General features: G+C 42.5%; 3 protein-coding genes and 2 long non-coding RNA genes across 13 annotated transcripts in view; 3 read left to right on the plus strand and 2 right to left on the minus strand.

The window, feature by feature from the left end:
* The window catches only part of zfhx3 (zinc finger homeobox 3), a 231,430-nt gene extending 198,385 nt beyond the window's left edge, over positions 1–33,045 (plus strand). For all 6 annotated transcript variants that reach the window (XM_035396651.1, XM_035396656.1, XM_035396653.1 and 3 more), the window contains 6 exons: positions 9,551–9,658; positions 19,535–19,674; positions 20,181–20,381; positions 24,944–25,064; positions 25,409–30,925; positions 31,187–33,045. In XM_035396651.1, the coding sequence (XP_035252542.1) occupies positions 9,551–9,658; positions 19,535–19,674; positions 20,181–20,381; positions 24,944–25,064; positions 25,409–30,925; positions 31,187–32,955 (7,856 nt within the window). In that variant the 3' untranslated portion in view covers positions 32,956–33,045. The remainder of the gene's footprint in view (positions 1–9,550; positions 9,659–19,534; positions 19,675–20,180; positions 20,382–24,943; positions 25,065–25,408; positions 30,926–31,186) is intronic.
* A 35,345-nt stretch (positions 33,046–68,390) lies between these two features.
* LOC118215772 lies at positions 68,391–142,365 on the plus strand. 2 transcript variants are annotated; one of them, XR_004762888.1, is made up of 3 exons: positions 68,391–68,798; positions 71,550–71,664; positions 142,238–142,365. It is a non-coding gene; the product is annotated as an uncharacterized LOC118215772 (long non-coding RNA). The 2 variants fall into 2 exon arrangements; XR_004762889.1 differs by having other exon boundaries at positions 71,553–71,664.
* Positions 142,364–198,045, plus strand: LOC118215771. 2 transcript variants are annotated; one of them, XR_004762886.1, is made up of 8 exons: positions 142,364–142,398; positions 145,972–146,029; positions 146,211–146,254; positions 147,295–147,431; positions 148,418–148,485; positions 172,491–172,724; positions 192,480–192,521; positions 196,803–198,045. It is a non-coding gene; the product is annotated as an uncharacterized LOC118215771 (long non-coding RNA). The 2 variants fall into 2 exon arrangements; XR_004762887.1 differs by lacking the exons at positions 142,364–142,398; positions 145,972–146,029; positions 146,211–146,254; positions 147,295–147,431; positions 148,418–148,485 and adding an exon at positions 151,047–151,518.
* Positions 198,046–215,562: 17,517 nt separating this feature from the next.
* On the minus strand, positions 215,563–235,098 carry dhx38 (DEAH (Asp-Glu-Ala-His) box polypeptide 38). Of its 2 annotated transcripts, XM_035395710.1 has the most exons (26): positions 233,822–235,098; positions 233,448–233,659; positions 232,875–233,012; positions 232,603–232,777; positions 232,037–232,155; positions 231,566–231,642; positions 231,190–231,345; positions 230,534–230,695; positions 229,758–229,865; positions 229,443–229,567; positions 228,984–229,121; positions 227,945–228,131; positions 227,469–227,654; positions 226,851–226,991; positions 226,253–226,363; positions 225,753–225,869; positions 225,313–225,420; positions 224,973–225,085; positions 223,338–223,546; positions 222,854–223,008; positions 222,411–222,566; positions 222,015–222,149; positions 221,465–221,590; positions 220,292–220,387; positions 220,026–220,147; positions 215,563–217,254 (listed from the first exon to the last, which is right to left on the minus strand). In XM_035395710.1, the coding sequence occupies exons 1-26, from the start codon at positions 234,145–234,147 to the stop codon at positions 217,173–217,175; spliced, it is 3,780 nt and encodes a 1,259-aa protein (XP_035251601.1). In that variant the 5' UTR covers positions 234,148–235,098; the 3' UTR covers positions 215,563–217,172. The 2 variants fall into 2 exon arrangements, with proteins under 2 accessions (XP_035251601.1, XP_035251602.1); XM_035395711.1 differs by lacking the exons at positions 215,563–217,254; positions 220,026–220,147; positions 220,292–220,387 and adding an exon at positions 221,278–221,366.
* Positions 235,099–237,517: 2,419 nt separating this feature from the next.
* Positions 237,518–241,812, minus strand: LOC118215832 (cytochrome b5). Its single transcript, XM_035396844.1, has 5 exons — positions 241,465–241,812; positions 240,183–240,311; positions 239,783–239,809; positions 239,339–239,370; positions 237,518–238,851 (listed from the first exon to the last, which is right to left on the minus strand). Exons 1-5 carry the CDS (start codon positions 241,609–241,611, stop codon positions 238,761–238,763), a joined length of 426 nt encoding a protein of 141 aa, XP_035252735.1. The 5' UTR covers positions 241,612–241,812; the 3' UTR covers positions 237,518–238,760.
* Positions 241,813–243,793: the final 1,981 nt, after the last annotated feature.

Genomic DNA, 243,793 nt, shown 5'->3' on the forward strand with positions numbered 1-243,793 from the left:
TGAACTGGAAAATGAAAGAGAGGTTTGCGATTATTTCCCATAAATGACAACACAATCGCATTACGCTTCAGTACAAACACAGAGAGGATATTGCCTTTTCATATTTCATGTGAAAGTAATGGAAGGGATATGCAAAGAGAGAGAGGGAGAGAAAGAGCAACAGGGAAAGGAACCACTCACTGTTTGATTTTTATTAAAAAAAAACCGACCCGATATGAGGAGAGTGAACAGAATCTCGCTTTCAATAAATGCCGGTATTTTTTGTCGATGTTTTAGAGTGATTGAAAGATGTAATCCCCGCATTTGCTTAGTTGATTACTGTTAACAGACGCCCAGAGTGGAATTCTAATGGTGCAGTCCATGTTCGCAGGTGTCTGTGTGTCTGCTGACTTCTGTCTGCTTTTAGCACCAGCGCCTGCTGCACCTCAGCGTCGTAGCATAAACCTCCACAGCCAGGGAAGGGGTCTAACTCGCACAAAAGGCGGTTTAATGTGGTAAAACCCGGCTGGGTTTTGCCAGAGAAACGGTGTACAGGGTCTGCTATCTTTGCTCTCCTCTGCACTGTCTCCTAGCAGCTTCTAAAAGCAGAAATTCCCTGCAGTCCCGTGTCCACGCCGAGGTCAGAGTGTTGCTCAGCAGTTGCCACCGCTTTGTGGCCGTGTTGCTCAGCAGTTGCCACCGCTTTGTGGCTGCCCACTCTGTGTCATCGCTCGACTCGGCTCGCCGTCGCCGTGTCACACGCACCTGTCACAACCTGGTCGTCACGGCGTGACCGTCAGAGCTCCGACGGCAACTGTTACCTGCGTGCCCCACGGACAGCTGACAGACACAGTATACCCTCAGATCCGGTGGAAGTGCAGCTGCCTAGCAGTTCGTTCTCCTTCCCTCAGTAACGTCAGTTGTAAAAAAAACGCTAAAATGTGTGCTTCGCTGGCCAAACAGCCCTCAGTAATATCCCAAATGGGCTTTTTTTTTCTAAATGATATTGATTAATTATTTTGGTATTCATAAACCTTGAAAATTCTGTTTAATCTCCCTGCTTGTATTGAAAGGCGTACACTGATCCTCCCTGTACTGGTTTGTGTGGATGCACAGCACGGCATAGAGAGCGAGGTGAAATTGGGCCAACCTGTAGAGGGATGGTGAATATTTTGTGGTTACTCCATTTTTTTTTTGTAGATGGAAACCCTAGAACGCACAGCCATATGGGAGCTGCCAGCTTGATTCCAGCACACACCTTGGTGTGCGATGTGTACAATCAGCCATGGACGCATTGATTTTTCGAGCTAATACCTCCACAGACTGATCCACAGGCAGATAGATGCACTACAAAGATATGCAAATGGCAGGGTCGATAAATCGACAGGCCTAGATCTTCATGTGGTCCATCAGACTGGCCCATGCTTCCTAAAGAGAAACGTAAACAGTTAATTACATTTTAATGGACACATACAACTTGTAGAAGGATGGGAAAAATACATATAAGCAATATATACATTAGGGAAAATGGAGCTTCTTGGAAAGCCATGTAAATGGGTAGAAAAAAACACAATTTTGAAGGAAACCTAAAGGGTTATTCATGTTTATGCTATATGCATAATTTTTAAAAATTAATTTTTCACTGCCTATTTTTAAAGAATTGGTAGATACTGTTTTTTTTTATTCTAGTTTGGAAAATGTTTTTTTTTTTTCCCCTTTTAACTTTTTAACTGTAATGAATTAAACCGGATCTATTTAGGCATGATTATCGAGACTGTAGTTACAGGAGGTGTTTGTGGGCATGGTGTGCTGTCATAAGAGTGCATGTGCCTGTGTTGCTCAGTGGAGAACCGCTCTGTTGTGCACTCTACCTGGTAATTAAAGTGCATTTGTGACTAAAGGCTAACGTGGGGGGAGATGAACTATGAACAGAGAGGCTGTGACAGTTTCAGGTTATGTGATTTTTTCTGTCCTTTTTCGTCAAATGAAAAATCAATACATTTTCTGGGTTATACATATTCAGAACGGCCGGGGCGCTTCCGTCCTGATGGGGGAATGGGCGGAGGGCAGGCTCTCTGGCTGTCACAACTGTACCATCGCATTTTCCGAGCCACTGGTGAATATTTCCGAGCCGATGTGATTGCCCTTCGTGACAACGTCAATGGTGTTTTTGTTGTTCCTTCCTTGCAACCCCCTCCTCCCCCCCAAACCACCCATCCGCCCACCCAATCTCTCTCCTCTGCGCCCCCCACCCCCCCCCCCACCTCACCCCAGTGCATCTAGAAATAGGTGAGTCAGTGCAGTGTAGGAGAAAAGAGGCTGAGAAAGATGAAGAGGAGCACAATGTAACCCTTCTTTGTGTTGGACAATAACCTCCGGGCATCCGGGAGTGATGTCCGGCGAGCCCGCGGCCCCGTGCCTGGGCTTTTAGCCCGGCCCAGGCCCGGGAAGAGTGCAGCCGCCCCGGCCGCGTCATTATGTGCTGTGTTTGTGCATCTGTCACAAGCCGCCTAATGGCTTCCCTTTGTTGCTTTTTGAGTTGAGCTGGTGCAAAGTGAAAGGAACTCCTGAATGCTCACTTCTTCAAATTACATTAGCCCAGAATGTTCAGATCCACTGGCCTCTAGTACTGCCGCTTCACGCTGCAGGATTTTATTATTATTATTATTATTATTATTATTATTATTAATAATAATTTATTATTATTAATTAATTATTATTTTACTAGAGATGCATACAGCAATTATATGGTGTATTTATTATGCATTGACAGATTCATTCATAAACAGCACATAACTTAGTTTTGGTCCGTATTTTTGTTTTTGTTTGTAATTTTTTTGTATGCTTTGCTCAGTGCTAGCAGTAGGATAAGACTGCATCTGTTCTACTAAAGGATATTTACTCTGTGATCCGTAGTGTGCAGGCATGATGTATACATTTTAATTCAGTCACTTCTGAATTAACATTAACATAGGTGAGCAATTTAATGGTTAATATGAACATAATCATAAATGTTAAAATAATTCTTCATATTATTGTTGTCATGGAAGTACTTCAGTAACCATGGTATAGCTATTTGGAAGAAAAAAAAATCTTGTTTTTACACATTAAAGACAATCTAATATAATTTGTCAGATAAGGAGAAAGCTGAAAAATCACAAGATGTGCTGTATATTTGTCCTGTCTTTCTACATATATACACATGTACACACATGGAAAAATCGAGAAAGCATCCACCTATCAGCTGAAATAAATAAAATGTATAATATCCTTTCAGCTATTTTTCAGAAGTGTACGTTGATGAGGTGTCTGTGTTCTTGTGGACCTACTCTTTTGCCAGTCCGCACAGATAACAAGAATTCCATCCGCCTGTCCCACAGTGCCCTAAATGTAGTGTCCACCAAAATGGCCAGTGACTTTGAAAGGCTTGGGGGGGGATCACATTAAGTGTTGCTTAGAAGCCGACGGGAGGGATGGTGGAAGAGGGGGATAGAGGGATTGTGTGGGAAGGAGGGGTGCAGCGTGGGGCTGGGGGCGGCAGTATTGTTCTAAGGCAGTGTGAGCTTTCCCTGCTGTTTGTGATTAACTCGCTTTTTAAAGTTTTTCAGCTATTAGCTGCAAAACCCCCCCCCCCGTACCCCCTCCCCCTTAATAACCCTCCACTCCTCCTCGGTCCTTTCGCCATCCCCTTCCCAGCCCCATGGAGACACAAAGTATTCATTCACATTTAGATCCCTTCAACTGCTCCCGGGGTCATGTCAGGGCCAGCAGGGACACGGAGACAGGTCAGGAATTTAGCACGCAACTCAGACATCCACCACAAGAGAGATCCATCTTAAGCAAACCATGAAGGTATAGTTTGTTTGCATCTTAGGTGTGTCCAGCGTGTGTGTGTGTGTGTGTGCGTGCGTGCGTGCGTGTGTGTGTGTGTGTGTGAACAATGTAGGAATTTCTGTTTTTTGTGTTGTTTTTTGGTTTGCACATTTTTGGTGGGCATGTTTGTATTTTTTTTTTTTTTGCAAACCCTTTTTCATGCATTACTTTACCTTCTCTTGCTGATAGCTTCGCCTTTATTTAAATATACTTTGGGAAAGCATTTTTTTCATATTTTGTATTTCTCTGGATATTTTTAGCATTTACTTTAGCACTTGCGCTTTTTTTTTCTTGCGTGGTTTTATGGCAACATGATGTAGGTATTTTCCCCATGTCTCTTATTTTTGCCATTTCTCATTCTAGTAAGCCACATTTTAACAGGAATGCAAAAAGCTTTGGAGTGAGATGATGCAGTTGTTTTTTAGAAAATAATACTGTGTAGGGAGAGTGTGTGTCCGTCCGTGTGTCTGTGTCTGTGTGTGTTTGTGTGCGTGCGTGCGTGCATGGGGGATGGGCGTCAGTTTGTCAGTCCAGGGTTTTCAGTAGAGAGCAGCTCTCTCGCTCTGTTTTTGACCCCTCTGGTCCTGGAGCAGGGAGTGTTTTGCCTTGCAGTGGCTTTCTGACAACGTGTCAAGGGTAGAGATGCAGGGAAGACTGGGTGGCAGTTTTGAGGGGGGGGGGGGGAGGTGGGGTGTCAGTGTTTTTTTTTTTGTGTGTGTATTGTGGTTTAGAAGGGTGGCTTGTGAGGGGTGGGGAGGGGTGACGGGGCACGGAGGTGCGGATGCAAGGAGCAGACGATTCATGAAAGAACAGCGGTATGGGGCCTGTGTCCCATAGCACCAGAGTACACTCTCCTGTCTTTTTCATTTGAACACCGCACAGCCCAGATTCAGCCCAGCTCTGATATGTGGGAAGGGTGTGAGAGAGAACAGGGGAGGGGAAAAGGAAAAGAGCAGCTTTTAGGTGCGAAGTAAGACAGTCAGCAGTGGTACTTAAGGCCAAAAAAACAGGCAAAAAAAAAAAAACAGAGGAAGCGTCAGGATGAAGTTAAGGAAGGGCACCTCAGAATTACAGTCTGTACCACGACACCTGCTTAAAATGATTACAATAGCTGCAGCAACTGTAATGACTGTAATGAGAAGCCAGTTACTGGGCTCCTGAGCTCTTGGTGAGAAGCAGACGGGCTGGTCGTGTTGTCTCGTACTGCTGGTCTGGGAGGAGGCTGGACAAGAGCTTGTACATTGTGCAATTAGGCTATCCTTTATTTCTGTCTGTAGGCTCCTAAAGGAGTCAAGCGCGCCATCAATTATTTATTTCCCTGGTTGTCTCTGTTTATTATCATTAGCTTTACTTTATTTATTATCCTTACTGGAAAATGATAGTGCCTCTCATGTACCTGAAGATAATTCTAGTGGTTTGGCTATCTTTTACTTCGTCTTTGCTTCCTGTTGAAGCGTCTGCTTTTGTCATCTTCGCATTTTTTTCCTCCCTTTTTAAAAGCGTATCCGTCTTTGCCGTGCATTCATCTGTCTGTTTCTCTCCGTCTCTCCCTGCGTGCGTACAGACGTGTGTGTGTGTGTGTGTGTGCACGCGCTCTTTCCCAGCTTGTGTAGGGTGACACCTATGGGTGGGTCTGGGGCCCTGCACTCTTAGGCAGTAAATGAAAGAAAGAGAGAGAGAGAAATAGACAGAGCCGGTCGTGTGCTTCTGCCCAGTCCTGGTCTTTAGTTAAACCATTTCACTCAGCTGTGGAGGCCAGCGATGCTCACCTCGCATATCTCACAGGAATAACAATATTAAAACACAAAGCTGTTGTTCACCTGTTTCTTTGAAAGAAAGGCGGAACTGTTCTGTTTTTGTCTCCAGAATATGTGGGTATTATGTTGCTGCAGTGTGCTCATTCAGGCAGATGACATTATTAGATTAAAGGAAAAGTTTAATATAATTTCATCAGGCGGGTTAATGAGGACAATTAGTAAGATGTCGACCTTCGGGCTATTGTCCTTTTATATTTTTAAATTTTAGATTCGAGATGGCCTGTTGCCATAGCTGTGAGTGTTTCTATCTCCTTCTAGTCCTAATCTCTGACTTAATTTGGTACGTTTTCTATTTGCTACCTCCTCTCAGGCCACTTGTGACCTTTCATTAATTATGTCTGGCCCGGCTTTAATCGTTGTGTAATACCGATGGAAATGAGATGAGGAAAAACCCGTGCCGATTTCCCGTTTGAAGACGTGGCCCAGGCGGTGAAATTACATTTCTGCATTTTTGCATACATTACCGGGAGTTTCCTCAACTGTGCAGCTTGTGGCGAATGTGCCATTTGTCTTAATTTAAGAAAAATATTTAAAAGTGGCAGGAGGGCCAGGGAGAGGTCAAACCCACTAGCATCCTGCAGGAGATCTGCCTGGTGAATGTTAGCCCTGACAGCTGTTATGTTCAGTAGAACAGTGTGGAAATCCGACTCACGGATTACTGTAAGATTTCGACTACAGGGAGTTTTGAATGTGGAATTAGACCTGGGGATAGAGCCTAAAAGGGAAGTGAATCAAAAAGTATTTTTTAAGGTGTAAAACTTGCTTGTGGATTATTTTGTAATCGGAGTGTGCCTGCCAAGGTCGTTTTGGATGATTCTTTGAGTCAATAGAGAATGATGTTTTTGGGGGCTGGGGTCGGGGCTGGAACTGGGGCTGGGGCTAGGGTTAGTTGTAATTCTGGGACTTGTTTGTGGCGGCTCACTGGCTTTCCAGGGCTTGGTTAGCATCTCCCAGCCAGCATGGGATGGGTTCTGCTGGACGGAAACTGAGTGTTGCTGTGGTAACATAATAGAAACATGCACGATAATAAAATAAAAAAATACGCAAGTAGAATCTTGGGAACACTTAAATGTGCTTTTTTTTTGTTCAGAACCAGTTGTCCCACTTAAATACATTTATTTAAACACAGGATCATTGTCTGCACTGTGTAGTAATGCTTACCAACATAATCCATGCACCAGTCATTCTCCTACAAACTGCTGGTCTTTCTGTATGTGGAATCAAACAGGCAAACCAGGCAAAAGCATCTGTCACAAAAGGTGATGTTGATAGTTGCAGTATTGCATTTGTGGTATTTAGAATTGCTGAACACAAACTGGTCTCAGTGTACATTTACAAGTTATGGGGAGTTAAATATAAAACTCCAGCTTTTTTTATATTTTACAATTTTATGTTTCCCCCATTCACAGTGATAGTATTAACATGTTTGAGGAACTAATCAACACAAAAAGCAGACCTCTATTAAATGAGGTAAAAACATATTTTCATCAGTATGGTTTATTTTTGTTTTTACTCTTAACTCCATCTTGCCAGATGAATCAATTCTGTGGACTTCCGTTTTTATTTTATTATTTTACTATTTTGACAATCCTAGAAATATCGCCTACAACAGGGAAATTACATATGTTCATTCAACCTTATGGCTTTATGGATTTTAGTTTGAATGTATTTTTGCCTTTGGCTATAGTGTTATCTTTAATTACTTTCTTTCAAACAGCCACTGTTAAAACCACAGTGAAATTAAGGTTTTGAAAATGATTTCCCTGGTAGTGTGCATTCTCCAGGAGCATCAGTAATTAAAACAGCATAACAAAATGCAAAATGATATGTGCTCTTCATAATTCATTCTCTTCAGCTGCATAATTCAAACAATCACAGTCTTATTACAGTGGATAAGCATTTTACGCAGGCTTGTTGTATGCCTGGTTGAGTGTCTTTTTTATTCTTTCATTCACCTATGAATACTGAGATATGCAGACTATGTATATATTGTGTTATGTGCAGAAAATTCAGTCACGTTGTGGCAAGCCTATTGAGCCCATAGGAAGGGCAACTCAAAGCATTAGACCACATCAAAAACCTCTGGACATATTGTACATATCATGTACAGAAATATGCATTTGATTAATCAGTCAGAGACAGATCACTGCGTTTGTTTTCTCGCTGGAACGTATAAGGAATAACACCCTTTCCCTGCAAAGTCGATAAAGAAAAAAAAAGAAAAAAACTGAGAAAACATGTTTCAATAATATATAACATTTAAAAGATTGAATTGTGAATTCAAATAAAGGCCCATGAATTGCAAAGTAAATCAGCAGAGCCATCAGTCACCTATGGCGCCTGTGTTCATCAGATGTCAGACGGAATCATCAGAGAGAAATTGCCTCGCAGAGTGATAAATATTTATTCTTGTGCCGTTGTGTGAGACACAGGGTACTGCACATTTTTTTTTATTATTTTCTCTTCTTTTTTTTCCTCATGCCTCCAGACCATAATACTGTATTTTCAAGAGCCTTGTGAAACGCCACTTTCCAGTCAGCAGATGCTATGTTACCATATAGGTATATGCCTATATCTGTAAATAAACAAACAAACAAGGGGCTGTTAGTTTCTTTCTGTGCAGACTGCTCTTGTGGGCCTGTGGATGTTAGGTGTTGTAATGTCAGACGCATACCCTTGTGTTTGAGTGCTGTCGCAGTATAGGACTAGGTAGAGAAATAAATATTTGAGCAGCATTTTTTATTATTATTATTTTTTGTGTTGTTGTTGTTGTTGTTGCAATGTCAATATATCAATAACCTGATGTGTAGAGACCAGAGAGCAGAGGCACTTTCAAAGGAACATTTAAGTACATTTGCCAAGAATTAGCTGACTTGTGTAATAACTGATAGGGGTTATTGACTGTGGTGCAGTTTACTGTTGTCCGATCAATGCTGTCATGTGTTAGTCACACTACTTTTAAACAAACTTAACAGTCAGACGGGTGCAGGGAGTCACCGGGGAGAAGTAAACAGGATTGATGTTCATTTTATTATCCATTTTTGGTAATTTTTTTCCTGGTACGTTACTTACAGATGACATTATTGGTTATCCATTGTTTGGAGTTCATTGCTTTTAAATGGCCTGGCATATTGACCAGAAGCTTTTAAGGAGGTTGTGGGAGGATTTCTTCATTTGACTTGGCAGAAATATAAATGGTGGGTCTGGAAGTTTTAAATATTTATGGTTCTATTTTGCATTACCTGCACCATTACACAGTAGCTGGGCAGGCAAAATGTGTAGTTAGTGCCATATATTGAAATAACTTTGCAATGTGCTGTTTGGGGCTATAATATTGAATGGGGAAGATAAACCATTGCCACAGTAGAGACATGCTCACTACACTATTATTTTTCCTGTCCATCTCATTTTAAGCTCAATGGAAAATGTGTGTTTTGCTCCTACCACATGCATGTGGTTTACTGTTATGCTGCATCCAAATTATTTGTTTTTATAGGCATGTATAAATTTAAATTATAACTTTGGAATTGTAGATAATTTAATGTTTAGCTATAGGATAATTGTTACTGTTGTATTTTACACAATGTCTTTGTTATTAGGAGTCATAATGCTTTAAATAGAATTTAATATTTGTTATTCCAGTTGGTAGGTGCTCCATGGGAAAAAAAATTACACGTGTTAAAAATGAAATGGTCAATAAAATAGTCAAAGCATCATTTATTGTATCCCGATTTTATGCACATATACAGAGGCCCTTTCTCTTTAGTGGGTTGTAATTGTTTTAAGCTCCCATCAGAAAAAATGGCGCTGTCCCTTTAAGTGCATCCACCAATTCTGATGAAGTGGTGATTTACATGTTCCATCCTCTCCTCCCCCTGCAGGAGAGCTGAGTGAGGATGTTGAGGGAGCCAGCGAGACCACCACTGACCAGGAGGACCAAACCAAAGACAGGGAGAGTGGGGGGGAGAAGGAGCTCACCAAAGGAGCAGGTAAGGCCCATTTTAGTGACTGTACTCTTTCAGAGAATCGTGGCTTTTGGGAAATTTCTTCCTCGAACACGTCACTCCAGCAGTAATCAGGTTATTTCTTAACCTGATTCCTCTTTGCTTACCAAATTAAAGAACACATGCATATAGCTATGGTTTTACTACAGTGCCTTATTATAATACTTCTAAAATGAATTCAAATCATTAAATTGAAAAATGTAAATTATTAGTAGCCTTTGCTAAAAGCATACATTTGTTAAATATGGTTTATTGCCATTGTTTTATATCCATTTATTGAAGTAATCTGATCAAGGGACACTCATTTTGTCTTATCTCGGTGGATTTTGTGTTTGGGACTGTGCAGGCAATAACCAATCAGGCAGTAGTGAATGCATGTGCACAAGTACTCTGTTTACATTACTGTTCCCATTACAGTTTCATTAAATTAAAAAAACCTTAAATCTGAAAAATTCAAACAAAAGATATTTCATGGTACTTTAGATACTGGGCTGAACCGTACTATGGTTTGTATTATGGGTTGTACACATGACCTATTATTATCATGTATTTCTGTTTTTATTTTATTTTATTTTTTTTAAAACAAGAACCATAGATTACACAAGATGTGTATGCATATCAAGGTTTGACCTTGTTGGGTGGGATCAGAAGGCTCCCGAACGTGGGCTTTGTAAACCTCTCTTAAGTATTTTGATTTCTGTGCTGGTGATGTTGTCACAGTGTGCTCGGGTGCTGTGCTCTGTAGGAAGTGATGCTTCTGCCAGGCCCCATCTGCTGGCCTGGAGTCGTGGGTGCCCCTGTACCTCATACTTACAGCTCAGCATTTTAACCTAACTTTTAGCTCTATAAGACTGTTTTCTCCAGCTTGTGCGGCCTCGATGTTTGTGCTTAGTAACCCATGCTAATACAAGTCTTGGCAATTTTTTAGATATTTTAGATAATAGTGTTATTGAAAATTATAGTTGATTTGAAATTTTGAAATCAAACCAAACACTCCTCCTTACTGGAAATGTTTTTATAATTCTGGCAGATTTGTTTATTCCCTTTGAAAGTTGGATACTCCCCTCTTATAGGGGAAAGGAAAATGTGCATATCTGCTAAAAAATATTAAGTATAAAAAGTATTTTCTAACACATCACACTGAAACACTACTGTAGATCGCATTAAAATGAGTTGTATGGTTTAAAAAAATGCACTGATATCTGTAGTGTACAAGAAAATGATTCCTCCTTTCAAGAAAAAAAAAAAATGCAATTTCATTGAGGCTTATTGAATTCCAAACCTCCTCTCTGCTTGTTTCTGATCACTGAATAAATGTGTTTCAGGGTTTTCACGGAGTGAATATCTGCTTGTGTATGAAAAATGCACAGGTTCCCTCTGCCTTATTAGCAACTCTTAAGCAAAAATAGCCTGCGCATCGGTGTACTGGGATGGGAGGCCGTTTGATGTCTGCGGATGCATTGTAGGTGGCGGGGGTGAAAAGGGAAGCAGGCCAGGTTGCAGTCTGAGAGATAGCGATGTGGTAGCCACTTAACAGAAGATTCCCCCCACGCCACCATTCCACCTTCGCAAAAGACTAGCAGCGTAGGTTCGAGGCGATCCTGTGAGCACCGGTGTTAAGTGAAAAACCAGCGCTGTGCCCTAACCCCCTCATTTAAAAGAATGTCTGTGAAGATTTGAGCTGCTCTTCATCGGGCCGACGTGCTGCTCTGTTCCGAATATCATTCCAAGTTTTACTCGTTCCCGTTGTGGAACCGTTAGGGCCTGGTTTTGTGCGACTGGTCCCTTGTTAAATGACAGTCAGTGAAAGTGATTGCAGATGGGCCAAATGGAAGTGCGTTTCCTGTTAAAAGCCGCTGTCAGTCTTTTTATGCGTTATTTGTGTCGCAGCCTGCAGTTCTCCTTAAAGACACCGCAAAAGATATAAAGTGCATGTTAAATGCATTTGCAGGTTTTGCATGTCATCTCTCTCGAGAGAGGGATCTCTTCATTGTATCGCTCACATGGTTTTCGCATGAAACCACACGTGCCACGTTTGTTCGTAATTATGTGCTATGAAAGAGAAAGGTTTGAAAAACAACGGCAAGTCTAGGCTTTACATTGGAATCATTACTTATTTAAACAATGGATATCATGTTGGCAGAAGCCGCAATTTAGTCACCTTCCCCAATAAGCAATTTGGGGGTTGTTTCTAATGCTGGGTCTAAAATATTTATAAACAGTGTGCCCTAAGGCGGCTCCCCCCCCCCCCCCCCCCCACACACACCCCCGCCTTGTACTCCTATCTAAGGCAGTGTTTGTGAAATGGAGCGTTTTCTCCTCTGAATCGGGAACCAAATCACTATTAAAGCAGAGAGGGTATTAATGTAGCAGCCGAGAGAATCATGGGGGGGGGGGGAGGTGGGGGAGAACGAGGGGTGGGGGGGAATGAGGAAGGGCGTCGCCAACAGAGAAAAGGGTTGGGGGGTTCGGGGAGGGGGGCTGAGAGAGGAAGAATTGTTAATACACTTTAGTGCAGGGAGGAATGGCAAGAATAGGATCTGACATGTTTAACATAAATGTATTGGGAGGGTTGGTATTGAAGTGGAGGGGGGTGCAGGAAGCGGGATGTATTGGGGGGGTGGGGGGCTGCAGGAGGCTGGTTGGGTTGGGGGGGGGGGTCTTCAGCAATTGAGGGTTATGAATAATTCCACTCATCCCCGTTCCACACTTTCAAATTACAGAACCTGGCGAGAGAGAGGGGTGGGGGTGGAGGTTGGAGGGGGGAGGGGGGGAAATAAAATTACAGAGCAGGTCATCCGCATCCTGACACCAGCACAGCACTGAGCCAAATTGGTCCCATATCTTTTTTCTCTTTCTTTATTTATTTACTGGTATGAATGATTGGGTGATTGCTGGTGAGCCGGGTGCTGCGTCCTGTCTGAATTTGTGAGAAGGGCAGACAGACTTGGGCTGCAGCATTTGGCTCACAGTGAACAGCAGCGCCCCCTGCATGTGGAGGGGAGCTGTAGCAGCTGCGTTCTGGCTCTAGCTCTCTCTCTCTCTCTCTCTCTCAGCCCCACAGCTGAATGAGAGGAGACAGATCCTGCATAGCCAAGGGGCAGCTCGCTCTAGGAAAGTCACACACATTTCCTGGCTTTCAGGATTGGCTGTTCTGCTCACAGCAAAAAGAAAAAATTAGGCATCCTGATGTGTGATGCCCAAGATACAAATTTAACCTTCAAAAAGCATTTCATTTGTAATTTTATTTCTTCAGTAATTAAATCTTTTAAATCTTTGCCGTGGCCTCCAACCTTCTGAAAGTGTAATATTAACAGCATCCATCATCTTTAATCTTACCATCGTTTCACTTAGCATATTAATTGTTGTATTATGTCGCTATGTTTAAAAAAAAAAAAAAAAAACCTCATTGCACTGCTTTTTCTGCCATGAATGTTGACGCAGTAGGAAGCTGTCAAAAATACTGTAGCAAATGTGGCAGCACTGTCATTTCAGCTGTCATGATATGTTTTAAAAATAATTCTTTCTAATACAGCAGCACATTGTTTTTTTTCCCCTCTTAAACATGAGGGACTCATATTAGTGGTAGAGGAGTTCCTTTTTTTTTACCAGATAATGAAACATTTGAAAGTAGCAGATTGCATTAATAGAAAATTTATAATCAGAATCAGTCAGTGTTTATGTGACTGATGCAGTTTTTCTAATGGAGATAAAGTTTCACTGCAAAAAAATCTGGCTTAACAAGTTTCTGTTTGCTGTCACTGTTCCTTACCCCATTGGCCAGCCTTGAAATGAGTCAGACTGTCTCACCACATTGGCAATATCTTTGTATGATTTTGAAAAAAAAAAAAAAAAAGTAATAGAAATTTAAGATTTAAAGTTTGAATATAACTAAAATACTTGAAAAGATTGATTTATTTTTTAGGTTTTTGTTCACATGGTTTATGTTCCTGTGTGCCATTTTTAAGATTAATAAAGTCCCCGCTAATTGATATCTCTTTTAATTTCGTTATTTGAAATTTGTCTTTGTTGCTGCCGTGCCTCTAGGCCTATACAAACCAGTTCTCCTTCGCAGTAGAAAAGCTCTTTCATTTAATAAAGGCAGGGTTATCCACCAAGGATACAGAGAAGTGATGAGCCCCAATATGGGAGGCACTTCGGCGGAAGGCCTTCGCTTTAATTTTCTTTATTTGAAATTAATTGATGCAAAGTAATTACCTGAGAAATATGAGGTGAAATGGAATATAACCCCATGTCGCTCAGGGCTCCAGCACTGGCTGCAGATTAAAAAAGACGGGGAAGGAAAAAAAAAAAAGAGATAATATTCAGTTATTGTTAGCGTACGTATTAAAGGAGAATGAGTTGTAGCACTGGGGAGTAAAACCTGCTTTTTCATATTAATAGTTAAATTGCTGAGGGACTGGGGGGGGGTAAGTGTAACCTATGTAATTTCGAGGAGAGGGGAAAAGGAGAGAGGTAGGAGTAATCTGGCCCCGTTGAGGTGCAGGGGTGTCGTCGGAAGGGTTTGGGGTAGCGAAGTGTGTGCTGTCGGGCAGTGTGAGACATGTGAGAGATGTTGTAAATTTACTCTGAAGGACGCTGGGCAGGGCATCATTGGACAGTGGCCACTGCTGAGTTAGTAGGGGATTTAACCCGGGAGGGGGGGGGGGGGGGGGGGGGAGCGGGAGGAAGTGGCTCCTGGCCCGGGACGACTGTGCTGGCAGCGGGGGCCGTGTAGCAGGGCTGCCCGTGGCTGGGTGCCGTCAGTGCTACAGTCATCGCATTGGAATCTGAATGACCCGCTCTCACCAGAGCGGGTCAGTGGAGAGCCCGGCGTGGAGGGGGTGATCCACATGCCTTCTGCCCGGGCCTTTGCAGTCCCAGAGCGGGGCCTTTGCGGTCCCAGAGCGGGGCCTTTGCAGACCCAGAGCGGGGGGCAGGCCTCTCCAGCAGCCCTCTTTGGGGGAACGGCAGTGCACTTTCAGAAAACACCGAGGGAATTAATTTATTTTTCCTCCTTTGCTCTTTCCTTAAAAAACCTCATTCGAGGCACCCGGTTAGCCGCCTGTCTCTTAACGGTCCCCTCCCAAGGACACCGTTGTAATTGGACGATGGCTGCCGCGACCGCATTCCATGAAGATTTCAATAGCGCAGGATCTGTTGTGTTAATTCAGACAGGCCTGTGTCAGTCAGTTACTCAAGCTAACATGCCCCCCCTCCCCACCGCTTTTTGAAAACACAAGCTCCTTATTGCTCTAGAGACTTGGAGATTTGCGCTGACGTCCTCTTGGCAGACTGAGCGATGTAGCCCCGCTACGTTAGGTGAGGGAAGGTGCCAAAGTCCAATTCACTTACGGGACTCGACGGCACAGAAGCCCTTGGTTTACGGAAAGGGGACATGAATTAATAATCACGTAATTGGCTCTTAAGATTTTTCCCCTCCGTTTTGCGCAGTTCGATGAAAGTACACTCTTTGGGCTTGTCAGAACTGGTTTGCTGTCACTGTGAATTGTGTATTTAAAGGTCAGGTTGAGGGGTCAGGGTGGCAGGTGCTGCTCTCTAAGGTGCAAAGGTCATGCTGGTGGGCTAGGTAGGTTATCCCAAGGGACAAAAATTCAAAGACAGTTGATTTTATTTTAATTTTTTTTTTGTTAAAATCATTGACAGATGACAAGAGCACTCTGTAATCGCTGATATAATGAGCTGTGATCCTTAAGGAGTGTTTCAGTGCAAGATTGGCCAAATTTTTGACTTGTGAAAACTTTGAATGTGAAGCATAGAAATGTAAAAACTGAAGTGGCCCCTCATCAGTTTGTGCGGCGTATTGAAATTGCTCTGAAGTGTAATCTTTTGAGTATAACATCTCGAAGCAGCTCGCTAAATGGTTAGCAAGGTTTCTTCAGCCAAATTCATTGAGTTCACCGTGCTCTTTAATAACAGCATTTCCATTTCCCTCCTGAAACCCGCCACATACTCAGCAGGAGTTACACCGCGGTCCACTGAGAGATGAGAGACCCACGGCAGCCAGCTCCGTGGTCATGGTTCCTATTATTGGATCTCACACACCGTAATACGAGTTCATGTTACACTACCAGCCCAAGCGTGCCACGTCCAGTCGTCTTGCCCTCTGTTTTTTATCAGTTTCATTTTTGTTGCGGCGTGTTCCCAGTTTTGTTGTGTGGTTGTTTCCCCCCCCCATCCCCCCCCACCCCCACCCCTTTCTTTAACAACAGAAAACGGGATATGGGATCTGGGCTTTAGTCACACGGTCTGTGGCAGGAGTGTTTTTTGGTTTGAAAAGAAAACGAAAGAGCAAATGTATGGTGTCCTAACAGGCCGTGACGGGGGGGGGGGGGGGGGGGGGGGATGGGGAGCGTAGAGCTGGTAGAAAGGGCATTCCCCTGGTCGAACAGCTGTGTATCGAGTCCTCTGAGCCTCCTTCCCCTCTCCCAGCCAGTCCCTCTCAATAAGTAAACAAACAGAATGAATATCCCCGCGACGGGCTGCTACGCTAATTGCGGATCAATTCAAAAGCCATTCAGTCGGGATTGATAAAAGCAGAATGGGAAGTCCTTTCATCTGCGTGCCTGGGCCAGGAGCTGGTGTTTGCTTCCTCCGTCTCTAATTGTTTTCCTTTCAAACTTGTTATTGCCTCCCCTTTGCCACTTTCTCTTTTAGTTGCATTTATTGTAAGCTGTAATTATTTGCTCATTGGTTTTTGGTTTAGTATTGGTTTGTTTGGTTTTAATGAGACCCACTATAAAACTGTTAATATTTAAGGATCCCTTACTTTATTATGATTGATTTCTATGCTTTTTTTTTTTAACCATTTTGGGCCTCTGGACTCAGTGACCTCACCCATGTGCTGCCCATTATGCTACACTGATAGCATTTCATGCCTGAGCTTTTCATACCAGGCTGTCCTAGGCTTACAGGCAGACCTTAGCTGCCTGTTCTGGCTTAGACAGCAAGCTCCAGGCTTCTGTTTGTGCCTGACCACTGCATACACGTGTGTGTACATCGATGGGCCATGCAGTCTGTGCTGTGCAGGTAACAAAGCAAGGACATGCCATAGATTCGAGCAGAGGCTAAAAGTCAGCGGACCTAGGCCCTACATTTCACACATGGCAGAAGGCCATGTCGGAAAAGTTTTATGACATGTAATGCAGTTATGAGAGCAGAGACCAGACAGCCTTCAGTGCTAAAAACAAGAGGGTATGGCTGAAGGAAATATCCAGCTATCTATAGCCAAAATAGAGAAGGCGGGGTGTTTTGGGGGTGTTGGTCAGGGGGTTGGTCATGGGGTGGGGTGGGGTAGCACCGTAGAGGTGAGGTTAATTTTCCCGAATGGGAGGTTCTTTTGTTTAACATTTCCTTTGTTTATTGGTGGATGTGTTTAATGGGATTGGGTCTGACTGTACCTAATAAGCCCTCTCTCTGTGATCCCGGTGTCTCTGGGAGATCCAGTGGGCAGCACTAACAAAGTCAGGGGCCCCCACCGTGTAATCAGTTCAGCTGTCCCAGCCTTGATTGGAGCTGACATTTTAATGTCTGGAGCAGGAGGATGGTCAGCCCTGCTTAACCTGCCCCCACCTCCCCCTGCCCCTGCTCTTTCACAACTGTACAAATCAGGCCAAATTTAACTCTTTATGGCCTCGTTAAGGGGCCAGCAAGGCACCTTCTTAAGTTTCACATTAAATTCTGTCTGCCGGCGGCTGGGAGGGGTCCGCTCTGCTCTCTCTCCGGCACTGGCTCCATGCGGATTTGGCTCCATTACCAGCCGGGCTTAGCGGAGTATTTTTATCCTCTCTGTCTGTGACGCGGCTCTGTTTGTGGCTTCCATTCTGTTTGGCTTACTCTCTCCTCACTTCAGACTGGGGAGCCAGCACTCTGGTTGGTCGGTCTCTCAAAAGCCTCTTGTTCTGCAGGTTCGCTCGTCGGAGATAGAGGCCGGCTGCATTGTTAACGCAGCGCAGGTTGCATTAAAGGGATTAGCCGTGTGAAATATTCTGCCGCGGAGCTGAGCACTTTTGAGGCTGCGGTGACAGTCCGGGCTCTCACAAAGGGAATTTCTGTTAAGATAGCCAGGCACATGCCAATTACTTCACCGATTTGCTTTCCTTTTGCGCTGTGTTTAGCACTGTGTGACATTCGACAGCTCATCTGAAAGGCGGCCCATAGCCTAGCTTACCCTGCTCCTGCTGTACTTTGTTGAAGGAGAAAATGTTTTCCATGTGGCTTGATATCCACTCAGGGTAACGCTAATGCGGACTTGCCTTCGTTGAGGTGACAGAGAATCGAATGAGAAGCCATCGGTTCCTGGTGGCACCATGGCCCTGACGATGTGTGAAAGTATGGTGTTGAGTGTTGAGCCCTGAGACGCAGGCTCTGGATCCACGCCACCTGCCACAGTTCACCTGGCCCGCAGAGACGGGCTGGAGGACACTTAGCTGGTTAGAAAAATTTCAATTAAGTCAAGAGTGGATCTGGCACTTAGTTGCTGTGTAGGCACAAAGAGCGGAGGGATTTACCTGAGGGGGGTCAAACTGGAGGTCAGTGCTTCCACTGGGATTTGAAAGGATGTTGGGCTCCACAACTTTTAAGCTTTACAAGCCAAAACTGCAACTTTCCCTTTTTTCTTAATCCTCACAATCAACATCCAATGTCCTCCTTTCTTCTTTATGACATTTCAACCAGATTTTTGTAAATGTGACTGATCAAAATGTAGGATACTATAGGATAGCTAGGGGTATGTTGTTAGAAAGTGTTCACATTTAAATTGTGCATTTCTGTGCTACCCCATTAGCCATTTGTGCAATGTTACCTCCCTAATCACCTATTTATATAGTGCCTGGTACCAGGTTTGGCATGTGGAAGGACAAATTCACCCTCAATATAGTATGCATATAGTTGAGGTTGCTAGGATACCTTTTATTAAGTGAGGTAATTGTTTTAATAGCCCGTAGTAAAAGTGAAGTTAAAAATAGCCAAGGTTTGTGACTGTTGTTAAGAGTCTAAGGATAAAATGTGACAGTGCTCAGAGCTGGAGATTGGCTCTCTGAATTTGTCTTAACACTTGTCCCTCAGTGTGAAAACTCAACACCTATGCTCATCACAAACCACAGTGTGTTCTTGCCTCAAGCATTCCACACATTGTGTGTGAATTCTGTGGTGTTTTTGGGTTGTTAGTCATGGTAAGAGAGTGCATGCTTCCATATCATGTTATAGATGGTTCTATATCCCTTTACAAATTTATGGGGAAAAATAGAATTAAATTTTAAACAAAAATTACAGCTTATCAGAAAAAAAACCCATTGGAACTTTCAGCCATATTTGTGAGTAAAGTAACTGACAGAACAAAAACATATTAGACGCCCTGATGTAGGTCTTTATGCTTAAATGTTTGAGATGCTGCTTCTGAAATTGTTCTTACTCTTTGTCCATGTGAACCCCTAAGTAACTGAAGAATCAGTTCAAACAAAGTCTTGCAAGTGACTGAAACCTGAAGTGTCTTTCGGTAGCTACCCGATGTTTTGATTAGACGTCTCTCCCGTTGTCTGATATCCTCATGATCAGACATCGGGGATGACAGCTAGTCAAAAGCACCTGCACTGAGCTCAAGTGTCTCTCCCTCTGCTTTCACAAAAGGAGAAGGGAAAAGCATGGTAGGGGGTACAGGAAGGGTTAGCTGATCAACCAGTTCCCTGCCCATCGCCTGTCAAATGTGATCCAATCCCATTTTAAAAAGGCATTTCTAAAGCCCTCACCCACAAGTGTGTTATTGATTGACTTATACCCAAGCTGCCAAGCCTGCCCTGTGTTGATGAGCCTGACCCCCCCCCCCCTTTTGGTTCTCTGCAGCAGCAGCATCCAGCCAGGTGGACAGGGAACAGACTGATTCCCCACTCCCCTCCAAACGCCCTTCCTCAAGGTCTGGGGCAACGGAGAGCCCCCTTTCCTCAAAGCGTCCCAGAACAGCTGACAAGAGCACTTGTGAACAGGTGAGGCGTTGCGTCTTGTCCTTGAGAATAAATGAGATGCTTTTTCAAGTATTATAACGTAAACCAATGATCTTGTTCTGTTATACTCTTAATAGTGGTGCACTCTTGATTAAGCTAGACAGACTAATTTAAGCTGTCCCACCCCACACATGTTGCAAGTGATGATAATTTCTTCGAAAACTAAATTTTAAGAAAATATGGAAAGTTGCACTCGTCAGTGTTTTTGACTTCTGGAAAAACTCCAGTTCACTTTGCATTATGTATCACTTTTTCCTGGTGATTATTATTCAGCACTTTTGCTGCAGTTTGTATCACTCATTGTGCGAAAGGTGGAAAATCAATACTGTGTCTGACGGATGAGAAGGCTTAGAAGTGTCTGCCAGGGAGGCCCTGTTCAGCAGGCTGGCCATTGTTCCATGATCAGTGGAGACTGCAGGTGAGGAATCACTGCCTTTACCCCCAATAACCTCCCCGCCTCTGGTGCTTTCCTTCCTGCCCCTCTCCAGATGTACCAGTGCCCCTATTGCAAGTACAGCAACACTGACGTGAACCGCCTCAGAATGCACGTGATGACTCAGCACTCTGTCCAGCCCATGTTCCGCTGCCCGCTGTGCCAGGACATGCTCAACAACAAGGTCCACCTGCAGTTCCACCTCACCCACCTGCACAGCGTGGCACCCGACTGCGTGGAAAAGCTCATCGCCACGGTGAGTGCATGCGTGTGTGTGTGTGCGTCTGCGTGTGGACATACGTGTGTGTGTGTGTGCGCACACATGCGTGTGTGTGTTTGCATGTGCGTGTGTGTGTTTCTTGGCATTCCAGTGAGTGTTCTCTGCCTGCAGTACTTGTGCCGTCCATGACACAAGCCTTACTATAGCTAAAGAGGATTTATATTCATATGTAATATCTGAAGGCTTTCTGTTTGGCATTTCATCACTTCCTAGAGTCCTTCATTGTGTTTCCTTTCTCTGTGTCCATTCATCTGCCCTCTTGAATTCTTTTGCCTTTCCTTCTAGTTACTGAAGGGGGGCATGAAGTTCACCATGACATTTTCAGTGTATGTTCCATACCCCCCTTGAACTACACATTCACAACTGTTTGAGTCCTTTATTTCTCCTACTGGAGTTAAAAAACAAACACTGCAGTGGAAGAACAGCATGAGAGAAAGTTCATGGCATTGACTCTTTTTGTCTGGCCACCATTTAGTAGCTGAAGCATCCACTCAGGTATGAATTCAACCTTTTAATCACATTCTTTTTTAACCTTTACAAATCAGTTCCTTGATGATTTCTGTTTTACTGCGGGCAGATCTGAACAGACCAAATACATAGCAAGCCATTTGTGAGTGTATCAGTTTTCCTGATGACAGTGCTGTTGGGCCTTGTCTTGGTGTGTTCAGCTGTAGTCGGGTCAGGGACTGGTTCAGTAGAGCTAGTTCACTGCTCCCTGGCGATGATTCAGTCTTACTCACTCTGCCCAAACGGAGTGTGGATCGTCTCCTGTCCTTCCCTCTTTAATTGGTGACATTTGAGACGGCATCGCATCTTAATCAAAACCGTAAGAGATTCTTTATTTGTGAAACGGCCCTGAGTGTTTTTTCGACTCACTGTAGGTCATGTGTGATGATGAGGAGGGATTTTGATGGTTTAGCAATAGTATTCCATGGTCTCAGTCTAACCTATCTACTTGGCTCTCGCTATTCTTTTTATGTTTCCTTTTTTTTTTTTTACCTCCCCTTAACAAGGTTTTTTCTAAAATACTGTTCAACTGAGAGACTGGTTCCTGGCAAAAATATTCCTTTGTTTGAAGAACAGCTCTTTTCTTTCCCAGTCCCCCTCTTCTCTTTTGAAGACACTTGCATTATTCTTCCAGTCCTCACCCACCTCAGTGCTATTCAAAACAAAGGCTTTTATTATTAATATATTCAAGTAATTGTGACACAGATGAATTGAAATTAAATGAATACATTTTTATCTCTAATGAAAGGCAAGCTCGGGCCATGAAAATATTATCATTCTCTATTTTTCCTTATCTAACTTGCATACCTCGAGCCGCAAGTGAATAATGATTGCAACAATTTGACCGCAAGCCTCTTAGAAAGTGTGCCTATTTACATAAACACGTGTTATGTTTTCCATATTTTTTTATCCTCCCCAGAATTCTTGAGGAATTCCTCTAAGCCTGTGTGCTTTTGATAGTGCTCAGCGCCTGGGATGTGATCACTGGATCTCAAGTGTATTTTACACAAATGAAACATGGCTCTAGGGCAGTGAGATGTACTGTATACGGGCCGTAGAAGCGTTTTTTTTTTTTTTTCAGTCGAAAAGGTAAACAAGCCTGGGTTCGCGGTTGCATTTTCATTGGGGCCATTCATGAAACTCTTTCGTATTCCACTGTAATTCTTACATCACCCTTTTTTTATATTCCCCATTCCATCCACTTACACCGTTCTCTATCCTCTCTTCTCTCCACCTCTGGAGAATAATATTTTTTAAACTTCATAAAATAAATATGTTTTGTTTGCCATTTTGCAAACACTGTGAATTTTTGAGGTGGAAACCCTGGTGCAGCAGCGCTTTTTTTGCTCAGTATCTGAAATGAGGCATTCTTTGGCTTAATCGCTCATAGCAATTGTCTTAGTGCTGTGACAACCTTCCAGCCGTCTCTGCGCCCCAACCGCAAAGCAAATGGTGAACACATTAGTATAGAAGGTGGCAATATCTCTTTTTTATAGAGATAATAACACACAGAGCTTTTCCAAAAGGCAGGAGAGAGTAGTAGCGCTAATGTAATGTGCATTAAAACCTGCACCTTTTTTATAACAAGTGGAAATAAATTGAAATGTACTCTATCCTTTCACATGCCACTAGTACAGGAGCCTAATGAATTCTGAAATAGGTGACTTTTATTTCTTGCCGACTATGCATAAAGATGCGCTTTCTCTCTCTCTCTCCCTCTCTCTCCCTCGTTCACTCCTCTTCCCCCCCCCCACTCTCCCCCTCTCCTCGTGCCTCCTCCCGTCTCCCCTCCCCTCTATGCCCCTCATCTTTTTCTCTCTGTCTCTCCTGCTGCTCTCTCACTCCCTCGCTCGCTCTGTCTCATTTTCTGTCTGTCTGAGATAGGGGTAATGAAAATAATTGTGCTTCATTAATTCTGAGTCTAGCTAGATGATAGCCATTTTGAACTATGTTTGCCAATTAGGTGGTCTAAATTAAAAGTGACCTTGGGGTACTCTTGGTGCTCGCCTCTCTCTGCCTAATGAAGCAGTTGTCTGGGAACCGTCCACTTTGTAATGTAAATCACCAGCGTTTTTGTTTTTGTCACTCTCTACGCTGCTTGCATTAATTTACCACTTTTAGTTTGGAGGAGATTAAAAAAAAAAAAAAAAAAACCAGGGGGGAAAGGATTGTAAAAAAAATAAAAACTAAAAAAAAGGCTTTCTTCCCGGTATTTTTTATGATTAGACTAATCACGTTGCGATGGAGTAAAGAGCTTTTACTTTTCCGTTTAACCCCCAAAGCCTGCAGCTTTCTGCCTGTGAAAGAGCGCTGCTTCTTCACAGGAGAGTGTTCCTGCGTCAGTGTGCCAGCGCAGACGCACGTCTGTGCGGTGGGTTTTGTTTGGTGACATGTCCTCACTGTCAGTTAATTAGCCAGACTCAGCCAAACCGGCACTTTGACAGGGAGGACTGCTCATTTTCAAGCCTCAGACGCACAGAAGCCAAAATTGGCAGTCTTGGTTGGAGACGGCATACGTATATTTCTCTTGTACTGTATGTTATATTTCCTAACAGAGTGAATATTTCTTTTCTTTCCCCCCCTCATTCTCTAAAAATATATTTTATCTCTTAAATCAAGCACTTGCGTTTAAATGGGCATGACACTGTGGTACTGTTGACTACCTAAGAAATTATTGCGGGCAATATGGTAATCTTTTTAATCAGGGAGTGTGGGGTTTTTAGCAAGTAATTTCACTGAGTGCTGTTTGACAAGCTGTGGATAGTGGTTATGTTTTTTTTTTTCCCCCCACAGTCAAAGGTATACTAAATATACCTGTGCAAGGAATAGGGTGAGGTTAAACCTAGCCTTGGGAACCATTCCCTTGTTTCATTTTATTAGAAAGAATTTTCTATTGAGCAATGAAGGGCGGACCGTGTGTGGGGACGGGGAGGTCTGAATGACCTTTCTTTAGCAGAGCATGAGAGGTGGATTCGGAGAGGGGGAATATCATGGAGAAAGGCAAGGAAAAGGGGATCCGTGAATTGAAATGCAGAGTGTGGAGTGAAGCTGATTGTTCTGTTTGGGGAGTTAATTGAAGGAAGGTGAAGCAGACAGTGCCTCATCTCCCAGCCTCGTCCAATCTCAAGCACTGATTATTGTTAAATAGGAGGCCACTAATGAGCACTTTTGATGAATTGTCGTCTTTTTAAGGGGAAAGACGGGGAGGGGGTGGAGTGAGGAGAGGTGGGGGAGGGGGCCAGCCAAGATGGAGGGGAGGGGGGGTTGTCATTCACACATGATTGACTTCAACCTTTTGCGTGTGCACAAAACATGTCTGTGCTTCTACACTTTCTAATCAATATTCATTGCTCTTTTAACCCATTCATTAAAAAAGGAAAAATTAAACTAATGCATTGAAGTGCAATGCATATTATTCTATTTCTGAAATGCTTCTCCATCCATTTCTCTGTCTGTCTGCTTTTGAATATTTATTTGTTCATATTTAAATATAATTTATCAACTTTTATTTATCACATTTATACAAATCCACTGCACATGTCCCACTGTTTCCTAGGCTGCCCTTTTGTCATCTACCCTTCTTCCGATTGGCAGGGTTAAATTACCCAGCATGCCTGTACTGTATGAAGGAATAGCTCCACACTGCTCCCTTCCATAGGAATGGGATGCACTTTTTATGAGGAAGAATGATTTAATTAGGCACCCTAATAAGCTTTTCAGTTGGCCAAGCTAGGCCTTTCAGCCCATCTCACTAATTGGCTGCAGCAGGAACTTTCAAGGCACATGACAAAATACCATCAATGATCAAAGTGCAATTTCCATGGATGGTAAATATAAAAAATGTGATTATTTTCAGAGCATACTCTTAACCAGGAGTACAGTAATTTATGTGGTACCCCAATTTCATAGCAAAGCATTGAGGGGCTTTTTTTTTGCATCCAGTCACTCGGAATCAGTACGTTTTCAAAGGAAGCTATTTCTTTTTAAAGTTTGGACTTAGAACACTGTATCCCTTATGCTTGGTTCTGCAGGTGACGCCCTCAGATGTGCTGCCAGCGAGCATGTTCGTACCGGTTCCAGGCCCAGAGAAAGATGGGCAGAACCTGCAAACGATGACCAACTCCAGCTCTGACGAAACAAGGAAACAGACAGGTTAGTATTGTAGCTTTGCCTATTTTCCTGTGTGGTGACATTCTTACAAGTGCAAATAGTGGATTGCTGTTAGACCATTAAGATCATTAACAAAGAGAGAGGAAAAAAAAGTTCTGTCCTTTTGGAGCATTACACGGATGTTGATAAAGCATTAGGGATTAGACCTCAGGGAATAAAAATGTTAGGACTGCATTTATGTTAATGATCATGTTGCTGCGTTGCATCTTCTTTTGGAAATATGAAACATAAAAACAAGATGCCCTTTGTGGAGGTTAATTTCTGTTCAGCAACAGTCTACCTTCGTGGGAGCCACTTTCATTGATTTTTTTTCCCCTCCGTGACAGAACCCTCAGAAGCAGAGTCTGAGAAAGGGGCTCCCCCTCCCCCAGAGGCCACGGAGGCCCGCAAGTCACCCCTTGAAGATCAGCAGTCAATGAAGGAAGATACTGCTGGTTTCCTGTGTTGGAAGAAAGGCTGCAACCAGGTCTTCAAGTCCTCCAACGCCCTCCAGATGCACTTCAATGAGGTCCATAACAAGAGGCCGCAGCTGCCCGTCTCAGACCGCCACGTCTACAAGTACCGCTGCAACCAGTGCAGCCTGGCCTTCAAGACCGTGGAGAAGCTGCAGCTGCACTCGCAGTACCACGTCATCCGGGCGGCCACCATGTGCTGCCTCTGCCAGCGCAGCTTCAGGACCCTGCAGGCCCTGAAGAAGCACCTGGAGACCAGTCACCTGGAGCTGAGTGAAGCTGATATCCAGCAGCTGTACGGAGGCTTGCTGATGAATGGAGACCTGATGGTCATGGGTGACCCAACACTTGGAGAGGATCATGTTGCTCTGGGTGAAGATGATAAGGAAGGAGAGGAGAGTGACCCTGAGGAGAAGCAAAGCCCAACTGGAAGTGACTCGGGGTCAGTCCAAGAAGATTCTGGATCAGAACCTAAGCGTGCCCTGCCATTCAGAAAAGGCCCCAACTTTACCATGGAGAAGTTTCTGGATCCATCCCGTCCTTTTAAATGTACAGTATGTAAAGAGTCTTTTACACAGAAGAATATCCTTCTGGTCCACTATAACTCTGTCTCGCACTTGCACAAGGTCAAGCGAGCTCTGCAGGAGTCCTCCACTGGTCAGCCTGAATCTACCAGCAGTCCAGATAACAAACCCTTCAAGTGTAGCACTTGCAATGTGGCGTACAGCCAGAGCTCCACACTGGAGATTCACATGCGCTCTGTCCTCCATCAGACCAAAGCCCGCGCAGCCAAACTTGAAGCAGCAGGTGGCAGCAGTAGCTCCGTCACTGCTGTTGGTGGAAATGGAGGGGGTCCGTCAGTTAGCACTTCTGCTCCCAGTCCCAACCCTGCCAGTAACTCAACAACTGCCACAAGCAACAACAGCTCTTCCTCTGGGGTTCAGACTGTTTCGAGCCTTCTGGGAAGTGGACACATGAACCAGTCTCATAGCATTGAAAGCTTGGGAAATTCTTCAGTATCCTGTCACCCTCCTCCATCAGAAAACCATGATGTGAAGAAGAAGAAATTTGCAGATATGCTGTCTTCAAGGGGACAGCAGCAGCAGCTGCAGCAACAGCAACAGCAGCAACTGGCTCAGGCCCAAGCTCAGGCCCAGGCTCAGCTCCAGCAAGAGCTGCAACAGCAGGCTGCCATTCTCCAGTCTCAGCTTTTCAACCCAGCACTTCTTCAGCACTTCCCCATGACAACAGAAGCTCTTCTCCCACTGCAGCAGCAACAGTTGCTCTTTCCTTTCTATATACCTGGAGCAGAATTCCAGCTGAACCCAGAGATTAGCCTCAACAGCTCTGCACTTAGTCTAGCCGGTGCCACCACCTCCTCCCTGTTGGATGACCTGAAGAATTCTGCCCAACAGGCCCAGCAGAGCTGTCTGCAGCAGCAGCTAATGCACCATCATCTCCAACAGCAGCACCAGCAGCAGGCTCACTCACAGGCTCAGGGGCAGATGGCTTTGCTCCAGCAGAATGCATCTCTTCAGCATCAGGCAGAAAAAAAGCCTAAACCTGCTCCTCAGGGTGAGAAGGACAGAGACGGGCTGAGGGATAAAGACATGAGTGAGAAATCGGAAGAACATGTCTCCAAAGATCCCTTGGACAATATGAAATATAAAGACAAGAAAGATCAACAGCAGGCTGCAGTGGGAGGAAACCATGACCCTGGGTTTCCTCCACCTAGAATTGCCTCAGATGCTCGTGGAAATGCAACAAAGGCCCTCTTGGAGAACTTTGGGTTTGAATTAGTGATTCAGTACAATGAAAACAAACAGAAAGTGCAGAAGAAAATGTCAGGGATTGGACCAGCGGGGTCAGGTGGTCAAGCTGGAATCAGTAGAGTTGTGGATCCCATTGAGGGACTTGAAAAGCTGGAGTGTGAGGCCTGTGGCAAGCTATTCTCAAATATATTGATTCTAAAGAGTCATCAAGAGCATATCCACCAGGCCTTCTTCCCTTTCCGTTCCTTGGAGAGGTTTGCTAAAGAGTACAGGGAGCAGTATGACAAGCTGTATCCTCTGAGGCCCCAGACACCTGAAACTGCTCCTCCACCTCCACCACCACCACCACCCCCTCCACCACCACCCCCACCTCAGCGAGCTCCAACGCCAAATATTCCTGTCTCTGCTCCATCACTTACACCTCCAGCTGTTCCTACTCCTCAGCCTTCTGTGCCCATGACTCAGATTCCCATGCCAATGGACCTACCTCTCTTTTCACCACTTATGATGCAGCCCATGTCTCTCCAGTCTTTGCCCTCTCAGATGCCTGCACAGCTGCCCACTGTGGAGTCTGGCCTGGCCACTGATCTGGCCCACCTCTACCAGCATCAGCTCACCCCAGCTATGCTGCAGCAGCAGCAGCAGAACAAGAGGCCACGAACACGCATTACAGATGACCAGCTAAGAGTCCTGCGGCAGTACTTTGATATCAACAACTCCCCAAATGAGGAACAGATCAAAGAGATGGCCGACAAGTCAGGCCTGCCACAGAAAGTTATTAAGCACTGGTTCCGCAACACCCTCTTCAAAGAGCGCCAGCGCAATAAAGATTCACCGTACAACTTCAACAACCCACCTATCACTACTCTGGAGGATACCAAAGTAGATTCTAAGCCACCATCCCCGGAGCCCCAGAGACAAGAGTGTTATGGGAGCAAGAGATCCTCAAGGACGAGGTTCACTGATTACCAGCTGAGGGTGCTTCAAGATTTCTTTGATGCTAATGCCTACCCTAAAGATGATGAGTTCGAACAGCTCTCAAACCTGCTGAGTTTGCCCACTCGAGTTATTGTGGTGTGGTTCCAAAATGCCCGTCAGAAAGCTCGCAAGAATTATGAGAACCAGGGTGATGGAAGCAAGGATGGTGAGAGGCGAGAGCTGTCCAATGACCGCTATATCCGTACCACGAATCTGAACTACCAGTGCAAAAAGTGCAGCCTTGTCTTTCAGCGAATTTTTGATCTCATTAAGCACCAAAAGAAGCTGTGTTACAAAGATGAAGATGAGGAAGGGCAATATGACAGTCAAAATGAAGACTCTATGGATTATTCACATGAATACTATACCCTATCAGGGTCATCCTGTCACACACCTATGCCCTCATCCTCTAGCCTTTGCCCCCTCCCCCCATCCAACTCAGTTTTCTCTCACATGGCATCCTCTGAAAAAGAAGAGGCCTCAATTGCAAATGCCTCAAACCCTTTTGATGATAAGCCTAAACACTTGACTGAAACATCCTCTGAGTCGAGGGAGAATCTTGTGTCTGTCAAACAAGAAAGCCCACAGCAGCCACAGACGGAAACGCAGAGGGAACAGAAGACTCCGCGGGAGGACAAGGCGCAGGTAGCTCCAAAGACCACAAAGCTTTCCTCTCCCTCCCCCTCCCAGCAGCAGCAGTGTGGTCCCTCTGTGTCCCGGGCCAGCCCGGGTCCTTCGCAGAGCTCTCATATGGCACTGAACCCACTTCTGACATCTACCCCGCAGCAGCAACAACAGCAGCTTGCCCAGCAAATGATCCCTTACCAGTGTGACCAGTGCAAGCTTGGCTTCCCCTCATTCGAGCACTGGCAGGAGCACCAGCAGCTTCACTTCCTCACAGTGCAAAACCAGTTCATTCATCCCCAGTTCCTGGACCGCTCCATGGACATGCCCTTCATGTTGTTTGATCCTGGCAACCCTCTGCTGGCCAGTCAGCTTATTTCTGGAGGTATGCCACAAATACCCAGCAGCTCTGCAACTTCTCCTTCAACACCTACTTCCACCATGAACTCCCTGAAGAGGAAACTGGAGGAAAAAGCGGGCACCAGTCCTGGTGAAAATGACAGCACAAACAGTGGGGAGGAGCCACAGCGGGACAAGCGGCTCAGGACAACCATCACGCCTGAGCAGCTTGAGATTCTCTATCAGAAATATCTTCTTGACTCCAACCCCACCCGTAAAATGCTCGATCACATTGCTCATGAGGTGGGCCTCAAGAAGAGAGTGGTGCAGGTGTGGTTTCAGAACACCAGGGCCAGGGAGAGAAAAGGACAGTTCAGAGCTGTAGGACCTGCTCAGGCACACCGACGCTGCCCATTTTGTCGCGCTCTCTTCAAGGCAAAGACAGCCCTTGAGGCCCACATTCGGTCACGCCACTGGCATGAAGCTAAGCGTGCTGGCTATAATCTGTCCAGCATGCTTCCAGATCAGGAGGGCATGCAACTGAAGATGGAACCTCTGGATATTTCCAGCTATTCACACCTCGGCCCATCTAACAGTGATGGACATTGTTCCTCTCTGTCACCAGTGAGCAAAAGCATGGATCTGTCTCCCAGGGCTCTGTTCAGTCCAACATCCATCAAGGTTGAAGGGATGGAGGACTTTGAAAGCCCAACTATGTCCTCAGTCAATCTGAGTTTTGACCAGAACAAACTAGACAACGATGACTGTTCCTCTGTGAACACAGCTATCACTGATACCACCACTGGTGATGAGGCTAATGCTGACAATGACAGTGCAGATGCAAAGCACAGTCACAACAGTGGTGATTTTCTCTCGAAATCTGGGGTTACAGCCCCCTCTCTTGAGAATGATGACCAAATGTCATCAGGGCTGGTGAGCCCTGCAACAAGTTATTATGCCAAGGACTTTGAAAATGAAACCATGGTGGACTACAGTGAGACCTCAAGTTTGGCAGATCCTTGTTCACCAAGCCCTGGAGCTTCTGGGAGCAGGAGCACAGATGCCGGGGACCGCCCAGGCCAAAAGCGCTTCCGTACCCAGATGACTAATCTACAGCTGAAAGTGCTCAAGTCTTGTTTCAATGACTACAGGACTCCCACCATGTTAGAATGTGAGGTACTCGGCAATGACATTGGACTTCCAAAGAGAGTTGTCCAGGTGTGGTTCCAGAATGCTCGTGCCAAGGAGAAGAAAGCCAAGCTGAGCATGGCAAAGCACTTTGGCATCAACCAGACATCATACGAGGGACCCAAAACGGAATGCACTTTGTGTGGCGTCAAGTACAGCGCCAGACTTTCAGTGCGAGACCACATCTTCTCCCAGCAGCATATAGCCAAGGTGAAGGACACCATTGGGAGCCAACTGGACAAGGAGAAAGAATACTTTGACCCGGCCACAGTACGCCAGCTAATGGCTCAGCAGGAAATGGATCGAATTAAGAAAGCTAATGAGGTCCTAGGAATAGGACAGCAGCAAGCCATGCAGCAACAAGGGATGTTTGACAGCCCTGCCCTGCAGGCTCTATCTTCGGCCTACCCCACTCTGCAGGGGATTTCCCCTGTCCTCCTGCCAGGGGTTGGCAGTCCCTCTTTACCAGGGTTCTCTTCATCAAACACAGGTATGTCATCATTGGTGTCACTGCATGTTACATCCATTAAGTTGTTCATATTTGGTGCAGCATTTTAGGTATATATATATATATATATATATATATATATATATATAAATTTAGAACTTATTTCAGGTAGCAGATAATAAACAAATGCTTGTTCCTGAAAACATAAAAAAAATGCAGATAGAAGGATAAAAATAAATAATATAATTAATAGCATTTGTAAGTAACACAGCGATTTATATCCCTCCTCCTTTTGTCTTCTAGCTTTAACACCTCCAAAACCTCCAAACCTCCTGAACATGCCTGGTGCCAGCGTCCCTTCACCAAGTCTCCCTACATCTGGATTACCCAACAAACCTCCCTCCTCTTCCTCCTTGGCCTCATCCAGCCCAGCCCAGGCTAGCACCTCCACCACCCATTCTACCCCCACCACCACCTCCACCTCTGTGGCCACGCAGCAAGGCCCAAGGCCTGAACCCCCCAAAGAGCGTGATGCTGAGAGGTCCAGGGAAAAGGACAAGCCCAAGGAGAAGACCGAGAAGCCCTCCACACCGTCCTCGACAGGGGGCACCCCAGCACCCTCCACCTCTGCCGCCAGCGCTAAGAAAGAGAAGCCCGATACTGCTGTTCCTGCCACCTCCATGCCAACACCTGGTATGGAGTATGTTGTGGATCCAGCTCAGCTCCAGGCCCTGCAGGCTGCCCTAGCGTCAGACCCCACAGCTCTGCTTACGAGTCAGTTCTTACCCTATTTCATGCCTGGCTTTTCACCATACTATGCGCCACAGATACCCGGGGCTCTCCAAGGTGGCTACTTGCAGCCAATGTATGGCATGGAAAGCTTGTTCCCATATAACCCAGCTTTGTCGCAGGCTCTGATGGGGCTGTCCCCAGGGTCCTTGCTCCAGCATTACCAGCAATATCAGCAGAGTCTGCAAGAGGCACTACAGCAGCAGCAGCGGCAGCTTCAGCAGCAGCAAAAACAGCAGCAGCAGCTTCAGCAGCTCCAGCAACCCAAAGTTAGCCAAACTCCTGTTCCCCCCCGAACCCCAGGGACCCCAGACCGCAAAGAATCTGCCAAAGATCCAGCAAAAGCTGAAGAGCAGAAAGGCACTCCCTCCTGTGAGACCTCTTCCTCCTCCTCCTCCTCCTCCCACAAGAACCTACCCTCTGAGCAGCACGAGATAGACAGCAAAGGCGTGGACAACCTTTTTGACCAGTACATCGTCCCCAAGGTGCAGTACCGGCTGGCGTGCCGCAAATGTCAAGCTGTCTTTATAAATGAAGAGGCAGCCGTCAGCCACCTGAAATCGATCTGCTTTTTTGGTCAGTCTGTGGCAAATCTGCAAGAGATGTTGCTTCGGGTCCCCAGCGGTGGGAGCGCAGGGGAAGGCAGCCTGTATGACTGCCTAGCCTGCAACGCTACGCTGGACGGGGACAAAGCGCTAAGTCAACACCTGGAGTCGGCCTTGCACAAACACAGAACAATCAAGCGATCAGCCAGAAATGCCAAAGAGCACGCTTCTAGTTTATTACCTCACTCTTCAGCCTGCTTCCCCGATCCTAACACCGCATCTACCTCGCAGTCTGCCACTCTCCCAAACAACAGCCCCCCTCCTCCGCCAATGTCATCAGCCACCATGCCGTCCTCCTCTGTCTCTTCATCCTCGTGCTCCTCTTCCTCCATGGCCACCTCCCCGCACACCACAGCTGCCGGCAAACCCTGGCCCCAGGCCCCTTTTTCCAGAGCTTCAGCTGGGAAGCCCAATGCCACTTCTCCTTCTACTTCTCCTTTTTTTCCTCCGGTATCCTCACCTTCAACGGTTACCTCAAGTTCATTGAGCACCTCAGGGGTTCAGACCTCGATACCAACAGACGTCTTTACCGACGAGTCTGACTCTGACAGCAGTCAGAAGTCAGCAGACAGGCTGAGCCGGCCAGCGGAGGAGCCGCAGCAGCCCAGCTGTCTCAAAGACAGTAGTAGTTGTAGTAGTAATCTCGCTAGTGTAGGAACGGACTCCATCCGATTGTAAAAGAGCTTTCAACGATGGACAATATTTAAAAAATACAAAAGACAAAAAAAAAATCAAAAACACAAGAAAACAAACAAAAAAAAAAGCAGCGATGTTAAAAATGTTTAAAATATACAAACCAATTTCCGAAGAAAAGATGTGTAAAGACTAACTGCAATTCCAAAGCTTGTAACCAAAAATTTAATGTTAGTGGATTGTTTTCCCATATCAACATGCTGGTTTTCGTTTATAACTCAATTATACAGTATATTGAAAAAATGATCACTGCAGTGAAGTTTTGGATATGGATAGAGGAAAGCTGTATAGCAATGGACTGCCTCAAATGTTGCTCAAATGGCCCCTGAACCCCTCCTCCAGAAGATGAATTAGCAACTTGTCCCTCATTTGTATAATTATTCCCAGTGAATAGCACAGTAACAAAAATCCAGTATGTACTGTATGGGAGAATAGTCTTACATTTACAGTTTTCTTGCTATCTAAGCGTTCAGATACCAATGGCTTGCTAAAATAAAAAAAAATAATGTAATGTCTATTTTATTCTCAGGTCAACAGCTCACAACCTTTTTTCTGTCACAGAAATTCATTGTTTTATACTTTTTGTTCCTAACAGTAGAAAAAAACTGATTTTTTTAACTTAATTTTACAGGCAGAAAGTATTAAAAAGAGTAAATATTATAAAGGCATAGCTTTCTTGGGATTCAAAAAGGGTAGCTGATCTGCTGATTTTAAACATTTTAAATCGTTTTTATGGGGGAAAGTAGCACTCCCAAAGTACCAAGACACGGAGAGCATTGTTGTTGATGGGGCGGGGGGGAGGGGGAGGGGGGGGAAGATTCTTTTAAGAAAAAACTTTCTGTATTTATGATAGATATGAACATTTTTGGTGTTAAGTAGATTGTTGCATTGGAAATGAATTTAAACAGTATGGTAGATTGAAAAAAATCTTTGTGTACATTTAGCTTTTGTATCGTCCAACTTAAAGGCGCTTCATTTGATGTTGTCTTGGTCATTCCGATAGACTAGATTAAGGAGCAGTAACTGACCTATTTTTTATTTCTGTTTTCTCCTGAATTTCTTGGCTTCCATTCACCCAACTGCCATTTAGTGATGTGGCAGAGATTTTATTTATTTTATTATTATTAATATTATTATTTTTTGTTTCATTTTTTAGTTGATGCTATACTGAGAAAACAAAAACATTCTGGGGTGATATGTTCAAGATATTTGATTATATTTGCTAACTTTGTGCACTTAACACTGTCTGATTCTTTCTCTCTGTCTGTCACTCTTTCTTTGTTTTTCTTTCCCCTGCATTTTGTAGATTTGGAAATAGTTACTACTCCTCTTGCACTACAAAGCAGATCCTCGGTTCTTCGTGTAGTGTGGCTGCAGTCTTTTCTGGTTCATTTTCAGTTTAACTTTTCATTGTCGTTGTCATAGATGAAAATGAAAAAAGAATAATAATAATGATTCTCACGCTTTAAAACAAAAAGAAAATCCAAAGACAAAACACTTTCACCATTGGTGCATAAGGATGAGAAAAGAGGTTTCTTTATACTTGAGAATTTGTTGCTGTTTGTTAAAGAAAAGAAAGTTTTAAAATAAAGGAGTATGCATCAGAGTTGCCGTTTTTGCTTCTTTGCAAGCAGACAGGTGGCTTTCTACGTAAAAAAACAAGAATACCAAAAACCAAAAAAGGGCCCTTGTCCTTGCATTGTGGAGTAGCACCATACAAGAGCCATTGCAGTCTGTAAGATAGAGGTTAAAAAGCTCTTTGTTTAACTTTTTCTGTCACACACAAGAATCTTTTTTTAAGAAAATGTATAAGGTCTGGTCTTTGAGGACATACGTTTTGCTGCTAATGTAGTTTTTGAAAAATGAATACCTAGATGCATGCTCATTTTGCTTTTGGCTAAGCTTTAACAAAAACAGAAACAATAAACCATTTTCCCCTCCCTCTGCTATAAGCTTTTTTTTTTCTTGTTGCAAAAACGGAACTTTGAAGACTGTGAATATACGTTCCAAAGGACAGTTTGGCTGACTTTATATTTTTCTTATTTTTTTGTTTTGAACAGACCAATGTTGAAAGCCAATGATCTATATTGTTTGTACAGAACAGTGCATTCCAAATACCACATTGGAGAGGGTTTTCTTTTTCTCCCAAAGCAAGGACTGTTTTTTTTTTTTTTTGTTTGTTTTTTGTTTTTTTTTGCAAGGTGACTGTAAGCTGTTGTGTAAATTTAGATTTCTGGGTTGCTAAACAAAAGAACTCCACTTCCCTCATGTAGTTCTGGTGTGGAGAGTTGACGATAAGAGATTTCCTCCCGCTAGAAAAGGTTGTCTCTCGCTTTAAAAGTTATCATCAAGTAATAGTGGTCGCCAAAAAGTGTACGTAACGCAGATCTGGTACTGACGTCTTTTTCACTGGTATCATCATGCCTCTCAACTTCCAAAAAGCCTCTGAAAGTTTGCCATTTTGCAAATAAGCCGGACGTGGCAACCTCCTTTCCTGAGAATACATGAAGGGACTTGCCCCTAGGTGTCTTCTTAGTGTCAAGCCATTTTCAAGCACAATCTGGCGAAAAACTGATTTCTTTGGGATGTTTTCACTCTAAATCATTAAAATAAAGTATAAAGTTAAGTGTTTTTGTGGTTAAAGTTCAGAGGCATTGTCCATGCCTTCATGTCCAAAGAGGCCCCTCGATATGTCTGTTTGCAGTTTAACTGGTCCTGCTCATTGAGAACCCCAAACCCCCAAGAACAAAGAAAGATAAATCTGGTCCTTTACACAAAAACCAGTTTGTGAACATTATGAGTAACTGCTTTTGGCCACTAATGTACAGAATTCACATCTTGGGTGTGTCAAAAGTTTTAGGTGCTTGCTGAACAATACAATGTGGTATTGACACTAAAGCACTGCAGATAAATTTGGACTAGTTTGTTCTGCAGGCTTGCCACTCCTCTAAAATACTTTTTTTTTCTCGAGCATATTGTTCATTCAGTTATTTTTTAAAAATTCTAATGTTGTATAGTTTGTTCTTCAATGCGTTTTATTTTGTCATAGACATTATTATTTTCATATAACTATTTGTGTGTTATTTTGGTTCTGTATATTACTTTTTCTCATATAAATTAACATTTAACACTAGCTTTAAATTTGAATTGCTGTCTTTTTTTTTCTTTTTTTAACTTTATAGTATGACCTGGCCACTTTATGGTGTGATATTGTTATATTTGTGTTTTTTGACACTGTTTGAACTCTTGTTTCCAAAGTGTATTATGTTTTGGGCTCTCATGTAGACATCTTCACAGGTGAGCTCCTCATAGCAGATTCTGCCTGCATGGACTTTGTGTATATGCTTGTATGTGTGTGAGCGTGTGTGCGCGCATGTGTGCACACATGCACACACTTGTGTTTCAATTAAGAGCCAGCATCAGCTTTTGTTTTTTATTTTATTTTATTCTTTACTTTCATTTACACACCAAAAGTACTGAACCACGAAGCTGGGTTTAAAAAGTAGATTTAAAATGTTGAATTTTAAAAGAAATGAGGTGGTTGATATAAAGCACTGAGCAGCTTTTATTTTAATTAAATATTTTAATGTGGCCAAAGCTTTTCGCAGTTGAACGCCGAAAGGAAAATTTAAGGTGGTGCCCCTCATAAGTGTATATTTTATTGTGGCACAACACACAAGACGACAACTGAAATACTTTTGAAAGAAGCTTCGACTCACGTTGGCTTACTTGATCTTGATTTTCACGGACATTTTACAAAGAAAAGACAAGGTATTGCTGTAGAGGTCATCTTCTTGCCCACTGTGAAAATAAACATGTATACAGATATAGATATATTTAAAAACAAGACATCAGCTTTTTTGTTTTGAAAAAAAAAAATTAAAGATGAAAAAGAACTCTGGGAAATTTTTTGGAGAGATCACCTTGAGGTGAACGAGGCTATTTTGTTGGTGGGTTTACCAAAACCGGGCATGGGAGCGAAAAGCAGCTTATGCCAGCTCCGATATCAAGTCATTGTTTTACCACAGACCGCTCTGAGATGGGAACAGACTCTTGAACCAGTGGAGATGGGAAATGGAAAGATGTTGAAAAGCTGAACTCTAGTGTCTGGAGCTGCCACTTTTCTCTTTGGTTCTGCTTCGGATTGCATCTATGATTGATGTGTCCTGCGCTCCGTACAGGACTTGCAGTAATGCTCCCTTTTTCCTGTCTGTGTTGTTGCTTCGTGTTTCATTTTCTCTTGCTTCTCTCACCGATTGACAAACAGCACCCTCCAATCAGACGGAAGCTTGCCAGCTCTGTTCTTGAGTTAACCAATCTCATCGCGCCATCAAAAAAAAAAAAAGAAAAGAAAAACTGGTTCAGAATGAGACGAGGAGGGTTTCCTTGGCTGTCATTCCTAAAGAGGCAGTTACAAAAAAAAAGCAAAGCAACCAAAATTAACTACCAAACTAACAACCAACCAAACAAAACATTAGCTCCAATTTCAAAGATGAACTGTTAACATGGAGCGTCCTGATCCTTTTGTGACTCCTGGTGCCACAATGGTTTTTTTAAATGCATTTTTTTCTGTTTCTCTTTGTTTACTTGATTTATTCCTCCTTAGAGCTGCACAAGGACAGCTCTGTGGCTCCAGTCAGCCCACCTGAGGGTAGAAAATAACAGCCTTGCAATGTACAAATAAGAGCGAGTAAAACCAAAAATGTTGTTCTTGATGTCTTTTCTATACTGTAGTCTTGTTAGCTTTTTTGTTACTGTAATTATATGATGAAGATTTCCAAACTGTACCAAAATACATGGAGACTAACATACAAAAACCACATGGAACTTCAGACTTTTAAAGAGAAACTTTTGTCACAAAAAACCTTGTTGTCCTAGTTAAGTTGATTGTAGATGGTAATTGAATATACTCCTTTGAAAATATTTCATCAAGTATGTTTCTTGCTCATTGTGATACATTAAAAAAGTATGAGCAAAATGCTTTGGTGCCTGTGCTCATTTTATTTATTTCATTTATTGCAGGATGTGTGTGAATGAGACCATATGTATTTATATTCCCACTGTGTGCAAGCACAGAGCTATTAAGCAGCTGTTTTTTTTTTTGGGGTGGGGGGGGGGGGGGTTATCGAGTGTTGAAAAGCATATCCTGAAAAACAGGTAGGGGTATTAATAGAGAGAATATTAAGTGTTTTTAAGATGTTTGACCTTCCCTTCCCAGCAAAACCTCCTTATTCAGCATTTTGGCCAACAAAAAACAGTAGAGTAACAGTGTCTACAAGGTCCAGGTAAGGCCTCAATAACACTGGCTTGATGAATACTCACCATTTTAAATCTTTTTTGGTGTCTTGGAGGGGGGAACTCACTTCATTAGAAATTTGCCTTCAGTGTGTTCACAGATATTACCCAAAACAACATATTTCACAGAGCAAATAGAATATAACGATCCTATTTCTTGCTAAGTAGATTTATGGTAATGAATGTATAAAATGTATTTCTTTTTTCTTGCCTCTTTAATGTTAAGTATGTTTTTATATTTTGTCACATCGGGAATAATCTTTCTAAAAGAATAACAAGTTATATATTGTTAAAAATATGCACAACCGTAAAAGAGCTTTTAAGTGTCTCTTAAGTGCAAAATCCTTTGGAAACAGTCATATTGCAGACCCTGGTTGAGAAGCTTGGTGGACAAGATAAATTCAAATTTAAGTAAAAAAATATGGGAATATACTTAATGGGAATTGATTGTGTGCAAAGAAACTGAACTGTTAGTGAGATGCTGACAATATTGCTGCTTTATAGTTCCTTGTGACTTGTGTAGGAAATGAAGTATAACAGTTACATAGAATTACCTTCTATTTCAAGTGACATTCAAAGGCTGGATTGTAGAGAAAGGCGCAGTAGTCCACTTCCTTTAGAGTGTGCATGTGGACGGTTGTGCGAAGTATAGAATCTTAGAATTTTCTCCCGTTCAATTAATGAGTTGGAATTCAATTTAATTGGCCACGCCCCACAGGATGTTGATTCGGTTGACGCAATAAATAATTTATTCTGCGGATGTGCACTTTTGTCATTTTTGGCATACATTGCAGTGAGAACAACATCCATTGTTAAAATTAATAATCATAATTTAATAGAATTTTAATTCTGCTTCCTGCACAAATTCAAATTGCAATTCTGCTTTTTACTAGCTTTTTTTTAAATCAAATTCATTTAAAGTTCAAACATTCACGGTTCACTTTTGAATGGTGCACAAGCCTCACTCAGACACAAAGGGTTTTGTGATGGTGTACCACGGTAGCGGACAGTGCCGTGGAGGTCTGCGTGTGTGTTTGACAGTCGCGGTGGTGTGATGCAGGCCGTGTTTGTGGCGGATGAGCTCACGTCTGATTACACGCGTCACGCTGTGCGCTGTGCAGCCCCCGCAGGGTCCCGGGGCAGGAAGTCCTGCTGCCGAATCTCCCACAGGGTGGCATCCTGCGCCCCAGGACAGGCCTCACGACTGCCTGCAGTCCGCCTCTGACCCAGGAGGTCATATTGTTTCAACAATATGTCCGCCGCTGTTGCCCCCAGTCTCTTTTACGATGCTCAAGAGCTCCAAAAGAGATCAGCTGCAATGAATCACTTTCTTACGGACAATATTTCTCTTCATACAGTAGATCACCCAAAATGGATGTCTTTGGTCTTTAGATCTTAAGTTAGCTTTGCTATTCTTTCTCACTGAATTTGAGTTTTTAGGCACCAAAAATGATCTAAAACCATCACAGTAAATTCGTTTTTAAACAATTCTTTAAACAATGATTAAATAACTTTCATAAATGTATTGAAAGTTCTTTTTCATGTTGAATTTTTACACAAAATAAAATTGTTTTCTTATTCTTTAGAAAAACTTTTGTAAAAAGAAATTAAACAGTTTGAGTAGAGGGCTGCAGTGTAACCAAATGCATTGGCATGCTTGCTTTCAGCCCCCTGCTCAACCTTTCCCTTGAGTGTCTTCATGGAACTGATTAGAGTGGTGTAATTTGTCCATTGCTTAGGAAAAGGATACTCGATGAATAACTGAATAACAACACTCACAGCAAGATTGGGGGGGGGGGAAGCTCAACGTGTGTCTCAAAACGTGTTTTCCAGTAGGTTTTAGCTAAATTTTTTCTGTCAGTTTTGCATTACCTCTCCTGTTTTCAATTTCTTGCTTGTGGGGACTGTATTGTTTGGGTGCTCATGTGGCTGTGAGCTGATCTCGTGTGTCTGCAGCATTCTGCTGTTGGTAGGAGCAAGCGGGGGGACGTGAGGGGGGGGGGGCCTGGTATCCCGAGGCACACTTCGGTGTTTGAGAAGTCATGAAAGATGAAAATCCCCCGTCCCCTCTGCCCTCATGGGGGGGGGGGGAGATGGAGGCGACGGCCGTCCTGGTGGGAGAGTGGGGGAACCAGATTCGCTGGCCATGCTGAGCCAATTAACACGCAGCGGCACATCCCGAATGAATTAAACGCACCCTAATCGGATCAGCGTGAAAAGCCAGGCCGCTTCCTTCCAGCTCCGCACCAGATGGCACCCACACTCAGGCGCTGCTTTGTGCCAGCTTCGGCCCTGAGTCAAAGTGTGAAATTGGGTTAGCGCCTGAGCATAACACTGGCCTTCAGCGAAGGGGAGCCTCTTTTTTTAAGCCTCCCTGGCCCTGAGGTGAAGGGCCCACCTTCACGATATGGGATCGTATCTAATTATTGTCCCCCTCTGCCCTCCCTCAATGTGATTGGCCACGCTCGTAGATGGGCACTTCAGAATGACAGCTCGGGGGCTCTTGTCCGTCTCTGGCCTTGCGCTCTTTGTGATGGCCCAAGCTCCCACAAATATTGTAGCCTTTTTAAAGTTAGCATTTTGTCTGAATCTGCTTGAAGATTAAAAGCTATTCAGAATTGGCAAGCTGTTGGATGACACGTTTTGATTGAACTGGCTGATGAACGGAGTGTGTCACAGCCTGGCTCAATGCTTAATGAACTTTACATCTCTTTCATGTTCCTGCGGGCTGGAAGTTAATCAGACTCTTGTGACATCGTTTTTTATCAAAGGGGGGGAAAAAAACTAAATTTCACGACTTGCTTAGTTACATGCTGGTGGCTAATGTGTTGTTTTAAATAAGATAATGCGATACTCCATTCTGCTACAAGTTGCCATTTAGAAACCACCGAGGTGCAAAATGAGGAACACAAGCTAGAGGTGTGACAACAACTGCCACGCAGTGCCACTTAATTCCCTCTCAGCTCTGCTCAGCTCCAGCCCGGGCAGGTGGTGCCATTTCAGCATGTGCCAGGGCATCACTCTGATAATCCTGCCCTCCACACACCGCAGCAAATCAGATTAACAAGGCCTCCAAACGTCTCACCCTTTCCACTGAGTGTGCCATGAAATCAGTGTGCATCCACACAAATGCTCTCTTTGTCTGACAAGTGAATTGGAACATAATGATGATGAGCACCACATACATGTTAACAATGCATGACAAACTCAGCCAAACTAATTCTGATCGGGGGGCGGGGGGGACCAATGGCAATGTTTGCTGTATGTTTTTGTGAGTCTTCTGGAACATATCCAATGAGTACAGTGAGGTATGACGCATATAAAATAAGTAACAAACAAGAATATATTTAATATTTGTAAATGTAAAAAAAGAAACCAGACCCCAGATGGAAGTCTTGTACAGTGTACAGTTTCTTTTGAGGTTTTGATAATACGCATAAGTCATAAAGGGGTTTTTACTTCCAAAAGATTGTAAGGCACAAAAATGTTCTTCATGTCCACTGAGCTCTATTCCACTCCCCCTGCTCCTCGGTATATACTGCGACTCTGCCTTGCTGATCAATGTCAAAACAAAATTGCACTTGAGCTGGGAGGACAGGTCAAACTAATTCAATCTCATCTGTCATGAAAACTGATGGGTAAGGGGGATTTGACAAAAGTTCATGGAATGAAAATTTAAAAGGTAAAGGTGAGTTCCTCTTTAGAATTGGTTACCAGTGAGACAATTTGGACAGCCTCTCACCTCCAGGGAAGCAGAACTTGGATATGGGAATGTCAGGGATGGGAAGAATTTATCAGCCGGCACCAAACCCGCACACCACAGGAAGCACATTACCATTATGTGTCCGATTGTCTGGACAGATGCAGAGCAAACGAAGGGGCAGGGGAAGCATGCTGATAAAACATGTCTCATTACAGGATAGTTATTCACGAAATGAATTGAAGCGCTGACAGACAGGTATGAAATGTTATGTCAAGCAATCGCATGTTCCCAGATTGAAAGGGAATGCTGGGAGGGTAGCACGGCAAAATCGAATCTTTGAGAAAATGTAATGAGAATGAGATATTGCTCAAATCAGAACCTCATTGGGTATGGTCTGGAGCTCTGGTATGTGGCGTTCTGTAACATTAACCAATGTGCTAGCATGGTTTTCACTGCCACCTCATCCATTTGCACTCCTATTCCTGTTCAGTGCGCCAGTTTTTATACCTCCTCCTCCTCCCTCTGTCTTTGCCCTCAATGTATGCAAGCTAAATGTAGCATTACAAAATATTCCCATGTCTACTCTGTACTCATAATCCCCTCCCTGGCTTGTGCCCCATTTGTCTGTCTCTCTTCCCCATCAGCGAGGGGGAAAGGCGTGGAGTCTTTGGCGGCACGATTCCCTTCATCTGGACCCAGGATCAGGTGTCGCTGTTTTCTCAGCAGCTTCTGGTTTGGCTTAAAGGGAAATTAAGTCCATCGATGAGACCCTGGCCAGAACTCAGCTGAAGTGAAGTCTGGCAGACAGGACTACTAGTGAGTGATGACAGCCAATAACTGACCCGTTGGCTTCCCCCTCCTGCTTAATGAATGCAGTAAGCATGCATAGAAAATCTGGCTTTGAAATCCCTTCCTCTGTTGTTTTGAATGTGGGTGTGCTTCTCTCAGAGAGCCAAGTAACTAAGCTAACCTCAGGTTCTCTACCATGGAAAGGCAGTCGCTAATGTAGTGTGACATGTTTCAAAATATGTATGTAAATATACTTTTTTTTTTTTTTTTTTTTTGCAATGTGAAGTCCTAGTTGTGTTCAATATGACATTCACTGCTGTAATCTCCATTGCCATTTTTGGAAAGTATAGGCAAGGTATCTCTCTCCTCAGGAACAGGTGGTGTTAGCTACAAATTCTGTTCGCTCTGCAGTGCACCATTTGAGCTGAAAAGACATGGATTGAGAGGGAGACAATAAGTGTGAAGCTTGTTCAGGCAGCCTGTGGGTGTCCAGCTGAGCACAGGTATGTTATAAGGCGTGATCATCTGACCAGCTGAATACTGTGTGCTTCCCCATGCCCTGTTTAACATTTTCTCTTTTACAGGTTTCCATCTAGCTCACCAAGCAGCACAAGAACATAACTAAAATACAAAAATCTTTATCATGCAGTCCATTTTCACATGAATACTACTGTGGCACTCCCATCTCCTTTCTGACCACCTACATCTCCCCCTTCCAGGAAGATATACACCCATGCAGGTAAGTGAATTCCACACGACCAAAAATGGCACTTAATTTAGCTGGTAATATTTTTATATATAGTTCATCATATACGTAAAACTTACAAATGTATTATTGTTGCTATGTCTGCATTCAGGTTTATCATTTTTGATATTTTGAGGATAAATTTTAGAAGAACCTTGAAGAACTGACAATGTCATGTGGCAAGTATCTGAGGTAAGTGTCACTTTGAAGTGAACTGGCGCTTTAATTTCCTAAAGTAAATTAATTTCATTACGGAGAGGGAGGTGATGAGGTTGTGGAGAATAAAGAAGAGTCGGGGTCTTGTGGGGGGTGCAGGAAATGGGGCTGGGATCTTCTCCATATGAGCATTGGTGGTGCGTCTTCATGTTTCACATGGCTCCAGGAAAAGGGCGAGTTCCGAGAGTTATCCTTAATACAATAATTGTTCAGAGACATGGTCTTATTAATATCGCAGTGACTCCAGGTTTCTGCATCCCCCCCCCCACCCCCACCCTCAATACTTTCCTTATTTTTTTTTTCCTCCTTTAACTGAAATCAGTTGTGGTGTGTTGCTGCTGGAATGCCTGCCAGACGGGGGCCTGACCCTGGGCAGGCCGCTCTAATGATGCCGAGATGAAAGCGCGGCTCTGATTCCCAGGCCGGGCCCGTTTAGGGGCGTGGCCGTCTCTCTCGAAACGGGGGGAGGTAATGCGGACCAGGTGTGCTACATGGGGCCCGGGACGCTCCCGAGTCAAAGTGCGCCTCCTCAGCGAAAGGGAGGGCGCGGCCGCCCCTCTGCGCTCGCAGCAGGCCGCCCCTCCGCCCCTCTCCCTCTCTCTATCCATCGCTGTCTCGCTGTGCCTCTGTCTGCTGAGCGCTGTTTGTCACTCTGTCTCCATTTTGAATCAGGACCCGCCCCTTAATTATCAGTGAAACAGACAAATTTTGTTTCACCCTGAATAAATGGTATGTGTCATGTCCCTATACAGTATACAGTAACAATGGCAAATTGCTTTGCACATTACACATATGATTGGCACAGACATGTGACTTGAGGTGTCTAGGCCGATTTGAGAATGGTCTCACTTGCCAAAATTAATTTGCCAGCTTATGGCGCTACCTCACTGATCCTAGCACATCGCTGTTTCGCAGGACTTATCCAGCTCTGTTAATTTAATATTATTATCAGGTTTTGTTTCATATTAATGACAGAAATATCATCCAGTGTGCATATAAGATCAGATCAGGTCATTTTCAGTTCACAATGCCATACAATACACTGCTGACACAAATGATGTGAACGATTCAGGTGTTACTTAATATGAAAACAGGGAAAGCTCTGTGATATTTCGATTTCAAGTTCTCCTCTATTCATGTGTCTTTCTGAAAAGATGAGCCTTTGCTGGTATCTTATTCAGAGTAGCTCTATTTGTTAAGCTTTTATCTCTTGTAGTCAACACTAATCTGAAGTACAGAAGTTTTAAAGGAAAGGTCAGTCAGATCACTTGTGAAAGGGTTTCTAATCAAAGCAGACATCCTCGCAAAGCTCCACTTTAATTACCATCTAATTGGTTGGCACCAGACAAAATCCAGCGTGCCGTTAAACGTCAATAATTTAACCCATTGGACGCTCTTTTTTTATGAATATAGACATAGACATAAAATTTGGAATCACAAAATAAAATACCACCTCTCCCCAGTTTCCATGACAGTGGATTGTATGAAAGCAGTTATGTTCTCATACTATATGGCCTTGACCACATGCAGAAAGAATGAAGCTCTTCTAATGCAAGGTAGACGCTAACGTGATCACCTTTATTATAAGACATGCATATCTATTGTCATTATTCTCTCTGTAGTTTCTTTAATTTCACGCCAATAAAAGGAACAATGCTTCAAATTCAGTTCTTTCAACCACTAAAAATTCTAATTATTTTTAGCAAGAGTAGAATAAATGTTTGTACTGTGGAAAGATGAGCCAATGGATAATAATTAGAAATAAATTTGGGATTTTTTTGGCTAGGCTTTTGAAAAGACTGTTCTCAGTGTAATTTTGCAATGTAAAATAATTACATTTTTGACAGGCGGGACTTTACACAAAATCGTTCAAATGTTTTTATTGTGCGCACTACGGAATTTTGGACAGAAAAAAAATCTGAGACCCATTGAAGGAAGTTGAGAAAATAACGGTAATTTTTTATAATGCATCATTCTGTTGATATTACATCACCTTTCGAACAGGAGCACTCCTGAACAAACCTGGTGTGTGAAAACTGTTTATAGATTTTAATGAAAAGACCCGCCTTTCGTTCCCCACCCACCTTCACCCTGTTTATCTCTTTCCTTGTGTATTGATTTGGGTTATGGTATTTTTATATTTGTTGTTTGAATGTGTATGATTTTATGTTTATCTTCTTATAGTCTGAATTTAATGTTATATAGGGAGCCCAATCCAAATCAGTTGGCCTTATTTATTCATTTATTTATTCCCTACTTTTTTCATTCAAATTACTCATTGTGACTGCGGTGTATTCAAACAAGTCTTCATATGTTTATTGATTGCTCTAGAGATTCACATAAAACTTTTTTATTATTATTCATTTTAAAATTTAATTATTTATTTATTTAGCTGGTTTTTGCTGTGGCCAAAATGCAAAGAAGTGGCTTTTTCATAATTTGATCAACTTTGGAATATTTTAAGATAAAAGCCTTCAGGGGATTCATACTTGTTTACAGTTCACAGGAAACATTATAATGTAATTGTGAGGGAATAGTTCCTGTCACTTCTTTCGGCAGCCAAAGGGTTTCATGTCTTATGTGAATTACATTTTGAGTTACAGCTGGCTGGGTCTTGTGGTGAACATGTGCTGATATGCTTAAATCAATTTTCACTTACCTGTCACTTATAACATTTCTTACAGAGACTTGAAATGTAGCACTCCTTTGATATGTGAATTAAATATTCTAACATATAGGGCAGGGTAGCCTATTGCTTATGGTAAATATGGACAAACACACAGTACAAGAAAGCCATGTCTATTGGTCTGTGACTAAAATAACCTTCAAATCACAGGTACCATAGGTTCACAATGAGACAAGGCTTATTTATTTTATTAGATATAGTCATGTCCCATGATAAAAAAAGTAATATCCCTGTAAAAATTTGTCATGCTTTGTCAATTGTGTAACACATTTAACATGTGATAAACCTTTTATATGAAGAATAGATTGCACTTAGTTTGGTCACACAGCTGTATATGGCAAATAATGTAATTATAGATCCACAAAATTTAACACCATAAAACATGCATTCAGAATGGCAAAATATGTACTGTCAATGTTCATTCTTAATATGTATAGCATGCTACACATTTTGTATGTACGCATAAGAGCAACCATTGGGTTTGTTATTGCAATAGCTCACAGAGCCATCTCTTGTGAAACTGGATTGCAAAAGCAGGTCCCAGTGATATTGCTGTTAATATCGCACATATTTCATAATATTGCAAAAACATTGCATTAGCTATAGACAATAAGGCTGGGATCTGGCCTTTTCTGTCTGGTCAGCTGTTTGTTCGCACATTCAGACTTTGAACACTGAGTTCTGAAAGTCCTCCATTGGCACTCTCACATACTTATACATGCATATATACAAACAGACAACACTGAAAGTTGGGAAAGTGCTTTCACTCAGAGAGGAGCAAGTAAAGGGAAATGACTTTTCACACTCTAGTCTGGAATGTGTACATCCATGTCATCTACAGCATGCACTCTTATCCAGAGTGATTTACATTGTTTTTACACACAATCTATTCCTGCATACTGCATGGATATACAATCTACAGAGCAGTCCATATGTATTTGAACAGCGACACAGTTTGTGTTGTTTTGGCTCTGTATTCCAGCACATTAGATTTGAAATAAAGGAACAAAAAATATGAGATTGAAGTGCATATTTTCAGCTTTAATGTGAGGGTATTTACATCCATATGGAGTGATCCGTGTTTGAATTACAGCCCTTTTTATACATAGTATCTTGCTCAACCCTGGCGTTGCAAAGTCCAGTTCTTTAACAATTATGATATACTGCTACCACTCCAGTGAATCTCAACTAGTCCATAGTATCTTTATCCTTCCAGAGAATCTCACCCAATCCAGAATAGCTTTGCCCTTCCAGAGAATGTCTCTGATCCTCAGGGCCGTCAACAGTCCCCCAGGCCGGTGCCCGATGGCCTCTTATTTCGTTTTTTTGGTAAGGAAATATGTTATAAAGGGGGCTTACACGTGCAGCAACACCCAACCTACATCACAGTATTCACCATCGCAATATCCCCCCCCACCCACATACACAGACACACGCACAAGACAATCGACCAAGGTCATTGCACATTCATTTAACTTTGGTTAGTAGCAGCTGTTTGAAATTAATAAGGCCACCTTTTTAAATGTCGGGGTTACCAGCTTGATATAACAAATGTAGGGCATTTTTCCCCCTCTCTTTCTCTCTTCCTCCCTTGATATATTAATTTTTGACCAAACGTCCCCGCTTGACTACTGTAACGAGGTATGATGTATTGAGCCTCGGCTGTTGCCATGGAGACCACAGTCCCTTGTTACTTGTCATTAGAGCACAAACAAGCACTGGCATCTAATGTCATTCCAGTCGACATGAGGGAGAGCAAGTGTGCTGGACTCTCTCTCCTGGAATAGAAAATGGTGGTTTCATAGATACGTATTTCATTCTGTTTTTACCTTTTTTTCTGTGATTAATCAGCCTGTTCTACTGGTGCATTTTGCTTTGCGTACGAATGTATCTGCCTCTTTCTCTGACTTCCTCCCTCCTCTGAGGGATTTGAGGCGGGAATGTGGATGACAAAATGGAGTCCGGATGTGTTCTGCTAATTGCTTGTTTCGAATGTTGCTTTCTCATCCTGGTCATTTCCCTCTCCTGGGCAGTTTCTCACTCCCAATGACTTTTATTTGATCCTGTCCTCCTTGGGAAATTATTGTTTGTGAAAGATGATCCAAATGCCCCTCTGAGGTTTTGCTAAAATGTCTTTCACTGACATTCTGACAAAAAAAACTAGCTGCAATATTAAAAACAATCCAATATTTTATAGAAATTAGAGCTCCAATATCAATCAAGATTAAACTATATTTGTAGTATATTTCATGTATTTGTATGTAATATGGATTCTACTGCACACTTCGTTTTAGTTGTTTAAAGGGGTGAGCTGGCAGTTGAACACAAATATGAGAGGTATATAAAAAGCACATCCATAAATACATAGCAAACCTATTTTTAACAAAATTGGAAATTAGTAGTAGTCACAATATTTTAATAAGTCTGATGGATAGAGGGACAGAGAAATGTCAGTTTCATTGGCCGTGTTTGATTAGTTATAGCTTGTTTGGCTCTGGTGTGGAGAGGCTGATGCTGCAGACGGAAGCACTTTTCGCTGTTTCCTCTTCGTGAGGCTGCGAGCGGATACGTACAGTAGCGTTGGGAGAGGGCAGCGCCGTTCACACTGAATCACGGTGCCATCAGGCAGTGCTCCGTGGAAGAAATTAGTGAGCAATTAAGATGAGTAATGAGTTGTCATAATGGTGTTGAGACAGCTATAAACACTGTGGTGTCGAGGGAGCACTCACGGGCAGGTAATCAAACACAAGCTGCAGCCAACTGGACAGAGCGCTTCCAGAACTTTCTTCAGGTGTGGCCCCTCTGGGGTTCCCTTCACCCCACTGTCAGTGCCCCACTATGGTCCTCATGGGACTGTGTACACCTATGCCTGAGGTTCTCAAAGCCAGTGTCTCTGCTCAGTATGATTTTATTACAAATCAACCGGCATACCGACGAAGAGCACATTCTCCCATGTCACATTTGAAATACAAACTCGAGAAAATTGAAATTGCAATTAGACACCTGTCTAGATAGGTAGGATAGGTAAAACACATGCTATTACAGCCGTTTAAATATTGGTAGCAAGCAAATGTAAAAGGCTTAGAATAGCTAGCTAGCTACCTCAATAGTTTAAAATGATAGTATGAAGTATATGATCACTGAGATAATGAGTTTATTAAGTTGAGATTTTAGAAAGCTTCTGTGAGACTAGTATGGTGCCATGACATGACATACAGAATGTTTTTGTATGGGCTGAGCCAGTTTATGATGACAACATGTGAAATAATTCCTCAGAAGCTGAGGTATGAAGACATTAGTGATGATACAGTTTAGATGAGGCTACAGTGGATGAAGAATGAATCCAGATTCAACAACAGCTTAAGATTTCATTTTGGATGAGGTGTAAACATTGATGCCTGATCCTTGACTGTATCCTACAATGGATTCTGTATGAGGTTCTTCATGATCCATGAACCCCAAATGTTAGAAGAGGCTCTCTAAAATATTTCTTACGAGTGACTGCGGCTAGTAATTAAGGAATGATAAAGAAAGGTATATACAGCAGGTGATGAACAAATACAAATACAACTTTTTGTTAAACTGAGAAGTGGAAGATTACATTACATTGCATTACATTATTACATTACATTACAGGCATTTGCCAGACGCTCTTATCCAGAGTGACGTACAACAAAGTGTATAATCATAACCAGGAACAAGTATGTCGAAAACCCTAGAGAGAAGTACCGGTCCAAGTGCAGGGAACAACCGCATAGTTCAACTTGGACCCTGAAGGTTAAACTGATTAACACTAACACAAACGAGAACAGCAACAACGCAGCCTATGCAAAATACAAGCAATAGTTAAGACTGGTGCATTAACTAAGTCACCTACAGATAGTCCCAAGATAATCCCATTCCTGTGCACCATCTCTGATCTTTGAGCTGCACAATCTCACCTTCAGCTGTTTGCTTCTCTGTACACAATTCGCAGAGTTTGCCTGTTCTGTACCTATGACCTATAGTACTTCTGCTTTCACTACAGTACGTTTTCTTTCACCTATACACATACACTTCTGCAGCTCATAAGGGCCACAGCACGCACAAGTAATAATGGTCCGTGTGATATTTCACCCCTTGAAATGAAGATGATGATTTGACCCATGTTCAATAGAATATTTATGTGTGCATTACACTGTGTCTGAAAAACTCCAAATAGACATATGATGCAATTATCAATATAAAAATGTACCGAGAAGCCATGTGTGCTGCCGTGTAAGTCGGAAAAATGGGAAGGTTTTCTCTCTGTCCATGAAGAGTAATTGGGAAGTTATGGAAGATGCACTCAGGAAACACAGGCACCTTTACTAGACTTTTCCTCTTAAGTTTCTCTGTTTTCCTGTAAGCAGCTAAACTGAGATCCCATGTACTTGCAATGAGAAGTGACAGGAAATTGACTAAAACATTGGAAATCAATGGAAAGTAAATGTGCTTCTTAAGTACAAGTGAATGGCTGAGAGCAGCCTTCTGTCTCCCTCTCTGTCTCTGTCTCGGTGTTAGTTAGTCCCTCTGTGCAGTTGGGGCAGAACAGCTGAAGTGAGCAAGTTAGAAACTGAGGCAAGTGAAAATATTAGTAATGTCTCTGACATTGGTGATTTCCTCATTATTAAACAATCACAACCCATGGTTGCTGTTTTTTCAGCTTTCTATTATCTTTTTAAATTCTATATTTTGTTTACATAAAGTGGCCAAATTTTGGATGTTCGTCAGATGTATGATCATTGCTGAAGAAGTGATTTCAATATTCAACATTTTAGTAATGTTGATTTTGATGTGCACATCTTTCTTGGTAGTATCTCTCTGTATGAAATAATTTACACTAAGGCAATTAGCAGACACTCTTACAAAGAGAAACTTGCACAGCTAATGTTCAGCTTTATGAATCAATTCAGATTGAGTGCCTTCCTCAAGGGCACAACTATAGACGGGCCATAAATACATAAAAATGTATTTTGATACAAAATAAAACCATAAAACTACAAAATATCAGTTCCGAAAATGTATAAAAATAAAAAGTATTAGGCTCTATGTCTTTGAAGGTAAATAATATTGATCAGGGCCTCGTTTCCCATTACCAATGTATCTTGGTAATCTTAGAGCTATTGAAAGTCAATAGTCCAACATAATCTTCGCAACTTGGGTTTTGAGGAAACTAGGCTCAATGATGCTAAGTCACAATCAATAATGCTAGTTACAAATATATATCTAATTTCATTTTGTTAAACATGTATTGCAACCAACAGAAATTTAGCACTAAAATTGTTGCTAAATTTGCAAAAGAATCAAGGAATACAAGTAGAACTACAACTACACGCAGTGACGAAGCCAACACAACACACTTGGTTAGCTAGCTAACTGCCTATTTACCGCAGTATCTAGCCTACCAAGTTAAAGAGATTGTTCACTTGATCTTTTTTTTTTTTTAGTTTTCAATTTGATCGTGTTTTTTGATGTGCTGTGACAGTTTGTGTGAGAGGAAAGATATTTTAGATATTTAGAAAATTTCTGATGACAGCCAGCTTCAGTACAGAGCAGCAGTCCAACAGTTAACATCTGTTCCTGACCATGGTTATTTGGGTATATCCAAGCTCACATTATTTAGCATGGCACCAGCAACCTGCTTGACAACATACCCACAAATTAACTCAGCGTTGCTGGCTCAGGGAATCATAAAGTTACTTTCTCCATCATTATGTGAGTGGGCCACATGTATTCCATTTTTTGAATGTGTTGCATGGCAACTTCTGAAACTGCAAAATCCATTCAGAAAATTGGAGTGCCGGCTATACAGTGGCGCATACATTCAAGTGAAATAAAAAAAAAAAAAACAACGCTGATGTATTCTTCTCCAAATGATGTTCCTGTAATTGAGTCAGTTCCCTCCAAATCCAGTTACCATGTTTGGAGAATGAGGCCCGGAGAGCCATTCGATGATGTAATGCCTCGCGCGGGTCCGAAAGACTTTGTTCTTGATCCCAGGCGACCGTTATCCCACAGGAGATCAATGGTGACAGTGCCAGATCAATTGTGTTACACACAAATCCCTGTCACTTTCACACAAACAATGCTGGCACGCAATCTGTTTCCCTGCCAGCTCATGCTGTTTGGTACAGGAGACAACAGACAGTAGACTGCTGAGTTTTATGTAGCGTCAGGCCATCTACATAAAGGAACCTAAATTAAATAGTGAGAAAACCTCGTGTTCGATATTCAAGACACTTTTGAAAGATGTGTTCATACCATGCCAAGTGATCACTGGATTTGTAACGGAGGATTACGGATATGTTTTCCTTGTGGGTGAAAATATTTATCTGTCCATGGGTCTAAAGTTAAAATCTGAGGCTTGTGAAAGGAAAGGCAACCAGCTTTACGCCTAAGGTTTATGCCTATGCCTTAGATTCCTATTGTGCGTGCTGTTTGCCGAGAGCCCTCACTGTGTGTCACACTGCGTGTGCTCACTGCTCATTAATGGTGCACGAAAGCATGAATTAGGGCAACCTGTACTAAGGTACATTTCATGCAAATGACAAAAAATATCCGCTATAAAAAAATAATCACCCCAACTGCATCTCCACCATTACCTCCCTGTCCCAGTTCCTGTACAAAGACTTGTGGGATTGTGGTCTGGCAGGGGTTAAATTCATTGCACCATAAAACTGGAGCCTTTCATAAAATGGTGGAATAAGAAGCAGAAATAATATTTCAACTTTGATTAGTTCATCCGCAGGGCACCTTGGGCAATTGAGAAGGGGGGTGGGGGGGGGGGGGGGAGGCGCGTGAAAGGGGGAGGGAGTATTGTGCACGACGAGCAGTAAATTACATCTAGCCTTTGAATGATTTCTGCAGATCCCATTACGACAGTGTGTGTGCGCGCGTGTGTGAGTGTGAGTGTGCGCGCACATGGTATGTATGTGCGTGTGTGCATGTGTGCGCGCACACGTGTGTGTGCGCGTGCGTATGTGTGAATGTATATGTGTCTGCAGGTGTAGGGGGGTGGCGTGTATCCACAGGATGCTATAGAGAGAGAAAAAGCAATTCTTGTTTCTAGCCATTCGAATGAAGAAAAGAGATGTGTGTGTGTGTGTTTGCATGTGTAAGAGGTGTGTTCTGGCAAAAAAAGGGTGCATTTGTTTCCCTTTCATTGTCGTCTTTTCATACAGGTACCAACAAAATCCTTATAGGTCTTCCGTCTTTCTTGCACTGTAATTCATTCCCGCTGCCTCTATCTCTTCTCTCCCCTCTGTATGAGGAAAAACAAAAGTGTCCCTATCTCCTCTCATTTAAAATCCCCCCTCCCACCACTCAGAATATTTGAAAAGCACTTGTCTTCCATTTGTCACCTTGACTGGTGATATAGTGGCTGACGCTGGCTGCTGCCTTGCCTGTGCCTGTGCTCAGATTGCCCGTGCTGAGGAGGAAGCTATGGCGTGTTTATTTCCCCACTCCGCCTATCGGTCGGGTGCACTCACCCAAATATCACACGCTGCCGGTCTGTTCCACTCCTGCATGGAGAGAACACAGTGACACACGGATGAGAGTCTCCGGTCACACACTCTTCTGAAGCACACCGTGAGGTGATGATGAGTGATTTTGTATTTTTATTGAGCCAAACAAAATTAGGGATGAGGAAAATTAGAGACAGGACCGTAGGATGTATCATAGCAGCAAACACAAATGTAATAAGGTCTGGAGTTGTGTCTCTTTATAAAATGTATATATTTACATGTAAATGCATACGTATATTATATTAACATCAGTTAAATCCCTGAAATAATGATCCTCATCATGTATTCAGACATGCTTACACTTCCTATTTTGTTATGTAAAATTTTCTTATCACTATTCCTTATTCATATATATTTTTTTTTTTCAGCCAGGGTACATTTCATATTTACATTTCTCTTACAATTTTGTTGAGCCCAGTTATACTTTCTGTGCTTATGCCACATCAGTTCAGGTGGGCACACATTACCATGCCTGTGCTCTGAGATGTGTGCCAGCCAACATTCCTTTCACTTTGGAAAGTGCACAGTTACAGTACTGGCCAACAGCGTACATGGGCACCGGCCAATCACAGGCCTCCAGTCAACCAGTGAAGTGAAGTTGCTACTGAGGTCGGGAACACCCTACAGTCTTTTCTGAGGTAAGAACAAGCCCTTTGTCTGGATATGCTATCAATGCACTCAGCAAATCCACACTTGGAACTTTTAAAACTTATATTTGGCACTAAATTCTACATACTGTTTACATACATAAATATGTTCAGTGATCTGCATTTGTTTGTGGAGCTCACACGCATGTATGGACAGAACATATGTTATGTAGGGTAACATAGTGTGGCAATAACAAACCACAAATTGATTTGCTTACTTTATGCAATTAAATAATGTGCAGATGTACTATTATGCCTGTTGGTAGTATGGGCTCCACCTCTAGTCTGTCCCTTGCTGTCAGTGCCCCTGCACAGAAAAGACATTTTACTTACACATTAGAAAGTTAATTAAACCTTATTTTCACCCAAGGAGGGGTGAGGGAAAAGGAATAAGGCTGGACATTTAATGGTGAACATTATTAATGGGGGGGGGGGGGGGGGGTTAAAAATTAAAATGAAGGAATACTGCTCCCTACCTCCCACTTTAATTGCGAATTCAAATTTCCTATAATGGATTCTGACATCTTAAGTCATTGAAATCCATCATTCGGAGGGGCATTGTTCCTCAATGAACCTGTCACCTCAGTGTGTCCCTGTGCTTTTCCACTGGCTCCTGCGGAAGAAATGAGAAATTGTAATAACCTTCAAGCTAAAACAAATTGATAATTGACTTCTTCACTCCGTTTCCCAATCTCTGCATTCTAGTCTCAGGAAGGACTTGTTCAATTTACTGGACAGGCCTAATCTTTTGTCTCAGTTTGTTTTCCTTTCAGTAGTTTTGGATTTGGTACATTGACCCAGATTAAAATTTTTATTCAGCTGACAAGAATACAAAATCAAATTTCGGCACATGTGGAGAGTAAAGCGGGGCAGTCCATGAAAGTACTGTTTTTCTCTCTTCTGTCAAAGATGCCATACATCACTGTGCACTGTCTTGTCTCAGGAGGTCCCAGACAGTTTCCTCTCAGACGTGTGTTTCATTAATAAATCACAGGGTCCTCATCAGTGAAATGAATTGTTTTTATACTCCCCAGGGTGGCACTTAAGGTCTGGACCAAAAAAAAAAAAAAACATGTCAGAATTCACCCCATATGCTGAATACCACAGAGTGGACAAAACACGCAAAGGTTTGGATCCTTATTATTTTGAAGCTCAGTAGTTACGCTTTCCACTGTGCATGCAACCGCATTCACCCAGATTTATGTGTCCCACGTGCGGAGAGGGATGTCTTCAGACGCCTCTATCGCAAATCAAACTCTCTTTTTACTGCTGCTTGCAGTATGTGGTGCAAGCCTTTGTTAATTAAGCCACCATTAAACAAGGGGGGACTTGCTGTTTTTAGACTTAGAATCCATAACAAGCTCGCGATGCCTTGTTATGTGTAATCCACAAACGGTGTGTCACTGATGGTTGATATTGATATTGAGGTCAGGAGGGAGGAGATCTGGAGGAGTACCCTGCCTCTTTATCCTTTCTCAACACTAGGATGAGATATAAAGGCCCCTAGGCCTTACTGTCCTGTCTCCTGCACAGCTGTATGGTGAGGGAAGAGGCAGAGACCTGACAAGGGCCAAAAAGCCTTCTGAGCAAAATGGAGGAAAGGCATATGCTACCTGACTGTGAGCAAAGCATAGAGGGCGTGTGCAAGGATAAATGCCAGCACAGAGCCATGCCCAGCGAGTGCACACTCAGCAAATCTCTCTGCATGTATGGAGTTTTTTTATTCCATCTCAAAGTGAAAATCCTCCTTTATCAGAGCCGATCGGCACTCATTAATCTTTTTTTTTTTTTTTTGTGCAGAGCCAGTGGACAAAGATGAAAATTAATTTCATCATTTAAGGGCTGCTGGATGACAGTTTACACGAACAAATCTGGGAGAAATAAATGTGAGGACTGACCAGAAGGACATTCCAGACCATTTTTTCTATAGCCGGAGGATGGTTTAAGGTACACTACCTGTATGATGTATGAAGGATGGTGTGAAGTGTGTTGGAGCTGAAATGGTGGATGGAGGATGGTGTGGCGTGTGTTGGAGCTGAAATGGTGGATGGAGGATGGTGTGGGGTGTGTTGGAGCTGAAATGGTGGATGGAGGATGGTGTGGGGTGTGTTGGAGCTGAAATGGTGGATGGAGGATGGTGTGGGGTGTGTTGGAGCTGAAATGGTGGATGGAGGATGGTGTGGGGTGTGCTGGAGATGAAATGATGTCCAGAGGATATGGTGTGAGGTGTGTTGGAGATTAAATGATAATTTTCATGAGGTCATGGCTCTCTTGTGTCCAGTAAAGCCAGGGGTAAAGAGATACCGCTTCCTCTTGTGATAACACCACCCTCTTTTTAGCAGCAGATATTATGTATTGAACATTGAAAGCCTCTATTTTAATTTGAATATCAGTGCCGGAAAATATTTAGCCAATTCTAAAATTGTTCATTGGGATTAATTGGTTGAGGCCAAGTTAAAATGTAGAATTAGAACACACACACAAACGCACGCACGCACACACATTAGATGAGACCTGATGCAAATTAATGCAGACATATCACCAGAGAGCCTGTTTGCTATTGGCACAAATTCAGCTAAGCTCATAAATAAATAAATAAATAAATAAAGGTAGAAAGCTAAAACAATTTCTGAATGAAAAAATCTATCCTTGTCTGACATAACAACAGTAGCATATGTAGTAAAACATGTACCATGTCCACAGGGATCCAACGACTGAAATATAAAGACCTTTTTAAACATTTTATTAAACCAATTTGCTTTCCTGAAACACTCACCTCAGCTGTTATGGCAGTGAACTCCATAGCAAAAAGAGAAACAGTTAGTGTTTATTACATTTTCTTTGTATCAATTTAGTAGAAATGCATTAATTTATATAAATTAAAGTGTATCTTGATCTTTGATATATGCAGTGAGGAAAAAATGGAGAAATAAACTGAATTGATAAAGAAAGGTTTTAGGTTATTTCAGCATCTTATTTCTTGTTTCTTTCCTTCATTCCTAAATCATATATTTCTGTTATTCCGCTGCTATGTTTCGTGTATGTACATCCCTATGTTTTTTTTTTTTGACAGTGATGGCTTTCTCTCTTTAATTTGGAATCTTCAGCTTTCATAAAGGCAGCAAAGTACAAAAAGAGAAATTAATCTGACACTATTCTCATGCAACCTTGACATTATGGATGCATTTTTTTCCCCGCGTTCCCCCCATTTTGAATAATATAAAGGGCCATTTATGAAGGTTTCAATGATGAACAAAGGCTGGGAAATTGTGTTTTCATAGAGTTTGTCCATTGTACTGCTGACACGAGGAGAAAAAAGTTCCTATTGATGGAATCCTCTTTTTTTTTCTTGTTCAAAGTCTGTCTGTCTAACAGCCCCATTAAAAAAACCTTATAATTAGTGATGACAGTTGGCTTTTCCACATTGTGATTGCTGCTTTTTGCTCTTTAATTCATGTCTTCTTTCTTGTCTTAATGAGTTTGGTATGTTGTTTTTGTCATTTGTCATATAACTATTTTGCATTCTATTAAATGGCAAGCATAAATTACAATGCAATATCCGTATGAAGCGCCCACCAATTAAATTTTTTTATGAATACAATGGAGCTTGTGAAACATTTTTTTCCCCTATTATAACTGCAGGTGTGTAAAACTATTGTTTACTGAGCATATCATTTACAAGTAAAATTAATATTTATAAATGATGCCTTAAAATTACTGATATATATTGTTTTCCGAATAATTCAAAACAACTCTCATCGCTGAATGCTGTAAATTTGTTTAAAAAATTGAAAAGTGAGCGGTATTCTAAAATTCAGATGTTATCCAGAAAGCACAAATATGTCCAGACTTTTAAAATATAATCGCTCCCCTCCTAACTACTGTATCCTCAAAGTATGCCCTGTCCAGTAAGCATACTATATACTGTTTAGTGCATATTTTTCAGGACAAAATGGGCAGTATCCAAAAGATATCCTCCACATTATTTTCCAACTGTACTGTGGAAGTGTCATAAGACATCCCACCCTTGCTCACGTCATTGTTGTTGTTGTTAAAGGAAAATGTGAGCAAAGCTGTTCCTCATTTTTAAAAGCAGTGCTGAGCATCATATGAATGGGACCAAAACGATTGTATACAATCCTGAAAAGTATGTTCTGGAATATACTCAGGAAAACCTTGGAAACAAGTATATCATTATGGCAATTTAAGTACACAACATTTAGGTGGAAATTTCACCTGCTTAACAACTTTCTCATCCAGTGTACTCAATGAGCCTACTCATTAGTAGGCAAGTGCGCTGATCCGGACACAGCCAAGAAAAACAAGTGAGCAGGAGAGAAAGGTTAACGCTGCAGGAAAGAGGAAAACAGAAAAAAAGGGCAGCTTCCTACTGGCACAATACGTGTATAGCTGGCAGCCATATAGCAGTTGATTCTTATTTTTTAAATAATTCAAATTTAATTTAGAGCTGGAGGGAAATAGCCTGAGCTGATGGTATAATGAGTGGCTTTGGGACATCTCGTTAATAATCTCCATTTGTAACATAGAAGTTTCAAGTCTCGGTCAGCTTGTGAGTCACAAAGCCTGCCTGGCCACACTCTTACTTTGTCTTGACGAATTCCACCCGTCCCCTCAACTCCCATTCATTTTCAGACGCAGTAATCTTCTGATTAAATGGATGACTTCATTCCAGCCTCTAAACTTGCTCTTGGGGGGAAAAAGAGGGTCAAATATGAGCCATTATCATTTACTGAATTTCCTTTCGCTTGCACTTCACCTTCACCTGAGATGGTAATATTACACATCAACAATGGATCTGCCTTGCTGGCCTTGGGAAGGAACAACAGCAATACTAAGACATTAGAAGCAGAGCAAATAGGCAGTTCTGCATCCTGAGAAATGCAAGGAAATACCCCGTACATTCACAATGCTTTAGTTCCATTTATCACTTTATAATGACCCCAAACAACCTTCTGGTGATTTTCTAAAATTTTATTATCTGATAAATTAATACTGTTCTTGCATATTGCACATCATGAAGTCATGACACTCTTGGCAAACATCATCAACTCACAATTTTAAAAAAAGTTTGTGGTCATTAAATGCAAAGCCATTGCAGAGTAAATGGTAGACCCAGACTCAAACACCAAAATTTTACATGCAGACTCTTTGCCGTCCATTATTGAGCATATCAACATTCGATCATTCAGAGAGCAGGAGATTCAATCAAACTCAAACTTTAATCACACGAGTTGTTAAATTGCAAATCTAAAATTGTGGAGTACAGAGCCAAATCAAGAAAAAATGCCTCTGTCCCAAACATTATGGAGCTCACTGTAGCTCTTTTTCTATGTTAGGAAAAGAATTCTCATTTTCATATCCAAGTTGAGGTGCACCACATCTGGTTCGGAATTCCATTGAATATATCGGTAAAACGTTAAATCCTTTTTAACTTCACCGGCAAGTGCTGTCTGCCATTGCCATCGACGGCATTTTTTGTCGTCCTAACCAAATTTTACCCTCGTGCTCTTGTCCACTATAATGACATCCAGTGTGCTCTCTACTGTGTACCGTAATCCTGGTGCAGTGCACACAGCATAAAAGCAAAGGATTCCATAAAGCACCTGTCTATTCTGTTGTACTGTGTCCTGCGAATAAACCCCCAGACTAGCTCAACCTCACCATTCGGTTAATCTGCACAGGCTTTCAGAAGACAAGACATGGCTTTCCACAAGGCTTTACAAGTTGAAAGCAAGACATGAGTGATAGTTCATTTTATTTACCAGAACTTGAGGAAGGATTTGCAGAATCCTCAGAAAATGTGCCTAAGTGCTACAACTAATAAGGAATAAAAGTCAGTATGACTTTTATAAACATGCTGAACTCCCTACATCTACTCCTCTTATGCTCAAACAGATGAAAAATGTTAGGATACTGACACTGCAATTTTTTTCTCCCCCCACATGGGCTTGTTACAAGACACCTTTTCTTTTAGAATCTTCCTTTGGTTTTCTGATGTATTATGATAAAAAAATATATATATATATCTCTGTAGTTTATACTGAGCTTTACAAGAAGTTATTACAAAACATGCTGCAGTCAGCTAGGAAGCAAAAGAAACTGAATGTGCTACTGTAAGCCTTAGAACCGAAACAACTAATCACTCCATGATATGTTGAATTTTTTAGCAAAGCGTAACAGTATACTGTGGATATGAACGGGCCAGCTCATAAATGATTAACACAGTATATATCATTGGAATATGGTAACAATAAGGTATGACAGCACCAGGCTAGCGTGGCCGTGGATGTTTTTTTTTTGCAAAAGTAATGAAGGAGATTATGAAGGTATATGATTTGCAGCTTGTTTTTACTGGCTGCTGAAATGAACTGATCTGCATTGATAACGCCGGAATCTTGCAGCCATGCGATATTGCACTTTGGAATAAAACAGCATTCCCTTAGGCAAGCAGATTTTAATAATTTGTCCATTCCCTGTTGTGACGAAGGATGTTATAAATGGTTATGAGACTGCTACGCCCTGCAGTTCACAGCGCATTATAAAAAAATAATATCGTTAGCAATCAATTTCGGTATCTCGTATCCATCATGCATCCTGATAACCGTTTTAGACCAGTAGTTTAATGCAGGAAACAAACATGCTCAGAATAAACAGGAATAGAGCCGGGCCAATTTTCGAGTCAATAATCTAGTCATATAGCAATCATGCAGCTTTCAATACGTCTTGCCTCTTGATTCTCAACATGAGCTCACCCTAAGCCTACTGCACTGAAGAGCTGCAAGAAAGGGTATCAATATTCATGCTAGTTTTTTTTTTTTATTATTATTTTTTTTAGTCAAAATAATTTTACCAGAGAGAATGTTTCGCACTTTGGAATTCAATGAGTGGAAAAATAAGGTTTAGATCTTTGCCATGCTGTTTTGTTAATGAAGTGGAAAGCTAGTGATGGAAATTTAAGCTTTTAAAATTAATTTTAATAGACAACTGCCTAAATGTATTCTTGTATTTTCAGTTAGTAGGCATGTAATTTCTAAGACAAAGGGTTATACTCTCACTATGAAGCCTTATTTTGCATTCAAAACTTACAGATAAATGCTTAGGTACAGTGCATATCGATACTATCGATAAGTGTATTAAATAATACTCTGATTATAATAGTATGTCCAACTTTTATTTCCTTATTTTCCTTTTATATTATTTCCTTTTATGTCACTATTTTTTATGCACCTGCTTTTAGAATTGTATTTTATGTTGCCATTTGTAAACACTAGAGCTTTTCCAGGGGACAATCAAACAGGGGACAATCTACCTAGGTTTGAGAAAATGTATTGGGAAAAAATATCACAATAACTGCTTTTATGGTGATTACTGATTTGGAAAGGAAATGCTATTAAGCAAAATTAAGAGATTTTTTAAATTCATGCAACTGCTGATGGTGCTCTTTCTTCTTAAACATTTTTCTGGATTTAGCCTACTTATACTTTCCTCGTAAGCTATGAATGTAATTACATCAAGCTTTGGTTTCTAAAACAATGTGTTAGCTGACTGAGCGAACATGGAATGAAATAGGCCTAGCTGTAATTAAATTTACTGTATTCTAGAATAATACGTAGAGGTGTGCACATAAACTGTAACCCAAACTATATTTTAAAGGGAGATGTACGCATACATCTTCCAGCAGAAGATGACAACACGTGGAATAGGTCACTGACAAAAGTATTCTTTTCCTGATTCTCTGAACTCATCATTTCATGTATTGTCACCTTTCTTGGCACTTTTTGACTAAAAACACTACCATTTAGATGGTTGTTTCAATCCACCAGAATGTTAGAAAAGGGGTAATTTCTATATTATTCCAGAAAGTCTGAAACACTCCTGATTTAAGAAAACCCCCACAACCATGGTGTCTGTGCTGACTGCTGTTACCGTAATTTCAATTTGGTTGAATTCAATTTTATTTGTATAGCCCTATTTACAGAGACACTGTCACAAAGATGATTTGCAGAAAAATAACAAAACATAAAATGAGAAAACAGACCTGAACTACCTCACACCAATAAGTGAGGTAAAAATATCAATCCCAATATCATATTCTGTCATCAGGACCCCTGTTATTACAACTATGAAATGAAAAAAGCTCAACATCAGATTCAGACTGACTCCCAATTAATTTTGCAATGGTGTCAGAATACAATATTTGAATTTGGCCCTGTCATGGTCATAATGAAAATTACGCAGATGGAGGAATAAAGATGGGGTCTTCTATTTTTAGCGGATGTATCAGATGTATGCATATGCAGATTTTTGCAATGGCAATTTAAACATTTAGAGGGGTGAATCCAGACCTGTGCTTACAGTAAGTGCATTTTCCATGTAAGACTTTCAGTCTCGCAATGATGAGCTCTGTGGAAAATGCCCTTAATTATTTTTACAATGGTATGCACACACAAGACTCATTCGCATACTCTGTGCTGCACATTTGATTTGTTGTGTTTTACAGACGGATCGCCACTTATGATTCATTAATCTAAAATCACTTTCAAACTGTCAGCTAACTCACCGAAAGTAATGTCAAGTGGTAAGAGAAAAGCTGTTTGCACTCAACAAGTGAAGGTCATCAGTATTTCTGTCAGTCCTGCCGGTTTCAAGGTTTTAATACCTTCATCTTTTCTGGGTAGATCAGAGGCAAATGAAATCTTCAATAAAATATGACCAACACCTTGCAGTGGGGGATCGATGTGGCAATAATCCACAAATTTTACATAGCAACTCTTCAAGGTGTGCATTTATTCCCCTTCTGGTTTATATTTTTTATTTATTTTTCCTTACTGAACTTGAAGTTTCATTATTGAATCCTTGTTTTCAGTTTTTGGCAGCCTTTAATTCAGTTATGTAAAGTAGCTTATGCTATAGCTAAATTAATATTTTGATTATCTATAAAAACAGGATATAAGAGAGAGCATTTCAGAATTGCTTTCATGTTGTACTATTTAGTTTACAGAAAGGGCAACACTCGGTCCAACACTGCACTTTCTTACTAAAGTGTCCAAAAACAGACTAAAATGTGATAAAAAAAAAAAAAATGTTTTACTTTTCTTTCTTCTTTCAGAATATAGTTATCTTTGTTACTTGATGCTCATATTTTTGCTTTCAATCATTAGACATAAATTAATATTGTGAATTTAAAAAACAAGTTCATGTTTGTTTATATTGATCACCTTCTGGTTTTAGAATGTGATCATAATAATGGCTTTTGGGCATCTGTTTTAATTTACAAAGCTTAGTTTGTAGTGGGTTTGTTCAATAATAATTCCAAAATATGTTTGTAAGTGATACTTGGGAAGGCCTGGGTTAAATCAACATGTCACTTCACAGGAGTGGGCTCATTCTAATCCAGAATATTACTTGGTCAGGAGTGAGATAAGGAAGGGGGGGGGGCATCCATATAAATTAAGTGGACAGCACCAGGCCTATCAAGATCATCCAGCAGGTCAAGGCTACTTTGCAGAGATGTGATTTATTTTTCTTTTCATTTATTTTTCTGAAAGGGGTTTCGTGCTTGCTCACTCACACATACACAAACATAGTGTAACCTTCTGAGTTTTGACAACCACATTCATTTCTAATTCTTTCTCTATCTCATCCTCCTGCTAGGTTAAGGATGAGCCAGGTCTTTTTTGTTCAGACATTTAGTTCAAGTGATCAGTGAACACAATGTCTTTTATTTTATCGTCCTTTGATTTTACCTAATGGAAAACTAGTTTTCAGATAAAACACTGTTGACAAAAGGGACATAACAATACACTGTGGTCAAGGTCTTTGGGCTGCAAAATAAATATATTCATTGTTGTTCTTTATTGCACGAGTAGTTAAGTGCACATCTAGTGACTGAAGAACAAAGAGCATCTCTTAAGTGTTCCTGGACTTCCGGACCAAACATTTTGGTATAACAGGTTATCAGTGCTGTATTGGCATGGTTTTAAATCATTGTTGCCACTTATAAGGTTAAGAAGGGTTTGAGCACATAGCACTGTAATTAAATAGCAGTACCAAGCAACTGTTCAGAAGGTTAGCTGGCATAGTTCTGGTGTACATGCTCCCAAATGGAAATCATGTTCTTCACCAAAGGATGTCCCCTACCAGTGGATAGGATGCGTACTGATCTTGATTTGCTGGATTTTGGAAATAAGAATACTAGGATGGGTGCTATTAAATGTAGAAAAGGAAAGGTATTGTGCAATGTTTTGGTTTCTCTCAGTGTTTTGTGATAAGGCTTGTGAGAGTGGCCAGAGCTTCCTCTTTACTTCATGCACTCTTATATGCAAAATTGCTAATAGCAGGTAGGATGAGGGTTACAGGTATAGACTGAGGATATACAGGATGAGGGTTACAGGTATAGACTGAGGATATACAGTACTCACGGACACGTTGGTGTGACAGCTTGGTGTGGAATGAGAAGCAGGTGGCAGTGACTTCTGGGTAGAATAAGAAAGTAATTTCATAAGACAAGCAATTGGATACTCTGTAATATGAAATGGGTATAAAACTCAGGCATAAAGCTGGTTGTGCTGTAATCAACTAACTGTTGCTTATCTATTAGTAAGCAATGGTGGTCCAGTATTCCAGCAATATATCTGCCGAACATACTCTCAACAGTAAGCAAAACTAAGCCAGTGGTGTACATTGGTTTGAAATTGGTACACAAAAAATATCACACTGTGTGCCAAAGAAAAGATTACATTAAAGGTAAATGTTTTTCTTTAATCAACCGATTAAAAAATGACTTAAAGCTAGCATTGGGCCCACTGGGTCACGCTTACTAGATTATTCTGTGGCATGCATTCATGTCTACATCATTTTGTTCTTTTCTGATAATAAAAAAATAATATATTTTCCATTTTTTTCTGTTGTTACAATGGTATGTACATTGTTCCCCTCTTTCAGTGTTCTATATATCAAATGATAATTGAGCTAGATAAATATATTAACATTAGCTGCCTCCATCAGAACAATTTACAATGCAGCTTAAACATGATCAGGCTAATGGCTATCCTACATTTAGGTTATTGTAGATGCACACATGGCTGGAACAGTAGACCAGCCTGACTAACCAATTAGCAGGTCCAGAAGTACCCCTTTGGTAATGGTTTGTTTGCTAGTTGCTGATTGCATGTAACACCATATAATCAAAAGAAATGAAACACAAATGACAGTGAGTGTGTTGTTGGATTAAAGGCTTTCTGCTTTTGTGCTCTCCGTCCAATCAACTTATGCTGAGAGTTGTTCTGAGCACAATTTATTTTTGTAGCAGTTTGGTGCCCCTGATGAGATTTAAGCAGTAGACATCGGTTTCTATAAGACAGCGATGTCGGTGTTGCCTGCAGGCTTGTGGAAAATCAGGAGCAGCTGCTGCTAATTCACCTCTGAAATGCTGTGCAGTCTGCTGTGTTGCTTCTCATTTGCACTTAAATTTAAAGAAATGCAATTAAGAGCTTCGAAATCCAACCGTGAAAATAGCATGTTTTAAAAAAAAAATAAACATTCATCTGAATCACATTTACTATGCATTTTCTACTAGTAATGGCCATTTGCAACTTTCTGTCAGAAATATATGTATATGAATATCATTTTACAAAAATGGTCTGCAGTAGTAAGTCTGTGTCCACTCCATGTCATTGAATATATGGGGAAGTGGAGATGACCTATGTCACTTCACTCATATTCAGTTTGTCAATGATATGGTTGGAGTTTTCTGTCAACAGATTCCTGACCAAAGTTCTTTCAAATGGATTTTGATAAAAATATATACATATCTGCATATTGGGATTTTTTTTTTTTTTTTTTGCACTGGAATCTCATTTTACTTTGTGGTACTACATCAAAGGTATGGTTAGCTCTTCTCAACACTCTAAAAAGCAGAATTTGTTCTATAAATTCACAGTTTCGTCCTTGGGTGCTGTGGGAAACGGCTAATCAGCTACTTGGTAACAGGCCAGAGATGTTGTGATGACTGACACAGCATATGTAGTGTCAAAAGCATGCCAATAGAAAAGACTAGGCTGGCCCTGACGGGGGCAGAGGGGGGAAATCAGTTGTTCGTGAGACTTTCCAACTCTATTAGCCCAGCACATTGCAACCAAAAGGTATTGTACTGTACCATAATGAGAGCATGACAGGTTGATCAATGTTGCTTAAAAAATTAGTTTCTTTACATCAAAAAGCTTTTTGTGTGTTTTTAAACTATCCCATTAAGGAGCTTTGGAAAATGTTTCCTTTGGCCAGTGCTCATCAGTAATGGCAGAATAAAATATTTTTTTATGACATGAAAAGCAATTTCATACCTGTGCATGCTCTCAAACCTTGTAAATCTATTATTCATTCTTTAATTTTCAACTTCAACACTTAAAGCTATGCTATTTTTCATAAGTGCCTGGACAAAAGAATGATTGCTCCTGTGATGATAGCAAATTCAAATCTTTTCTACCTTGGCATGCAATGTCAATGGGTCTGAGCGGGGGGTGGCAGCAATGACTACACGGTGAGCACAAGGCAGAGACAGAAGGCATTTCTGCTAAACTATGCTAAGTATCTGAATAGAAAGAGGCCTTTAAAAGGGAAAACTGTGTATTTTAAATTAATTAATTAATTTATCTATTTATTTTTTACTGAATTTCTGGTGAATTCTCAACAATCTTTTTTATCCTACAGAAACATATGAACACACAAAATTCCAAATGTGCATACATCTGCAAAGATGGTTGACTATCATTACTAAAGAAAGATATGAAATCAAGCAGAAGACTGCAATGCTGTGCAGGCTGCCCGAGACCATCACACAACCAGCATTCTGGTCCAGGTGTCACTTCAGCTTTGTTTATAGCAGGACACTCAGTCTGTACTTCCATGGCCTGAAAAAGGCAAGTGGGACAGAGTGGGGAGTTTAATGGAGTTCTCATTTTATGGGTGTCAGTTCAGCCACCTATTACAGCGTGTAAACAAGGGCAAGTGTGAAGGGGCAGGTGACACATAAAACAGGATTCCCTCCTTGCTTAGAAGCTCAACAACTGAGCTTTTAACAAATGAAAACCTCAGTACTTAAAGTACACTGAAAGATCAAATTGCCTTCCTACAGAAGAAAGCCCAATGTTGAGATCATACAAAATAAAGTGATGTTTGTGAATGGGATACTGGGCCCACATTTAAGCTGCAGAATTGTCAGCCTGGTAAAGCTGATTGAAGTGAGCTACTAGAAGGTAGGTATGTGGATTCCTTTGTACCCCTTTATTACCCCTAATAATAATAATAATAATAATCTTGTTGCTATCATTCATTTTGGTTAAATATATTCAGTACAATAGCTCAGTGTCTTATGTTAGTTTTTTTCCAGGCTGGTGTGCCCTTTTCCCACTTTGAGCGCCTGCCTTTCAAAAAGTTATACGCAGGGCCCTGTCTGAAACTTCAAGGGTCTGTAGCCATCACTGGATAACTGCACCGAGTAAAACTCAGAACAGCTCTTTTTACTTCAGTCCATGCTCCAGATTTGGGAAAGTTCTAGGTTTCACTCAGCGCAGTTATCCAGATAACTCAGTATCCCTGTTTCCTGCCACAGGTTCCAAGTATAAGGTCTGATTGTTTTTATTTATATATTTATTTAGTTTTACCTTGCCGATCCATAATCGCGCTTTTCTACAGGCGAACTCCGCGCGAATGCTGCAGTGATTTGCTGGTTACACGTGATCTAGGTCACTACAGCATTTGCAATGGCTGCCAATGGATTAAATCACTACGGTCTATGATTAAATCGTTAAGGGACGTGCGTAAACTCTCCGAACTCTTTTCTCTTATGCATCTGGATCTCACAGTGTAACGCCAAGTCTCAAGTCTAGTGAAGTGTGTTAATAACATAACATTGAAAAGTTAATCAAACAGGCCACGCGTGCTGGCGCCGTGCAAGCGTCTCGTTCAGTTACAGACCTGCGGTCCTTTAAAACGTTAAACGATAGTTTTACTGTTAGCATCTGTTTTACCGTACGCTATTATGCAGCTACCAGTAGGTGGTTTGCAAACTCAAATTCAAGTTGATTTGTTGGTAGCTACCTACAGCCAATTATGACCAATATTTGTCAACTGTCATTTTTTTTAAACGTGATTCAACTATTGCAGATACAGAAATCCATTGGTAAGTGTGACTAACTTTACTGAAGATTTGATGCACTCGCCCATAAATCCCAAGCTTTTTCTGATATGCTGACGTTTAGCTACCAGCTAGGCTAACGATCTTTATGGCAAGTTAAGATAATACTTGCAATGCAGCTATCCCAGGCATTTATTCCTGACGTGCTCTTCTTCCTGCTATTGACTAATAACGTTAAGTTATTCTGGTTTTGCATTCCTTTCAGTAGCCTACAGCAATGCTTCCCTAAATAATACTAAAAATGAAAGACCAACATTGGCATCGTGTTACTCTTTGTTTTGCTCTTCTTTTATTTGAGAAATGTGATCAGCTGAATGCTTGGGAGTACAACAATTTTGATTCGATGCTTTTGATACAAGATCGTTTATTATAAATAATGCATTTCAGACAATGTACAGTTGCACCATTTTGAAAAAGCTAAAACACATTAAAATGTTTCAAACACACCAGCTGTTTTCTTAAATGCTAAAAAGTGCTCACCACTCTTGCTATGGGTAAAGTAAGAATGAATTATGCTTTTGCCAAGTCTTATAGTACCATAGAACTGGTTTTTGTTCAGAATTACTGTACCACTAAAATGCCTCTGTAAGACAGAAAAAAAAATGGGGCAGTTCACAGTGCTTCAATAAGCATTGCAGTTTTTCTCTGTGGGTATGTAGACCATGGTTGCCATCAGTGCAGCGAGGGATTTGTGTATGTGTGTGGGTGTGTGTGTGTGTGGGTGTGTGCACATGCGTGGGATTGTGGGGGGTGGGGGGGTGCTGCTGTAGAGGGAAAAGACGAAATGTCTGTGGGGGGTGGCTTTCAGACGGTGCAGAAGCGGTGATACTTGATCTGACGTTAATGTGCTGGTGTGCGTGAGTGAGCGAGCAAGCGAGAGAGGGAGAGATGGGCAGATAATCCCGTCTGCCCGGTGCGATTGAAGGCTGGGATTGATTGATCGCCTAATCATGGGAGGAAATGGGCCTGAAAATGAATGGAACTCTGCCCTTGGCTTGCACAGGAGCTGCGGTGGGTGGGGTTTGAGGGGATGCGACTGCAGAAAGACACGGCCTTAATGTGCACAAGACCTGATTTCATTTTAGTCTGATATACAGTTATATGATCTCCACTAAATGGATCAAATAAAATAAGGAAGAGAGGGCAAAAAGGGAGGGGCGTAAATCAAGATTCATCTCCGGAATATTGCATTTTTCAAAGTGGTCTCAATTGATGTTTGAAAAGGTGAAAGAACAAGAAAAAAATAAGAGCTTATATGAATTTTAAATTAACAGCGCGTTAGTGAGTATAGTGTGATAGCCACCCTGTACTGGCATAACTGCTGCATGGTGGGGTGGATTTTGCCTTATTATTTGTGTTCTTACATGATCTTCCTTCGGCTGTCAGATTTGTTTTGGAAATTACTCATAGCTGGGAGGCATGATTATGCGTTAAAATCATGGACCATCGTTATCCGTTTCTGCCAGTCCCTTTTAGACAATGTGGGCCAAATTACTTTGAACAACCTTTGATCTTGGAAACACCCTTGTTGACGCTGGAAATCTGAAGCCGTTTCCCAGTTTTCCCAAGCCCCACACTAATAACTCCGCACTTCGGAGGAAATTAGCTTGCTTTTTCCTGATCGCTTTTATTTCTGGTCTTGGTTCACAGGGTCAGGGCTGCTTGTCAAGGTGTAGGTTGATTGAAATGGTGCAATCTGCTTTGCATCAGTTCTAAAAATATCGGTAGCGCGTCAAAGCCACCGGTTTGTGTTGTATTAAAGCGATGCCAGGCTGTCACATTTAGTTCAGTCTGACACCGGCCCATTTAATGCAAGCTTTGAAATCAAATGCCTTTCATTTTGATTGAGCATTTATCTTTATTTGTACCATCAGACCGGCAGGGTGATGATAATCCCTGTGTCCGTCTATGCTAAATTATAATGTGTACAAAAAAGGGTTGCCCCTGTCAGCCGTAGCATGATATCGCGCAGCTGAATTAACGGTCCCGCGTCCACAGTGAAGTGGAAGTGCCACGGCCTATCAGCGTCAGCGCGGGGCTAATGAAATCACACCCGTTACTACCAGCGTTTTTAAAATGGGGAAAGGATTCTCCGTGCTTTTGGAGTGTGGTGCGTGGATGTCCTCTGGCAGCCTGGACCTGCTGTTCTCCCAGCCTGTCTCTCAGGATCAGTAATGGCGGTCGCGCCACAGCGCACGCACGCGTGAGAGCAGGAGGGCACGGGGGTCCGCTGACATCGGGCTTAGAGGCACGGGTTCCCCCCTTTGACTCTCTCTCTCTCAGCTCGCCAGAGGGACCTCCTCTTCCCCTCTCGCTTGCTTTTATGAGAGTAAACACACATGGTGCAGCCATCTTGTTCAGAGTTCAGAGAAATTTCCCAGTGGTGACCTTCTCTCTCTACAGCCAGTGCGCTTGATGGTGTTCTTGCCACCGACTGTCTGCAAGCTGGAACAGAACCGTGAATCTGATTTTATGTACTGGGTCATCGCATACCCTATGTGTACCAATAGCCTACCCAGATGTATGCAAATTAAATTGGCGCACTGTTATTTAACTAACTCAACTGCAATACACTACACTATTATTTTGCTACAGATTATTGTTCAGAAATATTTAAGAGATATATTCACTTGTCTCACTTTACCATTTCCATTCTGTAATCTGTTGCAAAATAGTTGTGTGTTGCCGTTGAGCTGGTGAATTGCATACTGTTACCCCCTGCCTGTCTCCCTCTAGCAGGGGATGGATGTAGTGCATTCGCTGGAGTTGGCTGAACAATGTCCTGAATCCAGGTGGCGGAGGATAAGAGGCGGAAGGCAGAAGGTGAAGTGGCCGACAGAAGGAGCTGGAGGTACTGTAACTGATCAATCTATTAATCGCCCAGTCAATACGCCGCTTCTTATCCTCTCTGTTTACACACAAAGGCCAGCACTCTGGTGTTAAACCAACCATGCTGCAAGCAGGCACTCCAGGGACACTCTAAAAGCAGTCTTCGCACTGGTCATTTATTGAAATGTCGATTAGTATGGAAAATGTTGACAGCGCGGATGTCACTCACCCTAAGCACTAATGACGGTAGGGAATTTTGTGCAGTTGATCTGTGGTCACTGTGTGCAGACTCCATGTAGGGAATTTTCAAAAAGTCAAAAATAAATAGAATGCCTAAATGGATAACATTTACACCATTTAAATGCTTGTTTTCAGTACTGACTGTATTGAATTTGCCATCTTCTCTTCCTAAAAGCCAAACATTATTGGAGCCAATAGTGAATTAAACATCTGTATAATTAGTTGGCTTATGTATACAATACATGGCCAAAAGTATGTGGACGCCTGACATCCTACATCTCATCCAAAATTATGGGCATTAATATAGAGTTGGTCCAACCTTTGCTGCTGTAACAAATCTTCTGGGAAAGTTTTATACTAGATGTTGGAGCATTGTTGCAGGAATTTTCTTTATTGAGGTTGGGCATTGATAAGGCCTGGCTTGCATTTGGCTTTCCAATTGATCCCAAAGTTGTTGGATCAGGTTGAGGTTAGGCCAGTCAAGTTCTTCCACATCGTTCTTGACAAAACCATTTCTATATGGACCTCGCCCTGTGCCTGGGGGCATTGCTGAAACAGGAAAGGGCCTTCCCCAAACTGTTGAGGAAACACAGGATTGTCAAGAATGTGATTGTGTGCTGTAGCATTAACATTTGCCTTCAGTGGAACTAAGGGGCCTAGCCCAAACCATGAAAAACTGTACCAGACCAAGGGATGTCCAGATACTTTTGGTCACGTAGTGTACATGCTTTTGCAAGCAATTTTAGAGACTCGGTTTTAGGAATGTATTTTCAAATGTATAATGGGAGTGAAAGTAGGAAGAAGAAAGTATACTATGAAAACCCCTTTTCCCTTTTGAAATAAAAATTATACACTATTAAGTTAGGTACGACCATAATGAGGAACGGTGAATTGTGAGCTAGGAATGTTGCCACTGTCTCTTTTAAAATTTTATCCCACAGAAAAATTCTAGAGTTTTAGATGATTCATGCTACAGCCCCAGGTTTTCCTTTTCTCTCCTCCCTGTGGTTTTTGTAGAGATTTAATCTTCACATGAATGAATAAGGTTGACCTTATACAGACAGTAATAATTACAAAACCAAATCAGGCTACTCCAATACAGCAGTGCACTTTAGACACCCAACACATTTTTTTGCATATTTGGCACTTCTACACAGAGGAAAACAAATTCCATTATGGAATACTTAGCTAATGTAGAACACATCCCATTTGCCCAATGGGTTTAAAATTACAGTGTTTTTAATACTAGTCTAATTGGTGCCAGGTTGTGCTTGGCATTGAGGAGTGTTTTTCGCACTGTTGGTCGACATTGCCCCTCTGTGTCTGACTGTTTTTACAGAGCTGATGGGGTACATTCAGGGGCAGTAAAATTCAAACAGTTCTGGAGGGCGTAAGCCCTGATAGTATGTAGTGCCCTATTACCACTGTGCAGCTTGGGTACCTCTTGACCCGAGGTCCAACTGGAAACCTGTTTCCTCTTTAATGCGCCATTTGCAGGCTGTAAACAGCTTGTGTAAAGATGTTTATAGATGATTTATACGAGTTTCCCCCAAGGGTGTCAGGGCTAAACAAACTCCAACCTTAATGGAAACCCAATAATCAAAGGCTGTCTTGAGTTGGGATTTGGGGGCTGTGGTGAGGAAAGAGGTTGTGGAGTTGGGAGGAATTTGCCACAACAAAGTCCTAGATAAACCAGAGTCCTTTTCCTTTCCCATTCCCAATTACAGAACATGGTAATGGAAACAGTTAGTAGTACATTTTCTCTTCCTTTTATTTCTTTTTTCCCTCACTGTGGTTTTTGTGCTACATAAAAGCCTAGCCTTCTCTGGGCAGAGCATGGAGACTTCTGGCATCTCTTTACAAGATTGGCTTTAATCTTTTGCCTTTTATATGTCACCTCGAAACATGGGGAACCTGATATGATAATGATGTGAACCTGTCCGGGGTATTAGAGTTAAGCTGGCTGATTAGGTCGTTCATCGATTAGTCCATCACTCACTTCTGACCAGACTGCGAAGAACAAGCAGAATGAAAACACAGCTATGAAGGACAGGGTTTCAGGCAGAACTGATGCTCGACAGACAAACAATCCAAAGAGCCTGGTGGAAAAATACTATATATTACAGATGTGTTATGCATCTGTGTATATAGTGTATACAGTCTATATATACTGACACAATTTTTGTTTTGGCTCTGTACTCCGGCACATTGGATTTGAAATAAAACAATGAATAAGAGGTTAAGTACAGACAGTCAGCTTTTAATTTGGTATGTACATCCATATTGGGTGATCCGAGTGGGAATTAAATCTCTTTTCATACGTAGGGGAGCCCATTTTAGGGGAGAAAAATTTTAAAAAAATATATATATATAATCCGAAATAAAGTCATCATATTCGGTACTTGGCTGCAAATCCTTTGTATTCGATGACTGCCTGAAATCTGCGACCCGTACACATGACCGGACGCTGGGTATCTTCCATGGTGATGTTCTGCCAGGCCTGTATTGCAGCCATGGATAACCCCCAATTCCTGTTCCTTTCTGGGTGTTTTTGCCTTCAGTCTTCTCTTAAGCAAGTAAAATGCTTGTGCAGTTGGTCCTGTAAAACTCCATGGTTGCTTTTGTAGTATGTTTGGGGTCATTGTGCTGCTGCGAGGTGAAGCGCCATCCAGTGATTTTTAAGGCATTTTGTTTGATCTCACCAGATAAGATGTTGATGTACACATAAGTGAAGACAAGTGAGCCGGTTCAAGTAAATAAATGGCCAAGCCATAACACTACCTCCACCATGTTTCATAGATGAAGGGGGGGGGGGGGGGGGGGTACTTTGGATCTTGTTCCTTAATTTCTCTACAGTTTCCTTGTTCCAACACTTTGGTTCAGGTAAATACTCATCTCATCTGTCTCATGAGTGTTTATATATATATATATATATATATATATATATATATATATATATAATCATGATGGTTAACAGATGTGTTTACTTTCATACATCTTTGGTGGATTTATCACCACAGGACACCATTGGATGGTATATTAAATTACTTTTATATTGCTTTGCCTTGCAAATGTTCAATTATTCCAGTCGGCCTGAATGGTATTAATTGAATTGAGGCATGACCCGGAATGTGAACCAAGCACAAAAATTAATTAAACTTGTGACACAGCCAGACACATTTCCTTTGTGAGAGGATGAGGATAATTAATGTGAACATTTTGATATTAAATAAGTTGTTGTGTCTGTTGTTGGTAAACTGCTGGAGACGCAGGGTGAAATCGCTTTTTTGTAGGGAAGATTGAGTTAATCCAATTCACCCTTTTTCTTCGTTATCTTTTTTCTGGCTTTGTGAAAGGAATGGATTGCTGTTGATATTAGACAGATAGTGGCAGTCAAGAGAAAGAAATGGCTGGATAAAGAAAAACCTTCAAAATTATTCAGGATTGATACATATCTATTTTTTCTGACCTTTAGAAGAAGGCCTATACAGTAACCTTAAAGAATAGGTTTTTTGTGAAAGATAAATCCCTGCTTCCAGGTCCACTCTGCTCTCTCGGTGAAAGAGAGCTTTGTTTCTTTCTGTGGTTATTCCTCACTGAACGTCCTGGAAAAGTTGAGGACCCTTGCGTCTCTCAAAATACTGAAGCCTCAATTCAGTAATTGAGGTCTTTGGGTACAGAAAACACAAATGAATGTGAATATTAAATTCTGTCTTCTAATGAGTGGGATAATGGTCTTAATCAGGCTGTAAGGTCTTTCTTGGGACCTGGAAAGGGCTCCCTGTTGCTCCATGCTTCAGGGTTGTTGTTTTGTATGCTGCCATTTCAAGCATTTTTCATCTGTGCGAATTCTTGCCCAATGCGTTTATTCTTTGCTTAACTTTTCAAGGTCCCCAGAGATGGAATAACTGTCCACAATTGTGTCCTGTTGCCCTTGTTGTTATTATTGAAAGGGTTTAATCACATTTAGATGCACTATACCCGATGGATATTGAATGTACTGTGCATTGCTGTTGCGTTAGAAAACAGATTTTCATTAATAGTGGTATGAATATGGGGAAGCTAAGCTAACTCGATGGTAACAGCTGGCTTGGAAGTAGATTCAGGCGGACCATCAGAAGGCTTCTGTAAGGCTGTGGCTCAAAATAATTTTCAGTAAAAATGTTAGGCTGAGAATCTAGTTTGATAGAGTCACAGAGAGAACAGTAGCAGAAGGCATAGTGGAAATGATTAATCTCTGAAAAGGCCTTTCAGAGCTTTACGTAAAATGTGCGTGTCTGTTTCCCTAGGCATTCATTTTGATACACTACTCCCTTCTACCATTTTGTCCACTGCTGCTCCACAGCTGTGCACTGTGATGGTCGATCATTGGAGGGAAATAGGAGCAAATCGGGCCTTTAATTGCTTTAATTTATTCAAACAAGTCGATCAGGGGGACTTTCACATTGTTAGGATGCATAAGCTGTTAACATTACTCAAGGCGTTTTTTTCCCCTTTTTCTTTATCTTCTTTTTTTGCTTTAAACACACACATGCACGTGCATGTAATTAGAGTAATGATTTCCTCAACATGAGGCAAATACATCCTGTGCCAACCCATGTCAGCAAGGTTGAACACTGAGGCAAATGCAGCAGTGAAGTATTTGGAGTATTATACAAGTATTTTTTCAACTGCCTTTCCCTGGTCTTTATCCAATGAGGTTAAATGTGTAAAAAAAAAACAGAAACAAATTTGAATATAAATGCCAATACGGAAACACTGCAGAGCTCAAAGCAGTCCTCTGATATCTGTGCTAGCTTTGCTAAGAATTATTTTGAGCGTGTACGGCAAGATGATCATTATTAACTTTATTCATGATCGTTTCCATATACTGTAGTGACACTTCAAATCACAGATCCTCCTGGAAATCTACAATCAATAGCACACAAGTTACACTTATTTGTGACAGGTAATCAATTGTTCTTCTCTCTCCACCTGGTCGAGACCAGATATATCCTTTCATGCATCACTTAATGACATGAAAATCGGAAATAGGTCTATTTTGAGCAAATTTCAGAGTGGTTGGAAACCTCCCACTCTACATACATTGGTAATCAGTGGCATCTACATTTCCTGCACACTTAGTATCACAATTATCTTTTGTACATGTACCAAAAAGACTGGGGGCTCAGCTCCCATTGCCATCAAGTTGGTATAATATCTTGAATGATTTGTTTGATGCACAGCATCTTTGTTTTTTTGAGATTCAAAAGAGGTGTCCTATCTCCCTGGTACTTCTTATTTCTTGTATTTACACTACCCTTTGAGCTTTGTGTTTAAGTCTGATTTTATAGTTTCTTATTCTTGAATGGTTCACTGACTCTGCTCAAGGCCTTGTGCCTTGTCTTTATTACAAATGAATAAATACAAAAAATACTCCTCTTTGTGTAACATTGGTCCCAGGAGGTCTATGCTTTTAATGTGATTGTAGATTTGATGCTGATGGATTCTAATAGCTATTATCTGGAAAAATATTTTTTCATTAGCTAAAAACTATGCTATTGTATAAAGGATCAATTTGGCTCTTTACTGTCGCTTTAAAACTAAAATTTATGATGGTGGAACTTATTTATGGCCGGATAAGTTTGGTAACTTTTGTCTACATTTTCTGGGAGTGCCCTGTTACAAAGTTTTTTTTTGCGTGAGTTTTTTGTGGTAGTGCTTTCCTAAAATGTGTTACCTTTTGGCGATCTATAAGGGCTGATTTAAGTCTGCCATTGATTTGAAATTCCATTTGAATATCTTTCTTACTTTTTTTGGCCAATTGAAAAGTACTGGGTAAATAGTGCTGCTTTCAGTTGTTGGGTTGGTTGTTGGTCTTTATTTGTAGTCTATAGCTAACCTTTTTAATTCTCATGGCCATGACAGGTTGTGTGTATTTAGAAGGTTAACATAAATTTTTTCACAAAATGAGACACAATATTTTTCTATAAATGGAAAGAAGGGCCTGATAATTGTCGATGGATGGAACCCTATATTAATCAATCTTTCATAATAAACATTTCAACATTGTTATATTTATATTGTTGACTGGTGGATGGTTAAATACACATTGTCATGTATACTCACCAGTTCATATTTGATGTATTTTGAGGAAAGGTTTTTAATCAATAGCAGTTTAATGGACAATCTTGCTTCATATTGTGAAAATAATTTGCCTTGTGTTTCCTCTCCTTCTGTGTGCGCATATGTTTCTTGATGAGAATTGAAATGCTCTGTAGTGAAACACAGATTAGTTTTTTGCCTTGAAGTAGCTAACTCTTTCATAGACAAATAATGGGTTTGTTGAGATACTGATTCCACCAATATGAAGGTTGCATACTGAGCTGTCTCAATGCATATTACACAGTTCAGTGCATAGGGCAAGATAACCAAGTCAGCGTGAAAGTAACTCATTGTTGTAGGTTAAGCTTTATTGGACTGGTTGTAAAACCTGTGATTAAAGGCTACATCTGAGATCTAAGCTTCTCGTGTGGGCTCTGCGCATTGGTGCATTTGTACTGTAAGAGATGGCGATCAGGGCAGTACTGCACCACGGCTGTTCTGCTTGTCCCTTCAGCATTAGCCTCTGCGTCTGCCAGACGCGGCAGCCTCGGCCGCCATTTTCGTCAGCGGGCTGCCGTTGGCTTTCACAGCTGTTGAGCCGTGTTGAACATGGACTCCTGTGGAAAGACGCACCGCACCACAGGAGAGGGGATGGGCTGTGACCCGGAGCGCAGGGCTTTCCAAATGCACACGCAGGGTCTGCACATGCGGTCTTCGCAACTGTGCCTTTAATGGCCGCCACCAGAGCTGTACCTTTCTCACCGGGACACTTCCTGATTCACGCCTGCTTGGCCGCTTTGCGCGTCGCCTCAATAGTTTACTGGACAGTTGTCACTTTTCTCACTCTTAAATTCAAACAGTTACAAGAAAAGAGGAGCCATTTTGTATTTTGAGGTTAGCCGCCCTGTTTACAAGTGTGTGCGTGTGCTGTGCGCTCTTGACGGTGTCCTGTAGGACAGGATTACGGGTTGTATGGAAATGCGTTAACGGGTTTGTAGACGGTAAGTTATACCCCGGGTTCGGTGCCCGTAGAGGATACGGCACGGAGCGACGCGGAAAATACTGGGGCTGGAGTCACACGACAAAAGAGGGAATACATCTCCCTAGCACTATTAATAATAAAATACCGGACTGCACTGTACAGTTTTCTCATGTCATAAAAATTGATTTTGAGTTTCTGTTAGCTTACTTACCTGTCTGCTAGACTTACACACGGCCCACCATTTACTGAGGCCTCTGAGGAGCGCTCCCTGATGCCTTGTAGAGGGAGATTCGAGGAGCTGAGGGAAGCCTGGCTTATACATGAGAGGTGGAGTGCCGTAATGGAGATTCACTTTTAACGCACTAACAAGGGACCGCAGCCTCCACTGTCTTTATAGCAGCTGCGGTTGTATAACCAGTTCCTGAAGATTGCTCATTTTGGCTGCTTGTTTCTAGCTTTGGAGACTTGGGAAGATGAGGGTACCCCATTGATGAAGCGCTGCTGTTGTTGTTGTGAGCAGAGGGGTCTTCTGCAAGCCTGCGTTTTTTTTTGCACTGTCTCCTCTGAATGAACAGATTAGCGTAACCTGGCTACTTCAAAATGCCTCTGGTAAAAGCGCCGCCTGATCACATTCAAAATAATGAAATAAGCCTTTGTGTTTCTGAATTACATATTTACCAGCATCATAGAGGTTTGTGTGTGCCGTAAAATGAGTATCTGTTCTGGACCCACCATCCTGGCACATGACCCCTTAGCCCCCTGGTGCTTTTGCATCTTGCCGTCCCCCCAACTCCAAAATGGGGGCTGGGATCCCGTGGGACCATTATCTATCCTGATCCTCTGAGCTTACATTTGGTTTTGGATGAACTGCAGCACTCTTAATACTGACAAATGGATGTCAGTCCGCCCCTTTCCTACACGTTCGGAATTTTCCCCCGGATCCCTACCTCTGCAAAGTGCGCGCTGATATCCTCCTTTGAAAAGGTAATGATGTTGGGGAGGTGAGATTATGTGTGTGTGCCGCGCAGCTTAATAGCCCGTGTTTTTATTGCTTGCTGCATACTAATCCCAGAGCTGACGGAATGAAATGACACCTGCAGGGGGCACGTGGGAGTTGCAGTCCTACATGAAAGGCTCGGCCATTATAATTGATCAAAGACATTACTGCACTCCGTTGCGCAACGCCAGTCTCATGCCTGGCTAGGTGTACATCTCTGCACATATCCACACACGCCAATTAAGATCCTGATCTGATGTATATTGTTCGAGAGATCCACCGGTGGTATTAGGTGATAAGGACTCGCTCAGGCTCAGAAAATAGGATACGGTTGAAATACACAGTGTGCATATGCATACACACACGCGCAAGCCCATGCATACACTTATTGATACACAAAGAAATTTCATTAAATTTTTCCTCCACGTCATTAGCAGTTAACACATTAGGCAGCATTGAGCTATGTGGCCTATTTCAGATGGAATGCCCTATACTGTATGTAACACAGCTGTTTTGCTTACCCAGGTTAGCTTGGATATAGGGCTGTTCACAAGCAGGATGGGTGGGCATGGTCGACTTTTCCCTCTCTGCGGGTACATTAGGGGCATTCAGGACTGTTTATCAGACTGAATCCCTGGCAGACACCCATTAGATTCCAAAGCCTCATTCTCTTGTCCTGCTGTGCTCGTGCTTACCAATGCTGAGTTTATCTATCGTTTTCATTTGTATTTTTCTCAGTATTCGAATCAGGCAGCCCTACTTATCGTCAACACCACGTATTCTTATGACATTTTACTGTGAGCGGCGGTCGGGGCATATTATGCATTGCGGCGACAAATCTGAAAACATTGTAATAAATATGGTTTCATTTCCTGAAGACCACAGGGCTATATGAAAATAGCAAGTGCTTTCTAATGTGCTGGAGATATACGCCCATGTAGAAAACAAAATTGAGCATAAAATGGGCGCTGGGCAGAAGGAGAAAATGCGGAGAGAAAAAAGGCCAGTGCGAGAAATAAGATGGCGATATGCGTGCTTTTTTTAATACCAGCGTTGATGGTTATCTAGGGCCTCCATTGTGAAGAAAGAAACCTCCGCTCCCCCTCCCGTCCGCCGCCGCCGCTGTATTAAAACCCCGCCGCTGTGCCATTTGGTCGGTAATTTTGCTGCCTTTTCATGTGTCTCCCGGAGAGGAGTTCTCCTCCATTAGATAGTGTCTTCCTGTGATGTATGATGTATGCGCAGAAAGGCAATCTGATGTTTATTCATGACTTTCAAAGCAGTGCATCAGCTAAGCCCTGTGATTTCCTTTTATGGAACAAAACTCCGTCGTTGAATTCTCGACTTAAAGGCACAGAGACCCCTCCTGCAGCCGCTCGCCCCCTCTCGCTGTTCCTGCTTGTTTTCTTTTTATTGCTCCTGCAATTCATGATGTTTGCTTGAGCTCTTATATTAATATATTATATGTTATATATTTATGTATTATGTATTATACATATTGGGAATTTTTTTTAACGATTTTCAAATCATTGCAGTTTGAAAAAAAAAACAAAACATTGATTTACCAGTTCATATGATTCAAACGAAAAGCAATCCAAATAATTTGACCCTTCCGTTCAATTTACACAGCTAACCAGTTTGCTATAAAGGTACTAGTAAGAAGTTGATACTCAGCTAACTTCATTAAGACAGATATACACATTTCTAGTTAGTCAGCTGTACATGTAGGATAATAATCCTTTCCACATGGAGTGAAACACAGTTTGGCAAATTCAACAGTCACTAAAATCCAGACTGTGGACAGAAAATGTGTGACACTTCTTTTTACTTGCAAATCAACGTTGCAGACAAATTTGGTTGAATACTGGCCGATGTGCTAATATTCTCAAAAGACCCCAGATTTCAAACATTTCTATAAAATGGTGCTTTGTAAACTTTGATGGTGAACATGTAGACTATCTTACACATTAATTTGTCCCATACTGCACCCCAGTAAAGGCAATGGTGTGCTAAGTTTATGTACAAAAATAAGAAAACAGGCCTAACTATAGGTCTGAGTCCCTTGATTTTCAGCGGACATATCTCTGTGTACCATGCAATCAGAGGTGCCTGAGAGGACGAGGCTGTGGCAGTCTTGTACCGTGGCACTGCGGTTTGAACAGCTGATCAGCGTGCAGTACGAGATCGGAGATGGGTTTGCCTCATCGCTGTATCGTCTGCTGTAAACACGTCGCATTAAGAAGACGAATCCGGTGAAGGCACATTTCGTGTGAAGAAAAAAAGCAACGTGCTCAACAGAGCGCCTCTCTAGGGTGCTGTTACCGGGGCGGCGGCAGTGTTTACTCCGCTAGTCTCCGCCCCCTCTGCGGTTCACGTCTGTTCACACGCTGCTTACCGCCTTGGCGGATGACATCGGCCATGCCCTCTGAACAGGAATAGACCTCACCTGTGCGGTGCGGCCACCTGGTGCCAGCAGTGAGTGCAGCTGTGTCATGCCACAGCGAGCCCAACCCGAGCCCTACCCGCTCGCGGGACCGGCCAATCGCGTTTGGGCTCAAGCTTCAGCGAGCATCAAGGTAATCAGTAAATGTCACCCGCAAACTAACGACAGTGCTCTCTCCGCAAACCAAAATCAGCAATAAAGTAACCATAATTTGAAAATCTGGTCCCTATTTGTCTTGTAAATGACTTTTTAATGATAATCAAGCCGTATTCATTCATCACATGCGTGCAAGTCTGCCTAATTCCCTGATGGAACTCCTCCTATGACCAAACGATGTCTATTTATATTCCTCAGCAACCTGCTGCAAAGCATGGAAGTTCGCCCTGCTATCCTTCCTGTATTTCAAAGTGGAAGTTCACCCTGATGTGCGTCATGTATTTTGAGAGCACTTGTACACATTCACACATAAGTATTATGTGCACAGAATTTCTTGTCAGTCTAATGTAGACTTCTACTTGCGGGAATGGCTGTGAGTGTGACTAAATGGCAGTTTTTCTGAAAGGCTTAAGGCTATGGCGCCCCCTATCTCTCATGGTGGAAATGCTGCCTACATTAGCAGGCCTTAATGAAGTGGATGAATGAATGTCAGCCACAGTAGACCTATTATACTGCCCCAAGCCTCTCAGGCACTATGAACAATGTACGATCACAAAAAGGAAAATGTACTGTTTGAATACAGAACAGCATGTTTGTTCTGTTGTGCCGATTTTGCACAGTTTCTTTTCTCGTGCTTCATTAACCTTCCTTGCATTGGCAGTTTCAGAAAATTCACATTTCTCTGGTTTAGGAAAAACACTGGTGCAACAGAGCATGTGCAGGAGCCTTTGTGCTTATCATATTTAATACTGGGCTAATCAACACCAGCAGGGACACAAATACATCGCTGCCTGCCACAAGTATTTCAATCAGATATGATTAAATAATGTACACTTTGTAACCTCTGCGAATACCAGCACAAGGAGGGGAGTCGTAGTCAGCGTAACAGACTGATTGTTGTGCCGTCTGACTGATTTGAGTGAGAAAGAGCGGCCTAATTGCATCACTTAGCTGCTGCGTCCTGATAATTCAGAACAGGATTACTGAAGGACGCCGAGACCCTTTCCATGTAAAGTGGAGGATATCCAAGGCCTTCGTTAGATCAGCTGTTTGTTTCTTCCCCTTCACTGGTATATGAACCATTTCATAGTCGCTCTTTACCGTACCTCATGCTCCTCTTTTTGCCTAGCCTATGTCCTATACGGCTTAAAATTGTAACATCCACATTTTTATTAAGGCTACTTAAATTTTTTATTTATTTTTTTTTACAACATACAGAAGGTACTGGAATATGAGAAGGTGATGGAAGTGAGGAGGTATGCCGGGGGTGTGGAAGGGTGGGGGCCAGCAGCTGCTGCCGTGGGCAACCCTTCCTCTTTTTCCTTTAATAATAAATGATGAATGTTTCGAATTAGAAAACAGTGCCGAGGAAATCCAATTTGGTCATGAGCTTTGGAGGGAGAATAAAAAAGAGGAATTCTATATTAAAGCCTTTTGCTTTAATGTGCACACAGGACTGCAGTGTGTGATTTAATGCATGTCGTGAAATGGTTTCTATTATGTACTATTAACAAATCAACCTGGTTTCACCCGAAAGTGAATCTTTAGTGCTTCGGGGAGCAGTGAGTGGCCTTTCCTCTCTGCTGATTGATTTGTGGTCCCTGCTTATAATCACATCATGGTGAAATGAGTGGGAGATAGGATTCTGATGGGGGGTGCGGGTTGGGAGGTGGGATGGGTGTGCTCAAGATGTGATGAGGTTCTCTTTAGGTTTTAATTTCCTGCTGTGTAATTAACCCTTATTTATCTGTCTTCTTGGTCTGAAGTCCTGAAATTAAATCTTATGCATCTTTCTATCTCCGCCGTTCTCTCTGATCTTTGTATTCTGTCCTTCCCTTCGGCCTTAGTGTCTTTGCATTCTCTTGGCTTGCCGCCATCTTAGGCCCGTTTTCCTACTTTCATATTAAAACTGGATATTTTTTCCCTCGGTTGTTCCTGTCTTCATTCCCACCAGAATTCAGCCCTCTAATGAAGCCAGCCTGACCACAATGGTGAGAGTGTCTGCTCTTTCACTTTGCTGTATGATCAGGCCAGAGACTTGCAGTCATATCCCTGTGCCTCCCATTAAAATGTTAGACAGTTAAAACAGGGAAATAGGCATTCTGTTTTAATGAACTGTTTCCTCTTGAATTGTGGCACCAAAAGTAAACCCATAAAATACAAAAGAAAAGGCAGCATACAATAAGTTGTAAAATGTACATTTCCTCTTTCTGTTCTCTCTTTGATTGCCCCAATGCTTGAAATTCACATGTAAAACATTGCTAAATGTTTTGCCACATTGAATGGAGAAACGAGCAATGTCTGTGATGCCAGGAATCTCATTTGACATATTTAAAGCACTGAATTAATGGTCTCCTCCAAAATATTACTTGATGTGAGGGAGTGTTGCATCTATGGCTATCTGTATTCGCCAGTTGGTTGTCCTGATATGTACAGGAACGCAAGAAGCAATTGAACATCTTTAGAATGTATTTATGTAAAAGTAGCTATATTCATTGCTTGTTTGCACTGCATGACTTTATAGTTGTCAGTCCTCAACCTCAACAATCACAGATGTAGGCCAGCCAGGAAAATCCAAAATTACGATAAAAAAGCCATACACATCACATAACGTAAAAGTGAAATTTTGATTTGTACTACTAAAAAGATTTTTTGGTTGTTCTTTCTGTAAGAAATTTTGTTTTTTACGCCTTGTGCATTTGTCTTGCTGTTGTTGAAATTGTTACTTTTGTTGTGCAAGACTTCTTAAATCTTGGTGGAATGGAAGACGACATTGTATGCAATACTTGAGCAGCTACATATGCTTAGTATGGCTAAGAGATCTATTTTTAAATTGACTAGTAAACTGAATGAACAGAGCTTTAAATTATGCCAGCAGACTGGTATGACAAAATATCTTTTCATTCCAGTGAGCCCTCATTGATGGCATAACGCATATGTGGCACATTTTCCACAGCCAGGAGAGGTCATATTCTTAGTGCCCTGCATATTTTTTGCGACCTGATCTAATTTGGGCCAGAAATTTGGACATGATATTTGAGAAGATTTAAGAGATTTCATAATGTAGGCCTATATTATAAGCTGTGACAGCTCTCCCTCTGCTTTTTTGTTTGATTTAGTATGACAGGAGAGGTTTTGTAACTGGCAAGATTAAGATTATTAAGAAATTGTTGCACATCATGCAACAATCACAGGGTTAAACAAACACAGCTATAAAATAGACTGCCAAACAATGTATAGCAAATTTAGTGAATTTGTTAAAAGCATAGGCTTCAATGAGCATGTGCCAAGAAAGCACGGGTGTTACACTCAGAGGTAGAGTCAGGGCGGCGCTGTCGCCTGCAGCCTGACGCAGACGCCTCCCCTCACCCGCTGCCCAACGCAGACGCCTCCCCTCACCCGCAGCCCAACGCAGACGCCTCCCCTCGCCCGCAGCCCGACGCAGAAGCCTCCCCTCCCCTCACCCGCAGCCCTGCGCAGACGCCTCCTCTCTCCCGCAGCCCGACGCGCACGCCGCGGGGCTCAGGCACAGATGCGGGCGGGCCGCAGACGCGCGTACACGCAGGGGCGTGCTCTCGCAGCGCTGTGCTCTCGCAGGCAGCTCCCCCCTGTGAACACGTCCCCGGCTGTCTGTCTGGATCAGACACAGCGGTAGGGCTTTCATGTCCTCCTCCAGCCCTCCTCTCACAGGAGGATGGCTCTTTCTCACATACCGGGGACAGATCTACCATTTTGGGGTTTCTGTTTAACATGACGGGGGGGAGGAGTTATTCTGCATTGCGTCCCTTAGTGGTCACGTATTGATATTGCACATCTATTTTGGCGGCAACAACCCTGCAATTTCTGAGTGGGACCACCGCTGTATATTGCCACACGATCACTGCATGGTTCCTTGATGAGCTCTGATGCAAGGTCATGCTGTACCTCTTCACAATGTCAAACAGTAATTCACTGAATGAAAAAACTATTAACAGAAAGATAGAACCATATGCTCTCTCTCTCATTTATATGTGTATATATATATATATATATATCTATATATATACACATATATATATATACACACACACACCCAGACGGATGATTAAAAGAAAGAACAATATAAAGTGTCTTAGTAATGTGTTGAACCACCGCGAGCCAACAGCTTTAATGCGCCTTGGCATAGATTCTACAAGTTTCTGGTACTCCAGTGGAGAAATGGAACACCGTTCTTCCAAAAGAAATTCCCTCATTTGCTGTTTTGATGATGGCGGTGGAGAGCGCCGTCTGACATCTCCCATAGGAGATGAGAAAACAGCCCACTGAGCTGATACTTGGCGGAAGCACCTTTTTCTGGAACTACAGTCGTAGGTCTGTTTGGGTAGGTCTCTACCAACTTTGAACGCCTACACCGGGCAGTACTTGTCCATTGTTCATAACAGAATTATTCAACCTCGGATGATTTAGATGTGTGCTCTGACTAGGCAATGCACGGGCATTCACCTTATTGTCTTTCAGCAACTGATTGGCTACACCCTCACAATAGGATGCTGCCTCCACATACTCTAAGCATGGTGTTCTTTAGGTGGTGTGGTGTATCGGTTTTCACTAGACCTCTTTTGCATTCAGGCCAAAAAGTTTGATTTTGGTCTCATCTACCTATAACACCTTTTGCTATCACAAGAACACATTGATCAGCCATAAAGGCTTGCAGCTCCTTCAAAGCTGCCATTAGTCTCTTGCTAGCCTCTCTGCTCAGTCTCCTCTTTGCTTGGTCATCCAGTTTGGTGTGACAATCTACTGAAGCTCTGGTCTGGATGGAGATGCTTTCATCTTCTTAATGATGGTCTTGACTGTGCTCCAAGAGAAAGTTAAACCCATTTAAATCTTTGTATACCCTCTGTCCTGACTTGTACCTTTCCACAAACGTCATTTTGTCATTTGAAAGCAACTTTACAATCGCAGTGAATATTTTGCTTTGAATTGCACCACCAAGCAGTGGAATCCTCTAGGAATAGCTGCCTTCATTCTGAAATAACAAAATCACTACGTTTGATCACAGGTGAAAGCTAATTAGCTTGGGTGTCATCTAAAAGATGGTTATATATGAGCAAATTTTTAATTGTAATTCTAAGGGGGTGTTCTGTCATCCAAATAAAGTTTTAATTTGAATTAACTTCCTGAATTTGGTAGAATTTTATTTTAGCTTGGGCTACTGTGTATAAATAAAGGTGGAAGAAGCCTAACTTGTTTTTTTATTTAGAAGGTGTAATGCAACAAAAGTTACACATTTTGAAAGTGGTGACAGACTGTACAGTTAAATATGAAACCATTGGTACAGTGACACTGTTTTTATTGTTTAGGCTCTGCACTCCAGAGTAATAAATCAATCAGAAACATAGCCAAAAGATCGAGTGTCAAAATCAACTGTTTGATTCACTGTTAGGAAGCAAAAATGCATTTTTGAGCTCAGCAGTGGCAACCCATCTGGAGGACCTAGGACACATATATATAACAGTCGGGTCGCAAATATGAGAACAGTAATTGTCAAGGCATACATAAGCCACAGTGTATGTCTCAAATCGGCTTTGTGTGGTGGTGTCTGACCAAATATCTCTATACTGCTAATTTTGCCTTCAGTGCTCCAGTTATGATCACCCTTCCAATACTAATAACAGCCTGTCCCTGGGTTTAAAGGCTTATTATCATATTGTGTGGATGATTGACAGTTGACCTTCACGCAAGTTTATAAAAAGCCAGTGGGACACTGCAGGTCACTGCCATGCCTGGGTGACACAGTATTAATACTAATCTGATAGCATCTCATACAATTAATCTATGGCCCCAGTCTGGACAGTATTTAAAGTGATAATGTTGCCGCATTTCTGGTTCTAAGCCGCTCATAGGACATCACTGATCGATCATCTGGCGTGCTTTTCCCTATGCCTGCTCTGTACTACAAAGACTGCAAGGGAAAAACCTTAATTGGTCTTAAATGTTTTAGTCTGGTTACGAATCCACAGCTTCATCCAGTTGAATTCTCTATTAATACCTTCTCATTAGCGGTCGAGACTGCTGCTGTTCTGTCTGTTGTGGAGAATCTGTTTTAGGAAAGTTTAGTTTTACAGCTATGGTGAGAAAACAAATGTGTGTTTTGTGTGATGGTATAGTCCCATGACTCTGGGGGCTCGGTTCGCTGGTACCATGGCAAAACTCAGTTTTTTCTTGAACGTTGGCAGTCTGTTATGCCAGGAAACCATTTTAATAGTAACTTCTGCTCAGCTTCACAATGGCCGTGGCTGTTTAATGGCACTATGAGGGCGAGCTGAATTCTGTGAGGGGTCTTTCACGCATATTCACCTTCTCTACTTCATATAGTTAAATTGTTCATAGTCTGTATAATATTATATATCTACCAAGTGGCTTGTTCTGACTGGCCCATGCCTTTTTCCACCCCACCCGCCCACACCCTCACACCCTCACACCATATGTCAAAGTGAATTCTGCTGAGGACCCCATAGAAAAACAATTAGGTTGGGTGTCCTGGTTATCACTGTGTCTAGGTTTTATCACCTCTGAAGAAACAGCAGGACGTAAACTAATCACATAAGGAAGGCCCAGCATGCCTACACAACACCACTAGATTAGTATAGTCATTTGCATTCAAATTTGAATGCTGTGCTATGAACTTACAGAAAGTATAATGCTGTGCTCAACTGAAATATCAATTTACTGTATTAATTCCCATGCAAGTAATATGTGGTGTGTCTTCCCATTTTGAAAAAAGATTTCAGGAGTACATAGAGGCAGGCTTTCTCACCCTCTTTTCTCTTTCTCTCTCTCTCTCTCTCTCTCTCTCCTGGTAGTTTCAAATTAATGACTGGTTTAATGTCTTATTTTTAGTTAATTATAAGTAGTGTGCCTACATTCATTAGAGAGCTATGATCTCTACTTGCGATTCTAATTGCAATATCTCCCGGTTCAATAAACTTATTTAATGTTAAACTGGCTACAGAGTTGGTTTTCACTTGGTTGATTCCAGCAGTTTACTGTTTGGTTGACCTTTCAAAGAATGTGGAGATTTGAATTATTATTTTTCATAATTAAGCATTTACTCTATTGAGCATTGTCTGATATTTTAATACATGTATTTTATGTGTACATATTCTGTTGCTAGGGTTATCTTTCAGAGGGGTAACCTGTTCACACACAATTAAAATATTAGTCTGAGCAAATCATGGCTGTCATGCCCTAAACTGCACTCTGATTGGCTGACAGCTCCTTAGTTTGTTGTTTGAGTGAAAGTTTTCAGAATTCTGTGCAGCAGTATCAATCTGGATTGAGTTCTCCCAGTCCTGGCTATCGAAATCATCTGAACCACTAACTTTCCACCATTTAATGACTCTCTCCACATGCCAGCAACCAAAGAAGTCGTGTTACACAAGCAAAGAAAATGCTAACAAGTTAGTTTCCCAAAAGCATCTGCATGACTTCCCACCCCTAACCTCCAAAAACATTGCATGACCAAGTAGATGAGGTATGCAATATTGGAAGATGACGTCATTCAAATGTATACAGTGACATACTGACACTGTTCCAGTGATCCCAGTATTCTTGGACATAAATGTCCAGAGAAATACATGCAGCAACTTAGGCGGGGCTCCTCCCCCACTCCATGTGACAATATACCCTTCCAAAGAATGGAATTCTTATATCAGGAGCCCAGACAACCTTTGGAGAGATGAATGCCAGCATTCAGTCACTTAAGCCTGGGTGTTTGGAAATCGTGTGATGCTGGGACTGTGGGAACCACAGCCAGGTGAAAGGGTGTCCCTTTTTAACAGCTTAACACACAAACACTTTGTCACCTTCCATGCACCTTTAATGCAGTCTAGGGATAGCTTGCTGTATACGGTATTACCATGAACTCTGTGGGAAGGTGGAATAATTGAAGTAGCGGAAATGTTTGGGCTTTATTCCCAAACAGCCATTCATACCGTGACACACTTTCGATCCGTCACATGCGTTATTCAAGGATTTGCTCCTCATGACAGCATTCTTAACAATGCGTTAATGTGTATTCACGCCTTTTTAAGGGTCTCACTGCTGTGCTTCATAATTTCTTTTTTAAACAAATTTTGAAAATAATTGATAGGTGGTGGGATTCAAAGTAATATATTCAAACCAGTAGGAGCTGGTACGACCTTGAAAGGAACAATCCATTCTTGCCCTTGCCCTAAGGTATGGAATTTGGGGCACCAACAAGTTTCACACAGAAGCGTGCTCTCCTCCTCCTCCTGTTACACCATAGATACCCATGCAGCTGGCATGGTTGCAGTCTGTGTACCTCAGGAGAGTCATCCGACTCTTCGACATTGAGGGACCTGCTCAGAGTAGGCCCCTTTGTGCTGGATTATGAGAAGCATAGCATTTTTAAGAAGTGACAATGTTCTTACAGTTTTTCCTTAAATTTCAATGACAACACAAGAAATGTCCTGGTGCCATTGTTCCGTTCACCTGAGTGGGGCTAAGGGAAGAAGAGCTTGCCTGCACAGGGGTCTGCAAAGAGTTTGAGTGTAAAGCAGGCAATATGTGACTTGCTGAGCACTGAGAGCTGTCATTGGCTTGCATTAGTGCCATTTGGCAGATGATCTTATCCAGTGACATACACAATTTTACGTGTGTATTTAAGCTATTCAAGTCGAACTCACGGGCAGAACTGCATTGCCCTACCTGGTATTGAACCTGTAATCTTTGGGTTTCAAGGTCCACCAGCAACAAAAGGGTTCTCTTTCAGCTGTGTTCAAACAGGTTGCTCGTGTACCCCTGTCTGAAATGTATTCGCATTTTTTGTACCATGAAGGCAAAACGTACATTTATCCATGCCCTCGACCCTTCACCACACTCCGAAGATGACAAACGAGGCTATTGGGATTGAAGAACTACCTTTGGTCCTCCTCGGCTCTTACAATGTCAAGTGGTGCCGAGGGGCTGAGTAACTTGAGCAGCGTAGCTGAGCTTCTTAGGCTGCATCAGCTCTTGGCAAGGACCTCCCCAAGTCTGTCCTGTAGATAAGCCCAGTGAGGTTACTCTTGGCTCTTCCTGGGTTCTGACTGGGTTTTTCTGTAAAACTATGCGCACTCAGTGATTTTTGCATAGTGCCACGCCCAACTGCCAATGACATTGTTTCTAAGAACATTGCGTTCTTTCTGTTTGCTAAATGTCATTGCGGTGTATTTTCTGTTTTCTCATGTGTAAATGTTATTTTCAGGCTGGCCATTTTTCAACTTATACATTTTTGTGTACATCCAGTGTACTATTTTTTTTTCTCTTTTGTGAATAAACCTTCCATGTGGGTTGCACCTTGCTACACTGGGCATTGGTATCAAAGGTGGGCAGGTTTTGCATCAAATGATATGTCTGCGACAGAACAGTCAGACTGAATATGACTGGAATCATGATACGCACCTTAGTCCCCTGCGGATATGAGGAAGTTTTTTTTCTCTTTTTAATACAAATTTGCATTCTTATTTCAAATATAACGCTAAGAAAACCAAGCACAGTTGTACAAATTTGAACTGATTCGGGAAGATGGACCTAGTTTTGGAGATCATGCAAAGAAACAACCTTTCCTGACTGCGAGGAGAGCAGGGATTCAGCTCGGCACAAAATTACCCCTGCAGTGACGGATACTAGCCGCATAATAACCGTGACTCCTTATGCATATTAATATGAATATTCTGCATAATGTGAATCCTGTGTGACGCACACGACGGAATACAGAAAGCCTCGCCGCTCCGCTCTACCTTGCTGCATTTGAATAAAATAATTTATGTCGACATTCCTTCATACAGGGCTCTCCAATTAAACCCCGCCCCCCCCGCCCCCCCCGCACACCGTTTTAACTCATCTCGCCCCCACCCAGTCTCGCCCCCCTCCCCACACCCCAACCCCCCCCCCTCCTTGGGCAGCCTCTTTCTCATGCGTGCGTTTCCATGGAACATACGGCAAAGGTGCGTGATCCCAAACGACGTCCTCGTTACCTCCCCTCTCCTCAAAATCGGAGCTTTTGGAAGGACTACAGCGACATCTGCATGATTCGAGGCTAATACCCAGCATGCCGCAGCCTGGCAGCCCCGCTCGCCTCCCGCCCGGGCAGGCTGCCGCAGCCCTACAGCGCTCATTACGGGAATTAATAAACACGGCTAATTGCGCGGCGCTCGAAACCCATTTAAACTGAATATTCGTACCGCGTCCCTGGGGGGGTACGCCCAGGGAGCGTCGGGGACGGGGGTGGGGAGAAAGGGGTGAAAGTTGGGCACTAGCGGCGACATACAACTCAGAAATGGGTAAAAACATGAGTGGGATGCTTTTTAAATTTTTTTTTTTTTTGAAAGACACCACTTAAAAATCAATGCTCAGGTAAGGTTTTTTTTTTTTAAATCTTCCGTTTGGTTTCTTTTGTTTTTTTTGTTTGTTTTGTTTTTTGTTCCGCCGTTTTAGTTTCATTCCACATGGTGGAAGTTCTGACTGAATACTTTCACGAAAATCCATGTGAATTTCTTTAGCATCCCTTTTGTTCCGCTGAATATATTAGGCTGGGTAGGGGGTTACTGCCAGCCCAATGGGACGTTCCCACTGCTTTACAGTGTGCAAGCTGTACCCCTCAATTAATAGTGGGTGCATGTGTGTACGTCTAGGGAGTCAACAATGCCCCCCTTGTGTCCCTCACAAAAGGACCCCAAACCAGACGGAGGGGGAGGAAAGCCGGCGTTCTGGAATCCGAAACAATGGATTAATTGCTTATTATGATTTAATACAGCCAATCAGGATTCAGGCAAGCGTACTAATTTGCGCATTAATTACAAAGTCTGTTTTTGGGCCAGGAGGGAAGTAGCGAAGGGGGGGGGCCAAGGGCTAGTTTTTGTTTTGTCTATCCCGGGAAAAGAAGGCGAAAAGCTACGGCAGGATGCCCCCGGCCATTCCCACGCTCGCTCCCGTGCCGCGATTTTGGCATCGCCCGCTGCCCACCCCGTCCTCTCCCCGTATGCACCTTCATGAAATAATATTAAAATGTACAGCAAATTTATAATATTGTATCATATTTCTAAGTGTTTGCCAATGACTTCCATCTTCAACAGTATGTGCATCCACATTGTGAAGATCACAGCATCCTGACAACAACAAATTCTTTTGAAAAATGTGCAAAAAATTCTAACACTTCTCTGCACTGTTTAATAAAACAGACAAAAAAAAGGCACACAATTTGTAGAATCCAGAGGAACATGTACAATGTGTACATGTAGCGCATACACAAATGCACGTATATGTATTGTGTGCCTCTGCCGTTTCCTCACTAAGATTGCGAGACCCGCAATTAATCCCAGTTGAAAAGGCTGAGAGCGCCCACATTTTTAATTAACGTCAAATTAAAACGAGTTGGCAGGTTGCCGGAAAGCGGGCACGCTGCTTTGAATATTGCCACCGAATAATGAGTCGTTCTTTCTCTTTTTTTTTTTTTTTTTTTTTTTTTTTTGTACTTTGTGCTCCTCCAATCTCGCTCCCTCGCTCTCCGCTGCCAGTTGCCACAGTGCCTTAGCGATTTAATGATATGCAAATGAAATATGCATAAAACCATTCTGCTCTGCGATGATTAAGCACTGAGGACATTAGCCGGTGCCCCGCCACAGTCTCTGTTGTTGTCTCTCTTGCTCTATTCCATCTCGCCCGCCCGCCACCGACGCCACAGTAACCAGCCTTAACCGTAATAACGGCAATAACTTAAGAACTCGGATCATTTTAATAATGGCAGTAATATCCAAAAGAACAGGAAAAATCCCAGCAGTGTGTCTCCATCATGGTTTTTTTTTTTTTTTTTTTTTTTTTTTGTAAGATCCAGCCAGGGTATGCGATGTCCTTGCAGGAGAGAGACGTGATGTAGAGTGGAGGAGACCAGCTTTTCCCTGAGAGAGGACTTGAGGATAGCAGCATTGGCAGGCATTGCAGAAGATATTCTGTGGTTGTTTGCCAGTAGTGTGGCATTATATGAATGCAGGCTGATAGAGAAGGAGGAAAAAAAATCCCCCTTTCATTTCTTTCTGTCTCTCCCTCCCTCTCTCCTGCACTCTGTTGCAAGCACTCCTCATTTTTTTTTTTTCCTTTTTGTAATCCATTTGTATAATGAAGACGTGGCGTAATTAACATCCCCCATGGAATTAAAATAAAAGGCCGATGATCCAAACCTCATTAGCTCAAAAAAATTATAATTTCCGCTCACGTTCCGCGGCGAAGAGTTTTAAAAAAAAAAAAGCGTAAATTACGAATTAAATCGTTAATTGTATATGTTACGATCGCGTCTTGAGCGGCATCGGCGAAGATGCCCAAAAAGATGCCATCCTTTCCCTAATCTATCCTTACTGGTGGCAGCCTTGGCTCTGTCATTTTGGTGGTAATGTCCAAGCAGTGCAGGAGCGCAAAGATCTTATAGTCCCTCCCTTTGGAGGACTTCTTCAATTATTTATAATCCACAACCGTGCCCCCCTGTCCAACAGAAACAGAGAAGGTGAATGACAAAAAGTTTTGGGTATCCAGTTGTGATGATGATCAGCGGCTGGGTAATTAAATCCCCGCTAATTGCGGTTTTAATTTTTTTCCCGTGCTTTTCCCTCCAATGAAAGAGAGTAAATTGTATTCCTCCATGTTCCGCGCTGCAGTAGCGCCCATCCTTGGCTCTGTGCCCGATGCCAGCGGACCATGCGGGAACCACGGCTTCCTTCCCCGCCGCCCGGCGTTCAGACCCGCAGCCGACCGGTTGGTACCTCCGCGTCGCGTCCGTGCCCGTCGGGTTTAGCCCCCCAAAAAAGATGCAAAGGGGAAAAAAAAAAAAAAAAAGAAAAGGGGGAGTTTTGGTAGTTCTTTGGTTGGTTGGCAGGCAGGGGGCAAAAAAAAAGAAGAAAAAAGAATGAGGGATGGGGGTTGGTGAAAGAGTTCCCACAAACCCCCCACCCCCCCACCCCACCCACCCACCACCCCCCTTTTTTGCAGAGCCGGGTTCGCCCGGCGGGTACCTCCTCCCCAGTGCATCTGCTGCCGGGGCTGCCGTCTCGTCCCCCTGTCTTCTGTGCCCCCTTCATGGACTTCCAGCTCGTCTGTTGTCTGTGTGGCATCTCCCCGCTTGTCTCCCATACTGGTGGATGCTGTATAGAGTCTACAGTCTGAGCCATTCATCTCCCTGGTGATTGCTGTGAATGTAGATAAATCGCACACACTCTTCCCTGCCCGCCCGCCTGCCTGCATGCCTGCCTGCCTGCCTGCCTTAGCTCTGCCTGCTGCTCCAATAGTTTCATATTTTCTCTTCTTCTTATTTTTTCTTTTTTTTTTTTTTTACGAAGTTGAGCTTGCCGGTGTTCTTCGAACGCACCTGGAAGAGACCATAATGTGCGTTCGATGTACGTACATAAGCCAAACAAATGAAAACAAAAAGCGTTAAAAAAAAAAAAAAAACTGTCTGAATTTGCTGTTCATTAGTATTCATCCTCATGTTTTTCCTCTTTGTGAGTGTGTGTGTGTGTGGGTGTGTGTGTTTGTGAGCCTTTTGTAAACAGCTGCCAGTGAGTTGTTGGCACGGTCCCTGAGGTCCTCTCTTCCCTCCTTCTGTCCTGTCGTGAGCGGGCGATTGGCAGATTGGCAGCATCTGTGGCAGCGCTGCCCATGGCAGCCGATCTCCGCCGCGGTCGCTGACAGGCGACTTTACGGTCTTGTTGTTCGTGTTTTGGGCGATTGTGCGGTTGCGGGCAGCGGGGGAGGTGTTGGCACAAAAACCGCGCCAGCTTTTTGCACCCTCCCTCCAAATAGCCTGGCTCGCCGCTCGTTCTCTCGTCCTTTCTCTTTCATTTTGTTTGTAATCCGCCCCGCTCCCGTCCGCTGAAGTCGCCATGCTAATTAGCAGAGCAAACTTTTGTTGTTGTAATTAGTTGTCAGGAGCATTATCTTTGTTTGCTCTTCTCCTTCTTTATCTTTGTTTACCGACCCGCGCGCACGCCAGCGCTGATTTGTGTTCGTTCGCCGTGTGCCATCTCTCCGACCCCCCTCCATCTTTCCTCGACAGATGCCACCGCGTAGCCGTTGGCACACGGCGGCGCGTCCGCGGGCACAAACGCGCCGCAGCCCCGACGTCGCTCCGAAGTTTTCCTGCGAATCGGTGAAACGGAAATTCCGGAATTCTGAGGTTGCCCTCTTTGTCGTTCGCGCCGTCCCGGAGCGCGCCACATCTGCCAGTGCGAGCGCGTTGGCATAGTGTCCGCCAGCTGGCTGGTTGCCTGGCACAGAGATTGGCGCTTGAGAGAGAGAGAGAGAAAAAGAGGGGGTGAGAGAGGAAAAGAGAGGGAGGCGCTTCTTCTCCTTCCACCTCCCACCACCGCCCCCCCCCCCCCTTTCCCACACCATCAGCCACCCCCAGGACAATGCACCAGCAGCCAGAAGCAAGTTTTTCCTTGTTTTTTCTTCCCTTCTTCCAAATGGTTCCCCTGGCAGAGTTCTGCGATTCTCCATCGAAGCAGAGTCACAGCCGGTATTAGAAAAAGAGGGAAAAAAGCCTCAAAACTTGTCCAACCACAGTCCTACTCGCCACCCCTTTCCCCCCAAAGCAGCTCTGCCCTGTCCACCTTCGGGCCAAAAATTCCAACGCTTTTGTTGCCCTTCACGTTGGTTGAAGGCGATGCCGCAGTCTCAGGAAGCTGATTATCCCCGTCACCTCGTGGTAGTTTTAGGCTGAAGCTGAGCTTTTCGCTTAGTAACTCTTGCCAGTCCCTGTTATCTTTTTATATGTGCTGCAATCTACCCCCGCCACGTCTAAATACACTGCCCTTCCTTTGCCAAGCGCAAGCAAACAGGGCGGGTGGTGCCGTCGTCTCCACCGCCACATCTACCCGCTTTCTCCTGCGAACGAACACTAGCCCGCCTTGGTGCTACCACAGAATGGATGGCACCTTGCCAGCTTCTCGCTGCCATCATCCGTATTCGTAGCTTGTCTCGCTCGTACCCCTCCCCCCTCCGCTCTCGTACCCTTCCCCCCTCCTCTCTCGTACCCTCCTTCTCTCTCTTACCACCCGCCCTCTCTGCCTTCTTCGCTTGCCCCCCCCCCCCCCCCCAACCTTTTTGTTATATAGGCTTGACATTAATTAACATACGGGTTAATTGATTCTAAAGGCTGATGAATTGCTCTTAACGTTTCCCACAAGGTGGCTAGCCCGCTGCTTGCCCGCTGCTTGCCCGCGCGCCCGCCCCTTCTACCTGGCACTGCTCTGCGCGTATGCCCTGCCTGTCCTCCATGTTGGCGCTGGTGTAGAGCAGCCCTTCAGCCCTGACTGCTGCTGAGTCCCTACTGTACTGTACGCTGTGAGTGATCCCTGGCTGCTCATTGGACTATAGCTGATCGCAGTTGACGTTTTGCTGTCTGATCCCAACGCAGGATGTTGCGCTGGCATTTTGTTATAAATAATCAAAGTCCTCCCGCGAGCCCCCACCACTCTCTCCCCCCTTTTCCTCTCTGTCCTTCTCCTCCCTCTTCCACCCTCCCTCCATCTCTGAGTCGGTAAACTCCACACCCTTGTGCTCCAGCACACACTATCGCTGACACATTTCCCCCTCCTACCTTCTCAGCAGCCCTGTCAGCTCATATGCTTCTCCACATTTTTTTTTTACAGTTCACAAGGTGTCAGTGTTTAGGTTTGGGGTCAAATTAAAGTTGTAAAAAGACGAAGTAGGGCATTAAGTCACATTTTTTTTTGTATCTTTTGAAACTGTTGATGTTGCTACATAGGCAATAAATTATCCTGTTGTTTTCTGTTACCTGGAAACCATGCAGGGTATTAGCAGAAATTAGCTAAAATCGCTATATATAATTGAGTGATAATTGCGACTGCATTCATTACTTTCTTTTAATTTCTTTAATAAAAAATCAAAATAAAAAAAAATTGGAAGTTCCAGAACCGATGAGGTTAAAAGCAGGTGGCAGTACTGCCTTTAATTATTTAATAAAATGCCCCCTCTCCCCCAACCAAAGACTTCCCACAGTTGTTAATTAGCCAGGCTGCAGCCTGCACTAATGGGTGAGGCCGTTCAGTCTCATTAAGGGAAAGAAACAGGCACACTGGCAAACAGGCGCTGAGCAGCCGTTTTTACGCTGAATTCTCTGCTCTGCGTCTTCATTGTTTGATTTTTCTCCTCCGGACTATACAACTTTACTTCCTTCCCTTTTTATTTGTGTTAAGACTTCCATTTGCATTTTCTGTACTTACGGTTACTGAAGGTTATGTGGTTTTCGCACAATTTCCCTCTTTTGGCTTCTCTCCTGTCTGTACCCTCGATGACTCTGGGAAATAGTGTTAAGTTCGGCCACTGGCATACTGTTCTGTGGGTCTTGGATCGCACAATTCTTTTCCCCCTTTTGTTTTTTTTTCATTATTTAAATGAAAAGGAGCATGAAACAACTGAGGCAACAAGAGGAATCCATTATGCAAATGGCTGCTATTTGCATAATGTCTTATGCCAGGAATATGCAAATGAAGCGTATAATTTATGAGTGCCTGTGTCTGTCTCAAAGTGTTCCCATAACTTACAAAGAGGAGTTTTTTTTTTTCTCTTCCTCTCTTCTGTCTTTCCCTGAGCTGGCACAGGCGACGCGCACACACACACACACACACACCCATACAAAACAACCACACGCTGTATTCTCACAAAGAGTGTGTGTCTGTATATCTGAGGGTGGGAAAAACCTTGCTTTCAGACTAAGGCGGGGGTGTGTGGTGTTGAGGGGTATGTATAAACAAGGGACCCATAAATCCCCCCAACATCGCAACAGTAGCAGAAGCTCATTTTCTAAAACAACCACAAAACGAAATAAATTAAAAGACAAAAACCGACCTCGCGGTGGGAGGTGGGGACTGGCCGTTCTTTTTCGCACTTTTTAAGAAATTATTGGAGAAGCTTGCGGTTGGCCCTTTTTTGTGCTTTTTTATTTATGTTCGTTTACGAAGAGCTGATTGCAGTTGTTCTTGTGGTGGTGTTTAGGAGGAGTCTGTCTGCTTGTGAGGGTGGCAGCATTGGGAAGGATCCGGGGAGAAGAAACTGTATGTGAAGGTGTGTTTGTGTTTGCGTGTGTCTGTGTGTGTGTGTACGTGTGCGTGTTTGTGTTTGTGTGTGTGTGTGTTTTTGTGTGTGTGCGTGCTTGTGTGTACGTGTGTCTATGTACGCGTGTGTGTGTGTGTGTGTGTGTGTGTGCGCGCACGTGTTTGTGTGTTGTGCACGTTAGGCAAAGCCTCCCCCTGCCCCATGAGTGCCAGAGCCCGCCGCCCGCTGCCCAGCACGGCTGCCGACGGCGGGGAGGAAACCCGGAGGAGACCCGGCGTCTTCTGTCGTCTCATCTCTGCAGAGCCTGTTTTTTCCCCCCTGCTCTCCCGACGTGTCTTCAGACGCCTCTTTATCCTCGGCTTATTATAATCACCGGCCTGGTTTGCATACTTGATCTTATGTTAATGTCTCCGGTGACAATAATACATTGTCGCAGAGACAAAGCATGGGAAAAACCAGGGAAAAGGCAGTTCTTGTGCCCGTATTTCAGTCTAGTCTAGTCTGGTCTAGTCTCGGGAGCGAGCGAACTCAGTTTTGTTCCGCAGTTTTCCGGATTCTTTTTCAGGGCCTCATCTTCGGGATTACAAAACAACTTCTCTTTTTTTTTTTTTTTTTTTGCTTCTTCATCTTCCTCTCTTCGTTTTATCCCGCGTTTGGTTCCTTCGCGTTGCCGTGTCGGAGTGTACCCCAGCGAGTGCCACCGGGCCGGCGGGCACGGAGACGGAGACTGGCACTGCCAGCCCCCGCCGGACCCCGCGGGGCATCTGCTGCGTCCCGGCAGGGCTGGCATCAGGAGGACGGAGCGGAGATACGGGGAGGGAGCTGGCACGGGTGCCGCGGCGCTTGTGTACGTGCGTATGTGTGTGTGTGTGTGTGTGTGTGTGTGCTCTTTCTAGAGCGTGTGTGTGTGTGTGTGTGTGTGTGCGTTTGTGTGTGCTTCTGTGTGTATGCGTTCGTGTGTGCTCTGTGTGCACTTTCCAGAGCATGTCTGTGTGTGTGTGTGTGTGTGTGTGTGTGTGTGTGCGTTTGTGTGTGCTTCTGTGTGTATGCGTTTGTGTGTGCTCTGTGTGCACTTTCCGGAGCATGTCTGTGTGTGTGTGTGTGTGTGTGTGTGTGTGTGTATGTGTATATGTGTGTGTGTGTGCGCGTGTGTGTGTGTGTGTGTGTGTGTGTGTGGGCTCCTCCGCAGTACCTCCTCCAGAAACGCTGCTCCGGTGCTGGGTATTGCCTTTGCTCCCGCGCTACCGGCAGGCTGCTCCTGCAGGAGAATGTGGAGCACCATCACCATGCTCAGGACAGAGAAGCGACAGCTGTGCTCCAGAGGGGTGCCCGCTGCCCTCTCGGTCCGCCCTGGCTCTGCCGCTGCGGTTCACGCAGTGTGGGGATCCTGCTTCTGCCGTTATTAATTTGCTGGTCGAGATCGTTTTCCAAAGCCATTTAATTCAGAGGATCTTGTGGTGACTCCATTTTGTCCGCTCTGTGCACATTTACAACACGCAATTATTCTGTTTTGTTTGCGTTATTTCCGGGGAAGCTGTTTCGTAAATTGGCTTTTAATTTTTACATAATTAAGATGCAGACCGTCATTAGTCCTGCGTATGTAAATGAACAGAGAATGAGGGCATTTTAAATGAAATCAAAATGCTCTCACGCAGACATGTGGACTTATATGCTTAAAACGTTAGCTTTGATGAAACATTAAGATATACATGCTGTTTGAAAAAAAAAATGGAATAACATTTTCATCTTTATTTTCTGACTGCTCAGTACCAAAGTAGATTTCTCAATACCAAAGAAATAAAAATGTTTCTTAAATTAAAAAAACTAAAAATGCAAGAATGATTATGTTTTTCAAGCTGCAATACCAAATCTTTCATTTAAGAAGTTGCTCTCAAGTTCCCAGAAAGAAAACTTTTTTTCCTTTTCCTTAATATTGGTCCTGTTCGTGATTGTTTCTGGTTGTATTAACTTTAATGACTTTAATGTTTTTGAATGCGTATTGTCTTCATTATATCATATTCTATATTCTATAATTATATAGAATATATTCTCATTGTGAAGCATTTAAATGTAGCTTATTTATGTATTTACATTAAATACATTCAAATCTAAATTTAATTTTCTAAAAAAAAACTATGAATTAATTTAAAGAAAAAAATAGTATAGTATTTAGTATTTAAGTTCTTGACATGTTCCCAGTAATGCTATAGGCGCTTGGATATCCACATATACAGATATTGAAATTGGATTGTGCCAAGAAACAAAAAAAAAGAACTTCAGAACTTTTCAGAAAGATGCTTTTCAAGTGTAAAAAATGCCAAATATTGTTGCAAATTCAAAAGCACTTTTAAGTAATAGCACGAAGATTGTATACATTCTTATTTATTTTTGTTTCATCTTCCTACCTTCAGCCTTTTCTGTGTTTGCTTGTTTTGCACCCCTGTGCTCAAAGTGTACCTCTGGCAATGCCAGCTCTTGTGACAAATGAAAGGGTTTTAAATTTGGTTATACATTTTTTGTTTTTTTTGTGCTTGCATGTCTGTTTGTGAGAACAAATAGCTGAATCCACCAAGAGTGCTGTACTAACTAGTAAGCGGCTTTGATATAAGATTCAAAGGAATGGAATTTTATAGATCCTAATGGCTGCCTCGTTTGCCTTGACTTTCTTATTTTTCACAGACAAAAATGAAAGCAGTTCTTCAGTGTGGCAAGGACACAGACAGCTGGTACCATTCAGTCAAGCATTTTCATGCCAACAGCAAACTCAGGACTATTAAATCGACTGTGTAAATGGATTGAATATTTATGCAAACTATTGCACTTGTCTTCTCGTCGACTTCCCTTGTAGTCAGTTAACTTGTTGCTCCATGGGTTGCTTTCTTCTTGTAGGCCTATATTCTGCTTGCAGAAATACTTGTGTCCTCCCTAAGATGTCATACTTAATAGGATCACAGTCTACATGGATGAATTCTTTATGATGCAGTTTGTGGAGACCTCTTAGATGGGTTCATGTTTTGTTAGCCTACTGTTTTGAACAAGGCATAAGTTGGTTGCTGCCAACCTGTGTCTTTCAATGTGTCTACCCTGCCAACATCAGAATAAGAATGGCTGGTCCTTGTATTTGTTCCATGTGTTTTCCCCTGCAGTCAGGATCATGTCGGCACTCACCAGTAGTTGATCTGGTCCCATAAAAAATCTCATATTTCAGAGTAGCATATTAGTCTGTGATCCAAACCTGCAGTTCTAAATGTTCTGCGTTTATTACAAACATGTAGACTCTTGTAGACTGTTTCTGTTTTGCATTTCTGCGTTTTATATGCGCAAATGCGTATGGCTGTTTTTCTTTGTAATTATTTTTATGTGTTCTATATTACTATATATACTCTACATTTTATGTCTATTGGCATTTGTAAGTATGAACATTGCATGTCCTTTAGGGTCTGAATTACCTCTGATTATAAAGTTTGTAGCACAATAAGAGCAGGAATCTCAACCCATACCGTACATCTGAATGAATAGGCTTGAACGAGATTTAAGGAAAAGGGTTTGAGGTAACATGTCCAGATAATCCTTCTGCAGCTTCCCATTCAGTGCCTTATTTTTGAGTTTTTTTTTTTGCTACCATGCTACTTGGGGTTAAGCTGAGTGTAGCCTATTATATTTCACTGTGTGGGAAGCTGAGAGACCTGATTATATCTTCCCCTTCACCAGACCCCTGCAATCTTGCATTGGCATGGTCCATTCTTGGAGCTGGCCTTGTCAAAGTTCAACTGTTTCAGTTGCTGGGGGACTAATGCTGCTACATCATATCAGATTTACTATACTATTGCGATTTGACAATTGTATAAATGCATGTTAATCAGAAATGTTTGAATTACTGCCTTCAGAAAGTATTCACCCCTATTAAACTTATTTTTCTTGTTGCACTTTAATATTTTCATGAATTGAAATACTTAGCCTTTTGTTCTACAACATTTATTATTTTTTATGGGATAGGCTCCAGCCCACCTGCGATGCTGATTGGGTTTAGGAAAATTGATGGATGGATGTACATTTGTCATTTGCGAAAGTATTAACCCCCCGAGAGTCAGTATATTGTATATAGCCCTTTGGCATTACAACTGAGTCTTCTCAGGTATATCTGTATGAGCTGTACACTTTTGGATTTTGAAATATTTATCTATTCCTTCATGCAAATTTGCTCCAGCTGCCAAATAGATGGTGGACATTAGTGGACAGCCATTTCAGATTTCATTTCAGGTTTTTAATTGGATTTAAGTCAGGGCTCTTGCTTGACCTTTCAGGAATAATGTCTTTGTTTCTAAGCCACCCCTCTGTCATTTTGGGATGTGCTTTGGGTCATTGTCCTGTTGTAAGACATGAATCTTCACCCTAAATGTTGACCCTTCACCCTATTTGCAGACTGAAGCTGGTTCTCCTGAAGGATTAAATTTTAGTTGTTTTATTTGGTTGCATCCATCTACAAGCTAATGGGTACAAGCTTCATAGTCCCACCTGTTGAAAAGCAATCCCATAGCATGGTGCTGCCACCACCATGGTTGATGGTAGGCATGGTGATGGGTTTACCTGGGTAATGGGCTCTGTGTTTGATTTGTGTCAGACATGGTGTTTTGCTATCAGGCCTATGCCACCGGTCTACCAAAGAGCCCATAACTTTGTAGTGCTGAAGAGATGGTTATTCTCTGGACAGTTTCTCAGGTTTCAGCAGATGATCTCTACGACTCCGTCAGTGATGTAGCTGGCCTCTCGATCGCTTTTCTGACTATTTCCCTTCTCGTCAGGGTGCTCAGTTTGAAACGGATTTGACTTTTATAACTTGACAAAACTAGAAGTACTCAGTGGGAGAGAAAGCTTTTCAGAAGCCTGTATCTTACGGAAGATTCCAGAAGCCTGGATCTGCTTCCCTGGAGCAGTGGCTGGGCCCTGTGCAGATGCAGTTTCTGTGGACCCCCTTAAAATTGTAGACCAAACTTATTAGTCCATGCCTTTTGAGGGCCCTCCTCCCCCACCCCCTTGCCTTGGGGCCCTGGGTAGTTAGTTCCACTATTTCCCCTCACTATGAGGATGCTAAACAGAGGACCAGTGTTATAAAATTAAATACAGAAGTTATTTTGTTGAGTGTATCAAACACACACAAAGGGAATAAACTTGAAAAGCTTAGGCTAACTTATTAACAAGCTATTTCTTACTTTGTAGGAAATACGTGAGTACATCCAAAAATCTTTTTGCAGGTGCTAGTTCAAGAATAAACAACCGAAAAATGATGTTTGCACTCTGCATAATGCTCCTAAAAATGTTTATTTCAGAAATGAGGCAACCTTTTGATCTCATGATAGATGACATAAAATAAATATTGTCTTTCCTTTCATGTTTTTGAAATAAACAGTTTTTGGAGCATTTTGCAGTATGTGGACATCTCATCCCATCTCCATCTTGCTGTTTTCTACATAACAGTAGCTGCCCTTTAATAATGGCAAAGGAGTTTCAGTGTTTCAGGTAGTGTATTTCTGAAGTTGAAAATCCAAAATTATTTCCACGCACGTGTATCCACATTTATTTAGATTTGTTAAAAAGGAGTGACCCTTTGTTTGTGAAAGCACACAAATGCTGCAAAGCAACACGCATAAAGTATAATGCATTTAAGTCTTTGCAAAAAATCAATTTGCCCTAATGATCATGAATATATCAGTATAAAGAGCATTATTTTTGCAGAGGCTTTTTTGATCAGTGTGTACACATTCGCGTATTCGTCTTATGGATTTCGATGCCCTTGTGGTTGCAATTAGTTTATTGAAATGATCAGATGACACTAATGAAAATGTGTGTGCTGCTACCAGTCTGTCCCTGCGTGCTTTCATCCTGTAAAATGAGAAGAGTCATCGAGTACTTCAGATTGGCTCATGAGTCTGTTTTGCAGTCAGTTCATTTATTACATTAATTTGATTTGCTTCTCATTGTACATTCCACACTGTTTTATTGTTTAAGGCAAGCGTTTCAGCTGGTGTCTGTTTCAATGATAATATTCGCAATGCAGACAATTTCTCTGGAGGAAATGCTCTTTATTGAAAATGAGGATACAATATGTGATTGGTTCTCTGTATATGTCTAGATGCAGTGCAATACCACAGTCTTTTCAAAAACATGAGAAATTTGAGTCCCTCTGTTGGGATAGCTAGTTGATGGTTGGACACTTATTGGATTGAAGTATAGGATCGGGTGTTTTTAATAAGACATGGCTGTTTCATCAGTATCACTAACATAAACATTGGCTTGATGAGGGGGATAATTAACACATTATGAAGAGTAAAGCAATTTATCTTATTTCTGTAGAACAATAAGCTCAAAACAGCCTCCTCACATTCTTTATCAGTTTATCAATTTTATTAAAAATATTCATGGTTGAATGAACTCTCAGGTGTCCTGAATAATCTGAAAAATGCATTTTACATGTTTTAATGGTAAAAAGTGTTTAGAAGTCAAACATGATTTTCATAAATTTAATAATAGTTGTAGTTGCATACAAGCCATTAAAACAATTTATATCACAAATATAATAATGTTTGCAGAAATAAAGTCTGCTTAAAAAATATTTAAGTAAAATATATTTTTGATACTTCACAACATATGTGCAAATGCTGCGACAGCTAATCTCACCAATTGATTGAACTGATTAAAAAAATAATTGTTTCAAATTTTGACACACTGATTAGTCAATATAATAATTTAAGGTCTTTTCCCCTATGTCTGTCAGTGAACAGGTGCTTTTTATCACTTTGGGGAACTGATTTTAATAACACAGCTGTTGCAGATAAATTGATTATTTGTTTGAATGTCTTGGGGTTGGGTGGGAATCTAATAGAACTCAATTAATAATGAAAGTCAATCCAAGAAAATGTATGCGAGTCTGGAATTGTAATAAGAGTATTGTTCAGATTCTTCATCATGCCAATAAACTGTTCAGTGTTTCAAAAGACTATTTATTTATAGTCGTATATAAAATAACACAGCTCTGTGTTATTGTAGTGACCTCTATTGTATGCACCAAAAAAGGGATTATTATATTTTTATACTGCTACAATTTCTCCGAGAAAAATATTTAACAAAATAATTTCATTTCCAAAAAATACACGTGCCAACATTATTGTAGCCCCTGTTTTCAGTACTTTGTACATCCTCCTTTTTCAAGGATAAAAATTCTTATATAGTTTTTGTGACTGGGGAACATATTGGGGGGATCTTTGGCAATTCCTCCATACAGAACATCTTTCGAGATCTTTCTGTCTGAGCCTGTGAACTACTGTCAATTCACTTTAGCCAATTAATGGTCCCTGACCACAAAAATGACAGTTTTGCATTGGCCATCTCAGTCTCCAGACTTCAACCTAATCTAAAAAGTGTGGTTTGAATTTAAGAGGGCAGTCCACAAAAGCAGTCTAGAGGGTTTGAAGGGTCTTGAAAGATTTCTACAGAAGTGGAGAATGAAGTATCACTGTTCAGCAATAAGCATGGCCATATGGCCTTTTGGCTTGTGAAATTTCACTTTGCGTTAAATAATGAGTTAGATAATCTGTTTGTTTATTTACACAGAAAATGTGTGTTCAGAATAATGATAATCACATAATATTTAGTTGTGCATCTCCAATATGCAACCAATAAAACCAATTCCAGAAAGAAGCACATTAGCCATTCAAAACAAATACAAGCTTAATTGTTGCTAATGATGGGGTCAATTCTTATTTATTTGTGTGACAGTTAATTTTGTTTAAAAGAATAAATAATTTATATGACAGGTTCACAAAAATATCTTATTTCCTGGCAGTATTGTAATTGAATGTAAGCAGAGGAAACCACAATGTCACGATTGCTCTTAAAATGTACGAATTGCATACATTTTCCCAGCCTGCTTCTTCTTTCCACAATTGCAAAGCTATTTCCATATGTTACCATGACAACATGCAGGACAAACACTTTTGTCTCAAGGTTGAGGATAGAGATGCTAGAGATGCTACTGTTTGCGTTCGTCTGGCAGACATTATGAGCTGCTGCTGCTACAAAGGGGAGGTAGTGGTACACAGGAGACATGGTTGGTTTAATTGAACCAGTGTTCTTTAATGATGTTTATTTTTTGTGGATGTATTTGTGAAGATGAGTCTATATATTTTGCAAAATTATTGAGATATTTTGCATTATTGCAAAGACTGGGTTATTAGAAGTATTGATGTCACAACAGGAGGTTTAAGCAAAATTCCTTGCTATATGATTCACAGCTCTTTGAAAAAGTAACATTCTACACCATGTAGGAACAATCTTTTTGTTTAAGCAGCTGCTGTAAAGATCTGTGTTTATTGAGGTTTAATGGATATATTAAACAAACCATCAGTGCCCAGGAAATATAATGTAGGCAATGCAGTTAGAATGATTGTGCAAAAAAATAAATTATTTCTGGGAGGACGAGTGAACAAGCGTGACATTTACAAACCACAGTTTGATTCAGATGTGGTCCGTGTGATTCTTTGTTTAATCGTAAGACGATTTCTCATACTTCACACAGGCCACTTTTGAATCAAATAGTGGCTTTGCAAATGTGCTCATGGGCAGAAAATGGCTGGAATTTACATCTTGATTTTAACGTCTGTACCCAAAGTCAACTGCAGATTTGTATAATGTAAACATAACTGCAGTGCACTCCTTTTGGTCACATGACCTAGTCCTTTTCTGACTGTACTTGTTTGCTTATTCCAGGGTAATCTAATAGACTGAGTAAATATACACAGCACCATTCTGCATATTTCTCAGCCCATTTGAGTAACGTCTATTTCTGTGCCAAAATACTTTGGATAAATTAGTTCATGCGGTGCATAGAGGCTTATGTTCTACATATAGCGTGAATAACTGAAATATTCATAATGTCAGTTCTTGTTTACAGACTCTCGTTAGGGGTCAGAGCCTGAGTCAGACAGGCCTGCATACCAGCTTGATTTCCCAGAATCCCCGGCTCAATCGGAGGCTGAAAAGAGAGGCTCCTCTCAGCAGGTTCTCCAAGCTGAGGTGACTCATCTTCACCTCTATCCCTCTAAGTGTCCCATAGTAGCTCCTCCACATAAACACTTGAAATTGAGGAATATTCTATTTAATCAAACACACATGCTCTGCTGTGGGTTCAAATAAAAACCTGGGGTTCACGTGGTTGCAGTTCAGGGTGTGTATACTGAAAATAAATAAATAATCAGTATTAGAAAGGAAATACTTTTTTAAAAAGTTCATATTGATTTAAAAATTATGTAGTTTTATTTCATTTTTTCTGTAATATAGACATTTTCAGTGTGAGGGATCTCTCCATCAGGGAGTCTGCTGTGCTACTGCACTAAACCCCCAGACCAGTTTCTTTGCTCCTGGCCTCTGCTTTCACGCTTGCATAACCAAGTCAAGAACTATCCCAGAGTGCATTTTAAAAACGTGTGTCTCAACTCCTCCAGCTTCATTTGAAATGCCTGGCTTGCTAGTGTCACTGGGTACCATGCTCTTTGTCCAGGAAACTGACTCCTGAGCATGAGTACATACTGACCCCCAGGGAGCCAGATGCGCCGCTAAGCAGTTAGCCCGTCGCACATAATTTACACTAAGTAGAGTCTAAATTATTCAAATTATACAATGTAATTAAGAGGATCGTGCATGATTTTCAATAATTCATCGGTTTTAAACCGCTGGTTTTTTTGTGGTAAACAAACTTGGCACATAGCAAAATGTGAGATGAAGCAAAATGATGTTTCTTCCCAGACTGGCCATGTTATTTGATTTTGCCTGGAGGCAACAGCGACGGTGGGAGAAAGCAGGTTGTGCAGGCCTAGTCGACCTGGATAGGAAATGGGTCACGTGATGCTCACCACAAGAACTCCCCACAACCCTTCTTAAAAACACCATATAGTTGTACAGAAATATTATACAGTATACACACAGTAATATCTATGTAATATAAAACTATAGCAGATGTGAGTATTGGGTGAGTAAAGCGTGACATAGCATAGTTGATCTCTGTGAGTAGCTGTTAGATGGAGTTGTTACATAGTGCCTAAACAACGCCTGATGTCTGTACTGTCCTTATGATAAAACCCAAGAAAACTAATTATTAAATTAATGCCCCATGTCAAGAGTATAGGAGGCTATGGTAAGCTTTGGATTGAAAATATATTTAATTAGATTTTATTTTATTATTTAAAATCTATATTGTATGGAATACTTGAAGAAAAGATGAGTGTAAAAAATTATGACTGATAATATTTATTACTGAAAATGTATTTCCATAAAATTATGGAAAACACAAAGGCATTAACCCCTAAATGGATATCATTCACTGACTTAAATAAATTAAAATAATTTGCTTTCTGCCAGAAGACTCAATGATTGGTTCACATCAGTGAAAATGCGATAGCTGCTCCAGTTTTGGATTTCACAATACCTTGCTCTGCAGTCTCTAATAAATATATGTTATGTGTGCATTTGAGCGCAGTATTGGATTGTTGTTTTCAAAGTGACAATAGAAAATGATGATGCTCAAATGGTGTATTGTATATAACTCCATTATACATTGTCTGATGTATCTGGTCTGTCCGAGGTCTTGAGGACACGAGTTAGGATGTGAGGAGTAAGCTCCACCCACCATCAGGTCCAGCATGGATAAGCATCAGTCCCACTGCTCTGTATACGTGTGCATTTCTCTGTTTACTTTACTGCAGTGTGTGTGCCTGGTGCCACAGGCTGGGCTGCACTTCATCCCCGCAGTTATACTTCTATCTGACAGAGTGGAAAAGCTGCGTCCATGATTTAATTTGTCACTTTCTGACCATCTGTCCAGTCCAGTCAGTGTAAGCTGTGCATTGCAGACGCCTCCCCCCCCCCACCCCCCGGTGTGTCTTAATGACGTAACAGGAAGTGGTTCCTTATGCCATCTGTGCAGTTGCTAGTGCTGTGCTTTTGCCCATCTTGACGCAGTATTGGCCAATATAAGAGGAAAATGAAAATCATGGATCCCTGTCCCGCCTAACAAGGAACAATTTGTCTTACACTACTTTAAAGATTAAGCTGAATTGGAAATGTGTAGGGTTGGTTCTCTTGAGTAAGGCCCTGGTTCTGCTGGTCCTCCTCTATTGCGGGCTTTTGTTCAGTGCGGAAGCCATTTTGGAATGTATGGCAGTCCACTACAAGCGACTTACGCTAAGTGTTTCTGAGAGCAGCTCACCTGATATATGTGCGTCTGATTCGCTAATGCTCCCTTGTACTAGTGCTCGTTATTATAACAGGGCTCGCTGAGAATATGTGAGTGTACTGTATGTCAGGAGCATGGGAGGCTATGGTTAGCTTTGGATTGAAAATGCTTGTTAATAGAATATGTGAGCGCATGTGGGCCGGCGAGGATGTTGAGATCCAGGAGTGCTGGGTCTGCTGTGAGTGTGCAGCCTGGCAGAGCCCACTGAGATGGGTACGCCTCTGTGGTCAACTGTCCCCCGCAGCCTGCCTTCCCTTCCCTTCCCTTCCGGCTTCAGCTGCCTGTTGTGTGTAGGCAGCTAAAGGCGCTCGTTAAAAGCAATAACTTATCTCACGTTTGAAGCTAATGGGAGGAATACTGGCCGCAGTGAAAAATAAATTACGTTTTTTCCCCGTGCCTCTTGCTGCCCTCCTAACCCGCGGTGTAATATAGCAGCAGTGAGAGTGTGCATTACAGATCCGAAGCGTTAGAATTTATCTGCGCTGCACAAAGCTGACTGATGCATTTGAAAATAATGTACTTGAGCGGGAGCATTACAGGGACCCCATAACTAATGGACAGCTCTCACCCGTGGCCGCCACTGTATATCATTCAGTCGGCCCACCTCATCAAACCCTGGAGAGCTGCTGCTGCTGCTGCTGCTGCTGCGGCAAGGCTGTCCAGGCCAGAGCCTCTGCAGCCCAGCGTTCCAGCGTGCCCAGTGCAGCCCGCGGTCTCCCTTTCGCTGTGGAGAAACCAGCCGCCGTGAACCCACTCACCCCTCTTTTCACTCAGCGTTCCTGTCCCTCGCCGTCCGCGCATCGTCACGTTTCCACGTTATTGGCAGGATGTAAAAAACAGAACGTGGCTTTCGCCCTCATCTCACGCTTGTCGTTCTGGAATACACGCTCCGGTATGTTGCGTTTTTATCCACCACCTTTCAACACCCCGACACGCTCCATCACAATGTTATAAGGTATCGTCGTGGCAGTGTTCCACAATGGCTGGGTAACTGGGATTGCAACTCTTAGGGTACAGGTTTGGTTCCCTGGTGTGACACTGCCTTTGTATATGAAGAGTGCAAGTCACGCCAGTTGTCCTGTATAAGACGGTCTTCTAAATGCCCAAAATGCAAATTTATAGTTCTGCTGAAACCTGCTAAGGTTTTTTTTTATTTTTATTTCACTCTAGCTGATGTTGATGCTACAGTGGAAGTAAAATGATGGCACAAGCCAATATGTAAGTGTGATATTACTGTTGCCTGGAATGAGTTTTATGATGCAACATCTTGTTATTGTGTCCCATATTTGGAAAACTTAACGATGCACTGCATGCAGACGCAGGTTAAATGCTGCTGCTAATTAGCTTTTTTTCCATAACGAATGTCAGATTTAAGTGTTGCCTTTGAAATATGTCAACAGTATTGCTCATTATCTTCAGCAGTTCACAAGAAATGCAGCATTTGCTTGATTTTGCTGAAGTTTCTTTCTTTTGGTTTGAATTTTCCCTTCGATGGAAGCTTCAGTTTCTGGTGAGAACGTAAAGCGAAAGCATAAAAAATGGCCTATTATTCAAATAACATTTCAGGACTGAAGATGTGGCATTTAAAACCTCTGCAGTAACGGTCCTCCTAGGTCTTATTAAAATTGTATAATAAACTGAATGTGGCTCCACAGGTTATGGTAGCCACTGTCCAAAGATGCCCGTAAAAACAGAAAAGAACTGTATTTTTGTTCATGAGGAAAACGCACTCATATGCATACACTCACGCACACACACACACACACACACACGCATACATTCACTCACACACGCACACGCACAATGGTCCGTGCTTGGGGTTAAAGTGGAATGGCAGGATTTAAACTGGGAGAATAATTGGGACCCAGCTGGAGTGGAATACTAAAGAAGGGTGGAAGTGTGGGGTATATAGATGAGGGTCTACTGTATCTGCCTCCCAGCCCCACACTTGCTTGCATAATTGACCTTGACATCCCTACACCTCACTCCACGAATGACTCTTAGTCAGATGCACTGCATCAGTTATTCATCCAGATCCACCCGGTTCGTTTCTATAGCACTCTATCCCACTACTGATTAATGATTCGTTTTTCTGTGGGTGTTGGGATAAAAAAAAAAGAAATCTAATGTGATTGACAGAATTTACTTTGTGCATTGCTTAAGTATTCTGTTTCAGAAATAATCAAAATAATAGCGTTGCCTCTGAACCTTCCTCTTTTTCTTCCTCTTAGCATATTCTTTTTCTCTGGGCATTTTCATTTCATTTTGTTTATCTTTAATAGCTCGTGGTACCGCATCACCTTTTCAAAGAAAGATCAGGGTAAAGAAGAGGAAGGGAAAAAAGCTGAAAGAAAGGGCAAATTAATTCCATCCACAGAGGGGTCAGGGAGGCAGAAAGTGCATAGTAATGCATTTTCCTCAGCAGGCTGCTGGAGATATGATGCTAATAAGATCATAAGAGGAGAAAAGAAGCGGGACCCTGGGGACTCGCATAAAGGCTTTCTGTAAATTTTTTAAAAGAAATCGTCTCAAAAAATAATGGTGTCTGCTCTGAAATGCATTAATAATCAGGAGTGGACGGTTTTTGTTCCAGGATGTGGTGTAGCATTAAAATACCAAATTCACTAGTGGCAGGGAAAGCAGGGTAAATAAAGTGAATGGAAAACCGCGAAGGTGTGCGAGCGTTCCGTCTCTCCCCGCACTCCGTCCAGGTGCGTGGAACAGGGCATTATTAAGCGGTGTTTTTTTATAATGCGATGATTGACATGATCGAAGCCAAAACCTCAAGTTCACCGTGTTCTTCTCCCTCTGACGATGTTCATCCTCTAACAAAGATGTCTGATTGCTTCTCTCAGGAATAGTGCTTTGAGGGAGAACTTGAGGAATGCCTAAACAGTGGCAGCTTTAATAAGAATTTGATGAGAAGGCTGAATGCTTTGTCTTTTTTCTTCAGTCCTAATAGAAAATTCACAGAGTATAATGAAATGAACCCTATATAGCGTATACATTTTAAAAAAAATAAAATCAGTGCAACTTCGTGATGAGTTTATTATGCAGAAGACTCCTTAAGTAGATCAAACCTCTATTATTCAAGCGCAATGTAATTATGATGCAATGCGATTGGGAAATGCATTTTGGTGTATAATGAAAGGAAGATGGGGGCCACTGCAGTGGTTTAATACAGGCCCTACTTTCTGCTCCCGTAAAGACTGGAACTGAAACATCAGCATTCCCAGTAGCTTAGCGTCCCCTTAGCGTTCCTGGGCGGAGGGCAGGAAGACCCGGAGAGGCAAAGAGGCGGGATACCGGTGGTTTGACACTCGCTGGAGCGCCAGGCCCGGGAATGAGCCTCTTGTCGTGGAGCAGCGCCAGCAGGTCGGACGAACGGTCGATGGCGCTCTTCGAGGCCGTTCTCAAGTCCGACTCGCCGTGTGAACCGGAGCTGAGCCGTGACCGCGCGGTCAAGAGCAAGGGCGCGGCGAGAACCGGAGACGGACGAGGTCGAAGCCGACGCGTTTAATCGTCCTCTCCTGAAGCGGGCCCCCACTTGGAGCGGTAATCGCGCTGCGTTCGAGACCCCACTCCGACCCCACGATGCTCACCGGTAATTGCTGCCCCCCCCCCCCTCCCCCCCCATCCCGGTGAACGAGAACCCCTTCTGCTTTCGTCTCGACGGTCGCAGTTATTCCGTCTCTTTAGGTACGGCGCAAAGCGCAAAAGGTTTGCCGGTCGCCTGCGTGGAGAGTGCAGTTTTCCCCGCTCCCCTAAATAAGCGCTCCCCCCAGATTAATGTCAGGCTAAAACAGGCGCTGGAGCGCTGTGACGAGTCTGCGTGAAAGGGTTCGGCAGGAGCGGCTTTAAGCGGAGAGCTCTGGAGTGGCCGCCGGACAGATATCGGATAGCAACATGGCATTAAAAGGTTGACAGCGCCCGCGGTGGAATATGGCGCTGAGAGGGCCTCCCAATTTCCAGGTAATCCCCCTGGCTGATTGTTTTTTGAAGTGCACATATGCGGTGCACATTCATTAATGGCCCACTAGAGGTTTTGTTTTATTATATTTCTTCCTGTCCATTTTTCAGTGGGGCTATCATTTCTAATATTCGGTACGGTACGGTCTCGCCGGCTAAATTTAGACCCGCCTTACCTCACGGCTGCCCGCGATTTCCATCTAACAAACAGCCTGTGTTTTAGCTTCGATGCATTATCAAAACTGCAAATGGCAAATTTGCTCTGGGTGTATTTTTATTCCGCAACCCACCCTCCCAACACCACCCCCCCCCCCATTTTGCTTTGATGTGGGTTATCAGTGAGCCTCATCTCCTCCACCCCCCCCCCCCCCACCTCTTCAGAGCCAGTACCTTTTGATGTAGCCTATGCGCACATCCAAATAGAATTTTTAATAAAGAGTCATTATCATTTTGATTTCCCGCTGAATGAAGAGAGTGACCTCTGGCATTTGTGTGGGGGTTTCGGATGGGGGAGGGAGGTCAGGCAGATATGGTTCATTGACATTGAACCCACTGCTTTCCCTGTGTGTGTACTGGGGCTCGAGGTGGAGAACACTGTCCTGAGGAAAAGCCCTTGTTACCGACAGTCATTTAGACGACACTTCAGCATGATTTTGTGTTGAATTGCTGAGAGAACATGTTCACTGTGTTGCTCTGACCAGACAAAGGTACGTCTCTTAACAATAAAATGTGTCCAGTCACTTTTTGTCAAGGTCTATATTTTAGATAAATGTCTCAGATTTTTTTTTGCAAGATTTATGTTATTCTTTTCCAAACAATATTTCCTTATTGATCCAATTTCCTTTAATGCAATTAATTATGCATTAACATGTGGAATATCACTGACATTTCTCTGTAAATATCTGAAAGGATATGTGTACCATGTACGTCTTCACAAGCGTGATACAGTCTTCTATTCAAGGGAAGGGAAGAATTTGAAATTGCGCATATATTGGGATAAGGACTCAGAGGAGGTGAAGGTGGAGAAGCCTATTATGAAGTCCACCTGCAATGAATAATGCCATTATAGAGCAGACTGGCAAACTGGCCTTGACTGTACGCGACTGGGTAGCAGCTGCACTCCCATGCTAGCAGCCCTCTAATTTGGCGAGGCTTCCTATGGTCTCGACGTTGTTGGAGGCGAGATCGCGAGGATGTAATATAATTCCGTACAAAGAGCCCATTTTTATCCCGCTCGCCAGAAAGGGAGAGACCGCTCGGCTCAAGCGGGACAAAGCTCCTCTCTGCGTGATTTTATTTCCATGGACGAGGTCGCAATTAGCATGCTAATGACTTGATTTAAACCTTTAAAGATCAAGCCAGTGTGAGTCCTTTCTGGGGGATTGGAGATAACAAAGAACCTTTAACAGCAATGTCTGCCTCGAACGTAACTGACGTTTTGAGTCTGGTCTTTACAATAACATCTAACATGCTGGCATAAATACACTGAGGGGGAAGCTTTGCTATACCTATGTCAGCTTGACCGTGACATATTTTGCTTTTAAAGGGCGTTTTGGTAATTTCATGTGCTCAAGAGCTAATTCTGATGTTGCATGCAATTTATGTTGTGCACATCTCATTTAGGAATTCTTCTGTTTTTTTCAGATATTTTGAAGAACAGAGTGAGCATCAAGCAAATAGATTCACAAAGAATAACAGTGTTAAACAGTTTGGGATGATGTCTTTGTCTTATTTTCACAAGGTCATAAATAATGGGCACGCATGTTAGCCTTTTTAGCATGTGGCCATGCATACCATATGTGTACAGTATGCATTGACAGAGCACCATACGGGGATGTCTCTGAGGTCGAGACTAGAAAGGAGCCGCGTTGCCGTGATGTGAAGTTGACGAGTGCACGCCAGCGCCGTGGTCAAACGTGGGTGGATAAACAGGCTAAAAAGCTAACCCCTGGCAGAGGGAAGGGAGAGGGTTCTCGGAAGGGGAAGCAGCTCTGTCTGTGTGTTCAAAGCACCTGCGCGGAGATGCTGGGAGGCCTGGCCTTTACAGAGATCCCCGGTCCCTCGTCTCCGCCAGAGAGGTTAAGATGGGGCCCCGGAGAACAAGCGCCGAGACGGAGACTCAAAGGAGATGGTGCCCTGCAGGGCTGCTCCATAGGCTCCGTCAGCATTAAGCTAAGGAGCTGCCTGGCCCTACGGCAACACCCCCTTCCCCTCTCCTCCTCCCTCTGCCTCTCGTTCTGCCCGTTTTTCTCTCTCTCTCTCTCTCCCTCCCTCCCTCTCCCTCTCCCTCTCTCTCTCCTCAGTCCGCCTAGATGTATTTCACACAAAATGGGTGTCTGAACAACAGGTACACCCCCTTAATCAGACTACGCTTTTTCTATGTTGTGTGTGTTTTTGTGTTTGAGCAAAGCCTTTCATTTATAAACCCTGCTTTTATTTTACTGTGAGAATCAGCCATTGTTGTTCTCCATTAAAGTAATTTTCACCTTTTTGTGGGTTGCATATTTTACCATCAAACCCTTTCATGAGTTCCTCCAGGCATTAATTCATAATCCACAGGGTATGAATTGACATGTATATCAGTGAATTGGAAACACAGAGAAAGATTACTGAATTTGAGTTGGGCTAGTTCATGTGGTGTGTCCTCAAGTCAAAGATTGTGCTGCAGCTGTAATGAGTGATTATTTTTAGGAGCGGAATGTAACTGAAATCAGCAAATCTGTTTATTTCAATGGTTATCTGTAAGCAGATACTGTAACACACTGAATTATGCTCAGATGAAGATGCTTTCCTTATTAATTCAAAACTCTGTTCAATTGCCAGAGTACCACAGAATGTTTTGCACAAAGACCAGTAGGAGAAGTCTCGAAATTATGAACATATTCTGCAGCCACATGCTAAACACTCTACTCTCCATCACCGCCTTGGCAAAGTGTTTTGTAGTACTGTGACCCTCTATGCTTCCCAAAATGAATGAGAGTTGGATTGTCCCTGAATGGTCCATTTGAGCAGTGCCTGATCATTTAAGACTTATCTACCAGTTTATACCTTTTTAATATTAAGTATCTCCTGTGACATGGTTCTTAATTCAGATTTAAGCAGAATTACCTGGGCTCTGAGTAGGAAGCTACATTGCACAAGTATGGGCAGAGTTCATTTTAATAAAGATGATTATGTAGCCTATCTCCAATAAGTGAAAAACCTTCATGCGATACAGTTTTAAAGAACAAAGCGGGACAACATCTACCGACCTATTAAAAAATAACCATTTTTATTTTTTGTAAGAAGATTGTTCATTTTATAAGTTTATGTTGTTTTAAGAAACCTTTTAAGAAAACAACAGTTAGCTACATGTATTTTTTGTAATACGGGTAAGGTATACTGATTTTACCTTTACGCTTATTGTGCAAATAAGAGCTTCTGGCAAAATGTAAATGGGTATTTCCATGTTTGTGGATCACGCAGTGAAAAGACGAAGGAAGCCCTTTTGTACTGCATCTGTTCTTACCCTCTTATTTTAAAAAGCGCAACGCTACGGAGACTCTTGTCTCTTCTTTCTGGGTCGTCACTTAATTACTGGTATAGAGTTCTCAATGCATTGAGCCTCCGGCGCCTTACTGTTCAGCGCTTGCTCTGGTGTGCAAAATACCTTTCATAAATGCGGCGCACTCTGTGGACGCAGTGACCTGTGATTCGCAGCGCTTCAATTTGTGCATACGGCTTCTGATTGAGAAACAACAGTTGTGTTCAGTTGTGATAAGGACAGGGAAGTAACGGAAATGGCACTGAGGACACCAGTTCGAGAACGTTTCCTCAGTTTAATGCTAGGCTAAAACCGTGTTTTTTTTAATCAAGGATTATATTGATTAGCCTACATAACTGTGATCATAATTGAAGGTTATGGTAGACTGACGAAGGCTACTTTTCACTTTTCTGCACGAAGCACACAGCCCCAATATTAACCGCTGATTAGCAATTGTGTATCTTGAGAATCAACACGCTAAGGTTTGTGTCATGTATGAAATTCATACGTAAGATGTAAAACCAGTGAATCGGTGGATACCCGTTGGTTCTGTATTATGTGGAGCGGTGCGACAGCGCCCTCACTGTTGATGCCCGTGTCCCGCAGTGCATTCCCGCCTCTGCGTTCGTGGATGGAGACAAGCTGCAAATGCCCAGTAACATAGCAGACACGGGTTTATTCTAATTTACACGAATATAATAGTATATTCATTCAATGTTGTATTAAAGTACACATGGCCTGGACACGTTCATTTTATTCTCTGAGAATAATTGTGTTAATTACCCTAATTTATTCAAAGTGTCTGAATTTTCAGGAGTATAACGAAACAGACGATTATCTAAACAACGTCGCCTACTAAAACTTTTTTTTTATTTTTTATTTTTTTTACATAGGCCTACCCGGTTCCTCAAAATAATGGCTTAGCTCAATTCGATATGTTGAGCCAATTACATCGTAATGATAATCGCGAATTTTTGTGTAGCTCCGTAATTAATATTGCATTCCTTGGAAAAATCACTTATGGAAAGTCTCATCATTGCATTTTAATTAAACCTGAATCCTTTAATGGGAGCTGTTAAAACATATTTGGTCCTGGATTACCACCACGACTTCGGGAGTTAAACTGCGTTCATGTAGGCTATTCAGTTGCAGTTACTTATTATTGATAGCGCCCACTCTTTCTCCTTCTATTATAAAACAGACGTGCAGCGAAGAAAATGTATCTTTGTTGTTTTGTCTTCCGGCTGCTTCGTGCGATTTGAGCGTTGCTTGAAGTATTGTCATAGGATTGTCAGATGTGCTTGTGCGTTCTGGTGAATTCCATCAGCAAGTCCCACTGTTCCCTGGCACGGTCGCTTTTACCGTAGGTGAATGAACTCTCTTTATTTCCGTGATCCACAAGTGCACTGAGCAATTTAGCCATACAAAATGGATTCATACAATTCCAGCAGTTTGATTACAAGCTCCTGTGAAACACTTTCCCCCCCTTTCACAACACACTGGACATTTTGCATTGGTTTCTCTGAAAGTGATACGGAGGGACAGAGAAGATAGGATTTCTAAATGGAACTATGCTACGCTACTTTTATGTAAATTTACCAGTAAATATATTGTGGAAATAAATCTCACTCATTTCGTGGAGAGTAATTGGCATGTTGGATCTGAGATACAGGAACACATTTACCATCGTTCCAACAAGATCTCACACAACTGTGCATTAATATTCCCAAATGTGATCATGTATCGTAGTGAGGTTCTTTGCCTCTAATGCAAGTAAATGTTGTTGAGATATTCTGGTGGCTCTTCTTCAAGGGTGTGTGGTAATGTAACACAGAATTGCTCTCAGTGAACAGCGGGCACAGTTAGACCATAGTCACCTGAACAGTAAAAGGAGTAGGGAAAGATTCCTCTCCCCCCCTCCCCCGGTGATGCTATGGACAATTTTGCTTCACCTCACGGGACTCCCAGCTGTATTAGACCCTGGCATGGATGGATAGGGACTGTATGGGCATTCATGCTCATTGCGGTAAATCGGTGGGTGTATTTGCTGTGCAGGGAGGAACACATTATGCTCAGAATCGATAACTTTCTAAGTTAGCTTGCTAATGCTGTGTGGATATTGGGCAAGCAGCAAAAATAACGTCATCAAGATTGTAGAAGATGCTGTGGCATGACTTGGATGTTAGAGGAAATTAGACATTGGAAATTTGGTTGGAGGCTTGATGACAAAAGTTTTAAAGTGTTAAAAGTTTACTTACCTAGATAGGTAGCTACCCCAACAGTGAAAATAAGTCACCATCCTGACATGTTGTTTTGTTGGACTGACCACTTCAGATCCACTTTTGGGGGCTGCAGCATTGATTTACCTATCATTGGGATTGACTAGTAGTGGCTCATGCATATACCGCTGGATCACCTCAATTCTATAAGTCTAATTTTGTTGGTTTTGGTGGCCATGATGTCAAAATGTTGTTCTCTTCACATTCTGTTAGTGGGCTGGTGTGTCTGTTTAGTGGTTTGTCAACAAAATGTGAGCTTGTGGATATTCATTACATAAGAAACATGTCTCTCCGTCCTCCAGCTCTCCTATTCAGAAATATTTTACTTTAAGATTTGCGAAAAGAAATTATTAAAAATTGTATTCCCATTTATAAATTTAGCACGTATTGAACCCTTTAAAAGCACAAGAAGTGATTGCAAAGCATCTTTTGGCTAGGAAAATAGTTTTTTAGATTTGCATTAAATTTTATCCTGCATTACAGAATGTTTGTCCTTTTCATTACCATTGGGGTAAATTGTTTTTTTTTTTTGTTTTTTTTTTTTGCAGTTTGAAAAGCATGTTGCATAAAAATACCAAACAATCAAACACAGTTATTTCTTGCTCATTTTGGACATGTCTTTCTTGATTGATTTGAATTTTTTTTTTTTCAGTAAACACGTGCACGATACAAAAATACACATTCTCAGACATAGGCTGAACAGTAATAACAGTGTTACCTTGACCAATACTTCTGTATCAACCGCCAAGAGTTTCACCATGGACATCACAGATACGGCGAATTGGCCTAATGTCCAATTAATTAGAGGATGTCAGGGTTGACGGAACCTGTATAAGGAAACAAAGACAGCTTGAATGATAGTTTTGTGTCCCCCAACCCTCAAAAGATGTGGTAACTATCTCTTGACATCTACAAGCATCTGGCATTCAGCCCAGGGACAATGGGAACCAATTCAATGTAAAGAATTGCAGTATTGTCCAATTTCAATCAGGGAGTAATTATGTATAATTACCTTATAATTCTAAGGCAGGACTAAATTGTAATTACAGCTGGAACAAGAAGACCAGCGTGGACTAGAGTTCAAGTAGAAAGTGCACAGGACTGCAAACAGGCTTGGAGTTTCCTCTTTTGCTTTTAATGTGGGAAGGTCTTGTGATGAGAATTGTCTGAAGGTTTCTGACCTGTAAGTCACGTTAAATAGCCTCTAATTTTCTTCAGATGCCTTCTGATTGGCTCTCCTGCATAGCGAACCTCATGGCCTTGCACTCTGCTACTTTACTGTTAGGAGGGGCGGCAAAGGACTGTGTGGTTTACCTTTAGAGAACAAGTGAGTTTAGTTTGGTGTAGAGGTGTATTTGAGAGAAATGGCTCTCCAGTGTGTTTAGAGTTATTTGAAGAAGGAGAGGGTTTGCAGTGCTAAATAGCATGGTTTTACTCCTGAATCTGACCTGGTTTATTCTCTGGATCAAGAGGTGATATAATGATTCCTGCCTCTGTTTTTACTTAGTGCAACCCCCCCCACCCCCTCCCCTCCCACACACACACACACACACACACACAGAGCCCTTTCCTTGCCTCAGCTCTCCTGCTCTTCCTCTCACTGTAGCGGAAATGCCTGGCGAAGGAGAGCCAAAGTCACACAACATTAGTTTGGTGGTGGTGGTGGTGGCTGCGGCGGAGAGCCATTACTCTTGTGTGACAGTATCAAAGAGAGCAGCGGAGCCGGGCGCGGCTACCCCCCGCTCTCTCCAGCCGCGTGCCGCTTGTAGGAAATTGCCTCATACTTCAGCGGGCCAGAGGTGACACGCCAGCAACGCCCCCGCATGTGCCACTCTGAAGACCCTGGGCCTGGGTGGGAGCTGCCTCCTGTGTCAGACACGAGTGTAGCCGGGGGCAGGAGAACGGGGCAGGAGGTGTCGGATCTGAAGTGGGTTCGGGGGCATTAAGGGTGGGGGGGTGGGGGCGGGGGCGCTCAAAGAGAAGAGGGTGGAAACAGAGACAGTGTTCCAGAAAGCTCTGGTATCCAGGGATACGAACACGTCCTAGCGTTCTCTGTGCAGAACAGGGCGTAGACCCATATAAACACCATACTGATATTGTTTGTGTATGTCGGTGCTGTATAGTAATGAAACGTACGGTAATGATGCGTGAACTGGCCATGCTGCATCCACGCAGAGGACCACTCCTGTCACCACGCTTTTAGCTCATGACCAGGTGGCTCTGGAGAGCAGCACACATGGTAAGAACCTGTGGAGAGCACTTGTACGTCTGACCCAAGCTGAGCGGATGAATAAGCTAATTAAAATGAGAGGTTATGTTATATGGAGCAAGTAGGGGGGGGGGGGGGGGAAGAGTAACCTCAGAAATTATGCATGAAAAATCAGCAGTAAAATGCCTTTAAAATGTCCTTGATTAGCAGACTGCCTCGCTCTGATTGTGCTCTCTTGAATGGCTGGGAGATGCACTGTGGGTGGGTCATTGGTGGGGTGTTGACCTGCAGGAGGTTTGCACGCATTGTGGCAAAAGCCCTTCTTTCATTTATGCTATGCATATGTTTGCAGCGTGTGTTTGTAGACCCTCCTTTCTGTTTAAAAGGTATACTGGTGAACCATCTTGTTCTTTTTTTATTATTTCATTGCAGATGAGGCTTGATGCTTTTTCTCATTCGGAGAGTAAAAAAGGCGGGTGAGGTTCTTCAGAGAGTGTACGTGCGCACTGTCCCTCAGCCCCTCTGCACCAAACCCCTCCATCAGACCTCTCCAGGAGACGAGTGTTTATTACTATTCAAATCCAGCCTTTGTCATGATTGTCTGCGCCGTCTCCCTCTCCCTCTCCCTCTCCCCGGTTTCCACTCTTCTTTCATTTTGTGTGAGGCAGGGGACTGGCTCGGCCGCCGCAGTGGCTTGCGGTATGATTAGAAACGGAGAGAGAGAGAGAGAGAGAGAGAGAGAGAGAGAGAGAGGGAGAGCGCTTCCCGGCAGGGCTCTGTTCTATATTCATCAAAAGAGCCGGCTTTGATTTGCAGGCTCTTTGACATGTGACGGCGCGGGCTGCTGCAGCAGCGGCGCAGAGGAAAAACGTGCGCTCGCCCCCCTCCCCCCGTCCTCCGCTGCGGCCCCCCCCCCTCCCCCACCACCACCGCCCCCCCCCCCTACCTGAGTCAGGTACCACTAGCCTCCTCTGCGTCTCATTATTTTCATCATTATCATTATTATTCCTGTCTGTTTCTGACAGACCTTTTCAGGATTATTCAGTGTAAATACTGTCCGATACTGTTGTTTGCTTGTGAATATTTGCCACAGAATCCCAGCTTGCGTGCTCAATTCGTACACGGATTGGTTACTGCTAGAGCTGACCACCAGGCAGGGCCCAGCCAAAACGTGCGTCTTCACTAAAGGATGGAAGTTGACTTTGCTGTGGTGGGGTGCAGGGGAATTGTAGAAGCTGGACTTGTGCCAAGCCAGTGCAGATGAACTGGCACCAGAGCGCCATGCTGGCAGGAGTCTGTCACAGAGAGCACAAGTGCTGCGCATAAAGTGTTAAAGATGCCTGGCTCAGGAGAAAGGGGGGCGCGGAGGGGAATGTTAATAATCCGACACTCCAGAGAGATGCATCCGGCTGTGAATTCTGACAATCCCTCAAATTAGAGCCAACGTGGGCTCCGGCACAGGGAACACATGTGGTTCCACTTGTCCAGTCAGGTGGGGAGTCCCTGTGTGTCTCTGTCTCTGTGCCCTTTCGTTCAGTTACATCAGCCCCCGAGATGCTCTGCATTTTGTTTTCATATTCTGGTGTGTCTGATGTGCAGAGCTGCATGTCTGCTAATCACAAACAGGCTAGGGCCTATTCTGAGCCCCAACCCCCAGGTCTCCCAGTGTATTTAGTTCTGGAAAGGTGTGGCCATCTTAGGTCAGCGAGAGAGACCAGCGCTGCAGTTTCGCGCGGGGCTGACGGGCTGCTCAGTCGTGTTTGTGGCTGGGACCCCTTCCCCCGGAGCTGCCCGTCTAGTCTAGTCAATGCGGCAGAGTCTGTGATGGCCCAGCTAAAATCACACATGGACACACATACACACACACACACACACGCCACAGACACACGCACACACACGCTCCCACCTTCATGCTGGCTGTCCTCTCCAAACAATGCCCCCACTGCGGCCCCAGGCTGGAACAACACACACACGCGTGTTTGAACAGGGCCTCAGTGGGCAGAGGAGGCCAGGCCAGGAAATTAACTGTAAATTATTAAAGCAATTTCCAACTTTGCAAACAGTGCTGGGAAAACAGAGTAGCCCTGAATATATATAAATGTGTGCGTGTGCATATGAGTGTGTGTGTGGGAGAGAGAGAGAGAGAGAGAGAGATGGGGAGACAGACCACCTGCCTGCAGGCTGCTGTATCCCTACAGTAGCCCTGTTAACAAGGTCATGCACGCCTCCAAGGTTAGCTCCACTGGAGGGGAGGACGCCTTGGTAATATTTCATAATATTTCACCCGCCCTGGATCCTGGAGGCCCCCCAGTGTACACACAGGCTCACCTCTCCCAGTAAGTGGAAGTCGTCTCTGAAGTAGGCCATTTGCATTTCCCCAGCGCCGCCGCCGCGGAATGAAAAGCAAACAGGAGCCATTCACCCAGCTCCGCGGTTTGATTCCCCGCGCTTTATAGTTTGCCTTGCATTTGATACCGTCTCCTTTTGTGTTTTGCCGAGTTCATATACCGTACCGCCGCATACGCCCGGAGACATGAAAGCGTTTGTTGCATATACATAAATGTATGGCGGTAATCTCCGGGTCCTGCGTTCGAACCTGTGCGCGTTTTGAGTAATGTTCAGTCCCATACGGCGTCTGAAATGTAAACCGAGTTACACTTCCCCGGGTCCTGCGGGCCCGCCAACCGCCCCCCCCCCCCCCCCCCCTGCAGGCAGTGAGCGAGGCAGCCCTTTTGAAAGCAAGTCTGTTGTTCTGGGCATTTACAATCAAAGCTATCATGCTTTTTTTGGTGGGGGGGGGGCGGAAATGGGAGCACCGCAGCGCGAGCTCGAGCGCCGTAATAACAGAGAATCTTGAAAATGAAGGGGTGGCTGAACGAAAATGGGATTTGAATGAACAGCAGCCGGGCTTTTGCATGTCAGGATGACGGCGGGGGGCCGGGGAGCTAGGCGCTGTAGCTGCAGGTGAACTCTGATGGGAGTTTGATAGCACTTTGATGGCAGTTTGATGGGCCTCTGTTTGTGCCCGGGTCACTGTTTTCTCTTTGCATGCTCAGCTGGTCCTGTCTGCATACATGAATTGGAACAAAATGGTACAAAGCGGTAATGGATGTTCAGCAAACTCCGGCAGCATTTCCGAGCACAGGTAAGCTGCCCACTGTCATTTGCGATGTTTAGCCTACTTGGCCCACTAAGCATATTTCCGGCATTCACGCAAGCTGAGGGAGTGAGTGCGAGAGAGAGAGAGAGACTGCGTAGTGGGTGGACAGGACAGAAAAAGTTGAAAAGAGTGAGAGAAGAGATAAACGGGGGGTGGGGGGGGGGGTGGAGTGGGGGGGTGGTGGGTGGCATTCCTCTCTTGAGCTTTGTGGAGTTCCTCTTTGTGTCGGAAGGCGAATTTTCTTGCTTCTTTACTGTTATCACTGAAGTCATGGCTGAGAGACTTGGTGTTAAGTTGATGTGGAGCTTTAGGGCACCGTGTTTAAATCCAAAATCCTCCCTCAAAGGGAAATGTTGGTTCTGTATTAATGCGCTGGAGTTCTGCTGGATTTTCCAAAAGGCATTTTTCTCTGACCCTTTTCGCTCCATGACATGTAACTCTACTGTACTGCAGCAATGCCTGCATTCCCCTCCATATGATTTATTGGCTCAGCTTCACTGTACTGTAGAGGTGGGGAAGGGGTGAAGTCCAGGAGGTGGGGAACATTGATTTCACACATCAGGCATTAGAGTCAGTCTTTCCAACACTGTACTGGATTGTAGAAGAGGCCTGTACCATATTTCTTCCCACCGTACAGAGCCGGTATAGACGCACTCTCTGTGGTGAGAACGTGTCTGTATCTTCCACCCAATCTCTGTGGTACTGGCATGTATAGAAGGGCAGTCTGTAGTGCCTGTCACCCCAGTGCACTGGCTTGTAAATGTGATCCAGATGGAGAGTGTACATATATTTTGTGCATCACCATCCTGCTGGCCTAATGGGTGAGACAGTACTCCCCCTCTTCTGCACCATGGCTGCCCACAGAGGGGCTTCTCAGGGTATTGTGATGTCACTGAGTTTATATATAGACCATATTCATGCTGACCTTTGAGGTGCATCCACTTCTGTGTCTACAGTTTTTGAGAGTAAGATTTGCGCTAGAGAAAGCAATAGAGTTTGTGTTGGGAAAGAGAAGGAGAAAGAGAGAAGGAGACGGTACTACTGTGTGCTTCCTGTCTAGAGCCTTCCTGTGCGGAAACTTTTGTTCCCGCTGTGAAGGTTATGTTTTTCTTTGCTGTGGTTTTCTCTGAAAGACAGCGGAGTGCCCTTCGCTTATTTGATGTCAAAGTGGATTCTTAACACTCTCTTTGTTCTTTGAGAAATGGCGGCAGCAGATTTTAAAAGCAATGTGAATGGAAAAAATACAATTGAATTAATCCGGAGAAATTAGTCCTGGAGGTACACGAAGAACAAAACAAAAATACCATTAGTTTATCCTGACCAAGGTAAAAAGACTTGCTTGTATCAATGTAAACAGTCATTTGTTAAATTGCTTCAGAATTCTGTGGACAACAAGAACAAATCCCTCAAAATGACAGAAAAGCAACCCATGTTTGTGTCTCCTTAATTTAGGCCTATTCTTTTTTATACAAACATCATTTACATAAGAACAACACAGAGAGAAAAATGTAGTCTGTGAAATATTGGTTTGAATGTTTTAAACTAGGTTAGCTAGGACAAAGGACTCCTTGAATTCATTTTTTTATTATTATTATGTATAAATTGGATGTCCTACTTGGGGCTGAACATGTCCAAAACTCACTCTGATTTGTCAGAGACCTACCATCTGCATCCGCAGATACGTTCAACCCCAGTACCAATTCGGGAGAGGGTAGTCATTCATGGTTCTCCTCCGAAACACAAGGTGTTGCCAGGCTGCATTTTTTTCTACAGCTAAGCTTGCATAGAGTGTAGTCATAGGAAGACCACGGCATTGACATGTAGGTGCCCGATAAACCTGCAGGGGTCGCTAGAGCTAGGAAACAGACCCTTAACAGAATGCTTCCTCCCACACCCTGGGCGATGTTGCCCTGTGGAGCTAACGGTCACAGTTAGCACTGGTACAGTTCGGATTCTGTCTGGCATCGCCTGGCTCATCCAAGCACCCATAGTGAGGTGCCTTGACCGAATGAACCACCCAGCAGCCCATACTCATAGATAGCATTGTGCAGTGTATAGTAGGGTATTTACCAGAGTGCAGCTACAACAGAGTTCACAGAAAGCTTGGAAAACTAATATTTTCCAAGAATTTCAGTTCATCTGTGCAGTTTGTTCTGTTCAGACTGTTCAGTCTGAGAGTGCGTCCAACCATTCACTCGAGAGCAACACTCCTCTTTCATTCTGAGTGAACTTAAAATTCTCTAAACCCTGTGGTACTTCAGGTGAAATTGCTGGTGGACTATTTTATTTTCTTGTAAGTCCTGTTCAGTTTCAAGGAGATATTTGTAGCTAAGCCTGATAATATAACTTTTTATTATTCCAAAATAATTCGATTGGTGAGACTTGAAATACGGCCTTACCTTTCTCACGTAAGACATATATTCAGCCACCTGTTTCACTCCTGTACTGGTATTTTTTAGTTATTTTTTACATTTTTTGTGGTTACTAGTTATGCACCCTTTTTTAAAAAAGAGGGGTTTTGGGGTGGAGTCTTGATACTGATGGTTCTTCACCAGTGTCTGAATCCCCCCTACTGCTGTTTTCCTCATACTGTTTTCACGTGCGGTCTCCAACTGCGAACCCCTTCATACTGCATGCTGCAGTGATTCGATTCTGGGCCTGCTACCCCCCCCCCCTCCCCGCGTGTAGCATGGAGACATCCGAAAGCGTACGGCGCGGTCAGCGAAAGGTGTCAGTCAGGAAAACATGCTCAGGAAAAAGCCTGCGTGACCACAGCTCAGCCCATCGGCGCCCTCAAATGAAAACCGTGTCCGCCAGCAGTGTGTCCACGCTCCCCGGTGATTGCCCTGTGTTTCTGCGTGCGTGTGAGAGAGAAAACAGCGTCTGAAACGCAGGCCGGTGCTGGCCGCTGAATCAACCGTGTCTATCAGGTGCCCTGTTGCTTGATTAGGTGTCTTTGGGAAAGGTCAGCTCACACGCGTTACCCTGAGTGATTTTTTGTGAGTGTACGTCGACGGTCAGGAGCTGATGCGCAGAGAGAGAGTGTCACAGGAGGTGGGAGGGACTCAGGACGGGGCCTTTGCTCAGAGGGAGGCTATGGAAGACTAGACACATCCCATTCCTTCTGCACACACAGGTAAAGGTATGCAAAATGGAGTGCAGAATGCAGATGGCTCCCCATGGGCAGCCCAGGAGAGGCTGCTTGTTTGTCATGATTTGTTTGGGTTTGTTCAATATGCACACCGGTCGCGTGCGTGATTTGCAGCGCCCCAGTTGCACACCGGAGCTATTTGTACACCGAGGTATCGAGGCAGAAATATCTGCGCGTGTGCTTTTAAAGAAGTACCTTTCACTCTTCCGTCTGAACAAATATATCTCTCTCGGATGGCGGAGGGTTTTGAAGGACATTGCTCAAAGTGGCATTTCATAACGGAACACTTTCTCATCCTTATCACTGCGAGCTGGGAACTTTCCAAAAATGCTTCCTGACACGGCAGTGAAAGATCACCCGGCACTTGGCGTACCTGACTTGCTGAAGCATTACACATCATTTATGCCCCGTATGGGCATCCATTTATCTGTGTGGGAGTGTGCGTGAGTGAGCGAGCATCTGTTCTCTGCATCTTTATTTTTAAAGACTTGCAGACACATCATTTTAGCCTCAGGATTAATTTCTGGTGAACATTTCAAGCAGGTCTGTGCGTGTGTGTGTATGTGTGTGTGTGTGTGTATAAATAAATACATTATGCATATAAGGAAAAATAGTGTATAGCATGTATTCGTTCCAAGGAAGCTTATGTTTATAGTCTTCATTAATCGTGGTATTGCTGCAAATTTCCCTGAAGCAGAATAGCGAGTGCACACCGGCAGGCTTAAACATTTAGTCACACGGACAGCGCGGAATGATTGCGGCTCCTCCAGATTCTCCCGTGATGGCGGCCGCCGCGGGGCGTTCGTTTCCGGAGGGTGTGTAACTGTGTCCGATGAGCGACGGCGACGCCGGGGCCTCCTGTAATGAGCCCGGGCGGCAGCCAGACCCAGAATTACAGGCGCATCTCCTCCTTTAAAGGCAGTAAAGCATGCTGGGACGCGGTGAAATGTTTACAGCGTTCCCATTGGCTCCCGCGGCAGCCCGTGCTGCAGAGGATATTACCGCTGCGATCACTCACTCCAGGCCATCAATCAGCGGCGGACGGTGGCGGCATCCTCCGCCACTTTTAGAGTCCGCGTCACAAGGACATTTTTAATGCATTCCCACAACACTAATAATGATCAAATGTAGTTAAGCATTTTTCCATTATTCATTATTTGCGTCAGGACCCATAAATATATTGATTTTAGTACGGCAGCTCGACCATAACTTCAGACACCCCGTCATAAAATTTGATGAAAAGTAAAAATGAAACTCTGGCCTGTCACATCCGTGTCGAAGCCCACGGCAGAGATATGGCGTTGGAATAGAGGGGCCAGTGGGTCTGGGGTAAGGGGGGAGGAGAGGGGTGTGGGTAGGGGCTGAAAACGGTAAAATTAAACTACACGCGGAATTTAAGATGACCCCAGCCTGATGGCAATCACTTTAATAACTAAATTGAATGCAGTTGGTTTTCTGTCAAGAAGAAATTATTGTTCGGAAACGGTCCACTTTTGGACAGCCGGAGCAGTTGGCACTGGAGTATGAAGTGACTTATGGGCAGCTTTTTCATTATCAGCGCTGGGGGGGCCGCGGTGACGGTTTTCCACATTGCCATGGCGGAAAAGGGTGCCAGTTTATCCTAAGCTAGTACATCTGGCAGGCACTGATTTGAACTAAATTCTGGGGGATTGCGGTCACACACAATCATCACATTGGATTAAAAGTTGTTGTGATTTTAAGCACTCAACTCCATTGCCAAAATCAATAAAGAAAGTCAATAGTTGGACCCACCACAGTTTTTCCACTTACCACTGCACCACCCAACCCTTCAGGCATGTTGAGCCTTGCTTACGTTTACCCTCTATAATACCTGAAGTTATCCCCAAGACCCCATCAAGCTAATCTTAATAGCTACATTTAATTAATTTTTGGACCAGTCTTCCTAGGTTCTTTATCCAAATTTCAATACATAGCGACGGACGTTTCCTGTAGGCCACTTGGATGTCAGTGTGGGGGGAAAAATAGCTGGCTTATAACCTACCAGTCAGCTGTACTCAAATGTAGCTTCTCATGTAAAGATCCATAACCAGCTTTATTTTCTGTAAGGCCTGGTTTTCTGTATACTGTGACTAGAAGAGGCACAATTTTAACACAATGAGGGACCTACTGATCCTACTTCTGTAGTTAGTACCCTACTTTTTTTTTTTGTTTAACTATGCCTGGTTTCTTATGGGAGAAAATGTAGAGATTAGTTGTTTTTTATTGTAAAAAAAAAAGACAAATGGGTGACGACTGGTTTTGAGGAGAGTTGCTTGCCATAACATGTCACAGAGATTAATGAATGAGGTCTTCTTTTGTTTGTACATTGTGAGGTGTCTTTTATTTGCTTTGAATGGTGCAATGCTAATTACAACAGCACAAGAATGTAATGGAATTTGTTTGGTGCAGTCTGACCCTCATGTGCACTCTAGAAACAAATATAAACAAATATCTTTATATAATTCAATCTATGCAATCGCAAGAACAAGTCGCTTTTTATATATGTGTACTTGCAGGGATAATATACTATGATGTATGCATTTGTCAGGCGTATGGCCTGTAAACAGGTTTTCTTATGATTGCACGGCATGATGGGTGAAACTGGCTGCAACCTTGGTAGAACAACCAATCGGATCTATGGCTGCTTTTTTTATTTTTAATATTGCCTTGGGTAAGCGCACATGCACACGCACACACACACACACACACACACAGACACAGCAGCAGCAGTGTGATAAGGGGAATAGAAATAAGCTTTGGCGGTGCACAAGACAAGTGTCAGCGCGTCCTCTTCACTGGCCATAAAAATTAATTAAAAGAAAAGGAATTTTTATTGTGCTCTGCTGGTTGAAGGCGAGCGCATGGCTGCTGCTCAATAATAGCCTTTCCTGGAGGTGCTGTCAAAGGAGAGCGAGAGCGAGCCTCCTCTAGCTGAAAAATATTTGTGTGTGTGTGTCTGTGCACGTATGTGTGTGCCTGTGTGTGTGTGTGCATGTGTGCGTGTGTCTGTGCGTGTGTGCGTGCGCATGTGTGCATGTATGTGCACGTGCATTTGTGTGTGCGTGTGTGTGTGCGTATGTGCATATGTGTGCGTGCGCTCGTGTGTGCTTCTCTGTGCATGTTTATGTGTATTCATACAGTAAACTGTAATAAATAAGTAAATAAAATGCTGCATGTTTAACTTGCCGCTACATTGATCTCCAATGAGAATATTTCATATAAACAGATATTTAGTAGTTTTTTTATTAAGTAGTTTTTACTACATGTATTGATATTGCCTGTACACTTTATTCACACCGTGTACAGACTGTACTTCTCTACAGGGAGGATAGTCAGCCGTCCTCATTGGTGTAAGCCTGCCTGTACAGGCACTTCAGCTTTGGGAAAGATGTTTTAAAGCCCTTTATCATAATTTCTACGCTTTGTCCTAAACAAATGCTTCTGGGGCACTGATCTGAGGCAAAACAGGAAATGGCTTTTTGAGTTCAGCAGGTGAATGGGGGAGCTGCAAGCTCTATCCCAAAACAGAACAATCAGCAAGGACAAAAAAGTCTGTCATACAGGGTGCCTTAAAGGAGATTTTTTGTTTTAGGATTAGTTTGTTTTCTGTGTTTTTCTGTATTTGTTTAAACTTTGCTTTTCATTTCCCTTATTTATCTAGCTCTGTTCAAAGGGAAAAATCTCCTCAAAGGATATTTTTGGATTTACTCTGGAGATGAAGGGTTTAGGGAGGACCGAGTTGTTTAGATGAACAAGGCTCATTTTTCTTCGTGCCAGCAGCGATGCCCTCTTTTTTGGCAGCTTCAAAAATACCTTTTGGTGAGACAAGTACACATACAGACACCTGGGAAAATCCACGTAATTACAAAAAAAATTACATTGCTTCTTTGTGCTTTGAACAGCCTGTATCCAAATGATGTGTTGTGCTCTATGAAAGATGGAGGGTTGGATTTGATCCCCAGGCGTATGTGCAAGTTCACCTGTGCAATGCACGGAGCAGCGGAGCAGAGGGGCGATGGGGGTGCTGCAGGGAACGGGTGCATTAAGCAGTTGAAGTTGGGGTCGGTGGCAGTGAAGTGATGCAGTGATTTTTCCCTGCAGTTTCCCTGGCTATCTCCGGAGATCACCAGGGAATGAGCTTCAGAGTGGAGAACTGGAGAGATATGACTTACTTCAAAACTTTACGCTTTAATATACATTTATATAAATGCGTGGGCACGCACATGGACACAAGCTAGGGCCTGAGCAAAATACAGACTAACACGCTCACTCACACACATATGAAGACCTAAAACTCCCGTTCACAGAATCGCTGTGCAGGCTGTGTGTGTTCATGGACATACACACACACACACACAGACAAACACACACACCACAGTGTTCATGCATATGGTGGCATAATTATGTGCATAATTATATGGCGTATATTACATATGCATAAATATTTGATGAGGACCCTTGCGATATTTGTGTGCTTGAATGGTGAGATTATGTTAACAGGGCTCACTCAGTCCCATCTCTAATTTATCTCCCGGCTGAACAGCGCTGCTCTGTTCTGCTGTTGAAAGCATTTGTCTCGCCTGTCTGTTTGTGATAAGATACTGGAAATTCCCATTCAGGCCTGAGCATATGTTCCATGCAGTGCAGGGTCTAAAATCAGCGGAAACAACCCTTTTCACAAAACTCTGACATATGTAACATTGCTTTTGTAACATATGTGACATTTGATTGTGATATAATTGTCTAATTCTTAGTTCCCTTTAAAAACAATGCTTTACCTGCCTCTCTTCACATCATTAAAAATAAACAACTTCTATGATAAAGAAATGGTGTTTAGAAATCAGAGTATTGTGTGAGCCAAATAACCCACATCATATATATATATATATATATATATATATATATATATGAACAGTATCATTACAGTTTGATTCGCACATTGAACAGCACTGCTGTGCCAGCCTCAGACAGTTTGTGCTCCTGCAGTGCCCGACTGATTGGTGACAGCAGCCTCACCACAGTTTCAGGACGCTCTTTGTTTATAAAATGGTGTCGTTAGACCTTGGAGCTCTCTGGCTGTGCTGGCTGGTGATGTATGCAGATGTATGCTGGTTCAAAAGCATGTCCGGGCTGGGGATGTATGCTTCCTTGAGTACAGGCACCCCCAGAGTGTGGGGTGGGGTGAGACGAGGGGGGGGTGGTGTCGTGGGGGGTTATCTAACGGCCAGTGACCTGGGAAGTGCGCTTGGCAGACACCTCATTTAATTTAATACATTGTATGGTGCACCAGTGGAAAGCGCTAGAAAGAGCGGGAGATAATCAAGAGCTCTGTTCTTTATAAGTGTGCACTGAGATGACATGGAAGAAATTGGATTTGGAAACGGCAAAGCAGAGCAAAGCCGAGCAGAACATGATTGATTCTGCTCAAGTGATCGCCTCTTGATAAAGAAAGTGTTTTTTTTTTTCTTTAAAAAAAGAGGGAAAAGTCTGATGAGTTTCTAGAAATTTAATGGCAAAGTGATGGTGGAAAAGAAAAAAAAGACAATTTTTCATTATATTGCCTACTCCATGTGAAAATATCTTCCACATAAAGCATGTGTTTTGGTACAGTGATGCAGAAATGATCATAGTTAATCAAGCAGATGAATCATCATTATAGTTATTTGTGCTTTCAAGCAGGCATCTGTAAACAGCATGTTTTAATTCACGCAATGATATGTGCCATCTCTGCTTTAATAGAATGGAAACAGTCAAGTTTCCCCTGACCAACACGCATGGTTAAATAACAATGTGTCCAGACTCATGCATTTGTGATAGAAGCATCATTTATTCAGTTTAGAAACTGGTTTGTTGCTCTCATCCTTAGGATGATTATCATTTGTGCATTGACTACAAGACACAATCTTAGCCATCTTCTTGAACTGGGGGAGAACTAGAAGCAAAATGGCTGTAGATTTCCTTGATCAGGAGTGATATCCCTGCTCCTGCATGGAACACCTTAGTCAGCGGAATGCAGATCAGAAAGAGCACATGAGTAAGAAAAGTCTTTCTCTGATGCTCGAATCCACAGCTGACCGCCCGTCTGAAACAGCGTGTGTTTGGTCTCAGTGTTTAGATAGTGAGTCTGAGCCAGTGTAGTGATTCAGCCTTACGGCCTGTGAGCAGGGAGAAAGTTTGTCCTTATCCTGACCACTGATGTTGGAGGAATCTCTGTTCTGAATCACACTCAGACATTTTCTGCAAAAAATAAATGGGTCTGTGCCCATCTGGTAGAAGAGGATATGTCTATGAAGAGACTGGCGTACAGCATACTTTGTTAGAGATGTAGTCGCCCTATAAGGGCAAACTGGCGAGGCAAGAAGAACTGGCATGTCTGGTATGGAGACTGAGAGTATGAATTGGTTCATAATGGGTGGTTATGAAAACTGGGTGTTATAATTCAGGGCATGAATAACTGAATTGGCCCAGGGCTCTGGGCTGTTCATTTGGTTTTAGGGCATGTGTTTGTACATGTGTGTTGTATATTCCATATCTGTGTGTTTGTGTTTGTGTGTGTTTTCCAGCACTGAGTGAAAATGTAGCAGAATTATTTATTATCTGCTTGTGTTCTATCAATAATATGGCTGCTGACAGCCCCTGGTCCTTTGGTCATGCACCCATTGATCAAGCAGAAATGCAAATAGAAACAAGAAATGATGAAATGATAACAAAACACTACATTTCACTGTATAAAAGCCCTATAATAATTCCAAAACAAAAATATATTAATGCACTTGATTCATCATTTGTAAATGGTGATTAGAATCCTGAAATAACAAGTGTGTGTGTCTGTGTTTGTGTGTGTGCGTGCGCGTGCGTGCGTGCGTGTTTGTTTGTATGTCTGTGTCTGTGTTCAGAGGTCCTGCTGTGAAACCCAGTTGAGACAGAGAGAGGGACTCCAGGCCCTGCTGGTGTGTAATTGGGTGCAAGTGTCGCATTGTTACGGAGAATAATCCTGTCAGAATAATCTTCCGTTGTGGGGTTTATTAATTGCACTTAACATGGCAATCTTGCTGATTCAGGGGCTGTGTTTGCATATGAATTCTTCCCCGCAACATCACATCACAGCAATAAATCCCCCAGTTGGATGAAAGCAAAATAGACTGGCTAAGCATGTTTTTAAATCTGGTTTTAATTCTCTTAGCTTTTTTTTTTTTTTTTTTATCTTAAAGGCATATGGTTTCTGTTATATGTAGACAGTACAGCCCTCTCCCATGGGGCAGCTGCTGTTGGGATTCCTTTTTAATGAAAAGAAACAATAGTAATTAGCATTGCAGAGTTTGGTGATTAGCCATTGAGGCAGGATTACATACATTACCGTACTATGCATATGTTGATTTTTTAAATGAATATTCACGTCAGCTTTTCAAAGATGGTTCTTGGAGGAAATATATATATATTTTTTAATCTTAAATATATATTATTTTGGCACCCTTTTCTTTGTTTCAAAGCACTGCTTGGTCCTTTTTATTTTTCCTAAATGGAAATTTGAATTGCTTTACTGTAGACTGCCTGGGCTTCCTCTGTCAAGACATAGCATCTTAAAACCATAGGTCAGGCCTAAGATTTGTGTAATAGCCACTCGGAGCACTATAGTGAGTGCATTTCTGCCCTGACTTGGCTATAAATACTTCGTGGATGTTCCTGTTTACCACTGCCATTTATTTTCCAATGGCCAGCTCTTCTAATCTGCCCCAGACAAAATTCTTGTGCTGTTTGTATTGTAAGCACTCGCAAATAAATCACAATAAATGATTGGTAAGTGGGTAGGTTTTTCTGCTATGCATTATAACAACACAAGCTTTCACAACCAAGTGGGCTTTATTCTATTATTGAAGTGTGAATATGCTGTGGCCTTCTTGACAGTTAAGTTGGTTATATAGGCTGAACAGCAAGGAATTGGTTTTCACAATGGTGAATTCACAGAAATATCGGGAATATTAGGATCTAAAATTAGCATTTGTCGTGCGTCCTTTGTATTTCATGAATGATGGTTGGGAATTTGATTTAAAATGAAAAACTGCAGCATGCCTTTATATGGACCTTAACATTGTGTACCTGCACATTGTTATTCAAGCAACTTCATTTTGTGTAAAAGCAGAAACCAACAAATGATTCAAAAAGTAGTTTTTGTAGCACCTAGTTATTTTGAGTCTTTATTTAGTTTAGTTTTAGTTATGAACTTGAGTTGTAAATTTCATATAGAGAGAACCAGATGTTTAAAATTGAATCTTTACTGTACAATATGGTGGCTGTTATCATAGCCAACAAATGAGCATTTCATGTAGGCCTACAGTATTTGCATTATGTTGTATCACAGCTGTGAGTGAAAACTGTTCTCTGGAACCCAGGAGACTTTTGGGCGCTTGTCAATTCTCCCCCCCCCCCCAAGCACTGATCCCAGATCAGCGTGGACTTTTGCTTATAGTGTTTGGAGCTAAAGTTAGGCCTGCTGGGTAAGCCGAACCTGGATTAGTTGTCAGGTGCTGAAGCAACCTGGAGCCACCCGGAGCCCTCTCCTGCCGGATCCCAGTGTCTGGTAGCGAGCAAAGAGAGGAAGTGGGGGCAGTAAAGTGTCTCTCAGCATGGCCCCGTTGCTGGCCGCCCTGGGAAGGGCTCTTTCGTGTAGCGTGCCACAAGGGACCTCCGGCCGGGGCCGTAAACTTAATGAAGTTTGACTGAACTCATCAGGGCTCAGAAAAAGGGAATCGCGGAAAAGCAGAAAACCAGATGCTGGAAACCTTGAATTTCCGATAGACGAGGGCTCGCTTTGAGGTCGTTACCTTGGCGCAGGAAATCCAGCTTGGGTGAGGGAAGGAAGAGGGTCGGGGTCAGAGAGGGGGTGGCTCACCTGCCATGGGCCCTGCTCAGTGGGGTGATCCTGCTGGTGTAAACCACATGCTCCATTTTTAACTCTGATCCAACTAGCCTTTTTTTATTTATTTATTTTTTTCGCTTCCCATCACTGAGAAAATAGCCACTTCTACCGGTTGAGAGTCAAAGAAACCCAAACGGCCTTTCTAATTCCAGCGGAAATGCGTGTTTTTGTTATGCATTTTCACTATCCGTGTTATTATTATACTCTCATCTGGATTGCTTGGTTACTATTCTGCATTGTTTGGTATACGTCACAAGCTCACAATTCTTTTGTTTGTTTGTAATTATTGTTATTGGCTTCATTTGGCTCGTTTCTATATGTCTGCTTCTCACTCACGGTTTAATTCTGCCCTTTGAGGCATATCCTTTCTTTTTTTCTTCTCTGGCTGGTGGCAGGAAAGGACTTACCATGCATTTCACGTTGATGCCGGAGTGCGTTGCTATGGTGGTTGCTAGGGATTTAGTCGCTAGTGACGTGAAAAGTCCAAATATTAAAGGTGTCCTTCTGAGGCACGGCTTCTTGAAACAGCTAGAAATCAGCAATCACATCTTTGTTTATTGTTCTCTCTCTCTCTTCCCCCCTCCCCTCTCTCTCCCTCTCTCTCTCTCTCTCTCTCACTGAATTTATTTCCTTCATTGAAAATGAGAAATGGATAAAACAAAAATAAATTTATGTAAAATACCAGTATACCTCCTTGCAAGCACGGCTATTGTTGAACGATTTCATATTGGTACCGATGCTGTATTATATTGTATTTGAAAGAGGTTGGAAAATCTGAGTAGGTAAAGGGCATTGGCTTTGTGCTCCTCATAACTGTTTTATAATACAGTCTGTCCACCTTAAAATGGGCACAGATATAAACCTAGTATAACCTTATTCAGCTGGGCTCTCCATGCTCTGTGCTTTAAAATGTCCTTGTTAGATGGAGGTGAAGAAATAATTGACCATGTTGGTTTATAGGGGCTGAGGACATTGGCTCTGTTGTGAATGAGGTTAAAGGCAGTCTCTATTAGCTGACTAGAATCTGAAGACATGAATGTGGAGTTAACTCTCATGAACATGGAGGAGATATTTAGTGTCCTCGGCTACATTGTTCCAAGATTTATGAGTCCTTAGCCCTTTCCCTTCTAAATAACGTGATTTCTTTTTTTGTAAAAGGAACATTTAACAATCATTCCAGAAAGAGGCATTTGCATTCTGTTGTCTGTCTTTTGCAGTGTCTCTAGTTTAGTAGGAAGGAAGTGAGCAGGTGCTGTTACTGTTTGCATTTGAGCGCTCCAGTCTTGTCCCCTATACCTCTCTGGACTGAGGGATAAGGAATTGCTTGCATGTGTGGTGCATTTGAAAGATATGCCCTAATTCAACTACAAATATTTGTAAAAAAAAATATATATATATATGTTTTTTGATTTCCCATGATATACGTATTTGAGATTTTGGACCGTTTTCAAAGCCTCCTTCAGAGTAGTCGTCCTCTAGTTCTAGTTCCTCTTCATGAATTGTCATGGCGACTAGATGCATTACTTTGCTGAATGTGCCTGCAGTATTCCAGGGACAAATTGCCCCTCTCAGCAACAGTATTTATTTATTTATTTATTTACTTACTTATTTTGCCAGTTAATTTTTTTATGGCCAGTTCAAAATGTATATGTGCATGACAAATCACATTATTTCTATAACTGATCTGAATAGAATTCTTTCTGCTAATAAACAAAAACAGTGATTGTTATTAGACTCTGTGACATTTTATGTGTGTGTGTGTTATTGTGTGTTCGTGTGTGTGTGTGTGCGCGTGCATGTGTGTTGCTTTCTGTGACTCTACCGAGGCCAAGGATATTTAGCAGGAAGATCAATACTAGGCTAAATGGTAATGACCATATCCCAATTCAGCTCTGAGGGCCTGGGGAGAAGGGGACCTGCTCCCTCTACCCCCCACCCCCTCCCTTTTTACTGTTGGGCTGCAGCAGCAGGGATCAGGGTACCGCAAGCAGGCTAGTTAGATTTATTTTTAAAATACAGCCACTCTGAACAATAACTTACATCTTGGGTCTGTCTAATTGCCCATTGAAGGACAATGACATCTGACTTTATATAATATCATGATACTCCTGGCCCATAATAATGCCACCATTTTATATGTTTACCTATGTTCATCTTCCTGCTTATCCCATGTGCTCCGTATCCTGATTTTTGATGTAAGAACCTGACCCCCTCAACTGCACCCCAGTTGTTTTGCGTGGGATGGTACCGTCTAGACTCTAGAGGATCTGGCACGATATGCTTTTCTATAATAAGACCCGCAACTCCCAGAACTCCCAGGTATCTATGATTAATGGCAGCACATGAAGATGAGCTATTAAAAACAGGGAGGAAACACCCTATCCCATGATTATATACAGGTCTTTCTTCATAGTGCTCTGCATTATGTAGCTTGACGACTGTGCTAATTGTGACTGCTAAAATTACATGTGTACGTGCACTTATGAGGGCATTTTGTGCAGGGAGATCATTTCGTAAAATTCTTTAAAAGTATTTTTTCTTTTATTGACCCCTTAACATCCGCTATTTTCATATTTCAGCTAATAATTACCAAACTGCAGTCGCTTTGCTTGACACCCGCAGATATTCAGATAGCATGCTTCTGTCAGGATTTAAATGAAATATTGATCAGATTGAAGCTTGGGAATTCTAAAGAAAACAATGATACAGCCTCCGGAACGCGTGCATATATTTTCAGGCTTTGACAATACGTGTTATTAAAATATTTTGTCTTTTCGTTACAAAAAAGCTTTTTCCCCTACCGTTTAACATGAGGGCCAGCTCAGTTTTCCAATCTTCTTTTTTTCAGTTGTAGTGTGCTAATGTCATGATTTAAATGAAGTATTGATCAGTTTAGGAGGGGAGAATAGGGAGAGGGAGAGAGAGAGACAGATTGTAAGAGAAAGAAAGAAAGCAGGTATATCGGCGTGGATTGCACACAGAATGGGAGATTCGGAGCAAAAGGAGGAGCTGATTTCAAGACCGAGAAACAGGAGTTCACAGTTTTGCTTTTTTTTAGCTGGGAAAGAGGGAATCTGTGGATCTTTGTTACACAGAGTGTAAAAAGGATGGGAAGTGATCGTTTTGCCTGTCAATGGACTACGATTAAATGAGGCAAGGAGAGGGAGGAAGCATTCGGCTGTGTCCCTTTTTTTGGATTTCTAAACTCCTATTTTCCTTCACAGTTTTATTAATTTCACTAATGGATTGTCATCCCAGTTTTTCTGGGCCTCCATCTTGGCTCTGTGTCTTTCTTCCTGCAGTGTTGAGCCAGCACGGGGATATATGGGGATTGCAGCTGTTACATTGGGCACATACATGGGGTCTGTCTTTCTGATCTTTTTTTGTCTTTGTCTGCCTTCTCTTCTGTCTCTTTCACTCTTAGTTTTTACCAGAAATGTAGCTGGTAATCGTGTAATGTCGATCAGCATTATTTATTAATGTATTCACTAGTCTGCCATAGCGGGCTGACCTGCTGGTCAGAAGTCTCAGGGCTAAAGAGGTTATCCCTTGTTTTGACCCAGAGACAGAGGCACATGAAGTGTTCTGTTCCTCCCAAAAGAAATAGAATGTATCTAAGCTGTGAGCCAAATTGTTTTCCTTCACTGTGTTGGTTGCCATTTGTTATTCTGCATATTTTTAAGGATTCTGTATAAATATGCCTTTTTTTAAAACCTGTTTTTCAATGCCAGTTAACTGACCTTGTTGTATTGCTCCTGTTTAACGTGTTGCAGCACAGAATTATGTTGTGAGAGAATGGCCTGAAAAGTGTTCCTCTGTGGCCAGTTATTTCAGTCAATGTTTCAGTGAAAGTTACTCGTTTCGTTTTGGTCTTTCATTCTAGTCCTTGCTCTTCAAAAAAGTGTAATCGATGGGCACCACATTCCTATTCTCAGGACATTTTTGGTGACCGGGCCAGTTGGCGGCTTGGCACAGCGCTCAAGGTGTCGGTTGGGAGGCAGAACTGCAGTTTCCTCAGACGGGCGCACAGATCTTTACAACGGATTGATTTTCTTTCTCCACCGCTCTCAGCCTTCTTACGTGGTTCGATAGCCGGACGACCGGGAACACAGGATCTCTCAGCAGCGCGGAGAGCTTGGGCAGAGCCAGCCAGAGCCCCAGGAAGGACACATCCATCTCCTGCGTCTGCGGAGGGACCCGCACGCAAGCGGACACAGGAGCCCCTCGTCCAGGTACACGATTTACGGTGGGGCCCAGGCGTTATGGGGCCTTACCACCTCATTCTCATTCCCATTCTCCTGGCTGTTGTGCTTTTGTGTCTCCGCCTTGTCTACAGCGGGGAGTGTCCATTTAACATCTTCACCTTTAGCATTCTCATCCTTACTTTTTTTTTTTTCCAGTGTTACATGGCATCTTCAGAGCGGTGGCAATTAGACATTTGTAAATGTACGAGGGCTGTGTTGAAATAAGTGTAATCACGAGTCGTGAGCCGGGGTCACAGAGCGCAAACCATTATTAAGCGTCTGTCGTGTGCTTTTCGTGCCAAGTGTATTAATCTTTCCTGTCTCGCGCATGTCACAGCTTACTGGATTGAGTTTATTTTTTACCTTTACATGTTCAGTAGTCTCCCTGTTTTGATTATATCGAATGCTGCAGGTTTAGGCTCTCCTGTGAAAACACACAGGCATTCTTGTGGGAAATTGAACATCTCTGGCATTTATGGCATTTATTAAAGAGAGGCTGGACGCATCACCTTCCACACTCCTCTCATTATGTCACAGTGTACACTGTGCTGACCCTGACCCCAGGAACGCGCTCCTCTCTCTGTCTCTGCAGTAGTTTGAGTGCTCTGGGTTAACATTGCACCCCACAAGAAAACATGATTTGGCCATGAGAACCAGGTGACATGGTCTGTGTCTCTTAGCTGGGGTTTGAGTGGACTGATTAAAAAACAAGATGAACTAGTTGTTTTATCTACTCTTTATTTTTTCATAAATTAGTGTGCGTCATGCCCTTTGCAAAACACTTGTTGGGATCCATTGTTTTGAATTACTTCTGCGATACAGACAACGTGGTCACCAACATTGGTGACATAGAAGCCACCATACCGTACAATTCTGCTCAATAGAAGATTATAATGCGCACCATGTTGTGTGTGTGTATATGATCTGTTTAAGACCAACCATGTGTTTCTTACAGTACCTGGCAGTTACCCGCATTGTTGGATGTGTGTAGGACAGCTGGGTATGAGGTTTTTTTTTGGACACACCCTGGTCTGGAGTTTAAAAGAGACAGGTGTTGCATTCCATCTTCTTTATTGTGGTAGACCTGCATGCTTCTGGCAGGTGGAAGGAAATATGAGTCTGCTCAGGACGTCTGTTTACCAAACAGAGCTGCCTAGCCAGGGCGTGTGGGCAGCCCGACACTCAGACAAAGAAAAACTATGGCTCAGTTAAATACTACTGAGGTTTATGAGACATTTTTCTTTCACAGGTCAGAGTCTTTATTAGTTTTACCTCCTTTCTAGAGGAAACTGTGACTAGTCGACAAATAAAACCCAGTTTCCAGGTGCACATCCGGATGTGTGTTTCAGATACATTTGCTACACCTGAACGTGTCTAAAAGAGCACTGCACCGTTTGCACTGCACTTAACGCTAATGTGACACAACAGAATTTTAAGCAAAATAACCTTTTTGTGCTTATTGGTATTTAAAGATATAATCCTTATCTGCCATCTTGTGTAAGTTCATTTAGTTATCGAATAGGAAAAAAACAAGTTGTTTTCTGTAAATGCTTGCTGTATGCTGAGCACGTTCTTTCTTTCCGAAAGGCATAAATAGCTAAATGTATGATATATTCTACTGAGCAGCAATTGGTTGCCTGTTGCTTAACAACAGAAATGTGCATGTGCACATGAAGTGTATAATTCAGACATTAGTTAAATAAAGGCCTGGATTCAGTTAACATTTCCCCCTTTAAATCAAAATGAACTGTGAGTATACTTTTTTTTGTGAATTTGAGTGAGTCAGCTATTGGTTTGGAAAATATCTGATTACATGGATAAAACATTTAAGACTAATGGCCTGAGACTACACTGTTCAGGCTAGTAGAAACAAAATATTATGTTCCAAGCAAATGTTGATCTATAATGTCAATTTAAATATACTGCAATATATTTTAAATAAATTAACTTTTTCAAACTGTGACGATAAATATGCAGAAATAATTTGTATATTTGCCCATATATGTATATATATATATATATGTGTGTGTGTGTGTGTGTGTGTGTGTGTGTGAAGCCTTGCAATATCCTGATATTGTATTAATATAGCAGGTATCAATATAATTTTACTATATTCTACTTCTGTCATAGCATATGACATCACTCATTCACTATAATGGCAAGCAGTGTACATTGCTTTCACGGTGACAGAACTCACCACCCCTGGCCTTCCTTTACACACGTGTGGCATGTACTCCCCATAAGAATAGTTGCTGTGTCTTTTAAGATAGCTCAGGGATTAGTTTTTTTTTTTTTAACCTCAGGCTTCAGGTAGTAAGCAGAGTTGTAATTTGCCGAACCCTACATGGCATTAAGCTGTGAAGGCGGAGAAGGTTGTAATTTCTCTGTGAAATGTTTCGATAATAACTGGTTTTGGTACGGACAGTATGCGCTGCGCTGTATGTGTCAGGGCCCTGGGGTTCCCAGCAGGCAGTGTATTCGACACCCACTGGGGTCTGACATCTCCGGGCATCAACACCCAGTCATGGACCAGCAGCGTTGCAGAACTTCCCTCAGTCCCTGCTCTGACCTTCAGTGGACGTTGCGGTCCTCACATCGGTGCTGTTTTACTGACCTGCCCCCACTGAATTTATATCATTGAAACACACCACACATATGAATTATAAATGGCACATTATAAATGGCACCAAATCTGTTGAAGTGAATACGTAATTGTAGTCACTTTTTGGTGAGACATAGAATAGATCATGCTCTGAAATGTCTTTACAGGAACTGCTTTCCAAACACAAAATGTTCAAATTGAAGACATATTGTTGATGCTAAAGTTGATAAGCTCTTTACTTGTACGCAGAATGACTGAAGGACTACTGAAATATAAAGATTTCTAAAATCTATATTTCTGAATTTATTGGAGGATGAATAAAGTAAATACATCCTTGCCTTAGAAAAGTAACTTTTAACTTTAACAGAGGATATAGAATATTGGCTGATATTCTCTTATCCTGAGGGCTGTTAGAGTAAAAAAGCTCTTGCTGTTAAGAAAACAGCGAATTTAGTTAAAGAGGGCTGTTGTGGCATTCTGTTTAGAGTCTTTTTGTACCATTGTCACATGATATGAGCCAGTACCGCTTTCACCTCAACACTGTGTGAGCCTGTGCGACTGTTACACTTTGACAGTCTGTGTGACTGTTACACATCAACAGTGTGTGTGTCTATGCCACTCTTACACTGAAACAGTCTGTGTGTCTGTGCCACTGTTACACATCAACAGTCGGTGTGTTTGTGTGACTGTTACACATCAGCATAATGTGTGTCTGTGCCACTCTTACACATCAACATGCTGTGTGTCTGTGCCACTATTACACTGAAACAGTCTGTGTGTCCTGTTTGATCTTGCGTATTTCATGAATGCACATGAAATTAAAGTAGCTTTCATTGCATTACATCATTGGATCAGATGAGCCATCCCACGTAAAAAAAATGAAAAAAACCACATACATTGAACTGCATGCATACAGTATTTATTTATTTCTATTTGTATTCTGGTCTTTCCACTGATAGGCTGCATATACACGGCAGAATAAGGGAGAGATTCTGTGAAGCACTGCTATGCTCTCGCGTGAGTATCACAATTTCATATAAGCACCTCACATTTCTCCATTAGGCTGTAATGTGATTGCATGGTATAACAGTATAACGGTCTTCCCTCTAGGGATGTGATGGAAATATGCATGGATATAGCTGTGGGTCTGCTGGATGATAACAAAGGATTGTTTTTCTTTTTCTTTTTTGCTTTGTAGGTGCATACTGATGTCCGGATGGCTGAATTTATGGTGCCATTCAGGTAAGAGGTTCAAAACCCATCACCCCTGCCTTACCCATCAGCCCTTCATTCCAGTGGGTCACTGCCATGCAGGTGGAGAGAGCGAGAGTGTGGAGCCACACTCTCCTAAGATGGCTGCCCAGCAGAGTGCGGCAGCTCCAAGGTGGTGTAGTTAGAGAAGAGGTGTCCGATCACCTGATGGGGTCCTATCCCCAAACACATCAATGTATGGCACACCAGGGCTCATGTCCAGCACCCAGCAGTGTAGAAGTGAGCTCATATCACCCAAATTCCAGATGGATAAGGTAGACCAGAACCTTAGATTATCCACTGGAAGAGAGGCAGCCATGCAGGGGACAATTTAAGTGACTGATGTACACACACATAGTCTCACACCCATATAGTACCGTTGTCGCACAAAAATGAGTCCCGGTTGGCCAGATCCTCTCTGCCTGGAACTTTTGAGGATTTCCTCTGTGTACTTTGGTTTCCTCCCATACCAAAAATACATGTACGTCAGGCACTGGCCACAGAGATCTGGAGTTGGTCTGCGCTGTGGCTGCCCACTGCTCCTAAGTAACTAGGATGGGTGAAATTCAGAGGACAGATTACCCCACAGTCGATAAAGTAAGTAGCTAACTAACTGTGTTATCATCAAGAGCCATTACATAATTTAGGAAGGTAGAGCAATGTACAGAGCAATACCACCTGATTGGTCCCTAGTATTAGGGATGCACTGTTTCACTGGTTAAAATCCTCGGATCCACACATGTATGCTTATTTTGGCTTCTTTCTCTCTTCTGTCCTCTTCTGAGAAAGGGTGGTGACAAGAGTAACCCAATGCATATTTCTTCCTGCCTGAAAATGCATCTAAATTAAGTAGATTTTGGTCTGTAATGCATTAGGCAATAGGTTAGTTGGAGCATTTTGGCGTGGGTACGTGTTATTTTCCAGTTTATTTTTCCCACTCACTCCAAGTTGCCTTCGGTGACTTTGCCCACTGTTGTCAGTGTGCTCTCTGCTTTAATGACGAGCCTTGTCCTCTGGTGTTTTAATCCCAGCTGCTCTGGATCAGGCACAGATTACTGCTCTGCGACGCGAGGCCGCGGAGTGGCGCTCCATCGAGACTGAGAACTGCACCCGGAGAGGACGCGCATCAACACCTCACGCACACGACTGCTCTCAACGGGAGAACGAGGTTCGGCCCCGCTGGCGTCCGATCGAGCGCTTCCACCGTGAAATTCACATTGGGCTTAGCAGTCATTGTCTGTGCGCACTTTGAACCTGAGATTCCAATTTGGTTTCATCTGTTAGTTGTCACTTAAATCAGACATGAGTTATTTCATTATGGGGAGAGTTACTTTTTCATCCTTGGTCCACCTTAGCCAATCTAGATTGTCCTTGTCCTTGCAGTCAGCCTATAGGGAGACTACTATCTTTGCAGCAAAGCTGCTGTTGGTGTAGTAAGACTAGTTAAGCCTTATAAATGTGACCTTGTTGGTCCAATCTTGGGTATTTGTGAATATAGTTGATAACGATCATCACCGTAGGCTAAATCTACCACATTGTTGGTTGTCTTATAATTAGTCAATCATAAATATTCAGCAACCAAACTTAGTCCTAAAATTCCCCACTAAATTTCCTCAGCGATATCTCCTCATTAGCAGCCATTGTTGCCATTCTGAAGGTCCCAGCCAATTTCACCCAACGGATATTTTTATGCCTGGAGCCAACTGTGGTTTACCTACCAACGTTGGCACATAATGGGATGTACCTAACATGTCTGTCAAAAGCCAGCATTGGCCGCAGATTGGTATAGTGGGGTGGCACTAAAATTTTGTTGCATTGTTTGCCATGCAGAAATCTAGGACCAGATTGGATGTGTTTGGCTGGGTCATTGGTGGTGGCCAACATGGATGCATTCCTGTTGGCACCAGGAGTAAGCCTAATAACTGATAACAATGACTTTAGGCCAGCGTGGGGTCTGGTAATCTTTACTGTGCTTTTGACCTTCTGTCCCTCTAGTAGCTATAATGTTTATACAGAAAGACTGCTGTACATTATTCAAAGTTCAGAAATGACTCAAGAGCATGAACATGAGCTAATGAAATACCAGTCAAAAGAATTTATGCGAGCCCCAACATGCAGTCTCCTTGCTGACTGAATACGTGTGTGTGTCCCTAGGCTGTGGAGTGGGAAGAATTAAACAGGTGGCCAGTTTGAAGAGGCAGTGAAGCTCTACCGATCAGCAGGTAGGCACCAGCATACATGGACTGTGCACGTTCAACCACGTCCACCAACCCCATCAGTTGATCCTCAACTCCGGGGCATCCCAAAGTTCTCTCTCCAGAGTGGGCCTCACCTATAGCACACCCACCAGGAGAGACCCCTGTAGCTCAGCTCCCTGATGCTGCTGTTGCCTATCATCCCTTGACAGTTACTGGTGTTCTTCATTTGGCTGTAGCGCACAGCTACTGAGAGCTCCCTCTTCGGTTTCAGATGGTTGTTTTTGAACTACAGAAGGCCCTTTTGCATCTGTCTGTTTTTCTCAAGTCTCTCTACAGCAGAATCACTCATTATGCATGTGCTGCTCAGTCAAGGTGTCCATCCTATCCACCATGTACGGAGCAAATTTGGCATCTCCAATTCCATAAAATTTGGAATGTCCAGTGGAATGTCCATGAACTATATACACGCAAGGAGAGTGAAAGTAATCTGCGGTTCTCTTCCAAAACATGCGCCAGCCAGCTGCTGGACACCCATTCATATGTGGGCCACGGGCACCCAGACGGCCAGCAGTAGTCTCTCGAGCCGTAATCCCTACCGTGTACCATGTATTCTCTCCCAAAGCCAAATCTGCGCCCCTCCTGTGGGGCTGCTGGCCACAGTCGGCACCGGCACAGGCCTGATTCGATCCGTGGTGCCGTGCGTCGCTAGCGGCAGCTTTACCAAGTGAGCTGCCCGACAGCCCATTGGAACAAACATGTCGATCGCTGCGTTTGTCAGACATGCAGTTATGCTGCCCGTTGAGGTGTCCACACCCACAGATGCCTGCTGATGTAAGAAGAGGAGAGGGGTCTGGAATGACATGGTTCCTTCCGTATGGGGGTGTATCAAAACCTCTTCCTGGAGACCCCTATTTCGGGTGTAATAATATGGAGTGTCTCAGGCAGAAATGCACCCCCCCCCCCCCCCCATAATGGGGAGATTTTTACATGCTTGTGGCCGACACGCGGCCCCTGGCAGATGACGGCTCGGACCGAACGAGCGGTGAATGATTGCTAATAAAACATTTGATTGAGAGCCAAACAGAGTGAAAACCATAAACAAGCTGGACTCCGCTCTTTAATTTCACCATCTCCAGAGAATTGGTTTCGCTGTGCTGCAGAGTGAGTCACACACACGCTGCAGCCATCCGTCCACCTCAGGACTGGAATTTAATTTAGTGTGTGTGTGCGTGTGTCCGTGCGTGTATCTGTTTTGTGTGTGTGCATGTCTGTGCGTGCACATATGTGTGTGTGTATGCATTATCTATGTTTTTGCATGCTGTGTGTGTGTGTGTGTCTTTTTTTATGTGTTTTTATGTGTATGTATGCATGTGCGTGCACTTATGTGTGTGTGTGTGTATTACCTATGTTTGTGAATGCAGTGTGTTTGTGTTTGTGTGTTTTAGGCATATAAATGGAGAACATGGGCATAGTAAAGTGTCAGTTCATAAAAGTGGCATCCAAAAGGTACAATCCCTTCATTACAGGAAACAAATTTATCAACAAGCACCTAAGATGGCCACTGCAGAAAGATGCATCTTATTGCATGAATGCTAAAATGTCTGCAATTAACAGCTCTGCTTTTCTTCCGAATGTGTGCATTTGGCTGTGAAACGCAACGCGGTTTTATTTAGCCGCTACGTTGGTGTTGTCTGAACACTGGATCCTGACGAAAGGTTAGCCGTAGAGTATACTCTGTATCAGACACAACAGAGCGCTAATAAAAGGGCACCTCTTGTGTAGCTCATTTCCTTCGGGGAGCCGCAGTGATTTTTACTGCTTTTCTGACAGCAAGATAAAGCGCTCGTCCAATTAGAAAAATATTTGGCCACATATCTGCTGGAGGTTTTGCCATTTTATTTTTGAAGCCATTTTATTTTTTGACTGTGTACTGCTTCATCTGTGTACCTTCATTAGCCACTGCTGTATATTTTTTATGCCATTCATTTGCATTTGTACGCTAAGTAGCGTGTGATTCTCAGCATATTTCCTTACAATTTCAATTGCAGGCTGTTAATTTGAAGGAATGGTTTTGTTACAGTTGCTTAACTGGGATGCGAGGAGATACGTACTCGTGCTTAATTTTTAACCTCCAAAGCTAGTCCCCTTCTCGGTGTAAGAATAGGGGTTTTTTTTGAGTGCATTAAAATGAAATTTGCTCTTGTTGTTGTGAAAAGAGGTGCACGTTAAAAATAATTGGATGTGGGAGAGAACAAAGGGGCGCCTCCCCTTCCTTCCCTGCACACCCGGACAGAGTGTTAATACCAAGCCAGCTGCATTGTTCTGCTGTCTCCCGCCTTCCCCCCAGCCAGACACTCAGCGCTGGATAAGTCACTTTTAATGTCTGATAATCAAGGTGAATTTTCAAAAAGCTGCCATTTTCAAATGATGGCGTATATATTATGTGGGGGACGGGAGTGTGGAAGGGGAGGGGCTCTGGCGGGCGAGCGTGAGGGCAGCGTGCAATCACAGTGAAAGAGAGACACCTAATGGCCAAACGAGGAAGCGCACGGCTGGTTTGCTCTCGTTGCGGATGTAGGGGAGACGGGTTGTCGGTTTGATGTCGTTCGCGCGCATCGGCGGTGCGTAATTTGCTTTGTCTCTGCCTCTGTTAAGTTCTGCGGCAACTCTGGGCCTGGGGACAAAATCACACGTTTGGTGTGCGGCATTGGGGGAGAGATTGAGCGCATACATGGCCAATTTAGCTTTTTGCTTTAGCTTCTGAGAAAATTCTGTCTGTTTCAGTCTCTCTGATGCAGTCACAAACAATCTGGATTTTGCGCAGGTACACACAGACAGAAGTAACTCCTGCTGAAGGTTTCTGGAGATGGCCCGTGTAGACAATGCCAGATATATTGTGAGAATTTGTTTCTTCCCAGAACTGTAAGATGCAAGAAAACGGCATTTCACAGCACCCCGCATCGATGCTTTATGCGCCGCGTGAATTGAAAGCCGAGGCAGAAGGCTGTATTACCTGGACTGGGCAGGATCCCATCGCAGGCTCCGTGTTGCTGTGCTGTGAGTAATCATAGATCACTCCTCCACTCAGGCGCACCACACAGCCCAGCTCCGCGGTGCCTTCGCCACGCGCTCATTTTTCATACCGTATTTCCGAGAGTGCGGCACTGCGCATCGGCGCCGGCAAATACGCAATACGTTAGGATGTGAATGTGCGGCACGTTGAATATAGGATGTGTGTATATACGTGTGTGTGTGTGTGTGTGTTTGTGTGTGTGCGTATACATATTTATACATGTACTGAGAGAGAGAGAGAGTTAAAATGCAAAAGTATTGTGACAATGACTATTTTTGTTGTGACTCTGTACTCCAGCACGTTAGATTTGAAATAAAACAATGAGTGTGAGGTTACAGTACAGACTGTCAGATTTCATTTGATTGTATTTACATTCATATCAGGTGATCCTTGTAGGAAGTACAGCCCCTTTTATACATAGTCTCCCCATTTTGGGGGAATAAAAGTAATCGGACAATGGGCTGCTCAGTTGTTTCTTGGCCAGCTGTGTGTCTTTTAAATATTGGTTCATGCTCAAGGAAGCTAGTAAAAGGTACAGAGTTGATTCTAGGTCTGTTGCAATCTTTCAACATGTGGACCAAATAAGTCTCAGTACTAGCAGGCCATCCTAAGGCTGAAAATCAATGACATAACCAAAAGTTTGGATGTGTCAGAATCAACGGTTTGATACATTGTTCGGAAGCAGGAATGCACTGGTGAGTACAGCAATAACAAATGACCTGACCCCCCACAGAAGACCACTCTAGTGGATGGCCAAAGAATAGTTTTGATTGTGAAGAAAAACCTCTTTTCAGCTGTCAAACAAATCAAGAACACTCTTCAGGATGTAGGCATGGATATGTGAAGGGCTACTGTAAAGAGAAGACTGCACCAGCAGTGAGGAGGGTTCGCCTCAAAATACAAACCATTAGTAAACCTCAAGAACGGCCAGGTTAGAATTTGCTAAAAAAAATACAGTAAACAACTGGAGTTGTGGAACAACGGCTTATGGACAGATGAGACAAGTATTAACCTCTATCAAAGTTATGAAAAGAGGAATGTGCAGAGAAAGAACAGAATTGCTCATGATCCAGAGCACTCCCCCACCTCATCTGTGAAACATGGTGGACGCAGTGTTATGGCTTGGGCATGTATAGCTGCCAGTAGAACTGACTCGGTTTCTTCGTTGATGATGTGCCTATGGCAGCAGCAGGATGTGTTCTGCAGTGTACAGAAGCATCTTATCTGCTCAGATCCGACCAGATGCCTCAAAACTTATTGGACAGCACTTCACCTTGGAGCAGGACAATGACCCCAGACATACTGCTAAAGCAACCAAGTAGTGTTTTTGTGCCAAAATGTCAATCACTCGTCCTGAATCCAATTGAACATGCCTTTCAGTTGCTGAAGACAAGACTGAAGGCAAAACATTCGATAAACAAACAGGAACAGAAGATGGTTGCAGTACAGGCCTGGCAGAACATCACCAGGGAAGATATCCAGCGTCTGTGAGTCGCAGATTTAAGGCAGTCATTGAATGTAAAGGATTTGCAAACAAGTACTGAGTATGATGGCTTTATTTCAGATTTTATTAATTGTCCCATTGCTTCTCTAAAATTGGGGTATGTAAAAAAAGGACTGTAATTCCTACACCCCGATTACCTGATGTGGATGTAAATATCCTCAAATTTAAGCTGATCATCTGCACTTTACCCTTATTTCATTGTTTTATTTCCAATCCAATGTGCTGGAGTACAGAGCCAAAGAAACAAAATATGTTACTGTCCCAACACTTTTGCATTTAACTATATGTGTCTACTATAGGTATCACGTTTGCTCTTAGTAAGGTTCATACATAAATAGCATCTTTATTACAGTATAGCACAATATGCTACCCTTAGCTTACCAATGCTTGTACTGGCAGAAAGATGGAGTATCACATATGTCCAGTAATGGTGATTTTGCTCATTGAGCTAATTTGATAGTTGACTCCAGTTTTCCAGGCGATTTCATTAGTTAGATGTTGGTCTCCTTATATTCTTAAATATGTAATAGAATGTTCATTCTCAAATTACAACTAATTTACTAAATACTACCGAAGTCATTTTTCATTCTGTTGCAATAACTTAACGTTTACTTGGTTGTACCATAGAAAATGAACCGTCAATTTTAAATTTATGGATGTGTAGCTGGAGCTTAAAATTGCTGCTAGCACCAAACATCGTGTAAAAATTTAACACAGTATAAATGTTGATTAGATGTACCAAGAAAATATCATGCGTTTATCTTTCGAGAAGAGCCTTTGGGGCCATCAGAAGTATTAAGTCCAGGGTGTCAGTTGGCACAATACAGTATGTATCATTTACCCACAATCCTCTTACCATAAACAGTCTGCTGTGAGTTAGCTTCAGGGTTAGCTTATTGCATGAGTTAAAACTGGTCCAGTTTGTCTGTTTTGTCACTGATGGGCTCAGCTCTGGGGTTTCTTTAATATGTAGTCCTCAGAGAAATGCCTTAATGCACCTAGAAAGAAAAAAAATCTCAACAGTTCCTCTTTTGCTTTGATGAGAACATCACAGAGGAAGCATAATTCTGTTTTAAAATGCCTTTCCTCTGTGCTGTGAGTGCAGAAAGCCTCACTCAGAGGCATAAAGGCCTCTGTAGAGTCGTTACAAACAATTTTTTTCCCTTCCACAAGTGCATCGCCTGGTTGTCAGAGGGATATCTTGTGGGCTTTGTCGGTTGTGTTGTGGGAGTTATGATTCAATTACTTTTGTATATATGCATTGTGTAATTAGAGACACGATCTCCTTGATTTACATGCTTTTAATGACTTTTTCCATTACTGCCCTGTTGTCTCTCTCCTGAACCTTCTGCACTCCACCTTAGCTGTTTTCTATTTACAATATTCCTTACACCTAACAGAATTGTAGAAATCTTATCTACAAGGCCATGGCTGCTGAGGAGTTCATTTTTCCCTTCATGTAACCCAGAAAGCTGTGCATTCTATACCACATTTTTTAATATCCTGATAAACAGAAGTATTAATCTGGAATACTTTTTTAGACTGACTGTGTGTGCTTGTGTGTTGCATTGGTTTCAACATTGCCATGATGCTGCAGAGTACTTCAGTACGGAATGCAGCATGATAGAGTGTTCGCTGTTTTCCTGAATTTCTTAGCGCGATACTTTCTTCTGGTCTCGGCTCTGCAGGCCTGTGCCAGTTCTGCTCTGGTCCCCCATCTGTAGGGCCTGCACCTAGAATCATATAGTGGCCTGTCATGTGACTGACACCATCCTACAACTGCCTAGCCTTGTCAGGTAGCCTTCAGCTGCGACACATCTCTCAGCACGTTCGTTGGATCAGGTGCATTGCGATTACAAGTTGCCTTGGTAACCGGTACCCACATCTTGGGCCTGATCTTGGAGAGCAAATGAGCAGAGTGAAGTAAAATATCTATCAGAGGGTTATAGCATCACTAGTCTGGTAGTAAATCTGACCGTTCCCCCCAAACAATTTGTCGAACTGCGCCGCGGCAACAAGGCTGATCGACAGGGAGTCATGATGCGACCACTTTTCTACCTATAATAGATCGGTGTTTGGTATTCATCGAATTACTGACGTCAAAAAAACTTTCATTTCTGCCTCAGTAATCGACATGATATCGATTATGACCGTTGTTGATTAGAGATTACACAGCTGTATGGGCCCAGTTTTCTGTAAACTGTACGTCTGATGTTGTACGTCTCCATTTTGCATTATGGTTGGGGTTGCAAGAAAAGGTTTTGCATTATCTGTCTTATGTAACAGTTAGCAATGTTTTTGTAACATTACGTAGTACTGCGCTGGCAGTTTAAGGGATAAATGCTTTTTTTATAACTAACAGGATAAGTTATTTTGAAAATGCTGAAAGATTGTTTTTTCCTTCTTTTTCATTAGTATATTTGTTTCTGCCATTACAGCATATTAAGTGCCTGGGCATTTCTATAAACTGATACTCTCATCCTCTGTGAGGCATCCAGGAGACAAATGTTAGAATTCCCCAGACATTGTAGCCGAGTGCCACACAGGGAGAGATGCGTGGGGAAAGCTGGTGCCAGGCCAGCGTGTTGATGTCGGAGGGTCCTGGCGGAGTGCCAGTCTGAGCTGGGTGCCCACAGGGAGGCAGTGTGTGGCCGGTGCATGGCGCCGAGGAGACGCGGGCACCGGGCTGTCACTGCTGAGCCCTCCCTGGCGTCATAGGCCGTTCTGCCCCGTGACAGGCGGGCAGGGTGGCAGCGTGGCAGTGACGTAGAGTAAGAGAGCAGAGAGAGGGGAAGTCAGGTACTGCGTCTGCTGCATCACATGTCATTTTATATCCGCGGTGGTCAGAGTGCCGGGTCTCCAGACATCGCCACAGACTCATTTTTATTTAGCACTGCAACGTTAAAACAATTTCTCATGCATGCTTAGGAAATGCAGACAATACAAAAGGCTAATCACTCACTCACACTCACTGAATTTTATTGTATTTACTATATGTATATTTTTACAGCAAGTGTACACATATATGATGTTTACATAAATGCTTACAAACATTTGTTCAAATATATATGAAAAGAATCCTGATATTGGAGTGTGTATTATAGGAACAATTTTTTAAAATTCTGTGATTGTTTCCTTCTCTCTGACACTCACTGCTCTCCCCTTTCCCCCTCTCTCCCTTCTCCCCCTCTTCCCTTCTCCCCCTCTCTACGGCCTCTTTGTATCCTTAAAATATTCTGCACATCCTGCAGCAGTTCCGCATGACAGACACCCCTAATATAATCTGTGTGTCTGAATTCTAATTTATATCGTCAGGATAAAATAAATAGTCTGCAGTTAATTACGTGGAGCCCGCTCCTGGCTTTGCCAGATGATTTATGAAGTGCACGCGGGCATTCTGCAACACATTTTTCTTAATTTATTTTTAATCTGTCTTTCAATTAATTTTCCTGGAAACGTCTTAATGATGTCAGAGGTTTGTGTTAATGAGACCAGGCCCCGAGAAAGCAACACCGGTGATTGGGGTTTAGCGGGGGGTGCAGGGGGTTGTTGGGGTTTAACAGGAGTGGAGGGGGTCGCTTCTGGTTTGACAAGGGCAGACTCAGCCTCAGCCCCCTAGACCCCCCCCCTTCCCCCCCTCCCTCAGGCAATTCTGTACTGCCTCCCTGTCTGTCTGTGGTTCTGCATTCTCAACTCTTTATCTTTACGTTTTCTTTCCCTCCTAACTGCCTTGTTTTAGTTGACTACTCTCCTGTTTGTCCAGGTCTTCCCTATGTAGCAACACATTAGCAGGTTTTTGCACTGTTCAGAAAAAAAAGAGGTCTGTGAAGTCCCCTCTTGTCCTGGTGTCTTCTCTGCAGTCAAATCCAATCATGGCTGGACCAGTTAGAAGGCCACAGCTCGGTTCCAGGGTGATAGCGTCATTAAAGAGAAGAAAACGTTTCCCCCTTAATATATGCATGTTCTCTCTCTTTTCGTTTTTCACAAATTAAGGCTGATGTGCTCCGCTTGCTGCGTGCTGCCATTCGCCAGCAATTAGCACCAAGAATGCTTTCATACAGCAGTTAAAAGCCGCACAGAGAATTAGGGGGTTTTTCTCCATTTATTTTATTTTTTTTCCAAGCTGTTGAGCCTTCCTCAGCCCCACAGTCTGCAGACACACACTGCACCATTCCTCTCCGTGGAGAATTACACTGAGACGCAGCCCGTCACACATCCGGTGAAGTATACCTGTGGCTGTTCATCGAGAAAATTAAACACAGGGAAAGTCTCTGGTTGGACAAATGAAGATTCTAAATATCCGCTTTATTTAAGCCATTTACTTTCTGTGTGTTTGGAACATTCGCGTAAACAGTTTCCCCGAGGTTCACTGTCAAATGCTTTCTGACTCGATTTCAATTATGCATTCATGCTACATGCTAAATGATAGCTTTAAGGTAAACTAATGATAATTTGTTCAGAATCCGGCCTGTGGTGATCTTAAATTGCATTCATTTGCCTCCTTTCTATCTTCCTTATTAATTTCTTCACACAAAAAAAAAAGAAAGACCCGGCATAAAGCAACTAAGCGTGGCTGGCTGCAGCCTCTCTTTTAAAACGCAGCAAAGAACGATTTAATTTCTCTTCTCTTTGTCTCCGCCGTCTCCTTATTCCATTCATACACAGATCATTACGCTCAGAGGCCTCATTTTAATCTCCTGCTGAGATTCCGGAGGAGGTTTTAACTAGTCGAGCGAGCGGCGGTCATCGCCCCGGCCCGATCGATACCTGTGGTCAGGATGGAGAGCGCGGCGGGTCCTTAATAGGTCCTGCAGGTCCCGCCATAAAGCACCTTTGGCGGACGCGCCCGCGGCTCCATAAATTGCAGCGGGCTTAATGGAGGGAGCCAAGGCGGGCCGGGGGATCGCAGGGGTGGGGCGGGGAGGGGCTGCGGGGGGGACAGGGACTGAGGGACAGAGACAGCTGCTTCCTCCGGACGCCCCTTTAACCGATTAACCCCCGGCCAGGAGTGGCAGAGCTGCCACCGGCCCCCGCAGCGCCGGGGGGGGGGGGGGGGGTTGGGGTCCCTCATCAATTCCCGCCGTGTCCCCGGAGCAAGGGCGTGACCGCGGGCTTTACTCACCGATGGGCGGGTTTGGTGTGCGGACTGCCGAGCGTGCACGCGTGCCCACCCTGCGCGTGTACGTATGTCTTTGTATGTGTTCGTATGTCTTTGTATGTAGTTGAAGGGCAGCCTGTAAGGGATGCTGGTACCGCCAGGAGGACACCGCAGACGCGCGGGTTTGGCATGCCGACTGCCACAGGGGCACGTGTACCCACCGTGCACGGGTTCGTATGTCTTCCTATGTCTTTGTATGTAATTGAGGGGCAGCTTGTAAGGGATGCTGGTAACAGCCAGAAGGACTCCCAGTGGGAAGGTGAAAGTGATGAGAAAAGTAGAGGGGGGAGAGGTGGAGTGGGCTGAGAGGTCAGACAGGAAGCCAGAAGGACAGACTGCCGACGATGTCTGCCTGTCTCTTGTTATTCTCCCCCCGTTGCGTCTGTGGTTGTGCACCCTGCAATAACTAAACAGATAGGAACCAACTTTAATTGCCTTTGCATACACTTATTCAGCCCTGAAGCCCTCAGTCCCACCTCCTCTCTCCGCTTCCCCTCGCCCTCGCAAATGAAGGAGTGTGAGAGAGAGAACGAAGGCAAGCATAATTACTTATTTTAGTGGAGTGCGGCAGAATGCCTTTTGCCAAATGACTCTAATTCCAAATGGTTAACAAGATTTTTCTCTTTAATAGAGCCGAATCCGTGTGACAGCAAATTGCTTTCCCATTTGCAGCCTTAATGGCTTTTCATACTTTGCACTTCCAATAAGCAGTAAACTCGGAAATTAATATTGCACGCAGTGTTATGATGCAAATGGGAGCAAGATAGGGAAGCGGTACCTTCATGCAGAAAGCTCTGATTAGATCCGTAATTGCTTCGGCAGGACTGTTTTTTTCCTTCTTCCCTTTTTCCATTCAGACGGCTTTAATCATTTATACGGCTACCTATTTTAAGTCGAGCAGTTTTGCTCTCGATTCATGTATGACAAATTTTGTTTCGTTTCATGTTGCTGTGAATCAGCGGTTTCCGGGCTTTTGTTTTGGAAGCAGTTTGTTCGGAAACTGCGCTTCCTTGGTTTGCGTGACGTCACTGAGGATGGCACAGTGACCTCTGCAGGAGTGGCATAATGTGCCAGTGTGTCAGAACACAGAAACACAGCTCTGTTTTTTTGGATGTGTGCAGAACTTGGGCCAGGGGTGCAGAACTTGGCTCAGGAAAAATTTTGTTTTGGCTCTTTTGAAGAAAAGCAGTTGGACATAGATGTTATTTTATTTTTTTTAAGTCATATGTTTTATATAATATTACTCTATATTCATACTTACCAGACAGAGTCAGTCCCATACAGTATAGGTTTGCATTAGTGTATAATTCTATGAGTATTATTGTCATAATTTATTTGGAAGATATAAAACACACAATGCTGTGTACAGTGCCCTCCATAACATGTTTACATGCAACAAAATAGTTTACAGTGCAAGTCAAATTAGTGCAATGGTTTCAATAAAAGTTGTTTGAATAAAATAATAAAACATCTTTAAAAATATTTAATTGAAGTGGGGAATAAATGATCAAATATTCCGATCCCTAAAATAACAATGTTTTACGCATAATACACACATGCTTCATGACACGGACTGCGTTATAATTTTAGGTTTTTGATAAATTCTTCTGCCAACTGTATTCAAAAGCTCGAATGTGTCAAAAAATACACATCACATGACATTTGAAACAATGAATACTGTGTAGTGAAAGTACTGTCCATTTTGAAAAAAGGAGTTTGTGTAATGAGCCAGTGTGCTCATTTTCAAGATTTCTATTCATATTAACTGTGAACCAAAAATGCAAAACATAGCTGTTATTCTCGAATGTTTATATGAATCCGCACTGTACACATACAGTGTTATATGTGTGTATGTCTAGGTGAAGTGATGTTCTATCATGGCCTGATAAAGACTCTTTAGTATTTTCACTCAGACATGTGAGTTAGTTGTCGTCAGTATTTCTCGGCCCCCCCATCCGTGAGGAGGGGCTGTGAGACAAGCCAGTGATTTAGAGTCTGTGCTGCACCACCAAGGATTAATATCTTCAAATGCTTTAAATGCAGATTATTCTCCTTGGCCATAAATATGCCTAAGGGGCCTTTTGCGTTGCACTGCACCATCAACACCTCTCCTCTGCTAGGAGGAAACGGCACTGGCTCAGCCAAGAGAGGGCTGCACTCTGCCGATCGTGGCAAAGTGGCAGAAGAAGCTTCCTGGACATTGCAACTGACCTCGGCCGAAAAAACGGCAAATAAACTCAATTGAATAAATGACAATTGCTGGCAGCTATTGAGGTCAAGCGTCTTTTAGTCTGTGGGGCTTCGGCAATACTTTATGCAGTGAGCGGAGTCACGTGTCTTCGTGCAATCTGATTCTCCCATCACGTCTCCATGGCAACTGCATATTTCTTCTTTTTTTCTTTTTTTTTTTTTTTTTCCACAGTGCATTCTCATTTCACCTGCCCCTTCAGCAGTGGGCTTGGAATTTTCCACCATATTAAAAAATGACATTGTCAATGTAATAAGCATAGTAATAATGGCAGTGATGATGATAAGATAATATTAATGAGCTGCGCATATAGAGATAGTAAAAAAATGAATAAGAAACCCATTGTGCTATAAAGTTAATGTAAGGCAGGAAAATTCAGGAGGGAATTTAATGAGCTTGTTTTATGAACAAACTCTTAATACTGTCAGGGCAATAAGAGGGTAACTCAAAATTAATGCAAAGTGTACTGTGCTTATTCAAGTGTTGTCACAGGTAGTCACATTTGTACTGTTCTTTTCATGGTTTGATAAACCTGAAGAGTGGTCCCATTAAGCACTGATAATATTAGGGTTTGAGTGTGGAATTATGCATTGTGATTAATCCAAGAAATAGAATGTTAGGTTTTACTATTGTCACCACTTTGACTAAATACATTAACACAGTAAAAAAAAAGGCTCATGGTTATTGCTAGCACAGACATATCTGAATGTACAAAAAATTTGTTTATTTATTCTTAGAATCACAAATTTTATAATTTCTATACATTTTTTTATGAATAGAATTACACATTCTATTAATTCAGGAGAACTTCCGGCAACTTTCATTTTCTGTTATTGTGTCAAGACAGTGTTGAAACCAACAATAACATAGATATAGAGCAGCCAGAAATAAACACAATACATGAATTGCCATAGTGTACATATAGAGCCATATAGAGTGTACAGTTAGCAACAAAATAAATATATATATATATATAATCAATAGGTTTTAAGCTATGTTGTATGCTCAAAAACGAACTGCCACTGAAGGAGATCTGTTAGTCCGTGTTCACTGAGTGAAGGGTATGCCAAACATTAGGCCTGAAATTCCCAGTTTTCTGTCTGTATTCTGCACTGTACTGTGACCTCCAGTGGCACTGGAAAAGGAAGTGTGTGATTGATAGTAACGAATGGCCATTGTAGGAACATGAAATATAATATTCATCAGGTACTTTTCTGTATTTGGCATTTATAGCTAACACTGTGCAAAGAAACTCTTCTGTATCATTACACTTTTCTCCTGCTCAGCTCTCACCCTTTTCCCTGGTCACTTGATGTTCACTGAGAAATATACTCAGAATAGGCATAAACCAGCAGTGGCACACTCGGAAGGTGGACATTTAGCCTCATAGTTAATCATGTTCTATAAGGCCTGTACATATGTTTCTGAGAGTTAATTGTATTTTCCACTAAGGGTATTTAAGTCTGCTGGTCATAATGGGGTGTATGGTAACCTGGTTGAGCGTAGGCTGGTTGTTTACAGTGCAGTGAGCATGCAGGGTGTTTGGTGTAGTGAATTTTTCTCTGGGTGTGGGTGGGTGAGTTAGCACTTGGTTACCCGCAAGTGCGTTGGTTGCTGGAGGAAGTACAGCAGGACAACTTCACCTTCAGAAAAAAATATATATTTTTGAGCTATTTTCCACATGCAGGGAACATTGTTTGGGAGAGGTCACAGCTTGTGCTTCACAACTTTCAATTAACATTCCTCTGCCTTTTATGCCTCAAGGACGGGGTCTTCTTGCTATTCCAGAGCTTGATGATTCAGTTGAGCCACTGTAGTTCGTTGGGAGGCATAGATCTCATTTCTGTTGAACAACTCAGTTTGGCCCCTCATTCCTGTAATGCTACTGTGGTATGTTTGCCAGTTGACTAGGACTGGACATTATGGTATGGTTGAGGTGGGTGGTTTCATGCCTCTTGTTATTTGAATAAGCAATGTTGGAAAATTGCTATCTTGATATTATGGCATCCTGTTCAAAATTTGTACCCAGAAACCTTTCTCACTGCAGTTTAGCAGTCCGTTACAAATGTCCAGTAAAGGATTGTGTTGTTATTTTGTTCTCTTTTTTATACATAAATTTTAATATTTTTACACACTGGCGTTGTTTTCCATCCAGATTTATTTTCAAGGCATCTTTTCAAAATTAATTATCTGTAGCCAAGTCTGGGAGTCCTCCTGAAGTATTTTTAAGATGTTGCTCTAAATTGGCAAACATGCATAAAACATATCTTGAAGTTAACAAAACTTTGCTGAACAATGTTTAGAAAAGCAGATGCATTTATAGCTGGCATTTTTTTTTTTTTTTTTTTTGGTATTATGGGCTGAAATGCAGGAATCTGTCCTGCTTTGCACCGCTTCATAAAATGAAAACAAGGAAGGCAGCACCATGTTGAATTTATACGGGTGCTATTGGGGAATGTCAGTGCAATTAATTGATTTGCCCGTATTTGTCAGGAAAGAGTAAGCGCCTCACCCCAGTCTGCATTATTAAAGCTAATACCATAGTGGTTTCTACAAGTCTTCCATCGTGAATCAAAGTCTGACACGGGCTGATGATGTATGGATGTATTATTCAGAATGTTGCATGGGGCCTGTTCCAGTGGTTCTTCCTCCTCCTTTCTGCCCCCCCCGGAGGACACCTGTGTTTTCAAAGCAAAGACCACTTAGAGAATAGCCCCCGGGCCTCTGCATACGCGAGTGCTCTGGCTTTCGCATTACCGAGCTCCTGTCCAGGTATTGGAACATAAACACTGTCAAATAAGCCTCCTCTTTCCTTCACAAATCCCAAATAACTTGGAGAAAGAAAGTACTGCTATGATGTGTTTAATTGCAGAGCAGGGGCATTGGTTCTCTGGGTATCTGCTGATGGGTTGTTGCTGAGGACGACGGTTCAGTAACAGTGTTTGTTTTTTTAATCAAATGTACTGTTAAGCTGAAAAGTACATTTTTAATACCTATAACACTATTAACTATCAAATGATTTATACATCATAAAAAGGGAGGGTTATGTTTTTTTTTTTTAATCCTGTATTATGATGACATTTATAACAGGTGTGCAGCAGTGATTCCTGCAGCAAGCAGTATTGCCATCAATCAATCCATAAAACAATCAATAAAATATTATGTAAGCTTATTCATTTATGGTTCCCTTTACAGACAGCTTTTCACATGGCCACAGAAAGGCACTGATTGGAATCAATTATAATTTACTTACTGGCATTACACAGCTGATAATTAGGTATTACAAATCTATCTGTCCCAGCCCAGTGACCTAGGCTAGACTTGTGAAGCTAAGAAGAGATGCTAGGCTGCACTGAGCTGGCAGGAGCATACAATCGCTCCTGTAAACTCTGAAATTCATTTTTCGAGATTTGTGGTTTAACCATGTCTTTTTTTATCTATTGTAATTAGCTGGAATAGCTAAGTCCTACCTAGCAATACACAGGATTGCTCTCCCCTGTATACTGCTGTCCTCTGCCCAGGACCCCCCCACCCCCCCAAAGCTAAAACATACTCAGAACACTGTTTGCTTCATGAATTATATACGCCTGCCATGTTAGGTTCATTTAAATGCAAAATAAATTATATAAATCTTTTTTTTTCTTTTTTTCCCTGCGTGAGCCAGTAGCAGACAGCAGAGAAGCCTGCTTTGTGACACTCGGCATCAGAGAGCAGAACAAACGGAACGCAGCGCCCACCCCGGCCTGGCGTTCTCGCCGCGCGGTGACGAGTCGCGCGTCTGACATCACGGGGATAAATACCAGACAAAATAGCAGAGAAAAAAAAAACAAGTCCCTGGTGGGCGCGGGCTTACAAGGAATGGGGTTAATGATCAGACGGCTCATTTAATTCCCTGTCTGAGGAGCTGGGTTTCGATCAGCAGCTGAGAGGGGGGAAAAAAGAGATCTGCTTTCGTATTACACTTTGCCATTTGTATAGTGAAACATTTTTAATATTTAAAACAATCCAATTACAGGGAAAAATAAGAAAGGGGTTCATAAACCCTTGAAATAACTTGGTCTGTTCTGAATATTTAATGGAAGTTTGTGCATACGGCTTTGCCAGTTATACTGTCTTTATTGAGATGAGATGGAAGACTGAAATGGCTTCGAATTAAGCAGTCTGCTGTTTATAGGATAGTCATCAAGATGGCAGAGGAGGATATTAGAATGAAGTGGCTTTATTTTCATTTTCACCTCTTAAAATATACGCATTTGACAGAACCTAGCAGTGAAGAATATTATCATTGAGATGCCATTTGAATAGCACAGGAATGAACCTCGGTCTCAGGCTAGATCAACAGTAAAAGCCTCAGCCTAGACCTTTCCCTGAGAAATGAGATGGCTGAGATGCTTTCATGCATCCGCACACACACACACACACACACACACACACACACACTTATGGCCTATTATTCCTTTCATTGTCCCAATAGGTCTCTCCTTGCTTCTTTAATACACAATGTATTTATACTCAAGTTATGACACTTTGATTTTGTAATCCCCAGATATCACAAAGAAAACCCAAAAACTATAAAAATGAAATGAACATGTTGGCCGTCTGTTTACCCTAAATACAAGGTGTCCAGGAGAGCAGGCCTGTGTGGGAGTGAAATGTGAATATAGGCGCTCAGCCTGGTCAGAGAGCTCTGCTTTCTCACGTCAGTCCTGTGATCATTGACAGAATGGGGACAATTATAAATCACTCCACAGTCGGTCGAAGGGAGCAGGAATGTAAGAAGTCATGATGAAAAGCATGCTGGCCTTTTTCCATCTGTGTCTGGTGCTGAGCATTGCTCCATTTGCACGGCCCCTGTCACGTGTTCCAAGCGCGGCCAAGCCAAAGCATTCCCTCCATCTTCCTGCAGCTAATGTCAATAGCAGCGCCTTAACATCAAACAGTGCCCAGAACAACCCAAGCCTTCCTTTTGCTTTGGTTTTCTTCTTGTGATTTTTTTTTTAGACAGAGGTTCTTTCCAATGAGTTAGAGCTAATAACAGAACAGGACATGGGTGTTTTTATTAAGAATAACAGCAGAGAAATACTCATCATAGGTCTGCCACATTTATGAGACTCCAGGATGCTTCGCCCTGGATACTTGGGGCTTAAGTGGCCTTAACTCAGTTCTAATCTGGTAGGCCAAACCTTTTGATCTGTTGTCGTGCCGGCATAAGGAGAATGTTTGTGATAATCCGTGTGAGTGTGACACAGGTGAAGTGCTTTATTCTTACAAACAAGAACTGCCTCACAAAGACAGGCATTGAAAATATTCCTAAGAACATAGTATTCAAGCTCTGTTCCCTATTCACAGAGCTAACAGCACTGCCTGCATGGTTGAAGACCGATATTGGCCCGGTGGAAATCCATGAGAAAAGTGTAGCGATGTTGGGCTGTACAGGCAGGGATGTTTCAGGTGAGCCGCGGTGCTGCAGAGCAGGCTGGGAGTCTCTGGTGCCGGTACCTGACCCAGAGCAGGTAGACGCCGGGGCCCGGCTGCTGCACAGCTAGCCTCTCCACGAGTCTACCCCTCAGGCCCTCACCCGCGCGTTCAGAATAGATCTTTATTTACAGCGCAGAACTGGGAAACAGCTGGTCAATCCATTTAGCCTAAGGCCACTGATTTGTTCCTATTTACTACAACACCTAAAGAAAAGCCGGGGTATTTTTTCCCCTTCTCTTTCCTATTGATCCGCAGCTTAGAAAATCTGCTCTGCTGTCTAAACACTATTGATCCCTCCTCTCCACTGTGAGTTCCCGTACCAGTGTATAAAGGGACTGGATGAATTGAAATTTCATTTCCGACAACTTGTTCCTGTTATTTTTACCCTCTTTCGACGGGAAGAAACATGCGCTGGAGGCCCCGCCGCTCGATGCGAGTCAATAGCAACCTGGTGGCGGGAGGAGCGGGTCACGCAGCCCGCGCTGGCCGAGCCTCGCTGCCTTCTCATTGGCTCAGCGCCGCCGTCCTTCACAAAGCACGGACGCACCGGCACAGTACCGCTTACGAGCACCTCCCCGTTAAACTCTGCCAACTCTGCCCCCACTGAGAGGTACAGTCTGGTACACGAGGGCGTGCAGTTAGGCACTGACAGCCCTCCTATGGTCAGGGGATTCTTAGTGAAACAGGACCAGGTGCAAAACAAGGCATCTCCATCAGGAGTCATACGAGAATTGAAGCAGTACCTTTGTAACACCTTGGCTACAAAGTAATGATGAAATTCCAGCATTTTGATTTTGACCCAAAACTGAATAACTACCATCTTATAAAGTTTTATTTCTCTCTGTGAACTGTGGACAGATGTAATCTGAGATCAGGCTTTTGTTGTCAAATCATTAGGGGCTGGGTGCCATAGTAGGTGAAAGAGGGACTGAGCATTTTGCACTTCAAATAGCAAATGGGCCTGAGAATGTAGTTTCTAATGGAGCGTAGCTGGGGCTCATACTGTATGTCCATTTTAATGTAGTATCTCAGAGATAATTAATTAGATGAATGATTATAATCTTAATTGGAACCAATAGAGGATTAATTAATTATCTAATCGTGTATTGCACATTTGTTGAATATGCATTTTGCATTGAATATGCATTTGCAGCGATGACTTGTGCAGACTAGAAACATAAAAAGGTCAGAAAAGCTCATATACCATGTGGCAGGAAGAGTAGATGGAAACATTCATTTTTACCTTCTTGGAAGGACCTGTGACTTTCTCTTACCTGGTCTTCCAGCTCTGTAGAGGCTGCAGAGGGTGACGATATTCTCCTGAGGAGAAAAAAACAACAACACTCAGACAGCAACAGCTGTGCCACGCCCAGAAAAAGCCCCACAGCATCACCTGGAGGCTGAGTATGAAACAGCTGTCCATTCCTCCCCTCTTTTCATACTGTGCCTGTCACTGTGCCTGTACAGCCTGTACAGCCTGTGTGTGTGTTTACTGCATTACATGAAATAAACAATTATTAATGAATAATTAAAAATATTAACGCTATAAGACACATGAGCCTCAAGCACGTAGACTGGATAGCCCCTACGTCAGTTAACACTGAAATCCATTTAATGACCGGGAAACTGTCCCATTTTCACACAAAAAATGCAAATTCATATTTTAACAGATTATTACTTGTCACAATAATATTTATCATCATGAGTGCTTAACTAGATGGGGTTGTGTGACTTATTTTTCTCCCTGCAGCCATTTCTTTATGAGAACATTTTCCCCCACATACAGTACACCACCTTTGCGTATCCCGCCTTCAAAAAACAAATTGAACATTCATAAAGATACACACACAAACAGCCCAGCAGGTCTGCCGCAGTGCCTGTAAGACACTCAATCTGAATTGCATATCTGCCCCGGAACCCGCTTGTCATATGCTGTATTAAGAAAAATGGTCACGCAGTTTGACACAAATTGGAAAATGACTTTTGGAAAATGGGCGCCGGTGTGGAAATTAAAGATATTAAAATTATAAATCAGTGTCTGGGTGGGCTGGCACTGGAGAGATGACGGGCTGGACTACGAAAAGAATACCCCCCCCCCCCGCCCCAGACCAACTCGGGTGAAATACGGGAGGCTCAGCCAGTCCTGAGCCTCTAGGGCGTGAGGGCCAAAGTGGTGGAGGGGGGGCAGGGGGGCTTGGGTTGGTCTGACAGACCACTGAACACTCCAAGGCAGTGAGTGATCAGGTCTAATCCTGTGGTAGCTCTCGACTCAGATTGATATCAGCTCTCAGTGAGCAGTGGAGAAAATGGAGACTGCTTTTGCTGCAGTGTTGTGTCAGCTTCTTTTTGCAGCTGTTTTGCTGCAATGTGCTAATGGATCATTTCTGAGGTGTGATCTGCGTCATGCAAAGTTTTCTTCCAACACTTATCAGACACCTCCGTTCCCCCGTGTGCCTAGCCTCTGACCTGCGTGTGATTGCCTGTCTATCTGTGTGTCTGCCTGTCTGTCTGTCTGTCTGTCAGTGTGTGTGTGTGTGTGTGTGTGTGTGATAGAGGAGACGCAGAAAAGAATCAGACAAGGGAGCAGATTGGGGGGAGGAGCCGATTGCAGGCATTGTCCTAGATGGAAAGTGGATATTGCGTCGGTCTTGGTCTGTCCCTTGGCAGAGCTTTCAATAGCATATTCATAACCCACGATTGATCCCCAACAACTCCACTAATGGGCCATTCAGCAGCATACAGACACAGAATCCCCATAACCAGACATGCAGTTTAACACTGTAACCTCAGAACATTCCCAAACCATGCATAGGGACTGAGCCTTTTCAGCATGCTCAGACGTCTCCAAAATCACCTACTCCTCATTCTCACAAGCATGGATGCCGTTAAAGTAAAAGTACACATTAGCATTTCATTTGTTGGTCTGTATAACTGTTAATCAAAAATGCAAAAGCAGAAAAAAATGATCATGATATCTGGCTGCACACAAACATAAACGGTGATTGCGAAAAATAGATCTTCACTTCCTCTTGCCCTGGAGGAGGCTAACATGTGAATACCTTCAAGCATGCTAAGTCAGATCATGGGCGGAAGCATTGTTCTACTGAGAGAATACATCAGTCTGTATGCATAAGTAACTTATAAAACTTCCCTGTACACAAGTCATACATATATCATTGTTAGTTCTAGAAATAACAAAGAATATTCAAGACTTTTGCATACATTAGATCTTTGGGTGCCTTCTGGGGATCTGCTTTTTTCTTCTCGTGCATATGAAAGCTTTGATTCTGGGATTTTTAATTCACTGAAAAGTAAATTAGATCTCCACAGTACCTTGCTCTTCTTATTGTTGCAGATTTTCCATGAGAATTCCTCTCTGTCCAGAGTATAGTCTGATTACATCTCAAAGCTCATTGCTCTAATACTGTCGGTGTGGGTAGTTTTCATGTGATTAAAAAAAAGAATAAGAATTGATTTTCCTTTTCACACTTACTTGATAACTGCTATTTTGCTTATGCACTAGGCTCTGTGACAGATTTGTTGAGAACATTACAGTAAATATAATTTTATTGAATGATGAATGGTCAGACACAATTGCCTGATGAGTCCTGTCCTACTGTGTGCACGTGTCCCTCAGCCTTCTGATTGAATGCATATAGAGAACTACACTACACTTTTAATAAAATCAGCTGTGTTGCCAAGCTGTTTGTACATAATTATGTACACACTTGCATACTAAAGTCATGGCCTTTACTACAGATGAACACTGAGGGTCTACCAGAGAGGCTTGTTACAACAACAGTAACTGTATGCATCCTGGTGCCTTGACAAGCTGACCGTTTGCTCTTGGGGGAAAAATTCGGATTAAGTATCAGAGGTGGGATAACCACTCAGGAGCTCGCAGTACAAAGAGGTCGTTCCAGGTCCAGTCACAGGCCCAGTCTTAACAGTCTGACATTATTCTGTGCCCACAGAAAGTGACTGCTGTTTTAGAATGGTCTTGCCTCAGGGTCCATTCAGCTATGAATATCCATCCCAAAATCATTCCCAAAAGGTATGATCCAGGACCAATGCTTGGTAGTAGCTACAAAGTCTACAACCAGTTCTGGTGGATTTTATCATTACTTTTTGATAAATTGCTGATTAACACCTGAGATATCAGGCGATTCCAGGCCTATTCCTATTGAAGGGGTGAGTCCAGGTTGGGACTGAGGTAAAATCAAGCTCACAATCTTTTACTACACTCTAAGACTAGACTTTGCTACCCTGGGATTAAACTGTTCTTTTTAAATATGAAAGTACTTCCATCAATGCTTTAACCCAGTTTCAGCCAATCTTTATCACTTCTATTTATCAGAAAGGGCAAGAAGCACACCTGGGAATTTGTCTAATTAATTTTTCAAAGTTGGTATCAGAATAGACACTGAACAGTCTTGAATTGAATGTCACCTCCCTGGTTGTACCTTTTGCCAATAAAGCACCAGACTGAAAAGTGTGCAGACGTTGTGCTTGTTCCCTACCCACGCATGCCATCACCCCTGGCATTACCACTCCAAGCTTCTGCGACAGCCTCCCTTTCAATATTTCATCAGCTTTATTTCAGCGGGGATATTTGCCATTCTGCCGTAATATTGAAATATTCTTTTTTAAAAATGTGGGCTTTAAAAGAGAGAGAACTTTTTCATTACAGTTTCATGTGTTTTTCGCTGGCTTTAGCCATTCGTTAGTGGAAGGGTACGGTACTTTGACTCGAGATGATGACACCAGGCAGGTTGCAGAACTCACTGTGCATTCTTTAACCCAAAATCTGAACCAATGTGTTAGGCGATTAATTTAAACTTGTCAGAATAATGGTATTGTGACATAGCATGTGATTAAACTGTACCAGATTAAGACTGGCACAGTATAATAACTTTAGCAAAGCTTAGTGTGTGAGTCCCAGCTACATGGTTAATTCTTAACTGTAATCCAAATGTGGTACCGAAACACAGCACTCCTTTTGCAAAATGCAAGAAATTATACCTTTTAGTTGGTTACTATATTTTCTATTCCCCCTCATTTTCTTTCCCTCTCAAGATAGTTCATCTCTCTGTGGATGCCAAGACTTTAAAAGACAGACTAATAAGTTCATGGGAGGGTTCAGGGACTTTGCCAGTGCTCCTGCACACAGTGTCCTCCATCTATTAACTGCCACAGCTGAAATTTAACCCTTGCTTCAGTTGAGTGGGCCATGTCCTTTATTATCCTACTGTTCGGGCTGTGTTTGTTTTTTTTTTAAAAAGAAGTGCAGGGGGGGATTAGTCTTGCCCTAGTGAATGTGCCCTGAAAGGCCTAGCACTGAGGCCCTGTGTTGTGTGTGTGGCACTGTGTGCTGGGGCAGTTGGCTCTGAGGTGCAGCCATGATGGAGTGTAGGTGCTGTAAGAGGCACCGGAGAGAGACTGGGAAGGCCGTGGTTGTTCTTTTCTAATGAGAGCTCACTAATACAGTTACATGGGCAGCCCTATGAACACAGGCTTGTGAAGTGCAACTGACTTGACAGACGAGTGGGTTTCTGTGTCCAGGGCGTAGGGAAGGACAGGGAGGAAGAACAGTGTTGGGAGGAGGAGAGAGGTTTTCTCACATAAGGCATTAATAAGAAAGTAAAGATGTCTGCGTCCCTTTCATAATGTAAGAGCCATTCTAAGTGGTTTATAGGGCCCAGAAAGATCCCTCTCTGTGGTGAGTAACCTTGTGCGAGCGGCGAGCACTGAGACAATGTTTTTACAGTACTGCTTAACTGTGCTTTGGGACCGCAATAAAGCACTGGCTTCAAAGCATGGCGCTCGCCGTTGAGTGTTCTCTAGTAGTTGAATAAGATTACTTTGAAAACAGAGTGCAGACAGGTTGATTAATAGAAGGGTCCTCAGAGGTGCACCGCGCAGTGTATTTCCACACTTTACTCACAGCCTTTCATTTCATTCACGTGCACTTACTAACACTAACCCTGACATATGACCGCTTTGCCAGTTCATATAGAGCTGTTTTCCCCCCCTTTGAGCACACTCCTGCAAAACTCACAGGGTGTGTAATAGTTCTGTTATTTTCACATCCATCAGGCATGCTGTGCGAGGAGGGACAATGCTCCACTCGAAAAGTTTTATTACTTAAAAGTCAAAGTTTTTTTTTTCAGTTTTATGACTATTATTACAGGTCAAAACCCCTGCTGTTTTGCTGTTTTGTTTCTTGTAAGTTGATATCAATGTCTACTCTGTGGTATTCTCTCCTTCCATGTATTTAGGGAGAGTATACAATTCCAGCCAAAATTATCTTTGTGTGGCCACAGTGTAACTGAGCTCCTGTCATATCTGCCATGTGGTCCTTACTGTGTATCTTTAGTTGGCTGTCTAGTCTCGTTGTGCATGAGGATTTTTTATCTGGTTTGAGTTGGGTTTCTGTCACCTGACCTGCAGCCTTAGTGTGGTAGTCTATGGGCTGTTATCTGGTTACAGTGTATGTCTGTACAGTTTTATATCTGTGAGTATATATGTCTCTGATGCTCTGATGTCTGGTGCCTGCCTCTGTCCTCAGGTGATGCAGTTGGAGCTATGGCAGGGTGTACAGTGGGACAGGGAGAGCCCTGGCAGTGGAGGTGCTATGACCGTAAAGCCTGAGAAAGGAGGAGGCTGTGGAACCCGTGCCCGGAGGAGGCGCAGCATGCCTGCACACGGCCCTCTGGGACCTGAAACTGCAGGAGGACAGGACCCAGGGCCCGGGGAAGGAGGAGCAGTATCCGCTGGAAACACAGGAGAGCTGCTGGCCACGGTAAGAGCACAAGGGTGCGGAACGAGCAGGGACACAATCAGGCCCCATCACATTAGGCCACAGGGATGTAATTAAGTTCTGCTCGGTGTGAGACTGCAATTAGCGACCTTGGAATGAAACAATTCTCTCTTTTTTTTCAGTGTATTGAGTTAAAATGCATATGAGCTCAGGGTTTTTCAATTAACATTTTGTGCTTAGGTGGCAAATGAACTGGTCTAGTTGATGGACTTTGGGGGGGGGGGGGGGCAGGGGGGGACATTAGCTGTGTGGTGAAGAAGGAGCTGGCCTTAGTCCTGCTTGTGTTGTCCTGGAACACTGTGTTGCGTATCTGATTTGTCGGAGGCATAAATGCTACCATTTGTTACTACCCATTTCAAATTGTTACTTTGAGAACATTTGTTAAGTTCTGCAGGAAATGTAACAGACTTGTGCAGCAAATGGGACGAATCCTTCAGAACAGTAATCACTTTATTCAGATAACTGTTTAAGAGAAAATAATATGCTGTTTTGTGTAAAAATGAGAAGATAGACAGTGTAGATCTCAGTGTATTTTTAGGGCAGTGGTATTGCATGTTTGATTGGCTACTGCAAGATAGCTCTGGTAAGCGCCCCGCTATGCAGGGGCTGGTAGCGTGGCCGATCTGTGTGTACCTTCTGTGGGTAGAATGGATAATAATGCTAACCCTCATTCTTGGCTGTTCCATTTCAAGCTAACTGTAAACATCTTCAGAGCTGTGTGTTTCTGATCTGTGGCTGTGTAGAACAGCAGCCACTACTCAAGAAGACCTGATAACCGTATTTCAGCAATGTTTCATTCGTAATGCAGACAACAGAAGCATCCTCAACATGCCTACTACAGTCTGTTTTAGTTTTGTTACCTGAAACTGTAGGTTACCTGAAACTGTAGGACAGGCCTGTCCAATCACTGCAGTGTCCTCCATTAATGTGGTTTTGTTAAAATTCCAAGGGCATACCTCCACGTCCATTGTCTCAGCAGCCAATTTGAATTCATTTAGCCTATAAAGACATTTGTCAGCATAGAAGCTGTTGGTTGGAGGCCATGTCTCACCAGGCAACGGCATTTACAGCTTGCGCAGACATACTCAGTGCCCACAGTGTCTGCACAAGCTCTATATCAAGCGTCGTCCTCCAACTCACTGTCTGTTTGAGCTGGTGAATCACAGATGAAAAGCAGCTGCTCATATCACATGTTTCAAAGGAGCGTGTTCTTTTCTACTCTGTTCTTTGTTGATGAAGCGGGTTTTGATGTCACTGGTCAAGATCCAGTTAATGGCCGATGTGCTAAAAGTCTCTATTCTGCCCTAGAATGCCAGTGTAAGAATCATCCAGGCTTCACCCATGATTTGACTTGATTATGATCTAGGTTATTTCCTTTGCCATATAAATAATTTACACTGCGCCTTTGTCTTTCATTCATGAAACACTGCGGTTATTAAATGGTTTTAATTAAATTAAATATCAAAATGGCGTATCAAATTAGTTTCATCAGAATAAAACGCATAGTCCACAATTCATACTGACACCAATTAGCATGGCTGCATGGTGACCGTGGTGCTTAAGTGGTCAGACATAAAATGGCATCCTTAATCTGGAGCATCATCACTCCTATAAAACAAGCCACAAGGGTTGTCATGGTTTGTGTCCCTTCTTGCTGTTAATCTCTCCATCCCAGTTTTTCTTACTGTGCTTGTAATGTAATTACTCACAACAATCACAAATCCATATTCTCAGCACAGTGTCATAAATATGGTGTTTCATCATATTTTAACAGAAGTAGGGCCATTATGTGTGCAAAAACAGAGATGGGAGGAAAAAGGGTACTTTTGGATAATTATGTGTAATTCACAACAATTTCTCTGAACCTGAATAACAACTTTGCTAGAATAGTGTAAACCCACATTATCCAATTTGCTATTAACTGGGGAATGTGAGTTGGAGCGGGGCACTAAACCAACCTATGTCCCTAAAGCAGCAGAATTATCTGGTGCATTGGTGATGTTTTATTTTTTTTCTGAAAATGGGATAGAAAATGGACAGAATGTTTTATCCTGAATGTTGTTGCTTTTGAATAGCTGAGAAAATGCTTTTATGGCGGACAATTTCAGTAATTAGAGGACATCCTATATTCCTCCTCTTTCTCCCATTATGAGTGTAGCATTTTAGGATCATTGCTGTAAAGCTGATTATCGATAATTTTGAAAACCCAATGAAAACAGGCAAGGCCACTCATTTTATAAATACACTGAATTTATATTAAATGGCATTTGTACTTTCAAAGTTGTGATGAACTTTTTTTTTATCAAATCAGAGAGAATCAGGTTTCCAGGGTCACTGAGCAGTGTTATAACAGACTCTTCCTCTTTTGGTCTGAAGGCACAGGAAAGCAGGTTATCCCTGAAACAAGGTATTAAGGAATAAGGTAACAATGTGCCCACATACAGTACCACCCACCTGAGCAGTTTAATCCCCCCTTGAGTCTGTCCACTCCAGAGCATGACTTCACATTTGTCACTGCATAAAAAAATTAAAAAAACTTTGCTCCAAATAAAACTCAATTGTGTTTTAATGCACAGGAATGTCTCTACAGAATTTGTCTTTCCTTTCCTTTTTTTGTATAGTCTTCTTATGTAACAGGTCGCTCTGACCTGTTTGGAATCTGCAAGTAAAGCAAAGTGTAAACAAGATGTCCTACCCATTTATTAAAAGCATGAAGCATAATGCCTCTGCATTACTTTCTCAAAATGATCTTCCTCTTGTTTCTTTGCCGTTGCAGTATGGTCTCGCTGAATTACTTGAAAAGGGTAGTTGTGTAACACTGATATTTGTGGGTGGGCATATTTCAGAGTAAAATGAGGAAAGGTGCGAGCGGAAGCGGGTGCTTGGTAGCTGTCGAGCCGCACAGCAGTTTTCCCTTTGAAGGCTGTGCCAGGCGAGGCTGTGTGGCAGTCTGTTGAGCAGTGAATCCTCAGACCCATACATTAGTCCCGCCCCCTTCCATCCGATCGGGGGTTCGTTTCCCAGCTGTGATGTTTTTTCTGTACTGTGATCCCATCTTTATCTGTGACCCTGCTGAATTAAGTGAAAACAAATACAAACGGCAAATCAACTGCAGTGCTGTCCTGTGCTAGGTCAGGTTTGCTTCTTTTATGCTCAAGCGCAATGCACACTTATGTTACCAGTGTTATCATGCCCATTAGACTACGTTTACACTTGATGTCCAGTTCCGATTTTTTGTCTCTGTCTAATCTTTTGATCTCCTGTTTTTCTTCTACTTTTTAAAGTGACCCATATCCGATACCAGGCAGTGTAAACCTAGCCTTAGACCAGTGGTTCTTAACCTTGTTGGAGGCACCGAACCCCACCAGTTTCATATGCTCATTCACCGAACCCTTCTTTAGTAAAAAAACTAACTAACTGCAGACTAGACTGAGGGGTGGACCTCTGCGGCGGAGGCTCCACCGAACCCCTGAGACCGACTCACCGAACCCCTAGGGTTCGACCGAACCCAGGTTAAGAACCACTGCCTTAGACATATCTGTGCTTATCACAAATGAGAGTGTATTGTGTATGTCTGAACTAAAAAGTTAACATTTCCTATGCCTTTTCATTTAATCATCTGTTTCCAGGGATAAAGTTATTTCTGTGTATGGCTCCTTGAATAGTAATTGTTTATCTTAACAAAAGAGTTACAATGCTCACAGAAAAAGTGTTATTTATTTTCTTGCACATAGATAGGCCCCATGGTCTGGTATTGACTCTGTATCATACCAGTGCCACTATTGCAGATAGCAACAGTGTGGCACACAATAGAAGCGAGGGTTTCAGTCGGCCTTGATATTCCTGTTGTTATTAAAGAACAGATTTCTTAACTTTTTCTATGTTGTTAGATAAATAAACCATTCATTTAATATCGCAGTGAGCAAAAGCTCAAATCTAGACGTCTAGAGGGGTAGAAATGTAGCCTAGCCTGGCTATGTCCTAGTCGACTGGAAAACCTTTTCAACCAAATGTAGCCTGGTTTTCGCCTGAAAGTCTAGCATCTGTTTGTTTCTTTTGCACTGTGTACAAAATAAGCAACAATCGCAAGCTTTGGAAGAGAGAACATATCTGTCTGCGCTCTCCCGAATCAGTAGCAGAGGTGGGGTGCTGGTGAAAATGAAAATGATTTGGCATTATAAATTGGGCGAAAAAGGAGTAATAACCACAGTCAACTCTTGCACAGCCACAATTAGATTGCAGACTGTGGGGTGTCACACTGCACCAAAGACTAGTGCTTTAGGTGGACGTGCCACCCAGGCACAGCCAGCCAGCGTCTTTCTGACGCCTTTCTACAGATGTGACTTGCAGCTGGGAGAAAAATGAAGGGAGAAAATGTTAAATTAACATATTAATACAAGGACAAAATGGTCAGCCAGTCTGCATGTGCATGGACACAAGGTCATAATGAGATTGGGGGAACTCATCTTGCAGAGAGAGGAGGGGGCGGGTAGAGTCATTATTATAGTGCATGTTTGCTGACAGGCCACATGTGAATAATGTGCTGAATAAAAGCTGCGCTCCGTGTTACATGCTATAGAATTTCTAGTGCTGCTCCAAAAAATAAACCTGTGTTTAGCAGTCTTTAACAATATTCCAAACGGAATGTAATGTTGAGGTTTAAAAAAAACCAGGTTGCAACAACACTTCAGAAAGTACTGTATATCCCCTTCTTATCCAAACTGTGATGCAATGCAGAACCAACCCTGAATTGCACATGTCGAAAAATCCCACATTGCTTCTAATTTGACTAGTGCCTTCGGTGTTTGGAATCAGGCCTGAAATTCTCATCTATGCTTTGTACCTGTCTTGCCTGAACAAGAGTCACTTCAAGAAAATGGTTCCCATTTGTGACCTTCTTTGTTTGCAGCTTGTTTTTCTTTTCCTCACTTTTCCCTCATGTTATTTTTATTTTATTTTTATATATTATTTCATTTTTAAAGACCTGTCAATAGAAGTATATGCCAGAGTTGTTTTATTCTCTCATTTTGAGCGGTCAGTTATTTGTTTGCCACAGTGTCCTTGATTGTTATAAATGGGACAGCACTGTCACTTCAGTGCTGAAGGAACATTTTGAGCTCTTGAAAGATATTTTATTTTATTTTATTTATTTATTTGGGGGGGCGGGGGGGGGGGGGGGGGGCAGTGAATAATGCATCCGTGCTGCCTCCATTGACTGTTTTTATCATTAGCATGCTGCGCACGTTATCTGCAGAATACTTATGAGTGTTTGTAATGTTATTTATTTATGTTGCCCTCTCAATTATTCATTTGTTTATTTATTCATGGCAGAACTAACTGCAATTGGAAAATTCATTTTCGCTGAAGGGCACGTCCCCTCCCCCCCCCCCCCCCCCTACCCACGGGCAAGGGAGGGCACCCACCCTTGTTAGTGAGTGCTTTATGTGGCTTTTCCTCAAACTCACATTTTAATCTGAGCGGACAGGAGAAGAGAAGAGTGACCGGTGGTGGTGAGTTTATGACGCATTCTTTTTTTTTCTGATTTTCCTCAAAACCTGTCAAAAGTTCACTGAAATTACAGTGAATTAGAGCATACTTGTGAAACCAATGTTTTGGAGCTCTGATTACATGCAGGACAGGTGTAAAGTGCTATTTGGCTCGAGTTAAGCATTTCTGCATCAAATCCACTTAGCCTACCAGGCAAACTGTCCTTTCTCCAAGATCTTAAAGTCAAGATTACTCTCAATTACTAGCACTCAAAACTGAAGAATTTCTGAACTGAATTAATTTCTTCCTAGCTCTCCCCATTTATGCTTCTCTAAGGCCTGCTCCAGATCCTAGTATGATTGTTCTGGGTTCTACCAAGCTCCTGTTTTGCCATCAGACCATCAGCACCCTGCCCCTCCTCTGTTGCCCTTCACTGGGTTCCAGCAGCTGCTAGCATCACATAGTGGTGCCCCTAGTGGTGCTAGCCTGCATCTGTCTTAAATTCACAATCAGATCTCAAACCCCTGCACAAGCTTTCTGCTTGTCACTCTCTGGTGTTCTGACATGGCTGACAATTTGCATTAAAAAAGAATATATATTTCTTATAGATATGTGCATGCACATCCGCATTAGTAATAACCACAACCTTAATGTAATTTACTGTGCTAGTACGTTTTCTGATAGTGAGTCTTTGCCTGCTGTGTGATTGGGGTGACTCTATGCAGGGTGTACTGGGGAGGAAAGGTGCAGTGGAGGAGATGAAGATAGTGCATGATCTGGTAAGGCAGGCAGTCTGTAGAAAATCATTATACACACACAGACACACACATACAGTCATAAGTTAGTCATATACATGTGCACACACACATAAAAACCAGCTCACATATTATAAATATAAAAATAAGTATTTTCTTACATGCAGAGAATTGACAGGCACATCTGACAAGCTGAAGAATTCTAATATTGCTTAACAAAAAAAAAAAAAACCGAAATAGCTTATTTCATGTCATTTTGGCTGGACCGCAAAATCACTATTCTTTCCATGGGGGTAGTTGATGTGGAAGGGTAATATTAGTGTAGAATCCTTGCTCAGCTGTGCTGTTATATCGGTGTGCAGAAAAACAGAGGCAGTGCACGCTTGTTTACTTCAGCATGTTCACGACGTCAGACATCACCTAACTGCACACAGCACTGGAATTCCAATTAGCCTCATTTAATTACAGGCATGTTGCTCTTGGCGCAGTTCCCCCATTTATTCTAATCTTGTTTGTGCACCTTAATTGTTTCACAACATAGCTTTTTAATTAAATAAGATTGATTAAATTGCATTAAATGAAACCAAAAAAAGCCAATGTGTTTTAATGCTGGAAGTGCCCTTTCTTATTTGGAGGCAGGGTGTGGCTCAACGAGGCTCCTCACCGTTTTACGCTTCCTAACAATAGCATGTTTCTGTGTGTCGGCTGTAGAATATAGGTATAGAATATAGAATATAGAGGTGGCAACTTGCATCATTGCATTGTTGAACAGCACTGCATTTTAGTGCTGCTGTCGGTGGGATTCGTAAAAATAGTCCCTTGTGTTCAGTGTTCGGTGCTCAGTGTTTGTGTTTAACAGGAAGCTTCGACAGTTCGGTTGCGACCGCCCGTAAGCGCCGACCTTCAGTGTTCCAGCCGTCTTAGCGTAGGTGCTGCTGCAGCGTCGAGGTTCATGCTGATCCGCAGTCCCATTTCAGAGCTCTGTTCATTTTGATTGATGACTCCATTTATCTTTCACACCCACACCCCACTACTTCTCACTATCCATTTTCCCAGCAACCCCCCCCCCCCCCCACCTGCCCCCCCCCCATATGAAAATGATATTAGAAACAAAATGAGATTTGAAATTTCATGTTTGACAAGCGCATTGATGAAAGTGCTTCATTGCAGGGCTTGATCCATGGAAATTTTATGCTAATGGTGCTGCTGGCCAAGCGATCTAGTTTAGAAATTAATCAGAGTGGAGCAGAGCAGGGGGAGAGAGACAGAGAAGGGGAGAGAGAAGGGGGAGAGGGAGAGAGAGAGAGAGCAGGAAATAGTGTTTATAGAGTGGACGCTCTTTCTCTCTCTCCTGCTCTCTCTCTTCCTCTCCCGTGCCTGTCTCTCTCTCACTACAAATCTCATCAGAAATAACCACAGGGTGTTGTCTATGTGATGAGGTTGGGAGAGGAATAGACTTGGAAAATTATACTACACCTTAGTGCTGATTGATGTAGTAATTTATGCTGCCGTGCAGCGCACTGTGACATGCATTAGACTTTTCTCTCTCTCCTCCCCGAATAGGACAGAATTACTGAGCCTCCCCCCCCCCCCAGCCCCTCTCCCCACATCCCTCTCCCCTCCTCTCTTGCCCATTCAGCATCTCTCTCCTCCATTTGTTTATTCCGCTCATCTGTCCAGGGGTGTTGTCATGTACCCACTCACCCTCCAGTTTGTGCAGATCTGACCGGTGTGTGCTCCTGTGGGGTGCAGTTAGCTCCCATCCCAAGGAGACGTCAGCACACCACCTAATGGAGTCATTATTAGATTTCACACTTTTAAAACAACACGATTAGTGATGTGTATATTCAATGATTTTTTGCGGGGTAACATCAAATGGATTTGTTTTTATCATCTGAGATGGCGGGCCACTGTGAAGACCAAGACGAAACTGAAAAGTCGGGTTGCTTCTGTTATTCACACCGTGTTACATGCAGTGTGATTTATTAGTTTTACTCTGCGAGACATCTGTTGTGCAGTTTCTTATTTTTGTAATGCATCATCAGCGAGGGGGAAAAATAATATTATCCCATTTCAGATATTGTTCTCCTGAGTCTAATAATGTAATGTAGGGGGAGTGTCATTAAACCAACAGACAAATGCTCCAGGGAAGAGAAAAAAAGAAACCCTGCACCATCTGTACGGAAGAAAATGTGTCTGTCTGAAGTCTTCAGAGGCTTTTCCATTCTGATGTACCTCAGTATGGCTGGCTTGTTTAGTCAGATTTACACTTTCAAAACTGATATATTACTGAATGTGGCCTGAGAGGGCTAAGTGGAATTAGCACTGTTTGCTATGATGTTACGGAGTAGTGAACCAGGATGTTTTTCTTTGTGCAAACACTGTACCTTCCATAAATACACAGGGCTGTACCTAACAGTGAACACTCTATTCCCTCAAACCATCCGACTTAAACACATTTCAAGCAGATTTATTAGCATTAAATTGCGCTCGAAAGTTATTGTGATCTCACTGCTGCCAAGATTAACCAGAATGAATTCAAATTTGATTATGGCTAGATTGCGCTAACTAGCCTGCAGCATTTTTCAATGAAGACCTAACACCTGCCAGGAGTCTGATAAAATGATGTAGATGAATAGCAGCACAGGCATCTGTACATCTCCTTGTGTTTTCCACAGAGATAAATGTAAATTGTGTTGTATGAAAGCATAAAATACCTTGAAATTAGTTGCAGTACATCATTGTAATTAACTGGTAGCACATCGAGGTTGCGGTGTAGTGCGGGGTTAGCTAACCCCTGTCACCGTTGGGATGTGTCCAGGCTTGGCTGTCTGCAGAAATACTATGGAAGCTTCTGGAAGAGAGCACCACAGCTATGCTCCGCCCACCTCTGGATGTGACCAGTGAGAGTGACGCAGTTCTCTCATGCGTTTTTTCAGCGTCGGAGCTGGCAGGGGGAGCCGCCTGGGGGAGACCCCCCCCCCCCCCCCCGAGTCTCTGCGGTCCATAGCAACTGTCAGTCACGTCCATAGAGACGGACAGTCAATCAGTCACCTGCATGGGCACACATTTCTCTCCGTTAATAGAGGTGGAAAGTCCTGGGGTCAAAAAGTAAAAGTCCTGCCATGTGTTTCTTCCACCCATGAACTCAGCCAGCTGATTTCACTAATTACGTAGATCGACCACTGAGAAATGGCGCTTATTTGCAAATCTAGGTGATTGGAACAAAATACTAGGAGGACTTTTACTTTTCCGACTCCATTGTCCATTGGAAAATTTCAGTGCAGCAGCTCAAAAGTTGCTACCCACCGAAGTCGAAGTTGTGTTTTGGGATTTTTCCCCACTGACTCGTGGTGGCAGGATACGTGCGTTTCGATCGCATGCTGACTGGTCGGGCCCGGTTCCCCGCTGTACCTGCGTGCATGTGTCTCCATGATTCATGGCATGCGGGCCAGGCAGCACCGGCACTCACAGCCACCAGCAGGCCCGCTGTGCAGCCGCGCGCAGATTTCCCGGGGAATGTGATCAAAGGATGCGGTCATACAGAAAAAGGGGTTTCAATTAGAGCGGCTGGTCACTGCGGAGGAAAGGTTGACGCGAGTGCAGATGTCAGAGTGTTGGATTGCGGTCCGTGGGGGAGAAGCCGCTCCGCGAGAGAGAAATGAAAGCGGGGCGGGGAAGAGCAACGTGAGGCTGAAATAATGGACTGTATTCACAGCGGAGGGGGAGAGCGCGGCCGCAGATGGAACTTGTAGTCACCTCCAACAGTGAGACGAAGGGCAAGGCGTCGCTCCCCCCCCCCCCACCCCAGGACCCCCCGGCCCCCTCGCCGATCCGCCGCCACCGGTCCGCTTCGTCGTCCCCCCCCCCACCCCCCCCACCCCCCCCCGCGCGCCTATCGACTGTGGCAGTTCCGCACCCAGAACCTGGAACCGGTCTGCCATTAGCGACCCTGTCACTCCGCCCCAAACGAGCATTATTGATCTCCGCCGCCGGCCCGTGAGCTCAGATAGAGGCCTGCGGCTCGCACACCACTCTCCCACCCCCAGAGTGCAGGGTTTTAATGGCCATCCCTTGTCACGGCCTCTGCGTGCCACCAGACTTGTCTTTGTGTACTTATCTCCCCGATGATCAAGTTCCCTTTATGTCTGCCGAGTGTGGGCAAGTGAGACTTTTGCGCTTTCGAGCCCACTCCTCCGCTTCGTACGCGAAGCTTTAGTATGCGCCGAGGCACGCTCTCCCTCTTCGTTTTACAGCAGTACCTGCTTTATTTTACCAACGTGATTTCGAAGCCTGACGTCCGTCTTCAGACGAGACAGCAAACAGTGCGTTTAGAGTGCCGGGGACTGACACAGGAAATAAAAAGGAATGGGAAAACAACTGCGGCCTCAGACTGATTTATCTCTCCGAAGGGGAAGCGCATTCCGGTGCGAAGGCATCATTCTCACGGCGGCGTGGCGGAGGAGGAAGAGGCCTGTTTTTCCATCTCTGCTTCGTTTGAGCGTGCCCACCCCGTGCCTTGGCCCGCAGCCTCAAGCCTCCCAGACCCTCCCAGCTGGACCAACCGTCAGCTGCCGGGACGGGGGAGATAGCCCCTCCCCATTCCCAAACACGCAGCTCTGGGGAGAACAGCCATGCAGATGACTGTTCCTGCCGCTCATAACCTCTGTTTTTAATGGGCGCATGCCTGTAATCTGTACTAAATCTTTCAGTTATTTAAAGGAAATGAGGATGGATGGGCCAGCAACTCCTCATTCTGCACTTTCAACATTCAACTTGCACAATGACTCCATGTCTCGCAATATTACACATTTGGCTACCAGTGATTTTGCAACAGGACCTCTAAATCTATTTGCATTCTTTATGCACCGTGCAATATAAACACCCTGCATAAGGCAGTGAAGCAGTTATTTCCCCTATAATGGGGATACTACTGTATGTTTAAAATGGGCTGTAATTCCTGCATGGATCACTCGATAAGGACGTAAATACCTTCAAACTAAATGCTGTACTTTAACCCCGCATTAATTTGTTTTATTTTAAATCCAATGTCCAGGAATCTGGGTGAGGCGAAACACTTGCCATGTCCATATGAACACAGTGGGGTCTCACCTGGCTGAGTCACAGTGGACTGGGCTTGACTTTCAGCCATTGTTACACTGGGTATTTCACTGTTACCACTGTTGGAAAACTGGCGTTAAGCCCATGTGTGAGTGTGTATATGTTCAAGGTCACATGATCTATATACCCTTGATTGGCATGTTTTGCTGCCCGCCCGATTGGCCGCACGCTCGCACGCCGGCAGGTGGTAAAGACCACCCCCCCCCCCCCCCCCCCCCCCGGCCGCGAGTGCCGGGGAAAAAGGCGAGGCTAACGTCTGCAGCCGCCCGTTTGACTAATTGTTTGTTATGTCAGCGCTCGCGTGCCCGTTCGGTTTTTTAATGGAGTGTGGCGAAACAATCCGTCAGCGCGTCGACCGGGGGGAGAGTGTCAGCTGAAGTGGCTGGCGCCGTCGCCGCCGCCGCCGCCGAGGGGTGTGATTTACCGCCCCCGATCCGAGCGGCCGGGACGCCTCGCGCCGCCCAGATTGATTGCCCGCCGCGCTCGCGGACGACGCCCGCCATCTTCTCGCAACCTTTTAACGCCGCTTTATAGATGGTTAGAGTACCTCGTTTGGCTATTTATACATCTTTAAGTGGCCATGAAATATAGATTTGTCCTGACGGGTGTCGGCGTCGGAGCAGTGAAACAACTGCCTCGTGACACCTCGTTATTTTAATGGGCTGAAATGAGGGGGCTCAGCACCGGTGGGAATTATATTATTATTCTTACTAAATACGTGCATTTTGTATGCAGATTCCTCTGAAGTTTTGCTGTTATGTCCCGGACGTTATTTGTCCTCGTGCCGCTGATTTGTTGATAACAGAGGGTGACAGCCCCACTCCCGCGCTCTGCTTTCATCAGAAAGCTGTAATAAAACCAACAGTGACATGTTTCCTGACCTGTCAGCTGCACACATTGTTTTTATTTATTTATTTTTTCCAAATATGATTGCGCTGAAATATACGCTGGTTGATCACAAGCAGCACTTTATGGATTGTATGTGGCAGCTGTCAGAAGTATGTTGAACAGTTACATAGAAAACATATGAAAGTGAAAGTGTAAATGTGCGCGTTTCCATGAAGAGAAATTAGCATCTGGCATGTGAGTAAGAGTGTGTTAGTTAGTTAGATCCACTGTGCCTGTGAGATGGATGTGTGAATTGAATAGTTTCTTCCCACACAAAACCAAAGTTAGTTTTTGTTACTGGCTTCAGTTTATACAACTGTAAACATCTATGAAAGAAATATGCCTTTTTTGGCAGTCGGATAGTGAAGAATCAGTGGTCAGCAAGAGGTGACTTGTCATATCCAAAATTTAACCAGACAGAGTTTGATCTGCTGATAGGAGGGGGTGTCCTGCATTTTTTTGGGGGGCGGAGGGGTGTATATCCCATCCATACCTTTCCATACTGTTACTCCTCACAGCACCAGCTCTTCCCTGCCCTCCTCCCCCTTTGGTAGAACAGTTTTACCCAATCAGTCAGGAAGGCAAACTCATTGGTTGTTTTCTGCTCACCTATAGAAACACACCTTTTAGAATGAGGCATTCTTGAGGCATGCACCATGATGGTGGCCCTTATTTAATTGTAACTTTGCATCTCTCTAGCTCTAATTTGCATACCGTGTTAAATGCTCTTCTGCAAGTGGCATTGGCTAAAAGCATCCGCCGATTGACAAAATTGTAAATTGTGTTCAGTGGGCACATGATTGGTGATTGGTCAAGGGAGAATCAATCAAAAACAATGTGTCCTTGCAGATAGAGTACAGCATCACAGCCTAGGAGCATCCAAGATTGCGGCCTGTTCCTGCGCAGTGGGATGCTTCTCGTCTGTCTACCTCCTGCAGTGCATACGATGTCCGTGCGCTTATTACTTATGGCTGGTGTCATACGTTTGTTCTGTTTAACAGGTGGTGACAGTGCTCTGCTGCCTGCAGAGGCCCCATGGCTTCAGAGAGCAGTGGGAATCCCGTACGGAGAGCAGTGTGAGCAGGTGGAGGTCACCTGTACTGAAGGAAGGGGAATCAGGGTGGAACAACGGCAGCCAGGGAATGTGCTCAGACTGTGCAGGAGCAAACGGTGGCATAATTTCCCCAAAAAGTCTGCCCACCACCTTCAGCAGAATCCTAAATCCTCTGAATGACTGGTTGGAAAGAGAACCTCTGTTCTTCAGATTTACTCTCATGGGAGTGTGACAAGTTTAATCGCTGAGTTCACCACTAGGAGAGCAGAGCTGAGGAAGGGACGGTGCCAGGGCGCTATAATCTCACACGTCCTACAGGGATTACTGTAGTGCTGCACATAAGAAAAATTAGCCTAAATTAGCTGGACCAATTCTAGCTTGTCTGGGTTTATTTGTTCTCTTACTAGACTGTGTCAAGGCTTAAAACAAACAATTAAAAAGGTAGAAAAAAGAAAAGTTGAGTGGAGGTGTGGAGCATTTGTTGCAATGGGGCCTGCAAACCCAGGACGGCTGAGTGCTGTCTTTAATAAGCTGTGTGAACCAGTCACCCGGTTGCATACGGCACCAGCAGCCCATGTGGTATTAAGCCGCTCGTCATTTTACTGCCCAGGGCCCTGTCACAGTCAGACAGGAGAGGGGAGAGCCCATTCAGGATCTAACGCGCGCAACTGGGACCAGTCTGGGACCGGGACTGCACCAACACACTCGTGAGTCTCACAGAGACTCTCCCAAAATGAAAGAAAATCATCGCACTCTCGTATGCACCTGGGACAAGTGATACAGTGCTTCATTTGCGTGCATATATCCCTCAGTTCCCAGAGCTGGTGCAGGAAGAAGAAGAGGGGGTGGCTGGGGCCGGATGTCAGGTCTAGAGATGGCAGCCCAACAAAAGGATTATTATTGGCGACTAGCACTTCCCTGGGTACGCAGGCTTCAGTCGACCTGAATACAGGTCAGCCCACTGCTGCGCTTCCAGCCTGCCACTCCAGTAGAGCCAGGAATGAAACAGAAACGCAACTAATAATAATAAAAATGGCTGACAGCCAAGCGGGCTGGTATCTGTCCTCCGTGTGCCCGTGCCCGAATGAGGTACACGTCGCGCCGAGCTCGCTGCTGCCCCGCGGCCTTCGCTTCCACCGCGTGACCCTGACACACGCCTCCCCCTCCCCTCCCCTCCCCTCCCCTCTCCCGCCCGTCTCGTCCGCGCGCAGCCAGACGATTCGATGGAGGATCTTCCCCGGGTCGAGGCCTCCTGTGAAATCAGATGTTTAAGTGGCCGAGGGAGGGGGAATCTGGAGATCTTTACCAGCACCTTGCCAAAGGTCTCTTGTTTAAGTCAGCTGGCTCTGAGCACTAAGTACAACCACGGCCTGCCAATACGCATTAGGGAGGATTTAGTAATTAAGTGATAGGCCGAAGACTAAATTGGGTGTTTGTGGACTGCGAAGCTGGCCCGAGGTCCCGGCAGCCATGCAGATAGGGGATTCTAATTGCCGGGGATATTGATCAGCTTGGCAAGGGGGTGCACAGGGATTTCGCAAGCTATCGATTAGCTGTTACTGCGGCCAGTTCGTCAATGAAAAGGGATGTGAGTGCAGCAGAGGCTCAGGGCTTTCCCAGACTCGCCCCCGCGCCGAGCGTGACACAGCACCTCCCGGAAAGCACTTCTCTTTTGTTTTTCCCTTTTTTTTCCTTCCAGCCCTGCCACTGACAGATAGCCTCTTGCTCCAGTTTCCAACAAGTTGTGTTTTTTTTTTGTAGCGGCCTTCAGGAGCCATCTAGGGCACACGAGAAGGTGCTTCTATGGCGTACTTTTCACCCCGTTGTGTATTCTGTCGTGAATGTGTCCGTTTCCTCGGTCATGATTTTCCAAAGCCGTCGTTTCTGGAGTTCTCTTTCTGGATCACGCTGAACTTCTACTTCCTACTGCGCACTGTGCTTGGCCACTTCTCTCAGTCCTGATCACATCCTTCATGCTCCAGCGGTGGGCGAGCGGCACGTGGATCTGATCCAAGCCACTTTGGCAGCTGCTCTGTGATAATTAGTTTAGGGCCCTCCCCATTAAATGTTAAAGCTTGCCTGGTCAAATTAAGTCTAATGCTCCTTCCACTCCGTTCTCCACATGACATAATGGTTAAGCTGAGAAATGTTTAATTCGCTTTCATTTGGACGGCGCAGAGCAGACTTGAGAGTTGTGATGTCACTGCTGTGCACTGCGGAGATGGGCCCAGTAGCGAGGCTCATGCTGGTTGGACAGTTGAAGGTGTGGGCGGTACTGTTGATAATGAGAGCCCACTGCGAGTGGGTAATAGGTGGAGAGGAACATCCTGCTCATGGGATTGATGTGGGTTTAGACAGTGGGTATGGTGTACGGTCATATGGACAAGAGAGCTGACAGCGTGGTACTGTTACTGCAGAAGTAAAAGGTTGGTGAGAGGGCAGAGAGCTCTCCTCTTCACCGAGGTGAGAGGGGGGAGGGAGAACAGACACACGCATCCAAATGAACCTGTACAGCATAGAACGGACCTGTCAAAAGGAGGGAAGCATAAGGGGCAGCAGGCCACCAACTGTTCAGGTGATGAGAAATTCAACCCTAAAACACAATCTGGAAAAGAGTCTTGGCTAAATGAATGTAATATAAGGGAGAGTGGGAGGGCCAATACTGCCGTGAGGTCAGAGGTCATCTAGCTGTGCCGACCATTCTCATTAGCACTAAATATTCATACCTCCATACTGTAATACTGTTCAAGGTCAGGGGTAGTTACACTGAGACAAGTTGAGTCCAGGTGTAAATACCTTCAGCAGTAGATCACTAGCATTGGTTTCATGCTGTGCTGTCTCAAGCATGCTTGGAGCAATTGTTTTTACAGTTTCCGTTACATTGTATGTTCTCTTTGCTTGTTAGGTTATATCGGAGCAAATAGGAATAATCGTTTGAAGCTTAAATCAACTGTCGGGTGTGTGTGTGTGAGAGAGAGAGAGAGAGAGAGAGAGAGAAAGGCAGAGAGAGAGAGCATGATTCTTTGCGTATCTGCTGTCTCCAGGCCTGTGCAGGAGATGAACCACAGAGGCCCTGGAGCACAGCCTGAAAGATCTAACCCTGCAGATATCATCTGCCCTGGGCTTCGCAATGTACGTATTGAGCTGCTACGTACCTGCAGCATAGTGTGCTTATGGATCTTAACCTTTTTATTGACAGTGTGTAGTCCTGTATCTGCTGCTTACCCTATTAAAACTGCAAAAGCAGTCACATCATGTGGCCTTAAAATAAGACGGTCATTTCTTTATTCAGTAAAACTGCAGCCATTTCTGAAATGAGTCTAGCACAGAAAATGAATGATGACCCCTGTGCCTCCACCCCCAAGAGAATGGTCATTAGTCATTAGTCCAGGCTCACTGAAGTAGACTTGCCCTCCAAGGTTCTTTCAGCAGATTAATTGAACACAGTAGGCAGTGCTGGTCTGGTGGAAAGAGAAGAAGGGAGTAGAAATGTGTATAGTTTCCCTTGTGTGTGTGCTCTGTGTGTGTAAGAGTCACACCTCTCACCTCGCCTTTTTGCACACCTGTGTACACACTCCAGGCAAGCACTGCCTTGTGTAACAGGAAGCATTATGGAGAATAATTTAATGCGCACTAACGAATGCAGGATGCATAGTTACGCTTGCAGTCAGGCAGGGGGCGCTATGAGGACGGAGTACAGCGGATTCGTTTGAGCGCAGATCAGCTAGTTCACGCTCTAAGACGCCGCTGTTGTTGCGAGTCGCTCGCTAAGTGCTGTCCCTGTTGCGTGGTAACCACGGTGCACTTTGGCTGGCCTAATTGGTTTAGGAAGAGCATCCTTGTAATTTCTCGGTCAGCAAACTCCGCCGCGGAAAATAACGGGCAGCTACTGTGCCCCCCCCCCCCCCCCCCCCCCCCCCCCCCCCCCCCCGCCTCCTTAAAAAAATAATGATTATGTACAGTGTGCGTCTGTGCGTTCGGCGTCTGTTTTCAGCCTTTGCTTTTAGAAATAATTGCCGTGTGGCATCAGAGGAAGGGTATTAATGATCCCCGTCGGTCGCGCGGAACTAAAGGTGTGGGAAGGGGAGAGGCAGGAAGGACGGGATCAGGAGCGCGGTTAATTTCTGTGGGCCTGGGCGTCTGTGTGCACTTGTCTTTTTTTTTGTACGGATTAGAGCGGAAACGTGACGGAAGACGATCAGGCTGCGAGCACACTCCGGTTGCCCGGCGATCACAGAGGGATTAGCGAGGGATATGGAGCTAACACAATGTCGGGCCGCGAGCAGCAAATCTCATCCCGGCTCACGGCACACAGGACCCTGCTTTAATTGGCCGCGCTCCTTTCATTACCTTTATTGCCTCTCCTCTGCATTCCATTTGCGCTCTGTTTGTGTAAAGGTCAGCGCGTTTGTGCGACGAGCGCGGACTCGGCCCCGCACAGGCCCGCATCACACCGTGAGCTGTGAGACCCGTGAATAGACAGAGCGGCATTCAGCCGTAAGACCTACGGTTCACAGTGAGAGACATTTCACCACGCAGAAAGGTCCAGAGTCAAATAGTGTAGTGGCAGCTCATTTAGGTTAAAGTGTAGTTACAGTACAGTTTTGTAAGGCTTGACAAAACATCTGTAGCTGAATTATAGTCCCTCAAAACAGAGTGTTGCGTTTTAGTCCGACATTAATAGATATCTGTGAATGTGATGTGATAGATGTAATTGAATGTAGTAAATACGTCTATATTTATCTACTCCTATTTGTGAGATTCGTGTAGCCTTGTCCTCCTGTCGTACTACTTGTCTATAGCCTACTAGCAGCCTTAGCAGCTGCGTCTGCTTGCTATTTCTTTGTGCAAATGTTTTAACCACGGCTTGTCGGTTCAACTTGCTGGGCTGACTGTTTTTGGCTGAGTAGCCTACATACAATCCTGAGAGTCTGTCTTGAGACATGGCACTTCTAATGTATAGCCTAGTTCTTTATTAGTTTCAGTTTTGAAAATGATCTCTCTGCTGAAGCCACAGTCACAGGAATTATTAAAAAAGCGCTTAAATGTTGTGGCCATATGAGGAAAATTGGGCTGAAGGGCGTGGTGCTTTAAATACAGCAGTTCAGCGAGACCTTTAATGGAGCCTGTCTCATTCTCCTTAATTTCCAACCTCAGTGTTGTGGGGAAGGAGATTAATTAGGAAACTCTGAAGACAGGCTGCCTGCTGCAGTGGAGATATAGCTAGCCGCGGTTCCATTTTTTCAGCCAATGCAAAAATTTTACCTCTTACTGCTCAGACTTTATTTTTGGTGTTTTAGCTTTAGCATTTTCAGATAATGTTTTTTTTTTTTTTTTTCTGTGTTTTTTGGGCACCATTGAGAGACTTGTTTTTCATTATCTTGGAAAATAAACCATGCCTACTCATCTCTGACCTGATTTAGGTATTTTTTGTAGCTTTGGTAGTTTTATTCAGCTCTGCATTTTGTTTTAGTTGTCTTTTTTGAGTACCGCTCAGATGTTTTCTCTTTATTTTAAAAACAGGCCTATCTAGTTAGCAAAAGAAAGTCCACTATATGTTTTGAATATCATGCCATAGGTTGGTAGGTTGTTCTTGAATTTGATCAATATTACGGTCAAATCCCGCCTTGTTCAGTCACATAAAAAATAGCTTCTTCATTTTTTTTTTTAAATCAGACTAGGTCGGGGCATGTGGGGCTATGTGCTCTGCCAATGTATATATACTTCCCATCTCAGCATTGCTTTTTTAATGATGCTTTCTCAATCTTTCCACACAATCCTAACTAATTTACTGATATTAATCTACAATCTACCGTTGTGTAGCTTTAATTATATATAATGCAATTTATTAATAATGTATTTACAATTAACATTCTGTAATGTAGCATGAGCAAACATCTAACATTGTATTTGCTTAGCACACTGTTTAGAAATTCAGAAGCTTACGGAGGGGTGTCAGATTATTATTCACAATAAACAAAGTGACAACATATGGACTGAACTAAGTGTTGTGAATTGCTCCTTAAACTGGACTGTAACACATACTTTATTAATAGGCTCCATGCTGTAATAATGCTTTGTTTACCACAAATATTGCATGCTCTGATATTTGTAGAATAAAAGGATTACTCACACTTATTACCATGTTGTCTGATGGTTTAATAGCACCACTGTCACACTGTGGACTACATATGCTTTTACAGTTGGGCTTTAATTCCGGGTTATTAACAGGAATATAAACCTATCAACTGTTACTTTAATGACTGTTTAATACCAGTGTTCTAAGTCTAAGTACTTCATGCTCTAATGACCATTTGCCAACAGGATTGTGACGAGAAGCAAGGTAAGTTCAAATGAGTGTTAATTAACTGCACCGTATCTGCATACATCACCGACTGCACTTTAATTACTGTTTTCTAACACTATTTACAGGGTCTTGACATGTCAAGGTGAAACCAAACAACGGCATTAAAGGTGAGTTTTTGCTATTGTAACTTCACTATTCTCTTTGGATTTCATGGCTTGTTTTGAGTTAGTAAAATGCCAATCTAACGCATTCAGTTTCACATAAAACCATCACTTTCTGCATATTTAAAATAGTCATGCGCACTTATGATAATGTCCCATTCAAAAGATCGATATCTATAGTTAAAAAGCATATATAGGTACACTTTATGTATGACTGACACACTGAAAGTGCATTAATTCTGCTTTTTTACACTTTCTTTCCAAACCACACTGAGTACATGGTCACTGAATTGTATGTTGCATCAGACCACATTTATGGCACCATGCTGAAAGAGCCTCATTGGACACATCAAATAATTTTCTAATTTTACAGGAACAATGTGGTCAATTTAAAACTCACTCACGTGATTAACTTTTTTAAGTTAAGTTGGGTTCTGTAACTTCTGAGAGCTTTTATTTGATTGACTGCTTGTATCTGCTGTAGTGGGATTAGCATAGCTCTGTACGGTATGTGTTTCTGTGGCTAATGGTCCGTGTCAGCTGGCTGTGAAATCAGGGCCTGAGAGCACAGAGGAGCCAGCAGATTGATGTTAGAAGTCCCAGACTGCGCTGGAGCTCTCCGCCCGCAGCAAGGCTGTTAATGTAGCGGAGTCCGTCTTCTAGCGCTTTCTCTGCCTCCCAGCTCTGCGCTGAGACGGCCTTCCTTTACATAAAGACCTGCAGCGAGGTAAAGGGCGTGTTGGCAGCCGCCAGGGGAGGCCCGGCGTCGCCTGGCTGTGAGTGAGAGAGAGAGAGCGAGAGAGAGAGAGTGCCCCTCACCGCGCGGCGCTGGACCCTCCCCGCCACGAGTCCCGCGTCTCGCTGGGGGACTGAGTCTGCAAACAGCAAAGATGCATTTCTGCAGCCAAGTAGAAAAATCGTGAGGTGGCCGCAGAGAAGGCCAATCAGTGGGAAGGTCCTCTGACACTGAGAGATTTTTGTTCTTGAGGAGTATGTGCTTTGACCACTGCTGGTTTCATAGAGTTTCTCTAGAAGGAATCCAAATCCAGATTCGTGATATGGCGTGCTCTGAAACTATGTGTCCGTTCCCTTTTCACTCATATTTTTTGTGCTTTTTACTCAAGAAATATTTCCAAACAAAAAAAATGCCTGTTTTTGAGAGAAATGGGACTTGTATACCAGAAATGTTTTGTTATAGTGAGAACATTTGCAGAAACCATGAGCTCATATAAGTTTGCCATTGAAATATGTCATTAGGAATGGAAATTCACATTTCTAGTCTGAGCATTGACTTGAACTATACTATTCTGACAATTCCAGACAACAGTTGAACATAATTCAGTTAATCTGAATTTACCCCATTTCTTCTTTATCCTTTCAAAAATTGTTTGCTGCTTAATAAATTTATTAGTACTATTAAAATAATAGATATACTAATATTAATACTTATTATTTTAAATTTGTTGTAAAATTGTAGTTATTTATTGCTTAGGGTGGTTTATTTTAGGTTTTTGCCATGATCAGCCAGATAGACATAGAAGGGCATGACAAGCTATATATTTTTATAAGACTGAAATTGTGTCTACATTACTATTTGACTTCACGTACTGAGCATTTTTCATCTCTCGACCACTGCCATATTGGAATTTAAAGTTAGTTTTGTGGTCACTTCTATATGTTCTGATGTGATTCTTCAATATCCTCTAAATTGAAAAAGGGAGAAGTTTGGAATGGAACCAAACTTTTGGTGGACAGACAGAGCCATGGCTGTAGCTGTCTGTCTGAGTGCAATCTATCGCTGGTGTTTACTGAGCTGATGAGGGGCTTCTGTCTGTCTCCTGGCTTTCTCCTTTCATTCCCATTGTTTGTTCTGATATCTGGTCTCCTGCACTCATCACTTTACCCCCACACGCCGGCCAAACTCTCGCCCCAACCCATACTGCCTGAATGATTCGCGCAAGCTGGCCCGCAATCCTTTCAGCACAGAAATTTCTAGAGGAAATAAAGCTTACACGCTTCCTGTATGAACATAGGGCAACTGAAATCCTCTTCTTTTGTTCGCAACACAAATATTCGCCATGAGAGAAAGTTTAGGGAAGAACTTGTGCAGTGGCAATTTCTGAAGGATTGTTTTTAAGCTGCTCAGATCACTGCCAGACCACCCATCTGAAATGACTGCACATTTATAAGTGAGGCCCAGTGACCTGCAGTAAGGCAATCCAAACACTCTCCATTAGGGCTGCTGGGTAACTAACTGAACCTCAGCTAATGTTCTGGGACATCCGAAAAACCAGCAGGGAGCCTGGAGATGCAGTCTGAAAGTGGGCAATAAGCAAATATAAATAAATAGATAAGTAAATTGCATATGAATAGCCATGGGAGCTCAGTCCATTTCCACACTGTGTTTTTGTTTATTTATCACATAGAAAGCCCCTCACCCCCCCCAGGTGTACAGACAGAGAACCAGCTCTGAGCTGCTCCTTCTGCATGGCTCCCCAGGTTTCATTAACTGTCATTAGCCCAGCTTTCAGAGCCTTCTAGAGAGCCAGCATTGGCCTGCGTGCACAGATACGCACAAACTAATTCAGCCTGGCGAGGGACGGGACGAGCAGAAAAATTAAAGCGAGCCAGTCCACGGCTGCTTTTCTCTTTAGTGACAATGTTGGAGCTGACTGACGAGGAGAAAATGAAGGGACCATGCTCACACTTGATTTGTCCTTATAAATATATAATAAACGTAAGAGGATTGAAAATGTATCTGCGACAGACATTATCTTCTCACGGTTGCATGGAGAGAATATATAAAAGTTCAAAAGTATTTCCACAGATAAGGATCTGGGCAAGGTTATTTCTCCTTGAGCGCTCTGTGTGGAAAGCCTTAGACAGGCCTTTTATAGTGCTGGCTTTTTTTTTTTTTTTGCAAAAGTAAGAAAAAAAAAGGCAGGCATGGTAAGATGTGCATTTCTGAGAGCATGGTGTTCATTAGCAATTTTCCCTTCCAGTTCACTTCCACCTAGAAGGTCTCCTGATTGATTGAAAGCTTGCGCTATTTATTTGGGTATCAGGGAATGAAATATTCATATTGTACGCTTTTCCGAGCAGAAGTTATCTGGATGCAGCGTAAATGGTACTTGGGATTAGATTTTCACAGCAGATTGCTGTTATTAAAGAAAAAAAATTGAGCAGCCATCTTCCTGGGAGGCAATCTATTTATTTTTCACGCTGAGGCAGAGCTCTAGACTAGGCTTTTAATGCACTGGACCAAAAGTGCTTTGGTCCGCAACCTTTCACGCCTTCACCCCCCTCTTTTATAGGATTGAATAGTTAATAGCTTTGACTTGCCTTTCAAAGCCTGAAGCGCACAGTCCCTAGCAGAACCAAACGGATCCCAGGCCCTGTCTCTCTGTCTGTCTCCATTTCTGTCTGTCACGTGGAACGCCGGGGACACGTTGATGTCACCAGCCAATCACAATGTGCTCTCTCCGCCTCTCTCCACATACAGCTCATTACTGTGCCCCGTGCTTGCAGCGCTGGCAGAACTGGGCCCTGTTTAATTGTGCACTGTGCCCATTTTCTTTTCCTGCGTGATGTGATGATTGCTTATTTATTCTCCTTGGGGCTCTGCACTCGTATAAAAAATGATTGACTTGTTTAATTCACCACACATTTGCAAAGCTTTATTTGATAAGCTTGTTTCTCTGTGAGCTGGGATACATCATATTCCCATGGTTAGATATTATAATGGTTCAAATGTGGATTATTATTCATACTTCTGATTGTTTCCGCTGCTAATTATCTGCCTTGGAATAATTTTGCATTTGTAAAGCTGTTTATCTCTGTGGAATTCAACAATGAGCGCACTGCCAAACAAGGACAAGAAGAGGCAAACACAAAGGACTGTTATAGCAAGGCTGTATTATGCAACGAATCGTACAAAGAGGACCATACAAACATCAAAATTCAGGTCATTCATTGGGTGCACATAACACATCATATTCCACTATGAAGAGATTAGATATTAATGGTTGGGCTCATTTGAAAATCTGTAGCACTGTTGGAACCAATCAATGATTAGATGTTGGAGACCTGGGGTAGTGTAACTGGGGTGAGGAATATGAAAGTGAGGACACACCCAAAGCCTCAGGTAGCCCAGGAGCGCAGAGATGAAAAGCTGAGGGATGATAGGAGCAGGAGAAGGTGCGTAGTAGTGCAGTAGGCTACGTCTGAACATTATTGCAGTGGCAGTTAGTTCCAAAATGGTTGTATGATTCTGTGTTCCATTTGCAGGACTTCAGTGCAGCTGCAGTGGAGCAGAACTCTGTGTTGCCCTGACCCTCCAGTGCCACCCACAGCTGGGCAGCGTTCACACTGCTTTCTGTGCAACTGGGTTCTGTTCCTGTCTATGGAGCCCTCAACTTCTTTGTGTCAGCTCTGTGAAAACTGTGATGCCTGGATTCACTAAAAGAGACTGAAGTCCTGGAGCTGCCTGCCAGAGGGACTCCATACAGCCTATACATACTGCAAAGGAGGACCAAGGTTACAGGTGTCCAAGCAACTTATCATATCCAGAAGACTGCACTACCATGGTGGATCACCTTGGACTAAAGTGGACAATAGGGTGAATGATATGTCTGACATCTCAGCCAGATTGGGGACAAGACATGCACAGAGGTGCTGTGACTTTCGCATAGCATCATGTCCTGTATTGTTTATATGACATAAAGCGACAGAAAGTGAATACAAATGCACTGCGTTAGAGTTACCACTGCCATTTCATTCCATTTTTGTTGTTTTTGATGTTGGTTGGTTAATTTTTGATGGTGGTTGATTAATTGTTTTACTTTTTTACATCAAGAAACCAGTTAGTTAGTCAGCTAACTTAATTTTTATACATGTTTCCATTTTACAACATTTATGTTTTGTTTCCATTTTACAAATCATAATAAAGTTGAAATCAACATTCTAAATCTAGAATCCGTAACTCAACTGGTATATAAATTATTTGGAGTTAAAACATATTTTTTGTATTTGGGAATGTATCTGAGAGTCACATTTTGAATGCATGAATATTTTCAGATAAAATATGTTTTTTCTGTGTGGAAGATGTTTGTGGTTAAGACTGTTATGTGAATATTTGAAGGTAAGATTATGCTCTTAAATGATTGAATATGTGTTTGGGGAAAAAGCATATAATGTTGTATCTTTGCTTAGATGTGTGTGGGTACGAATATTGTCTTATTATGTGAATTGATTCATATTTGGAAATGGGTTTTTGCTGTACAATGGGATGGGTATACATCATTTCAAGAAACCTAATGAATATTTGAGGGAAAGAATACAATCCAACATGCTGTGACCTTTGTGAATACTAGTGTAGATTTGTATTAGGTAAATGTAAACATTTATCTTAACAGTGGAATTGTTATAACTCAAAAACCTACCCATGAATGCATTACACATCTTGTATCCTTTTATAAAGTTTGCACATTCAAAGTTGACTCATGGTAAGAATAAAGTAAGATATTAGGAAGAGGCTTTGTTTATAAAAAAATAAAAATAAAAAATAAAAAGGTTTTCAATAAACTGGAGGCTAGGCTAGTTCGGTCACTGGCCCACTGACTAGCTAAAAGAAGTGGTTACAATTTTGGAGGTAAATCTTGTGTAATAATATCGATGGAAATCGGGATAGGGTTAGGGATACATGTTAGGGTTGAAGCAAGTTCAGCTTCAGAAGATAAATGGGTAATGGTTTAGTTCTTTGTTTCAAATTAGCCAAATTATTGAATTTATGGGATGTAAGAATACATGTACTGACTTTTTCAAATGAAATGAATTTTCAAAACAATTGGCAAAACAAAACATATTGAATGAACTGACTATATTCCATTCTCTTTATATGTTCTCTCCATATTCTTTGTAGAAAAGGAAACATATAAGATGAATCCAATTGCTCAGAATCATGTTTAAGTATATTCTTGGGTTAGAAAAATGTGAGTACCTATCACAGTGAAGACATTTACGAAGAAAAATGTGTTTTTGTAGAAAAATGGGAAAATGCATAAGCCTATACACTTATGTCCAAAAATGGAAAATGATGCAAAAATTCTAAATATGCAAATTCTTCTTCTAGATGGCATGGGAAACAGTTGTATTCTACTACAGAGGTGAAATGAGTGATCAGAAATTAGTATTAAGACATTTATGAAGAAAAACGTTTTTTCATGTGGAAAATTGGGAAAAAACATAAGCCTATACACTTATGTCCAAAAATGGAAAATGATGCAAAAATTCTAAATATGCAAATTCCTCTTCTAGATGGCATGGGAAACAGTTTTATTCTACTACGGTGGTGAAATGAGTGATCAGAAATTAGTTTTAAGACATTCATGAGGAAAAACGTTTTTTATGTGGAAAATTGGGAAAAAACATAAGCCTATACACTTATGTTCAAGAATGGAAAATAATGCAAAAATTCTAAATATGCAAATTCCTCTTCTAGATGGCATGGGAAACAGTTTTATTCTACTACGGTGGTGAAATGAGTGAGGAGGAATTATCTTCGAGACATTTATGAAGAAAAACCTATTCATTTGGAAAATTGGGAAAAAACATAAGCCTATACACTTATGTTCAAGAATGGAAAATAATGCAAAAATTCTAAATATGCAAATTCCTCTTCTAGATGGCATGAGAAACAGTTTTATTCTACTACTGTGGTGAAATTAGTGATCAGATATTAGTTTTAAGACATTTATGAGAAAAAACGTTTTTTATGTGGAAAATTGGGAAAAAACATAAGCCTATACACTTATGTCCAAGAATGGAAAATAATGCAAAAATTCTAAATATGCAAATTCCTCTTCTAGATGGCATGGGAAACAGTTTTATTCTACTACGGTGGTGAAATGAGTGAGCAGGAATTATCTTCGAGACATTTATGAAGAAAAACCTATTCATTGGGAAAATTGGGAAAAAACATAAGCCTATACACTTATGTCCAAGAATGGAAAATAATGCAAAAATTCTAAATATGCAAATTCCTCTTCTAGATGGCATGGGAAACAGTTTTATTCTACTACGGTGGTGAAATGAGTGATCAGAAATTAGTTTTAAGACATTCATGAGGAAAAACGTTTTTTATGTGGAAAATTGGGAAAAAACATAAGCCTATACACTTATGTCCAAAAATGGAAAATGATGCAAAAATTCTAAATATGCAAATTCTTCTTCTAGATGGCATGGGAAACAGTTGTATTCTACTACAGAGGTGAAATGAGTGATCAGAAATTAGTATTAAGACATTTATGAAGAAAAACGTTTTTTCATGTGGAAAATTGGGGAAAAACATAAGCCTATACACTTATGTCCAAAAATGGAAAATGATGCAAAAATTCTAAATATGCAAATTCCTCTTCTAGATGGCATGGGAAACAGTTTTATTCTACTACGGTGGTGAAATGAGTGATCAGAAATTAGTTTTAAGACATTCATGAGGAAAAACGTTTTTTATGTGGAAAATTGGGAAAAAACATAAGCCTATACACTTATGTCCAAGAATGGAAAATAATGCAAAAATTCTAAATATGCAAATTCCTCTTCTAGATGGCATGGGAAACAGTTTTATTCTACTACGGTGGTGAAATGAGTGAGCAGGAATTATCTTCGAGACATTTATGAAGAAAAACCTATTCATTTGGAAAATTGGGAAAAAACATAAGCCTATACACTTATGTTCAAGAATGGAAAATAATGCAAAAATTCTAAATATGCAAATTCCTCTTCTAGATGGCATGGGAAACAGTTTTATTCTACTACTGTGGTGAAATTAGTGATCAGATATTAGTTTTAAGACATTTATGAGGAAAAACGTTTTTTATGTGGAAAATTGGGAAAAAACATAAGCCTATACACTTATGTCCAAGAATGGAAAATAATGCAAAAATTCTAAATATGCAAATTCCTCTTCTAGATGGCATGGGAAACAGTTTTATTCTACTACGGTGGTGAAATGAGTGAGCAGGAATTATCTTCGAGACATTTATGAAGAAAAACCTATTCATTGGGAAAATTGGGAAAAAACATAAGCCTATACACTTATGTTCAAGAATGGAAAATAATGCAAAAATTCTAAATATGCAAATTCCTCTTCTAGATGGCATGGGAAACAGTTTTATTCTACTACTGTGGTGAAATTAGTGATCAGATATTAGTTTTAAGACATTTATGAGGAAAAACGTTTTTTATGTGGAAAATTGGGAAAAAACATAAGCCTATACACTTATGTCCAAGAATGGAAAATAATGCAAAAATTCTAAATATGCAAATTCCTCTTCTAGATGGCATGGGAAACAGTTTTATTCTACTACGGTGGTGAAATGAGTGAGCAGGAATTATCTTCGAGACATTTATGAAGAAAAACCTATTCATTGGGAAAATTGGGAAAAAACATAAGCCTATACACTTATGTCCAAGAATGGAAAATAATGCAAAAATTCTAAATATGCAAATTCCTCTTCTAGATGGCATGGGAAACAGTTTTATTCTCCTACGGTGGTGAAATGAGTGATCAGAAATTAGTTTTAAGACATTCATGAGGAAAAACGTTTTTTATGTGGAAAATTGGGAAAAAACATAAGCCTATACACTTATGTCCAAAAATGGAAAATGATGCAAAAATTCTAAATATGCAAATTTTTCTTCTAGATGGCATGGGAAACAGTTTTATTCTACTACAGTGGTGAAATGAGTGATCAGAAATTAGTTTTAAGACATTTATGAAGAAAAACCTATTCATTTGGAAATTTGGGAAAAAACATAAGCCTATACACTTATGTCCAAAAATGGAAAATGATGCAAAAATTCTAAATATGCAAATTCTTCTTCTAGATGGCATGGGAAACAGTTTTATTCTACTACGGTGGTGAAATGAGTGATCAGAAATTAGTTTTAAGACATTCATGAGGAAAAACGTTTTTTATGTGGAAAATTGGGAAAAAACATAAGCCTATACACTTATGTCCAAGAATGGAAAATAATGCAAAAATTCTAAATATGCAAATTCCTCTTCTAGATGGCATGGGAAACAGTTTTATTCTACTACGGTGGTGAAATGAGTGATCAGAAATTAGTTTTAAGACATTCATGAGGAAAAACCTATTCATTTGGAAAATTGGGAAAAAACATAAGCCTATACACTTATGTCCAAAAATGGAAAATGATGCAAAAATTCTAAATATGCAAATTCTTCTTCTAGATGGCATGGGAAACAGTTGTATTCTACTACAGAGGTGAAATGAGTGATCAGAAATTAGTATTAAGACATTTATGAAGAAAAACGTTTTTTCATGTGGAAAATTGGGAAAAAACATAAGCCTATACACTTATGTCCAAAAATGGAAAATGATGCAAAAATTCTAAATATGCAAATTCCTCTTCTAGATGGCATGGGAAACAGTTTTATTCTACTACGGTGGTGAAATGAGTGAGCAGGAATTATCTTCGAGACATTTATGAAGAAAAACCTATTCATTTGGAAAATTGGGAAAAAACATAAGCCTATACACTTATGTTCAAGAATGGAAAATAATGCAAAAATTCTAAATATGCAAATTCCTCTTCTAGATGGCATGGGAAACAGTTTTATTCTACTACGGTGGTGAAATGAGTGATCAGAAATTAGTATTAAGACATTTATGAAGAAAAACCTATTCATTTGGAACTTTGGGAAAAAACATAAGCCTATACACTTATGTTCAAGAATGGAAAATAATGCAAAAATTCTAAATATGCAAATTCCTCTCCTAGATGGCATGGGAAACAGTTTTATTCTACTACTGTGGTGAAATTAGTGATCAGATATTAGTTTTAAGACATTTATGAGAAAAAACGTTTTTTATGTGGAAAATTGGGAAAAAACATAAGCCTATACACTTATGTCCAAGAATGGAAAATAATGCAAAAATTCTAAATATGCAAATTCCTCTTCTAGATGGCATGGGAAACAGTTTTATTCTACTACGGTGGTGAAATGAGTGATCAGAAATTAGTTTTAAGACATTCATGAGGAAAAACGTTTTTTATGTGGAAAATTGGGAAAAAACATAAGCCTATACACTTATGTCCAAGAATGGAAAATAATGCAAAAATTCTAAATATGCAAATTCTTCTTCTAGATGGCATGGGAAACAGTTGTATTCTACTACAGTGGTGAAATGAGTGATCAGATATTAGTATTAAGACATTTATGAGGAAAAACGTTTTTTCATGTGGAAAATTGGGAAAAAAACATAAGCCGATACACTTATGTCCAAAAATGGAAAATGATGCAAAAATTCTAAATATGCAAATTCTTCTTCTAGATGGCATGGGAAACAGTTTTATTCTACTACGGTGGTGAAATGAGTGATCAGAAATTAGTTTTAAGACATTCATGAGGAAAAACGTTTTTTATGTGGAAAATTGGGAAAAAACATAAGCCTATACACTTATGTCCAAAAATGGAAAATGATGCAAAAATTCTAAATATGCAAATTCTTCTTCTAGATGGCATGGGAAACAGTTTTATTCTACTACGGTGGTGAAATGAGTGATCAGAAATTAGTTTAAGACATTCATGAGGAAAAACGTTTTTTATGTGGAAAATTGGGAAAAAAACATAAGCCTATACACTTATGTCCAAAAATGGAAAATGATGCAAAAATTCTAAATATGCAAATTCTTCTTCTAGATGGCATGGGAAACAGTTTTATTCTACTACAGTGGTGAAATGAGTGATCAGAAATTAGTTTTAAGACATTCATGAGGAAAAACGTTTTTTATGTGGAAAATTGGGAAAAAACATAAGCCTATACACTTATGTCCAAGAATGGAAAATAATGCAAAAATTCTAAATATGCAAATTCCTCTTCTAGATGGCATGGGAAACAGTTTTATTCTACTACGGTGGTGAAATGAGTGATCAGAAATTAGTTTTAAGACATTCATGAGGAAAAACGTTTTTTATGTGGAAAATTGGGAAAAAACATAAGCCTATACACTTATGTCCAAAATGGAAAATGATGCAAAAATTCTAAATATGCAAATTCTTCTTCTAGATGGCATGGGAAACAGTTGTATTCTACTACAGAGGTGAAATGAGTGATCAGAAATTAGTTTTAAGACATTCATGAGGAAAAACGTTTTTTCATGTGGAAAATTGGGAAAAAACATAAGCCTATACACTTATGTCCAAAAATGGAAAATGATGCAAAAATTCTAAATATGCAAATTCTTCTTCTAGATGGCATGGGAAACAGTTGTATTCTACTACAGAGGTGAAATGAGTGATCAGAAATTAGTATTAAGACATTTATGAAGAAAAACGTTTTTTCATGTGGAAAATTGGGAAAAAACATAAGCCTATACACTTATGTCCAAAAATGGAAAATGATGCAAAAATTCTAAATATGCAAATTCCTCTTCTAGATGGCATGGGAAACAGTTTTATTCTACTACGGTGGTGAAATGAGTGAGCAGGAATTATCTTCGAGACATTATGAAGAAAAACCTATTCATGTGGAAAATTGGGAAAAAACATAAGCCTATACACTTATGTTCAAGAATGGAAAATAATGCAAAAATTCTAAATATGCAAATTCCTCTTCTAGATGGCATGGGAAACAGTTTTATTCTACTACTGTGGTGAAATTAGTGATCAGATATTAGTTTTAAGACATTTATGAGAAAAAACGTTTTTTATGTGGAAAATTGGGAAAAAACATAAGCCTATACACTTATGTCCAAGAATGGAAAATAATGCAAAAATTCTAAATATGCAAATTCCTCTTCTAGATGGCATGGGAAACAGTTTTATTCTACTACGGTGGTGAAATGAGTGAGCAGGAATTATCTTCGAGACATTTATGAAGAAAAACCTATTCATTGGGAAAATTGGGAAAAAACATAAGCCTATACACTTATGTCCAAGAATGGAAAATAATGCAAAAATTCTAAATATGCAAATTCCTCTTCTAGATGGCATGGGAAACAGTTTTATTCTACTACGGTGGTGAAATGAGTGATCAGAAATTAGTTTTAAGACATTCATGAGGAAAAACGTTTTTTATGTGGAAAATTGGGAAAAAACATAAGCCTATACACTTATGTCCAAGAATGGAAAATAATGCAAAAATTCTAAATATGCAAATTCTTCTTCTAGATGGCATGGGAAACAGTTGTATTCTACTACAGTGGTGAAATGAGTGATCAGATATTAGTATTAAGACATTTATGAGGAAAAAACGTTTTTTCATGTGGAAAATTGGGAAAAAAAACATAAGCCTATACACTTATGTCCAAAAATGGAAAATGATGCAAAAATTCTAAATATGCAAATTCTTCTTCTAGATGGCATGGGAAACAGTTTTATTCTACTACGGTGGTGAAATGAGTGATCAGAAATTAGTTTTAAGACATTCATGAGGAAAAACGTTTTTTATGTGGAAAATTGGGAAAAAACATAAGCCTATACACTTATGTCCAAAAATGGAAAATGATGCAAAAATTCTAAATATGCAAATTCTTCTTCTAGATGGCATGGGAAACAGTTTTATTCTACTACGGTGGTGAAATGAGTGATCAGAAATTAGTTTTAAGACATTCATGAGGAAAAACGTTTTTTATGTGGAAAATTGGGAAAAAAACATAAGCCTATACACTTATGTCCAAAAATGGAAAATGATGCAAAAATTCTAAATATGCAAATTCTTCTTCTAGATGGCATGGGAAACAGTTTTATTCTACTACAGTGGTGAAATGAGTGATCAGAAATTAGTTTTAAGACATTCATGAGGAAAAACGTTTTTTATGTGGAAAATTGGGAAAAAACATAAGCCTATACACTTATGTCCAAAAATGGAAAATGATGCAAAAATTCTAAATATGCAAATTCTTCTTCTAGATGGCATGGGAAACAGTTTTATTCTACTACGGTGGTGAAATGAGTGATCAGAAATTAGTTTTAAGACATTCATGAGGAAAAACCTATTCATTTGGAAAATTGGGAAAAAACATAAGCCTATACACTTATGTCCAAGAATGGAAAATAATGCAAAAATTCTAAATATGCAAATTCCTCTTCTAGATGGCATGGGAAACAGTTTTATTCTACTACGGTGGTGAAATGAGTGATCAGAAATTAGTTTTAAGACATTCATGAGGAAAAACGTTTTTTATGTGGAAAATTGGGAAAAAACATAAGCCTATACACTTATGTCCAAGAATGGAAAATGATGCAAAAATTCTAAATATGCAAATTCTTCTTCTAGATGGCATGGGAAACAGTTGTATTCTACTACAGTGGTGAAATGAGTGATCAGATATTAGTATTAAGACATTTATGAGGAAAAACGTTTTTTCATGTGGAAAATTGGGAAAAAACATAAGCCTATACACTTATGTCCAAAAATGGAAAATGATGCAAAAATTCTAAATATGCAAATTCTTCTTCTAGATGGCATGGGAAACAGTTTTATTCTACTACAGTGGTGAAATGAGTGATCAGAAATTAGTTTCAAGACATTTATGAAGAAAAACCTATTCATTTGGAAATTTGGGAAAAAACATAAGCCTATACACTTATGTCCAAAAATGGAAAATGATGCAAAAATTCTAAATATGCAAATTCCTCTTCTAGATGGCATGGGAAACAGTTTTATTCTACTACGGTGGTGTAATGAGTGAGGAGGAATTATCTTCGAGACATTTATGAAGAAAAATCTATTCATTTGGAAAATTGGGAAAAAACATAAGCCTATACACTTATGTTCAAGAATGGAAAATAATGCAAAAATTCTAAATATGCAAATTCCTCTTCTAGATGGCATGGGAAACAGTTTTATTCTACTACTGTGGTGAAATTAGTGATCAGATATTAGTTTTAAGACATTTATGAGAAAAAACGTTTTTTATGTGGAAAATTGGGAAAAAACATAAGCCTATACACTTATGTCCAAGAATGGAAAATAATGCAAAAATTCTAAATATGCAAATTCCTCTTCTAGATGGCATGAGAAACAGTTGTATTCTACTACAGTGGTGAAATGAGTGATCAGATATTAGTATTAAGACATTTATGAGGAAAAACGTTTTTTCATGTGGAAAATTGGGAAAAAACATAAGCCTATACACTTATGTCCAAAAATGGAAAATGATGCAAAAATTCTAAATATGCAAATTCTTCTTCTAGATGGCATGGGAAACAGTTTTATTCTACTACGGTGGTGAAATGAGTGAGCAGGAATTATCTTCGAGACATTTATGAAGAAAAACCTATTCATTTGGAAAATTGGGAAAAAACATAAGCCTATACACTTATGTTCAAGAATGGAAAATAATGCAGAAATTCTAAATATGCAAATTCCTCTTCTAGATGGCATGGGAAACAGTTTTATTCTACTACGGTGGTGAAATGAGTGATCAGAAATTAGTTTTAAAACATTCATGAGGAAAAACGTTTTTTATGTGGAAAATTGGGAAAAACATAAGCCTATACACTTATGTCCAAGAATGGAAAATGATGCAAAAATTCTAAATATGCAAATTCTTCTTCTAGATGGCATGGGAAACAGTTTTATTCTACTACAGTGGTGAAATGAGTGATCAGAAATTAGTTTTGAGACATTTATGAAGAAAAACGTTTTTTATGTGGAAAATTGGGAAAAAACATAAGCCTATACACTTATGTCCAAGAATGGAAAATAATGCAAAAAATTTCAATATCTTTTAAATGGCATGGGAAACACTTTTATTCAAACCAATCCTGAAATACGAATAGTTTTGAAGACATGTATTAGGAAAAATACATACGCCTATTATTGAACATTTTCCACAACAACAGAAACAGTTAAATAATGCATACATTTTACATATTACATTTTTTAATTCAGAATGAAGAGAAAACAAATTTATTCAAACACATCATTAATTTAATGTTTAAAACTCAAAGGACATTTATAAGAATTATTTCTTTTGAAATTTGGAAAATACATAAGCCAGAAGATGAAAATATGCAAAATCATTTGAATATATATATATATCCCATTTAAATATTTAAGTCATAATGTGTTTTTAAAGTATCCTTGGAAAATATTTCAGACATTACATTTATTTGGCAGAAGCTTTTATCTAAAGTGATGTACAGTAAGTGTTTACTAGAGGTCACTGGAACAACTGCAAAACACAGGACTGATAAGGTACAATACTCATTGTCATTATGTTACAGTTATTCATCACCATGAACACAGTAAGTCCAGTTTTCACAGGAAGCATTGGCTAGGTCAGAGAGTAATGTTAAGTCAAACTCAGGGGCATGACAACAAGCTACAACATCAAGATAACTATACAAGTGCAATATAAATGCTGGATGGAGGTACATGTAATTTGAAAGTGGTACAGGAGGTACATGCCTAACATGAAAGTGCTACGGGAACAAAATAGGACATATGAGATAAAACTGATCCTAGATAGGGAGTGCTTAGTCCGGGTATAGTCTGATGAGATGCATCTTCAGACCATGGCAGAAGATGTGCAATGACTGAGTGGTTCGTAGAGGAATGGGGACTTTGTTCCACCACTGCGGAGATAGGGTGGAGAAGCTCTGTGGTAGGGACGAGTGAAAACTGTTCACCCGGATGGCAGGGGTTGCAAGTCGCCCTGCTGCAGCAGAGCACAGTGGTCAAGCTGGCATGGAGGATTGAATCATGTCCTGTATGTAGGTGAGGGCTGTCCTGCTGGCTGCAGTGTAGGCGAGGGTCAGGACTTTGAACATGATCCTGGCAGCAACTGGTAGCCAGTGGAGTGACCTCGGCAGAGGAGTGATGTGAGAGAACTTAGGAAGGATGAAGACAAGTTGGGCAGCAGCATTTTGAATATGGCCATAGACAAATGGAAAAAACAATTCATAAAACACACAACTCACACAACAACTGAAAAACGTAACATTTTGCCAAACAAAATAACAAATGTGAAACTGCAATATAATTTAGCAAAACACAATGACAGCACAGAAAAACAAAATTTCACAAAACCAAATAACAACCAAAAACCCATCACCACAAAACAACATTTCATGAATCACACAAGTTAGAGAGAAAAACAGAAAAAAAATTAAACAAAACATTAAGCTTGATATGAAATGAATGAATGAAAATGACTTTTATGATCGTTTTCAGAGGAAAAATCAACAAAACATTATAGTCTCACGTCTTAATTCTAAATATGTTATTTCATCATTTAGATGTATGGAAAATCATGTTTATTCAACAAACACTGCAACAAATGAATGAAATCTGTTTGAAGACATCTATTTCTTTATTCATTTTAGTAAAAAGAAACAGGTCCAACCTCCTTAAATTTTTTTATTTATTTAGATTGATAGAAAGCAGAGTGGTGAACAGATACAGAAGAGACCATAGCTGAGAAGGTGCCATGTCAGACATTGGACCCCCATTCAGGGGGAATGTCAGGCCAGCACCTGGCCTTTAATTATGCAAAATATATCTCACTGCAAAAAAGCAAGAACAAGAAAAACAAAGAGCAAGTCTAATGTCCTCCAATACAATCTCAAGAAGGTGACACTCCACTTCCATTTAGAGTCTTTGAAATTCATCATGACAGTGCAAGAGACTCCATAATGATGCCACAAATTGCATTGGCCCCTCGTCACCTAACAAGTGCCTAGTCTGGTTTCAACATCTGGCCAAAATCTGTCACTGAGACATTTAAAAATAAATGTACTGGGAGTACAACAATCAATACACAGTTCAGAATACCTCCAGCATCTGCACTTTCTGACAGATATCACACAAGGCGAATCTTTTTCAAAAGCATGATCTGTGTAGCCACATTATTATATATTCAGCCATTTTTACATTTATTGACTCCATAGTTTCAGTAGTACACCTTATTGGTATATTGTGCAAAACATGGAACGGACCCGATTTACTTATTCCGAAGAGGAAAGTAAAATAAGATTGTTTCAACATTGTACGTAGTCCACATACATAAAGACTGTGTTTATTGGCTGTTGTGCCACATAAAATCTATAAAGGTGTATACATACAAGCTTTACTGACCTACGTGTTTCTTTATATATATATATATATATATATATATATATATATATATATATATATATATATTTGTCTGCCCAAAGAGTTATGGATTTTCTGTCCACCTTTGAACAAGGTTAAGCAGGAAAGGCATTTGAGAAGCCATGCAAATGAACAGCGCACCATCTGCACTGTAAAACATAACTGCCTCATAACATCCTCACCTGGGGTGTCACAGTGGGAGGAAGAGCGGGACTGACTACACAGGGCTCCAGTCAGGGGTGGGGAGCTCAAAAAGCGTGGACTAAAAAGTTTTAAGGTGACTCACAGTCTGCATATGCAAAGGGTCCAAATTTTCATGCTACACCCCCTAACCCTCACTAAACTGATTTTAGTACATTATACAAAAAAACTATTGCAATTGTGAGGACAGCTCACATCAGTGAAGTTCCCTCCACTCACATATCCATTTGCTCAAATTACTTGATTTTAATTTAAGTTCTGACTGTTGAAGTTATACAATTAAGTGAGCAGTACTCATTTTTTGTATATGTGAGGGAGAAAATCCCACTGTTTCTTGTTGTATTATAGTAACAATTACCATCGTCTGACACCCCCATACATGAGTGGTTTGGAGGGAACAGGAGTGAACTGAAGAGCCTGGAATGGCCCCTGGGGAGGGGGCACTTTTGAAACGGTTCTAGTCAGTGGTATCAAGCACAATTGTTCACGTGCTGGCTGCCTGCAAGGATTAATCCAGATCTTACATGAAGAGGAGGCCATCCCTTTATGCCTGGGCGAAATCAATAGGCAACATTCTCTTCAGCACTGCAGTCAATACCCAACACTTAAGGTGTCTGAGGAAACTAAAGAACGCCAATAATTGTTATTAATGCCCTGGATTTCCCCAAGTACTGCATTTAAGGGTAATTCCAGCGTAACTGACACTCCACTAACACAACCCACTGTGTCAGTACCCCCCAGCTATGTCTGTGTCTGCATACATGGGGTGAAGTACACACAAAAATGAGTTTTTTGCTTTTTGGACATGAGACCAGTTCACATATATTTCTGATCAGAGCTGCAATCACAGTAATTCCATAGTTCCATATTTTGTTAAACATGATTAACATCCAGTAAACATTTTACCCCAGATTATCCATTTTTCCTCACATGTACAAAAAACATGCGATACGAATGTTTCATTTATTAACTATACATTCAGCTAAATTAACAAAACATTAACTAAATCATTCCATCTATTTAGCTAAATATTACCAAACATTTAGCCGAAGACATGCAGGTTTGGCCACTTGGGGGATTTCACAGGGCATTGCTGAAAAAGAGCATGCATGCTCGGTCAACCTACCCAGGATGAATAAAGGTTGATAAAAAAAATGTATTTAACAATGTTTCATATATTTACCATTAATTTAATTGCTTCCATGAGCAAAACATTTATAAAAATGCAAATATGTGACACATGAAGCCAAATTATTATTTTTTTTAAACCGGTGTTTCATACATTTAGTAAAAGACCTCTACAGTTGGATGACCAAATAATTCTTATCAAAATGAAGAAGAAAACCCTTAACATCTGAACAACAGATCAGAACCACTCTTCAGGAGGCAGGTGTTCATGTATCAGTGACCGCAGTCTGCGGAACACTTTGTGAAGAGAACTATAGAGGCTACGCAGCAAGTAGCAAAGCGCCAGTTTGCCACTGGGAAACATGGTGGTAGGAGAAAATTATTATTGACTGGCCAAGTCATTCACCTGATCTGATTCAAAATGAACATTCATTTCATATGCATAAGAGAAAACCCAAGGAAACTAGCCACCAAAAACCAGCAGGAGCTGAAGATGGCTGCAGCACAGGCCTGGCAGAGCATCGCCAGAGAAGCAACACAGCACCAGGTGATGCCTATGGGTCACAGGCTTCAAGCAGCCATAGCATGCAAAGGACAAGCAACACAGTACTGAACACATTACTTTCATTTACATGACATTAGTATGTCCCAAACATCATAGTGCCCTGAAATGGGGGGGGGGGGGGGGGCTATGCATGAAAAGAGCTACATGTCTACATAGTGAAACCAAAGTGGACACAAATACCCTTAAATAAAAGCTGAGAATATTTGAAATGTTTGTTGTTTTAAAAATATTTAGCTAAATGTACAACAAAATGTACCATGTGTGTGTTTATAATAATCACAACAGACATTCAAGACACCGAAAAACACATTTCAAGTAACCAGACCGCATGTTAAATCAGGGGCACTGATTATTGAGAATATAGCACTATTTTTCTGATACACAATCAATACCTGTAAGGCAGGAAAATTGACATATTGTCTTACACAAGCATGCCAGGGGTTGATGAAATAATGGGTCACGATTGATATCTTCTCGAATAATAATTTGCCCACAGTGTGTGATTATTCAGTACACTAGATAAGCCTTTGGCATTTCTGTGTTTATTGATTTGTTGAACAATTCGTCTTCCAGTTATACAACAGGTAGCATGCAACACATTCATAGCCACTGGGCCATGAGCAGCTGACAGACAAAGGAAGAAACAGTTTAACTCACTTCTATATTCATTCTGCATTCGTGAAAGCACTTGCTATGCTGTTCATCTAAAATTATGCTCCAATTCAATTGTCAGAGGTAAGTCATTGTACTTGTGGTCAAGCTGCATCTGTAATGTTACTTTTTCCCCAGGTAAATAAATCTAATATTTGGTTCAGCACATTTGCACTCCAGGCAGAATTATGAAGTATGATTAGCTATGATTTCACTTCACAAGGGGTAGACAAACCTGAATAGCACTGAAGAATCTGAATCGCACCAAAATGCTACACAACTGATGCAAAATGACAAAAATGGCATTATAGAAGTGACTTGTAATCACCCTCCCCTATACTTAAGTGTCCCAATACACTAAATAAATAAATACATTTCTATATGCTATTTATTTTTTTAAAATATTTAAGAATATTTTAAGAACATTATTTTAATATTTAAGAATATAGAATTTAAGACTATTCTCCTTTGTGATTTATTGTGCTTTGACCCCGAAGCTGTTACAAATCATCACAACTTTAAACAGCTTTTACTGTCCTGATTCAGGGTTTGCCACAGGGACCACCTGAGGTTTCCCAATTCCTCAACTCTTCAGTGTCATTGACTGTAAAATGAAAGGTATAGTTTGCTGAAGTACAAAGACTCGGCCCCATAAAAAGCCATAGCACACACAAATGCACTGGAAGGTCAATGTGAGGCATCCTTGCAGCACAAGACCGAAAGTTATTCTGTGATAAGTGAGTGAGGGTCAAATGCAATTCAAACTTGCTTTTCCTGCCACTGACTGGCATCTGAGCACATATAACAGCCTGTTCAGTTGTACACCAGTGAAGGACAGTTAACAGAGTATTCATTTTCTGCATTATATTTCCAATGAAATCCAGAAGTGGGGAAAAGACTTGTGGGTAGAATGCCAAGTGGTTGCGTGGAGGGGGGGTGGGTTTGGTTACATTCCTCTCTAAATTCAATTAAATGAAGGCCATACCCAGCAGGGATTTGGGGGATGGGGGGGGAAACTGAAGTTAAGTTTCTACCAGGCCTGCTGTGCCTCTAATGCAGCCTTGGACATAATTGGGTCCCAGAAGGCTGTTCATTAGAGAGGCAACAAAACAAAGCAGAAGAAAAGAGATGCCGCACCAAATCTGGGCACCCACTTGCTTTGTCTGAACGTAACTGCCGTATCCCAGTTAATTAAAAGAGCAGTTGATGCCGCCGCTTACCTCATCAATCTCACTTGCGCTCTTATTAAGTTTGTAATGACAGCGAGCCCCTCCCAGGCTGAGGGAGACATAAGCAAAAAAGGGGAGGGAAGGGGGCAGGGGGGTGGGGATGCTGCAGAGCAATATACTACTTTTAAATAATCTCACCATGGTCAACAGTGAATTTTCAGAGACTTTGAGCAGCACCCAACCAGTCCGTAGATGGGCAGACTGAGGACACTCCATTTCCCAATATTGGCACCACTCCGTAGTGTGGCCGGGCACAGTCATTTCTTTAGACTAAGTCAGCGCCAGCGACCCCCTCCCCTCATCCACCCACCCCCCATGGGAGGCCTTTTTTAATTCCCTGCTTCAGCCAGCAGAGCTTCAGCAGAAATCTCTGGTAAAGGTGACTGCTGACGCTGCCGAGTCAGGAATAGGATTTCCAAATGTCAGACGATGGCAAGGCTTTGCCTTGTTAAAGTACGGGAGCCTCTGCGACACCCCTTTGCTGGGGCGCTCTCAATCAACATCAGCCAATCCAGGAAATGGGGAGAAAGACTATGTAATATGCAAAGCTGGTTATGAAAGAGATACCACAGAAGAAGACCAAAATGGCCAAAGCCATAAAGAACAACTGCTGGGGGATGGAGAGGCTGTAAGCTTGCATAGAGGATGTGCTGCTGTATTTAGAAAATGAGCATTGATAATATCAGACAGATCGAAACGGAGTGGCTGAACGCTGAACGCAAATGAAAATTCTAAAATTCGCACACAGACTATTGCTTATTGAAGGATCTTATCCTGGAATACAATAAAGCAGTTAAAGATGCTAGAGACAAATGTCTCTCCTTCCTTATACCAAAAAACTGTAATAACTCCAGTCCTGCTCAACATGATTGATTGTAAATCCTGTAAATCCCTCATCAAATGTACAGTCTGATTCTTCCCGATTTATGCAAGCTTCCAAAAATGTTTTTATTGCAAAGATAAACAATATCAGATATAAAAAGCCTCTTTATCAAATTGATCAAAATTACTGTTTGTTTGAACTTTAATATCTTGTGTCATTCAAGATTTTAACAGTCAACGAGTGAACTTGAAATTGTGGTAGTTCTTCAACTTGTTTTGCTTGATGCTATTCCTACCAGACTGCTTAAAGATGTTATGGACTTGCCTAACCTGGATACCACTGCCTTTAGTAAATGTTGATCTATTTACCTGCTGAAGTCCTGAAGACAGTCATCTTTAGTCAAATGCATGTGCTGGGGGGGTCTGTTCTTGTGGGGTGTGTGGGCAAGCATGTGCTGGGGAGGTCTGTTCTTGTGTAGTGTGAGGGCATGCATGTGCTGGGGAGGTCTGTTCTTCTGGGGTGTGTGGGCATACATGTGCTGGGGAGGTCTGTTCTTTTGTGAGACCCCTTTCCTCACCCATGCTTTCTGATTTCGAAGGCCACAGAATTATCACCTCCCTCCAATGGACCCAGGCACAGAAATTCAAAGCCTTCCACCAAAATAAAAGATATACAGCCCTGTGTGAGAGGGAGCAGGAGATGTTTAAAAAAAAAGAAAAGTAAAGGACATTGCTTTGTTTGGCCAAGGAGGGTCATCCATCATAATTATAATTAGAAAGTGTCACCTCACCTTTCTGCCTGATCAGCGGCTGATTAAATATTCCCCGGCTGTGGCGGGTAATTGAATTGCGTGCACGGAACCCGGGGGCTGCTGGGAAAGAGGAATTAATTAAGCACAGGTCTGTCCTTCCACCACATCCACTAATGAGCAAACTGCAGTCTGGAGTTGCTTATTTATTCAAATTAGGTTGCTTACATTTTCCAGCGTATTTAGGTTGTTGAGTTTAGTTGGTAAAGGTTTGGCAGTCGACACAGTCAACGTATTTCATGTGACTGAACACCCCCTGTACACCACAGCAGACTGTGTCCCTCAGGGAAGCGGGGGCTAGAACACTGGCATGCAGCACAAACATCACCACCTGTTCATCACGCTGAACATCCACAGAGGAGCTTCCTTCTGGCCAAAAACTGAAAACACAGAATGCCAATAAACACTTTCTGTTCCCAGAGATAAAATGATCTGAGGCCAAGACAAAGAAAAGGTGAGAGTGAGTGTGCATCGGTACCGACGGTGGTGCAAGCACTAAATGAAACACCAGCATTACAAAAACAAGCGCTTTTTTTAATTGGTGGCCAAAATCTGAGCAGAAAACCAGAAAAACCATCTAGTCGTTCTTATACCAGTGGCATTCCTCTGACGGCACAGCCTACAATTACAGTTACGTGCAAAAAAAAATAAAAAAATAAAAAAATACATCAAGTCACAAAAAGTCCCTGTCAAGTGCCAACCCACAGAATGCGAGTGACAATTCAGAAGGTACGGACAATAAAACATTTGCTATTGTTCCATATTCCGATAATGCCTCCTGTTGATAATACACATGCAGAGAGGACTGGGAACCTTGAGAGTTTCAATAGGATGCTGCCCAGGAAGGACACAGAGACAGAGACACACACACCCGACACAATGGAATATGGTAGGTTCAGCTCGACTTTCACCGAACCGCTGGGACTGAAGCCTTTGTATCAAATTCACAAACCCATATTTAAAGCTCAGGTATTTAAGAGAGGACCGAGCATTCTTGCTAATGTACTGCCATGGAGGTAGAGTACGGAACGGCTCAAATTAAATACACTGATGATCAGCCGACGATCTTGTGAACAAATTTAATTCCCTCATGGATGGATATACCTTGGATACTTGTGTAACTTACAAAATGCTTCAACAACACATTTCAGGGAAGGGTTTTTGTTCCCCCATTGATTGCTACATGACAGCACATTAAAGATCAGTGAGTCTCCCCATTTTAAAAACTGTTGCCATTTTCTAAGAGGAAATGAACAACATAAACAAAGAAGCCAAAGCGCAGATTCAGAGATATTTCTGATACAGCAGCATACCACAGAACAATTTCACCGTCCTCTACCTGTTACACACCGCTCACCGACGAATACATTTTGGCACAGAATGCACTGTGCTGTACTCGGAACACAAAAAAATGTGTACTTGACTAGCCCTCTGACAGTGGCATTTCTACCAACAAGATGCAAGACTGAGACAAAGAGGCTGACTGTATGTGCTAAACAACAGCTCTGCTGTCGTCATTAAAAATATGCATTTAATAACACTAATCCTAATAATACCAAACCCAGCACTCACACCGCAATAGAAAAAAAAATACATTTCAGTGGCTGACAAAAACTGCTGCTCTTTAAGATGGTCCCCAGTCATTCTGGAACCAGGGGTAGGAGTACAGAGAGTAAGGAAATCAAGCGCAATATAGAACAACAGTAAACACGGCTGTATTTAAACACTTCCTTTCCTGGTCTTAAAGCAAAAAAAAAAAAAACATTCATATTGCCTTCATTTTAAATATTTCTCTCCATATCACAGGGGTTCAAAATGGTGCATGCTGAAATGTTATGTTGTTGCTCACTGATGAAAACAGATATGATTTAATTCAGCCGGAGGAAAGAATCAGCCAGGTGCTCCTGCCTTATACATGTGCTCCCTCTACTGGCTAAGCCTGTGCATTACAATCTTCACAACACTTCGGACAACAAGGCAGACCTTTCAATATTTATTTGTTCACATTATTATAGTGTTGAATTTGGCTAGTTCCAGGGGGGGGCGTGACAATTTTAAGTACAGTTACAGTCCATCAGCGCCCTGCGTTTCCGTGAGCGTGTTACACACGATGTGTGCGAGATTTACAGTCCGAATCGTGAGGGCGTGCGCTTTGGGGTCATGGGCTCCTCTTCTTTCCTCCCCGGGGTGCAGATCTTCACTGATCTGTCAGGGGGAAAAAAAAGAGAAATTCACAATGTTGAGAAAACCTGATGCCTTCTAAAGCAGCGTAGGCCCTACCCATGCACACCTGTCACACAGCAGTCCCCCGTACACTGAGCACACAGGCCAGGAGGAGGTTGAAGGTTCAGGCTGGGAAGGGTGGTGGCTGTGACCATGGATGGGGACAAAATGGCCGTTTGTCTCTCTCCGTGGCGACGGCTAGTGCCGAGGGCCTGACAGCACAATTGATCATCTTTAATTACAGCTCCAAAACACCCTGACAATACCCAGCATTCCCTGCTCCCGCACAACTGGCAATTACATCCACTGGGCCATGACCCCCCCATGGGTCACCTCCTGCTCACGACAGCACCTCCACCAACTGTTCCAACCAAGTTGCTGATGGGGTGGGTGTGTGTGTGTGTGTGTGTGTGTGTGTACGTGTAGATGGTGATTGAGGCAACAGTGCACATTGAACAGTATGTGTCCCTCATATCAGCACAAGCCAAACTCCGTTTGATGTTCATCAACACATAGAATTCTGACCGAGACATCATCGCTGCAACCGACCTACTCCAGGAGCATTAGGGACTCCTAATAGTCACCATCAACATGAGGGTTATTAAAAGGGGATGACAAGAGAGTTTCATTCCATGAGATTAAAGCTGGATCAGGACTAATGCGCCCATCTTTACATAATCCTTTTAAAAACGGGATTTTTGGAGCACGGAAGCACATCTCCTTAAAAGCTTTCTGTCTGAAGCATAGTTTCTTTTGAACCTCCTTGTGCAGTGCAGGCCCGACGGTGGGCAGCAAGGATGAGTGCTATGTTCCCTCCCATCTACCCCCCCCCCCTCTCCATCACACCCACCCCCCCAACCCACCCCGCCCCATCCATAAAAGTTTACTGAACCAAAGCAACTGAAGCAGAGCCTGATCTTCTGCGTGAGGATCAGAGGCAGAGAATGACGGACAGCTGGGGGGGATGAGCCAGTGAAAGCAGGTCCTACCCTGCGTAGGCGTCGTGTGCTCGTCCGCTACCTGGATGACACCCCTGCAGAGGAGGGGGGGGGGGAGCCGCGCGGCGCTAAATACCCTGTTTCAAATCAAAATCATAATTCCCCATTTCAGTGTGATTATAGTCAAAATGTCTGCCGTGCGGGTGGGCATACAGACAAAGGTTCAAATGTGGGGAAAAAATTAGTCTATTAATTAATAATGAAAACATATATTTTTTTAAAGTCGGTCTCCTCTTTTTGATGGCGGCAGATGTGAGCGGAATTAATTTTTCAGTTTAATTTGAAAATTAACGCATGCTTCTTTTTTTTCCCTGGCTGTGGCACAATTTAAATTGCTACAGTAATAGGGGTCGGCTGGAGGTCAATATCATTTCTTTTTCTCTCGGATAGAGAGAGGAGAGGTGAGAAAAACTCATCCGATATCTCTTCATCAAGAAGAAAGGAGACGGGGGAGAGGGGCTGAGCGCTGGAGGAAGAGGGACAAAGACGCAGACGGACACACAGACAGACGAGCTGGGGTACGCTGAGCTACAGACAGACAGACAGATGCACAGCTAATGAAGAGGAGAGCAGCTTTCACGCTACAGCAGAGGAGGGAGACCACAGACGTAAGGGGCTGGGAAAACAAAGCAAGAGAGGCTCAACGGCTCACACAAGAGCCCTGGAGCTACAGAGGACCGGGCCCAAGGGCTGGGAGAGGGGGCCACAGGGCACACACACTGCTTACTCTAAGGCCTCACACCACACTTTATACCCTTATACCTTCCTGGCCCAGTACAGTAACTAGCAGGCATATACAGTGTTTATCAGTTTTTAAATGTTGGCTTTTTAAAAAGCACATCCTCCTTTTCTGTGAGCTGCTATTTTTAGCCTCTTCTGCAAATTGATTTCGCTCTGGGCGTTCTTTATATCAAACAGCCTAAGCATTCCCACACTGCTTTCTTCAACACTTTTGCTAAGATATGTCCCTCGTCTCATGTCTAATTTTTCCTAGTTTTTCCCCCATTAACAAAAATGGGCTCGTTTCCATTTGGCACTCGTTTGGAGCTTGACACGATTCCTCAGGGTAAACGGCTTCCAGTTCCTTAACCTGTCTGGTTAACCAGTCAGTCTGTAATGCTGAGGTTCTGAAATGATCTCTCAGGTTCTACTGCACAACAGAATGTGAGTGTTTTATAATCTGAATGTGTTCACTGGTGCTGTGTGATCTGTAAACGCACAGTGGTGTATATCAGTGCTGTGTGATCTGTAGATGCACAGTGGTGTATATCAGTGCTGTGTAAATGCACAGTGAGGTATATCAGTGCTGTGTAAATGCACAGTGGTGTATATCAGTGCTGTGTGATCTGTAAATGCACAGTGGTGTATATCAGTGCTGTGTAAATGCACAGTGAGGTATATCAGCGCAGTGTAAATGCACAGTGGTGTGTATCAGTGCTGTGTAAATGCACAGTGGTGTATATCAGTGCTGTGTGATCTGTAAATGCACAGTGGTGTATATCAGTGCTGTGTAAATGCACAGTGAGGTATATCAGCGCAGTGTAAATGCACAGTGGTGTGTATCAGTGCTGTGTAAATGCACAGTGGTGTATATCAGTGCTGTGTAAATGCACAGTGGTGTATATCAGTGCTGTGTGATCTGTAGATGTGCAGTGGTGTATATCAGTGCTGTGTAAATGCACATTAGTATGCACTGCTCCTGTACGAGCTGATCTGAGAGGTACGTGCAGGGCTGGACAGGGAGGGGCTCCTGACCTGATGCTGCCCAGGTTACTCTTCCTCTCCTGCTCCTCCCTTCTGGACCGCAGCTGCTGCTGTGCCAGAGACATCTCCTCCTCCATGATGGTGATCTCTTCCTTCGCCCGCCGACGGTTCTCCTGCAGAGAGGGAGGGAGGGAAGGAGAGGGGGAAGAGATCACAGAAGAGGAGAAACAAAGGAAGTATGGATCAGGAAATGTAATAAGTACAATAGAGTGACAGGTAGTTTTGGAACAATCATAATGAAAAAGAATTGTTCTTACCTGTCTGCTCTTCCCTGCATGCTTGATGCTGTAGAACATGGGCCCCAACTCCGCCAGCCATTCCCCATCCACAGCCGTTACACACTGCATGTACTCCTGAAACACAAACACACACTCACAGCCGTTACACACTGCATGTACTCCTGAAACACAAACACACACTCACAGCCGTTACACACTGCATGTACTCCTGAAACACAAACACACACTCACAGCCGTTACACACTGCATGTACTCCTGAAACACAAACACACACTCATAGCCGTTACACACTGCATGTACTCCTGAAACACAAACACACACTCACAGCCGTTACACACTGCATGTACTCCTGAAACACAAACACACACTCACAGCCGTTACACACTGCATGTACTCCTGAAACACAAACACACACTCACAGCCGTTACACACTGCATGTACTCCTGAAACACAAACACACACTCACAGCCGTTACACACTGCATGTACTCCTGAAACACAAACACACACTCACAGCTGTTACACACTGCATGTACTCCTGAAACACAAACACACACTCACAGCCGTTACACACTGCATGTACTCCTGAAACACAAACACACACTCACAGCTGTTACACACTGCATGTACTCCTGAAACACAAACACACACTCACAGCTGTTACACACTGCATGTACTCCTGAAACACAAACTCACAGCTGTTACACACTGCATGTACTCCTGAAACACAAACACACACTCACAGCTGTTACACACTGCATGTACTCCTGAAACACAAACACACACTCACAGCCGTTACACACTGCATGTACTCCTGAAACACAAACACACACTCACAGCCGTTACACACTGCATGTACTCCTGAAACACAAACACACTCACAGCCGTTACACACTGCATGTACTCCTGAAACACAAACACACACTCACAGCCGTTACACACTGCATGTACTCCTGAAACACAAACACACACTCACAGCCGTTACACACTGCATGTACTCCTGAAACACAAACACACACTCACAGCCGTTACACACTGCATGTACTCCTGAAACACAAACACACACTCACAGCCGTTACACACTGCATGTACTCCTGAAACACAGGCACACTGAAAAGCACACTCAGAGTGCTTGGGTTTATCGAAGGTCTCTTTGACTACGTATATTGAAGGTCTCTGTGCAGTACCTTACCTTGGTGGTCATGACCAGTTCATGGTAGGTGATGTAATCTGGGGTGTAGCCCATGCCAAAGAGAGAGCTGGTAGGGTGGAGGTGACACGGCATTCCTGTCCTGACGTTCACATACTCCCCGATGCCCTGAGAAACACCAACATCAATTACAGCAGATTACAAAGCACCCAGATATCTTATAAAATCCTGTTTCAGAGAGCAGGCAGCAAACATCATCATACTGCGATCATTACCATAACTAGCCCTACTGCATCACTTCCTGTTCCTTTTTACAGTCTCTTTGTTTTAGTAGTTGCATACTATAACTACACTATATCACATATATTTGATTTTGTGATTTATCATATTTTTGTCTTTCATTCTTAATTTAGAATTTTATGTTTCGAATAAACCGCTACCACACAATTAGCACTGTAAAAGCCCTTTAAAACGAATCATAATGAATGAGTATTTTAGCATTGGCAGCACCGCAGCAGGTGAATAACAGCAGCAGTAAAGCCAGCAGTGACAGTGGTAGTAGTAGTAGTAGCAGCGAAGCATGTCTCTGTACCTTTAACTTGGCGGCCTGGTGGAAGTAAGCGGCACAGATGCACTTCCTGATGATGTCCCAGTCCGAGCCGCAGGACACCAGATTCAGCCTCTGCTGGACCATGATGTCTTTCAGCTGGGCTCGCACCTCTCGCACCTGAAACACACACACGCACACACGTGCACACACACACACCACCATGTGAGCCTCAGCATTATTATTTTAACATGCTTTAAATATTTCCAGTTTATACTAAAGGAAAATCAGCATATTATTTCATTTATCAGGGTACATATTTTCATTTCACACATCATACCTGGATATCGTAACACAGGGCTTATGAGTTGAAGAAAGTTTAAATATGAAAGGGAAAGAGAGGAGGGAGAGAAGGGGGCAGGGCATGATGGGAGATCTCACCTTACGCATGGCCTTGGTGTGGATGAAATGCTCGTTGCACCAGATACTGGAGTAGTTGTTGTTCTTCCACTGCAGGTAAACGTTGAGGTAGGTCAGGTGGTCACTCTCGGGCACCGCGAACTTCTCCCTCACCTGGTCGCTCTCCTCTTCACGGCCCTACGGAACAGAAAGCAGGGAGGAACCTCAAAATGCAGCCGCAACCACGCCTCCTATTTAAGAGCAGTTTATGCTAGTTTACCACCAGCAATGTGGACATAGTACAAACATTGGGCATATGGTTAAAAACAGTCCTTTCGTGAAAGTAAGGTAGGGAATAAAGTTTATATACATGAGTCAGAAAAATCGATAAATAAATAAAATCTTTGCCAGACCTATTTTTACAAGTAGTTTTCTTTCCTAGAAATTTCTCACAGAAAGCGTCAGAAACACAAGCAGGTCTGTACCTTGGGCCTGTAGAAGATGGCTGGCACTGACAGCATCGAGACGATGATGAGGATGTCGGCACTGCAGCCCATGTCACATGACACAATCAGCATCTTTGACAGGGCTGGGTCCAGGGGGAACTCAACCATGAGTCGGCCGGTGGGGGTAAGACCACCTGGGTGCAGGAGAGGGGAAGGAGAGGCATTAAATGTGGAGTACTGCTAGTTTCCTTATCCACTAAAATGAGACAGTCTAATACAGAACATGCTGTTACAAAGGTTGAGGTTAAATCCGAAAGAAAACCTATGGCTGTAAAAAACAAAACAAAACACAAACCACTCGACAAACTATTCTAACTCTTCATAGCATACCAACGCTTGCCTGAATGCAAAATAAATTGAGTATTAAACAGTTCCCACAAGCACTCTCCCGCAGTACATGAAAATGCATATAAACATCCTTTAGCCCGCTGGTACAAACACAGCCTGGACGCAGCTCCCTCACCGGTGTTGTCCAGCGCCCCCAGGATCCACAGCTGGTACATGGAGTTGAGCATGTTGTCCTCTGGGGGCGGGTCCATGAAGTGGAAGAGCAGCAGGTCCTGGACCCCCAGGGACTTGAGCAGCAGCACCACGTTGGCCAGGTTGGTCCTCTGGATCTCCGGGATGGTGGTGGTCAGCATCTCGTTTTTATAAGCACTCTGAGTGTACAGCCTGGAACAGGGGAGGAAAGAGGGAAAAATAAAGGAAATGGAAAGAAAGAAAGAAAGAAAGAAAGAGGGAGAATTTCACTGTATAGCTTTTATATTTGATGCATGTATTCTATGCATCTGTACTTTTTTGCTAGTTAAAAAAACCAATACATGAAGTTCTTAAAATAATTAGGGCTTAACTGAACCAAAGGCAATGCCATATTGAATTAAATCTATCAGCATAAGAACTTTGTGGACTTTACCACAGTGCTAGAAAACACATTTACAACCACTTTGCATGCAACTTAAGAACTGAAGTGACATGCTCAAATCTGCATACAAGCCCCCAGCACGAGACAGGGCACGGGCCGGATGGAAGTAAGCTAATGATACATCACGAGTGTAGTACTGGGGTGACTGAACAGCCTCTGTGCCACAATGCCATTACATTCTCATGGGAATACATATTCACGAACACGATCAATCCCCTGACCACAAACGAACCACCTTTCATATACCAGAGAGTAGCGAACAGGGGGATGGAATGTTATTAATGCACAGCGATACAGATAATATGAATATAAATAGCACCAAAAAGTCCAACTCTTGACAGCGCAATGCATTTTAATACGGGTGTGAAGCCCGCAGAGACCGGTAAAAACAGCAGGGAGAAAGTCCTGCGATTGAAATGTGAAGATGAATAATGACAAATACCAGGCGCAACCTATAAACACTAAATAATTTCCTTTAAATCTCTGCACATAGAGCACGGCCCTGTGCCGGCTGCTGTGGGTATTAAAATGAAGGGCTGTCAGTCAAGCGACAGACGGCCGGGCGAGAGATTATTACTGCAACAGCGTCACACTGTGGCTGAGGCTGGTCACTGTCCTCTCACTCTCTCTCAGAAAGCAGAAGCCTATTCCTTGCAGATTAGTGCTGGCCTGGATGTGTCTGTTCCCGCAGTGGACACAGAATTCCAGATGGAGACAGGCGCATTTACGTGGGAGGACAAACAATCGGCTGCAGGTTCGAGGCAGAGCGAGAAAGCATTTCTTGCTGCTTCAGGAACGTGGGGCTCTTCGCTGGTCGCTTTGTGTTGCATTGTCCACGGCTTTAACGAAACCGGGCTCTGAAATCCTCTCCGGTCCGCAATGGCGGATCTTCACGCTCCTGTCCTGTATTTCTCATGAGTTTAAAAGGGCTGCCTGGCAGATCAGAGGAGTGGAGTAGCACAAACACTGGGGGGGGGGGGGGGTCTGCGATGTACATTAATGACATGAGACCAGTAGCATGCTTCTCTTACATTAGGATTACTGAGGCAGTGTTACTGTAGCAGCACAGACAGCAGATTTAGCTGCGGTTCTGTAGAAGTACCCTGCAGTCAGACAGCAGGGCTCCGGAGGGAGCAGGACGAGAGTAAGGCTGTGGAGGAAGACGGGGCTGACTACCTGTAGCACTGCCCAGGCCCAGTCCTCCCAGCTCTGCCTGAGCGCTGGTTAGCGTTAGCCTGGCTGATGGGGTACACCTGCAGGGCATCCATGCCGATGCGAGGGTTGAACACCTGCACCCCAAAATCACAAAGGGAAACGGTTTCAGCAAGAGAAACACAAGCTTCCCATTAAAGCTGGAATGAATTTAACGGTTTGCACAATTTTATTGAAAATATCTTTTAAAAAACACATCACAAGGGTTGCTACATACTGTTAAATAAAGTGGCACACAGATACATAGGTACCATAGACGTCAGACTGGCACATAATCCAGAGAACAGGTGGAAATTCACCCTACCTTGAGCTTGCAGTATCCGGCGTCGATAACAAACATGATCCCATCCACAGTCAGGGAGGTCTCAGCAATGTTTGTGGCAACAATACATTTGCGCACACCGTCTGGGGCCTAGCACACAAAACCAAAAAACTGTTAAGCACACGGATGACAAATAAACAAAGAATGATCTTTAACCAGCAAAATATTAATAACCGGAAAAAAGTAGTTCAGACCCATGACTACAAAACAGTAGGGCAAATGAAGTGACTATTAAACCCTATTCCATGGTCAGCTATGACTAGTATGAGAGCTCCACGTCTACCCTGTTTGGGAACAAAAGCAACAAAAAATATTTAGCACTTTTGACAGATGAAAAAAACCAGCACAAATGCTACACCCATGAGTGAACGCATTCGAGGGCCACAGGTCTCTGGTGAAAGGAGTGCAGGGGCCGGTGGTACCTTCTGGAAGATCTTAGCCTGCAGGTCGGACGGCAGCTGGGAGTAGATGGGCAGCACGGCCAGGGGAGGGGCACTCTCCAGGTCCTCCAGGCGCTCCACTATCTGATCTGAGGTTACCTGATGAGGAAGAGGAAGGGGCACCAATACATAAGAAAAAGCACTTGCTCCAAAGAAAGTCTTCAAAACCTCCTATACTACCACAGTGCTCACTACCTAAAGATACAACACATTTTAAATTGTCCATCACTGCAGAAAGCTGGTGTTTATCAGCACAGGTAAAAGGAAACTGAAACTCCATTTAGCGTAAGCAGCTGGTGATGTCTTGGCTCTAGGGCCCAGCCTGGACTCGTGGAGAGTGCCTTTAGTTTTAACCAGCCCCCCTCCAGGCCTGATTCCCCAGAGCTTCCCCAGAGCTTCCCCAGAGCTTCCCCAGTCCTGTCCCAGTCCTTCCCCAGAGCTTCCCCAGAGCTTCCCCAGTCCTGTCCCAGTCCCACCGGTACCTCAATGTCCTCCTGGCCCGGCATGAAGATGAGGAGGTCCCCGTGCATGCCGCTCAGGTGCACCTGCAAGGCCTGCTTCACCGCCGCCTCCACGTAGTCTTCCTGAGGAGTCTGAAACGCACGGCCGGCATCAATTTTCTTCATCAGCATCATCATCACCACCACCACCACAATCATTATCAGTCATTCAAAAGCAGTCATGCATCAAAATGGTGGCGTTTACGCACATCAATAATCTGATACTGATTAAGGCAATACTTTGACTATGGACGTTGCCAGACAAATCTGATTATCTTAATTGGAGTAAGGTCAAAATTGGAGTAAGCAGAAGTCCATTATGATATTCATGTTATTCATGTCCTTACCTAGAATCTAAAATGTCAAATTCCATAAATAGGGGACAGTTACAGAATAGAATATATAGAAAGTTACAGCCCTCATTGCCCACCTCTGCTATAGAGATTAGGTGTAAGTAATCAGTCCAAATAAAGTGGCAACAAACATTTATTTAAAAAAAACTGCAAAGAAGACCTCTTACCTATTAGCTATTACAGTAACAAGAAATGTGTTTCTATCTGAAGAGCAGTAGGAACAGTACCTTGCTGAACAGGATGTCCACTGGGAATGTTCTTCCTGGAATGTGGAATATGGGAACGTTGCCGAAAAATGCGGAAAATTTATCCGAGTCCATAGTGGCAGACGTGACAATGAGCTTCAGGTCTGAACGCCTGGACACCACCTGCAGACAGACAGATTCAGTGAGACAGGACTACTCATCACATGTACCACCCCGAGTGAGGGACTTATGCAGCGTAACTTTACTGCTGATCATATATACCACTAACACAGACCTACGCAGCGAGACTTTACTGCAAATTACACATACCGTCCACCGAGAGATTTATATTTTTACTTTAGTACTGATCACATAAATCCCCAAGACTTATTCAGTGAGATTTTACCACTGTTCATCCACTACCAACAGAGTAGAGACTTTACTGCTGTTCATATATATAGTGCCTATAGAGACAGAGACAAAGCAGAGGCTACTGCTGTTGACACAATGCACAGACAGGGAGAAACACAGTCTGCTTGCTTGCATGGCAGTCAGACAGAGAGACTTTACAGCAGGTAGACACTGAGAGGAGCAGCGAGGCCCTTCTGAAGGACTCGGCCGGGCCGGGCTGGCCCCGGGCCGACGGCAGGAAGCCCTCACCTCCCTGAGCAGGCCGAACAGCACGTCCGTGTTGAGCGAGCGCTCGTGGGCCTCGTCCATGATGACGGCGCTGTAGTGGTCCAGGTCCGACTCCCGCAGGGACTCCCTCAGCAGGATCCCGTCCGTCATGTACTTGATCATCGTCTTCTCCGAGGTGCAGTCCTCAAACCGGATGGCATAGCCCACCTGTCCACAGGGGACCGGGTTTAGCCAAATGAGCGTTTGCCAAACAGTGCAAACTTTTACAACACATTATGAAATGCTAATCTGTGCAGAGTGGTACCAAGCTGTGTTACACTGAGACAGAAGTCATGATGAGTCCTACTGAGCTGTGTTCTACTGAACCATACTTCATTGTGGGTGTCTGTGCTAAGCTTTGAGCGGTATTTCATCACGGGTATTTGTGCTAGTCTTTGAGTGGTGCGGGTTACACCGGGCTGTGTAAGATCACGCTAAGCTAGCTCCAGCGCTCTCACCTCCTCCCCCAGGTTGTTGCCCATCTCCTCGCTCACTCGCTTGGCCACGCTCATGGCGGCCACCCTGCGGGGCTGCGTGCAGCCCACCATGCCGTAGCTGGTGTAGCCGTCCTCGTGCAGGTACTGCGTCAGCTGGGTGGTCTTCCCGCTGCCGGTCTCGCCCACCACGATCACGATGCTGTTGTCCCTGGAACACGGCACCACAAGGGGGCGCAATGAGACCGCTGGTCCCCCCCACGGAGCGCACTTCAGAACCACAGCATGGATCTCATTCCGCATTCAACAGTGTGTGTCTGCAATCTCTCATCCCACACTCAGTTAATGATCAGTATTGCTTCCATAAATGTCCAGCTGTATTAATGGATTGTATGCAACCTGTGTAAGTTGTTCTGGATACAAGTTATAAATGCCCGCTTTACTATATTGCATAATAACTGCAATTATTGGCAACTTCTCTCAGTGTCCAATCCCACATTTATCAAATTATTAGCTGATGCTAAAACTTTTCTCGCTGGATGCAATATTTATTTTTGAGTACTCAAGCTTTAGATAATTTATATTATGGCCTCAATATTAATATAGCCAAGTCTGCCTAAAATAATAGCCTTATAAAGACGCAATTACTGGTCACACAAACACGTTCTACTGTCCTGTAAACTTTCCAACAGAGAACGATTCTACTGGGAATTCTTCCATCAATACTTGTGAACATTTACAAGGAAATTCTGCAAAAGATTAATGATTAGCCTGACCTGCTGAGCAGAGCAAATAAATGTCAAATTCAGAGGAAAAAAAGAGGCCATTTCCACCCCCCATCTTCAGGAGAAACAACCGCATCCCTATTGATTGTTTTTTTTAGATTGTATCTGTTTTTTTATAAACTCAAATATGAATACATTTTTTGCAAGGCCAACCACAGAGAAATCTGTATGAAATGCCTATGAAGATGCCTTGCGCTAACCCAGTCTGTTTAAATAACAGACATGTACTGTGTGTGAGGTTTGTAAAATGGAAGCAGTGTGAAAGTCCTGCCCAGCACCTGATGATGTTGAGAAGCTCCTGCCGAACAGCAAAGATGGGCAGGTACTGCCTCTGCTCCAGCAGGGTCTTCTTCTTGGCAAACTCGCTGCTGGCCTCGCTCTTCTCTTTCATGTGATCCGCAAACTTCTGCTCGGCCCTGAGGAGAGACGACGAAAGCTCAGCTACTTTATCACTTATTTTAACCCTTTTTTTTATCCCCACCTCTACCCCCCTCCTCATGCCTTAAGAGCTCTCTTGACTCTCGCCAGGCCACCATTGTAAATATAATTTACCATCTCAATTGACTTGCCTGGAAAAATAAAGGTTAAATAAAAATTCAAGAAACAGCAGTTGCGAGGAGCGCCCAAGCATGAGAATGACAGGGAATTCCAAATTAGAAAGAAAAAATGGTGGAAACACAGGTCAGCTGAGAGGAGAATGGCATGCTGGGACAGGCTACACGGCTAGTCGGGCTCACTTGTAGTCCACAGCGCCGTCCTCGCCCACGGGTTTGCCCTGCTTTCCGTCCTCTTCTTCGGTCTTCTTGATGCCCATGATGTCACCCAGCTTGGTGCCCGCCAGCTCCCAGTGCTTGTGCTGAGCCTGAAAGCCAGGTACATTACAGAGATTTACTCTCACACACTGTTGTCACAGAGGACAGCTGATTACCACAGGGGACCACAGAGAAAAGCCTGCCACCATTCAGGTGGTCTCAGACGGGGAGATAACAGAGAGAGGCTATCAGAGTGTGGTATGGAGGGGCTGAGAGTAGGGTATGTCCAGAAAGAGGCACCTTCTTGCGTTCCTTCTGCTCGCGGTGCTTGCGGACCAGCTGGCTGCCTTTGCGAGCGATGATGGCCATGTCAGAAGTGGCATCCTTCACAGGGATGACTGGCTCGGGCTAAATCACAGAGAGAAAGAGAGAGATTCTAACAGCTTTTACACACAGCCAGAAGGGCCAAACTCTCACACAATGATTCGAACAGCTCTTACACAGACCAAACTCTCACACAATGATTCTAACAGCTCTTACACACAGCCTCAAGGACCAAACTCTGACACAATGATTCTAACAGCTGTTACACACAGTCACAAGGACCAAACTGCATCTCACATAGCGATTCTAACAGCTCTTACACACAGCCTCAAGGACCAAACTCTCACACAAAGATTCTAACAGCTCTTACACACAGCCACAAAGACCAAACTGCCTCTCACACATTTATTCTTGTGGACCCCAGGAAGACTAGCAGTCGTTCTGGCGACAGCTAATGGGGATCCAAAATAAACAATAAACAATTCTAACAGCTCTTACACACAGCCACAATGACCAAACTGCGTCTCACATAATGATTCTAACAGCTCTTACCAAACTACAGCAATTACACTAAGCCAGAGAGATCACCACAGTCCATCACATAATATCAACAGTACCAGTGAGCGTATAGTAGTATAGTAACAAAACAACAGAGTTAGAGACATAGTTTTAACTGCTTGTACACAGAGGCAGGAGCATATCGCAAGCACTCTCCATAACAAAGGGAATCTGAGCGCTCTCAGGCAGGTCACCTGCTTGGTGAAGACGATCCTGCCGTCCAGGAAGGGCGGGACCAGGTTGTGGACCAGCAGGTGGACCTTGGCGGCATTGTCCTCCTCAAAGTCCTCATCCACCTCCAGCCTCTGCACCACCCCGCTGGTCAGCATGCGGTTCGTCTCCCAGCGCTCATTGTCCTACAGACACCACACAAACACAGAGAAGTCAAACAATACTCACAGTCCTATCTGTTACACAGACACAAGACAAATCAAACACACTTTGAACATCTCACTATTCTATAAAGACAAAACTCTCACACACACACACACACCTTTACTTCACTACTTCAACATTCTCATTTATTCAGAGACAATTATAATTTATTGTCCAGTGGGACAAACATAACACATCTTGTTCAGGAAAACTTAAATTTTCCTTCTGGAAGCACATGTCCTCTACTAGAGAATTAAAAATATTTGTGTTATAAATTCTATGGGCACAGAGACAGATTAGAAGTTGGTTATTATTCACAGAGATTATAACTGAAAATCTAAAAAAAAAAAAAAGAAAAATCAATTTCCCCCATAAACAAGCACATTCAACATCATCATACAGAAGAGCCACACTGCATAAAGCAAGAGAGGCAGGTATGGATTCAAACAGTAAAAAGCAGGCGTCTGAGCTGTACCTCGTTGATCTGCCGCTTCTGGGCAGAGATGCGCTTTTGCGTCTGCTTCTGCAGGATCTGCTCCCTTTTCTTCACGTACTCCTCTGAGGTGGAGGTCAGCGGGTTGTGGAACTCATCGAAGCCTTCGTCCATCATGTACCAGTCTCTGTCCGCTTGCTGCAAATCAGAGGCCCAGTCACACAGTGAAGACCGGTGACTGCTGGGCACAACTGCGGCTTTGCTTTCTCTTATTTAAGGCATGCTCACAAGCTGTACTGGTAAAACATGTCAATTCTGTACACGCTGGTTGACTTTTCAAAACCAGTAGTTGTTCTAACCCCTCCATCGGCAACAGCACAGGGTTAATATAATAAAGAATCTCATCCTCCGAACTCACCTTCTGGTCCTCCTCCCACTGCTGCTTCTCATCCTCATTGTCAAAGGCGATGCCATCTTCCCCTTCCTCCTTCTTACCTACAACACAGAGGTAGGGTTACAGGTAACACTCCACTGAGTGATCCGAATGAACATAACTGAGGTCAACCTACCACAGTCCTGTGAAATTATCTTCACACACAGCATGACACAGGAAAGAAACAAGTCTCCTCCTTAAACCTAATTCAGTGTCAAACTTCAGTGTAGAATTTCTCCTAAACGCGTTCTATCATGATTATTTTCCATAACTTATCCAAGCCCACTATATAAGTACAACATTTCCATGTTTTTATTGACTGGGCAGAACAATCATTTTAAAGACTTTTCAGCAAGTCAGGTGAATAGAAGTGACTGGAAGTAAGCTAACCCCAGGTGATTATGGGTGCTGATGGCATGGCGAGAATGACTGCTGGAGGGGGAAAGTGTGCTGTACCTTTCCCACGTGACAGACGGGGGGTGGAGCCCAAGTGCCTCCTGTCATTGGCCCACTCGTTGTACTTGTAGGAGGGCGTGGGCAGTGGAGTGTCATCAGGATACCGGCTCCTTACAGACCTGGGAGCAGCAGGGGCAAGTGAAGGTAGTTCAATAAAGAAAGTGCAGGGACCTACAGAGGATACTTTAAAGAGCTCTACAGAAAAATCTTGCTTGCTTAAAATGACATTTTGGGCTGCACACTTTCAGCTCAATTAACCACTGTCTAAAGAAATGCTAAAATTACAAAACAATTCAATAAATACTTTTCACACTGAAAAATGTCAAATCATAGAACATTAAAAAAAGAAAAAACAGGTGAAAAGCATCTTCGTTAATTGTAATAAGGGGTTTAAATTTATCAATCAAAATCTTGAATAAATTAATGCATACACAGCATATATACAGCCCAAATCATACAGCTAGAGTGCTGAATGCAAAAGCAGCAGCAGTCAGCGCCATGCTGGGGTGTGTGTTTGTGTCCCATTGTGTGCCTGTGTGCATCGCTGCTGTGTAGAGGCCGCGTACCTGTCCTTCTCCCTCCTCTCGCTCTCTCTCCCTGAGCGATGGCTGCGCTCCGAACGGTCCGCCTCCCGGTGCGAGGGGGACGGGGCGGGGGAGGGGGACTCCCAGTGGGACCGGCGGGAGCTGGAGTAGCCGCTGTCGTCCTCGTCCCAGCCGGACCGAGACGGTGTCGGAGCGTCTGCGAGCAAACACACGCGGGGCGCGGTTAAGAGGGGCTCAGGACGGGACCTGGGGTCCTCCGGGCTCAGTCGCTCGCGCGGCCGGAATGTACCAACCTCTGGGGCGGTGACGGGGGGACTCGGGCTCCTCTCTCCTGGACCCCCGGCCGCTGCGCTCAGACCAGCCTTCCCTCTGAGAGCGCTCCCCCCTCTCGCTCCGCTCCCCCCTCTCTGACCGGCTGCCGCTGTGCTCATCTGCCACAGCACAGCAATGATGTCATCTCACCAATCACGTGATATATCCAACAAAATTTTAACTTCAACAATACAGAGAGGCCTCGGGCTGGTCTCCAAAGCTTAAGCATTACTTTACGCCACAGCTACGCATATATAATTCAACATATAGGCTAACTGTAGTTTTCTGGCAAACAGCTAGTATATGACAAAGAATGAAGCAAATGGACATATCAAGACAATCACTTAAAGAATCCGTTCATGGATGATTTATAAATGCACAATTTTACTTGAGACTTTTCTACTCTGGGAACCACCCTTAGAGCTTCTTAGCTGAAGATGAGCATCCTTACGTCCAAAACTGCTAGTATGCTAAATAAAATTAAGTAACAAAATACCAGGTGAAAACATTTACAACAAACCAAGCTCATTGCATGTATTTTTCTCTACACAAACCTCTCTCACTCCTCCGTTCTTTGACCTTGTCCTTGTCCCTGCTCTTCTCTCTGTCTCGGTCCTTTTCTCTGTCACGTTTCTTCTCCTCCTTGGAAGAGGCATAGACTCCGTGTTCACGTCGCTCTTTCTCCCTCTGCTGGTGTTTCCGCCGAAACTCTTCGCTGACTCCGCCAGTGTTAGAAGGCGTTTCTGAGCCGGTCACACGGTATTTTCTGGAACAGGAACCAAACAGAACCTCAAACATACTGCAGTGTACATGAGATCAAAGCTGAGTTTCCTTTGACAGCTGAAGTCTAATAAGCTTCCACATCGTCATATCACAATGCATGCAAAGTAAAGACAAGATAGAATCGAGGAAACCCATCTTGACTTACCTCTCCTTCCTATCACCCCCACTCTCTTCTTTGTCCTCCTCCTCATCAGATCCTGAGTCTTCCCTACCCTCATCCCAGTCCCGGTAAGAGGACACCTTTGACTTCTTCGTCTTCTTGTCTTCCTCTTCTGCCTCGCGCTCCTTGCGTTTCTGCATAGCCAGCAGATCCAGACCAAGTAGAGAGGTGCGCGGCGTGGGAACACGGAAGACATGGGGCTCCGCGGCCGCGCTCTTCTTCTTTACGATTAGCCCCCCGACCTGCATGCCCGGGTCGCTGCCCTCCAGCCGATGTAGTGAATCATCATCTTCCATCGCCTCGCCTTCCATCGAGAATGCGAACTTTACAGATTTACTTTTAAAGTACAGCCCCCGTCCAGGTGACACCTACAAAGTTCGCCTTCCAAAAGTTGATCTACTACACCCAACTATCCAACTCAACCGTCAAAGTTGACAAACAAAAACATTGTTTTAAGAAGGCCCGTGCAAAGTTAATAGGCTATACTTGTGTCCATTTTCCAAAGCAACGATTTATGTAACAAGCTCACTGAAAGTATAATTAACGTTCGTTTTTTAAGTATCCAAGACGTGTCTGGCTGGTGGCCTGCTGTTTAGTTAGCTAGATGGCTAAATAAGACCACAACAAGCAGTGCTCAAACTGATTAGCTAGCTAGCTAGTTCGCTGCCAAGCGTTACACGGTGGGATAATTCCCATTAGCTAACAGCAAATACGTCGACGCAAGTAACTGAGCATGGTCAGTGAATGCCAACTAGCGAGACGTTACTCGCTTCTTAATTTCTAACGTTAACTAGCTCTGCTAGCTAGCTAGTCTGCCTTCACAACTTAGCCAGCGTCGTTAGTTTGCAAACCGCGAGCATGTACATACCATAAGCAGCAAAATATAATGTTAGCTATGACTAAGGCGAAATGGCCAACCCATACTACTACTTGTAAAATGACCACTATAATTATTTAACAACCAAAACGACACGGCCAGTTAACTGGCAAGTTAGTAAGAAGTTTAGAGAGCCGTAAATTAGCTAGCACAGCTAACGTTAGCTAGAAGTTATACGAACTACCATATCTGAATAAGCTCATCAAAATAAAACTTGCTGCTATAGTAGAGTTTACCAGTTACTCCAGCAGAATAAACGAAGGTCGTTTACCTTTATCAAACAAATTATTAACTTTGCCGGAAGCCTGATGTAGACCAAATATATTTCAAACGTATTTAAAACATACTGTACGCCACCATTGCAATCCCAGAATTCTCAGGGCTACACAAAAAAAAAACTTTATTAGTCTACATGGCAGTCACAAGAACACGACAAACTAATTTTAACCATTTTGAACTTCACAAAAATGTACAAAATAATACATAATACTGAATAAATACACTAAATATGTTATCTGGTCAAGTAAGCATCATACAATTATATTTGAAAAATAATGGTTTTACGAAGAGATTTTCAAAACAGTAGTTTCCCTGGGTTTCAGGTCTTTGCATGGCAGGACACAACTCGAGAAAAATACTGCATTCATTCTATATTTTCTTTATGTTTTAAGCCAATAAATATGCATGTGTATCAGTGAAAATATCTTAATTCTTTTTTTTTTTCATTTTGTTTAAACTGGTTGCTAATTTTAAGGAGAAAGCCAATAATATTAAAAATACTACTACTCTTTCATGCACTTTCTTATAAGGGTAGTAAAACCAGTATGAAGAATATGGTCAGGTTCATACCTTATACGATAATATAAACTTACCTTGTCAATTTAATTTTTAAATAACAACATTGCTATTGTCAATTTAATTTTTAAATAACAACATTGCTACTGTAGGCTCTAATAACTATTTTAATTTATACAACCAATTGATTTGGATACTGAAACAATTAAACACACACTATTTCATACATTTACCCACAGAGGATCCCTTTCTCCTGTTATGCCATCTCAAGTGTAGCGTATGAAGTGAATTATTTGGTTAAGTGGGTTTCAGTGCCATTAAAAGATCTAATTGATCCCCAAGTCAAAACAGCTGAATTATGTTACATTACATTACATTTATTTGGCAGACGCTTTTATCCAAAGTGACGTACAAAAGTGCATTTCATGGTCATAGACAACTGCTAAACACAGGTTCAGTAAGGTACAATACTTATTTTGTACAGCTATTTCTAGCCAAGAACACAGTTTAGTTCACACAGTGAACACTATTCAGACCTAACCTCTGCAAAGCCAACTAGGCAGAAGAATAAGCTACAGTATTAGGACAAATACAAATTACCAAAAGTGCTGACAAGTGTCATGAAAAGGGGGGGGGGGGGGGGGGGGGAGGGGAGAGATTTAGTGAAATATACAGCGTGGTGGTGGTTAGTCTAGGTATAGTCTGAAGAGATGAGTCTTCAGGCCACGGCGGAAGATGGGTAGTGAAGGGGAGGTTCGGAGAGGGACGGGGAGTTCGTTCCACCACTGGGGAGCTAGGGTGGAGAAGCTCTGTGATCCCTTTTGGCGGGTGGGAGGGGTTACAAGGCGCCCTGCTGCCGCAGAGCGGAGTGGTCGAGCAGGCACATAGAATCGAGTCATGTCCTGCAAGTAGATGGGGGCTGTCCTGTTGGCAGCAGTGTAGGCAACGGTCAGGGCTTTGAACCGGATCCTGGCAGCGGCCGGTAGCCAGTGGAGTGATTGCAGCAGAGGAGTGACGTGGGAGAATTTGGGAAGGTTGTAGATGAGTCGGGCAGCGGCGTTCTGAATCATCTGTAGTGGCTGTATGGCACAAGCTGGCAGGCTTGCAAGGAGAGAGTTGCAGTAATCAAGGCGAGAGGTCACCGTAGCCTGGACGAGCAGCTGGGTGGAGTGCGTCGTCAGGTATGGTCGAATCCTTCTGATGTTGTACAGAAGGAATCTGCAGGACCATGATGTTGCCTTGATGTGCTCCTTGAGGTATTATTAAAATATTATGCTCCTTATGTATTCATAAAATAAAAGAATAAAGGATCTAGCAACATTGTAGTGGCAGCAGTACATTCATATAAATGATTGATCACAAAGTCAGGCAAAGGGGAATACAAGGACTGCTCTCAATATCTCTTACCCTAGTTGCACTTTGATACATTGTGTCATAAAGAAGGGGCTAATTTTTTTATTGGCTATATTCCTGGTATGGTGTAATGCTCAAAATGTTATTCCATAAAATATTCAAAATTTAGACCCATCACCTTTGTTACAAAATGCGTGACTATATGCATTTTTAAACCTGGAACACAAACTTTTTGTAATTATTTGTCATCATCCTCAGGTGACGTGCTAGCCCGTGATTGACAAAGGGCATCACCCTGCAATAGAATGGGCACAATATGCATAACTATGCTACACAATATAGCTTACAGAAAGGGAGAAACCACATTAAGCTGGGAGAATTACCAGCACAAAACTTCCACCCTCGTGCAAGAGATTACAAATGAAAGGAACAAATTCACACAAAAGAAACACCACCTAGTTTTTCCAAAGAGCTGGTGAATAAGCTGGGCACACCAGCACCCCAGCCGTTAGGCTGTTATTAATAGTAGGCCAGAATGGATGAAGACTTCTATTTCAAGTATGCATGTTCTTACGTACAGTCAGTATGTTTTTATTTTTATATCATAAAGTGAACTGGGTAACTATCCCGATAAACACTTACATATAACAAAATAATCACTGCACCGATCTGCCATTTATTTAATCACAAAAATAAATGCATAGGCATGAATAAAATACAATTAATCTTGCATTCATCAAATCTTTACACCTAAATACTATATTATAATATGTAATACACAAATAGCAATTTCAGCAATAGTGCTCAAATAAATGCATAATTATAAATGAAAATGTCAGAGGGGTTACAATCATTCTCAATATTAAGTTGACATAGTTTATAACAACATTGCATGTAAAAAAGTACTCATTTCCATGAGGCTTTGATATTTGTTAGACTATTCCTCAAACTGGAGGCTGCCTTCAATCCACTTTATGTGAAATACATGTGCTCAACAGAAAATACTTTGTACAGAACAAAATTGCAATGCAAAAAATCCATGCTTACTGTAGAAAAGCCAGTGAGACTCACCACAAAAAGGACTCTGTTCTTTTCCAGTCCGAACACTGAATGAACTAAGGGTGACCGGTCTGAATAGAATGACATATGATTCCCCACCATAACATAGCCACTGTTTTTGGTTTTGCCCTCAAGTGTAATTACATAAATTAATTCCCTTAATATTTTTTAGGTGCAAAGGCAAGTGCTTATACTGATTGAAAATTTAGAATTTTACATCAAAATGTACATGTAAATCTTCAAATAAAAACCGACACAATTTTTCTGAGCTTCTGATTAAACATTAATTTGCGATTCCTAAGATTTTCTTGATATCCCTTCACTCAACTCACCAAGAAATAAAGGTCAAACACTCCACTGAGGATTATGAAAACTTGACAAATTTCTTCACTGATGATTTCTCCACTTAAAAAAGAACACCCAAATTTGTATAGAAATGTACACTTAGAGAACAGAGAGTATGTCTTGTGCAGCCACGTTCACAAGGTTCAGTAAGAGTTCTGTTCATCAAAAATGGCACATAGGACAAGGATAAGAACACCAGAGAAAAGACAAAAGGTGAATGAATTTAGAAAAATAGCTGCTCTCAGTTAGGAGTCACAGAGGACAGCTGGTTTCTAGTGCATCTCATAGCACCTCCCACTGTCCAGGGACTGGAATGCAGAGAGGAGGTACAGGTGAGTGGGAGGAGCAGGGCCTCTCTCAAGAGATGGGGCAGTAAAAAGGGTTCATGGGAATTGGGGATTCCTCTGGTCGGTTGATGTGCGGATGTTTAGTCTGACGTGTCAAGATCTCCACAGAAAGCGAGAGATTAGATGGATGCTATGGAGAAGCCAGGACTCAAGAAGACTTGTGCTCCAGTATATAAAAACGGTACATCAGGCCAATCACAGCAGCTGCCAGGGCAGGGATCAACCATGTCTTCCATGAACTACAAACAGAGCAGGAAAAGAGGTTAAGAAATTCCCTTTAAGCCTAAAATATCTCAAATATAGCAATGCAGCAAGACATTCCAGCTTCACTATGAAGGTAAATCTTTGTGCTGGTGATGCCACAGTTGTGAGGAGTGGCATTTTGTTGTCAGCACTGATACTGTTCACCTGTTTGAGCACTTCAACGCACAGCAATACCAATAAATAAGAGTCATACTCACTGCTACTAATTATGAGTCACTATTTTAACAGTTTTTAAACTCTAGTAACAAATTATTTTGCCAGCTAGCTCCAAAACAATAGTTTCATACATAAACTAAGAAGACCAGTAAATAGTTGTTTTGCTTATTTGGGATGTAGACTAAGAGTTGGGATGTAAACTAGGAGTTCTAAGAACCTTATCTTCATGGTCTGATTATAAATAAATTAATTAATTACAAATGTTCTCTATTTCCTCACATTATGTGTGACGTGTAATGACCTTACCTGGATTCGCCAGAGGTTGTGATGAAAATGTCCTGGAGCAAGAAAAAACATTGAACACATAAATACAAAAAATAAAAAATAAATGTTCATGAATCACCAAAAGTTTATAACCAAAAAGTCAAGTCATCATTTATTTAAAGTGCATTTCACAGATGTCTCAACACACTGTACATTTAAAAACATAAAAGATTGTAAAAGATAATACATAGTGATTGGGCAACAGTATAACAACAATAACAAAACAGCAACAACATCATCAAAAACAGCAAAACAACAAAACATCAAATCAAGGGAGGTCATAAGAGTGAGAAAAAAATGTGTTTTAAGTTTAATTTTAAATATATTAACAGAACTTGCATGTCGAATTGATGAAAAAGTAATTTTGGTTACAGTGATCATAGCTTTTGTGTAGCTATATTGAGCAAATTACTTATTAATCCGTACCTTACTGTTTTCCTTATTGCGGTCATCCTGAAAGAAAAATGTATAGAAAATCAATCATTAAACAAGATTACTTCATTTCATCTATAATATGACACAGAACAGACAGACAGATCCTTCTAGCAAAAGGGGTATATATAAAGATATACTTCAACTTAAAATATATTACGGAAATCTAAAAAGTCAAAATCCACAAGCCATTTAAAAATGAGAAATGACAAGTAATTTTAGTTTCAACGTGACATCAGACTCAAAGAGTTTGTGTCACCTCGCCTTTAACAATAATGCTCTTGGAAATACTTGCCTTGCATTAATGATTTATTAAAGCAACCCAAAGTTAACTAAGTAAAGATAAATGCAAAGCAATGGCAATCCAGACGAGAGTATAAAAAGAGGTCTGTACCATGTGCACCTCGCCAATGAAATACTGCTGGAGCATCTCCCTTGCATCTGTGGAATGCCCAACGTCTTCAAAACTCTCTGTTGCGTCTAATCCAGCCTGCTCCAGCAACACCTCCTCACCTCCTGGATGCTGAAAACAGTGAGGCAGAAATTAGACCTAGAATGCATTTCACGTATGAAAGCAGTCATCGGGACACAATACTGAAGACATCGTTCTCGTTCTGTTGGATACTGCTTTAACAAGTACTTACTGCTCACAAAAATGCTCAATTTTTTGTTGAGTCGTGTTTGGTTTGAACAAATGCATACCCAATGCTACGGCGTACACGTGTTCATGGCAAAGTAGCCTGTCTTAGCATTTTTATTTCCAAGATCTCAGCTCGAAAACTTGTAGCTAAATGACCGTTGAGAGCTGCGAAACAACCTTAAGCTCGAAGCAGAAAAACTTTACAGCTAGCTAACCATATAGGTGTCGGGTTTTGACAATGGATACTGCGCTAGTTCAATTAGTGAACACGGTGGACTATCCAAGGCTTTTCATGGTCGATGCGTTTTTTTGTTCCAGATAATTCAACTATGTATTTGTAAACCATCACTGGTTATGATATACTGCTTGCTTGTTGAAGTTATTACCTTTCGTGAGGAAGCAAGAAACCCATGCTGTACTGGGAGCTAGTGTAGCGTTCGAGTGCGAGGGTTTAGTCCTAAACTCGAAGAACGTTTTCAACACTGAGAGAAAACTATTTATTTCTCATGTTTCTATTCTTACTCGCTGGACTATAGTTTTATACTGTCAAGAACATAACACACATCAATAGTGGTAAATCATTGTAGCTATCGATACCATGTTAACACTTGGTTTACACTAGAAATCCGGCCATCCATTTGCGTCTGCAAATATAACCCACTGGATTTAACGACATCCAACTATGGTATACGCCGCTGTGGTAAACAACATTATTGTAAGTTGGGAATTCTAGCTGATTCTGATCTGATCTGATCTGTAGCCATCTTTTAAACACTATACACCACCACAGCATTATTCTCGGGCGTTAACCTTAAGTGACCCGGATACTCACCGGCTAGCTTGCTACAGCTAGGAATCCATACGCAAAACACTTAGCTGCTCGCCAATTAAACGTTCGTTTTCAGTGTGGATTGAAAGATCAGAGTAATATCGACAAGATGCAATGTGAGAATTCTGTTGGCCAGTCCGAAAATAAATCACATGGCCTTCCATTTAGCTATCCAGCTAGCTAGCCTATCTGACTACAACTGCTTACCTCCCCCAAGAAGCTTGTGATATCATACACTTTATCGTGGACAATAAGCCAAGTATCCTTGCTCATATTGTGTTGGCTGATTTCTTCAAGTGTATAGTACTTCGTACTGCTTTCCGAGACAGTGTCTCCACTATGTTCGCAATCCATTTCGTTCCGATCGTGGTTACCGATAAATTGCACTTAAAACAACTAAAACGCTGCCTAACAAGCGTAGAGCCAGTAGTGTGCCTTCAAGAGAACATCAGCCCTCTGGTTACACAGCTTTGCGTTTCTCAGGTAAAGAAAAGAGAGAAAAGAGCTAGAAAATTCGAGATGCAGCGTGCTCTATCCCGGCCGCCGTATAATTTCGTCAGCTGACGAGATAAAGTTCTGTGGAAATAACCAATGAAAACAGCCTACTTCTATTATTAAACCAATAAAAAACACATATTAAGCGCTCCAATTATATCCACCCACATTTATCGGGCGTCTTGCTTGCTTGGTCGATGAGTTTTAATGGAAATATATGTGCTGAAGGATTTTGCGAACTATTTTCAATGTCAGTTTGGTTACAACACTACTAACTGCAAATAGACGTCGTCTACATCGTAGGCCCTTATCGAGTGTAGAGATAAGATGCAAAGAGCTTGTGCAGACCATTTATTAACAAGATATGAGGGTACATACGTACAATATGACGATATGTTCCACGGGTGTTCGTTTGTAGACTGCAATGAAAAAAGTTTACTACGGGAAATGGAGTGACATATTTTATGTGACAATATTATAATCGTATAATTATATAATATAATATTATAATTATAATAATATTATAATGCTCCTTTATTGTGCATGTAGAATCAAATTCATGTGGCCCTTTGGACTTGTGCTGTACCTAACATGAAGCAATGACAATAAATCCTAGACTTATAACTAGGATGACTCAGCAAAAGAAAATATAATCGAAATCCATACAAATAAATAAACATTACAATAATTAAATTAATAAATCATATCTCCAACTCGCTGACAGCTTGGAGCTATATTAGTTTGTTTCCTATAATAATAAATTAATGATAAATTTATTTTATGCAGCGCTTTTAATAGTCTCAAAGACGCTTTACAACACAGGGAAGAAACAATCAAAAAAGAACCAGGGTACAAGCATAATTATCAAAAAAAAAAAAAAAAAAGCTTCCTTGACATCTAAGGAACTTTACAAATGATAAATCAAAAGATCACTACGGTCCATATGCCTTAAAATTTGTTAAAATGCTCCACTGTAAAATGCTTGAGATAAAAGGAATTATGGAACGTCCAATCTATTATTATTATTATTATTATTATTGTTATTATTATTATTATTATATAAACACAGTAGATACAATTGTTTTCATATCTTTTTTTTATTTTGTGCAGTCAGTGGGATTTCATAGGTAACTACAGAACACTGTACTCTGCAGTTGGTTTGTCCTGTAATGTCAATATATGAGCACTAGATGGTAGCAAATGAATATGGCCCAAAAAGAGCACACTCTTAAAATAGTTTCTCAAAAAGCATTAATCACTATACTATGATCGCATCCCTCAGTCTTCCTCAGGTTAATCTTTGTTTTAATTTATTTCTTTGTTGATGAAGAAAGGAAACACGTCCGTTCCTGCCTCAAGAAAATGCATTTAGGTCATTAAGACCAACATTTAATTGTGTAAAAATAATATTTACACATTGAATATACATGTTAATGAGATAAATATGGCTATGTAATGTCACACAATAATTTTGGACAGATCTGAGGTTGTTTCATTCAACTGTATGCTATTTTATTTATTTATTTTTATTTTTTTAAAACTATCATTGTGCTCTTTCAAATTATGGTACTCATAGAAGTTTTTAAAAAATAATTTCTTCATCCCCACAACCATAATTTGGCATTAAGGTATTTATTATTTTTTCTTTAAAATGTCTTCACATACTTGAGACCTACTGATTAATCATGCTTGATATATATTAGGAAACTGCTTGGTGATCAATTATTTTATTCTGTTGTGTATTCAGGGGTAGATTTATATAATTTGCACTTCCCAGCCAAGGCAATATAACTTATTTAAATCATGCAGATTTCCCCATCTGGTCCTCTATCGAGCTCCCAACTCTTACTGCTCCATTCATCTAATTTTCCTTCACAGGCTTCCAGAAGCAACCTGTAGCCAGTATAACTTCTAGCCCATACGGACTTCCAGTGTTCATGGTGCAGAGCAATGATAGCAATGGGTCATCTTAATTTACTCTGTCATCATTTGTTCCTGTAAGATAATTCAGTGTGGCAGTATTATTTTCTACCAGTATCTA

This window comes from Anguilla anguilla, chromosome 16 (assembly GCF_013347855.1).
Source record: "Anguilla anguilla isolate fAngAng1 chromosome 16, fAngAng1.pri, whole genome shotgun sequence".
Lineage (NCBI taxonomy): Eukaryota > Metazoa > Chordata > Actinopteri > Anguilliformes > Anguillidae > Anguilla > Anguilla anguilla.

Coding starts and splice junctions, on each gene's coding strand:
- dhx38 (XM_035395710.1), bottom strand. CDS start 234,147: ATGGAAGGCGAGGCGATGGAAGATGATGATTCACTACATCGGCTGGAG. Junction 229,866..230,533: donor GGATCGTCTTCACCAAGCAG/GTGACCTGCCTG, acceptor TCTGTGATTTAG/CCCGAGCCAGTCATCCCTGT. Junction 222,150..222,410: donor ACACCAAGGCCATGCGTAAG/GTGAGATCTCCC, acceptor TGTGTGTTTCAG/GTGCGAGAGGTGCGAGCCCA.
- LOC118215832 (XM_035396844.1), bottom strand. CDS start 241,611: ATGGATTGCGAACATAGTGGAGACACTGTCTCGGAAAGCAGTACGAAG. Junction 239,810..240,182: donor TCATTGGCGAGGTGCACATG/GTACAGACCTCT, acceptor TTTTTCTTTCAG/GATGACCGCAATAAGGAAAA. Junction 238,852..239,338: donor ACAACCTCTGGCGAATCCAG/GTAAGGTCATTA, acceptor CTCTGTTTGTAG/TTCATGGAAGACATGGTTGA.